We start from the raw sequence: 288358 nt of genomic DNA on the forward strand, positions 1-288358 counted from the left end.
AGAGAAGACTGAAGATCGCTGTTAGTGGTGAAGCAGGTATACACTGGGTGGAGTAAAAGAAAATTAGAGCAGATGAAGCAAAACATGCTGAGAATGTTCTAAAAGATTCCATTGGGTAAACACATTGCCAAACACTGTGCACAAACAGTATGGACTACACTTTGGATAGATGATTATTCTGTCAACAGAACATGAAATTTGCAAAATATGATTAAGGACTGTTGATATGTAAATGCTTTGGTTATAACTACCTACAACGGGGTTAAAGGAAATGTTATGATTTTGGATAAAGTTTGGCAAAATCAATGTTTATGGATAAAAAGAAAACAAAAAGGATATCATTTTGGGTTACCTAGACCTCCTTTTTTCCACGCTACTTCCAGATGAACAGAATCAACTTTTGGGGAAATAAATACCAAAATCACAATATTCCAGAGGTTCCAACAGTTGGAAAACATCATATAATTAAAAAGTCAGCAATAAAGAATCAAAGAGAATAGGAACGCTTGATAAGATGTGTTTTAACACTGGCTTTGGAGATAGGGGGTCAATAATGCAAATGTGGTGTGAAAGAGTTCCAAATATGAGGCACCACTTGGCTGAAAGCTCATAGTGTTCAGATAGTCAGGCGAGCAGGGAATATAACAAGAGCAACCGAAAAGGAAAATCTCAGAGTACAGGAACGAGTGGCCTACTATATATATATATATATATATATATATATATATATAATGTTCTTCCTCTACCCCGCCCCCCATTTTTGCACATGTTGAGGAGCGTGTCAGGCTACATTTCAGCATAGTTATACTTGTATAACTATGCATGTGACAAATAAAGAACCTTGAACCATGTGCAGAAGATCAGAGAGATATGGAGGTGCGAGATCATGGAGAGATTTGAAAGTAAGAAACAGAATCTAAACATTTATGCAGTATTTTTACAGGAAGCCTGTGAAGCTGTTGAAAGACAGTATTAATATTTTCTATAGAAAGGTCTGGTAATACGATGAGCAGCTGCATTTTACACCAGTTGATGTCTATAGAGACGTTTGGAAGGATAGAATTGTAATAATCAATCTGACACGTGACCAGAGCATGTACAGAAAATGCAGCGTTGTATTATGTGGTGACAAAACGTGACACCATTTCAGATATATTCACCTATTAACATTCCAATGTAGCACTTAATCTTTGATGCCAGTAACTGTAATGTGTTAAAAGAGGACACGCCTAAAAAGCAAAACCACAGTTAAACTTGTTTTTTCAGGTGCAATTACTGTTGTGTCATTACTAAATTATTAAAAGTGATACTGTTCTCCACCCCCGTGACACCCACGCACCGGGATTCCCATTCAAACACATTTTCACATATTGTCTAAAAAGAAGTAGGGAAAAGGGGTAGTATAATCTTTGGAACCCAGAATTGTAAACGTCATATTGTGACGTTGTTGTTGATCAATGGTCATGACAATTTGCATATTAATGATCAAGAATCTGACCTCACTGCCCATGGTTCATTCAGTGGTGCTAGTTTCAGTCATTTTAAAAAAGGTACTGTTTATAAGGTTGGGGAAACCTCCAGTCAGCTGAGACTCAAGAAGTCACTTGGAGGAGTGAAGAAACGTTTCTCCCGCTGAAAACGTTACGTCTAGATGAACAGAATTAATGTTTTGGGGATTTCCTCACCTGGATGATTGAGCATGCATCAAGACGTTGAAAATTTGGTACATTCTAGAAAACCAAATTTTCACCTTCTTACGTGCATTGCCATCGCTTATTAATATCGTATAGTTATCAGATGTTCAGTGATAACGTTTGTTGCCCAGGAGATGCAAAGAGTTGTGAAAATTTTGAGAGGGTTTTGATGTTTATATCTATTGTGCAGAACCTTCAGGAATAGCGTTACAAAAGACTACATTTTTCAAATGCTCACTGAAATGCACACTGAAAGACTGCACAAAACTAAGGAGAAGCTATCACAATCTTCAAAGCACAAGCCGGTCATTGGTAAGGTAAGATAAGATAATATCTATGGCCAATGTTGGGAAATTACTGTTTTGTGTGTTGTGTATATATTATGTGTTGTGAAAAATATGAAAAACAAAATTGCTCAGTAAAAGAAATACAATATTGTATGGAACATTACAAAATACACTAAAGAAAAAGTGAAGAGCTCAGTAAACCAAAGTCAAAATATGATACAATAAGGAGCTTAAATCTAAAGTTACTGCTGGTGCTATGAGAGGTTAAAGATTTCCTGTATTTTTCCATCTTTCTGGCAGTGGCACTCAACTGTGTTCAAGTGCTCAGCTACACGAGCATGCATCAGAGTAGGTCAAGGATTTAGATGAATTTTCAATTCAATTAAATTCAATTCAATTTTATTTATATAGCGCCAAATCACAACAAAAGTTGCCTCAAGGCGCTTTATATTGTACAGTAGATACAGAGAAAAACCCAACAATCATATGACCCCCTATGAGCAAGCACAACAACAATCACGTCAGTGCAATTTTTACTTTTATGTTCCATGAAGCAAATCTGCTCCACCACACCTCAGTGTGTGCAACTGGATTGAGATCTGGTGCCTGTGACATGGACCACATCCAAATTCTGACCCTGCCACAACAGAAATCAAGACTCATCGGAACATTCAACATTTTTATTCTACAGCGCCAAATCGCAACAACAGTCGCCTCATGGCACCTTATATGGTAGACCCTACAATAATACAGACAGAAAAACCCAGCAATCTTATGACGCCCTATGAGCAAGCACTTTGGCAACAGTGGGAAGGAAAAACTCCCTTTTAACAGGAAGAAACCTCCGACAGAACCAGGCTCAGGGAGGGGCGGCCAGAGATTAATAACAGATATGATTCAATGCAGAGCGGTCTATTAACACATAGTGAGTGAGAAAGGTGACTGGAAAGGAAATTTAAAAAAAACCCCATCTATTTAAAACAATCTATTTAAAATAAGAGCAAGCCTTTCACTATAGATATCTAAATAATATCCTGCGTGAACTCTACCTAGATTTCATATAATAACTTCTATAAGTTCTAGAAAAAGGTACGTCTTTACCAGTTAGTTGTAATCTGCAGTGGACTGTTTTAGTCAGTAAACTCTCGATGGATAATAGCTGACACCTATTCATACTTACAGCATGAAGGTGGAAACATCTTCCATCTTTTGCTGCACACTGTTCTGTATTCAATGTTAAGCAACAATGATGCATTGTGGGTAATGTGACAAAACCAGTTGTGCCATGCAGAAAAGTGAGACAGCTGCAAGGAGTTTTTGTAATACTGCCCACTGGAGCAGTGTTATACTCTAGCTACAGTCATATGAATTAATAAAGCTTTTACCTGTACAAGTAAAAGCTTGTTTTTCTTTGAAATACTTTATATATATAACCCAACAAGAATAATTTCATCAAAGTGATGTAAGAGTGGACTTAGCTATCCTGCAACTGTCTACCATCTACAAATAGACAGTTGTAGGATAGCTTAGTCCAGCGGTCCCCAACCCCCGGGCCTCGGACCGGTACTGGTCCGTGAGTTGTTTGGTACCGGGCCGCGAGAGTTGAGGCTCAGGTGTGAAATGTATGGTTTTCAGGGTTTTTATCGGTTTTCAGCATTAGTTTGTTATAGTTTTTATCGTTAACTCAGTTTTCCTGGGTCTTTTCACGTGTGTTATGAATAAATCTTCTTTTTTTGGTACCGGTACTAGTTTTATTTTGTTGTATTTATCCGCGACACCTTAAAGGCCGGTCCGTGAAAATATTGTCGGGCATAAACCGGTCCGTGGCGCAAAAAAGGTTGGGGACCGCTGGCTTAGTCCACTCTTACATCATATCAGTCACACAATTCTAGAGAATAGTCAACAACTTCCTGTTAAAGTTTTTGGTTTTCAGAGAAACAGCCCATGCATCTTTGTGAACAGTTTCCCACCTGTGAATGCCAGCAACCTCCTGCAACCATTTGCCAACTAGTCAGGAAATTCATACTTTATATTCTATAGACTAATAGAGGATAGAGGGTCGCTGACTGGTCTCTAGGCCTGTGTAACTGACGCCTGCCATGACTGGACCAAAGAGTGTGAATATTTTCTAGCAGCTGATGGGTTTGATCTTTATTTAGGATTAGTAGAATCTATAAGTTTTTACTGATTGAATAATAACTTAGAAACCTGCAAACATATTAGTATAAAAGAATGTGCAGGGGCAGCTGAAGGCACGATAACTGGCGCCTGGTATCGGTCACAGCCACCTCCTATAGCTCAGTGCCTGCAAAGCAAGTAGCTTCTCCTCATCGGTTTTAACTGATCAGATAGATGCAAATTCTCATATAAAAATCTGTGAATTGAGGTTATTTTCTTCTGGGAAGATTGACTCCAGCTAACTCTTTTACAGCCTATCAAATTTCTAAACAGAAGAGATCCATATACATTATAATTTTTAATTGTTCAGTGCTTTAATAAATCATAATAAAGTGTTTTAACTGGTGATTCCTCAAGGTGGATAAACAAACACGTTAGCACAACAGGTGGTTACCTGGGAGTCATTGACCAGTCTTGAGACTTAGTTACTATTTTAGCAATCAATTTCACAGTGACTGTTAAACAACCAGCTGCAACCAGCTGTGGAATAAACATTTTCCCACGCAACCACTGGTTGCTACAAGTGACTAGAGTATCTTCTTTTTGACATCCTAAACAAATATTTGTAAATTTTCCCCTTATCTAGCTCATTTAGGTTTGTTAAGCTTTTTTGTGCATTGGGCCAGTGTTGAATGTATTAGCATGTCATTTCATGCCACATTTCTATTGGTTAGTGGTTAGATTTGTATTGTGGAAGCATCATTCATGGTCATTCTATGTAAGATCCATTACCTAAAATGCCACATTTTCCATAGAGGATACATATTTCTACACTTATCAGTGTTACATTGTATCATTTACTTAACAAAAAATGTCTCAAAATGAAGGAGCAAAAGTAGGTACTTCCTATCACTCAACAGTGTGTATTATGGCCTTCAGCAGCAAAATAACTTTGTTAGTTCCTCATGTTCTTGTAGAAGACTTTTGGGTCGCTCTTCTTTAAAATGCTGTCCATTAAAGTTTGAAGGCATTTGTTTATCCACATCTCTCCTAAGACCCTCCTACAGCATGTGAATCCAGTTGAGGTCTGGACAGTTTCTGGATAATTATGACACCTTGGGATCATTTTGCTATTGCATGATTGGTTTCAGCCAAGCTTTAGATGGCCTCAAATTTGACTCTAGATCACTTTGGTACAGTATACATAGGAGTTCTTGGTCTACTTTATGACTGTACAGTGTCCAGGTCCTGTGACTGCAAAACAGACATTCCACCACCATGTTTTACAGACAGTATGGATGTTTGTTTTTCTCCAAACATCTCAGCTATCCAGACAAAATTTTTACAGAGGTCTTGTGGTTTATCAACTTTAGAAACTTAAATCCTCCTTTCTCCTGGCGAGCCTTCCGATACTTGCTCAGGCTTTCTTCTGATTGTACTGTCACGAACTCAAACATTTATCATGCTAACTGAGGAAAGTACAGTCTTGAACTTACGTATTATCTGCACTCTGCATGGTCTGACCTTGGGAAGAATTTGCTGAGACAAAAACTTCTAGGAGGATTGAATGTTCTTGAATGTTTTTTGGTTGCGCTGTACTTTCTTTTTAACATGACAGCAACGACAGAAAAAAATCACTCATTTTACTTTAGAATTTACTTTTTTAGAAAATACCAGAGGAATGTAGATATTCTTACAGCAACATAGCTATTTAAACAAAGGCACTATATTTCACACTTGGTGTCAGAAAATAAGACTTATATAAATCAGTAAGAAAGATGTACCATGGAGGTTTCCTACTGCACATTTGACCCATTTGTAGTTATAAATTCGCAGAATAATTCCACCAGTGTTTATTTTTAGACCAGTGTTTTAGTTCCCACACACACCCAGCACATTTTTTTACTCTGATTGTTTAATGAAGTCAGCGAATGAAGTTGAATGAAGTTGTGTTGTTTCTTTACTTACTGAGGTAAATCCTTGGAACCAGATGCTGTTAGGAATTCTAAAGTGAAACCCTGCCTTGATGGGTCTCAACAAGATGACTCATATAGCAGCCTCAGGAAAGTTTTAAATACCTACATTAGGAGTACACCAGAACTTATGACACAAACAAAAAATGGTCACATAAGACAGGAGGAGTCCACAAAAGTTCTCCACCTCTTTAGAAATGATAAGGATTGTTTCACAAGGTCTCTCATTTTTTATTGCATATTCCCCAAAAGAGTAATCTCTGAAACTCTGCTGTCTAACACAATCAATAGATTTGATTGGTGGTCTTGAAGTATTTCTCTGGCATCTGTCTATACTATGTGTCTGCAGCCATGAAAGTCAGAAAGCAGAGCAGTAGGCAAAAGTGTCCAAAATACCTTACCTGAGAGAAGGGATTTTGCCTGATGAACTGTTGTGAAAAAGTCTATCAGTGTTACCACTAGTAATGTCAAAGTATTTATATCTATATCCTTTATTTATTCAGGTAGGTCTCACTGAGATTAATAATTTGTGAAGACAGTTATGGCCTAGTGGGCTTTGAGATCTACAACTTAATATACTGAAAAGCTTTGTGTAAAGCTTTTCAAAATATAGTTACAAAGTTGTTTACAGAATAATAAAATAGAGCTCCAAGAAAGATACAATGGTTATAACCGCAACAAATATTGAAATTATATAACTGTTCACTGACCATGAGATCCCTCAGATATCAGGTGTGAGGTATAGACGAAGCTAAGAATATTTCATAGAGGCTGCAAGGTAACTGAATATAGACAGCTCCTGTATTGTTATCAGTAAGACTTGCCTGTAGCTTCATTACCTGAAAATTATTTTATTCCCACTTTCGTGACCACTTATTCATGAAGTTGTGGGAGAGTCTGAAAGGTATCACATGTAACACAATGTGATAGGTGGAGTACACACTGGGCAGGTTGCCAGTTAGTCACAAGGCCATAATAGAGAGACAGAGACGCACACTCGAATCTGCACATATGGGCAATTTAGAAAGGGCAGTTAACCTAACGTCTTGATGCAAGCTCATTGTGTTATCAGGACATTGTCACACAGAACTAACACCATCCCAACAGACACAGCAGCCATGGAAGAGAAAATGCAGTGTTGGTGTTAAGTGCCAAGAAAATTGCTGTGAATTATACATTGGTGAAACTAGCTAAGCGAATGGCACAACAAAAAAGTGTCACCTTGTGCTACCTTTATATGCAGAGGGATTTTGGTCAACTCAATGACTGCGAGGTGATGCCCAGGTCCAAATCATTACTTCTCCACCACTGTGCTGACAGTTGGCATGGTGTTTGGCTTTCTCCAAATGTGGTGCTGTGTATTATGACCAAACATCTTCAATTTGGTCTCATCTGTAAAAAAAAGATTACTCTACAAGTCTTGTGGTTTTATCAAATGTTGCTTTACAAACCTAAGCAGTGCTGCCATGTTTATCAGAGAAGTTTTCTCATGACAACCCTCCCAAATGAGCTGTGCTTGTTCAGTGTTTTTCCTTCTTGTGCTGTCATTAATTTTAACATTTGAACATTCATTCATACAATCCTTATCTGTTTGGGACTTAAATGTAGTTTAATACTAGTAATATTAGAAAAAACAAAAACATCAGCGCCTTTGTTCTTGCCATGTGAATGGGCCAACTCTTTTTAAAAAATAACTGTAAGAAATACTTGATTAAAACAAAACAAAACTTAAATACATATGTCTGAAGTCATAGTTAATGATTCTTGATCATGTGAAGGATAAACTGTCATTAAAGTAAAATTAAAATGCCACTCAGATAATTCCTGGCGTGTTCTTCATAGTGCAGATGTCTGCACTATGCTGTGCTCATGTCGTACGAGCACTAAATGCTTAAATGTTTATCAATCTCCCCTCAGCAGGCTTTTTGATACATAAAAGAAAAAAATATAATATACAGTAAATGTTTATATTATACAGGACGTCTTTGTCTTTTGCTTAGACTGTGGGTGTTTTTCTGGTGCAACATATTTAGTTGAACTTACTACATTTTAACCAGATATCAGTCAAAATTCTAATATTGGTTACTTTCGATAAATGTAGAAGACTTTTCTGTGCGTCTTGGATGAGGTCACGATGAAGAGAGTTACAGAAAGAATAATAAAACTTTTCACAGCTTTGTTTATTGCACTTCTAGGTAGCATGCAAAGGGTTTTCTGTGTTGAGTGGCATCACACAACAAGGCAGACCGGTGCAACTGGTGCAAACACGTTTTTGGCACTCAGTACGTGAAACAGGTGGCTTGTATGAGTCATTTGGACAGATTTCAGAAAAGGATCGTATTTTATTACCATTACTGGAAAAGCCTGTTTTGCATCCACTGTGTTAGCAGTGTTGCTCAGAATTCTGCTGCGAGGCTTCTTTTAAATACTCACATGTCACACTCCAGCTGCACTGGCTCTTCTTTAAATTCAGACTCCACTTTTGGAATTGGAGTTTGGCCTTTAGAGTGCTGCATGGTCATCAAGGCCCTACTGGCTATGCATCACACCGAAGGAGACAAAGCTTTTGCAACACTGGCACTCTCTCCCTCTGAGCGAAAAAGTCATCTTTATGAACTTGCTTTAGTTTTTACATTCTAGCGGTTTGTTTTGAAGCACTTTGTAATGTTTCTTGAAAGGTGCTTGGGAGAGTGTGTTCAGGGTGTGATGTCAGGAGAGGGAGGCTGACTGACACACATCTGAATTCTTCCCTTTCAAGTATGCTGCCGGGACCTGAATAGAGATCTGTGTGTGGTATGAGGGCAACTGAAAAGCTGCTGCAGAAACAGACTGCAAATTAAAAAAAACACCGGAGGTGTAACGCTGTGTGCGTGGACGTTTATTATCACAGTGCTATACAAGAATTTACTTTTTTTCTTACCTTTTGTGAAATAAAAATTAAAAATCCCATGCATGAAGAGAAATGTTTACATATATAAGTACATAAATATTAGTATTTTTTTCCAAAGTTAAATGTTGCAGATAATAAAATCAAAGAAAAATCAATAATGTCATGTGAACTTGATTATAAACTCATGTAGCATTTTCCGTTCTGTTGCATCGCTAACATCTTAGGGGTGATTCCCTGTAAAGGAAAACAAAAGCATGGTGTTATTTTTATTGTCTCACAGAATAATATTGAAACCAAATCACTGCAGTCAATCAAAACGCAAACACCCCTGCTAGCATAACTTTAAGACAGACAAGTGTTGTTTTACTGTGCACACCCAACTTACCAGAGTAAACTGAAACTCATATGGCATTGTTCGCTTTCTTGACAATTATGAAAAATATGACAGGCAATATTTCTTTCAGTAGATCGACAGACTCTCAAGTGTCGACAAACACAATGTGAAATTTTGTCCAGGAACTCGTGCATTAAGACGCTCACTATTACTGCTTTGGAGAAGTTCTGTACTTTATTATTTTGCATCTTGTGTTTTAAATCTCGTCATGTTAATCGATTTAATCATATTAAATCAAATTCACATTGCCTTGATTAGAGTAAAGCTAGCTTAAGATTAAATTGAGATGATGTTTATTGTACTTGACCTAAGCCCACCCGTAGCCACTTTAGTTAAAGCATTTGTTTAACATGCAAGGCAATACAGCGCAGTGACACAGTATCCTTCTGTACTGATTTCTTACTTTATATTTGTTTGGAAGTTTTTAATATTAGATAAAAGTAACTCAAATAAAAATAAAATGCAGCTTTTAAGTGAAGATGTAATTTATTAAGTGAAAAATGTTTCCAAACGTACCTGGCCATATGTGAAAAAGTAATTGCCCCCTAAACTTATTACCTGGTTCTGCTCATGGATGCCATTTTTGAGTCTCTTTTTTGTTTTGTTGTATCAGGAACACTGAACTTAACTAAGATAAGTGAGCCTGCAGTTCTTTAGATGTTTTCCTGGGGTTTTTTTTGGGACCTGATGGATAAGTTATCAATGCACTCTTGGAGTAATAAGTCTTGTAACCCTTTCCAGACTGATAGATGTCAGTGATTTTATTTCTCACCTGTTTTTAAGTTTCTTCAGATCGTGGAATGATATATTGCATTTTGTTCTATTTAAAAGATTTCTTGGTTTACCAGGTCTGGCAGTTGTCAGGTGTAGGTGTGGCAAGTGAAACTTAATGCAGCTTTCTAAAAAACATTGTTAATCACAGTTGATTCGTGATTTAACTAGCTGGTCATTTACTTTTTCACACAGTGCCTGGTAGGTTTGGACAGCCTTTTTTCTCCTAATCAATGAAGTCAACATTTAAATCATTTTGTATTTACTCGCGTTAGCATTGTCTGATATAAAAATGTGTTTGATGATCTGAAATATTTAAATGAGACATATACAAAAGAAAACTAATAAATGAGAAATAGGAAAAGTACTTTTATTTAGCGTTAGGGGAGAAACTGTACGCCTAAAACATAGTCTTGTAAAAATTAGCAGATAGCAACTGGTTAACTTAACACCAGTACAGGGTTCAAAATGTGACATTGAAACAGCCAATCTATTAATGATTGACAGAGCCATTGGGATGTTCCCCATTACTTTGTGGAGTCTTGTTTTAAAGGTTCAAGTTTAGCACTATAGTCATTATAGCCACCAGTTTAGTTTGGTTTTGTTTGTAATCTGAAGTCACCTTATTTGAATTGGAGGGCAGAAATGTAGCCCAACATATTGTGAAAAAAAATTGTTGGGCTACATTAATGAGCTGCTGACCTCGGATTCACTAAATATAAAAACCAGAAGTATAAGTTTAAATCACAAAAACCCTGTTTGCGTTTTGGGTTCTGTCACTTATCCTACAGTTTTCCTGTAACTCAGATTTTCCTAATAAGTCTGACTTCATGTAAATGAGAATGTTTTATGCTATTTACATGCATAATAATAAGTGTGTATATTTTTAAATGGTCTATATTGATATAATTATAAGGGATCAGGCAAAATTCTACTATTATACATCTGTTCACAGGTTGGTTTTATTTGAAAGAGTCATTGGAGCCAAGTTTATTTGATATCAGCTGTTGCCAACTTAAAAGGAAACCAACCTGAAACCATTCATCATTTTTTATGTCAATAATGCATGAATACACTTATAGAACAGCTTAATAAAAATGAGCTAAGCGAGAACAACCTGAATGTTTAAGATTGCTAACATAACAGTGAGAGACCCACCTACATTTTGACACTGACAATCTATCAGTGTAAACCTCCAATCAAATTAATCCTTTTGATCATTGAGGTTTAATGTTGACGGAGTTCTCGTAATGGTATCTTATTGCGTATTTTATAGTAAGAACATCTTCTGAGAAACACAAACATTTTCCCAACATTAAACTAATGTGTTCATAGAAAAAACATACAAATATTTTAATTGTCTTCCTAGAATTACGAACTGCACAGACAAGATTTCAGAACAGAAAAAACGTGCTTGCCAAGTTTTTATTAGTGGTGAGTAATTCTCTTATAGTGTTCCCACAAATACCTGAAAACATGAAGGAAAGTTTTTTTGTTTGTTTCTTTTTTAAAAAACAGACAAAAAAAACAAAACACTGACCGGATTTACAAAAAATGAGAAAACATTTTGTTTACTGTGACAGCCTGAAAGAGGCAGTGTTCGCAAGGTCATTTTTAAACACCTGTTATTTGTAATTACCTGATTATACTTTTAACATAATAATAAGTGTGTATAGGCTTACAAGCGTATTGAGTCAGTGATCTTTAGCAAATGGCACAAACTATGAAGAAACTCTGCTAAAACACTTCACTCTCCTTTAGTACCAGCAGATAGCAGTAAAGCTCCACTCAGACAGTAGTTCTGCACAAGCATATACACCCTGCAAAATGGGGAATGTCTGTGGTGCTCAACCAAATCCTACAAAGGTGGATCTGCATTATAAAGTATGTTTCAATGTGAATCCCTCACATAAAGTACTGCAGGTAAACATCAAGTAGATAGTTCATAAATAGTTTACATACCTTTTACATTGTGGAGGTTGATTACACCATCGATTGCCCATGCAAACTATGACGGCGGCACCCTTTAATGTGAAACCATGGTAACAAGAGTATAGAGCAACCAGTTGGCGAGATGTAGAGGACAAGATATAATCTCCATTGTTGATCTGTTTAGGAAGGCCACACCGTTTTAAGTCTGGAATTGGGTAAATTTTTCTCGTTAATATGTGGCAGAAAAAAGGAAACCAATTTAAGGCAATGATTTTTTAAATAATAGGCGAAAGATTCGCCAAAAATTTCACAGGCTGACCTTCGCCCATTTCCTCTTTCCAAGCTTCCAAATTCATTGAGGGTATCTGATCACAGGAGACATAATGATATGGATACTTCCCCAATCTGAAAGGATCAAGAGGAACTTCTCCTATGTCGCTATTATCACAGATCAGATGGGATAGAGAAAATTTTAAAAGTTCCTCCTTCTGTTGCTGGGTAAACACACCATCAGCTTCCCACCAAAACCTGAAAATGAAAAATACACAAATTTCACTGAAGCCTTGATTTCATTTGAATGTTCAACCTAGACAAATCTTATGTACCTGTCACCATCACGGAGCACTTTCATCTGCCTTCCAATCAGGCAAGCAAAGAGAGGACCAGTTCTTGAGCCAGGCAAAAGCCTTTCAACAAGTCCTCCTGGATATACATCGATGTTGTCGGGATGTTTGTATAGGTCAAGTATTCTCTTAGCAACCCTGGAGTCTCCCACGGCCAGTGACAAATCATCCAATGTCTTAATGCGCTGCAATCCACAGAATTCCCTCCAATCATTGTATCCTGAAAAGGAATTTTAGCACAGTGTCATTTGAAAGTGAATATATTCATTTAAATTTGGATGTCTTGTCAAGAGTTCTCTTTATGAAGACTACATACAGGAAGCTATTAAAGCTTAGCTAGAACCAGGAAGAAATGGAACGCCAGCTGTCCAAATAAAATCCATTCAGCAGAACTGCTAGAGCTCACTCTAGCATCTTTTCTCTGATTTCTCTGACACAAAAATGTGATCTTGACCAAATGAAAACAACCCATTGATTTAAAACTAAAGTCTGTCTTTCTTATATCGTATTTTTTTTATATTTTTTAAAAAAGCTTTTGCTTACATTAATGCTGTATATGTCATTGACTAGAAGTTAAAGACATATAAAGATAAAAATAAAGAGAGTGATAAAGATAGCCTTGATAACCGTTTTACTAAAAGTTCCAGGGAAAAGGCATGGTCCTTGGATATGAGATTTAGCACAGCTGCACTGGAACTGCAAAAAGCTTTTTTCACATTGGTAATAACAATTCCCAAGAGTCTCATGTGTAAAGTCAGTGGAGTTAAACTAGGCAATGCAAGGTTTTGGCACCTTTCAGACACAAGGCAATTCAAAATGCTTCAAAAGATTTAAGTACAGTAAAAAAAAGATTAAACTTGCATGGAAAGTCAATAGAATGCATTGCAAAAAATAGAAAAACGTTGACCTATGAGTGAGCACGAATGCCACAGGCTTTCCTGCTGCAGGCATAGGTGCTCTGTGAATCTAAACCAGCACTTTTTACAGCTTTAAATATATTCTCATGCAGCATTATATCACAAAATTAGCATTCAGTTTCTTTTCAAAGGCATGAAATATGAAATAACCAGATAACTTTGAGAACATGTCATATACAGATCAACTGTTGAAAATGTTGAAAAGAATAGCTAAATTTCCATTTTGTCAAACATTACTTGTGAAGCAATTAATACCTTTTAAATTATTTGTTCTCACTTTCATCTTAGTCCCTTTTCAAGTTATCGCAAAGCACTTTTTTCCCCCTCAAGTACAGACGTTGTATTTTAAGTGAATAACAGATTGTGTTCCAGGAGAATCAGTCTGTGCATATTTTCAGTCATTTTCCCTTTGAGATTTCCTGTCATGTAAAAATGGAACTAAGTTGATGCTCGCTTCCCATTCTATAGCTTTAACATCATTGCTAAATGTTAAAGAAAAGTACTGTGACAAAAACAAATGAAAAGAAAAAAGGGAAGCATGTAGAGTGCAGGTGAGAGAATCAGGTGATATTACTTTCTGATTTCCTGAGTTCGTGTGATCATGGAAGCTGGAAGAAATGCCAGACTGCAGGGCAAGTAAAATCCACTTGATTGATATGATTATTAAACTGCCTATCTGATTTAATTATTTATTAACTCAAGATGCAGGAAGCCAGTGACTGGCGACCTATCCAGGATGTACCCCGCCTCTCTCCCTATGACAGCTACTGTAGACTGGTTCATTCATGGATGGGTGGATCCTGCTTAACGTGTGCTTATCACAATCAACCACTGCTGGGCTGCTGTGGACAGTGACTTTAAATTGGACCATCAAATTGGTGCAGAGTACAGAGTACTCTGCTGTAAAACAAGCAGCATAAAAGAAGACTAAAAACTCATGCAAGTTCTTCCCTACAGTATATATGCAGCCCTAACAGATCTCTACAGCTATGCAGATAGTGCTCTCTCACCTGGAAAATGAATCAAAAGATCATTTTTGCTGATTACAGCTCACCCTACAGTTCTTCCCCATACACAAAGTGTGCAACCACAGCCTGGATGCCACACTTTTTGCTTTTTTTTTTCCTTCTGGCACCCATGTGATTATAGTAGATGTGTCCCCTGTTGAGTAGAGGTGACCATTCTTCATATTTAGCAATGGCTGTGGAAATTTGGCATGACATTAAGAATAAAAAAATCAGGAGCTCAAATCCACTCTTTCCACCCTAACCCGACTCACCATACTCTCATTTACTTCCCTTAAGACATGAAGGGATCTGAACAGAACTGCACACAATAACCTAAATCTGACTCTAGCTGCTATGACAGTATTGAACTCATCTATCATTCTGCACTAATGCTTCAAACACACCTGGCTGTATAGGATTCTTTCATAGTGCTACTTTCTATATTGCAGTTTTCTTGGGATATTCTGTTTTTTTTTTTTTTCTTTCTTTCTCATGACTCCTCTTGTGAGGGGATTATTTGAATCTGCAAGTTTGCTCACTTAGAGAAATGCTCACAAAGCTACAAGACCATCAAAAAGCTTGGTGGGAAGGTGACAACTGTTGGTGGAGTTGTTTGGAAATGGAAGAAATATAAAACAGCCATCGACAGACCTTAATCTGGAACTCCGTGCAAGGTCTTGTCTCATAATTTTGAGGATGGTGGTGGATCAGCCCAAAACTACACAGGAGGAGCTTGTTCATAATCTGAAAGCAGTTGGGACCACCGTCACCACCAAGAACACCACCGATAAGGCACTGCTGACAAGGTCCCCCTGCTCAAGAAGCCATATCTACACGCCCATCTTAAGTTTGTCTGTTTGCCAGTGAACAGAGAAGGCTTGGGAAAAAGTGCTTTGGTCAGATAAATTAAAATTGAGCTCTTTGTAATCAATTCGACCCGTTTGACGTAAGAGAGTATGACTCAAAGAGCACCACCCACACAATCAAGCACAAAGTCGGGAACATTATGCTTTGGGGTTGTTTTTCTGCTGCTTCAGTGGACAGGTCCATGTACCATATAATTATCGACAAGAACCTCCTTCACTTTATTAGAACACAATCCTATGGAAGAAGCTGAAGCTTTGAGTTGCCAAACAGAAGCAAAGAAACCTAAAAGTTTTACAGAGTGTCTTTCGTCTTTCGAGTTGTGTAAAAAAAATGGTGGCAAAGTACAACAAAGGGTTCACTGCAGTGCTTGCCAACAAGGGTTTCTCCACAAAGTAGTAGAGTAAGTCATGTTTTGTTTGGGGATTAAATGCTTATTTCATTCAATGATTCTCTCCATTAAAATAGAGCTACCATAAAATTAGAGACAGTTCATTTCTTTCTTTTCTAAGTGGGCAAACTTACAAATTCAAATAGTTATTTTCACCAGTGTATATGAATACATCCTCACAGACTGTCAACTTTAAAAAAGATGCACAGCTATTTCATGCATTAAGGTGTGTGTGTTATATAGATTACCAATCTCAGAAAAAAAGGGACTTAACTTTCAAGCTATAGCTGCAGTCTTTTTTATACATGTCATAATGAACGTGAAGTTTTGTTTTCCACCACCTGCGTTCTGCCTGTCTGCTCTCTTTTTTGAGCTTTTACCAGCTTGGCGTTCCTCCATGGTGCCTTTTTTTCTTTTCAGGGATAACTTTGATCTTTGTGGGAGCAATGGCATTAATACAGTCAAAACTTTAGAACTGAAACAAGATCATTGACAGGAGCAGAAGGCAGAGCTGGCTTGGGCATGAAAGCTTGGGTAAATAATGCACAGGTGTTTCCGGTGATATAGAGCTTTATGATTGCCTTGGTTTTTATTCTCCTGGTGTCAGGAGAGACGGTAAGAAGAGAAAACGCAGAAATGAGGAGAAAGGACAACATCAGTCACTGATCATGTTGTTTGCATGCTTGGTGAGAGATTAAATAAATTAAATTCCCATACTGTGTTATTATTCCTTTAAATGAACACAAATAGCGTCCCAGAATCAGTGTGAAATGCTCTGGGATGCTCAGGGGAGTGATGTGTTTGATTTGGATCAGCGTAGATAATGTTTTTGTGCTTATCAGGCTTTATGACTCATCCGTCAGCTTTATAATAACAAATCAAGAAAAGCAGGATTGTTTGCCAGATCACTTCTTTTCTTTTTCTTTTTAAACAAATACCAAAATTCATGTTGTTCTTGTATTGTTAGTTTTAAAATTTCACTCCTATATCTACTTCGTCCTTGTGGGACTACATAGCTCCAAGCTAAAAAGTAATTTATTACAGCACTGCTCATTCCTTATTGTCGACACGGTAAGGAACCAGGAAGCAACAACAGAGTACTCATATTAATGACCACCCATTAAATATGTCAATGGTTTGTCAATGGTCACTAAGAAACACAGTTTGTTGACAAAGGGAAGGACAAATGATGTGGTTTTTTTTGTTTGTTTTTTTAAACAGGGCGTGGAGTGGTTACTGTCGCTTTGATTTGACGAGGATAATCTAATGGCATTTGAATGACAGATCTGACTCTCAGCCAAGATCTTACCTGGGAGGCCGTGATCTCGTCCTCTCTGCAGGTTCAGCGCAGCCAGGTCCATCTGCTTCAGTGTATCAAGGACCACTAGCCTCTCTGTTACTTCATCAGCCAACAGCATGTCTGCGCTAACAGCTGACGCTGCAGATCCAATTACGCCTCTCAGGACTGGTTCAATCCCCCCTAGAAACAAAAGCCTATTACTTATTTTTCCAGAGTCATTAGTATTAATTATTATTTATAGTTCATGTGCTGTTGTGGGTTGCTGTTAAGACTGTGACTTTGTATTTCTTTTTTGTTTTTTTTTCTCTATTAAAAAGATAATATATTGCAATGTTATTAAACTGCGAAAACCTCATTCATTTTTTTTTTGGAATACAGCCCGACTATAATCCAGGGGTTGACTACAATGACAAGAAAAACAACATATGGTTGGAAGGTACTGTTTTCTCTGGACTGGATGCTTTCATTGTTGCTGCTCAGAAATCACTCCCGGGCTTGGATTTGGTACTTCCCAGGGGCCCTCCATTGTCCAAACATTTCTTTTCAGCAAATAGAATGAATGGACTGTTGAGGATGAATATGCTAGTTATCATGACAATACATTTTTATACAGTTTTATAAAAGTAATAAACATGGTTTTCAGTTGTAAGGCAACTGAACACAGCAAGGTAACAGCTTCAGCCACTGGAGGTCAGCAAAACATCCCAACTGGTGTCAAGATAATATTTGAGGTAGCATAATCCATTTAAATGTGAGCCCAGCTGGTGAAGAGCTAAGTAGACCACATTTTATTGTACAATGTCCTGGGGTCAGGGCAGTAAAAATAATAGGATCCACAAAGTCAATCTACCCAGATGACATTTCTCAGCAGAAAGGCTGAGAAATGTCATCTCAGCCTTTCTGCTGAGACGCACCCATAGTGAGCATCACAGTGGAGACGCTCACTATGGGTCCCAGTAAGAAAAAGCAACACAAGGTTTTCTGGGTCAGTGAATTGCTGTTAATAGGTTTTTGTGCAGTATGGTTTTAATGTACTATAAATATTATTGTGAATTGACCATAATATAATATAGTATGAATATTATAATATATTGCTATTTGTTTTGTGTTTGTTTTTTATTTCAAAAATGGATGTTGGAGTTTTAAAGTGGATGAAATATGTCTCATTATTTTTATATTACAAAATATCAAATGAGATTCATGAGAACCAATTGGAACGTTCTGACAACATGAAAGATCGTGTTAACTGCTTCAAAAGACGATGAATGATGACGTATGGAATGGCGATGGCAAGTGGAGGTAGATCGCAGAGCCACTGTGGGGAAAAAATGACACTTTTCGCAGTCGCATTCTGTCAGTGCATCAAGCTCCATCCGTGATACACGCTGGCTCTCTTCCAGTGTGTCCAAACAGTGACCCATCAACTTGTTTTTCATTTTCAAGAAGTGGACTAAGTTGCAGAGAGCCAAATCTGACGAGTGGTCCAGGTGGTGAGCGAAGATTCTGTTGGTGTGGGCAAAAAAAAAAAAAACGTCCTGTGTTTTCAGTTAGCTCTGAGCCAGCATGAGATGTCCTTCTGGCAAGCACTGCAGTTCAGATCATTTCTTCTGAATGCTCTCCCTCAGGACATAACAGTCAAATTTGATACCGGCATTCCCACCCTGGGAGATGAATTTATGGTGCACAGCCTGATGAAGACTAAGGGAAAGAAAAAAACAAAAAACAAGCATACTCTTGATCTCACTACTCACCTGATGTGCTCAATCTAGGTTTGGAAATTGATCCTTCACACAAAATTTGAGCTAGTTTGAAACACAACAGAATGTTTGACTTCCAGGATAAAATTGCACACCATATAGCATATGTGGTTGTAACAGTATTTCCAAAAGCATGGTACAGGAATGCTGGAGGCTGTCTGCACATGCCAGACAACATGATCTTCAATGTGAATTTCAGCCAAGTAAGTGTTCTAATTATTATGGATGTGTTTTTCACACTTTGCACACAGTTATAAGCCTGTATGGAAATACAGTGAAAAGTATTTTAAAGTAAAAATGAAAACACCTCAAACTTTTGTAAGCAGACCCAGAAATTCTGATCTTTAGGATATGATAAAAGGTGAGTGTGTCACAGTTGTTCATCCATCCATCCATCCATCCACTTCAGGTTATCCACTTCAACATCACAAGGGAGCTACATGTCGAGCCTATTCCAGCTATCACGGGGGCAAGAGGTGGGGTGCCAGTCTGTTGCAGCATCAACACAGAGAGTCATGCGCTGACTCATATCTACAACCAATGTAGAATCAGTCGTTAACCTAACCTTATGCATTTTTGGGGGGGGATACTGGAGAAAGCCAGAGTAGCATGCAGACATGAAAGAACAGCAGAAAGACTGTGCGTGGCATTTCTGATTTTGTTGAGACTCAATGTATCATTTTCATTCCCAGCAGGCAAAAAACTCTGAAAAAACAAGTATACACAGCCTCAACCTGAATAAGCTGACCACTGAAGTATTTAGTGGCTAGAAAACAACATATTTTCTGAAGAATTTGAGAGCTCTAATCCAAGTATGAACACTGAACCCACATTCCCCAGTGGTCATGAATACAGGTGGGAATGAATATAATTGTTGTAGGCTTAGAAAAGAAGCTGGTTGCAATATTTTACTTAATAATTTAGACAAAGCATATTATTCTTTTTCAGATTTAAAGACTTAACAAACATACAATTGCTCTCTCATATAACCCATCACAATCATCAGAATGATTTACAATCTTCTTGCTGTTATTTAATATTGAGGAAAACAGTGAATAAAAGAAATGTGGCAAAACAAAATATATGCAAACGTTGCAAAGCTAAGCTACACGGCTGGACCAAACGTCCAAGTGGAAACTTGACACTACTCACTAATACATGTGTCCCTTTGCTGCTGTTTGGGTTTTCAGTTAGTTTGATCATAATGGTCACAATACCAAAATGTTCTGCTGAAAAATGTATAACCTTGATGTTCTGGTCAAATTAAAGAATAGGTTAAAACATGAAGTGGCAATGAATAAAAAAAGGGTCCCTACAGCCTGTACGATAGATTATTCTTCCTGTGAATGGGTGCACACTGTATCGCTCATTTTCTGGGTTTTTTATAGAAAACAAAAATTCCGATCCTGCTTGTGTAAATTTTTTTAAACTGCATGTATGCAGCTGATTCTGGAGCTGACCTAAAAAGAGTATTTTTCTTCTTCCTCTTCCTTTCTTTCGGTGTGTTTACTGTGCTTGCAGGATGTGTTATTGGTTTCCATTCTCATACGAGTGCACTGACCTTCTTTGACTATTCTCCATGGACTGAATAAAGTATTGTGCAGTCTCAAGTGGGGGAAGCGCTCATCCTCCTGGAAGCTCTCATTCAGTCTGCAGAGGACTGGGGAGATGGTAGCATGGCCGAACCTGAATGCGGCTGTGGCGAACACGTTGGCGATAGAGGGGTCCACAGATGGATCGTACCCCCTGTAGGGACCAATGTAATGTTTGAAGGACTCTGGGCCAATAATTTTTGGAGCATAGTCTCTTAAGGTTATGATCTGGGAATCAAAAAAGAAAATGGATGGACATCAGAAAAAGGGAAAAAGCGCAAAAGATTTTATATGTGTATCACCAAATTCTAAAGTCTATACTGAGTTTGAATAGAAGCATACTTTACAAATAAATACAAAATATCCTCTTTGAATGCCTGAAATGATATCTGTGAATGTGTATATACATACAGCTAAAGGAATCCCTGTAGGATTACCAGTGAAATGTCTACTTGTATAATAACCCTGGCTGTGATTGCACACTTGTTTCCTCACGGTTTACTGCAGAGAATTTCATCTGTCCTCATCACTATTTATAAATGCCTCACTTCAGCACCCGAATCTTGACTCATGTCACAAGGGTGCAACCCCACACACACAAAAACACATACATTAGTGAGATATCGTCCATCATTTTTGAGTTAGTTAGTTATTTATTGCAAAAGGAAGCACTGGAACCACACACAGTAAAATAACTAATTTGGATTTTATGCACATTTTGTAGATGAAATGATTAGAGCACAATGGGAAAGATGGAAAAACCAGGTATTCCCCTCAGGGTTCATGTGGCCCACACAACCTTCACCACTACAGAGTTTAGCAAGAGGAGGAAACAGGAGGAAAAAAGAAAAGTCAGAGAAAAGTCACAGTGACAACTGACACAAAATCAGCTCAAATTCATATAAGATTTTTTACATCACATCTGGAATTTGGCTCCTGGAAAAACAATTCAAAGAGGTTTTGAGCATGACCGAAAAGTGAGAAAAAAAAAAACTTTCCTCAGGTTCAAGACAAGAAACTGAAGTATCTACCAAGTACAGGAGCCCAGTGAGTCACATATTACAGGATAGTAACCAGAACCATATATTAGACTATTGCAGTCCACCAGTTACAGATCAGACAGGCTGATCAGCCATTACATTAAAACTATCAACAAGGGACGTTAATAAACTTCATCATCATATTAAACTGGAATGTTCTGCTGCTAAAACTACTCACATAAACACTGATGCAAACCGTTTACTCATTCCATGGTGACTCCAGCAGCCTCCCATTGCAGACACATGCAGATACATCACAAAACTGCTAAATAATTACTTAAAAAACAGAAAATATCCCAAGTTTTGAACCCTCAATCCACAGAGGGCCCACTTTACAATTCACAGGTTGCAAAGGACCACCCTTAATGGATCTCATTTCCAGGCCTCAGTGGGTCAAAGCTGTTTTAGCAGCATGAAGGCCACGTATACAGTCTTATGCAGGTGGTTTTCATGTTGTGTCTGATGAGTGTTGGGTTTAGTATTCCATTTAATGAGCTTGTGCTTGTGTTCAACCTTTCACACACTTCATTTTATCTCCTTTACAACATGCCAGGCTTTTTTTTTTTTTTGCTTGAAATGTATTCCTCACCTTCTAATTCACCCAGCTGCATTATAAGAAGAAGGCTCCTGGAAATGTAATCCATACTGTACTAGGGGTTAAAAGCCAGGCTATCTTGGGACGGCCTTTGATTTTTCTGGCTTGGAGAAAGCCCCAAACCTTAATAAAAGTGCAGTACGGAATTTTAAAAGAGCTCCTTTAATAAAATAACAAGTAAATTCACAGAATTATTTTCTAATTGTTATTGCACGCTGTATGATTTGCAGTTGAATTGAATTTTCAGATAATGAAGCTCATAAATGTGATGCTGTTCAACAGCTGAAGCTCTTACTTAATGGACTGAAGCACTTTAGGCGAAGCAGGTCTGGCCCTTCAAACTGTATCGTTTTTTTTCTCCTTTCTTTTTAACAATAATTCTCCCGCTATGTCTCTCCCACTTTACAACTAAATAGAACATAATGATATTGCCTCTACACTTCGGGAAAAGCAAAAGCCCTTCACAACTGTGCACTGTGATTGAAGTCAGAATGAAACCAGATGTTGTTAGCTGATCATTTCCTGTTTCCTGCAAATAATAGACTTTCTCTCTGTATTGAAATGGCTTCTGACCTTTCAGTCTGTTTGTTCTGCAAGTCTTGTAGAGTGATGTTTTCAAGTGGCTGCCCACAAACAGTCTACTGGAAACAAAGTACGGATAGTTTCACCTGCCTGCTCCCCACTGTTTTCACTCACAGCCTGAGCTGCAGATTTTATGTTACTTTTTTAGTACATGGGAATATTTAATGATACAAAATAATAACACAAACCTTTTTTTTGCTGACTCGGGTGTAAAGCTGTTCATTAAGTTGTTTCCATATGGTGACCTATTTAAGTGTTTTCTTCTAATTAGAGTACGTTGTGAGCATTTCTGGCTTTGATTTTTATGTCCATGCTAAAATGTGTAATCTTCAAAGAAATGTTTTCTGTATATACTTTAAACACACCCAGTCTCTGTTAGTGTTGTAGCATACCCGATGTAGGAGGAGCAATGCAGTACGAGAGCCACACGGTCAAAAAATGTAAACATCCATAACATATTTGCTCGCATTCCTGTTGATGTCCAACCAGAAGAAAACAAATCTCCATTTTTATGCAGATAAGTTAAATTAGATTTTTTAAATTAGTATTCCAGTACAGTTAGAATGGAGGGGGCAACTGACCAATATTTTTGGATTGATAACTCTGACATAAACAGTGTAAGCCACAGAAACATACTATGTCTGCAGGTATGCATCTCCTGGCATCCGCCTTAAAACACTTCCCAGCCTAATTGCTACCTACCTTTGGCCTGAAAGTGGGTTTTTCTGTTAGCAATTACTGATGTAGTGCATAATTTAAAGCATTAAAGTTGTGCTTTTACAGTAGCTTGTCAAGAATAATGCAAAATGAAAACAGCATTCTAAAAAATACTCACCCCGTGTGAGCTTGTTTGTCGGGAACAGCTGCAGGAGGATTTAAAAGTGGGGTGGAGGGGGTGGAGGGCTTCGTGAGAGCTGTTGGGATTCAACCATATGGACCGAAAACCACAACAAGGAGCTGATAGCTGCTGAAAGGACTGCATTTAGATGCTTTTCCCCCCAGAGGGACACAATTACAGCAAACTTCCACATTACAGGAAGACATATCAGTCCTGATATTAAAGATCCTTCTCAGTTGCGCTGCTATGTATGCCTCAATTATTATTAAGAATTAGAAGTTAATATCTGTGGCAGGTACCGTAAGTTGTTTAGACAAGTGCTACTGAATGGTTTTTCAAACACTCTTGCCTTATAAAATGCATCTCGAGTGACCCTGTTTAGTTCCTATCTGTTTATTTTGGTTGTTTTCTTTCTCACCTGATCTGTGATTGACAACGTTAATGACGCCTACATCAAGTTCCAGGATTTTTATTTTGCATACAAGAGCTCACACTTAATGGAAATGAGTCACTGTTAACAAAATTAGTTTCATCTGTGTTTTTTCCCTGTTGGCTCCACAGAAAATGTCTACTGTGGAAAAAAGAAAACATGTTTTTTTCCTCTAATTAACAACTCATTAGACTGAAAACTTGATAAACTTCACCAGTTACTGAAAACTGAGAATGTCTACGAATAGTCAGATTTTCTTAGGAAAGTTTCACAATTAAAAGCTGGTCAAAATCTCTAAATAATAAGGAAAGGTGGGTCTTTATTACATCTTTTACCAAAAGATTCACTGGACTATCCTTCCTATGAAATGAAAGCAGATAATTACTGCTGTAATTCATGAAAACAGTGAACAAAACGAAGTGGGGCAGATCATGTCAATCTTAAATATAAGCATGTTTTCTGTTTCATGCCATAACCTGCTGATATGTTTTCCATTTTCAAAAATATCCTGTTAAACCCAACGTGATGCTGCTGTAATAAAATCTGCTACTTGTCCAGTTGCTGCCTTGCATGAAGAAAGTAGTGGTTAATAAATCCAGAATATACAGTGTACTAACTGATCGAAGTTCATCTATTTCATGGTCCTGAGTCTTATCTCTTGCAGTTCTCTATTTAGTCCTTTGAGAATATTTTCTCCTGGTGATTCTGACTTCAACTTTTCTTCAGTTCCTTATTTGACGACTTTCGTTCCCTTCGTATCCTGTCTGTTCTAGTCTCATCTTTGTGCTCTGTCTTCTGTATAAAGTCATTTCACTCACTATCTTTTTTTCAAGTATGCATTCCTGCATTCTGTTACTTCCTGTTTTATTTTGATAGTCTCCCTTCTGTTATGTTCAGTTTTGCTTCCCTTGTCTCATCAGTTAGATTCAGTTCAGCTGTGTGATTTTCCCCCACACATGTCCACTACCACAGTCACCCTCCTGTGTGTACAACGCCGTCTCCCTTCTCAGAGTGTCAGCTCACCTTCCCTCTGCACTTCTGATGTCCCTTCAGATCAGCTGAGGTAGGTGATTGATCTAAATAATTTTACATTGTTTGTAGAAATCTTAAACAAGGAAAGGAGAATGGAGTTGCATTAGATCATGAAAAATAAGCATATTGTTTTTAGTTTATTATTTCTGGCATATGTTGCATTTTTTAGTCCAATCTCTGGAATGAAGTGATATTTGAGGACAACTGGTAAAACTGTTGCTGTAAGGAAAAATGCATATGTTGTAGTCCATCTTCTGAACTTTGGGCTTTCATGCATTTCATACATGCATTATACAGTCGAGTGTAAAAGCAGCCTGATCCCCTGAAGTCTGTATGAATTTTCCTTTACATGTTTCCTTTCACTTTAAATAATTATTCGATCACAACTTAGCGACTCCTAATCCGGGACTAGATGGTAGATGATGATATTTACTAGAGCTGGGAGATACTGTAATGGTGACTCATTTGGACAATGATTAATTCATAATGATCTCATCCTACCTTTCTTCACAAGTACGTTCTCTGATTCAAACACTAAGAACATTAATCAAACATTAATTCATCACTGGTTGCTCCAACATCAGTTTACATCAAGTAGTAAACCATCATACCAGGTATTTACTCAGTCGCTCTTAATTACTTCAAAGTTACTCCATCAGTATCAAGCTGTTGCTGTCAAGCCTCATACTTTCCCAGTGCTTGTGGGATTACATTTTCTACATCTGAAAAAACAGATCTCCTAGTCTGCAGGCCTTGCTAAAAACAGTCAACAAATCTTTCATGTATTAAAAAGTGCTTGTAGTTTAGTTTTGAATTCTCTTACTCCCCCCCCCCTTCTGTACTACTTTAATTCTTTTCTTTTTTTTCTCCCCCTTTTGTTAAAATAGATAACATTACATTCTGCTGGTTTGCAGGCTGGTCAGACTAGATAGTCCCTCACTTTTCACTCTGCTTCCAATACAGGGATTTTCCAAGCTGGTCATGGTCATAGCTTCAGTATGTAAATCCTTTACCTGCCTTTTATGCTTCACCCTCCCAAATTATTTAAAGAACCCTTCCACCTTAGGCCATCTCTTTTTAATATTGTAAATCTCTTTCCCCTAGCATTGTCCCTGAGTCACCTGAAAATACTAGTTTCTAATCCACTGCTGTAGTCAAATGTCAGCACACAAAATCTGACTTATTTTCCCCTTGCTAATAAAATGTTTGGGGAAACTGTAAGATAGCGCCAGGGTCACCGCTCCCCTTCGGTATAAGCAACAAATCCTTTGCATTCAATCATAAAACATTTTCTTCATTATTTTTCATGAAGAATGTACACACGCTTCCTTCATCATTAATCGCCCTCTGCCTGAAGCTGAAAGGAATAGTCCAATCAGTCATTGTAGTGCACAACGTGCCTGCACCCAACACCACTGAGATGGTAACAGTTTCTGCTAAGCTCTGAAGCCTGGCCAGCCACAAAATGTGTGATCTCATCTTTAGCAGTAGTAAAAAGCGTATCTATTGGATAATAAAGACACATAAAAATAAATAAAATGAGAGCGCCATCATAGCTGTGATGCCATCTGTTACTTGATTATCAAGAACCTACAAAGAAAGAACAGACTCGTGTTTTGCTTGGAGCAAAACTGAGGAAATGTAGCTGCTTGCATTTACTGGCTGTTTCTGTGGACTGGAGGGACACGGTGCTACAAATACACTGACCAGTTCAGTGGATACGTCAGTTTCCAATATGAAATCAGGCAGATAATTAACAGTAATTATTTGGGGGCATGTTTCTGCACAAATTAATGGTAGCTATGTTTCTTAGCTGTTTGGTGCTGGGCAAGATTCTTAGAGGAAGCTTTAAAACAACTGCTGGGTAAAGGTGTTGACTGGAAAAAAAATGAAAGTGATTCACATGATAATTTTCTGTTGTTCTGTCTCTAGCGACTACAAGCAGAGACTTGCAAATATGTATAATATTAATGTGAACAGTGTTTAAGATAAAATGGTTCCCTGCAGCCAATTTATACCAATTTATGGGCTTAGGAGTTGCAGGTTTCAGATATGAAAACTGTAGCATCACCAGCAATGACAGCAAAGCAGGGAATTCCATGGCTGGTTGATCCTCACAGTCATCAGACTTAAAACAGCAGCTGTCAGGGTCGGACAACTTCTGAATTCATTAAATCAGCAGAGCTTTCCCCATAGAGAAGGCTTTTCACTGTTTATCTTCATAATGTCTCGCTCAGCTCGCAGAGGGAACTGTCATTCTTATACATGGTGCTAAAACAAGAACTCCATCTTCACTTACTGTAAACGGCACAAAAAGCCACATTGCTGAAGATCTCACACGCTTCATCAACCCTAACTCAAGTTTAATTTATTTCTCGACCTCGGAAATCGAGTAGTTGCTGCTTTGGAGCTGTTAGTAATAACCTCAGATACTACTGCAAAAGACTGATTGAAATAATGCTATTGTTACAGGGACTTAACAACGCTGAAGCTAGATGACACAAATCAATTTAAATACAGGCACGTCTTAAAGGCATAAATGTCTCGCGTAATTTTCTTTTTCCAAACTGTAGACAAAACTGTAGTTATTGTACTGTGCTATAAAGGTCTCAGAAACATGGAGTCTAACAAGATACGCACTCGGGATGGGATTACCTTTGCCACCAGAAACACAGTGAGGAAACTTGGAGTGATTTTTGATCGGGAGAAGTCAACATTCATCTTGAAAACAATGCAGGACTGCTTTCTTTTATCTGATCAGTGAAAAAGAAAATTCTTTAAGTGATGTTGAAAATCTAGTTTGTGCTTTTGTTACTTCTTCAGTAAGGTCTTGAATAATTAGACCAGGGGTCCCCAATCCCAGTCCACGAGGGCCGGTGTCCCTGAAGGTTTTAGATGTGTCCTTGATCCATCACAGTTGATTTAAATGGATAATTTACCTTCTCAACATGTCTTGCAGTTCTCCAGAGGCCTGGTAATGAACTAATCATGTGATTCAGGTGTGTTGACCCAGGGTGAGATCTAAAACCTGCAGGGACCCGCCAGCCCTCGTGGACTGGGATTGGGGACCCCTGAATTAGACTGTGGTTCACTAAATGCAGACTGGGAGGCAGAGCCTTCAGCTTTCAGACCTCTCTCCTGTGGAACCAGCTCCCAGTTTGGTTTCAGGAGACACACACCCTCTCTATTTTTAAGATTAGACATCAAGGTTTTGTTTTTGATGAAGCATATAGTTGAGGCTGTATCAGGTGACCCTGAACCATCCTTTAGTCTCACTGCTACAGACCCATACTGCTATTGTACCTACAGTGTCACTTTTTAATGTCAGATAGGTTTAAAATGAAAAACACAGTAAATGGAGACAATGTTGTCTAAGACACTTTTTCTGCCTCACCTTTAGGGATACAAGATTTTTATTTTTAAAAAGTGTATAGGTTATAAGTTTCTATACTTGTAGATTGTCACAAGAGCATACATGTCGTGTGTTGCAATTTCTGTGCATCACAGAAATACCAGAGTTTGTTTTCCATGTGCACAGCAGCTTCAGACACAATACAGTCAATGCTGCTATAACCTCGAGTAACTTCAAATGAAAAGAATCGCTTCTTTTCTTTTATACATCTCATTCATATCAGCTTGCCCATGTAATTGTGACACACTCGCATCTGCAGACTCTGAAATCACTGTGCTCATAAATGCTAGATTAGTTTGTTCCCCCTCAGGCATCATTTGTGTTACTCGGTAGAAGCTTTATAGCTGCGAATCACAGTAGCTTTTATTTTCGTCATATTCTGCGTCTAGTGTCGTAGCTACGCTTATTTAACAGCGCTGGTGATCGAGGACGGTATGTCCAGATTTTAAAGTCTAAAATCTGGACTACGTGTGAATCCATTAGAACTTTAGTTGTCTTGCCTTCACACAGATTAGTGCACAACCTGCATTTCTTTCATTTCTAAACCCTCCCTCTCAAATTTGATCTAGTACCCTTTTTGAAGCTTTTTCAAAGGTTACCGTGCCTGTGAATGCAAACAGTGCTTCTTCTGTGGTAATACTAGGCAGTTAATGTTAAACATTAAATAGCAGAAATTGAATTATGTTTGTTTTCCTTGAGCGGCCAAGGATGCAAAACTGAAAGTAGCTTTAGGGTGGGACAGGGGTTTGACAAATTTTAGATTTAGTTTTAAATGACTAAAATCACTATTAGCCTACTTGAGATGTTTATAATAAAAACAAAATTGGCAAAATAAAAAGTCACACAGGCCTGGAGACGGTTGGCAACCACTGGTCAACTAGGAAAAATGTATTTCTTGACCGGTTGGCGAGTGGCTGCTGGAAACTGCTGACTATCAACCTCATGTGAAGGCAGGTGAATCTGGTCACAGAGAGGGTGCTGTGACACAAACTTTCCTGTGACTGCTTTGGTTACTTGCACATTACTGCAGTAAACTGCAGTTTGCATGGGAGATGCTGACTCATCGCAAGTACTTGCAAAGTAGTCTTGAAAGTGCGAAAACTTGAAAGAGAATAAGTGTGATGCAACCTGGAAATACAGAGTTTACAGTGCTGAAAGCTTTTTTGCCTTTCTGCTGCAGATTGCTGCTACATTTCAAAATGTGCAACTTTTATTCTGAAATGACAGATTGCAGACTTTGCTCTAATTACCTTTGTGTGCCTACTTGGGTGCTAGTAAATTAACATTTTGGATACTTTCTCTTAAATTCAGTAGTTTGTTCAATGAATTACATGAAATGTCAACTGAAACTGAAATTTTTGTGTCACTTTTTAAATCTGATTCAGTTGGGTTTGGTTGTCACTTACCTGGTGCAGTGCACCTATGATCTTACGAGTCTCTTGGTATATCATCCCTGGGCTCCAGTGACCATTTATGTGTTTCAGTGCCTCTGCAATTCGATTGTGTTCTCTGAGCCACAGCGTGTGCAAAGAAGTCAGAGGCAGACCTTCGCTGACCCGGTTGTCTCCTGCACTGAAGCATTCAACTCTTTCCCCTTGCAGATCTTGGTGGCAGGCTGATGGCAGCTTGGTTACAAATGGGAGATAAGGCCTTCCTTTTGGATCTTTGAATTGGGCATTGACAGCAAGTTTTCCATTACGGCCAGGAAGGTCACGAAGGAAGCTCTCCAGCTTTTGATTGTGGCCGTAGACAGCAGAAGCATCAATGAATGAAGTCATGGCATTGAGCTGTTGTCGCTGCAGGGCTTGTCTTATACCAGACTGAAAATTGACAAAGCAGTCTGATGTGGAGCGAAAAAATGGCGTACAGCCTTGTAGACCATCATTCATCTGCAGAGAGGATAGAATCATTTACTGATCATTTAGTGCTTCCGGTAAACTTTAAACTACTGCTGATCTACCAAGTGTATTTGTTGTCGTCTTTGTCATGGAATTTTGAAGGCCCAGTTCACATTTGGAAAAGTAAACGTATGTAATATAAAGCAATGCCGCCTTCTCCCAGGGTGAAAGGTAGTGTCATTTTGTCAGATGTCACCTGCAAAGTAGGATGGCATTAAAAAGGACTGACTGGGCTCCTGCTAATAACTAAAGGCAGTTGGAGAAGTCTATAACTCTGGGCAGGTGACCGCTTGTCATCTAGCTAGCTGTAACATCTATGCATGGTGTGAGATTTTTCTCATGCACTCGGTCTCCAGATTACCATGGCTTCCATTTTTTTCCATAGTTTAAAGCTAGCTGTCATACAAGTACAGAGGGTCCTATAGTACAAACAGGCTTGGTGACAAGAACATTAACACCATGCTCTTGAAATTTTCAAACAAGGATGCACAGCTCTGTCCATCACCACCACCAGAGAGTTCATAGCAACAGAGATTTTAAAGTTTGTTTGTTTTTAATGTAAATGGGTTTTTTGGGCAGTACTACAATGAACCTATTAGTGTGTTATTTTATGTATTTAAATATGTGATTATCTCAGGATTCACTGGGCTGCTATTGTGCAAAGGTCCAGGATAAAGGGATTTTTTATTTTTATTTTTTACATGAACAAGTGCAAGCAACAAAAATAAAGAAAATGATGGATTCTCTGTTTACCTTAATGGGAAAGCACGGGTGCACATTTTCACACATTTTTAAACAGTCCACATCTGACCCATCAGTGCTGGTGCTTTGAGGCGTCAGGGTTATGTCATGGGATATATACTGGCCCCAGTCCACCAGCAGCTGACAATAGGAATCATCTTTCCATTTAGAAGCACTCGTCATTATTTCCCTGCTGACTGTCCGGGCCTGTAGACAAAGCAGGATTTGTATTTTGTAGTACTCAAGTAATGCAACACATTAAGTATCAAGATGTTGTTCACTCACTGTGAGTCAATAAGAAATGGAATATTAGGACTCTGATTTATTATCTGAAACACTGTAGTAAATTTCAGCAGTCAGATATGGTGGTAAACTGTTGGCTGGATACAAGTGATGCATATTTGATGAGTCCTCCAACTAAAGGCCCTCACTCTGTGTAATGAATGCATAAATTAGGACTAAAATTGAATTCAAGTGTGAACAAAACGGTTTCATCTGCTTTTTTGGAAGAAATTATGTTTATCCACATGATAAGAAACCAACTGTTTTTAGGTTATGGATGTAGTGTATACGCTAGATGCAATATTTAAATGCAGTTCTAATCTATGTCATCTTACACTCTCCTGTGCTCTTCCTAAATTGCTGTGGACGTTATCTGCTGTGAAACAGGTGAGGAAAAATAAATGAAATGCTACATTAACTCAGGGTTTTGCAGGGCGAGCCGGCTTCATTTCTACATTTCTGTAATTTATCCACCAAGACTTTTGTGTCTGTTGGACCGGTATTTTGTAGATTACCGGGGGAAGTTGGAATCCATTATGGAGCCGTTCTGGGTTCCAGCCTTTTGGTTCGCTCTCCCCGTCTTCGTATTCAGCTGGTAGCCATCTGACCAAGGCAGTGTTGGCTGCTCCCCAGCGAGGATTTTGCCTGACAAAGAGAAACATGAAGTGTGTCCAAAAATACTGCCATGCAAAACTGTGTAACCCCTTACTGAAAGCAACATCCAGTTTTCTGGATTATTAAGGTTTAAAATGGTGCATTCAGTACATTCATATAAATTAAATGTACAGAAATGACAGTATCTGTTTTGACGGTTAGTTTGTCGTTATGATCCTGTGAGAAACATCATCGGTGCCGCACATTGACTTAGTGCTTATGTCTCGATTTATCATTGCAACAGCATCATTTTTATACTCTTAAATGACTGTTTAAAACCAAAAAGGATTGCAAGAACCTGTCATGTATTTATTTATTTTTTTGTTGCCTTTTGCCTCCTCGTCAACAGCTGGCACACACATTACACACGAGATGACTTATCAGCTGACAGCTGACAAACATTTCATAGTTCCAGCTTCTTGATTTGAGAATTTTCTACTTTTAATTAGACATCACAAGCGAGGAAAGATCCGAGAAACCAAATGATAATAAATGCTCATAGGCAAAACATACCCTCCTTTATCATCCTCCTATACATGTATGGGCACCATAATTTACAAAATTAACATTATGACAACATTAAGACTGAAAACTAGCATTTGACACTAATCTCTTTTGGAAAGTGAAGTAACAAGGGGTCACCCCCCCCCCCCCTTTTTTTTTTTTTTTTTTTTTGGCCATTATTAAAAAAATCCATGTTAGTTACTTAAGCATGCTCTACTTTGATACCAGAGGGAAAACAACATATTTGCCACAAAGGTCCATCAAAACTGCTCAAAAGGGATTAAAATCACAAACATTATTTAGCTGTCCAGTCAGCAGAAATGAAGCTGAGCAGATGGATGAGTTGTTTTTTTTTTTTTTTTTTTAATAACCCCTGTGCAAAGGTTCTAAAGGGTGAGTTTATCCACAGAGGGCAAGACTGCCTTGCACCAGGCAGAAAATATACTCTTTAAAGCTGTAAAGTGGGGTGTTTAAAATGGGCAAACTATAGGCTTTCACATGCTTTTGAAGTCGGACTCAAGTGGGCAGTGGAGGAGTTGAAGTTTTTGAAGGGGCTTAGCTTGGGAAGCAGGTTCACCTGTTCCCCTGTGTGAGGAAGAGATCGTGGCTCGTGTTGCATTTCAGTAATTAAAAATAATGAGAAATTATGAATATACAAATTATTGATGAATCAACATTTGAAACTTGACAGGTACTTAAATATTCAAGAATGTTGACTAGTTCAGGAAGTTTTTCTTTTTAATTCTTTGAGAAAAGCTTTACTAAAAACAGCATGCAGTGAAGTGAACATAACTAAATATATTTCATTAAGTTTAAGATGATGCTGATGATTATCAATACATTTATTTGCTACCTGTATGCATCGAAACTATCAAAACAGATAATGGCTTTTCTAATCCTGACATACTGTAGTTTTGCCTGGAGGCCTAATTATGTGCTTGCTAAGACAAAATTTACATTGGATATGAAATGAAGTTTTCATTTAGGGGAAACGGTTGTTCAGATGTCATTTTAACTACCTGTTGTTGCAGAGTCCTGATATCAGTCGATACTTGTAGAGATGGGTGTACCGACAGGTGGCTGGACTTGTAGGAGGACATTTTGACAGCTCTGCAATCAGCTTCAAATGCTTCCATGACAACAGTTGTTCTTGAGCTAGAGTAACAAAGCAGGCAGAGTTGGACTGATTGTTACGAAACTTTTAAATCTGAGCAAACATTATTGAAATTCTGTTGCTGATCATATGTGGCCGGTTAAACTGTTTTACAATGACAGAACTAGTAAAGGTGGTCTGACTAAAAATGTAGTAATGAAAACTTTTCTAAATGTTCCATCCAAGGTGAAACAGAGTTTACTAAAAGAAAGGAAATCTACCGGGTGTTGTGAGCTCCTGATTATATCTCTGTTTCACTTTCTTCTTTAGGACACGAAGAGTCTTTTGGAAAACCTCTGCAGCCCTAGAAATGTGCTTCGTCTCAGGGTCGGCTTGCCGAAAGAATTTAAGCATGTGTTGGGAAGCTGAGGGTTTGGTCCACCTAGCGAGGAAAATCAATAAAAGGGCAGTTACGGTTCCTTTGATCCTTTTCTGCACAGATTATTTGAGGTAAAACTGAGGCAGACAATCTGACAATCTGTGATGGCGTATTACCGTTGCCTGATGTCGAGTAAGTCTTCATCTACATCATAAAGGCTTTCTTGATGTGGTGAAATAAGTAATTCTTTGATGGATGAAGCTGGAAAATATTTTTTGAACAGCATGAGACATTTTAAAAATATCATTTCATCTATCATGTTCTTATTCTGTAATGGTGATATTAAATATACATGGATCAAAGTAACTTGTTTCTGAGATGCTACAAAGTAGTTCACACTGGGAGTAGTTGAACACCAAAACATGACTAAGGAGATATACTGTTTGAACTAAAACTAGAAAAAGGAATGACAAAAACAATAATTAAATTGACAATTCACATGTGACGTTTCATTTTCAGTTTATCAGTGAAACTGTTCAAGCATCATGTATTTATGTGAGCAGACTAAAGACACGGCGATCTCAGGGAGAGATCTGGGGCATTAAAACACGATGACGTTAATGCTGCGTAAGCACTGAGCAACACTTGTCCTTTTCCACTGCACAAAGTTCAAGTGGCTCAGTGACGAATGCATGACCGGGGCGTTCCTGCACAGCGGTCAGGATTAAAGAAAAAATGGAAGGGGAATGGTCAAAGGGGTTTCAAGGATGGGGAATGTAAAGTACTAGTGAAAATCTGTAGTTTCTTATTACAGTGCAAAACCGATAGTAATCTGAGTAACAACCACAAGTCAAAAAGTAACTAAACTGTTTGACTCACTAACAACATATGAAGGTAGTTAAGCTACAGCCAGTCTTCAAAATATAGTTAAAGTACAGCAGATTATGTTTTGTTCACTTCTGCCACACTGCTTTGTACTAATGTAGAGTACTTTTTAAATATTATGTGGTATTTGAGTCTTCTCTTTGCTTTAATATTTCAAAATTTAAATATTGATAACTTTAGAACTATCCCATGTGTTTTTAAGACTGTTGATATTTCTAGTTGTTACAAGTGAATTTTCACTGCTTTTCAGATACTTAACTTACTTAACAAACTTACTTTAAAATAAATAGATGCCATTTTGGAACATTATATTAAATTAAGTAATTTGTCTGGTATTTTGGCGGCACGGTGGTTTGCGTGGGTTCTCCCCCGGTACTCCGGCTTCCTCCCACAGCCCAAAGACAGTTAGTGGGGATAGGTTAATTGGAAACACTAAATTGCCCATAGGTGGGAATGCGGCGACCTGTCCAGGGTGTACCCTGCCTCTCGCCCTAAGACAGCTGGGATAGGCTCCAGCGCCCCTTAAAAGGACAAACAGAAGCTGGATGGATGGATATTAAATGAAGTAATTTGTCCAGTATTTGCAGTTTTTATTATTAACGTAGCATTCAAAATGTTGGCATTAACAAAATGTTAAAATACTCATTAAATCATTTGATTTTAAATGATTAAAATAAGGCAACGTTATCTTACAAAAGGTGAAAGTGTTCACTTGAACTTTACTGTGAGCAAACATTGTTTGTTTTAATGTAAATGACTCGGTGCAGAATCCTAAATATTTCTGTATCCAGTCAACTTATTTAAGCAGTGCATCCAAAAAATTGAAGAAAAAATGCAATAAAATAATTTTCTCTTAAGAAAAATGTGACTTCCCACAGTGATATTGCTTGAATAGAAACTTCTAAGAGGACAGTGCATGGCACATTACTAAAGCTTTGTTTTAACCAGATCTACTGTATCCAACACATCCAGCTCTTTTCTCTGAGGGAGAAAAGCAACTTCAGCACTGACAAAGAATTTGCTACATGAAGACAAAGTTCTGGTGAAAAAAAGCTGATAGTGACCCCAAGGGAGGAGTAATCTTTAAATGATTTCTCAGAAGCAAAAACAAGATGAAACTCTTGGGATGATGTGTGAACGCTCCCTCTCAAGGATCTCTGGGTTTGCCTTGTGATGGTGTCAATCCTCTCGTCCATTGAGCGAATGAATTAGATAAGAGATGTATGGATGGATGTTTTTAATGAGATGACTGGGAAAATAATAGAAACGTGGACTGAACCAGCTCCATGCTGGCCAAGTAGCATCCCATCCTTGAGAACCATGTTTTGACGTTGTTGCACAGTCACTGACCTTAGAACTCATTTAAGGGCACTTAAAAGACCAAAGAACCTATTTCTGAGAAACTTGTGTTATTCCAAAGAGTCCATGTAGCTCAAGTCATGGTCAGGCTTAGTGGTGCCTTTTGGGGCACAATGACCTGACAATTTAGCACCATTTACTTTGCTTCCACTGAAGCCCTCAAGGACTATTTATCCACCCAGTGATAGTGTTCACTGTGTTCTTATCTGAAGAACTATACTTCAGTACCAAGTAACAATATGTCCTGATACTGATATCATTTAACCCTCATTCTCAGTAATAACTAGAGACACTGCCTAAAATATCTCTGCACAGGCTGGTTCATAATAAATGTATTGCACCAGTGAGCAGTACGAATTATATCCTGAAATCTATTTTCTGGGTGAGAAGAAGCTGGTTTCACATACCCCAAATCCTGAAATCATACTTGGTTGATTATAGGTTTCACTCTAATTGTAAGGCTGAAGAAGTTGAAAGCTGCGTAAAATGTGCTTTCTTATTCCATTACATACATTATAGCCGTGCCCAAAAAGAACATCAGTCGCTTCAGTTCTTCCAGTTCAATTCATGAATTTTTATCTAATATTTATAAATGATCAAATATTTTTCATGACAGTTTCAGCAAGTACATAAAATGCAAAAATAAAAATATACTTACCGGTCAGTGTTTTGACATCATCTGCTGTAAAACTTGGAAGAGAAATGCAGGAAATCATTACAAGACAAAGGGAATGAAAGTATGCCATTCTTACTGTCACCAACAATCCAAGATCTGAGTGCTGTGTTTGTGGTGCAGCGTGCACTTATATACTGGGAAACCTGGGAGCCCAATGCCAATGTTAAGTAAACCAGCTCACACTTGAGTAACTCAGAGACTTGGTGCTTCTCTTGTTCTCACTTGAAGTATTTTTACGTTATATTTTCTTTTGTCCTCTCTTCTTTTCTTTCTGTTTTTACATCTTTTGTAACAAACGGCTTGAAAATTCAGTGATTTGTGTGAAGATAAACTCTCCAGCTAGAGACGTTGCTCAAAAGTAATTGACTAACAGAACTTTAAGTACAAGGGTTATTTTTAATTATTTATGAAAATCTTTTGCAGTCTGGGACTGTTTGACGTTTCCTCCCTTGAGATGCTCTGCCAGGCCTTTACTGCAGTGACCTTCAGTTGCTGCTTTTTTGTGGGTCTCCCTGCCTCCAGTTTTGTATATAATAACTGAAAAGTTGTTCTATTTTGTTGAGATCAGGTCACTGACTTGGGTGCTGAACAGTATCCCATTTCTCAAGAGACTCGGGTTTGTTTTGGGTAATGCACCATGAAGTGCCTTCCTAATCAGGTTTGCATGATTTGGTTGAATCTGAGCAGAGAGGATACACCTGCACTGCTTCTGTCAGTAGTCACATCATCAGTAAACACCAGTGACCAGCTTCCACTGATAACCATGCCATAACAGTATCTACACTGTGTTTGAGAGAGAATGCGGTGGTATGCTGTGGATCATAATCAGGTTTGCTCCTTGCTCTCCCATCATTCTGCTACAAGATAACCGGGGTTTTATTTGTCTACACCATTTTTCCAGGACTGTGCAGACTCTTTTAGAGGTTTAATGACAAATCTTTCTGGCCTTCCTGTTCTTGAGTGGAAGCAGTGGTTTGCACCTTGTTGTAAACTCTCTATATTTCCATTCTTGAAGGCATCTCTTCATTGTAAACCTTGTCAATAATATCCGAGAGTGTTCTTTTCTTGGCTTGGCCAGATGTTGTGAAGTTGTTTCTTAACTTCCGGGATGTTTCAGGCCTTTTACTGCGTTCTTTCTTGTAGACAAGATTTTTGATTTGGCCACTAATAAAGATTTTGCTCTCCCTCTCTGGTTATTTTGTTTTATTCGGGATAATAATAGCCTCCTTTCCTTGCACTGACCTCTTTTTGGACTTTATATTCAAAATTAAATTGAAAAGCTATAAATACAAATGCAACACCTCGAGTCAACTTCAGATACAGAGTCTACTTTATTTGGCATGAAATAGGTGACAGGCCTTGTCATGAAACCCCTTGTCAGTCAAATTTCTGATTTCTTTTTAGCCTCTTTCAATTTTTATTAATAAAATTCAACCACATCTTTATTGTTTGATTTAAAATCAATTGTGTTGGTGCACAGAGGCAGTCTCTACATTCTCAGTGTGAAAAATGAAGTGCACATTTTTTAATTAAAAAACTTTGGAGGGTGACTACACTTTTTGCAGAAAGATATGATTATATTAGTCAATGGATAAAATGCACTTACAAATGTAAGGCAAACTGTTTGCAACTTACTTTAAAAATGTAGAGCACTCTGTATCATTTATTTCTTATACTAATTTACTTAATATACTAATAAACTCACCAATTAAACATGAAAGTGGATATAGATATAAGATCAATAGTTTAAACCATTATAAATGGATGTATCCACATCTTTTTTTCATAAAGCCATCTCCACAGGGCACCTTTAAACAGAAAAGCAAGTGAAACTCAGCTTTATGAACCCCAATAACAACCACTTATTTAAATAAGATCTCTGAAATGAGTTTCAATTTCCAAAATTAGCAGTTTAGTAGAGATCCGTGCTGTTAATATCATAGACATTTTTACAATGATGCTATTCATTTAATCCATATTTTTAAAATATCATGCAAAGCTGTTGTGCTGAATGTGTTGGCTGCTTAAACAACATTCAACCTATCAGACGTCCAGAAACACAATATTAAGGTCATCTACGTACATGTGACGGCTTGTCAGTACCTTTTTATTTATTTTTTTCTTCTGAAACATTATTGTTGTAATAAAAAGTGCACAATAATAGCTGCAGTCATTTTTGGCAGATATACGGCCCTGCTTCCTTTTTTCCTTCCGTCCTGCTGAGTATATTTTCACTTTTATATGCCGTCTGCGGGGAACAGTGACACAGAAAGGTCACGACAGCAGTTCCAAAATTTCCCAGAAAATTTTCCATCACAAATACTCCAGTTAGCACACGGTTTCCAATGCTGCAAGTGGAGCCAACTGTGAGAGTCACGGCCCATTGAAAGTTGAGCTCAGTGCTTCATGCTTGACATGTTGCTGATGTAACTCCGTGATGCCGTTTGTGTGTTTAGTGACTTCAGTAGTGAGCTGGAGATCATTTCACCTCTTTTTTTTTTTTTTCCTTTTTTTTTAAACACGGTGGCTGCTTTTATCTTTAAAGCTGTTTAAGCCCAAACTTTTCACTAAATAAATCAGAGCTTGTAGAGGATGAAGCGTGTGCATTCCTTCCACCATAGCCTGATGTATTATCATGCAAATATCCCATTTAATATCTTTTATTCAGTTTTACTGACAGTCCATCTCTAACCGCTGTTGCTTTCTGCAGTTTCCCACTTTCACATCTTTTTAGAATAAAAGCCCAGCAGTAAGCACAAACTCAGTCCTTTTGTTTATTTTTACCTCTAAGTTGCATATATACATAAAACACTTACAGAGTGTGACAGTCAAAACTGAAGCAGCATGCATCAGTATGCAGCCTACCCAAGCCACAGGCTACAGACGGCCAGTGAAGGTACATTTTTCATTTAGTTCTGTTTAATAATAGAAAATCTCTCGTGTCATCTTCGTAAAACCAAATTTTATTTCTTTTTTTTATTCAGTATAAAACAGTTTGATGTTAATATCTAATCGATTGCTGTGTGGACCTTGGATTTTTTTCTAGTAATTATCAAGTAGTATGTTAGTAAAAATAATAAATATTTGCTCCTTTAAAAAAAAGTTCTTATTATAGGGTCCTTTTGAATATTTTATCAAACAATATATGATACCAGGTTTAAAATGTATAGCGCAACCACCGGTATCACTGCCATAATCTAAAAACACAGGAGAAAATATCAACTAACAATCTGTGTCAATAATCCAGCTCAGGCCAAAAGTATGAATCATTACATGAGTGTGTGACATATACACTGTGAGGCCCAAACCTAAACACTCAGTTCTGTGTCTTGGAATAGAAGGGTTTAACTGTTACTTACTCTGCAAATGCTCAGTGGGAAGTATGAGGTGCCGTAAGGGACATTATTACTGAAACGCTCTCACACACACTACTGAAATTTTAGCTCTCACACACACTACTGAAACGCTCTCACACACACTACTGAAATTTTAGCTCTCACACACACTACTGAAACGCTCTCACACACACTACTGAAATTTTAGCTCTCACGCACACAACTGAAATGCTCTCACGCACACTACTGAAATGCTCTCACGCACACTACTGAAACGCTCTCACGCACACTACTGAAATTTTAGCTCTCAGACACACAACTGAAACGCTCTCACACACACTACTGAAATTTTAGCTCTCACACACACAACTGAAACGCTCTCACACACACTACTGAAATGCTCTCACACACACTACTGAAACGCTCTCACACACACTACTGAAACGCTCTCACACACACTACTGAAATTTTAGCTCTCACACACACTACTGAAATTTTAGCTCTCACACACACAACTGAAACGCTCTCACACACACTACTGAAATGCTCTCACACACACTACTGAAACGCTCTCACGCACACTACTGAAATTTTAGCTCTCAGACACACAACTGAAACGCTCTCACACACACTACTGAAATTTTAGCTCTCACACACAACTGAAACGCTCTCACACACACTACTGAAATGCTCTCACACACACTACTGAAACGCTCTCACACACACTACTGAAACGCTCTCACACACACTACTGAAATTTTAGCTCTCACACACACTACTGAAATTTTAGCTCTCACACACACAACTGAAACGCTCTCACACACACTACTGAAATGCTCTCACACACACTACTGAAACGCTCTCACACACACTACTGAAACGCTCTCACACACACTACTGAAATTTTAGCTCTCACACACACTACTGAAATTTTAGCTCTCACACACACAACTGAAACGCTCTCACACACACTACTGAAACGCTCTCACGCACACTACTGAAACGCTCTCACACACACTACTGAAAAACCAAGGCATTTCAGTTGAACAGGAAGGCGTTTCAGTTGAACAGGAAGGCGTTTCAGTTGAACAGGAAGTTAATTCTTGACAAGGAAACTGAAGGAAAAAGTGGTAGATTTCAAACAAACCACTACACAGATGTCTACTCAGCAACCTGCTAGTTAGGGGTGGGTTTTTATAATCGATTAAAATCGATTCTAGCTTGGATAACGTGAAATCGATTCATTAAAATCCTGAATCGATTTTTATAATATAAATTTATTTTGCCCGAAATGCCAGAATCTCAGGTGAAACCTCACAAAATTTCAACAACCACCAAACAGCTAAGACAGTAAATGAGAGCAGGTACACGGATTCTGCACAAAGACGTAAACACACAGCGCGGACCCGCGGATCAGAATCAGTGAGATGTCGCCTTTCTCCCCCGATGGCATGGAAACGGTCGGGGCTGAAAGCCGACAGCTAGCTGATTCTGATCTGTCGAGGGTCCGGCTTTGTTTTCACGCCGTTTTTGCGCCGATTCTAAAGCTGTTAGTTTTATCTCTCTCCAAACAATATTGACCGAACCAGCAGCAAAAGAAGATCCAAACTGAGCTTCACATAAACATCGTCATGAATTCCCTCTGACGTTTACTGTTTTGCTTCCACCACAATAAAATCACACTTCATGTACAGCTCTCTCTCTCTCTTTCTCTCTTTCTCCGTACTTCAAGAACAGTTTCCCGTCTAAAAATCTGTTTTCTGCATTATTCGCTTGCTTGTTACGCACAAGTCTACCGTTGTTTACAGCGCTGTCGGCTGATGTTTTTTTTTTTTTTTTTTTTCATTTTACATACTTCCGAAAAGAAAACCTAATTTCTGCCGTTCAATACTGAACAAATTTAAACTTTTTAAAATTATCCAAAATGCAAAACGCTTAGCCGTGTCTCTAATAAAACCGCTGGAACGTCAGAGGTAACGTTCATATGTTGATTAATGGTTTTGTTTTGTTTTTGATGTACTGCAGAATATTTTTTATAAAATCCCAGGCCAGGAAAAATCACCTTCATGTTTTTCTGTGTTTTATCTTCAGCTACTTTTACACAAAGGCATCTGCTGTGACGCTTATACCTTTGATAAAGTCTTGCGTGTGTCAGCTTCCTTTTTTTAGATACAAAAATATGTAAATGTACTGATCTGAATTATAATATTTCTGACTGTCAAAATTTCCCAGAATCAAATCGAATTGAATTGAATCAAATCTAATTCAATCGAATCGTGGAACAAATCGATTCTGGACCTTAGTGAGACAGCTGCATTACTTAACAATATATTAGCCTCAGCATAAGTCAAAATTTAGAATAGCAGGAGACGGGCATTATCCTGGTTATTTTTTTGGCATATGTGCTTTTTGTCTTTTTTAGCAAAGAAAAAAATATCTTAAAATCATCAATAAAACCAGGGAGAGAAGGCTTAGCGTTCCTCCATTTAGCACAATGGATATGATATTTACTCAAAAGTATGATGATGTTAATAATGTCTGGGACACCCAATGCTAGATGATCCATATAAAAAAAATTATGATGTAATTCAAATACTGGCACATCATTAATATTTAGGGAAATCCAATTTTTTAAGTTGCACCAAATACATTGTGTGATAGGGCATAGGAAAAAAAAGATGTTCTAGGGTTTCATTTTCATCAGTACAAAAAGAACACTGATCCACCTCAAAGCCAAATCTCTTTTTTTTTTTTTTTTTTTTAGAAATTCTGCCACAGGATTAATTTTGTTTAAAGTGTGTTTCTTTAACTTTAGGTAGAATAGGCTATTTCATAAATTTTTAGTATGCTTTATCCAGTGTATATGAAATAACTAAATTAGAACCGTGCAATGTAACCATTCTGTTCTAACTATGAAATATTTTGTCTTTGAAGAAACTACTAACAAATTTCTTATTGCGTTTTTATCAAACAGCTGACATTGCCCTAGCAATAAATTTGGGAGCACTGATGAGAAATTATTGTATATCATAAAAATTTTAATCAAATGAAGCAGAGGCAGTGGGACCAGTTCACAAAAATTTGTTATATTCACTTTGAGAACAGTTTAGACAATATTTTTCTGAAAAGTCTGTGTAACTTAGAATGACACCATTATCATCCAACAAATCTGTTATGAATATAATCTTTTTGTTCAAACCAGTCACTCTCGAAAATTGATTTTTGATTAAGTGTTATTACCCTATTATTCCATAAGGTTGAATTATGGGGAGAGGTTGTGGGTAAATCTCATTTTCCCAAAAATGCAAAGTCTGTTTTGGAAAGTTTGATATCTTTATGGGGATTTTATTTACCGCAAAATCACATTTCAAAATCAAGTCTAATCGTGTATACTATTTTATTAAACAAGGATCAGCCGTCCCCAACCCCCAGGTCCTGGACCAGTACCGGTCTGTGAGTCGTTTGGTACCGGGTCGCAAGAGTTGAGGCTTGAGTTTGAAATTTATGGTTTTCATGGTATTTATCGTTTTTTTATTTTTATATCGTTTACGTGGCGCAAAAAAGGTTGGGGACTGCTATACTAGCAGGTTGCTGAGTAGACATCCTTGTAGTGTTTTGAAATATACCACTTTTTCCATCAGTTTCCTTGTCAGGAAAGAACTTCCTGTTCAGCGGAAATGCCTCTGGTTTCAGTGGAGTGTGTGAGAACATTTCAGTTGTGTGTGTGTGTGTGTGAGAGCTAAAATTTCAGTAGTGTGTGTGAGAGCTAAAATTTCAGTAGTGTGTGTGAGAGCGTTTCAGTTGTGTGTGTGAGAGCTAAAATTTCAGTAGTGTGTGTGAGAGCTAAAATTTCAGTAGTGTGTGTGTGAGAGCGTTTCAGTTGTGTGTGTGAGAGCTAAAATTTCAGTTGTGTGTGTGAGAACTAAAATTTCAGTTGTGTGTGTGAGAGCGTTTCAGTTGTGTGTGTGAGAGCTAAAATTTCAGTAGTGTGCGTGAGAGCTAAAATTTCAGTAGTGTGCGCGAGAGCTAAGATTTCAGTAGTGTGCGCGAGAGCGTAAATTTCAGTAGTGTGCGCGAGAGCGTAAATTTCAGTAGTGTGCCCGAGAGCGTAAATTTCAGTAGTGTGCGTGAGAGCATTTCAGTAATAATGTCCCTTACGGCACCTCATACGGAAGTGCAGAGTTACTGCAGAAATTCTCAAGGACAAAACTGGTTTTGACAGAAGGAATTTACTTTGTGCATGTACAGTAATTTTTTTCTGCTGCTTGATGTTTTGCTGACTGTGAATTTTCTTACCTGGAGGCTATCTGTTTAAAAATTTACATGAACAACCTGTGCTGTTATAGGTCTTGCTAGCTAGAATGAAATATTGCAACACAGGTGTCATAATGGGTGTAATGTTAAAAAATGGGAATACTTCACTAGAACTAGCTGTAACGTGGCATTCCAACATTGTGTTTTATCCTTGTTACAATCACTTTAACCTGCATACAGACATCTGTCCACCTATTTTATTTTCTTTCCTGTCGTGTCTTTACATTGCTGTGCTAGCACAGTAGTAGGAGAGGTTGGAAGTTGGCTTTTGTATTGGTTATTAATTAAATTTGGGGAAAGTCCTCACACTGCAACTGCTGCTACAACCTACGTAGGAATGCAGCATTTCAAGTTGATCATTGCATTGATGATCAAACTGAACACTGCAGTGTTAAATGAAATAATGATCCACTTGCAACTGAACTGGAATACACAGAAGTCATACATACAAGACACAATATTTGGAATTCCAACAAAGAAGAATATCTAGTTGCGTTACAGCAGCAGAAAGCTAGTTTTTATAATGTGGCTGCTGGCTGTTGTTAATATTGAGGCAAGGAGGATGTACCAGGAAAATGACAGAAAAATGATTATTATCCTGCCCACATGTATTAAATATTTGCCACACCTGCAGTTAATTAAGAATAAGCGAACTGTGGAACTAAATGCCCAAGGGCACACCCATAGCCTTGTCATTATGGTCTTAAAACATACCAGGCAATCAAAAGAATGAGGCAGTGCATTGTGATGCACAATGAAAACACCAATGAGTCACTAACAACAATCAGTTTATTTACTATCATAAATGAAGGGTGGGGCAGCATCACAAAAACATGACCTGACATGTCCTGACTACCACTGTGGAAAACTGACGGCCTTTTGGAAAAGAGATGAAAAACCTTAAAGAGACTAAAAGAAGCCCAACTGCCTTCAATTCAAGCACTTTAGACTGAGAACACCTACATAGAAAGGTTTAGTCCCTCGCAGCAATGCCTCCAGGACAAGCCCCACCTCATCTTTTTTCTTTCTTTCTTTTCAAAGAAAGGAAAAAAAAAGTACATGTGCTGTCATCACTCACCTGCGAGAAGCCAGTGCAAGCTTTTCCCTTCAACGGCACACAAGTAACATATCCTGTTGGGTTACTATTCCCTGGTTTATTGTGGGTAGCAAAGACAACTGTACCGAGTTAAAGTTCAAGGACCAGGAGACACAGGCTAAAGGAACAGTTTGTAAACAGTTGTCTGTTGACCTTGTACTTGTTGGTATTCTCTGATCGGTGACCTCTTGGTGAAAAGACCCAAGTTACTAACTCACAGTATTAAACTACTCAGTTTAATGAGACTGTGCTGCAGCCCAGTTCAGTTGAAAACAAGTAGTGGAACAGGCTCTTCCAATAAAATCCAGCTACCTGTGCAGCGTTTCCTTTTTGTTTTTGGAAAAGACAGAAAATCTATTTTTGGCGCACAAATGCAGTATTAAGACAGAAATCAGCAGCTGGGCTAGCAGATGCTAAAGTGTGAAAGTAGACACATGTAGACCCACAGGGAGCTTTAACATGCCTCACATGACAAAGTTGAATTCTGTAAGCGATTTATTGAAAATACAGCAAACATGTTATTTAACACTAAAACCATTACAGAAAGTTGAAGATGCACAGTATTTTCACCATATCAGGATGACATTCAGAAAAAGAATTTAAAAAAAGGACTAACAATACTGTGAAGCTTAAAATGTTGTTGTTTGCCAGAGAAATGCAACACTCTGGACTTTTGCCTTTTTATTTGATACAAAAGATGGAAACAGTAACACAAACAACTTGCAATTTATTCCAAACCAGTGAAGTACTGAAGCCTAACACCAGCGCTGCCTTTGGGAAGTTTCTTTAATTTTAGTCTGGGCCCGTATCAGAGTGTTGTCGAGTCAACTCGGTGGTTATTTGGAGGCTATTATTTTTGCTTTTTATTGTAAGGTGCTTGCGGTACTTTTTCAGACATGACATTACTAGGTAAACCACAGGAAGTTTGGGGGATTAAAAAAAACAAGAAAAAAAGAGTACGCTTTCTCATCATTGCTGGAAATATTCAATGTTCATTTGCTATTTCACCTAGGGTTTGAGAGTAACGAAATTTCTATTCTCTGTATGTCCTGTACATGTGGCAGAATTGACAAATAAAGTTGACTTGAAAAAAAAAAAAAAAAAAAAAAATATCCCTGTCAAAGGCCTGTTTTAATCCTGTATCCCCCTGTGACAGTATCCGCTTCATTTACCCAGCTGAAATTTCTTCAATATTTGTAGGTAGACATGTAGCAAAATTCATTTTTAGGTTTTCTGTTAAACACAGTGGCAGCTACTTTTTTTTTTTTTTTTTAATCATAGGTGTTAAGTTTCACTCTGAATAATTATCAAATGGGGGGGGGCAAACTGAAGAATGGAAGTACTGTATATCTTTTCCCACTGGATATCTCTAGTTGTCTAAAAGTGAAACCTCATCTTTCCTTCAGTAGATCTGACATTACCCACCTCAAGAGTCTTTTACAAAGATGTCTTTTTCAGAAGTCCATACAAAAATGGCAAGAACAAGATATACATATCAATGGGCTCTGTGCATAAAATACTGCTGATTTGCCTCAGGTGCACATCACGATGAGGACGTGTCTTCTTAACTGTTCGTGTAATTTCCAAGGAAGCTTTGACTGCACATAAAGAGAGGGTCCATGGAGGCCACTTTGGCAGCGATAAAAGAATGTATACAGTGGAGGATGGCTGTCAGATTAGCAAACTCCAGCTCCTGAAAAGCACACATCAAGGACAAGAGACGCACTGATTAGTCCGTTATGTTCACAATCCAAATCACAGTATTTAAAAAAAAAAAAATTAACAGGTAATTGTGGTTTATTTATTAATTTGGCAGTTGTGGCTGATGCTATCTGCACTCTCCACATCTGTCACAATACTAGGAGTTGCACAAGAGAATGATAACGGTGTATGTCAGGGTAACTAGCTTCCTCCAGCATGATTTATATACAGCCAGGTCATATTTAGATAATGACATTTTTTTTTCCTGGTACATCACTAGAGTGGATTGATGTGATTAAAGTTCAGTCATTCAGCTTAAATTCAAGAGGTCTAACAAATGTAAGGCAATAATGCATTAAAAAAATAATAATCAACAATCTGGTCCACTGTTAAAACGAAGGAATCAACTGGCAACACTGAAAGACCTGAACGACAAGAGCGCTAGTGATGAGCGGATCGTTCCTGAAATATCGATTCCACCGATACCAATCATTTATGTTCTAGAATCGATTCTCACATTAAAATATCGATATTTTAGTAATTTAGGGTAAATTTGTAGTTTATCATTAACAGGAACACAGTGGAAAGAAACTAACATTCGGATTGTCTACATTCAAAGGAACTACTTCCTCTTCCGCCTTTCATAGTCATTTGCGAAATAGGCTGTCTGTCTCGCAGCCCCTTGGCGTGCGCACTCACAACAATGGCTGAGCGTAATTGGAGTCATGTGCGAACCTATTTTACCTCCACAAAAACTGAGACGTGGTTTGCCATACATGTGGCAAAAACGTGAGGTGTTGTGGCCACACTAGGGAGACATTCAAAAAGACTGTTGGGGGGATAAATACGTTTTACAGTGTTTATTTATCGGATAAAATACGTTAAATGTCCGGAAACAGCGGGGGTGTCCAAATTCAGAGGCTGCTTCCACCTGAGGACCCGGCCTTTGCGGTCTAAAGAAAGCCGGGTATACGGCACGAGCTCCCTCGGTGGAGTGAAACTCTGCCGTCTGCTCCTTGCTATCTAAAATATAACCGGGCGCTGGCGTAAACTCTAGACCGTCTCACACTTCTGTTTAATCAGTTTTCTGTTTGACGTTTATTCAGCTGTGTGAAAACCCCGAGGAACCCTCCTGAGGGATTAATAAAGCTAAATTGAATTTAATCTAATCTAATAATTTTAATCTCAGCCAAACTGATTTACTCACGAACAAATAAAACACTGAAAAAGCCAAACAATAACATTTTTAAGTTATCAAAGTGACTTTTATATCATGTTTAACCCGAGTAGCGAAAGACCGCAGGGTTTGAAAACAATGTGTTGATCGGCTCAGATATTTGAAGTTTACACAGCTACATTCTCACCTGAAAATATGTTACGTTTTTTTGCGACCCAGAAAGAGAAATAAGAGTAATATTAAAACTAAGCAGCTGCCGTCATTGTTGGAAACAAGTACTCTGATGTCCTGTAATCATTATGATGCTATAATTTGAGATACACTAAATAAAATAAGTTTTTGTACAAAGTATCGGTATCGGATCAGTATCGTCGATACCACCCTGAATATTACTTGGTATCGGATCGGAAAGGAAATCAATTCAATTCAATTCAATTCAATTCAATTTTATTTATATAGCGCCAAATCACAACAAAAGTCGCCTCAAGGCCTCGCATATCACTAAAGAGCGCTCTCACTCTTGTCAAAGTCTGCAATCAAGAGACACTTTCAGGTAAATACAGAGGTGTAAACCACCAGCTACAATCAAGACCAAGAAGGCCAGATTAGAGTTTGTCAGAAAACATCTCAAAGAACCTGCAAGGTTCTGGAAAAAAAAACAAAAACCTTTAGACGCACGAAACCAAGACGATGTTAAAGTGGCTGCAGGAAACACAGCAGTTTGTGCTCACGGGTTCTAGACTTCTGACACTGGCTTCAGAGAATTTTCATCCAAGTATTGAAGAAAGATTCTTGAGTCCTTACAAGTCTGTCCAATTACTTAGGCTTCCATTTTCAGAGTTTCACATGTATAAAAATGGCCATAACTCCTAAACAGTTAATAAAATATTTGAGTTAAACCACTTAAATAAAGCTAAAAGTCTGCAGTTCAATCACATCTTGACTATTTGATTTATGCACAGTGCTACAGAGGCAGAGACTAATTAGAAATCCCGCACTTCGAGTCACAAGTGTAAAAGAACCCAACTAGAATTAAACAAGTACATTTAATTTTATTAAATTGGGGCAAGAAATTTTTATTACCTTCATTTCTATCTGCTTGCTTTCGGGATTCTTAAAAAGGAGCTTTACCCTGGTTTTCCCGTCGTCAGAGGAGCCTTTAAGTTGAGAGAACTTGTATCGCCACAGTATTGTCTACAAGGGAAGGACAAAAAACACAGCAGAGGGGTTTCAATAATGAGCACAACAGGCTGCATGATCAGGAAATGTCATTTTAATGTGCAGTTTGAGGAAGCACAGCGGACCATCTTTAAAGTTATTTTATGATGGATTTTAACCAGTGCAGAGCTGCTAAATTAAATTCAAACTGTCATTTTAATAATAGCATACTATTCTTGAAGATATAAAAGTCTTAATGGAAGAAATTAATTTGTGCAAAATGTTAAATTTAGCATTTTTTTTCCCCCTCAAATAGCTACGATTAGAGCCTAAGCAAACATCAGTAAGGAGATTTTGAACTGCCATCTCAAAACTAAGAACAGTTGAAGCAGTATGCCAACAAGAATTGTGAACTCAGTAAAATGTCACCTTTGAAGTGCTTTCAGAGCAGGTGAAGCCTGATGCAAAATCTATGGTGAAGCACAGCACATTCCCCTGGCTGCTGCACATGTAGCTTTTGGACTGGTGAGAGAGAATTGACATCCATTAACAAACTGGCTGACACATTTTGTGCATTACATTGCTGTACAAAGGTACTTAATACAGCTCTGCATTAGCATCCACAGCCTTGCATCGAACCCAGAGAGGAATGGTTGTCTTGCGTGCATTCACAGCAGTACCCTGAATACATTTGTAGTATAGATAAATAAATAACCTGCTTAGCATTCACCATACATCTGTGTAAACCCTCCATTATACTGTTTTTATGACAACACAAAGTATGCTTTACTTTCCAGCAGCTGTTTTGATTTGTTATGCTTTGAAAAGCACAGGTGTAACTAATCCAATTAGCAATGGCTGTGTTCCATTTAGCTGTGCCAGAATGATCATGTTCAAGGTTAATGTTGCATTCACTGACATTCACTACACCCAAGTGTCACATGCCAAAATGTCCACTGTAAGAAATGTGTACAAGAATGTTAGAGTATTTGATAAAAGTTCAGAGTATGGATTCAGTTTAATTTTATTTTCTCGATGTCCGCTGACAACAACAATCACGTCAGTGCAATTTTTACTTTTATGTTCCATGAAGCAAATCTGCTCCACCACACCTCAATGTGTGCAACTGGATTGAGATCTGGTGCCTGTGACATGGACCACATCCAAATTCTGACCCTGCCACAACAGAAATCGAGACTCATCGGAACATTCAACATTTTTATTCTACAGCGCCAAATCGCAACAACAGTCACCTCATGGCACTTTATATGTTAGACCCCTATAATACAGACGGAGAAAAACCCAGCAATCATATGACGCCCTATGAGCAAGCACTTTGGCAACAGTGGGAAGGAAAAACTCCCTTTTAACAGGAAGAAACCTCCAGCAGAACCAGGCTCAGGGAGGGGCGGCCAGGATAGAAGACATGCTGTGGAAGAGAGCCAGAGATTTATAACAAGCATGATTCAATGCAGAGAGGTCTATTAACACATAGTGAGTGAGAAAGGTGACTAAAGCAGAAATACATCATGGGAATCCCCAAAAAGGCTACAACTATTGCAGCATAACTAAAGCTGGGCAAACACTGTGCAATTTTTTTTTCCAGTCGCGTTATTCAGCTTCTGCTCAAACTGCACGATTGACTCACAGGGGTTAGACGTTCGTAGGTCACAATGCAGGGTCTCACACTATACGGCCCGATGCTCTGATGCGACCTGAGTGCTTACACTGTACACTGTACGTGTAACCTTCATGTTATGGACACAGAAAATCTGTCGCTCGCTCTCCCTCTGTCTTTCACTCACACAGACACGCACACACCACCACCATCAACTTTGCAAAATTGCTAATGGAAAACATTGATCAGGCAGCTGTGACTGAGCAGCAATGTCCATCCAATTATTTTCACGGTTGTTGTGGTCGTGATAATTTTGTGAGGCCATATCGAAAAGGCTCAGATGAGCTTGCCAAAGTTCTACAAGTTGTGCCTCCATCGCTTGTGTCCAGATCGCACGCTGCACTGCTGTGCTGCTCCGTCTTTTCACTTTCATTTCTGTGTTTGCGTGTGCACAGTGTGAGAGGCTGCGGTGACACCCTCAAGACGGCCGACAGGATTTCAAACAGGTTTGATTTTCTTACGACCAAGATTGATGATCGGGAGCTGGTCGTGAGGTGTTAATCGCTTCTCGTTACCCCACGTATACTACACGATGCACGACACACGATGAAGGCGAAACTTGGGCCGATCACCAAAACGGTCGCACGACTGAAAAATCGCACAGTGTATGCCCAGCATAAGGGAGGATTCAGGGACACCTGATCCAGCCCTAACTATATGATTATAGTTATATGACTGACCAGTGGCGGTCCTAGCCTGTTTGGCACCCTGGGCGAACACCCCCCCCCCACACAAACACACACACACAAAACATATTAAGGACTGTACATTAACATAAAACTGATACCAAACAGCCATCAAAATTCGTCATACAAATTAGTCTGTAACATATTGTATTGTTTGGAGTTGAGTCTGTTACTGTTTCTAGTTTTCCCATTTCTTCTTGGAGCAACTGTAACCCACATAATTTCCTTAGGGATTAATAAAGTATTCTGATTCTGATAGTTTAAGGATGACCTGCCATTATCCAATCACACATCTGCTTACCTGTATCTTTTGCTCGTTTCTCTTCCTCTTCTTTTCTCTTTTTTCTAAACTGAGCACCTGATGGTTTTGAACTTTTCTTGTCCATCTTCCATTGGTTTTCATTTTGCACTCCAGTATGAACACAAATCCCCCAACTCGAGGATCACCACAACATAACCTAATAGACCTACACCTTAGTTCACAGATTCACTTTGTCTAAGGTGTATTTCTGGGATTTCACACAACCCAGGATTCAAATCATGAATAGATAATGGGCTTGGATTTACAACATTATGAATGAAATGTGCTCTATTTGGAAGCAGCCCCCCCCACCCCCACCCTTTCGACGGGTTGTGTGTGAGACTTTAAATCACCAAACTGTAAATTTTAAATTGTTATTGATCCCTTTACCCCTGGTCCTAAAGTGTATATTTATTTTCTTACTCTTCTTATATATATTGTTTGTTTACTTGCACTGCTGTAACTGGAGCCTCGTCGTCTCGTCTCTCTATATACTGGACTGTATGTAGCGGAGATGACAATAAAGTTTACTTTGACTTCGGCAGCTCGCGCTCACTTTTCGCGTATAGAATTTCGAAAAACCATCGGTGCAAATTATAAGTCTGTATCATAATGTCTGGTGTTTTCGTGTTTGTTTTGTTTTTATTTTGTTTTATTTTGCGAGTTGGTTATTACATAGGCTACTGCTCCAGCCGGTCAGAGAATCCCCCGCCGCCCCGCCCTCTCCTCCCTGCGCCACAAGCAGCCGGCGCACCTCGCAAACGGAGGGCGCCCTTACTCCCAGCAAATGGGCGATAGAAAACCGATCGGTGCCTATGCCATTCCCAATATGCGCTGGCTGACGTCGGGGGAGCATGAGTGCGAGCATTTTTTTTTTTTTTTTTTTTTTTTTTTTTGGGCCGATGCCCGTGATGCCGCCCCCCACCACGATGCCGCCCCGGGCAACCGCCCGTGTCGCCCGTATCTAAAACCGCTACTGTGACTGACTAACTATACTACTTTTTCTAGTCTTCTATTGTCCTATTGTGGTGAGCCAGTTCGAATTGAAGCTTCGGTTTCCTGTTCTTAGCTAACAGCAGTAGCACCTTGTGTGGTCCGCTGCTGCTGCAGCCAATCTGCTTCAAAGTTTGATGTGTTATTCATTCCTAGATGGTCTTCTGCATACCATGGCTGGGTTGTAACAAGTGGTTGTTGGATATTTCCTTTTTGGGGGATTTTTTTTCTCTTTTTGTTTGTTTGGACCATTCTCTGTAAGCAGAGGAATGGCTGTGTGGGGAAAAGTCCCAGAAAATGAGCTGTTTCTGAAAGAAACACACCAAGTTGCTGCCAATGGATTGGCTCATTTGTGTAACAAGCATTTGAACAGTTATGCCTAACAAACATTTTTGCCATTGAATGTATATACTGTAAGGTGAAGAGTCTACAGCAGTAAAGTGAACTATAAGCAAGGTTTTCTTGATCCTTGAATTATGTGGGTATAAGAAAAAATACATTTAGTGTAATTTAATCTACTTTTTTCAAACTCACAATGTTAAAACAAGCAGATGTACGCCAATGAAACATTGCTGTTATTTGGATCCTCATACAAACAGCATGTTCTAATTGTATGATGGACTCATTGTGAGTATAAAACGGTTATATATTTCATCAGTCACACATCATAGGCATTTCCCATGTGTAGAGCTCTTGTGAAAGTCTGACATGTTAGGCTGGCAATATCTGATAAGAAGAGCAAATCTGTTTTTGAAATGTATTTATTTATTAATTTTGATCTTGCGTGAGCTGTTGGCACACCCAGCATCCTGTGTGGCGTTCTGATAATGTCAAGACGCATGACACGGGAAATCTATTTTAAAAGGTATAAATTTTTAACATTCATTTTCCTGCTGGAACACAAACAAGCATGTGTTTTCCAATTCTTTTCATGCAAATCTTTTGAAAGTACTGATGTGTAAGCTTTTCAGCCTCTGCGGAGCATTATGCCTCAAAAGGCTTCTCTTGCCTCACGACTTCATTTTTCGATTGTGCGGTCCACTCAGTTGGAATGGCAAGAAGTGTATTCTGATTTTTGTATTTGTGCTATATTTTCGTTTTATGTCCACAGACAGCAGGGGCATGGTGATTTTAATTATACAGTGCAGTGTGCAGAGAATGTGGCAAGGGACTGTACAGTCCTTTTACTGAAAGTGTTTTGTGCTCACAGACCTCAACCGCCCTGTCTTTAGTGGTGTCGTGAATTCAGCTGTGAAAGGAATGGGGTGAAAAAATGAAGAAAAAAAGAAACCCACAGTAGCAGGCCAGCTGCTAAGTTCTTTCTGTCACCAAATGTAAGACTGTTGTGACACGGTGAGCAGTGACTACACTTCACTAATTGGAAAGGATTTTTCTGAGGGAATTAGCAACATGAAATATTTTTAAAGAAAATCTCCTTAAGTCTGACAGAAGTAGGAGCATGTGTGTAGAACGGAAAGAAAACACAGGACACAGGGAACGCTCACAAGTGTGAAGATCTGCTGTGTCTTTCATAATTGATCATAAAGGGTGTCGAGGAGATGAAAAAGAAGGGTGGCAACGAAGACTGTGAAGGACGCAGATGCACTTTCTTACCCACTAAAAAGGTGCTAAATACATACCACAAACAGCTCCAGGCTGAGGCAACGTTTAGCTCACATCTGACCACACCCTGTGTCAATGTGAGGGTAGGTGTACTTAAGTGACCACACCTAACAGAGATGTCACCGTGTACTGCCCTCACACAATGTACAACACAGAGATCGAGGAGAACAGGTTGTGTTGACGCAAGCTGTTCTCACAAGCAGATATGTTAAAAATGTCTGAGCTTGTGAGAATTTGGAACGCCATCAGGACAAACTTCCATGTTTGCTGACGAGCATGAAATGTATTTGCTACTTACACTAAATCAAGATGAACTTTTCTAACATTATATGAAATGGCTGTATGCCTTCTAACAGGAAGCTGTTAAATACAGAAATTACCGAGCTAAGGCGGTGGTGACAGGTGTTTTCTATTGTAACCAAAACAAATGACCCCACCCTCTACACATCAGTGACAAGAAGAACTTCACGTGCTGGACGACAGCCAGGCACATGGTGTCAAGCTGCTTATGTGATGTGTCACTGAAACAGGTTGGGTTAGTTGGCTTTTAGAACAACATATCTTAACAATGAGTGGATTTGCAATAAAGGCTGTTCGCGGTGGATTTTAATGACTAATTGGCTATGGCTGTATACTTAATGATATTAAGCCTTAGCTTTATTTGATGCTTATTAGCAAATGTTAACATGCAAATACACAAACTGAAGATAAACATGTAAAACATTGTACTGTACTTCACTGTAATTGCAAACAGAAAGTAAACAAAAAATATTTTAAGAACAAAAATACAAATTTTTCTAAGAATTCATGCTCATTAAAAAAGACTTTTCAGTGACCTGCAGCTTTTTGTTTTAACCCCACACTGAGGAAAGTAACTCGTAACATTCACCAACAGTTTGAATGTATTGACTGTCGTAGCTGCACATAAAGTGTTAATTTGAAAATCCTCGGTGAGATGTTTCTCAAGTTATCATGTTCACAAGATTTTAAGAAAGAAAATATATAAATCAGTTATCATCAACATCAGGTGCCTAAAGTAACACTTGATTATTTTGATAGCTTAATATAAAAATATTCAGAAATGCCAAATCCTGGGTCATTACCCAAATGTAAAATGTGAACAGCTGATACAGTGCAGCTGTTCTGGGTTTTTTAATCATTGCTTTTAAACTCTCTTTATGTTTTAAATATTCAGCCAACATAAAAGTGCCGTGAGACCATATAGAAACGTCTTCCACTCCCCGCTGTACATCGTTCATGTCAACAGGCCGATATCGGTTAATATCAGTGCAGGCAACAGAAAATGTCCCCCAAAATTTTACCGTTATTATTGTGGAAATTATGATCAGATGAAAAGCTCTTGAAGCAGGTAGACAAAAAATATGAAAGACAATGCACTTAAAGAGGACAAGTGCACCACCTACAGGGAAACACAGAGTTTGCAATATTCATCACCTGCAAGGAAACTTACGTTTTAAATTTTTTTTACCCCTTCTAGACAATGAGTTGTATTGTTCTCTTGACCTCAGACAGGCTGATGTTTGAATCACGAAATTTCAAATTTAGATGCATCACTCCTGTTGCCACTGATTTTCAGTCCACTTCTTGTATAATTTGGGATACATCGCCTTTTTCTTCCTGTTCCCTTTCCTTAAGAACGGCTTCTTGGCAGCCACACTAGAGCATTTCTTATGAGCTTCAGTGAAAAGTAAATGGTCAGATGCATTTCACAGATTCTGTGTCAGGTCTTTGCTTTATCTTTTCCCATTTATTTATTTTTTTTCCCAGGGACGTAACTTCAGATACTATTCATCTGCTGTCGTTCATATGTTTTGGGGTTTCTTTTGTTTTGTTTCTTTTAGGCCTGACCCCTTTTCCAGTTTCTGCCATTCTTTAAGGAAACTCTTCACATCATGTCAAGATATGCCATGTTTCCGGCTAATAGAGCTTTAGGAGTCACACTGATGGTGCAAAATTACTATTTTGTGCCTGTCAAACTGTTATCGTTGGCATTTTTTTTTTGCATAGTCAAGTTAAGAAATGAGAAAAATACTGTGTTTTTGCTTTTTATGCTTGAGGTTCAGTAGCTCAGGCAAGTAAACAACCAAACAAATAAACTTTTCTCAAAAAATGGTCAAGTACAAGAGGTGGACTGAAAATGAGTGAACAAACAGCCAATGTCCAAAAACCTTTGAAAAACCCTGTTCAAGACCATATTTACCAAAACAGTCATGTATTTGTGGACAGGCCAAAGTAAGACAGGTTCTGCATAACCCTAACATAACCCATGACTCTAACATGCTTGGTGATATTTCAGCTTATAGCATACAGCACAAGTGAAATATGACAACTTTACTGCTAATCCTGAGCTAAAAGACCCCCATTGGTGCCATGATGGGTTTCCTCACCTCCAAATAACCAAAAGATTAAAAATGTGTTAGAGGACACACGCTGGGCAGTTTTGTCTGTTATACCCTGTACTCATACCCATCAGCAGTGTTTATGTAATGCCCTGATCCAGTCAGTTTGAAGGTTAGTATACGTTGGATTCTGCTGAGTGCTCCTCAGAAACCACAGGAGGCTCGCCTAATTGGCTGGAGAACAGAAATTCACAGGCAAATTGAAACCCTTCATCACTTTCATTGGCTTCCCAAAGGACAGTGTCCCACATTTGCATCATTAAAGACTGAAAAAATGCTACATTACCATATTTATGTTTGGTTTCATACTAATAGAGAGGGAAACTGCCCATGCAGCCTCAGCTTGGTCAGAAGCATTGAGTATATAAAGTGTTTCAATGCCCTGTCCAAACGGCCAAAGAGAGAGGTTACCTGTATTCATAATGCCATTCAAATATATGCAGAAATGTTGGGCATCAATCAGCGGTTTGACATCAGATTGCATTGTTAGAGATGTGTGTCAGTCTAGTTGTTTAGCCTAGATTTCAGGCTGTCCTGAATGTCACTCGCAATTTGACAATTGACACTGATGTTACATCAAGAGCGGATTCAGCCAATCATTAGCTGGCAAAGAGCTGACTATGTGACTGCAGCATCAAACACCCCTGCATATTATCGCTCCCCTTTGAAGCTAATGTCTGGCACAGCAGAGGAACGGGATATTGTTAAAGCAAAGAAGAGAGAATGAAATCAGGTCTATTCTTCATCCGTCCTGCAGTTTGGGTTTGCTTCTGTGCTGGAAAAACACGGCCAGTTAATGTACGAATGTGTCCATGCCTTTTAATGTCGACCGCAAGAAAATACATTAACGTTCACAGAACTTTCTGACTGTCTTCCCTTTGCTTGTGTACCCCTTTGTCAGCCTACTGTACTGGTCACATCTATCATGTAGCACAGGCTGCATAGAGGACACGAAACCTGGACAATCAAATTAATGCCCTGCATCTTAAGCACCCGCCGCCAAGTTAACAATTTAATCTTTGTATGGCTCTACTCAATAGGACACATTTCACCCACAAATCATCTGCCATTAACGTTCTTATTTATAATAATAATGATATACTAGACCATTATGTTATTGAAACTTGGCAACTATCAGCTGCATACAGCAGGATCTTTAACATGTATGAATGAATGATCAGTAATTGACCCTCCTGGATTACTGCATATAATATTCACTGTTCTCTGCATGCGTTATTTCAATGCAAATAATTGCCTGGTGAGCGCCGTCTTCCTTATTTAGTTACAATTTCTATGTCCAAGTTACTTCTGAAACAATGGATCCTTGATTTCAGACAGAAGCAGACAGAGCAAGCTTAACATTTCTTGACAGAAATTACATACTTTTCACAACTAGATTTTTTTTTTTTTAAGCTTTTAAAATGCAAAGATAACATCTGCATGAGTTGGTTGAAAACTGCCTCTGGCTGACTATTATCTTTTTCTCAACATTGCAGTGCCCGTTTCTGAGCCAGAGTTGCCCTGATGCCTTTCTCCAGGTTTGAGAACTGAACATAAGACAAGGTTACACAGCACAAGGTTCTATTTTTATGAGAAATATTTGTATGTAAAGATGAAATCAGCAGGCTGAATCATTCTTTAATTTCTTTTGCTGCTGCCAGTCTTTCCCTGTGGATATAGATAGAATCTGTTCGAGATTAATGCGCAAGATTAGACAATATTTCCAGATAATACAGCACAGAAACCCGTAAAACAGGTCTTAAATTTGGAGCTAATGGTTTGTTCTACATGAGCAGTACACAACAAATAACATCGACATTGAGGACTCATCCTCTGAAATGGTATTTTCAACAGTCCTCTGGTTCAATTTAACAGTAAACAGCCAATCAAAACTGTTACCTTCATCGTTGAATAGCTTTGCAGCACAGTCGTGTCAAATAACCGACTAACCACAGACGCAAAGCAGTAACCAAGCTTCCAAAGCATTTTTGTTTTGAAAGTAGGTTTTCTCATAACATGTCCAGAGTGCCACAGAAATAATCCTAAACTCTGATAGTTTCCATAGCTCGCTTTCACAAAGTGGTGTAGGCAGAAAAGTCTACACTAGATCAACACCTTAGGTAAACATGGGGCCAATAAATGTGCTGTTTAAACCATAACTTAAACCTCTATAACGTATACCTCTGACCTTTGTTTGTAGAAAGGTTGACTCAAGGTGGCCTGAGAAATGCAAGATTTACACTGGCCTGCAGGGATGAGCTACTGCTGCAAAGCTATAATTCTAACAACTGTAAGGGTTTTTTTTAATCCAAAACATATTTCTAAGTAGTTGCACTGATTTTATTTTTAACAAATTTTTAACAACACATGCCTGTTTTAAAGCGGCATAGAGTGCTCTATTATTTTATCGTAATACAATATCTTTTAAAGTTGATTTTAAGCGCAATATTCTATAAAGCACAGTGAACCGGCTCTAACCGAGCCAGTCTGTATCTCCCACGGTTCGATTGTTGGCTTTTTATTTTTTGTGCGATGCACAGTGCCTGAAGACATTACAGTCTGGCCTGTTTGGATAGTGCAGTGCCCACAGAGCCTCGCATGAGCTCCGTGTGGTCTGATCTTCTAACTGTAGCAGCAAAGTCAAACGCATGAATTAAATATTTTGTTCAGTGATTCTCCTTGTTACAATGACAGCGTGTTTGGGGTCACAAGAGTACTTTAACTCAGCACTCTCTCCAATCGTGCACATGTGAACATGGAAAGTGCAAAAAAGTGTTAAATACAAACATTGTTGGGTTGGAGCAGTTGATTTTATGCCCCCCCAGCATACATGCTGAAGGCCTGATGCCATACATTTATTCCCTTCTTTGTGACTGATAGCACATTTATGGTGGCTGCCATGAGCATTGAACTGGGTTTTTCTACTTGGAAGCGTCTGATCCAGTGTTTTGAAGACAGGTCCAGATGCATCCTTCTGAAAGGCTTAGGGATGCAACATGATGTGCAGCTCAGAGCTCACAGATTTGCCAAACCACCAATTTTGTTCATATTGTTCAAAGTATTCTGTTGTAAAACTGAACTAACCCATTTTGAAATGCTTATATAGATAAAAAATGAATCTCATCTTTGTGGTTTATCCAGCTAATACCGGTTTCAGAAGTAACACCCCAGAGCTTATGGTTTGTGTGAGGTGGCACTGAACAAAGAGTAGCATATAAGCCTGCAAAGCTGCTGTGGTTAATGCCATCGGTCCATTATGCTGTGAATCAACATTGTTAGGGTCAAATCTCAGGTTATTTCAGCTAGGTAGAAATGCAAGGCAAAAAGTTATTGACCCAAAATGTATATTTCTTTACATTGTTCCAAGTTAAAGCCTTTTGACCTGAAATAAATTAAAGGGAAGAGTTCCCTCAACTCCTCAAGGCTTTGTGAAAAGTATAGAGCCCTGTCTCGCTGCAAAATATGTTGGTCCACAGAGAAAACGTAGTTTCACTACAAAGGCACTTAAAGTGTGAGCTAGCTATATTTTCATGGCAAATTGTAGGGGTGGGACTGGTCATTCTGAGAACTCGGGGTTCCCTTTTAATTTTGCTAACATATGGTTAACACAGCGAGAGGGTCTATTTTAATTAAACCCATGACATTTTCACCTAGACAAGCAGGGAAATCAAAGTCATTATGAAAATACGGGGAAACCAAGTCTTAAGAAATCTGAAATCACCTTTGCCTCTGACACCCAGCAAAGACGTAGTTTCCATCCTGCCCATTCAACACCAGAGGCGGAGCCAGACATTTGAAACACCCGGGGCTTAGCCCTAAAGGGTAGTATGCATGTGGGATTTTTTTTTTTTTTTTTTGTGGGGGGGTTAGAAATGACTGAAAGATTAATTGGCTGTGTTTTGAGTTTTGTTCAAAAAAGAATGACTTCATATAGGGAAAAATATATATTACATGTGCAGGACACCTTAAACTAGTTTTTTAATTAAGCAGCAAGGCAGAACAAAGTTGGGCTGTATCAAGACACGAGGACTAAACCCCAATTCAACCAGACCCAGAACTGATCCGGAATTAAAACAGGACTACAACAGTTCAAAATCAGGACTACTGAGGACTTAACCAAGACAGAACCAGAATCAGAACTAGATGATAGTAGCTCTAAAAATCATCATAGACCTGCACTACACTTGTTTTTTTAATTCTACCAAAGTCCACTATTTAGATTGAGAAAAGTTTATATAATTATTTACCCTTGTTGTGCAAACAAGCCTGCATAACTTAATAAATGTAGAATTTGAAAAATAGCAAACCTAAAAAGAAACACTAGGTACGAGATACATGAGGACCTATGATACGGTGATACTTTTGGTAAACAACCATTTGACTAACGTGTGTGTCTCACCTGCTCTTGTTCCATCTGTTCTGTCCTCATTCTCCATCTCCCTCTCTGTTCCTCTCTCTCCCTCTTTGTGCTGACAATCATCAAATATACAGTTGAAACCAGATATTTACAAACTCTTCAGATCAAAACACAAACACTTTTTTAATTGTAACATCAAATCAGACTAAATGTTTTTTTGTTTTTTTTTTAGATTGATAAATATAAAAAACATATTTGTTAACTTTAAGAGTAAAGAGAGAAACTATCTGTATTTCTTAATTGCAAATGGCACAAAATTGTATTCAAAATTGAGCCACACTTATGGAGCTCCACAATTCTTTTCCTGGTGTTTTGGTTGACATCTCTTGATTTTCCCATGTCACAGAAACAGGCTCTGTGTTTTGCCTTATATGCATCCACAGGTGTGCCACCAATTTACTCACATGGACTCTACTAACCTATCAGAAGCTTCTTCAGCTCAGAATGGAATCGTCTGGAGTTTTCTTATTAATTAACAATAAACTTTGTGTACATGTGCTCCTAAATTTGATGAAAGTGATAAAAAATAGAAGCTCTGTCTCTCTTTATTCTGACATTTAACTAATTCAAAAGATATTTCAATATTTATCTAAAACAAAAGTTTACTCTAAATTGATGTTGTACAGTAAAAATGTTTTATGTTTTCTCCCTAAAGTGTAAATATCTGGTTACAAAGGTGAATTTCCTGCTGTGTACTGAAATCCCTCTTGTTTTGCATAGAAATATACTGAACAACATACAAAGCATAATATATAAAATAACATTTACCTGAGTTTTTTCTTTGAAAGAACCCTCTAATGTCCATTCTTATATTTCAGTACATAACTGAAACCTATTTAGTCGGGGAGGGTAAGAACTGAAAATATGAAATAAACACATGTAAGCTAAGACTCTCTAAAAAAATAGCATTTGTTCGGCTTTTCATTTCGCCATTTGTTGATTCACTTGAAGACCAAGTAACGTAATATTGATCAAGTGATCAGTTTGATATCAATCTTTCGTGATACACCGTCATATTTACATTATTTGTACGGTACGAATGATTTGCTTTGGTACCTGGTCAAGCTTAAGCTCTCCTTAGTATGGCTGGCTCCGTTTCTCCAACAGCGCACTCACAGGCAGCAGCTGCCCCGCCCTCTCGCTCAGTCGCTTAGTGCCTGAGCTCGGATCATACCAATATCAGGGGGGATTCACGCACAGTCGTAAATTCCCACAGTGTGCACTATGTGCTTCGAATATTGTGTGTACTTTTTGTTTTATACAGTTGTCAGCCAGGCATCTAACTATGAAAAAATGACACTCCAAAAGACCCCGGGCTTCTGACAAAACAACCCGGGCTTAAGCCCAGTAAGCCACCCCCACGCTCCGCCCCTGTTCAACACTCATTCACATTCAGTATCTAAGCAAATGGATTACACAATACTTACATAATGGGATTGTTACAACCCTCAGGAGACCTTTTTATTCTGAAGAAAAAAATATGCATAATAAAAACTTGTTTTGTTAAATAAATGATGAAACAAAACTGTGATTGTTTCTGTTTGTAATTATAAAAACAAATTATCACACTGAGTCTGAATCTGCACTCTTATTATTTAAAAATCCACTCAGAGCCATCAAACTCGTTATCTTTGGACCAACAAAGCGACACGGTGTATCAAACTGTGCCCATGTCCCTTAAGATCTCACCGATGAGAGGAATTTCTGTTTTCAAGCAGCTGCTACACTCAACTCCTTGGCCACCCATTTTAACAAAACACAAGTACACCACTGGCTTATTTGACATAAAGTCTATTTAAAGATTTGCTAAAAATAATGGATTACACTCAACAGCACAAAAGTGCGTCCAAAAAAATAAAAGAGAAAGAACTGAATGTCACCTTACACTTTTTACTGCGCTACAAACTTCTGTGTTTAAAAAGAACAAAAGAAGGACAATGAATATAAAATACAACATTATAATCTTAAAAAGCAAATACTGCCCAGAGACTGACTTGGCTGAGGGTTTGTGCTCTGAGTGCTTCTTGTTCAATACGTGCAACCACAATCTTGGGTAAGCTTGCTGACTTGACAGTTGTCCAGATGACAATCGACATCCTTCACAAGGAGAGTAAGCCACAGAAGGTCATGCTGAAAAGGCTGGCTTGCTCAGAGCGCTGTATCGGAGCATATTAATGGAAGAGAAAAGTGTGGTTTTAAAAAAACAAAAAACAAAAGGATGACTGCAGCCTTAAGAGGATTGTTGAGAAAAGTTCAAGAACAAGGACGAGTTTTACAACTGATACAGGTGTGCGTAAATCAGGAGCCATCATAACACAGGTGCCTTCGGGAAAGGTGCTACACTGTTACTAACTTCACCACTCCTGAATCACAGACATCATTGGTGTCTTGCCTGGGCTAAGGAGGAAAGGAACTGAACTTTTGCTCAGTGGTCCAAAGTTTCACCTTTTCAGGGAAATTTTTGCCTTGAATTTAGAAATCAAAGTCGGATGGACCGGATAAACAGCGGAGAGGCTCAGAATCCAAGGTGTTTGAAGTCCAGGGTAAAATTTACCCAGTGTGCCATGTCCTCTTCTGGTGTTTTATCAAATCTACAGTCAACACAGCAGAGTGATAACAGAGATTTTAGACCACCTCGTGCTCCCATCTGCTAACAATCCTTAAAGAGATGCTGATTTCCTTTTCCAACAGGACTTGCCCTCAGCACCAAAACTACTACCAAATGGTTTGCTGTCCATCATCAACAAGGAAACCCCGACCCAAAAAGACAGATGAGCTGTAGCTCAGCAGTGCCTCAAGTCGATCACCTCCATGGCATGCTGCAGTAATCCATGGTAAAGGAGCAACAAACAAGTATTGAGTTGTGATCTTGGGACATATATTTATCTGAAATTTGAACAATATTCTAATTCTATGAGATGTACTAGTAATAGTATTACGTTTTTCTCTGTAAGGAAAAATAGCAGCATATCAACCTACGGACCAGCTGATCCCGACACTACAGCCCTAGCTACCAGGGTGTTCTTTGATACAGAAACCACATCGCATTCCCAAAAGGGAATATTGGCAAACAGCAGCACAACTGCTAGAGACATTAGTAATTTTAGCTTCCCTTGTGCAGAATAAAAAATTTTATGCTGCTGCTGTATGTAAGACAGTTTACAGTCTACAGTTTCTACAGTGATTTAGACTTAGGAATTAGCATCTGCCGAATTAACTGGAGAATGTAATTGAGTCCTGTGGAATTATGACTCTAAACTCTCAGTGACCACATGAGCTCTCCGGACATAAAAGGATTATACATGCTTCCCAAGACTTTCAGAATGTCGAGTCAAAGATGCTGCTTGCTGGTATTATACCCACGTTTGGTTTGCTGTTCAAAAGTGAAATAAGATGCCATTTAATTATGCCTGGTTCCCACGGTGACCCGGAAAGGATTTTAGATTCTGACTGTGTGATTTAAATGGCTTCTGACAGGTGCTCTGCTTTGTAATATTTATAAATGTCCCTACTTAAGGGTCCCACGCACCAAAGCCCTAAGGCTTCATAGTGTTTTTAGCCTTTATCTTTGGCTGGCCGCACTTCAGAGGTGAAAGGGTGAGAATGTAGAAAAATTAAAGGCACCGCTGGCCGTTTCATGAAAAGTCTGACCTGACATGTGCCATACTTTCTTAATTCTCGAGTATAATGGACATGGCTGTGTGGAAGATTTTAAAGTTCCATGAGAAACTAAATGATACAGACAGAGGCGACTGCATTTTGGCTTTAAGCAAGGAACTCGACATCTGTGCTTGTGATTGTGCTTGTTGCAGTAGGTGAATCAAATGTTCTTTTCCCCCTTCCTCAATCTGAGGCTGGAATTAAAGAAACTGGGAATTACTGTGGTAATAATGTTCAAATGGGAAAAAAATCTGCGAGTCCTCAGATAATTCAGTTCTGAATTTAATGCGGCACAAACGGATTCACAGAAGGTGCTTTATACTGTGGTGAAAACGAATAAGTGGCCTCGTTCCATCCTGCGTTCCTTTTCTGCGATGTGAGGAATGTTTTCAGAGCCGCAGCTCAATTTCCATCTTAAAAAGTACAGATGAGGGGATGGATTTGAATTAAATATTAATACTGTTTTCCTTTTCAATAATGAGCAGAAGCATACGGCTGGTTTAACGTGTTAAACTTCAGTGACATTCTTTGATTTATTTGCCTTACTAAATCCTGATCAAGCACATGTCACCGAGGTGTGCAAGTCGTATTACAAATACATGAGTCTGATGTCAGTCTTTTTGCAATGGCCTAGCAAGAGGACTCGATATTTTAAAGCTTGGTCAGTGCTATGTTATGTTTTTGAAGCCAGTAGTTGCCAAGTGTGACTTTTAGGATGCAAGCAAGCTGTAATCATAAACTGCGTGGCTACGAAGCACACAAATTTGCTAATTAATGCTAAGTAAGAAACTAAGAAACAGAATGTCATCAGCTTTATTATTAGTATGTATTATCGGGCAAGTCCATGAAAAATGTTCCAAAAAGTTCTGGAGGTCCAGTTCAGTGTGACTTCAGTCAGTGCTGGCCTTGAAGAAGCTCATTTTCTATGGCTGCATGTGTTAGAATCCCTGCCAATGTGGCCCCGAAGCCAAAATCCAGAATCATAAAAGATGTAAAGAAAATGGAAAAAAAAAACCCGCCCATTTTCACCCAGTACTGTTAAGTAAAAACTACTGTACGAACACCTGGAGGCCCCAACTTCCCAGTTGTGCCCCATTTAACTACTGGAAAGGAGGCGATGTCTGACTCGGTGAAAAAACAAACATTAATCTAACTTTGAATAGTGAAAAAGAATATAAAAATTCAGCATTTCCTTTTTCTTTCCTGATTTTATTATATATTTTGTCAATTTCTCTAGTGAAGCAGAAGCTTTAGTGAAGGTTTAAATTATAGGCTAAGACTGTTTTTATTGTACTTTGTTCGCATTTTACTTTCATCAACACCGTCAAACCCTTTTTGCACAAACCTTTTTGCAGCATTTCAAGATTTCTTTGGGTCCTCTCTCCCTCTCTGTGTTGCCTTAGACTATCATCTTCACTGTGCCATTACTGAAGTTATTGCCCCTGTTCAGGTCTTTTATCTGCTTTTCATGATTTATTTGAAGTTCCACATTCACAGAAATGAAATTCACATTTAATAAATGTTGTGTATGATTCAAGAAAGAAGCCATTTATCTGTTTTTGTGCTCACGTTGCTGTTGATGGTTGTTCCACATAACGATTTTAAATTTGTTTAGTTTTGCTGATTCTGTCTTTTTCCTGAGAACAAATATATAAAAAAAAAAAAGGTTTCCATTTAAATTCATCCACAGCTTCTAACCCACTAGAAGTAAACATTTCAAGTGGCCACAGTAGAATCCATAGATGCAGGTCATCTCATAAGATGCTTTTTTTGGATTCTTTATTATTTATCAGAAAGTTAATTCTCATCAAACACATTAATATTCAATCAACATTCTCCCATTTTAGAAGCTATCTGAATTCATGATTGAAGATGAAGCTGACAACTGTTGACTTTTAAGGAGCGGACATCTACACAAAGAAAATTACGTAAATATGCAGGAAAAAGGAAAAGCCACGTTTTCATTTTCAGCTCGAACATCAAAGCAGAGAACAGAAAAGAAAGAGAATAGGTACTGGCTAAATAATTCAAACTTTAAAATGAATTATGTGTCAAAAGATAGAAATTTCTCGCAGCACTGCTGCCAGATATCACACTGCATCCTGCCACAGTTCACACAATTAAAATAATCCAACACAAAGACGCCAATGGCCAAACAATTCCAGCCGCTATAAATCCCAGAGGAATATTCTTATATCCCTCACACATTAATTTGTTAATATTTACACCCAAAGCATCTGTTATTCGCCAGAAAATTTAGCGACAGACAATTTGTTCATTACAAACGGTGAATTTTTATGCAACTCAAAAATTTGGCACCGTGCAATTATTCGACATACGGTTGAGTATAATGCAAGTATGAGCTATTGTTGTCACTTCCTTTTACACCGGCTTTGCTGCAAAAGAAAGTGACAGTGTGCACTGGAGAGGCAACAACCAGACAACCTTCAGAAAGGGTTTAGCAGGTGGTGTCCACAGACCATTGCTCTCTGCTTATCCCTCCTGACTGATTTTCCTCTCTTTGCTGGCGTCCTTGTCACTACTAGTAGCATGAGATGGTATCTCCTGCCCATTCAGGTTGCACAGGTAGCCCCACTCCTGGATGGCAAATGCATACATGCTGTTGTAAGGGGGGTGCTGTGTCTCCCAGCACAGTCTAAAGCATGTGGAGGAAATGCCCCATTACACAAAAAAAGCTAGATAGAGCTATAGTAGGGCACCAACCCAGCAGCAGGACCGATATCGGCTCATTTCTGTGAAGACGAGCTCTGCCAAAGTCATTCAGAATGACCTCCAGTGTGCTTCTCATGGAGTCTGTTTCTGACTAAAATATCAGACATCCTTTAGTGGGACCTCTGCTCACAGACCAACAGTGTGCAGCTCAATCCACACTTACCAGAGAACTGGTGCCAATAAGGTGCCCTGTTCTCAAAAGTAATATTGTGAAGTTACAAAGTCCTCTGTTCCCATTTTGTTAGCATGCCACATTTGAGCCATCTGACTTACAACTATTAGAAAGTCTACATAGGACATAACACAAAGCTATGCAGCAACTGAATTCAGCTGAATTTGATTTATATAGCATCAAATCACAAGGACAGTTGCATCAAAGCGCTTTATATTGTAATGTAAAGATCCTACAGTGAAACAAACTAGAGAGAGCAGACACAAATAAGATGCTGGCATAATAAATTGAAAGGCAAAGTGCTGCGTCAAATGTTTTTGGGATCTATCTGGTCTCGCATGTGCTGACTGGATAAAAAATTAGAAGCCAATTAAACTAAATTATGAAAGTTAACATAATTGAGAAAACGGGGGAAGAGCGTCCTGGGTGACTCCTGGCTTCTTAAGCTGTCTGTGGAGTATTTATGCTTAGACCTCTTGATGGACATGAAACAGCTACAACCACAGATTTCTTAACAAAGCACTCTCCACAAGAGCTTTCCACTTTAAACATTTTTGCTTAAGAGGCAATTTAATGGCTCATTGATGTGAAGACGAATTCTTTAGGTTCCTTGTGATAAATGCGCTGAAAGTAACAATAACATTTATGGAAAACGGAGTGCTGGCTAGTCGTTCTGTTTTAGAAGCAATTAGTTTCTTAATAAGACTAAATGAAAATCACACTGAACTTCATCACTTTTAAATAACTTCTCACTGCTGAAGCATTAAATTGGCAGAAATGAGCAGTGCTGATTTTTTTAAAACTTTTTTTTAACACATAATGTGGTTGACTAACACCAGGGTGTTGATCAGAAAAAAAAATCTAACTTCAAAACTAAAGTGCCCTCAAAAGATGAAAAGCATTTCATACTCTGTTTATTATTGTTTTGATTTTAAAATCAAAACAAAAATGACAGTAAAGGAGAAACTATCAACTTTTGATGTCCATGCATTTTACTATTTCACAAAATAGTGAAAAAGTAAGTTAAAAACAACAAGCAGATGAGTTTCTTGCAGGTATTGGTCACAAATTAAAGTCTATTGCTGCTAAGCCTTCATTCAGTCCATCTCTTCATCCGTTTGCAGCTAACGCCAAAGGCATACAACACGACCAGAAACCTGACTGACAGAAACACAGCTCGTCTGAAAACAAAAAAGACAAAAAATCATAACAATATATAAAGTACAGCAGTGTGGGAAGATCTGAAGGAAAAGGTACCCAGTGCTAGACTTTGAAATAAACACAGGACAGGTTGCCCATAGCGAACAACTTCAGCTGATGACAGAAAAATCCCTGGAGCTGCGAAGAACTTCAAACCGACAGTCAAGGACGTCACTGTCAGTCTAGAAAGCACAGGTGTGAAAATATCACAAGATCAAGACAAAAGAATGGGCAGCAGACTCCCAGAGACGAGGCTGCAAGATGCAAATCTCTTATCAGCAAGGAGGAATCCATAGGCTGGATTGGCATTTACCAAAATGTAGCGGTGGAAAGTCAAAGAGAGGAGAAAGACGAGAAGTGGCCATGATCAAAACAGGTGTGAAACCAAGACAGGCGCTGGGGGTGTCACCGACAGGTCTGTGGATCGGACGTTGAACCTTAATTTCAGTATTTTTATTTATTTTTTAAAAAAGTGATCTTCCTTGGTAGGATTCAGTGCCAGGTAATCATATAACACCATAACGTTAGTTACTTCACAGGAAAAACAAAACCAAACTGATAACTTGCTCGTTTAGTGTCAAGTAACATCGTGATAAAATATTCATGTTTGTCTGTCTTATGAGTTTGGGCACTTTAACATGGGGGTCAGTGGGGACTGAGTCATTGACATCAGTGTAACACTGATGAAGAACTGGGTTTGCTTCATTTTTCTGCTTTAGAAGCCGACATGTGAAACATGAAATGTTTAGCAAATCACGTCCTGTCCTGGCCACTTACGGCTGCTCGGGTACATGGATTAGTTTGTTTCCCAGTGTTGATTCATAGCACATAATGGCAGCAACAGGCTCTGTTCACTTCTAGTTTAGCTTGGCTGTTAATAACTCTGTCTCATTGGCTGGCCCTTGTTCTCCCTCATAACAACAATTCTAAACACAAAGCTTTTAATAGAAATAAAAACTGAAGGTTCTTGAACTGGCCATCAACGGATAAAACCCGACTGAGCACATTAGCTTCTGAAAAGACTAAAGAGGGGAAAGAGAAACACACTAACAATACTGAACTGAGACTTTAGGTTTATCACTGAGTGTTTAGGCTTCAGCGCATTTATCACAGAAACAAATATTAGGCTTAATTGCTTTTTATTCGTTTGACCTTCATTGATTAACTTACTTTTGTTCATGTGAAAAAGGAGCCAACATTAAAAGGCTTTTTTTTTTTTTTCAAAAAAAAAAAACAATGTATGTGCATATAAACGGTGTCACATAAAAGCTAAAAGCCCATCTCTGCTTTTCTGTGTTGTGTTTTGATCTCAAGTACAAAAGTCTGAAGCAAACATTAAATTGCACCCTCGTGCAAATTAGGATTCTTTTGAAGCTGCATTGTAATAACTAGTTAGCTACATTTATTTAATATTTAATCTGCTAATTTATGTCAATACTTAAACTGATCGTCATTTTGGTGACACTCCTTTTTGTAAAGCTGTTTAGGGCTTTTTATTGTTAAAGATCGTGACTATTGAAAGGGCATTTTAACAATGGGGACTGAGTCACTTTTGGAACAAGCTTGACAAGTGCAAAAGTCATGAACCGCCCCTCATTTCTTTGTATTTTGCTTGGAAAATGTGAAATAGGTGTCGAAAGATGCGTGGAAATACAGAATGACAGAAAAAAGTTTGTACAGTTCTAACCTTCAAAGTCAATACTTTACGCTGTGTTGAAGAATACAGCCCGAAACCTTTATTGTTCATATCTTGAAGTAGTCTTCAGGAACAGTTCTCTAGGCTTCTCAAAGGACATTCAAAGCTTCTCTTTGGTTACATGCTGGCTGCCTTTTGTTCCATTCTGCTCCAAAATGATCCCACGCTGCTTCAGTAATGTTGAGGTCTGGACTCTGGGGGAGACGATCCATGACTTGTGGCGTTTCCACTCTGTGTTTTTTTTTTTTTTTAACCCAGGCGTGATTTCACTGTGTTGGTATTAAGCTGAGAAATGAAACCTTTGGAAATTCACTGTGAAAGACAATTTTGAACCAAAAATTCCAAATCAGGATTCCTCACGGCTGTTTTTTCAGTGCACTTGTTGTGTTTGGCATACCTTTCATAGGAATGGCTTCATGACAGCAACTCTGATGAAACATAATTTAACAGTAACTGAAGTGTCAGCTGTATCTCTATTTTTTTCTATTTCTTAAAAACATGACTTTTAGATACTATTCATCTGCAGCAGGTAGTTTCTTTTTTTAAGGTTTGCAGATTCTTCTTTTGCCCTGATTTTATCCAATTTCCTCATTTGTTTTTTTTTTTTTGTAACACATGGCGAGATATGCATTTCTCTGAAAATATTGAGGTAACTTAACACACCGTGTTGATTATGGAAGTAGTATTTTAGGGGTATGGTAAGAAGATTTATTAAAAAGCAGTTGGGCCTAGAGTTTGTTTGGGTTGGGTTATATCCAGTCAGATAATGAAAGCGGCACAATTTTAATATCAAAGAGCTCCCTCTGTCCATCAGTGCCACACACACAGTACATATATATATATTTGGTAGGCACATGGAAATGCATTCAGGGCAACACAAACACATTATTTCCCTGCTAAATCAGCCCACATACCAAATGCGCTCAGCCCTCACCTGAGGTAGCTGCAGCTTTCTCTGGATCTGGGTTTAGTATTCAGTGAATCCACTTTAAATATGAAGTGCGGCTCACAGTTGGCATTAGTTAGCCAGCATCAAAGAAATAACCTCCAAACATCTGCCCTCTGATGAAGCAGAGCCGACCACAAAGAGAACGACAAAACACCAGCAGGTGTTTGAAAAATCAAAAGTTGCCCCTGAAGTATTTCACTACAGAACGAGCACAAAAACACAGAGCTTCTGTGGCCTGGCGATGGCTTTAAACTCCTAAACATCAGTGTTAAATTAACATGCAGGCCAATAAAATCTACAAAAACCAAAAAAGACTGAAAATAAAGTGTCTTTCACTGGGAGGTTTGTCTGAACATTGGGAGGTGTCCAAGATGCAGCATTATATAGCGCCAGCTCAAATGCACTACAAAGAATTTGTGTGACTCATTGTCAGGTCCTACACCCAAAGTATTTCTGGTTGAGCTTTTTTTTCCCATTTTGTGTGATATCACTTTGTCTGAAAAAGTAAGGTTTGAGTTTTCCTGCTGTATGCTGTAACATTATGTTATGTATGTTAAGGATGAAACATTTAAACTGAATGTATTTTAGTTATTAATTTTAAGTTGCAGTCAAACTATTGGCAGCTGGCCTAGACAGCAAATTACAATGAGCTCTACATCCATATACTTGTAAGTTGCCAAAAAAAATGAACTGATCTATTATTATAATTAAGAAGTGTTTTACACATCTGTCAACTAGACAAGTGATTCGCTGGTTTGACAATCATCACAATAGTTTCCAAGGGTAGCTGCATAGGCACACACCACTGTGATTAATATAAGCAGGCCTGAAATATGAGAGAAACTGCTCGTGTCATAAAATAAATTCAAGCGTTGCTCCTATCAAAAATTAAGGAAACATATATTTATTATTATCAGAAGAAATCACTGTTCAAAAACCTTTAAAGCTTTTTGTCCCAGCTGTCATTTGTTCACCAAGCCCTGTGATGTGTAATGATCATGTAGCTCGTTGGACACAAACTAAAAGACCAACTTTTTCAGACTTTGATGACAACCAGCCTCCATGAGGGATTTCGGTCTATTTGATACCCTAAATCAAGGGAAAGATACAGAACTCAGTGCATGTTTGTCAAACTGAGAGGAGGAATGGGCTGCATGGAACTGTCAGGGGACCAGTTAAGCCCCATTTGCAAGCCAGACAAATTCATCCGAAGCAGGTAAGGCCTCTGGCATTTTTCTGAGCTGCAATCAGAGAATTCAAAAATGTTGTGGCATGTTAAGCCTGGTGTAGCCATACGACTGAATAATGATTCCCTCAGACCCAAATCCAATCTCCAATTTTACTTGCACTATCTGTGCCACGAAAACTCTCTTAACTGCTCACCGTGTCAAACCCGACACACCAAATCATGTTGGTGAAATTCTATTATTAAAATAACTGCTTGTAAATGTCTTTGTATATTTAAACAGAAACTAAAAAAAACCCAAAACTTACAAATCTGTCATTTTTGACAGATTTCAAGTAATGGTTATTCATAACAAAACTGGAATTAACAAAGGTTTCCTTGGTCAAAAGAAAAAGACACGCCTGTTATTGCCTGTAATTCACCAGTGGGGAGATAATGTGTTCGATTTTTATATCACAGAAAAGTACTGATTGTTTTACTGATTTAGACGTCTTCCAAATGTCCTCTTCTGGCTGCTCCCTTTAGAGGTTGCCACAGTGGATCATCTGCCTCCATCTCACCCCTATCCCTCCTGTGTCACACCAACCCTCTACCGTGTCCTCCATTACAGCCATGAATCTTCTGTGGTGTACCTGGCAGGCCCATCTTTGGCATCCTTTGTCCAGTATATCCTCTATCCCTCCTCTGCATATGTCCAAACCATCTCAGCCTCTAAACTGCTCAGCCTGACCTGTCCCTCTGATGTACTCATTTCTAATCCAGTCCGTTCTGGTCACATCCAATGAAAATCCTAACATCTTCAACTCGGCCTCCTCCTTCTGCTGTTAGACTCACTGCTAGGCTTCTGTCACAAATCATCCCAGAGACTTGTCTCCAACTGCTCCACCCAGCCTGCACTCTCTTCTTGACCTCTCCTGTGCACTGTCTATAGCTTTGGCTGGTTGAGTACAGGTATTTAATTCCATCCAACTTTGCATGTTCACCTTTCCACCTGCCTACCTCTCATTCACACACATGTATTCTATTCCTACTCTCACTACAGATTTCATGAGTGTCATCTGTAAAAGTCCTCAGAGACCGCTGTCTCGTCTCATCTGTTAACCTGTCCATCAGCACTGCAAACAAAAAGGAGTTCAGAGAGCTTTTCTCTAGATCTACAAAGGCACAGTGCAACTCTGTCTGATCGTCTCTATTCTTCTCCATCATCAAACATCAAGCAAACATCACAGCTGTAGTGTTCATTCTCAGCATGAAGCCCTAACGCATGTCACCGAGTGTCACTTAACCTAGCTTCAACAACTCTTCATGGCTAATCAGCCTCATCTCTTTCTAGTTACTACAGCTCTGCACATCAACCCTGTTCTTGAAAATTGGTCTCATTCTTCTACTCTTCTGGCAGCTTCTCAATCTCCAAGATTGTGTTAAACACTCGAGTTTAAAAAACGCCACATCCTCTCTTCAAGACATCTTCATACCATCACAGGTATGCCACCTGGATAAACACGGCTTTCCACACTTCATTCCTTTACACAGCTACCCTCGCTTCCACCTTATTAATTCTCTGCACTCCACTAACTTAACTCCATCCATTTATATCTCTCTTTAATCATCCTAACCTGCTGCACATCCTTTCCAGCTCATTGTCTCCATCTAACCAATCAACACAGGTTTTTCTTCTTCTTTAAGAGGTGTTCAAAAACTCAGGTATCAAATATAATACACCCAGTTTTAATAAATACAGGAGGTAAATGATGAATGCAAGTCACTTCTTCAAAACAAAAGGTGCAATGATAATAACCATAGCAATATCATATAGGTGTTACAGAAGGATTTAAATGGCTTTCAAATTTTATGTTAACATTTTTTTGCTGTTCTGTTATGTTAATTAAATGGACCAGTGCACGATTGTACAGGAATATTACACACAAATGCAATTGTGCTGTAATGTTCCTATGCAATAATACTGGTATTAAAGGATTATAAAGCTCCATTTTCAGACTGTCATGTTTGTATTTGGAAGAGTACATTTTAGTCATCATCCAAGATTATTGATGCTATTTATCTTCCTTCTGGCTCTAAAGCCCAACAGAAAGCACACAGAGTTGTGCTGTGGTCTTAATTTCCACAAACATTCAATACTTCGCGTTCCTCCTCTGAGTTGAGAAAAGGGTGCTTTATTTTAGAGGCACTCCATTCGAACTAATATTCAAACAGAAAATACCCAAAAAGGGTCCGAGATCCATTTTATATGAAAGTACTCACTTGTATTCGCTGCACTTCCAAGAAGACAGCCCTTTGGAAGGACTTCTCCCAGATAGCCAGGTCAGTGGCCAGCTCTACCCTGAAGGTGTGGCTCTGGCCGTGGCCGACCAGAATACTGAAGCACAGAGACTCCGTGTCCTGCTCAGGAGAATGCTCCAGTCCCAAGTAGAGCCTTGCCTGGAGCCAGCAGTCCTCTGCCATCCACAGCTGTAATGCAAACTTGTAATTACTACATACTGGGGGAAAGGTACGCTGTTATTTCACTTTCTACAGCTGATGTAAGTACAGGGAGTGCAGAATTATTAGGCAAGTTGTATTTTTGAGGAATAATTTTATTATTGAACAACAACCATGTTCTCAATGAAACCAAAAAACTCATTAATATCAAAGCTGAATGTTTCTGGAAGTAGTTTTTAGTTTGTTTTCAGTTTTAGCTATTTTAGGGGGATATCTGTGTGTGCAGGTGACTATTACTGTGCATAATTATTAGGCAACTTAACAAAAAACAAATATATACCCATTTCAATTATTTATTTTTACCAGTGAAACCAATATAACATCTCCACATTCACAAATATACATTTCTGACATTCAAAAACAAAACAAAAACAAATCAGCGACCAATATAGCCACCTTTCTTTGCAAGGACACTCAAAAGCCTGCCATCCATGGATTCTGTCAGTGTTTTGATCTGTTCACCATCAACATTGCGTGCAGCAGCAACCACAGCCTCCCAGACACTGTTCAGAGAGGTGTACTGTTTTCCCTCCTTGTAAATCTCACATTTGATGATGGACCACAGGTTCTCAATGGGGTTCAGATCAGGTGAACAAGGAGGTCATGTCATTAGTTTTTCTTCTTTTATACCCTTTCTTGCCAGCCACGCTGTGGAGTACTTGGACGCGTGTGATGGAGCATTGTCCTGCATGAAAATCATGTTTTTCTTGAAGGATGCAGACTTCTTCCTGTACCACTGCTTGAAGAAGGTGTCTTCCAGAAACTGGCAGTAGGACTGGGAGTTGAGCTTGACTCCATCCTCAACCCGAAAAGGCCCCACAAGCTCATCTTTGATGATACCAGCCCAAACCAGTACTCCACCTCCACCTTGCTGGCGTCTGAGTCGGACTGGAGCTCTCTGCCCTTTACCAATCCAGCCACGGGCCCATCCATCTGGCCCATCAAGACTCACTCTCATTTCATCAGTCCATAAAACCTTAGAAAAATCAGTTTTGAGATATTTCTTGGCCCAGTCTTGACGTTTCAGCTTGTGTGTCTTGTTCAGTGGTGGTCGTCTTTCAGCCTTTCTTACCTTGGCCATGTCTCTGAGTATTGCACACCTTGTGCTTTTGGGCACTCCAGTGATGTTGCAGCTCTGAAATATGGCCAAACTGGTGGCAAGTGGCATCTTGGCAGCTGCACGCTTGACTTTTCTCAGTTCATGGGCAGTTATTTTGCGCCTTGGTTTTTCCACACGCTTCTTGCGACCCTGTTGACTATTTTGAATGAAACGCTTGATTGTTCGATGATCACGCTTCAGAAGCTTTGCAATTTTGAGACTGCTGCATCCCTCTGCAAGATATCTCACTTTTGACTTTTCTGAGCCTGTCAAGTCCTTCTTTTGACCCATTTTGCCAAAGGAAAGGAAGTTGCCTAATAATTATGCACACCTGATATACGGTGTTGATGTCATTAGACCACACCCCTTCTCATTACAGCGATGCACATCACCTAATATGCTTAATTGGTAGTAGGCTTTCGAGCCTATACAGCTTGGAGTAAGACAACATGCATGAAGAGGATGATGTGGACAAAATACTCATTTGCCTAATAATTCTGCACTCCCTGTAGAAGGAATCACTAGTATTTCTCTATATTCGCAGATTAAACAGATGAACCTTCTCTGTGTACATGCCCTGGTTAGACAGCTCCCTGAATCACTATACTACATGCTCAAAGAGGAAAACCAACATCTCTAGAGAGAGCAAACAGAGGTGATCAAAATTTGAACAGCCCTGATGCACATCACAGCATCCTTTTCATAACTTACCTTGTGAACCTTGAAAAGAACCTCATAGAGGTTATATGTTGTTTCAGCTTGTCCCCAGTCAGCAGCACTGATCTGAGAAATAAACATCAAGGAGGATGAGATGAAGAGGAAGCGTATACAAACAAGCTTTTTTGCACTTGTTAGCAGCACTTCCTCATCCACATAATAAATGCAAATGAAAGTTAGGCAGGTCACTTTGTTGCTCTCTGTGAAGCCCTGGATGACTGCCAGTGTCAGGGAGCAAAATGGATTGATCCTGCTGCACTTGGCACGGGGAGAACATTTACATCATGAAAGTAACACGCTGATTCCAAAGACTACAGCAAAATAAACCAGAGCCTTTAAAAACTAGGACTTCCAGGTTTTGTTTCATAAATAACAACTTTAAATAATCCCTCAGATTTAAGTTGGGATTTGTAAAAAATCCAACTGAGAATATTTTTTTATGGCCGCAGAAAGAAAAATTAAAAATGAAAGTGACGGCTGAATTTAGTAGACTAAATTCTAGGCTGGGAGCCTTATTTGGGGTGTGCTTAAACTGAGATACAATGTTATGCACACAGTGTTTATGACTTTAATCATAAAGGTCATTTGATTTTTTTTTTTTTTTTTTTTTGCAAAGTGGACACTATAAGCGTGATGATCAGTTATCTGAAAAGGTTACACGTATGCTAATAATATTAAATATCTGTAGTGTAGTTGATGTTTGTAATCCTCTTTGGTAAGCAAAAATCCATCTTTTTTTTTCTTTATGCTATTTCAACATTAGCTTTAGAATTACCTGAAGTAAGTATTTTTGATCATTTAATATTTAACATTATTAACTAAATTTCATGACTAGTCTTAGATTTGTACTTTCATTAGGTGTTAGCATCAAGCTAACTGACCAACTCCTAGAAATCAGACATAGTTGCAGGAGTTGTGTTAGGAGTTACTGTACAGTTGAGTAAATAATCTTCTGTAACTTAAGTTTAGCTGCTTGTTTAGTTTGGTTTGGTTTAATTTCATAACAACAAACAATCAGCATTATCCTAGAAGGAGCTTTTATGATTTAGATTTTAAACATATTTATACGTCCTCTGACTCCAAAGTACAGACTGGATAGAATAGTCATTCTCAAATGACTACTTTGAGGACTATTCTTGATCTTAGGAATTAACACAACTTTTTGCAAAAAATTGAGACTAGATATATATAATTACACAGGAATAATCAGTAGAATTGGTTATTTTTGTTAGGTTTTGGACATCTTGTGTGATGAGCATGTTGGTCAGAGTTGATCATTTAAAAAGCAAAAGTGAGCTATTGTGAATCCTAATGATGTTTAATGTGGAGCTATTGGTTTTAATTGTGTTGTTTTCTTGTTTTTTAGCCTTTTTTTCTTTTAATGTACATTTGTCACACTCCAGGAAGAGTAGGTACTGCTATTGCAGGAGCTAACGGGGATCTTAATAAACTAAACTACTGAATTCATAAAAATATCTGCTGTATCTTCTGCAACATTCAATTTGCTTGTGCATAAAGAAAATCCTTAATTTGTTGATTGATTTTGTTTAGGTATTTAAAATAATTTTCCAGTGTGATAGCATCTAATAAGATCAAAGAAAGATCCATTATGTCCCAGGTAAACAAAATTAGTTGTGAAACTGTTCTAAAATCGTTCCTCAGTATATTTCCACTTATTTAATCACAATGAACAATGTCTACTGCCTCTTTGTCTTCTTTACGATAGGTTGTGTTGTACTGGTCCTATAAATAACAAAACAACAAAACATCCAATACAAAATCAGCTTTGCATGAAAAATCTAAATGACTGAATAACACGTAGCGACAGCCGTAAACATCCCTAAAGACTCCTTAATGTTCGCGCCAGGCGTCATGTCATGGACGTGGTGGTGAATTGACAGTCGTGGTGCAAAATCACACACTGCTGGTTTGGGTATATTCATTTGGCCATGTTTTAGCCCATATGTGGAAAATTTTGGATTTAAAATAATAAAAATAAGGCCTTTTTTTTGGTTTCCAACAGCTAACATTGTTGAAGTACTAAAGTAAATTTTCTCTTACTGTGCTGAGCTGTTACTGTTGACTTCTTTTTGACACATGATAATTGATACTAATAAAAACATACTGCTGAATATTCAAGGCCTCTCGGCCTCAGGGATATTGGCTACTGCCATTTTTCAACACAAGCTAGAGGACACGTCTGGCATTTCACAACCCACCAGCTGCATAATGTCTTTAGCTCAAGGAACCATAACTTCAGCGACTTCACAATACATCCATTAATGTTGTTCATTAAAAGTACAGCTGCTCACTTCTTTTGCTCTCATCCTGTAAACATGATTTGTTGGTCCTATGACTGGCCTACATCTTAACCAAAAACAAACTTTTCATTTTTGTAACTGATCTGCGTTGTGTGTAGTGTACTGCAGTTCTCGGCTGCTCCCAGCCTGTAGCTTTTTCTCTTTATTTAAAAACTACAAAAAGCTACAAAAAGGTTTTGGGTTTTTTCTTCCTAAGCTCACCTTCAAAAGCACAGTTTCTGTGTCACAATTTTTTTTAGCCTCTGGCATACTCTTTGTAAAAGACTTTCCTGCAGCACTTTTAAAAACAGCAGAACAGTTTAAAAATTATACTGGCCAAAATATTATCAACACTGACAGGTGAAGTTAATAATGCTAATGATCTCATTACATTATAACCTTCTCCTGGTAAACTTTAGGTTCTGCCATTTAATGGACATCAAATTTTCTAAAGAACAAGCAAAATCCCCCACGCTAAGAGTACGACCCAGCTGCAGAACCCACAAACCAATATCCTAGAACTTCACAGGACACCCCCATAGGTCCTTTGTCCATGTCCTACCAGGTTAAATCCGTTTTCTTGGGAATGGGGGGTGTGTGCCAGATTAAGTTTTAATGTTGTGGTTGAGTATACCAGACCAGAGGCCTCTCACCCAGTGTTACTAAAAATCTCTGATGGTTATGATTCTTTTTCCTGTAGTGATGCCTCAAGCACAATGATGCACAGGTTGCAACAAAAGGCCTGTTTGATGGTATCAGCAAGTGTAGTTTAAACAAGGCCAGGCTCTTGTTCCTGCCATTTCAACAAACAGCTGGGGTGACCATCACTAATCTTAACACAAAGCATCAGTGTGCAGAGGGAATTGTAAAAATGCACTGTTCAGACAGCCGTGTAAACTGACACAGAAACAGAGCCAGTCTGGAGACTCGAGCAGAGGATGGAAGTCAAAAGGAATGCATCAGTGTGCCTACGTGAGTTGCAGAAAGCATCTGCATAGATGATGAAATGCTTAATTTTCTGCACATATGCAAATGGCCAGTGGGATGTCAAGTGCAAGGGCAAGGTTAGCAGAGCTCTTTAAGATATTCAGTACATGGTAATGCTGTCAGTGTGCTAATGAGTACAGAGACGCAGCAATACTGGCTGTTGTGCTATGTAATATCCACATATAAATGCTTTTGTCATCTTACTGACCCCTCAAAGAACTTTAAGCATACGTTCATATAGCACTTTTATTCTATACATTTCACTCCATCAACCTCACATATGTAGCCAATTTAGAGTCACCAAATAACCTTACATGCATGTCTTCAGCGTGCGGGAGGAAGAAGCTTCTCATCTCATGGTCAGGTAATGGTCTCTCACACCTACTTGTTGATTTAGCTGTAAATATGAAAAGTGTCTCATACAGCTGAGTACCAGTTGGCGGGAAAATGGGGGAAAAAAAGGAAGCTAGCAGGAGTCATACTGTCCATACAGCTGGCCACTGAAGAAGGCTGCATATCAGAAGAAAGGCAACTGATATGAGTGTTCCTTCAGAGTTACAGAAGTGAAATGCTATTAGGTAGTTATTAATCCAGATCAGTGGACTGGTACTTGTTTAGCACTTTTCCTAGTTTGACAGTACTTTTTACTACAAGCCTGATTCACCCAGTCACGACTCTGATAGATCCAGGACCTTGCTCAAGGATACTTTGACATGCAGAATGGAGGAATCCTCATCTACCCTGACCCGCTCTAGCTTCTGACCCACCTTATCTATAGTTAAATTAAATAATCTTTCATTGATCAATACACAGCCTCCCGACAGAGAGAACATATCTCCACTGAAATGACATCTCAGTACAAGAGTTCAGTGAGCTATATTACAGCTAAACATTAGAAGCCCCTTACAATTCCAAAAATTGGATTTTGTTGACATAAGTGAATTTTTATCCTTACTGAAACTTGCCTAACCAGGTCAATCATGTGGACATAAATTTGGATTACTACATGTCTTAGGCATTGACAGGAAAACAACAAGGTGCAGTATGACTGTGTCAAAGGCTCTACACAGAGGCTTGCCTTGTTAATGTTGCTTCGCTACCAGACTACTGAATATATTGTTATTGACTCCCCTGGAGGTAGTGCACATTTTACTGTTACTGGAGTTCATCATCTTCCTGCTGCAAGCAGTTCAGCCCTGTCAGAGACTGCCGAAGTATTGCCATTACATGTTAGTTCTGAGGAAGTTATTGAGTGTGACTTGAATTTAGATTTGCTCCCTAAACGTTCTGCTACATTACAACAACATTACAAGAGATTATTATATAATAATTGATTTGTAGCCCTACATGTCCAAATAAATGCATTCCTTTTAGATCAACCATGACAGATCATATTTGAACAAATAACCCACTTAAATAACCCACTAGTGCAATTTTTTTCTGGACACATCAGCTACCAGTGCCCAACTACATGTGACAGAAAAATGTTTGACCTTAAGACTATAACAACCTTCTACACTTTATAAATAAACTGAATTTTAAATATCTTAATGAAAAGATTTATTTTTTTTAAGGAACAGCAGCACTCTGACCTCAATTAAATTGAAAACGTTTCCAATCACGTCACAAATTTCAATATGTACTTAATCATGCCGCCTTAAAATTTTCAGAATATATCTGTGTATAATCCTTGGTTCTCCTCCACAATGCTCTCATTGCAGAACAGACTGGTGATTTTGAATATCTAACAATCTTCTATCTGCAAAGTTTCAACTACTAAGAAAAAACTGTCTTGTACTTATTAGAAAAGCTAAATCTGATTTCCATTCTTTCAATTATCATTTAATTTTATTCGAAGAGATTTTAAAACCATAAAATCTTTAATTCTATATGTTCTAATGTTTTCTTCTTCTTCTTTTTGGATTGATAAGCGGATATAAGATATGTTGTGAAGCTGTCAGTTTAAACTGGATCTCTCCCTGTTTTGCCTCTGTGCTGGGCTAACTGCTCTTCTTATAGCTCATTTTTAAGTTAATTGCAGTAGGTAAGCGTATATAAAGACTCCTAACCATCTTAAAGGTTCTTTGTTTTATTCTCTGGATTTCTCAAAAGCATTTAATTCAGTATCGTGACACTCTACTAGAAAAGCTTTGCTCAGTCAGTGCAGATTAACAGGCCATGTTTAATTTGTACTCGGTGTCCAAAGACTTCAGCCCAGATGTCCTTGTAGTTTGCACAGGTGTTCAGCAGGGATCCAGTCTTGGACCTCTTTTATTCACCATAAAATTTATCTCTGGCACCAAAAACTAAAGTTAACACAGATGGCGCTACTTTTATATGCGACTACCTCTTTCCTTAATATCTTCTTTGCAAATCTACAGCCTGCTTTTGATACATTTCACACATCTCTAATTAAAATGTTTGCTCTAAACTAAAATAAAACCTGGTGCATTCTATTAATAAAGTCACCAAAGAATCTTCAGCCCGCTATTCATATCCAAATTTCTTCATGGCTGTAACATTTAAACAGTTAATATATATTATTAGGAGCCCAGCTGAATGCTATACTCATTTTTAAATATTAATGTGGAACACCCACCAAGGAAAAACGGTCTAAAACTGGATTTTGAGAACACACTTTTTTTTTCTTTTTTTTTTTTTCGAGATGTAAGATCTTTGAGCAATCTACAGTTTTATCTGCTCTTGAATATAATTATTTTTCTATATTTGCTTTGCTATTCAGCTTGAAGCTGCTCAGTTCCACCTGCTTTTATCATAACTGTTTTCTCACTCACCACTGCATTTTACACGTGGAATGGTCCTCACCAAGCATAAAAGAGCAGCACTCAGCATGCATGAGATGTTTTTTGGTTTTTTTTTTTTGCACTTTTGGGTAACACGCATGCTGTTTTCTCAGGAAGTGTAAGATGGCTTCACAAGATTAGATACGAGATCTGCTTTTGGAGATCTTGGTGATGGGGGTCACCCTCTTGTAAGAGCCTTCATATTATTTTGGTCTGCTGGGTTTGAAATGTTATCCAGTATTTGTAATAAGTAGATGTGAGCAGACCTAAGGCTTGCAATATCTGGAGTTCCTTTCGGGACGTTTGCACTTACAGGTGCCTGCCTGGCACACTTCAAGCCTGGAAAAACTTTAATTTGCTGCAACTTGTTCAAGCAAGAGAATTTTCTTTCTGACTTAAAACAAGCTTTTTACAAAATGTTTTCCCCCTCTTACAGTATTTTCTCTTTCAAAATAATGAGCAATTTGAAATGAAAATATTTAAGAAGAAATGCTGCACTGTATTTGTTCACCTACAGCCACTGTCGTCAATAGTCATTATTATTATTTCGTTCATCCTCATAAAATGGTCAGGAAACGCCTGGATTCTGTTCTCAAACTGCAGCTACGAAAAGATCGAAAGTATCTGACAATCTGAATTTAAACAGAGCAAATACATGCACACCAAAGTTTGCACTAACGAACCATCAAAGAGAACATTAGCTTATCCTGTGTACAGTTGTGTAAAGGGTAACAAAGACACAGTCCAGCAGGAAGGCCAAGAAAACCTAAATCACCATTAATGTGCACACACTACCTCGGGAGTAAAAACCACTGAAAAACTGTGATTAACCAGAAACACTTTCATCCACTGAGAACATGAGGACCGAAAGTTCTTATTTTTTATCTGGAAATTTTGTTGCCTTTGCTAATTACATGTATCCAGTACCACACCAAACATATGCACCATACCACAACCCCTCCTTTCTAAAAGCCATCTGTAGAAATTTATTTTGTTTGTGATTCACTTTAGAAGAAATGATTTATAAACCTGCCCAACTCTAGTGAGGTTTCTGACCCACCACAGAAATGTACCAATTTCCTCTCCATATTGAATAGGAAAATTGAAAAAACTAATTACCGGCGGACTTTTGAAGATATAAAAATATGGTCCTCGCAGTGCCAGGAACTTAAATGTTGAAGATCGACAAGGAGCGCTACCCTCGGGGCATTCACATGCCCAGCCCGTGTGAACAATCTGCAGAGATTCAGAAGGATACATTTTCATTATTTGATTTGAAATAAATAAATGGATAATACACAAAAAGACACACACAGTGAAAAATATGTTCTTACTAAGAAAATGGAAAAGAATGGTCTACGGTGCACTGACAAAGTGAATGGGGGGGGGGGGGACCCAATGACGCAGCTCAGAAAACATCCATTTAAAACGATACTTTTCAATACAGTTCTGCAGTCTCAGCTGCACTGCAACAATTTCCTTTTATCTACTCCAGATTGACTCGGAAGTTGCCCTGTTCTCATCTAAGCAGAGGAAAGCAGAGAAAATCCCAAGCACTGCTTATCAGCTACACTCCCGTATCCTGTGGTTAACAACATCCACTGATTTATAAGTTTGGGCCTTGAGTGTTTGCTGGCAATACGTTCTATCTAAAGAATCCTGCAGTAAAGTTTTGAGTGAGCAAGTTCTACTTTTTTTTTTTTTCCTGACAAATTGAATTGAATTTTCATATTGCCCCGATGATTTTGCACAGCGCTGCAGTCGTATGCAGACGATGCCATTTTATACACATTTATAACGTTTCTCACAAAAAACTTAAATAGACGTGTATAAAGTTACTGCCAACATGGGATACATTGGTATACTCCTAGGAATCTGCTCACCAGTAGTAACTAAATTGAAAACTTGACAACAATAAAAACAAAAAAGGCCACGACAATAACTAGAAACGCTGTTATGGCCGTTCAAAAGGAGCTTTGGACGAGTGTTAAGTGAGATGAATGTAACGGCTAGAAGTGCAGTTTCTAAAACATTGCAGTCTGCAGTTGAGACCTCTGCTTTAGAGACTAAAATAGATATTCACACCCAGAATATGGTCAGAGGAAAATATTTGAGTTAACTTCAACAGGCTGTTTCACACATGTCAGGTTTCTGCTCATAGAGCAGGGATACACATTCACAGAGTGTCATCCAAGCAGTTGGACGGCATTTTCAGTTTGATTTTCGCCTCTTTAGTGGTCTGAAGGTGTGCTGTCAGAAGGAATTTAATTGGCCTGTTGGTCTTCTGGCAATTAAGCACCTGTTCTCAAAAAGATACAAAAATGATGTGTTTGTGTCAAGTTAGGCAAATAGTGACATACTTGATCATCTGAAGAGCAGTACTTGTTGATGATCTTTATCTATTAAAAGAAACAGAAATTAAACAGATATACAGTTAGAAAACATATTTACATTTCAGATTACATAAAGACATTCTGAACCCTTAATAGCTGTGAATCAAAGAGTTTCAAATCTTTTGTGCATTTTTACAAACTCTAACCAGTTTTTACATTCTGGGTGTCAAGAGAAGCTAAGGTCTAACCACTTAAATGCTACAGAACTTATTATAAATAAACAAATCAGCTTGTTTGTTAAAACCACAGGTTAAGTGACTCATTTAGTCTTTTAATATAAATGCTATTGTGACACATACAGCCATCGAAAACACTGTTAAAGTCCGTGTAGCCCCATGGAACTACATGAAGGCAGTAGCCTTTTCTAGCGGGGCAGTGAACACCACCACATCACACAAACTGCTCAGGAAAGCAAAACAAACAAACATAAATTAAGTAGCAAATATAAATGTATTATAACATATTAATGAGGTAATAAAAACATCTAAAGTTGGCAGCACTGCCTGGGAAACATGCTTTCCTGCAAATGAATCTAATAAATTCATAGACACAATAAATGAAATCAGTGAAATAAAGGAAAATGAAAAAACGCCTCTCTGGAGTGACATGTTGGCTCCCCACCAATCCACAAAATAGCAGACCCATTTTAAAGTCATTGGATGACAGTGCATGTCAATTAAAGACCACCTTGAGAAAATATAGGTCCAGAAAAAGAGAAGCATTTTCCAAATGTGCCACAGAGGTTATCACTCAGCAGGAAAAATGCTGCAAACCAGAGCAAAGCATTTTCACACTGAAAGCACACCTGGTGTGTCAGCATATCACAATCAGCATGGGGCTCGCGACTTGCTTGTTCCACCTGAGCTACATTCGAAAAGTTCACCGTCACCTGAAATCTTCATATTATTAGATACCAGCAAGCTGCTGCCCAAATCTTTATATTTTTTTCTCTATTTCCTCTAAAAGAACATCAAAGAGCATCATATAGTCTTCCACCATGTCTGCGACAAAACCTGCGACGGACCCCAAGAGTGTTAAAGAGTCTATTTAAAGGTTGTAGGTCATTAAAACAAAAGTTCTGCTCTCTCCCAAGGTGGCAACACAATTACATCCTGATTGGCCATTTAGCAATCACACTGCACGTCCGTAATTAGGTGAATGCAGGCATGAATTAATCACACTTTTTAAAAAAGGCAGCTGTGCCATCGATGAGCACGGGCTTACAGTACGTCTTCATCCTCACCAAAAACTATTCGCATCATCAGCGTGATAATCAAAGTGAAATAGGAGGAAATGAGAGAGAGCAGAGCACACGCCGAATGACTACTTAGCAGTCATTAATTAGGTATCGAAGGCATCTTTTTTCTTTTTTTTTTTGTCAGAGGGGGAGAGGTGCCACTGTGAGTCAATGAGTGCTTGTCAGGAAGGGTCTATTAAAACCACGTTATTGTGTGATGGGGGGGAACAACTGTGGGCAAAACAGTTTCAAGGGTTCTTTTATTACTGAGCAGATCAAAAGTGGAAAATAATTCACAACCTGAATTTCGTCAAGTTTTGTGATTCCTTCCTTCCTCCCGTTGTGAAACTATTAATGTGCATGTGTAAATCATTCATTTTAAACTTTATGGAAACACGAGAGCATTCAAATCACTCTTTTCACCTTCATTTTTAGTACACACTCAGAGGAAGATCCAACCAAGCCTCTAATGTTTAGAAATGAACTCACATTCTCCTGCATCAAGTCATTGATATTTGTGGATATTGCTTGGAGCCAGTCTGTGCTTTCTGCTGCAGTGCAAAATTGAAGAATATTGGTGCTGGCTCCATCCAAGGCAAAAACTTCAAAACAGTTGAACCTGGTAGAGCAAAGACAGAGACGAGAGCATCAATGCTGATACTGAACAAGTGAAGCTTGAGTCGTCAAACTGTGAATTTAAAGTCTGTAAGCCTTAATAGATGCATTTTTACATGCAGTAGAGCATTGTTATCATCTGATGGCTCCTATGTAAAAACGCCCAACTTTAATAAAATGTTGATGACTGTAATGTTCAGGTTAAAGCTTCAAAACCAATGAGTGACGGGAGCAGCAGCTATCTTTTTTATGGACATGTTTAAAGAAACTGCTACTAGCTGCTACAATATGAAAAGGTGAGAAGTCTGCTAAGAGAAAGCTGCCCTGAGGACAAACAACCTTCTGGAGATGAGCGCAAAGTACCAATCTGGCTCTGTCCAGAGGTAAAATTCAAACACCAGGACCATCACCCGTTCTCATTGTAAACTTTGCTAAAACTGACTTCTTTTTTAAAAATACTGTTTTCTTCATTTTGTTAGAAATTTTGTTCCCAGCTATTTCTTAGCTAGGAGCGGCAACTTTGTGCCATTTTCCCATTGCTTCTGCCAAATCAGTCAAGCTAGCTGTAGATTCATATTTAGGTGCTTTATTCACAGCAGCCCTTATGAGATAAGAGTGTTGACAGTAATAATAATCACAATCATAATACTAATCATAATAATTATTATTATTAGGGCTCAGGTTCAAACAGAACACAACCTTAACTAATGTCATTACTAACATGTGCTTTATGTTTTCCTACGATTTTCTGTCAAATGACTGCTGTGGAATTGGTCTACTGGACAGATGTAGGGTCATTACCAGCTACCCAACCCAAATATACTCCAGAGGATGAAGAGAGCACCCGGCATGACCGCCAAGCAGCTAATAGATGTGAAAATATAACATACTGCAGTTAAGGTTGAGAAAGCCACCAATCACAAACCATTTACAGAGTAAAGTGAGAATATTAACAGTAAAAATTTGCTTCACGTGTCCCTTCATTTCCTTTCCTTTATTTAGGCCTGTATTTAAAACCTCTTTTGTTACTTTGGAGTGGTTTGCAGTCAAGGGCATTCTTTTACAAATACAATTAAGTTCCTCTGTTGATGGGGTTCTGATGAGGTCATCTGAGGGGAATCACGCTCATCAGCAGAATGCAAAGCTTTGACACTTAATTTCAGTGCATTCGCATGATGCTGATACTTTCAGCTTTGGAGATGGTTGCCAAGGAAAAACGGTTATATGAGATGGTTAAGCAATTTTAGGCACTGCAGTGGAGAATCTACAACATTAGAAAGAAGGGGGAAAAAAAACTGAATTTTTGAGAAGTGTTGAGCAGCAGCAGGATGATGCTGTTAAGGTACGTGAGATGAAGGCTGATAAACACAGAAACAATAAAAGGCTTCCAACGCACAGTGTGAAGAGGGAAATCTTCTTAGACAGCTCCTAAACCAAACACTCCATCCTCACGCACAGACAGAGCAGCTACTCGAGGTTAGATTATACAAAGTCAGCATTCCTAACAAATCCTCTGAGCATGACTGTTATACTGTATCTGCAACAGGCTTGTTAAAATCTTATGTTCCGCTGCCTGTGTACTGACCCAGTGACTCTCCAGGGGTGATTTTGGCTGGACTGGAATGTCGTTTTTTTGATTTAACAAGGGTGCAAATTCTTTCTGTCCCAGTGCCTGACCCAAATGTGCCTTGTGTTGTGGTTTGTGTAACTGTGAAGCATCACTAATGGATATTCAGACAGTCTTTGTTTTTCGAGCAAGCATTGCCAAATGCATCTAGTTGCATTTCAGTGAGTACTGCATGGATAAATGAGCAGCTGATGAGCTCACCTTTAAAATAAATAAATAAAACGGTATATCAATTAGATCTCTTTCAAATGACGTAAAACTTTAGAGGCCATGCAGCACAAGGGCAGATACGAGAGAGAGAAAGGGCAGTGAATGAGGAGTTGAAAATGCAGAGCTTAATCAAAGGAACGGACAGCTGGCGGCTCAATGTAGGGAGAACAGCGCTGTCAGGAGGAGCTGCTAAAGCCCTTCCACCTTCACTGAGCAGAACAAAAAAAAAAAAATCCTTGCTGAGAGATGGGATCTAGGGAGAGTGTGTTTTTTCATACATCTGCGCCATTCCCAGCGGCACAAATTATTGTGTCTTGCCTGCTGACTAGGCAGTAATGAATCCACTGAGACAGAGCATGGACATATCACCCAGTCAACACGCAGGATAACACACGAAGAATATACAGGAAGAAACTGTTTTTGGGGGGAATCAAGCCATTAGTTTCAATATAGTACAAGTGGCAGAGAGAGGGGAAATGTGCCATGGCTACTGATTAGTGAAGCAGGGAAATGAGCAGGCTTTGGGGCATTTCATTCTCGGCATAATGAATGAGAGAAACTTGTTTGCTTTTGATTTCTTACCAAGAAATGCATAGATGTGAGTGCAACTTTGAATCCATGACACTGATCAAACACCCAGCTTGAATCACTAAAGTGCAATATAATATTCCTTTAATTAAAGTTGTGATTTTCACGAAATTAAACCCCCCATTTTTGTCCCAGTTTAATTCCCACAACTACCAGTCAATATGTTTAGTGGTCATTTGGCTACATAGTCATTTTCTTGGTAGTAGCATGCATGCATGAAATCCATGGCAATTTTATCTAATTAACAGTAGCCTTACTTTTCGCTGGTGTGCCCCTATATTAAAAGTGTAAATTGCACAAACGGTGAACATATAACAGAGTTGAAAGTATACTGGGAACACATTCATCTCTTTGGACTTGAGCTTGAGCTACGGTGCTTAAAAATATATGAAAATTTTAACTTGGTGCATGTATTTTCTGCTGGATTTACTTTCACTGAACAACTGGAGCCCATCCATTTGTTTAATAGTAGTTTTGCAATATGTTTAGTCTACTAATGTTGGTGATGTGATAAAGACAAGGTTATGTACTCAGTGTCAGGTGCATGCATTACAGTGTTGCATGGGTAAGACGGTGGTCTAGTGCATCCTTTTTATTATGAACTTCTGAACCTTGGAGATATTTTGGGTAGGTATTCAGTAGTGATACCTTTTATTTCCAATGTGCAAAAAGACGCCGTCCCAGCGTGGTTGCTGGAAATCCCTCTCACAGAAATGATCATTAAGCTTCAGTTCACCTGAGTGACCTTTCATTCCCCTTTGGAAACTACTAAGAAGAAGCTTAGCCAAAAAATTTAATGACAGTGAACAGTTGCGCCTCCACCACGAGGTCTTGCTTTTCCCGTACAGACACACGATTGCCTGTTTCTGCATTGATTAGCAAGTAGCAGTGAGCACCAGCACCCATGAGTGCACTGTTTGCACAAGCTCGTGCTGTTCTTATGGTTGTCTGCTGCACAACACCAGGAAGCTGTGCCAGATAATCTTGCATTAACTTTCTATCTGACTGACTCTTTTATATGTAAGTGTAAGGGAAACAACTGCAGCTGTAATTACCTGTACTTTTACCTTGTCAAATGGTGCTGTGTCATCAGGATCTTAAACAATTCTCTACACACAAACTACACATCTTTGCATCAGTGTCACTCAATTGCACCTGTATTTAGCTTCTGAGCCCCTAAAGCAGGTTTGCACACTGCTTGGCATCTTTTCTTTGGAAAATAAACACTTCTTATGTCATGTAAGGAATTAAAAAGGACAATTCATGTAAATTTTCTAAATGATATCATAAAACACTGTAATATTTGTTACTGCCTTTATTTCTGTGATGTTTCTGAGTACCTTATCAAGAACTGTTTGCAAACCTATTAAGTGCACTTGCATCACACTGGCCAAGGATGAAACTTTGATGCATAACACTTTGAGTAAATAATTGCTTGCTTTTAGAATTTTTTTAAAAAGCCCAGCTGTTAACACAAGTGTGGCTGACAAAGCCCTGCTAATCTGCAAGGTCTCCTCCCTTTCAAATGTATCCATTTTGATAGCTTAAACAAAAGGCTGATAATATGCCATTACGTCACGATGAGAGACATCTCTGACACCTCGGTATTACTGAAAAAATGTTTGCAAAAAGAAAGAAACAAGGCCTGCTCTTCTTTGCTTTTAGTTTTCCGTGTAGCTTTGTTTTAAAACATTTTGTTAAGAGTAGAATTAAATTTAGCATTTGAGAGTAAAACTTTGAAAAAGTATCTGGCATACCAACTGGAAGCATACAGCATGGACTAACAAGGACCACTAGAGCATTGTTTAAACTTTCAGATACAAATACACCGCAGTGTGCAGAGTCCACATCAACTTTAAATGAGACCATGAGTCAACACCTTTCCATCAACACTAATGGAAAATCCTCATGCTCCAAGTGGGAATGAGATATTAGAAAAGCTTTATAGAAATAATCTCAGTACCTACTCTTACAGGATATATGCATGTAACTAAGTAAAAATATAATAAGGATAATATTAAATATGCTATCCCCATCCAGGTCTATGTGAGCCAAACTGAAAAATGAGTGCTGCACCTTATTATTCATTTAATCAAATGTTAATTTTCTGATAATTAATTCAGCTTTTAATTTGGGGATTTGGATATTTGTTTTTTTTAAGCCTTGGACACCTGACATTTCTCTCACTTACAGCAGTGATTACCACGCTTCACTGTTGTGAATTTGGCAGCTTTTTCGCTGTTTTTATTGACTCCTCATACACCTAGCAAAAAAAAAAAAAAAAAAAAGCCTAAGAAAAAACCCCAAAACAAAAAGAAAAACCGAATGGACAGAACTGCTTTGTGATTGGAAGTCTTGCTCTTCTGCAAGAACTCATGTTAGCAAGTGGAGAACACCTCTCTCTGTACACCGTGTACTGTAGCTGTTGGTTACAAGATGTTCTTTGAGCAATGATTGGCTCCAACACATTATGCTCGTAGTTACACAACTTTTAGTTAAGCACAGACCAACCTTGTTTGGATGACCTGCACTTCATTCTGCACAGTGAAACTTGTACATCTAAATAAAAAAAACCCATTTATGAGTGGTAGAAGGCTCAGAGTCAGAAATAAGAGGGAGCCGAGATCTGGACAAAGCATTCTTAATCTCATTGAAAGGTTTTTACTGATGTTTGACAGTTTTCTTTTGGGCAAAGTTTATTCTGATTTCTGACGTGAGTAAAACTCAAAAACTGGTTATCAGAGCAACTTGCCAAGTTAGAAATTCACCTTGAATCAGATTGTTGATTCAAAGACATGAATGACCTATTAGTGCATTTTCATATGCAAGTGTTAATCCTGTGTGCATCTGTCAGCTGAATGAAGACGGCCACAATAGCAGCCTGGCCAGTTAACGTTTAATATAAGAATATAAGGAATGTTTAATAGTCAATCCGTAGCTGATGGCACTGTTCTCTTAGATGGAATAAAAACAATAAGTAACCATTAAAAAAATTATATAATGGGTCACCTGGCCAGTGAGAACTTGCTGACTTTAACATCCTGATCCACACTGGTATTCAGTCTTTTATTATTTATCATCGACTGGAGTTTGGCAACGAGGCACAAACTATCCAGTCAAAATGACCTGAGAGACCTCGCATACTAACCCCAATAAAACAAACAGTGTAAATAAAATGCAAACGCAACTAAGCACAAAGCTAAACTAACTCAAATCAAACCCCCGTCAGCTCTCTGCTGTTGAATGTGTTTTATTCCATGGCCATGATAATTACTGATAGGAACAAACGATTAACATAAAAAACAGCAATATGCATGTTTATCGTTGTAAATGTGTGTAAATGAATAATAAGGTTATTATAAGCATGGCTGTGGCCCTCGCATCCACACTGATCCGATCTATATTTGTGCTTTCTAACAGACCCACATTTTTTCAGTGTAAACTCTGATATTGACCTGCTCACTGCCTGCAGGGTTCCCTATTGACTGGACTCTGGTATTTCAGATTCAGCATCAGGTTATTACATTCAATGTGACCAAGCTCCAGATCTCCTCAATACATTTCTTTGGTCCTACTTACCAATCATTGGACTGCTGATTGGACTAAGCATTTGACAGATTTAGTATTGCAGGACTGTTGCTTCATCCAAATATAAAATTTAGGAGAAAAGGGCAACTACAGACGCATCGCCTCCTGCTGCGAACTGTGCCGCAGATTCTGTACTTTGGACTGATCAAGCGATACTTCAATAAAGAATATATTTAATAAGGATATCTTAGAGTTACAAAAATATTTTTTACTTTGAAATGTCAAATTTTCTTTCATCCTTAAGATTTTTACAGACTTTGAAGCCACAGCATCAAACTGATTCGCCAAATCTTAGATGCAACATTTACAGTGTAAATATGAAAGCGTCCTCATTCCTTTAAATTAATTCATTATAATATTTGTTATGTCTTTGACAAAATAATTCTCAATTTCTGGTGTATACCACAAATGAACTTTCTCTGGAGTGTTTAAACTCACCTTAGGAAAAAGAGCTTGGTCATTCACAGGGAGCCCAGAGACTTCCCACCAGGGCAGATGGATGAATTGATTTTTTTAAACATCTGTCTCCTTTAATACTGTAATGCATTGATCTCAATATACAGTGCCCGGCCAAAAAAAAAAAGAAGTCATACACAAGACTACTTTGGTGGACCGCCTTTAGCTTTGATAAAGGCGAGCATTCACCATAGCATTGTTTATAATAAGCTTATGCAATCCCAGAAAGTTGATTCTGCTCATCTGGATGCAGAGTTTTCAGTGGGGGAAACATTTCCTCACTCATCTAAGTGACTTATACAGTCTCAGCTGACTGCAGGTTTCCCCAGCCTTATAAACAATACACATGCATAACAATCCAAACCAGCGCCGCTGCATAACAATGAGCATTGAGATCACTTTCATCGTTGTTGATATGCAAACTGCCATGACCATTAATCAATGTCCATGAGTACAGACAATTGGGAAATGGCTGCAATCACTGCACTGAAAGATGTACTCTTAGAGAGGCTTGTTCCTTTTTACATAAATGGCCTCCTTGACTCGCCTCTCCAATGTCAGATTTATTTCAGTTTGCGTTTCCAAGTTGCATTTTTTTTTTTTTGCCGAGTAGTTTTTAAGTATTGATAATGATTGGAGAGTTGAACCACTGAGTAAAGTCTTCAGCAGCACATCCTAAAGATTGCCACTGAGGTTACAGTTTGGACTGTGGTGGGCATGTGTGTAAAAAAAAACAAAAAAAAAAAAAAAACTTGTGCTCCCTGAATGTCACAGTTGGAGCCTGATGATGAAATCTGCCATGAATCCATGCCATCAGCAAGCAAAAAACTGCTGATCTTCAGTCAGGAGTCAGGTGACCTAATTTTTTTAGTGTTGCTGAACTCGGACTTGACCAACAGCAGCAACTCCAGATCCTAACAATGCCCCCACAGGTTTGTGGGTACTCGGCATGATAGCTGGTGTGGCTCTAACACGAGGAGGAGCGGCACCTTTTCTAGAGCTTCATACTGACTTACAATATAAAAGGATGGATTAGATAAGCGTTACTACATAGGTCATGGATGAAATCTTATTTGGTTAGAACTAATTATGAACTGCAGTTTAGACTCACAGTAGTTAGTCATCTAAATTATTTCACTTCTGTAATAAAATAAGGTTTACATATTTAAATATGAACCTTTTTGGTGCTAATGGAGACGACCTTGAGTTCATCTGTTAGGATGAGTAAAAAAAAAAACAAAGATGTTGGAAACCACTGAATTAGAAACTTGACAGGACATTAGAGACTATTTAGATCAATGATCAATAAGTAATTTAGGAAAGATGATAAACACTTAATTCCAGCTTTCCAACTGTGTGTGCTACTTTTCAATATACGGTTGTCCATTTCGAGTGCTTCTGTTACTACTTTAGCATGCTTTTGTTTTCCAGTGCAGGATTTTTTTTTTCTTTTTAAATTATGTGAGAATCAGCCCAGCTGAAGTTTTGTTAAACTATGTGCTGACCACTTCCTGTAACACGGGAGAACATGAGGGAGGGAAAAACCACAGTGTAGCACTTTTATACAATTTTCTTATCACTCGCTGCTGCCTAAGGCTTGAAACGACATAATAACCAATGTGGAGTCCAATAAACAAGTTTAATAAACATTTTTAATTAACTGAGCAGAGCAGAGTCCCATCATTTATTTATCGTTAAGTACCTGCAATTTCTAAATTCTGCAGTTTGACACACCCTGTGGGGACTAGTGCTCAGCACAAGTGGAGGAAATGATAAGGAAAATGGACTAAGGTACATAATTTCCAATTTGAAAGAAAAGCCATTTAAATGGAAGAAATTAGAGGTTTTATTAAGCTTCCTGTTTATGAAAAAGGTAACTAATAGTTTAGAGCACAAGCTCAAGCACCTAAACTCGTGGTACCAGACTAACTTTGTATCTGCATTTTCTACAGCAGCTCATTTCTTATCAATATCTCTAATAATCACTTTAACAGACAGTTATTTTATTCTTTAAATAGACAACTATGTTCAAGCTTATAGAATCTGCTGTTTTTACCTAACACAAAAAAGGGCTGTGAATATTTTATTTGTGATTTGACACAATGTTACACTAATATACTAATTGATATATTGCTTGATAAATTGATATAGATGTTATATTGATTTGAAATAGAATTTTGTATGCACAGTTTCAAATTATTTATAGCTTACAGGCTACAAATAATATGGATATCTGCATATGATGCATGTAAATATCCAGATTCTGCTGTAGCTAAAGCTAGTTAATTACCTTATATGGATGATGACCTCAAGTTTGCAATGGGGAGGTTTGCATTTGAGTGAAATGCAAATTAGCACCTATGGTCATGATTTTCAGGCAGTAAAAGGTGGTAAAGGCATCCTGGGCTGGGACCAAGTTTCTGCCCCAAGTGGATGAGTTCAAGTATCTTGTTCATGAGTGAGGGACTGAGGGAGGGGGAGACTGACAGATGGATTGGTGCAGCGATGCAGATGTTGTACCGGCCTGAATGTTGAGAAGAGAATTCGGCATTAAACCGAAGCTGTTGATTTACCGGTGCATCCATGTTCCATCATCTACAGCCACACGCTGTGGGTAGTGACCGAAAAAAATTATATCATGGATACAAGCGGAGGAAAAAAGGATCTTGGTTCGAAGACTGTCTGGGCTTTTCTTTAGACACAGAGTGTTGAGCTCTATGCCAGAGGAGGGGCTCAGACGAGGGGATACTTCTGCATGCTGAAAGGATCCAGTTAAGATGGTTCGGGCATCTGACCAGAATGCTTTCCGGATGCCTCTATGTAAGGTGCTTCAGACATGTCCTGCTGAAGGGAGGCCCCGGGGCGGACACAGGACACACCGCAGAGATTGTGTCACTCGGATGGCATAATAATATCTCGGTGTCCCACAAGAAGAGCTGGAGTAGGTTGGCTTGGAGAGGTGGAGGTTTGGCATCTCTGCTTAGATTGCTGTCCCCGTGACTGGGACTGCGATGAGCAGCAGAAAATGCAAATTGCACCGATCACTTTACACAAATAGGGGACACTCCCAAAAAAGTCTCTCATATTAACAATGGATTTATGGTAGATACCTAAAAATTCAACACGATACAACTTCCTAATTACTGTGAAGATGCTAATGATAATTTTCCCCCAGTGCAGAAATATTCTACATATATGAGAGGAGATGGCTCCAAAAACAGAAACCCAAATAAATCAGTGCTTCAAATGACAGAAAACACACAGAAACACAAAGAGAACTGAAAGAAATGGTTGCTACACACAGGGCAAAAAAAAAATCAATGCATTTCAGCAGTTTACACAAGCCTGCCATTTGGGATCTATAGGTTATGACTGTCAAATGTGAAACAATATCAAACAACAGGCCTCGTAGGTTTATTTTGTACTACAGTTTCGAAATGACTGAAAATCCTGATTGAAAAAGCCTGTGAAAAAAACTGTTGTGAAATTACATTGCACAAGAAAATCAATACAAAAAAGGACGGGTATAATAATCAAAAGCATTTACAAGTTCGACCAGTGTTCTCTCAGTCGCACCTTCTGAGCCACAGCCTCGTAGCTGCGGTGACCTTTTAAGCCGTTTATGCCTGTGCATAGATATTGGCATTAACATCGTCCCGCTTAAATGAAAAGTGCTTGCTAAGCCAACAACTGCGCTCAGTGAACTGTGCGCCTTGGAGGTGAATTATATCATGCTGGATTACCCTTACCTTAATTTATCTTTGCCAGCTTTGTATCTGGAGACTCTGGCCATCAACAAGGGCAGGGAGACGGCATCCAGCCAGCGCTTCTCATACTTTGGTTCATTAGCTGAGGGCGAAGGGGGTGATGGAGCCTGCGTGGAATACATGAACGATGCGTGAGCTTTCTGCTTCTGTTGACCAAATTCTTTTGATTACTGATGGATGATACACAAGCACCATTTACATGCAAAAGAATTCCCTTCTCAACCAGGGCTAATCAGCTATTTTTGTCTGAAGTTCTCACTGTCTGCTTACTCCAAGCATGTCTGAACTTCGATATACTGAAGTTATAGACTCCAGCTGTTTTCTTAAACTGTTGCTATATGTATATTTTTTTTTTCTTTCCAAATCAAACCCAGTGGTGCAAGTATATCTGGTGCCCCAGATATTAACAGAAATTTCCTCTGTAATCAGGGAAATCACCTCCTGTTGCAGTTAACATGATGAAAATAATCAATAACTTGTGTATTGACTCTACATGTAAACTACATGCACAGTGAGTAAGTTTAGAATAACTGTACTGAAACTAAAAAAAATCACTCAGCAGAACCTAAAAATGTCCATATTTTGCTAATGGAGTAAATATTGCACTCTGACTTCTGTAATGAAACCACGTTCTGACTTCAGCACGCATCATAAATCCTTCCCTTCAGTTCTGAAACTGAATAAATCAGTTATAAAAACCTTTCATTTATTTCAAAATTTTCACTTTGAAATTATTTTGTTATGAGTAGAGCAACTTTGTTTGTGGTCAATGATTTTGTGGAACACTAAGCAGGTGTTAGCATCAATTTAAAGAGAACAGGACCCTCCACAGTGTTTGAATAGGCCCAACAGATAAGTGGGAGACAGCAAACTATTTTTAACTTGCTGCTTAAACACTTGGACGGAGCGGGGTGTCATGCCAAACTCTCCTTTATCGAATCTTCTTTGGCATTTAGCACGATTAAACCACATGATGTAATCAGCCTTGGTTAAGTTCTTGCTGACTGGATTCTGGACTTTCTAACAGGTCACACAGGTGAGAGTATAAATACTCATGTTTGGTGTCTTCGGTGCCTGGAGAGGAAATGACAAGTTAAAAAAAAGTTTCTCTTCAGTTACAAGGAAAGCAACAAACTTTGTGCACTCAGACCTTGATTCAGAGAGACCACAGCGTTACAGGAAACTAACAAAGAGTGCCTTGTAGTTGGGTTTTAAAAAATGGTTTGTAACTAAACCAAAAACTGTTCCTGGAAAAGAATCTTTGTCCGATTGTATTGGTCTGCAGCAGAGCATGACTCTAGACAACAAAGGAACATGGCACAGTCTGATAAAACTAAACAAACCAGGTATAAAATCTGAAGAGTTAAAGCTTCGTTTCGTTTAGGAACAGAGCAAACAGGACAAACACACACTCTACCAATCAGGCTACATACAAAGTTTAGATAAATCAGGTAACAGCCAGTCTTTGGTGTCTAAAAAGAAGCTGGAGTAGATTAAGTATGTTTCTATTATCATCTTATTAGCATTCACCTGGGAAACGGTTAGTCTTCCCAGTGTGCCCAGATAAATACTGATTACAGCTGTGTTAATGGAAATGTGCAGCATCGTTTACAAGAGAGAGAAGTTACAAAAACGTCACCTCACTCACACATACTCAAAAATACAAGTGGATCTGTAGAAAACGGTCACATATAAAAAAACAAATGGCCTGTTGACATTGATTAATGACAGAATGAAATTAGTTCTTATAAAAATGTTGAGGTGTTAGGGAGTAATTTCAGGGGAAATACACTTGCCATTTAAATTGATAGGTTTCAGTCATGTTGACAGTGTCTCTCTCAGCTCTCTTTAATGGATTTTTTTTAATAAGTGGTGAGTGCTGGATACAAGCCTCTGGCAAAATTAGGCAAATAAAACTAAAATTGCTGTTTAAAAAATGCCTGGTGTATAACAATAATAAAATGTGTTAATATGAAAAGGAAATGTGTGTTATGGATACGTGTTGATGGTGGCATTTAACATGGTATTAAGCGAGTCTTCAAATTACTTTATAATGGACTCCAGAGCAATTCAGCATTACCATAATGGTCAGTGCAGCTCGCTCTGTATTAGTCTGTTCAGAAGAGGAACGAGCATGAAATGTGTACTCAAAATAGTTGTGCTTAAGTTTTCTATATGACAAAAGTTTAAGGAAAAATGATGATGGCTGATTGCTGTATACTGCATACCTTTGAAGCATTATACCTATAACAAAATGCACTCCTCAGCTATGTTATTGGGTGGTGCGGTTTCACCATCACCACCAGCAGCAGCCTGAGCTGTTCGTACAAGCCACGATGGATCCATGCTTTCATATTGTGTATATAGTTTACTCAAAATTCTGACCCCACAATCTGTATTTTGTAACCAAAATCAAGGCTCATCAGACCAAACAACATTTTTCCAGTGTGCTGTTGAATTATGGTGAGTCTATGTCGATTTTTAGCCTCCGTTTCTTGTTCTTAGCTAACAGCAGTGGCGCCTGGTGTTATCTTCTGTAGCCCACGAGCTTCAAGGTTAAAGGTTCTGGTCCTTTAGAGAAGCTCTTCTGCATACCCGCGTTGTAACACGTGATGTCCTTTCAGCTTGAAGCAGTCTTGCCCATCTCGTCAGACCTCTGACAAGGGTTTTTTCTCTCAGAACGGCTGGAGCCTGTCCCAGCCAAGAGGCTGATATCAAGTCGATGTATTAAGTATAGCCGAGTGGCAGGGTACACCCTAGACCCACACCCTAGGCCAGTCTGTCACAGGCCTAACACAGGGCACGCACATTCATACTTGGGGGCAATTTAAGATCACCAACTTTCATATTTGAAAATCTTAATAAAGCCTGGGGAGTTTTAAGGAAATGTATTTCCCATTAACAGTTAAAAATCAATACAGATGAAAAAGCCAAACAACCCTTAACTGGAGGAAGAAACTAACAATGTTTGTGGGAGTTCGTCCATACAAAAGCTTGTAAGGAATCTAGCAACTGAACACCAATTCCTGTCATGAATATAGAACCATTGAGAGATATATATATATATATATATATATATATATATATATATATATATATATATATATATATATATATGATCTTTATTTTTAAATGCGGGCAGTGTTACAAATTCTGACAAGCAACTCTCCAATAAGATGGGAGGAGTCAGGAGGAATAGAATCAGAATCAGAATACTTTATTAATCCCTGGGGGAAATTATTTTTTGTTACAGTGCTCCATTATAAACCAACATTAAGACAAGACAGACAATACGCTAACTAAGAATAGTACAATATATACATATATATACATACATACATACATACATACATAAGTCACTCAGAGGAGACTGTTTGTGTGCTGTTGGCATGGAGATTTGTATTTCCCAGAACAAAAGTGGTTCAAGTAGAGATCCCTGTGGTACATCAGTATTAACGTACACAATTCTTTGTGTTCTTTGTCTCAATTTTTGGTAACAATGTCACCATTCACAGTGCAGTGTGACGTTAGATCATTGAAGAACTCATTGGCTATACTGATCAGTGCAGTTTCAAGCCATCTTTTCAACAGTTCTTCTGGGGTTGTCTGAAGTATAGTCTAGATTTTGTAACAATTTAGGAATATTAATCTTATGCAAACGCTTATGACAAAATTGCTGAAACAAATGTTTCCAACTGTTTTTAATTTTGGTCTATCCATTAGTATTGGTATCCAAGTAAGAATCGTGCTTTTGCAGCAAAAAACACCAGACTGTAACATAATTAAAATGCCTCAAATTGTTTCAGAATTTCAAGTTCTAATGGAGCTTCTGACTGATCTGCTGCACCAACAGTCATTTATTCTAAATAGTCCTTCAGCAAAATATGTTGACAAAAGCTTTGACAGTTGGAAGTATGCCACATTTAAATGCAAATCACACTATACTTAATGTGTAATCCATCTGTTCTTCATTATCTAATGAGTTACAAGCTTGAGGATCAACTGAGTGAAGCAGAGTGAACATCAAACAGTGAATCGTTCCTGAAGCCAAAGATTATCTGTCAGCACAAAATCCCAAAACTCCAAAGAATAATCTGATGTAGTCCCACTTTATCATTGCATGCACAGTAGAGGAAGGCTTGTGTTCACAATGCAAGAAACCAAATCGCCAGCCTGCCTTCCTCTGACTTTGAAATGGCTGAAGATGGAGCACTTAAATAGCCACTAGGTGGACTGCAGTCGAGAGTGAAAAATTGCCCACCTTTGCACATTGAGACACGTCATTGCTGAACTACAACATGTCGCATGCAGACCCCTGTCAGCTCGCCACCAGTAATAGCAACATTTCTAAAGAAATTATCATCCTTTGCTCCAATTATGTCAACCCCGAACAACATGTTACTTAACTCTCAAGTGGAGCTCTGCAGAGAGTAGATGAGGTGGTAGGAAATGGAAAACTATCAGGCTGTCAGAATGGATTACACTGACAAAGCACCTGCCTCTTCTGTGGAGCTGGAAAACAGAACCTAAAGCCACAGTCAGCCATCTGGATACTGATATTTGAGAAGTGTCATGACTGAGAATAATTATTGGAAAGGCTAGTGAGGACAAAGCTCAGTAAATTAATTAATTAAGAGGACATTACTAAAAGGTATAGGCACAGCTCTCTCCTTTCAGCTTAAAATCTATTATCAGCGTTTTAGTACGGAAAAATATTTTATGTACAGCAATGTAGGGCGCAAATCAGCAAATTATCCTGAAGGAGTCTTGACTGTCTAAACCATACTTCTACTAAAACAATGAATTGAAAAAAGAGGAAGGAGAAGGGTGCTGCAGTGATTTCTGTGTGGAGTTTGCATTTCTCCCTGTGTGTGTGGCTTTTTCCAACCAGTAGGTTTTACTGGTAATGATTTTTTTGGTAGCTCTCTAGGCTTATTCTGCAACATATCCCAGCTGCCATAGGATGAGAGGCGGGGTACACCCTGGAGAGCTCACCAGCCCATCGCAGCGCTAACACATAGATGCTAACACTTATGGGCAATTTAGAACACTAATTGTGCAATTCTAATGTGGATGAATGGCATTATTTGGTATGACCAGCTATATTCAGACTGTATTTTTCTGTGTTCATAAGTCCATCAATTTTGACGAGAGCCCCAAAATCACTGCCTGACATGTAGCTAAAAATGACGACAGTGTCCACTGTGTTTTACAGATGTTTGTAGACACCATCTGTTGTAACTCTCTGACTATTTGAATGAATAAATTTAAAACTCAGATTCACCAGTCCCTAAAAGATCCTTTTTGCCACTGATTTTCACTTCAGTTCTTGTGTAAACTGCGATACCTCAGCCTTTCCTCTGTATTCTTTCAGGCTTCTTAACCTTTTAAAGCCAAGCGTATCATATTTGATACATGGGTTTTTGTGAGTTTTTGAGACTTAAAAACTACAATGAATGGCACAATACATTTTTAAGGAGCACAAAATATTACTACTCCTGCAGATCTACTGGACAAATTTCTTCAGGTTCTCAAGGACACACGCGATCCTTAGATATGCCAAGTTTTTGGCCAATAGCTTTTTGGGATTGACCTTCTTGGTGCAGAAATAATAATTTATGCCTTTCAGACCATTATCTTTAGCATTTTTCATAGATTGAATTAAAGAAGTGGTAACAAACTGTGTTTTACTGACAGGTTGGTAATAACACAGCGCTTGAAGACAAAATTTAAAGGTGGTTCTTTGCCAAGTTCTCCATCATTCAGAGACAAACTACTGATTCGTCCCCTGATTTGGGTGGCTTTTTTTCAGCTTGAATGATTAATAGTTCAGTGGTAAGTTGCTTAACAAACCACATTTCTCTGGAAATTGTGAGGTACAAGGGCTGGACTATAAATGTGTGTAAAAGCAGTCAATGACCAAAGACAGTTCTTCAGAAATCCTGGAAAACTATTGCTCAAGATCATTTAATAAAATACTGGCGGCCACCAGTGCTACCCCTCAGTCTCAATTTGATAAATCTACATCACCTCATTCAAGTTATCCTTCCAACTGACGAAACTGGTTGTCCATGCTGGCCGGCTGAGGGGTAATATATATAAAGAAACGATGAGTGGGATTCCATAAAGCAAGTAAAATTAGTCAGTCTCAAAATAATCTAAAAGCTGATTTTACTCAGTCTGATGGACTGATGGAGAATTGGCTGAACCACCAACCATAAAACAGAGCAATCCTAGAAAATGTAGCTTAGGGCATTATTATGTGCATCAGTGACTCAGCACTGCTGCACAATGCTAGAAGCAAGGCACTGAAAAAGAGTCTTGTAAATCAGTTTCAGCTGAAGCCAAATTGTGTAGTTTTTAAAAAAAAATTAAAAGGTAAGTTTTTGTTGTTAAAACAAATAATGGACTCGTACGTGACATCGTTCCACAAGGAGAATGAGCTGGTGTTCATCATTGCCACATATTATTGCAGTTCCTCTGTAAGGAATTTGTTTGTGTACCAACTTTCCCTCAACTTGGCTTCACGATTTTAACTTTTCCCACATTTCCAGGCTGAGTTTTGACAGTGAATTCAGCAGAATGCAGCCATTTAATGTAAGAGTAAAGAGCAATATGAACTCAAATAAAGGCAATGTCTTTTCTGACAAGAAAATAGGAGCAGCATGCTCCTCACCCCACCGTGCCCCTGGTGGCTGCACAGGATTCGGGTTTATTGGGTGTGCAGAAATTGCAGTCTCTAACTCTCGCCACCATTTCTCCCTGTGTGAGTGTTGAGTGTTAATGAAAAGTGGTGAGTCTAGATAAAAGTCCTCTCTCACAACTGGGGAACTCAAAAACATTTCCTGTTAGTGCTTTGGAATGTTTATGTGACAAAACATAAATTTTGTTGGAAAATTGTGCCCTTTTGAAACAACATATGGTGACGGTGCTCATACCTTTTTCTTACTATCAAAATGTCTAAGACTGCTCTTTCGTTGATGGATGTCATCAAGCATCAAGGTTGTCATAATAAAGGAAAATAAAATACACACTCTTAGCTTCACTCTTAGCTTGGCCATGACATTGGACAGAAACATGATGTGGAATGTTAAATTAATGTCACAGTGGTGGGTTAGACCGTTTTTGTGGCCATGCTACAAACACTTTTTTCCACAATAGCATTGCTCTGAAATTGATGCATCTTTTCTATAACTTCTGTAGGCCCCCTCGATTGCTTTTTTCTGTAATTCATTTTGGAGGACAAGATTAGAAATTAGTATATGAGGGAGTCGGCTCAAGTCGAAGACATAGGCAAGGTTGAGTGTTTGGACACGTGCAGGCTAGTGGATATAATGGACAAACGATGCTGAATATGGAGCTGTGAGTCAGGAGGTAAAAAGGAAGATGACCGAGTTCCTGGATGTAACGAAGGAGGACGTGCAGATGGGGTGGTGTGACAAAAGAGGTTGCTAGGAATAGGGTGAGACGGAGGCACCCCGAAAAAAACGATGAAATCTATATGGGGATTTGACTAAATAAGTCTAGTATGCACTTTCAGCTCAGTTTTGTTGTCCACCACCTGTAAACAGAAATACCTGGACCTTTAGCAGCTTTAGTCAATGGTCTGTTTTGTAAAGTCTAAGCAGAACTGAGAGAGGCTAAAATGTCATGTAAACCACATGACAGAGTGTGCATTTGCTTTGTAGTGTAGTTCATCTGAGGCCGACCTCATGCTTAAAGAACATTTCCTTTACAAACCATTTCATATGATGCTACTGAGTTAATTAATTTTTCCCCCAAAAAGAAAATCAAATGGCATTGCATGCCATTAAGTTATGTGCTGCCCTACTTTTCCTTAAATCTCTATCTTGAGGCTTCCTATCATTATTCTGTGAACATGAAAGTGAAATCATGCCTTGTACTGCACTAAAAAATCTGAAACACAACACACAATTAGGCCTACTCAAAGAACAAAAACAAAAAATCACATAACAGTCCTCTGTGAGGCAAGAACAATCTCTGTTGACGTGACCAAAAACACTCCAGAGGCCCTCTTTTGCCATTTTGTGTTTTTGCAGCTTTTAAAAATGTTATTTCTGTTCTCGGGAAACTGCTCATGTTGCCAGACAGGTTTACAACTAAACATTTTTATGTAAAGACCCTTTATACAGAGCCAGCTGATCTGTTACAGATTTGTACCAGAATTCTTTTTGCATAGGCAGGTATGTGTCAGGGTTTTCTGTGCAAATAGTAAGATTGTCCACAGACCGTCCAGAGACGTGTGCTTCTCCAGCACCTGCTAGAGTTTTAAATGGAAACACTTTAAATCTATGAAAGCTTAAAATGACCACCTGCTGTCCTTCATGATTACTCTGAATAATGCATATGAAATGACAAGCCAGACTGTTTTAAAGCGACCCTTTCCATTATAAATGACTGTATTAATATGGAATTATCTGAGGATTTAGCTTAAAACCAAAATATTATCTTTAGGTAAATAGATTTGTTTATCCAGGAGAACTCTAAAATACTTTCTCTTTGATGCACTGATACACGCATGTTTTTGGTAGCTAGTGTTGTCAGTGAAGGTAATGAGCAAACTGCATCACGCTGTCCTCTGGTAAGACTGAAGTATCCCCTCTGTGAAGTCAGCTGCTTCTACACTGAAACGTCTCCCAATCCGGCATCCCAGCAGTACACTGTAATCACAGCCATTACCACTGAAGATCAAGAAAGCTCAATGAGCGAATAACAGCTTTGTAGGATGACAGAACTAAATGAATGACTTGGGTCTGTTTTCTTTTTGACCCTTCCTACCCTGTGATGGCAGATTGATTCATCTGCTTCATGAACTCAAACAGGCTCTGTTGCTACTGTGGGCAGAGTCACACTCTGATTCTGCAACTGTGGATATGAAATGAAAATTACAGTTTGTTATTTTGCCACAGAGATATTAAAATAGAGCCACTTTTGATTTAACATAGCCTATGATTAAGCATAAAAATATATACACGGGCACAACATGTAGGGGTTAAAAAAAATGACCAAAACTAACGTGATATAATTCCACAATATTTCAAACTGCTAATACAAAATTTTCCCCTAAAAATATGAAAACAAATAGGTTTTGGTGATTTTGCAGGTATTACTCTTAGGCTAAAACAATCTTGATCAGTGAAGCCAGTAAATCTTTGTTTTGACATGAATGTTGGAAGCAACAGCGAGACTCTAGCTGAGGTAATTAATTCTCCTCCCTCTGCCAGGGGCCAACTCTCAGATCTGGGACCTGCAGTCTGGAAAACATAAAAAACACCATCCTAGCATATGTGTGCAGAGGATGTTATGGATTACTTCACATTTAATAACACATCAAAGTCAAAGGAGATTTGTATGAGCAACAGCTGCCATGCTAGTGGTCAGCCCTGCTGAGCTAGCTAGAGTGATAAGTAGTGTCTTCATAGTCGCTGAATGAAGCAGAGTTTCCTCCTGTTGCTGTTGTTAAAACAAAGCTTCCTAAAAAGCAGTTATTTTATAACTTTGAGTTTCAACCACAGGTTAAACTGGGATTTAAAAATCTGACACTCCAATAAAGCAACCAGTATATATGTTTTTCTTTCTAAAGAAGACTAATAATGACCCCTAACAGTTATAAAGGGAAGTTATTTACTCATGTTTGCTCTGTCCAACTCTGCTCAGATTGAATGGATATGTTTGATTCATTTTCATTTCATTATTAGTCATTATAAGTGTCAACTTAACTGGCCAATTGCTTATATCGGTTGATATCATCAGCCCAGCAGTATATCGGTCGGGCCCTCATTGAAGGAAGCTTCATGGTTTTAGGAAATCTCCTCCTGTGTCTGTTTTCTAATGTCAGTGCCATTCTTCCCCTACTACAGGGAGTGCAGAATTATTAGGCAAGTTGTATTTTTGAGGAATAATTTTATTATTGAACAACAACCATGTTCTCAATGAACCCAAAAAACTCATTAATATCAAAGATGAATGTTTTTGGAAGTAGTTTTTAGTTTGTTTTTAGTTTTAGCTATTTTAGGGGGATATCTGTGTGTGCAGGTGACTATTACTGTGCATAATTATTAGGCAACTTAACAAAAAACAAATATATACCCATTTCAATTATTTATTTTTACCAGTGAAACCAATATAACATCTCCACATTCACAAATATACATTTCTGACATTCAAAAACAAAACAAAAACAAATCAGCGACCAATATAGCCACCTTTCTTTGCAAGGACACTCAAAAGCCTGCCATCCATGGATTCTGTCAGTGTTTTGATCTGTTCACCATCAACATTGCGTGCAGCAGCAACCACAGCCTCCCAGACACTGTTCAGAGAGGTGTACTGTTTTCCCTCCTTGTAAATCTCACATTTGATGATGGATCACAGGTTCTCAATGGGGTCCAGATCAGGTGAACAAGGTGGCCATGTCATTAGTTTTTCTTCTTTTATACCCTTTCTTGCCAGCCACGCTGTGGAGTACTTGGACGCGTGTGATGGAGCATTGTCCTGCATGAAAATCGTGTTTTTCTTGAAGGATGCAGACTTCTTCCTGTACCACTGCTTGAAGGAGGTGTCTTCCAGAAACTGGCAGTAGGACTGGGAGTTGAGCTTGACTCCATCCTCAACCCGAAAAGGCCCCACAAGCTCATCTTTGATGATACCAGCCCAAACCAGTACTCCACCTCCACCTTGCTGGCGTCTGAGTCGGACTGGAGCTCTCTGCCCTTTACCAATCCAGCCACGGGCCCATCCATCTGGCCCATCAAGACTCACTCTCATTTCATCAGTCCATAAAACCTTAGAAAAACCAGTCTTGAGATATTTCTTGGCCCAGTCTTGACGTTTCAGCTTGTGTGTCTTGTTCAGTGGTGGTCGTCTTTCAGCCTTTCTTACCTTGGCCATGTCTCTGAGTATTGCACACCTTGTGCTTTTGGGCACTCCAGTGATGTTGCAGCTCTGAAATATGGCCAAACTGGTGGCAAGTGGCATCTTGGCAGCTGCACGCTTGACTTTTCTCAGTTCATGGGCAGTTATTTTGCGCCTTGGTTTTTCCACACGCTTCTTGCGACCCTGTTGACTATTTTGAATGAAACGCTTGATTGTTCGATGATCACGCTTCAGAAGCTTTGCAATTTTGAGACTGCTGCATCCCTCTGCAAGATATCTCACTATTTTTGACTTTTCTGAGCCTGTCAAGTCCTTCTTTTGACCCATTTTGCCAAAGGAAAGGAAGTTGCCTAATAATTATGCACACCTGATATAGGGTGTTGATGTCATTAGACCACACCCCTTCTCATTACAGAGATGCACATCACCTAATATGCTTAATTGGTAGTAGGCTTTCGAGCCTATACAGCTTGGAGTAAGACAACATGCATGAAGAAGATGATGTGGACAAAATACTCATTTGCCTAATAATTCTGCACTCCCTGTAGCTGTCCATTCTAGGCTCAACGGAGGCAGTTAATAGATCAAGTAACGGGTTGAGTACTCCAATAGTGAGACAAAAGGAAAAACATTTTTTAAAAAATCATCTCTCCATCCACTGGTAACTTGCAATTTCCAGCTACTGTACTTCCATACTAATGCATTTTTTTTCAGATTTTAATTCTATTTTATTTATATAACTCAAAATCACGACAACCGTCACTTCAAGGCACTTTATATTGTCAGATAAAGACCGCCCAATAATGCAAAGAAAACCCCAAAAATCAGATGAGCCCCTATGAGCGAGCACTTGGCGAATGTGGGAAGGAAAAACTCCCTTTTAACAGGAAACTTCCAGCACAACCAGTCTCAGGGCGGAGCCACAATCTAATGTAACTAGTTTGGGGTGAGGGGAAGGAAAAAGGACACTGTGGAAGAGAGCAAGGAATTACTAATAATGCAAACAAATACAATCGTTCTGGAGTGATTTGTCTGCACTGTGTTAGACATTTCGCAAACCATCACATTTACTTTAAATTAAATTTATCTTAGATTTTTAAATATCAATATTGTGAACACTCTTCCCAAGCACCTCTTCAAACAGCTGTTTTCTTCAAAATGCCCTTTCCTCTAATATTCTGAGCCACAAATCTCCACTTCAGTAGCACTTAGAGGAATCCAAGTGGAAAGTTTTATGTAATCTAAAGCTTTACACCGAGGACGCGTTCATATATCATTCAGTGACTGATGGAATATTTTATTTCCAGAAACATGTCAGAAATTGACTTCTCTGTCTGTTGACTGAATCTTCAGATTCATGGAAAAATAAAGAAATCGTATCCAAAAGCTTCACTGTCAAAACCTGTAACTCTAACAAAATGAAACAAGAATTTAGAACCTGGATTTACATCACAATATTCACAGGATGGCAGGAAAATGTACAAATATTGAGATTTACATGTGTTATTTGCCCCTGCTTGGATACTTTAACAACATTTCTGAAAACCTATTGCAAAAAATATTTTTAAATTAATTAGTCACCAAGAATTCATCATAATATGATTTAGTTGATATCTTTTTACCTTCTTGACCAGCAAAAGCCCACAAAAAAAGAAAAAAGGAGTAGTGGAGGTTTAAATTCTAAGACTTAAAAAGCATTTTCATTATACGCCTCCAAAGAGACATCAATGCAGATAAGGCTCCTCTAACTGCAAACAAGGTCAGAAGTCTTTTATGAGGCTTCGTATTCATTAAAACTCATGTTATTCCTGCGCTTTATGAATGAATTTTTAAAAAAATGATTGCGTATCGAACACTTGCAAAGCTGAGATAACCTATAGCTGCTCACTGTTACTAACAACCTACACCTTTCTCATTGTTGTTATGTGCATGCACTTGGGCGATCTCACATAAATCCCAGCATCCCACGGCCAGACCTTTGTAACTGGTCTAAATCAGCCACAGCGTGTGGGCGTACTGGGGTTTTGTTATTGCATGTGGGATTAACCTTTTTCAGAAAACAAGCTCAGGTGTAATTTCTATCAAGGTTCCATTATTGTCGCATATTGAGAAACCGTTTCTCCATCAAATGAAAATGTTACATCCACAAGATGTTCATTGTGCTAATTGGAATAACAAGATGGCTCTGGCACACATTTATCTGTTGTCCATCGTTGGGTGTGATCCCGGCAACGTCTCGATGAGATGAAAAGAGTCTGATAGTCTAACAATGCAGATTTCCCTAATGTACACAAACAGAAGGAAGCAGGGAGGAAATGTCAATATTAGCAGTGCTAATAGTCTCAACTGCTACTAATGCTAATGGCCATAATGCCTCAGCAGTATAGAAAATTACAAGCTACACTCACTGGCCACTTTATTAGTTACACTGGTAATATCAGGTCGGACTCCTTTTTAACTTCAGAAAAGCTTTAATTCTTCATGGCGCTGTTCTGTAACACCCCAAAGGCACTCTTTTGGAGATCTGGTGACTATGGAGGCCATTTGAGTGCATTTGATAACTCACTGATATATTTAAGAAACTAGTTTCAGATGATGTGAACTTTATGACATGGTGCGCTATCCAGCTGGGATCACCCATCAGAAGACGGTAACACTGTGAGGACAGTTAGCAGCATGGTCAACAACATTACTTCAGTGGGCTGTGGCGTTTAAATGATATCCAGATAGTATTAAGGAGCCCAAAGTGCCGCAAGAAATATCCCCCCACACCATTACACCAATACCAGCCTGATAATGCAGGATGGGTCCATCCTTTCATGTTGCTTACTCCAAAATCTGACCCTACCATCTGAATGTCGCAGCAAAAATTGAGACTCATCAGACCAGGCAGCATTTTTCCAGTCTTCTATTGCCCAATTTTGCTGAGCCTGTGTGAAATGGAGCCTCAGTTTCCTGCTCTCAGCTGACATGTGTGGCAGCTTGTCTGACACCAGTAACGATCCCATGTTTAAAGTAAGCCAAAGTTGAAGGGATACCTCAAAAGAAGCACAGATCCAAAAGCACTCTCATCTTTCAAGTGTTAATCACCGCACTGCTCTCAGATAATTCATTTTCTTTAGTGATTTAAACCTGTAGCTTGAAAGAATCAGTTACCTGTAAGAAGCTGGTAAGACTCTGGCACTAAGCAGGAAAGAGATCAAACCCAAACCAATCACGTTTTCATGTGCAACATCAAAAAGGTGTTTCTTACTGTGTTGTTTCCGTTTCCATTTAAATGTACACCACTGTCGAACAGCGGGGAGGATACTCGACTGTGATCTGGCCCCGGAGACCCTGAAACAAACAGCAGAATGATTCATGTTTACAAAATCTTTTGAAGAATCACTGTTAAAGATTTAATCCAACTTCTCACCTTTTCTATCAATATTTGAATTCATCTGGAAACAAAGGCGAGTCGGGAGTTGCACATAAACCTCAAACAGCATGTCCCAGCTCGTAGTCTTAAATTATAAGGGTTATTATTGACTTTATTCTGCAGCCCTGCCTTTGAGCCATGCAGCATAGATCACAGGCAGAATCCAAAAGAGACAAATGCTGCTCGTTGATATGATATTAGCTTGGCGTTGGAGGAACTGCCTTCTGATTCGGTCACACTCGGTAAAGTGTGGCAAGCAGCTCCTGGCCTTTCCTGCCTGTCATTTGTGCTATGGTACAACAAAGGCCGGCTTAGAGAGAATACAACTTGAACCTTTTCACTCTCAGACAACAAAAACCACAATTCACGGGGCCAAACAGCCTACAGCTAAAAACCTGAGCATCTCTGCACTGCAGCCTTCCCATGAATGTTAACACACCCGCACGATACGAAGGTTGGATTTCTCAAAGCGCTCACACTTTGATTTCCGGAGAATGTGGCGATTTATCGAGCTATAAATATTCATGCGTGCCTGTTAGTATTAATTATTTTTCTACATCTGTGTGCTCTTCGTAATTAGATAAATTGTACAAAGTGATTGTTGTGTTTACTGTGGGGACTGAAATCATTTGTATTGCATGGGGTTCATTCATTCATTTTGCTTACAGCTAATTCATAGCAGAACAATTATTAGCGGCTCAGCGGTGTGAGTGTTCGCTGCAAACACAAAACTGTGAACATCTAAAGGCCCAGATGTAATGCAGGAAGTTACAGACTGTGACATTGATGCATTAGCTGTGTTTACTACAGTAAAAGATAAGTTTAAAGAACTTTATTTGTAAGAGTTAGGAGATAAAATCAGTACCAGTTTCTTATCCTTCCTTTAAAACAGACCAAGAGCCTAGGTAGGTTTAGCCTAATTTAGGATTAACAGATAAATCACAAAAATCAGAACGTCAAAGGATAAAGTAGGTCAGGGGTGTCCAGTCCTCGAGAGCTACTGTCCTGCAGCTTTTACATGTATCCCTACACCAACACAGCTGAATCAAATGGTTGGATTACCTCTTCAGCGTGCCATCAAGTTTGGCAAAGGCCTGATAACAAGCCATTCATCTGTGTGGCGGAGTTGTGGTCCCTGGCGTAGCTGAAGGGGAGGGGCTGGACCGGGACGAGCTGTCACGGCGCATTGTTATTATAAATAAAACGTTTTCGTGAGCAAAAACGGCGTGTGTGTGTGTGTGTGTGTGTCGCCTACATCACAAGTGGTGCCGAATGTTCCTGGAGCTTCATCAGATGTTCCCGCTGGGCCACGGCCTGGTCCCGGCACATCATTGCCAACTCCGCCAGCATCTGTGCCAACAACTGCACAGGCTGAGCGGGCGACGCATCGTGGGGGTCAGACATCCCACACTGGGTTTCGGCACCACTTGTAAATGACCACGGCAGACCCGGGTGCAAGTTCATGCTTTGCAGCATACTTTATTGACTCACACGGTTGCTGTTCACAATGCTCACAGAGCTGCAGCTCTCCCGCTGCCCGCTCAACATTATCTCAACAACCACAAACACAGCACCCATTACAATATTTAAGTCGGCGGGGCGTGATTGCAGATGCCGTGCAGGTGCGTCCGCCTTCCCTGCATGGCACCGCAGGCCACGCCCTGCCACAATCTGATTAAGGTGTGTTGGAACAAGGATGCATCTAAAAGCTGCAGGACAGTACCTCTCGAGGACTGGAGTTGGGCACACCTGTAGTAGGTCATCCGGCTCAGGATCTATCGCAGTTTAGATCAGGGGTCTCGAACTCCAGACCTCGAGGGCCATTGTCCTGCAGGTTTTAGATATCACCCTGATTCAACACACCTGAACCAAGTGATTAGTTCATTACCAGGTCTCTGAAGAACTTCAAGACATGTTGAGGAGGCAATTTAGCCATTTAAATCAGCTGTGTTGGATCAAGGACACATCTAAAACCTGCAGGACAGCGGCCCTCGAGGCCTAGAGTTCAAGACTCCTTGTTTAAATTTTATTGACCATAAAACAACAAATGTGACCTCAACCTTGAGCACAGATTGGATGAGTAGAGATTTCTGTGAACTGTAAACAGATGGCATGAGCTCATCAGTCCTTCAACTAGATGATCTCAAAACCACCAACGACCATCTGATTTGTATTAGTTTTTTAAAATTATCTGCATTTGTAAACACACCTGAAACCCCCAACAATAAGTCAGCAGAGCTGATTGAAACAGCTAGCCTGAGTTTGCCTAAAGATCAGAAAATCCAACTACCGGCAACAACGGTATAAAGTGCTTTAACACGTAATATATACAGCGAACAGAAACAGCTGTTTGTCTGGCGTATAAAGCCTGCAGAGTGGCATCAATCTTTTTATCCAATTCTGGGGAAGAAAGAGAATTAGCATATGCCCTAAAATATCACTACCTTTTTTTTTAAGAAAGTGAGAGTAAAAACATGAGCAGCAGTATTTGAATTTTAAATGTGATGGCAGTTGGTGGGTTGTTTACTTGTTGTGAAAACTGAAGTGAAACTGTCAATGGGACAGGCGATTTTAAAAATCCTTTCTCTACAAAACATCAGACAAAGTGCTCATCAAATGTCACTTGAACCCAAACGAAGGTCACGGGATCTTTGTTTTCCCCCCCTTCAGTCCAAAACTCGGTTATCTAGATTTTTAGCACAGACAACCAACAAAAAAACAAACCAATTATATCTGAACTTTCCAATTATCACAATTTGGGGATTTTTGCAAAGCAAAAAAACTATCAGAGAAACTGGCAATCAAATTTGAGTTGGTGTACTAATCAATTAAAGCTGAGGTCAAGAAAAAATGCTTTTTGTGTCAGACTCCTGCCATCCCTGCTGGCTCTGTTTTCAGCGCTACAAAATCCAGCCACCAACAGCCCTTCTGTTTTTGTTTGTTTGTTTATTGCCTTTTCTGAATTTCAGCAATGACATCACCACAGCCCTACCTTGAAATTAGATCAAACCACAGCTACACAGTCCTGATATACAACAGACAATCTTACTTTTGTAGTGTTGAGCTCTGACGCTTGCACATATTTCTCCTGTTTTACACAGTGAATCTGTTAGTAAGCAAACAAATTGTAAAATAACCAAACTTTTGCAGGCCTGTATTTTTTCTTCGCTCTGTTGTCCAGCACTTCATTAGCCATCTACATGGGCACAACATAGGAGATGGCCTCACATGTGAAAAACATCTATTTATAATTACTATATTGTTACTTTATTTTCTTATGACACACTAAAAAACAAAAGTAAACTTCTGTGTAAAAACGTGTTTTTTGACTGGTATCAGAAATGGAAGAAAACGGGAGGCAGTTAAGATGAAATGATTTACTGTAATTTGGTGGGAAACTAAAATGCTGCCAGTCATATTAATAACATGAAAACATTTAAAATGACATTTATGCAATGCCCTGTTTTTTGTTTTTAAATGAAACGTTAGAACTCAAACATGTTTTCAGACATTTCTCACCCGCCTTCACTCTGATGTTAAGTATATGATAAAGTATAAATTGCCCAATTTACACTTTACTTTGAAGCTTTCTTCCTTGCCATCATTTTCTCACTGCTCTCACCTACATCCTTCGCTCCACACCTTTTATCGGCTCCACCTGGATGATTTTAGTGTCTCCGTTTTCATCTTTTCAAGCTGCTGAAGGTAAGTGCAGCTCTGGGTGTTTCTGACATTACTGCTCGCCTCGGGCCACCGAGCATGACAATTTATTACTCTGAAATGAACGCTCGTCTATCGAACAGGTTTAAAGCACCGAGTTGAGCAAAAAGACAATTTTCCATAAAAGTGGTTTGCTTCTCATTTGCTAAGAATGCTCAGTGAAATAAAGTTTATAGCCGGTTTAAACGGCGTCGATCAGCGTGCGCTTACCTAGAGGCAGTTTTAGAAATGATGGAACTTCTCGCAGGTAGCGAACAGTGATGGTGACCTCATCTCCCGCAGTACGCAAGAGGTGAACCTGGCGGGAGAGAGATTGATACAGATAGCGAGGGGGAGAGATTGCGAGTGATACAGCGAGATAAAACTTAATCTCATATAAATGAAACAAGCCACATTCGTGTCAAGCTGTATGCTGCCTGAGCAAATGAAATGTAGTGGGAGATGAGTGAGGAATATTAAATCAGAAGTTAAAGCCTGGCTGAAGTGGTTCCACTTGAATCATCAAAAGGCAGATTTTGAAGGCCGGTTTTTCGCTCGTGACAGGCGGTGGCAAAGTGACAGCTCTGAATGTCTCATTATCTGATGTGTAAGTGACATATGTCCTCAGAGATGCAGTCACAGCAAACATATGTTTAATGCGATGAAATCTGTCTGTTTCTTCCATGCAGCTGATGAAATAAATGAAAAATTCGAGCATATGAGACGCATGAACGAAAAGCGCAAGGTCACTTCTGCATGCCCTCTATGCATATCTGCCATCCTCTCCTGCATTATATGCTAGCCCTTTTACTTGAGCCCAAGCATCTGTCAGCGCCGACAGTGTGACAGGCTGCTATTAAATGTGCTGGATTTCATTCTGAACAGAAACTGCTCATTATATGTTTTGACGCTCTGGAGGTGAATGTAGAGAACAGCTGTATGAGGCTGCACGAGGAAAAAGAGATGACAGACAGGAAGAGCGTGGGTGTGCGTGGGTGAGATGGAGGGATGGTCGCAAACAGCAGAGGGGATATTTAACAAAAGGAAGATGCTGTTTGAGAGGGAAATTGATCAAAATGAAAAGAAAGAAAGTAGTGTGAATGTAGAAGAAAGGGGGGGGGGAACACCGCATACTGGCACCCTCACTTCCTGTGCAGGCTTTGATAATAATCGACTCTTTTTCAGGCTTTTCAATTTGTTACAGTGTAAACGAAAAGAAAAACAGCCTCCTGCCAAGATGACGACTCAGATTGTTGAGGCGCACCTCCCTGTTGATAAACAGCGGGATTTGGTGTTACACCTGGAGGACGGATGGAAGAGTAATGGGCAGATGGAGCAGGGTATTGGCTTTTTGCAAGAGTCAAATACAAAAATACTCACAACTTCCTCGTGAGTACAGTGCTCTACATTAATGCCATTGACCTAAAGAAACAAACAGAGAGATGAAACACAAACATTTAGTTTAACATAGACAATTTAGGACTTGTATGCTCACTAACAGGGTCAGAGGTGTCACAGGCCTCCATCTCTAGAATATGACTCGCAGGGTGATGGGCTGTTTAGTCACCTCAGTGTAGTTCTGGACAAGCCTACCAGGTCCAGAATAACAGCTCCTGCACTAAAGTGATTAATATTTATGTATGAAGATGTCTGATGTATGAAGAACATTTTCATAATCCAAACTAATTATGTGTTTTGGGATTTTCTTGAGTTATGACCAAAAAATGTTTTGCAAGGCTACGGTGACTTTCAGCTCTCTAAGTCCCAGTTCAGGCCAAGTTAACAGAACATAAATTCACCAGCCACTTTGTTAGGTACACCATGTTAGAACCCAATTTTGCCTTCACAGCTACCTCAGTTCTTCATTGCATATGTTCAGCCACGTGCTGCAAGCATTCCTCAGCGATGTTAGTTCATATAGATACGACAGCATCACACAGTTCCTGCAGACTTCTCAGCTCCGTATTTATGATGCGAGTCTCCCATACCAGCACATCCACAGATGCTCTATTAGATCGAGACCTGGTGATTGGAGTCCATTTGAGTACATTCACTGGCATCAGCCTGAATCGTTCATGCAAAGCAGGATGGATCCATGCCTTCATGTTTTTCCAGAGATCTATTGTCCAGTTTTTGTGAGCCAGACAAGTGAGGACTGCCAGTGTAGTCTTCTGTTGCTGTAGCCCATCTGCTTCAAGGCTGGAGATGTTGAGCATTGATGTTGAGGTGATCTTCTGCTTGGTTATAACAAGTGCTTGTTTGAGTTACTGTTACCTTCCTATCAGCTTAGAGCAGTCTTGTCATTCTCCTCTGACCTCAACAAGGAGTGTTGTCTCCCACTCTAATGCTCAGCGTCTACAGGTGTACCTAACAAAGTGGCCAGTGAGTGTATAGTTGACCCCAAAACACAATGCCTTGAGCTACAGAGGCAAAATAATATGAAGCTAAAATAAGATGCTAAATCATTATAAAGAGAATAAAAGCAGATGGAAATTATCTCCAAGAAAGGAAAAAAAGAAAAACACCAATCATCACCAAACAGAATTCCTACAAATAATCAATATGTTTAAAGTAAAATGCAAAACTGTAAGTACAAATACAAAAAACTGCAACAAGACAGGAAATGACACAGAGACACAGTGTTAAAGTTTATAAGAGTCTGTCATAAACTGCTGCAATTTGGAGGAACAACCTATATATATATCTATCTATATATATATATATCTATCCATCTATCCATCTATCTATCGCTTTTTCATTTATTTATTTATTTTTAAATCTAAGCTAAACTCATTTCACAGATTCTCTCCCCTAAAAACAGTCTTCCAGTCTGAGCCTCCCCATGACTCCCAAAGTTTACGCACCAGCCCCTAATTTGCTTCGTCTCCTGCCATCCAGACAAACAGATGCAATATTCTACAATGTGACACTTCAAATAAGCCACTGCAAATACATATGAAACAGTGGTGAGAGATGGAAGCAGTGGCAGTTCTATTCATATTATTATTCGTAAACATTTTCAATATGAATGGTAATATTGCTTTGCTGTCCGTTGAACCTACTTGATATTCTAGATAAACAGCAGATCCAATAAAGCTGCCAGACGGATTCAAATTAACTTATTAAAAAGATTAAATGAATAGCATTACTAAACACTAGACACTAATGACTACCACTCTAAGGAGCATCGGCTATTATTCATTGGTGATATTTTTTTAAATATAGAAACACATAAAGTGATTCCTGTAGCAATGATGTGTTTTTGTTTTGTTTTTAAGTCACATGCTGAATGATTCATTTGAAAAACATCATATAGCTCAAAATATTCAGCTACCATACTTCAAATTAATAACCGTTAAAATGTGAGCGAAATTGAGATGCAAAGAGCCGGGTCGTGACCCCAACCAGCATCCAAGCAAATAAGTCAGAAACTGATACTGACCTGCAACACTGCGTCCCCGACGAACAGCTTCCCCGTCTGATCAGCTGCGGAGCGTCAATCGTTGAGTGTCAGAGGTTAATGAAAACATTATGAAATAATTGCTCATTTCATACACGGTAATGTGGTGGAAATGGCAATCAGTGTCCCCCCCAACCGTCTAATCTCAGACAACATCCTACAGCTCACAGAAAGAACACAGGAAGGCATGAAATTCAAAACTAATCAGGAAATAAACTCATTTGCAGCAGCACAGGAGGAAACAATGAGAGCTGTGTTGTGAAAAGATTCGTAAAGCTGTGTGAAAAGGGCTCTTAACGTCTTCGGGATATCAAGACATGATTTTCTCGCATCAGAAAAAGTATTAGGAAGCGCGTGGGCAGAAAGAAAAATTACCGGGAAATGATTCGCTCACATGATGCTCTAATATGGCTTCACGCAGGGAAACTTGGAGGTCATCAATTCTTAAAATTTAACTGACAGACATGATTAAAGTATTTTCCATCTAGTTAACAGCATGATCATATTACTCTTCCAATCTGGCGATGGTTTACTTCTCCACAGCACTTCATGCTCACTTATCATCAATTAACTGCCCTATTGGACTGATGAGCTGTTGTGACAGATTACAGCAGCTCATCTTTTACTTTGTGCCTCGCAGCAGGCGCACATAAATAAAAAATGTTTTCTTTTGGAGAGTTGCTGAGAATTGGATTGAAACGAAAAGAAAAAACCCATCATGTCAAGTTTACTTTAACAACCTTTAAAGCAATCAAAGAGCAGATGTTTGCGGTTTTTAGGGGGTGTTTTGTGCAGCTGGGTGCAGTGAACAGGGACAACGGGGTTTCCGGCAGAGCTTTCATTTTTCCTGATCAGGGGGGAAAGGGGAAAAAGTCACTGAATACACAGAGAAAAAATAATCACGAAAATACATAGATCCTGACAACAAAAACAAAAATCCAATATTTATTTACATTTGCTAATCGCTTACTCGGCACGGTGAGGCGGCAAGCATCGGCAGCTCTGCTTCTCACCTCTTTGTAAATAAAATTTTCAGTCCCATTTCCATTTTCACACCATTATAGCCATCAGACAAAAACACATGCAGCAACTGTGACCATTTCATCTGTGTTTTACCATCGCAGCCCGGCAGGCCACAGTTCTGGAACATCAGTTAAGAAATAGTTGTGTCCATATCAGCCAGTAATTTAGCTGTTTTTGTTATTTCGCTTACAGACACATGGAGGGTGGTTCATCTGACATGACAACAGAGGCTACGATAGACTTTTAGAGTCAGGAAAAAGTTACAGGAAACTTTGAAACAGCTTAATGCACTCCTATCATAGACTGTATATAAACGTTGGATGCAGTGTCCTAATGAAGAAAAGCTGGTTCTGAGGCGACCTTGGAGGTTGTTTACAAACAGAAGCCAGATTTTATAGTCTGTGGGGAAAATGATCATACTTCTCAGTGAACATATTCATAATAAGTTGGTTATCTCATCAAGTCATCTTCAATACAACACTGCATTCACTTTAAAAGTTATGGTCCCATTTAGAGTAGTTTAGAAAATACAGTGTGATGGAGGCATGGCTGCCTTGTGATTGACAAAGTGCTACTGTATGGGTGTGAAATGCATTTGACCTTTTGTTTTGTCATCTTTTTAAAACAAACAAACAAACAAAAACAGCCAAAACAACAGTTTGAAGCTTCAAGAACAAGTTATGCATCCATCTTTTATATACGGTCTATGCACCATGTGAAAACTGTGCATACAATCAAAAAGAAAAAACTTGTGTTGGAAATCAAAGTTTATATGTCCTGTGCAGTTGTCTCATACATGTTCTGTAACGTTTCCTAAATGTGTTGTAGATGACTTTCTGTGTGTCCGATTTCAAACTGATTATTCGCGTCTGTGTTTTACTTCTCTGACGTTCACATGTGAAAACGGCTTTATACGCACTGCAGTGCGTCCTGATAAATTAAAACTCATTACAAACTCATGCTGTGCAGCAAATTTTTTTAAGAATCAGATTGGGGTATTTTCCGCAACTGTCCTGCCTCACATGGATCACACAGCAGGAAATAATCCACTTTGGGCACTTTGCACTACGGGAAATATCTACAGAGTGGTTTATGGCTGGGAATTGTCTGAACTGAACAAGCAAAACCCAACATCACACACACTCAGGGATTTGCATTCTTCCCATGCAGCTCTTTTGGTGAATTCCTAAAAATAAAAAAAGTTCATCAAAAGCACTGGATGTGTAAAAACGGCTCAAGTCACACATTACACGTGTTGGCTAACTTGATTTTAATGGTTAAGCTAGGCTAAACATGACCTCCAGCGTTAACGTCAGTCTTCTTTCAAGCCTTCTTTTTAATTTATTTATTTATGTATTCTACTGTCACAATGTCTTTTAATAAGGATGCTATCAAACTATGAGACATTTTTTAAATCTTAGAGACAAATCTTGTCAATTTAAGTACCAATATAATAATAATTTATTATGTCTGTAATCTCTTTGAACCGTGAAACTCAACGACGCACTGAAAACCATTTCCAAAGCCACATTAAAGTAGTGAGATGAAATGCTTTCTTACCTACTTGATCTTTAAAGATCTTTGAAATAACCACTGGCACGTTGTGCTCTGCACCTCCCTGAAAAGCAGGAGAGAAAGATGAGGATGTGCATTTCTGAGTATGGGTGGTAAAATTTGCTGCCAAAACAGCTTTCTCAAACAGCCATCTCTGCCACCCAAAGCCTTTCATTTCCACTGTAGTCTCAAAACTTATCTGCTTACTTTGATGCTTAAGCCCAGACCGCCGGTCGCTTGTCTTCGCAGTACAACAGTTCTGTGCTTTAGAAAGTGGGAGTTTCTTATTGGCAAAAGGATATTGTGAACATTGAAAAGCATGCTGGAGTTATGCGGCATGAATTACAAAAAGCGAGCCTGGAGGCCTCGGGTGCACTTACATTTACTTGGGATTCACTTCCACTCGTGCTAACCACATCCAGCTTCTGTATGGTTAATACCTCTTTGGTCAATTTCAGGCAGACATCATAGGTATTGTTGGTCTCCTCATTGTACAGCAAAGCAATTCCAGATTTTGTCTGTTGGAATTGAGAAGAACATTGACATTTTGCCAAGCAGAGCAATTACGTAGACAATGAACATTTTAATCCTCTTTTCTCAACGTGCCATTTGTGCACCCCGTTCTACTGGTCTAGTTTTGGGTGAATTGGTTTTGCCTGACATTGTGAAACCTTAGTGTAAGGATTTTTTCTTTCAGTTCAGTGTTTCTACCTTATGAAACGAGAGATACACAAAAGTTCAGGCAGTTGTGCCAGAAAGTCTAACTTTGAGGACAGACGTGACAACAGTCAGCCGGATCAAAGAAGCACAGACGTTACAGTTCACGCTTTTTCTGTTTCTTTGTAGATGAAGAACCTTCAAGCATCTGAAAACTGAATCAGAATCAGAATACTTTATTAATCCCTGGGGGAAATTATTTTTTGTTACAGTGCTCCATTATAAACCAACATTAAGACAAGACAGATAATACGCTAACTAAGAATAGTACAATATATACATATATATATATATATATATATATATATATATATATATATATATATATATATATATATATATATACATATATATATATACATACATAAGTCACTCATAAACAAATAGCTGGAAAAGAAACGTGTAGTTGCAGCAGTAACCAGTGTGTTAAGTGGATGCGTTGTACAGGGAGATGGCCACAGGCAGGAAAGATTTCCTGTGTCGTTCAGTGGTGCTTTTCGGTAATCTCAGTCTCTCACTGAACGAGCTCCTGTGACTGACCAGCATGTCATGGAGTGGGTGGGAGGTGTTATCCAACATTGTCTTTATCTTGGACAGCATCCGCCTCTCCGACACCACCTTGAGGGAGTCCAGCTCCATCCCCACAACATTACTGGCCTTACGGATTAGTTTATTAAGTCTGTTGGCATCTGCGACCCTCAGCCTGCTCCCCCAGCATGCAACAGCATAGAGGATCGCACTGGCCACAACAGACTCATAGAAAATCCTGAGCATTTTCTGGCAGATGTTGAAGGACCTCAGTCGCCTCAAAAAATAGAGATGACTCTGGCCCTTCCTGTAAAGTGCTCTGGTGTTTTTAGCCCAGTCCAGTTTATTGTCAATGTGTACTCCAAGGTATTTATAGTCCTCCACAATGTCAACACTGACCCCCTGGATTGAAACAGGGGTCAAGTGTTTCCTGGTCTTCCTGAAGTCCACGATCAGTTCCTTGGTCTTTGCCACGTTGAGCTGCAGATGATTCTGCTCACACCACGTGACAAAGGAGTCGACCACAGCCCGGTACTCTGTCTCATCATCCCTGCTGATGCATCCAACCATCGCAGAGTCATCAGAAAACTTCTGAAGATGGCAGGTCTCTGTGCAGTGGCTGAAGTCTGTGGTGTAGAGGGTGAGGAGGAAGGGGGAGAGGACAGTCCCCTGTGGTGCCCCTGTGTTGCTGATCACCTTGTCAGACACACACTGTGGGAGACGTACATATTGTGGTCTTCCTGTCAGGTAATCAACAATCCAGGACACCAGAGAGGCATCCACCTGCATCGCTGCTAACTTATCACCCAGGAGGGTCGGCCTGATGGTATTGAAAGCACTAGAAAAGTCAAAAAACATGACCCTCACAGTGCTCGCCGGCTGGTCCAGATGGGTGTAGACACAATTGAGCAGGTAGATGATGGCGTCCTCAGTTCCAAGACGAGGCTGATAAGCGAACTGAAGGGGATCCAGGTGTGGTCTTACTATGGGTCGCAGCTGGTCCAGGATGAGCCTTTCCAGGGTCTTCATGATGTGGGAGGTCAGTGCCACGGGCCTGTAATCCTGGGGGCCACTGGGACATGGCGTCTTTGGTACAGGGACGAGGCATGATGTCTTCCACATCACTGGGACCCTCTGCAGACTCAGACTCAGCATAAACAGTTTATGAAAGACTCCACACAGCTGGGGGGCACAGGTCTTGAGGACGAGGGGACTCACTCCGTCTGGTCCAGCAGACTTGCCTGAGTGAAGTCTCCTCATTTGCATCTCAACCTGGTATTGAGTGAAGGTGATGGGTGGGGGAGGGGTGTCAGGAATCTCACAGGAGGCAACAGCGCCATGTGAAGAGAGAGGCTGGCACAGTGGTGTGGCTCTGGATTCCAGGCTGACTACAGGTGAGGTTGTGGGGGTGGGAGCAGACACTGTGGTGTCGAATCTATTGAAAAACAGATTCAACTCGTTGGCTCTATTCTCACCTCCCTCAGCTCCCCTGCTGTTGGTTGGCCTGAATCCAGTGATGGTCTTCATGCCCCTCCACACCTCTCTCATGCTGTTCTGCTGGAGTTTCCACTCCAGCTTCCTCCTGTAATTGTCCTTAGCCTCTCTGATCTTGTCCTTTAGTAACACCTGGACCTTCCTCACCTCCTCTTTATTGCCCCCTCTGAAAGCCCTCTTCTTGTTGTTGAGGAGGGCTTTGATATCCTTAGTCACCCACGGCTTGTTATTTGGGTAACAATGAACAGTCTGAGCTGGAACAATGGAGTCGGTGCAGAAAGTTATGTAGTCTGTGATACACTCAGTAAGCTCATTGATGTCCTCTTCGTGAGGCTCACAGAATGTTTCCCAGTTGGTCACCTCGAAACAGCCCTGTAGTTCCGCTATTGCCTCCTCTGACCACCTCCTAACAGTCCTGGTGGTCACAGGTTCCCTCCTCACAATTGGCACATAGCGGGGGGTGAGGTGAATCAGGTTATGAGCTGACCTACCAAGTGGGGGGAGGGAGGAGGAGCTGTATGCATCCTTGACGTTAGCATACAGTAAGTCTAAAATTTTCTCTCCCCTGGTGGGACAGTCCACATATTGTCTGAATGTTGTTAGTGTATTGTCCAGTGATACATGGTTGAAGTCACCCGAGATCACAATAAAGGCACTCGGGTGCTGAGTCTATAACCGGGCTATGGCAGAGTGGATAGTGTCACATGCAGCTGTGGGGTTAGCAGAGGGAGGAACATAAACAGCCACCAAGATGACGTGAGAGAATTCCCTGGGTAAATAATACGGCCTGAGTCCAACAGCAGAATGCAGTGCAGCTCAAATTTAACGCTCTTTCTGTTCAGTATCATTATCTGCAAATATCAACAGAAATCAAAGAAGCAGCCATCTCAAATTATTCACCTTTTGATTAAGAAAAAGACTGTCAGACAATACCTTCTGTAACACTTCAAACGATACGGCTCATATGACGAGATTGAAAAATGGTAAAAAGCTATGTTTATATCCCTAAACACAAACTATGTTTAGACCAAGATACTAGCAGCCAGGAAATATTAAAAAATAATTGTTGCCACTTTGGTTTAGTTTATGCTAACAACTTATAATTAATACTAACAAAATACAGGTGAGGAGCCTAAATAAGTATTTTTCAAACACGCAGAGGGTTTGACCCAATAATGGGTCAATAACTGGAATTTCAGTGTAACATTTTTACAGTAGTACACAGTTGGAAACATTTTGCCATTAAAAGAAACTGTAACTGTAAAATTCATCAGCTCGCTGTCTGGGTTTGACAAAAGCCATGTCTAATTCTGCACCAATCATTCACCATTCATTCAGAAAATTCAGGCAGTCGGTTGATTTCCATCAAATATGTTCAAGGTCAAAGCTGGTCATGGCACGGACGGGAAAACGAACAACAGGCAGGTGTCGACATTTTAATGTAGAATAAAGTGTCGCTTAACAAATTCAGAAATATTGAACAGAACAGGAAATTCAAAGTGAGCTGACGGTCCTGCAACGTCTGCATGTATACAAACTAGCATTTTTAAATGGAAACAACACCATTACACTAGTTACATTTATGTGCATCTAAATTCTGTTTCATTTGTTGCATGGTGAACTTTATACGTTGGCCCGTTACAATGACCTCTCTTACCCAAATTATTGACCCTGTGATGCAAATTCCCATATGGAAAAGATATATATAAATCTTATAAAGTTTGTATCTGTCTTGTGTGAAACTTGTATGAAAAGCATACAAGAGTGAAAACAGATATAAGATCCCTTGAAGAATTATATAATGAAACTTGTATGTTTTGGATACTTACTAAAACAATATATGAAAGTAATAAGAAAGTGGCCACTTTCATGAGTAAATCATATACGTTTTTACTATTTCTTTTCCATATGGGTTGTTACATTCCCCACATGGGTCTATTGGTACGGAAAGTAACAGGATACTAGATGGAGAAACTTGAGGAGGCTGTTTGGGTCGTTTGGAAATTATTTATTGGCACAATGTCAAAAACTATGCATAAATTGGCTTCTGGGAGAGCCAAAGACAACACAACAGCACCCCCAACACAAAACAAAACCCCATCACCCCCCCCATCTTTGTCTAAAGAAAAGTGACAGTCCTGCGTTTCAACTCCCTAACAAACCAGTGGAACAAGAGAAAAAGGTGAATACCAAGAGAAACTCTCCTGGTAACTCTGACCACAGGAAACCTGTTGGGAAATGTAACACAAGACAATGACACAAAGGGAAAAATTAATTAACAAACACAAAGAAGCAACATAAGAATCTTAAAAAAACATTAACAGACTACCAACACCCTGCTCTGAGAGAATCTGGTGCTTCAGCAACCAAAATAACCAAAGGCCTTGAAGGCTTTGACCCTGGAGGGCACCCACTGGCTACAAGACTAAGACCTCAGCCAATGACATGAAAGTTGGAAACATCAGGATCCGCTGGGAGGATCGACGTCCTCACAACTTTCATTTTGAAACTCTTTTTCAACCACAACTAGATATTGAGAATCTATCACCAGCTGGGTTACTGACCTTCAAAATGTTTGCTGGGCAAGCATTCAGAAAATACAGAAATAACATTTTGTGGCAGTAGATGGTGTAATTTCAGTTTTGAACCAAAATCAAACCCTTTAACAAAAAGCATCCATCCACACACAGTTACTGAGACTGATGGAAGACAGTGTTTCAGCGCGGTAACATGTTTGCATGCCGATGCCAGAGTTCAGCTAGAAGCAATTTGGTGCCTGTGCATTTAAACTAAAGTTAATAATTATAACTAAGCTTAGCTTCACACACACCGAAGCTTCAACAGCATTTTATAAACCCATAAAAACAGCCCCATCGGTCCATATACAAGTCAGTTCTGAAAACGGTAAACTAGGGAATTGCTTTGGGTCTAACACCGTAAACGTTGGAATAAAGTGCACATTACCTGCAGTGACCGTCATTACTTTTCAAATAAGTTCAGCTCCTCTACATCTTTCAGTGACACTGAGGGAATTCTTGGATACACTTTTGAGTAAGTTTCACTAACAGGCTCGACATAAAATGAAGCTCTGTGCAGGAAAATTCTTATTCCAAACACATTCTAAGTATTAGGATGGGTGGCCAGTTATGGTGTAAGAATTAACCCAACATGTTTTTCATATTTGGAGAAACAAGAAAATCCAAGCAAATGCCCCAGAGAAGAGCCCAGACAGCATTGCGTTCTGATGAAAGCTCCACCAATCTATCTCATTTTGAAAATGGTACCACAGAGGGCTGAAATACATTGTTCCTGTAGGTCTAGTCATAACACTTCATAATCTGTGATGCAAGACATCATATAGACAAACGATTATGCCCCCTCTAAACCTCCTCCCCGCTCATATTGGTTGTTTGAAAAGGCTGAATTGATGGAGTGAGTTACATTACTTCCCAAAGCTTCATCACAATTCAGCCAGGAGAGTTAATAAGATTGATGGATGATCTGGCATATAAACAAATGAAAAAACAATGGTCTACATTTGATGGAAAAACAATTGCCTGTTAGTTGAAGTGACCTGCCTGTGAAGTAAGAGTTTTCTACACACAAAGACTAAACGCAGTAACACAAATTACAGGGTGGGCCATTTATATGGATACACTGTAATAAAATGGGAATGGTTGGTGATATTAAAGTCCTGTTTGTGGCACATTAGTATATGTGAGGGGGCAAACTCCTCAAGATGGGTGGTGACCATGGTGGCCATTTAGAATTCGGCCATCTTGGATACAACTTTTGTTTTTTCAATAGGAAGAGGGCCATGTGACACATCAAACTTATTGGTAATGTCACAAGAAAAACAATGGTGTTCTTGGTTTCAACGTAACTTTATTCTTTCATGAGTTATTTAAAAGTTTCTCTTTGTTCACAGCCATTGACATATCGAAGAGGTTAACACGTGAGGAGCTGATCGAAATTGTGTTGATATCTGGTGAACGCAGTAACCGGGTCATTGCAGCAGATTTCAATGCAAGACACCCTACGAGACCACCCATCTCCCATGCTACTGTTAGCAAACTGCTTGCTAAGTTTCGTGAAACTGGTTCAGTGTTGGATTTGCCAAAATGTGGACGCAAGAAAACTGTCACTAATGAAGAAACATCAGTGGCTGTCCTAGCTTCATTCAGCAAGAGCCCACAGCGTAGCACTCGACGCATGTCACTGGAGAGTGGCATTAGTCAAACATCCCTTCGGCGGATATTAGCTACTCACAAATGGCACCCTTACAAACTCCAGCTACTGCAGCATCTCAACGAAGATGACCCAGATCGGCACACAGAATTTGCAGAATGGGCAAAACAAAAATTGGAACAGGACCCTCAGTTCACGCAGAAGATTTTGTTCAGTGATGAGGCAAACTTTTATGTGAATGGTGAAGTTAACAAACAAAACCACCGCTATTGGTCTGACACTAATCCACATTGGATGGATCCCCCCAGGACTTTTGGACCAACAAAAGTGATGGTTTGGTGTGGTATATGGGGTACAACGATAGTGGGTCCGTTCTTCATCAATGGAAACCTCAAGGCCACTTGGATATTTGAAATTGCTACATGATGATGTGTTTCCCTCTTTATGCACTGAAGCTGGCACGTTCCCTGAGTTTTTCCAGCAAGATGGTGCACAACCACATTATGGGTGCCAGGTCCGAGCATTCCTAGATGAACAGTTTCCTGTAAAGTGGATTGGTCGTCGTGGGCCAGTTGAATGGCCCCCAAGGTCTCCCGATCTGACCCCCTTAGACTTTTATCTTTGGGGTCATCTGAAGACAATTGTCTATGGTGTGAAGATACGAGATGTGCAGCACCTGAAACTACGGATACTGGATGCCTGTGCTGGCATTTCTCCTGCGGTGTTGCTATCAGTGTGTGAAGAGTGGGAGAAGAGGGTTGCATTGACAATCCAACACAATGGGCAGCACATTGAACACATTTTATAAATGGTCAGAAACTTGTAAATATCTCATGAAAGAATAAAGTTACGTTGAAACCAAGAACAGCATTGTTTTTCTTGTGACATTACCAATAAGTTTGATGTGTCACATGGCCCTCTTCCTATTGAAAAAAACAAAAGTTGTATCCAAGATGGCCGACTTCTAAATGGCCACCATGGTCACCACCCATCTTGAGGAGTTTGCCCCCTCACATATACTAATGTGCCACAAACAGGACTTTAATATCACCAACCATTCCCATGTTATTACGGTGTATCCATATAAATGGCCCACCCTGTACTACAATGAGTCTCCGATCAAAAACGACGCATTCAAGGCTTCAGTTGGCTCCCACATCAATGATGATCATAAGCAGAGCACTGGGAAAAGTGCCTTTAAATCAGCACCATATCATTTTTATGTCCTTTTTGACTTTGATCCATTAAAAAGTGAGAAAGACACAAATTAAATTCAAAATAGACACTGTGCTGCTGGATTGTTTTGCTGTGATGCCCAAATTCCTGCAGAGCAGAACATTCACCTTTTCATAGATGATGCACTCTTAAGTGATCAGAGTGGGTAAAAAAAGCTCACAATCACAATGTGAGTGGGATCAACCAATTCTCTGCTGGGAGACTTGAGAATGAAGGTCGAGCTCAGTTGCCTCTAGGGAAGACGGAATATAAATGAAGGCTTTGTGAAAATATACAGCCACTGCAGCAGGAGAGCAGCGGCTACATTCAAAGAACACAAAAACAGTCTAAATGTTTAAAGCCGAACGGAGCAGAAGTCAACGTCGCTGCTGAAATGACAAAGGAAACCAGCTTCACCTCTTGCTTCTTTCTACTCTGTCACTGCCCACCCTCTCAGGCAGCTCCCTTTGTGCAGCCCTTATTGTTTCTTGTTGAATGACAGCACTGTAAAACTCTAAATAATAACACTGTATAATAAACTGACAGAAAAATGCATTTGGTCTTGTCAACTGCAGATCACACATGACATTCAAACATAAACAATTTCAACTCCATAAACTTTACATAATTGTTCTGAGGGCGCTGAGTCTCGTAGGAACAAAGACGTCTAATATCGTTTCTATTTTGCTGCTGACATTACAGAAATGATGAAAAACTAGTTATTTTGCGCTTTAATATAGCAAAACACAAACTGTTAAATCAAAAGATTTACAAGTTTCCAAAATGAAAATCCAAACTTCAAATGGGGCTATAGCCACTCTTCATTTTGAATAGCAGCTGTGTGCCGCTGAGCAAAGAGCCAAGCTACACTACAGAAGGAAGTTAAAGGATCAACTTCATGCTAATACGATGCATGCGATAGCCAGACAAGAACAATAACAATGAACAGCCCGGAGCCTGTGCATGTCACAGTTTCCACACAAAGAAGGTGATTTATCCTTATAATATCCTGCATAAATTTAGACGCATCGACAATCAAGTGTAGGCAGATGGCCCTCGCAGAGATGTGCAAAAGGAACTCTCAGTGCAATCACAATAAATGTCGAGACATCCACACAGGCGCTAAGAAAATAAGTAGAGTTCACAAATTAGAGATCATTTAGGTGAGTATAACTCATAAAAGGCACGCATGCATGCCACTTAAATAAAGAAGACTGCAGCTGAGTTCACTTTAGTGGAAAATAAGAACACACAGATTGTGAAGTTTCAATGAATACAAATTTGGCCTTCAACCAATGAAAATACAGTTTGTTTTTCCCCACCTACTGGTGGTTTATTTTGTTTCTGAAACAAAGAAATCTCCTCTTTTTAAGTCTGTCAGCTCTTCATCAAACTATCTTTGAACATACCAGATTACATCAGACCGTGCCGTTGGCAAATGTCATATCAGTCAGCAGGGACGAAATCTGCAGATGGGGAAATATATCAGAGCGTCGGTTTGAGCAAACAGAACGCGGCATAGTGTGTAATTGTGTGGAAACTTCAGGGACAGTAAATAAAGGAGTTTAAAGCTGAACACATGCAGCTGTGAGTACAAGGTTCACAACACATTCATGTGACAAATATCAATTTTCTTTTACAAGTCTATCTATGCACGATTTAAGAAACGGCTGCCAGAGAGTGCTTCTGCTTCAGCTGTAGATACAGGATTGAAACACATCAGGCTTCAGAGTTCAGGTATCAGGAAACAGCTGCCCAATCAATGTATGCTAATCACCGTCTCAACATTATGTCTTAATGCACTGCAACGCTTCTCAGAAGTGAAATTGAATATTTTTAGCTGAGCCTTATTTATCCTTTTATCACTCAAACCTGTTTACCAAATTAAAATCATCATGAAGAAAGAATTTAAATGGCACTGGTGAACTGCAGAGGTAGTAAATGTATTATCTGACATCTTCAGCACTAATAATTTGCACTGTGCATCTTTCTTGCAGTGTACCATTGAAAGTTGAAATCCATTCTGACAGCTGACACAACCTCGACCCGCTGGTTTTATTTGAAAAGCGAGTGTTGACTGCTCAGAAAAAAGGAGCTATGCAAGCAACAGTCCATTTAGAACAGACAAAAAGGCTTCCAATGCTAATGGCCACAAGATAAAACTAAGGGTCCTTTTACATTATGCTAACTGACGCTTACTCATTGCTAATGTGTGTGCCCACTCAAGGTTAGGAATGAGTATCTGCCCCAAGTGGAGGAGTTCAAGAATCTCAGGGTCTTGTTCAGGAATGGAGGAGGAAGAGGGAGATTGACAGATCAGAGAAGCATCTGCAGTAACGGATGCTGTGCCAGTCTGTCATGTTCAAGAGAGCCGAGTATAAAAGCTAAACTGTCAGTTTACTGGTTGAGGCCGCAGACGCAAGCAGCAGAAATTAGCTTTTTTCATAGGCTGGCTGAGCTCTCCCTTAAAAATAAAATGGGGTGGGCATCAGCTAGGTGACGTGTTTGGGGCCAGCTGGGAGGAGACCAGCAGGTATGTCAAGCTCCTTTTACATTATGGAGCCGCATACAGCCTACTTTGAACTGAAGGGAGCCAGACCAGTGAAACTTCTGTCTGTCGATTTAAAGAAACTTAACTACACATTTAATCTGTGAGACATTTAAAATGGTTTAATGTCCCAGTTTTTATACATGATGATGAAATGCTGTTGTAGTAAATGTAACAAATCTGTCAGGATGACTCTTTGAACTTAAATTGTAAGAAATAAATGTGCAAAATTACAGAAGCAGCTCTGGCATGTCATTGCAAGAATGTTAATTGACAAAAAACGCTTTTTCTCTTACTCTGTAATCATTGTAAAAAAATACAAATTTCTCCATCAGATGGTGAAAAACAGGAACTTTTCCAGCATTTACCAATTTAACTATCACAACTGCGCATCTGGAAGAAGAACAACATCTCATTGGCGACAAAGATCCGCCTTTACCGAACCCTGATCCTGCCCATTCTACTTTACGGCGCGGAGACGTGGACAATGCTCAAACATGACCTGAGCAAGCTCGAACTTTTCCAAATGCATTGCCTTAGATGCGTTTCCCTTCGCGACCATCATTCGAATGACACCATCCTCACCAGCTGCGGCAGCCAATTGACGATCGGCGACCTAATCCAGCACCGCCGACTCCGTTGGTTTGGCCACATTTGTCAAATGGAACAGAGCCGCTACCCCCATGGCCTACTCTGGTTGACCCGCCCCACCGATTGGAGGGTGCATCGAAATGCACCAAAGAAGACATGGATGAAACAAATCCAGGATGATTTGAAGGCCCTTCGACTTGACCTCGAGCAGGCAAGAACCATCGCCTTAGATCGAAAAGCGTGGAAGATAATCGTTGGTCAAGCAAGAGAACCTGCGGCACCTACAGCAGCGTACTGGTTGCGCGGCAGACCACCGCCGCTGGTCGCCCGCTAAGGACAAGAAGAAGAACTATCACAACTATATTAGTATAGTATAATTGGTCATGTGAGAAGTCTTTATCAGTAGGAAAAGCTCTCTCTCACAGGTCTGGGTGTCTCTGCTCAGACGGCTGTACCTACCACGAGGTCTAAATTCACCGTCAATGATGAGCTTCCAGTTTCTTAAACTAATCCATAGACATGGAGAGATCCCGCAGACCTGATAAAGTAATGCTTTAAAACTGTGTTGCTTTTAATGACAAGCAGGTGACGACAACTCCAATTGCACTCTGATCACAGCAAAAACTTTCCTGGAGTTAGTTTTGTAAATTATGGTAATTATTGGATTCAGAAAGGAAGATAATCCTGAGTATGCTGGTGCTGCTATGGAAAAGTCATCAAGAATTAAAGCGCAGACACTATTTCCACAAACATACTGGTGAAAAGAAGGATGCACGAAGGTTGAGCTGTCGTTGTGTGGCATTTTCATATCCTCACCAAGTCACATTGCTGTAAATAGTAAAGATCTAGCAAATATGCTGGAGTGATTGCTCTTAAGCCTCAGCATGTAATGAGCCATGGTTGTATGCTAAAATAACTTGTGGGTATTGCTAAATGAGGTACTTAACTGGATTGACAGGCTGATCTTAATAGTGAATTATCCTTTTAAAAGCACAAAAAACACAATCCGTTACCTTTTTAAGTCTAGTAGTGGATGTTGTGGATTCCTATGGTGAACATGGATTAACTGCATATTAAAGTATTTAGCGATGGGGACCTTTTTCCCCAGGATGTAGGTAAACGTGTGGGAAATAGGAACTGTGTGAAGGCATTTGAGACCATTAAAGTGCAGCTCAGACCATCACTATTTAGACCATTATAATGCTCCAAACCTCTGAATCTGAATTTTAAAAGTATGTGTCATATGATGACTGCAAAGGTTTGCCCTGCCATAAAATCATAAAGGTATCTTGCAGTCTGTTATGGTTATTGCGGTACTGTTTTGCCAGCTCATTGTGTAGCTTGAAAACGATAGAGCATAAAAAGAAAACAGCCCTGTGGGACACCTGTACACAAAACAATCTTGTAAGACACCGCAAGCTTGTTGCATATTCTCTTTAGGCAGTCTGTCAGAAAGTCTTTAATCCAGAGAAAGAAAACTACTTTCAACATTCATATCACGCAGGCTTTGCAAAACCGCATTTCTTTGCAGTATATTCAAAGCTGAATTGAGTTAAAATCTTGTGACAGCATATCATATTCATCATGCTGACTGTGGTCAAATCGTGTCCTCTTTCCCCTTTGAAATAAAAACTGTGAGAGTGAAGCAGACATCTAATACAATCCAGTACAACAGCCCTGCAATGAAGCCTGTGCTTGTGAAGCAAAATAAGCAGGTTTCTTTTATTTCTTCCTTTTTGGTATTTTAGAGACATTGTTGGGGAGGCCTGGCAAATATATTTTCTTTAAAAAGCTTGAAAACTTGAGACTATTCTTACCAGCAACCTAGTCTTAACAATGTAGACAAATTAGATTAAAAGCACATATCAGAAGACGTTCACATTAAGCCTTCATTGGTTCAGTGGGTTGTTGATTTCAACACCTAAGTCGTCTCTTTACTGGATTATCTCAAGGTTTAGAGACATTTTATTGAATCTGAATCCACTTAAAAATGAGAAACCGAGATACTTGTTTGTGGTTCCTAAATAACAAAAAAGCTATGCAAGTGGCTTTTGTTTGTTTTTTACTTCAGCATGATGATCATTCAATATTTGAAAAGATAATTAACGTATCCAATTTGGCCAACCTACTTTGAAGTACACTGAAACTGTGAGTTCAGTCAGTTCAGGCAGGGAGTCTTCCTCACTGTTGTGTTCCATCACTAACACTGCATTCATGTTACATTTACTTTCATTACTAGCATCGTACATTTTACGACATCCAAGCTGTGATAATGACTGGGGGAGTCTGAAAGCTATGAAGCTGAACAAATATAAAACAAAGCATTTTTTAACATTCATGGCAAAACTCTTCATAAAGACTATTCAAAGTTATTCGATTCCAGTGAAAGACGATGGCTATCAATTGCATTTTAGCCCCCCTAAAAAAGTTTCCTCTGTTATCTCGTATAATATCTGTTAAGGTGGATGTTTTTCATATTCCTGATTCCCTCCAACATTCTTCAAGGTTATTTTTTTTAACTCTGGCACTGTTGCCATTTCCTGGTTTTTAATAATCAAGTGGCAAAGTACATTAAAAATAACGGAGCTGGAAATGGTCCAGAAGTAACCTTGGAAGCAAGATTATTCAAATTTAAGTGAGGTACACCTTTATACATGAGTGCATAAGCGTATTCCCTGACCCACTGGCAAGAAGCCGCTGTAGAATTGATCACTTGAGTCCCATTCACTGGTCACTGGTTATGAGGGAAAATATGTATTCCGATCATTTGGCCAATGATTGCTGGCAGTCACTAATGTGAAACTGGGCACAAAGACATATGTTGTACTGCACCTAAGCCTCATTGTGTTTGCTTTGGTTAGCTAGCAGGTTGCTACAGTTGTCAGTAGTTTATATAGAAAACCCCAACTTCTCTGCAAACACTTGCAAACTAATTGCCACTAAAACTGTCAAACGTACATCATAAACAGAAACCATTTGTCTTTTGCACTCAAATCGTCACAGCTTTTACTTTGAAGGCAAAGCTTCTGGTTTGCGTCACACTTTTTCCAAGCACTACAGATCGGAGAGCACATGGCAAGTGTCTGCAAACAAGTGGGTGTCTTCCATTCAAACTACAGGATACCACAGGAAATCTGCTACAGTAACAACGAAGCAATCACAAGGTGATTTACAAAGAGGTAATGCTTTGTCTGTGACTGTATTTTCCACCCTGTTGTATGTCAAACAATGGCATCATTCACTTTCACTGGTATTCCCTTCAAAAGTCTAGGGGCGATCGTGGCTCAAGAGTTGGGTGTTCGTCTTGTAATCGGAAGGTTGCCAGTTCGAGCCCCGGCTCGGACAGTCTTGGTCATTGTGTCCTTGGGCAAGACACTTCACCTACCGCCTACTGGTGATGGCCAGAGGGGCAGATGGTGCGATATGGCAGCCTCGCTTCTGTCAGTCTGCCCCAGGGCAGCTGTGGCTACAACTGTAGCTGCCTCCACCAGTGTGTGAGAGTGAATGAATAGTGGAATTGTAAAGTGCTTTGAGGGTCCTGAAAAGCGCTATATAAATGCAATCCATTATTATTATTATTAAAAGTCTGGATTGACTAATTCTGACCAGGTCCAAATAGATGTAGCTACAGCTACACAGTTTTTTAAAAGCCGGTTTTAGTCTAATTGTCATCACCAAAAGTTAACAATAAAATCTTCTAAAAGGACAAATTAGATACATTTAGGCAAGGCAAGTTTATTTATATAGCACAATTCAACAACAAGGTGATTCAAAGTGCTTTACAGAGACATTAAAAACAAAAACAAATAAAAAGCATGATTTAAAATTTATTTAAAAAAACAGTAGATAAAATCAGAACAGTAGATAAAATCAGTATTTAAAATTTAAGTTTTGAAATTTAAGCTTAAAAGTGTGGATTTGGTGTTTTATTCAAATGCAGCTGAGAACAGGTGAGTCTTCAACCTGGATTTAAATAAACTGAGTGTTTCAGCTGATCTGAGGCTTTCTGGGAGTTTGTTCCAGATATATGGAGCATAAAAGCTGAATGCGGTTTCTCCGTGTTTGGTTCTGACACTGGGAACTGATAAAAGACCGGATCCAGATGACCTGAGGGATCTGGAAGGTTCATGCTGGGTCAGGAGGTCACTGATGTATTTTGGTCCTAAACCATTCAGAGCTTTATAGACCAGCATCAGAACTTTAAAGTCTATCCTCTGACGGACAGGCAGCCAGTGTAAAGACCTCAGAGCTGGACTGATGTGGTCCACTTTTTTGGTCTTAGTGAGGACTCGAGCAGCAGAGTTCTGAATGAGCTGTAGTTGTCTGACTGATTTTTTTAGGTAGACCTGTAAAGATGCTGTTACAGTAATCAAGCCTGCTAAAGATGAATGCATGGACTAGTTTTTCCAGGTCCTGTTGAGACATCAGATCTTTTATCCTTGAAATATTCTTGAGGTGATAGTAAGCTGACTTTGTTATTGTCTTAATGTGTTTTTCTAAGTTTAGGTCTGCATCCATCACTACACCCAAATTTCTCTCCTGGTTTGTGGTTTTTAGGTGTATAGATTGAAGTTCTCTGGTGACCTGTAATCTTTTTTCTTTGGCACCAAAGACTATTACTTCAGTTTTGTTTTTGTTTAGCTGGAGAAAATTGTGGCACAACCAGTTATTAATTTCCTCAATGCATTTACCAAGAGCCTGTACAGGGCCTCGGTCTCCTGGTGAAATTGTGATATATATTTGTGTGTCATCTGCATAGCTATGATAGTTTATTTTGTTGTACTTTATAATCTGTGCCAGTGGGAGCATGTAAATGTTAAACAGAAGGGGACCCAAGATGGAACCTTGGGGAACTCCACATGTGATACTTGTTTGCTCAGATGTGAAGTTACCTATTGATACAAAGTATTTCCTGTTTTCTAAGTATGTTTTGAACCAGTTTAGTACAGTTCCTGAAAGACCTGCCCAGTTCTCCAGTCGTTTCAGTAATATGTTGTAGTCAACTGTATCAAATGCTGCACTGAGATCCAGTAAAACTAAGACTGACATATTTCCAATGTCTGTATTCAGACATATGTCATTAAACACTTTGGTCAAAGCGGTTTCAGTGCTGTGGTTCTGTCTAAAACCTGACTGGAAGGCATCATAGCAGTTATTCTGTTTTAAGAAGTAATTGAGCTGTTGAGAAACTGCTTTTTCAATGATCTTACTTAAAAATGGGAGATTTGAGATCGGCCTGTAGTTGTTCAGAAGAGCCATGCTGTATTTGATTTGATTTGTAAGGCCACCATATTCTCAGTAGTACCGAATGAATGAGGAGAATTGGGCAAAAAAAAATCAAAGGTAAACTTTTATAAAGTTGTCTGCATAGAAATGAAAGAACGAATTTGGCAGAGGGTGAACATGTATTATCGATTAGTTTAGATGGGGGGATCTTCACACACAGAAGATGAGATAAATCTGAGATCACAGCATCAACCAGATACATTGCATAAGATCTCAGTTGTCTACAATTCATTTGAAGACAGTGATATTAGACAGTGAATAACACTTTCAAAGAACAGCTCAAATGTATTACTACATGGGGGCAAGAAATATATATAGGTTTACTTTTAAAAATCAACACAACCAACTTGCTTTTTAGAGATTTTACCCAACAGAGGTCTTTAAGCGTTTTGTTGATTTTTTTTTTTTTTCTTTTTTCCTCAGGTAAAACGAGGCGAAACAGGAAAAAAAAAAATCTCAGCAGGGCTGTCGGAGTGAAAGAACAGAAGTTGTTTCACAGAAGGTCAAGAATGAGCTTTAGTCAACGTTTGACGGCTGTCCTAGTGTACTTGGTTCTTGCTCTCGGGGGTAAATAAATCTGAGAGCGATATGACATTGGTCATTAAACAGATTGGTCACACTGGTCAGTGCCGATGAACTCGTCAGTGATGCACTTGAAGAGAGGCAGAGTTCACATTTGATTCATTTTGATTTGATGACTATAACTGTATCACTTAAGACCAGGCAGATACGGGAAATAAAACTGACTTTAATATCTTTGGCTGAAAATGTCAAAGCTCTTTATGACACAGAGCCCTAAAACTTAAAGTATTTTCTCTTTAACATTAATGACTACCAACAATCTGAATTAGATCACTACTTCTATGAGCCCTGCACTGTAGTCAGCATCAGGATTTATTTATTAAGCCTTTAAACCATTAAAAACTCCAATTAGGAGTGAATGACTTAATCAAGTGTGAATGTCCTTGAAATATTCACAAACAAATGCCCAAGAGGGAAGCTATAGCCTTGAAGTTTATTGCTGCATTTTACAGTATTTTAACTGTAACTTTATTTTTCTTATAAATTATAAATTTCTTCTGCTTATCCAATCTTATTCAATCCAATGATTTGGTCCACCAGCACTGTAGGTGGTTAACAACGCCTAGAGCTTGACACTAATGCAGTTTGATATAATTTAAACCATTTTCAGAAAGCAAAAAGCAATGCTGAGTGTTATAGTTATGGACCATCATCTCTCTAAAGGCTAGTCTAGAAAACCTCAAAATACCAAGACACACATTTCCGCTTTAAAAGTTTTGTCTCTGCAGCAGAAGATTTGCAACTGCTGAGAATACAGCATCAACATCTTAAATCAGGTTTTGTGCACTAAACCACTAAAGTACACGCTTACAATTGGCCACAGTGCTGGAGAGACTTATTTTGAATCATTTCAGGAACAAATCAATGCATGGCCCTTTGAAAATCGCACAGCCAATACAACAGCATTTAGTTCAATGAAGAGTGTGGAGCTTTTGCTGGAACCACTGTGGAACAACGTATCCTAGTCTGGTAGATGTTTTAAACTAGTAGATTGCACAATGTAATTCATAATGCACACAGCTCGCTAGACACCAGGGAATATCTGTGGAATATGCTTCTTAAACACAAATGCACACTGCTGCTCTGCCAGACCAAATGCACAACAGTTGCTTTACAAAAAGAAAAAACTGTGAAACAGGGTTCAAGAAGAATATCACAATTTTTAGAAGAAACAGCACCTCTAAATTGTGTGAGACAGAGGCTGCAAACTGTCTAAACCATTATCTCAACTGTTTATGGTGTTTGTACCAGGGTATCACAGTACAGGCTCCACTGGGAGTGGGTAAAGTACACTTTTCAGACTTGAAGTGAACCAGAGTGAGATCGTACTTGGCACAGCTGAAGTGAAAGCAGACGAAGCATATAAGTAACCGTATATGCTCAGTGGATCACGAGCACCAGGATGCCTTTTTTTTTCTAGCAAAAAATTGCTGCTATCGACCGTTTCTGTAGGTGGCACATTCCCTGTTCACTGGAAACAAAATATTATCATCATCCTATGAGTGCGCTGAGATTTAGGCTGTTGTATTTCTACCCCTGTGGAGCTATAGTATTTCAATTACAAATAAAACATATTTGTAATATGTGCCTAATCTTTAGGCCAGTCTTGAAAAACTGGTGTTGGGGTTCAGCTTTTTGTTGAATCCAAATCCTTTCAAATTCCTTATCAAAGGCAATTAGGATTTTTTTTTTCCCCCCATTCACAGGTAACTATAACTGAACCTCAAAGATTCAATTTAGATCTGTAATCAGCTTTTGTTGCCTGAGAATGCAAAAACAGTTTTTAGCCGCAGCCTAATTAATGTTCAAAACCTGCAGCTCCATAAATGAGGACAGGGCTTAAAATATTTCAATTCATCAAACACATTTAATCAATATTTCATATCTGTGAAAAATAACAAGTACTTACTCCGAATACTGAAGATCTAAAGTTTTAAAACCTTTAAAATCTACCATGTCTAAAAAGCTATTTCTCATTTATTCATTAAAATTATTATTTTGTTTATCCACAAAATGTTACAGCTTTCAGTTTTATTGACAAATTAGCTTGTCCAAGCTACATGTCAGATTGCACTGAAATCCCTTCGTTCCAAATCTTTGTAACATTGGACAGGAAGTTTCTGTCTCAACCTTTGGGTATAAGCTTCCAAAAAGCCAAACCCACTTTAAAGCCAGATGTTGAGGAACAAGGAATCTTTCTAGCTCCATCCACCCATTTTCTAGTTTTCATATTCAGGGGAAAGGAAAAGTAGGGAACATCCTGTACACTATTCAAGAGGTTAGTCCATTTCAGGCCAACAGGAAGCTGAAGTACACCAAGAAAACCCACATAGGCTCATGGGAGGAAAAAAATATCAATACACGCACGGCACGACTCCAGCTGCCCGGCAGGATCAACCACACGAACATCAGTATGCAAGCATGCTCACGTGGCAAAGGAAACACATTGATGTTCGGCAGATAATATTCAGCAACACAAACTAAGTCTCAGCCAGATGGTAATTAAATTTTTGCAATAACTGATTCATGAACCAAACCAAATCTGACCAGATGGTTAAGTCTTTATAAAAAATACAAATTCTCAAGTGAATATGTGAACCAAATTTAAAATGGACAAAAAGTGTAGAAAATAATCAGAGGATCGAATCCTAATGACTGGCACAAGGAAATGCTAACCCTGGATGACAGGAATGCCTCCGACAAGTCAACCGACATGAGTTTTGAGACTTTAATATTAACGTGAACACCAGAACCACAGTGTTTGAGGAAGTCAAGCTTTGTCTCAAACATTTATGTAAAGTTATTTTTCATTTTATCCATCTGCTCATTTTTCCTGATTATCTTAAGTTGGTTTATCCAGATGTTTTTTCCCCAGCAATGGTTTCTTATCTTTCTTATTAATGGTTTCTTATAAAATCTCTCCAGTGAGTTGTGGGTCTACCCTAGGATCTTCTTGGGGATGCCCCAAAGACGTGAAGAGAAAATGCACGAGAGGCATCTTGATTAGACTGTCCACAGCTGTCTCCTTTGGACATGAAGGAGCAACAGTTAAGCCCAAATCTCATAAGGAAAAAACTCTTTTCAGCGGCTGTATTTGCAATCTGATTCTTTCATCATTACCACGTGTGAGGAGGGGGAATTAAATCAACTAGCAAACGAAAACATTCACCTTCGGCTCAGTTGACGGTCGGGTACAATGCAGCAGTAATGCTGACCCAACATTAATTTCTTGTTCCATTTAAGCTCCACCATTTCAATCACTTGTGAACAAGATCCTGAAATACTTAAATTCCCTTGCTTGGAGCAGCATCTTTTCCTCCGACCCAGAGGGAGCAATCCACCTTTTTTCGGCAGAGAACTGAAGTGTAGAGTTGGAGTTCCTGACTTTCATCTTGGCTCCTTCACAGCTCGAGTTTATGCCGGATGAAGTCAACAGAATCACTTGAAAAAGTAAGAGTGCTGGATGATTATTAATAAAGATTACAAAGAGTTGATATTACCCCAAACCCTCTTTTAAGATTTCAAGTAGACAATTGCTCTTTTAAGTTTGTATTGTCCAATGAGGTTACTTGGCTATGTGCCAGACCAATCATAGCTGACGTCTGTAGAGTGATTTCATAGAGCATGGACTCCCTGCATGTATTAATAATACAGCATGCAGTCCTGCTATCTCCAAGCTTCCTTTCTAATGTGGAGATGACATTTGAGTTTACTTTAGCTGTGGCGGAAGAAGAACTTTCCAGACACTGATAACCTTGAAAAGCACCACAAGCACACGCACAGTTGATACAAACACAGCCAGCAGCCAGAGTTCAACACACACACACACGAACAGTTGATACAAACACAGCCAGCAGCCAGAGTTCAACACACACACTTACCAGATGCCCTTTTTTGTGTAGATCAATCATATAATGCCTGGAACAGTCCTCCAGACCTGTACGTACAGTGCAAAATGTGGTGAAATATTTTTGAGTTAATCCACTCACAGCACTCCCCGGTGAATCATACTTTAGTTCCATCAGTTCCGTTTACCATTAGCACACCCTCATCATGGACTCTATACATTTTCAGCCATGACTCATGCATTTTGATTACCCGAGCTGACACCAGTCCTAATTTTCTCTCTGGCTACGAACCGATAAAACTACATTCATCTGAACCTAGAGGTTGTTACTGTTGTTAGCATATGAAATATTTACTTGGCTGAAAAATCTAATTAAAAGCTACGTTATGCATGAAAGTTCCCAAAACACCCACATCACAGCAGTTCACATCATTTAACTGTAAGCAGCATGAAGAAAAACCAACTTAACAACTATTAGAAATATCTGGATCCGCGCAGCCTCGGCGACTCGTCTGAAAACAAGAATATCTTTTTAAAAAAGAAATGACTGAGCTGCGTGTGTGACGAGAACCCATGATGTTGACAAGTGTCACAATTACTACTATTGTCAAGGCGAGCACTTTCATCTGGATCCTTTAAAAGATCTTCACATTTAAAAATCAGACAGATTTAGAACAGAGGATAAAAAGCAAAAGTCTGCTCTCTATTCAGCCTGTTCCCCTGTTTTTTTGAGGTCAATTAAAACTACCCTGGGGTTGTGTCAGCGGGGAAATGGCTGTGGCTGTACAACTTCAGTCACACAAGAACGTGGAACTCTTTTAAAAAACATGTTAATTTTAAAATCCGAGCAGAGAGCTGCAAGTTGCTGTTATTTATAACCAAGAGGAGAAGTCGATGGATAGAATTTAGAATAGAATATTCTCATTTATTTGCAAACACATGCCACAGAGGAATCTGGCCCCGCTGCAAAAGAACAAGCGCACATTTTAACTGGGATGGTATTTTTGCTCACACTTTTTTTGTAAACGATGCCAAAAACTGTGGCAGAGTTACCTCTCGTTTTCAAATACCAGCATGCAATTTGACTGGCAACTTTGTAGTTTGTAAAAAAAGAAAAAAAAAAGACAGATTAAAAATTTTAATGTGTATTTTTTCCCTCCCAAAAAATCCATTAAACACAGCCCAGAGATACAGCTGTACTGATGAGCATAATCCATCATTTTAAATGAGACAACTTTGGTAATTTCTCCTAACATGGCTTTAAACGCTGCTAATTACCACCTTACTGGAACTATTTTCACTTCTTTCAATCAAGACGCAGTCTTACATAACGGTGAAACATTATGTTACTGCAAAACAAAGACTCCGTAAATACCTCAGCACTGATTGTGTCCCTTTTTAGAGAGCTATATGGCAAAGTCATTCAGTTCATTCAGTTTACGGTGATAAATTAGATTCATATTCTCATGTCTGAACATGTTTTGAATGCATCTTTGATCACAGCAGGAGGTGATGATTCAGAGATGTTGGCTAAACCACAGCAAATACACAAATGCTTCTTCAGTGTGATTTTTCTTGAGCTGAACACTGTTTACTTCAAGGGTTACAGTTAAAGCAAGGACGAGAAAGGGCCTTTTTATATTTACTGTATAAGTATTTGAAAATACACCCAAAAAAATCTTGTTCTATGTAACATTGATGAGGCGAATTCCCAAGTTTGGGACGCGCAACCCAAAGCCGTGATGCCAAGGCTGAGAGAAGCCTAATAACAAAAATGGCAATGAACATTTCAGAGATCTCAAGCAACAACAAGCAGCAACCTCCGGGGCTGAAAAGTGAAGCCAACACCAGAGTGCCAGAAACTGCAGTTCCCTGAGTGGCCACTTAAAACTCGCTCCAAAGTGAATCGATCATGAGAGTATCGTGTTAAGCAGCCCAACTTTGCAGCAGAAATTAACTTGGGTGACGGACTGGTTTTGGTCTCTACAGCAAATGTCTCCCCCTATAACGACTGGAAGAGTGGCTGAAATCCCCCTCTCTCCATCTCCACATGCCACCAGCTGTCAGCTCAGCTTCACCTCCACTAATTCAAGTCATTGAACCAGACCTCTCGATTGTAATTATGTAATCATGGCTGGCTGTAAAAGGGAGTCAATCCCTAAGACTCTGATGTTAAAATGCCCAACTTTACAGCATTAAAAAGCATGTTTACAGCCTGGTGCAAGAAATGATCTTGAGCTCTGGACAGTCCCAAATGGGCTTGTAGTGCCACATTTATTTGGAGCATGTTTTGCATTGCATTGTCACAAGAATGTGCATGTATTAATTTGGTCATTTAAAAATGTCTAAAATGGTTTTATGGGCCAGTCTAATCTGCTAAGTCGCTTTTCCTCCGGTGGAACTGCAGCTGGGTGCAGAACACAGAACAGACAAGAATACCATTTCAATCAATCAAATTGATTTCATTTGGATCTGTGTCAAACTGGAGTGATTTCCATGTCTTCTTTATTAGGCAGTAAGCCTTAATGGATTCAGTTTGAAGTTTCACAGCAGTGCAGTATGTGCAGCTGTCATCTTAGAAGCAAAAGGCAGCACTGAATGCCACACAGTGATAAAATAATGAACTGGAATTAAAATGTTTATTTTACCACTCCGTGCACTTAATCACCCCATTAATGATCATCTCTTGTCCTTTTGCAACAGTGTTGCAATTTACTTTTATATTTTCTGTTTTCGTTGTAGATTTTAATCAACATTTGGTGTGTTTTTAGTGGAAGAAGACTCATATGATCCGTGAAACGCCCCTTTCAGATTGGTCAGTTGCTGCCAACACCACCCTGGGAGAAACCCTGGGTAAACTCAGAAAGTTGATCACCAGCATTGTGTGACCTTTTATTTCTGATCAACTATTTTAGGGTAAGTGAATCCAGATAATGGAAACATATTCTTGGTATGTTCAGTTCAGTTTTATTTATATAGCGCCAAATCACAAGAATAGTTGCCCCATGGAGCTTTATATGTATGTTGTAAGTAAGACCCAATAATAATACAGAGAATACCCTAACAATCAACCCCTTTAAGCAAGCACTTGGCGACAGTGGGAAGGAAAAACTCCCTTTTAACAGGAAGAAACTCTGAGGGGCAGCCTTCTGTTATGACCATCTGGGGATAATGGGAGAGAAAATTACACTGGAAGAGATTAATAATAACAACATGTGCAATGAGCTTCATAATTTAGGCCCCTGGTCAAAGCTAAATGAAGCACAGTCAATTTTCAAAAATTGTTGTGTAGGGGTAAATGTATTATATTATTGGCTGCCAGGAGTGTTGTGGAGTGTGTTGATAGGGAACCTGTATTAAATGTCACTCCTTCTTACTCATGGTTCTAATTTGACACAAAATAACATAATTTGTCTGTGTTTAACAAATTCTAAACACTAATAATTGGACAAATTCACACTGCAGTGCTGTGCGCTAGGTAGCCAGGCAGCATAACAGCTGGAACGGGCTCCATCACTTCATTCAAGAACAGTAAGAAGAGACGGAGGAGAAAGAAAAGAGAGCAGAGTTTCATGAATAGAACCAAGAGAAAAGCCGTATCTGTTGTTCAGAAGGTTTTCTACTTTTGAAAAGTGAAACTTCTGCAGCTTATGTGCTGGACTTGCACTGTGGGTGGCACTCGGGGAGCTTAGCACTTTGCCCTGTCCAGATAAAAAATAAATAAACAGCAGCAGCCAAAATCCTTACTTCACAAACCTTTGTGGGACAGTATATGCATCAAAAGAAAGGGAAGGGACCTGCAGGAAAGCAACTATCTGAAGTCTCAATTCAGTTGGTTGATATTTCTAAGTCTAAGCTTAGTTTGTGTAGGTAAAATGCTTGCATATTAAGTAAATCAGGCCTTCACTGTGTATCAGTATCTTAGAGGGTCAATAAGCTGTAGCCAGGATGGAGCCGCCTTCACATGAATAGAGCTCTCAGAAATGTGGAGTTGTATCTTCTGCAATCATCCTTGTTCAATCTTCCACTCGGAGCGCCTCCGTGGGGAATCAGACCCACTTGATGCATTTCCTCTCTATTGTATATATATTGTTTGAAAAGGCTCCTCTCACGGAGCTTTACTGCTCAAACAGCACCACGGTCCAACTGTGTTAGATAGTACAGCCCCCCCCTCCAAGAATTTGCCCATGTGTGTTTCATGTGAGATGAAAAACTACGTGAACAAAATAAGAGCAACTGGTCTTCAGGTTTTCAATAAATTGTTGGTAATGAGAGTATAATTTATTGTTTTATCTCCATTAGTCATAAATAAAAACAGAGAGAGCTGCACACAGATATGAAATGCATTCTAAACAAAGCAGTGAAAGTTTGGTTTGAGTGGAAGGTTTTCATGTTGCTACTGTGGGAGGAATAATCTAGGGCGAATGTATATTTTGAGGAACTAATGTAGGACTGTTTATATTACCATAATTCATTTATTTCCATTTCAAGGGCGACTCTCGGGCGCCCAGCTACTGTTTCTTTCGCTGCTTTTTTTTTCAGTGCCGTTTGTCTCGAAGAGGTGAGTAAAATGTCCACGACAAGCCGCCGTCAGCCGGTGAGGAGACGAGGTAGATTTCTTCGTATCTCGCTTGAAAATGAATGGGGAGGACATTAAAATGCATAAGTTTCCTGCCTTGAATCTAAATAAAAATGCTAATGAAACGCCGTGGGTATTAATAATGTGGAGGACGAGTTTCCTTTTATTTGCTAAAGAAACATTTCAAGACAAACAGTGACAGCCGCAACTTGTTTTTGATGTATCAGGATTTATGACACTTCATATCCTCTTGACATTTAAAAAATTAAAACGCAGTCTAATTAAAGCTTTAATTAACGCCTGACTTTGGACGAAGTTGAATAATGGAATATGGCTGTGCATGATGGTGTGTTATATATGTATCTTTGCACTTCCTACAGGGATTAATTATACGCTTAAAAAAGGACTAATTTATGATATAACGCTGGAGTGTGCCCTTTGGCCCATCTCACAGTCCTCATGGGATCCTCATGTTCCTGCCATTAGCTCATATGCCATAAGGAGATTAACATTAAACCATGGACCCATCTGAGAGGAAAGGATCTACACGCAGTGTAACAATTTTGTATAGTCCTACTAAACAGAATATAAGGTGGAAATGACTGAAGCAGTCCTAGCAACACGTGCCACATGTTTGCATTCTCTCTCTAGGGTCATTAAATTATTGTATTCATTTTGAAGAGCCTGACTGCAGTGATAGGAGGAAAATTGAATATTGTCCTGGCAATGAAAGAGACTAAATATAACCTTTAAAAAAGAAAAGAGAGAAATAGAATTTCATTTTTTTTTAAATATCAAGTCTGATTATTTTGTCTTTTCCAATTACCTGAGTAGCTCTGGGAAAATGAAAAGTTAAAGAGAACGCATGTTTCATGCTCCAACAGGAGTGATTTGGTTAAAATATGATTGACTTCGTGAATACAAAAGCAGACTTTCACACTCCACTGGGGTATAATTAAGCTTCTGCAGTTCCTGCCAAGAGAAACCCTCGAGCGGGTGACCACAGGGGGTTGGAAATTTTATGTGACATGAATGCCACTTTTTTTTTTTTTTTTAAGCTTTTAAAATGGGACAAGCCTGGGTTTGATTGTCTGATAATAACACTGTGTCACCCTCTTTTTAATCCCATTTGCACTGATCTCCGCTTTCGGTTGTCCTTGCAGCATTCCCCTTCTGTAAATGTTAATGTTGACCAGCAAGTCAATATCCTCAATGGTGAGTACAATCCTGTAAGGCTGTGTGTGCGTAATTATTCCATCACTGTCAATATTTTAACATCAATACTGTGTTGTAAATGTATTTGCATTGTGTCAACGGGGGAATCTGTTGTGGGGAAGTCTGCGCATGAGAAACTAACACACAAAACACATGGCTCATTAAAGTCTGTTTTAATTACATTTAGAGCTGATGCAACCAGTGTACTTAAAGCTATAACTTTCCAGTTCAAACTAAAGCATCTCAAGAGATGTGATACTAAATGAACTCTGAAAATGTGACTGTACTTGTTTTTGTTGGACCAAAATAACTAAAAATACAGTAGTGCAAGAAGATGCAAGGTGTTTAGTACTGTGCAAAAGTTCTTTTAATTCCTTTATATTTTTCTTCCAAGAATCCAGACTTTCCACTAAGTTGTTAAAGCCGTCTCCAGGTTTTCTGAATATATTTCAGGGGATTTTTCTACACATTGGCTGCTTTTTCATTCATTTTCAATGTCGTCCCTGTACATGAACATTTTCAGAGAAATTTTATTTTTTTAAACCACTTAACACTGACTTATGAATCATTCAGCCACAAAAAGCACCTTACTGAAAGGATGAACCAATACTGTTTCTACTTATAAGAGGCAACCTAACAAAGCCAAGTTTAGTACCTAATAAAAAAAAATTAGGCAAAAAAACCCAAACATTTGTTTTTATTTCTTTAGTTGAATTTCCCCAAAAAATGCCAGTCATAATAATTAGAAACACATAAAAGTAGTACGTTAGCACCATCATGGTGATTCCTAAAGAGCCAAACATTTGGCATCTGTCAGCATGGTGTACCATGTGTTGTTAAAAAATGATGTGGCAGGCCTAACAACAGTACGTCAGACAAACAGTATCTTAAAGCCATTTCCTTAAGAAACAGGAAAAAAAACAACAGCAAAGAGCTGGCGCAGGGCCTTTGAGATGCATCTGGTCCATTAGTTGATCCATCTGCTGAAATGTTCTCAAACTTTTTCTTTTTAATTTTTTGGTTGAGATTATTGGTGGATGGACAGGGGGAGGTCAGGAGAGAGGTATAACAGTGAGTGTCTACGGCCATCTGTAAAACTATCTCTGTCATTTCAGCCAGTGATCTCAGGGATTTTGTCATAATTAATTATGAAAGCAACATCAGATTTGGATCCACCATGGAATACCCCCGGGAACGCTGTTGAAAAATGATCTCAGAAACATTGCCAATCCAGTAAAACCATAAAAAAACCACACAGTTGTCCTATTGAAGCAGTGTGGGTTCATTTTATCGACCAAGAACAGAACAAAAGGCAGCAAACATCCAGAGGATTGTTTTGAATGCCCTTCATTCAGTCACTGCAATACTGCACTTGTGAAAAAGAAAAACTTCGAGACATTTCAGTGCATCAGATATCACGTTGATGGTTTTCCTCCATGATCACAGTTAATGTTACTCCAGATCCACCACTGCAACTGACCAATCATGTTGCTGTGATGTCATAGTTCTGTGACTTGCAGGTCAAAGGCAGATGTGCTTTGGCTTCATTTTTCTGTTCCAGAAACAACATCCAAAACATAGCTACACCAACATCATACACTGACGTCATGGTTCTCTATGGATTAAAAAATAAAGCAATGGTAAGGTGAAACGTCAGGTGGACGGCAGGTTGGTGCTGCATCAGCAACAATGCAGACATTATACAAGGCTCTTGAGGTGGAGACGCAGGTCGAGAGCGGAGTTGAAAAGTGAAGCTTTCATTTTTACCAGTCTACGTTCCACTACTCACTTATAGTCGTAATAACAGAATGAATGTAAATGAGGTCACAAGCTCAAGGAGCCATGATGAGACTCTTCTGTAAGAATGCTGGGGTTGGGCTTAGCGGTAGGGTGAGAAACGCTGATATCAGAAGCGAGCCGCTCCAACTGCCTTTTTTCAACATGGAGAAGTGCTTCAGACATCTGGTTAAGATGCCTTCTGGGCAGGTGCATCCCTTCAAAAGGTTTTACAAGCATGCCCATCAGTGAGGGGCTCCCGGGTAGACCCAGAACACACTGAGGAGGTTAGATTTCAGCTGGCTGGGGAATGCCTTGAGGTCTACCAGGAAGAATTGGAAAGTGCTAGGAAGAATGATTTTTTTTTGGATTACTGTGCTTAGCTCATTTCCACTGTGACTCAACTTTGAATAAGTGGAAGGTAATTGATACTAGGGCTGCCACGATTAGTCGACTAGTCACGATTACGTCGACTATCAAAATCGTCGAGGACTGATTTAATAGTCGACGCGTCGTTTGAAGCTTTGTAAGATCACAAAAGACGCAGGAATAAGTAGTAGGATTTAAGAGTGTAATAACGGACTGAAACAGAAGATGGCAGCACTGCATGTACAAGGATGCCAGCTGCCGTTAAACCCCGAAGAAGAAGTAGCAGCTCTGTCCCAGAATTCATAGCGCAGCCCTGCTCACTTTCCAACAATGGCGGTAGGTAGTTAGTTTTAATATTACTCTTATTATTCTTTCTGGGTCACAAAATAAGCGTTTAACATATTTTCAGGCGAGAATGTAGCTGTGTAAACCTCAAATATCTGCTCAGTTTATCAAGACACCACATATTTTGAAAAGCGCTCCGACGTCTGTTAACCACCAGCTCGATACCTAGCCGGGGGCAAAGCTCACTAGAGACGGTGAGAACCCCGGACTCCGGGCAAATCGTTTTCAAACCCACCGCCCTTTCGCTACTCAGGTTAAACATATATAAGTCACTTAGATAACTTAAAAATGTTATTGTTTGGCTTTTTTTTGTATTTTATTTGTTCCTGAGTAAATCGGTTTGGCTGAGATTAAAGTTAGTTTTTACACAGCTGAATAAACGTCAAGCAAACAACTGATTATCAGAAGTGTGAGATGCTCGAGGATTTACTCCGGTGTCCTGTTATATTTTAGATAGCAAGGAGTTTATTAAACTTCACCGAAACAATCTGCAAATTTCATTAAAATTTAATAAACTATCATCTTGCCTTTATTTTTAGTTAGCACATACCTTAAACACTTAAAGCTGTAAGCTAATGATAGTTATATAAGAGCAGACGCATGCTGGTGCAATAAGCTGTAGTTTTACGTCCAATGGATGCATGATCTGATTAGTCGACTAATTGCAAAAATAATCGGTGACTAGTCGACTATCAAAATAATCGTTTGTGGCAGCCCTAGTTGATACATGAACATATGGCTACAACCCATAAACCAAACATTACGATTCACTAGAAAAACCCGAAGCTTGGAAAACCGAAAACTGGCACAGCACGAGCATGACCTTTGTTTACTTAAGCATTCTGCATCATGAATTTATTCCCCTAGGATCAGTTTACGGACTGAATTTTGCTGTAATATCACAAGATTAAGACTCTGTGGCTCTAGCAAAATTAAATCAGGTATGGTTTGAACTTTTCCAGATTTTCGCTAAACTTTCTGACCACAGTTCATTTGTTATGAAGTCAAAACGGTGCAGAAACTATCCAGTAATTATGAATTTTGGCACATCTTAGTGATGGGTTCATCAATAAGCTGCTGAAACACAGTCCAGAATCCAGGCAAAGGCAGAGAATTATGTATGAAGAGTTACATTTTTCAAGTGTTCACCGCACAAATATACTGCTTGAACTAAGTTGGGGATGGAGTCTCTCCCAGTATGCAGAGGCAGGAAAACACCCTGCCTGCCAATCACAGCACTAATATACCGTGACATACAATTCAAACATGGCAAAACTAATGCACACACACACTGTAGGCAGAGAGCTGCTTGTATTTGGACAGGAGGACTCAGTTTACTGTATCTACTGACTCTTCAAACACCTTCAGACAATTCAATACAAACCTGAATTATTCCTTACTTTTGCTACACCCTGGTTTACGCAAGTCTTCACAGTAATCACGTCTCAGATGCTTCATCATTAGGGGGCATCAAATATTTGTTGATATGCACCCAGCGTGCTATGGGAATAACAAAGGGAAAAAATAGGAGAGGTGTGCCTTCCCAGCACTTTCATCTAATTTATCAGTGATTGCCAATCACCCAGATAGATTCAGGGCATCTCCATGTTTGAAAAACTCAAATTTTATGATTGCGGTTTCATGTTTAACATTCCCTTTGACTGAAGATGGAGTAAAAACCCCTTAAAACAACATAATCCAAATATATATGACATAAATTGGGGAGGGGGGAGTAAAAACGGGAAATATGGTAAAGTACTTTGGATGCAAACTCAAATCCATCTCTGGAATCTTCCAAGCAGCCTAACTGCATATAATAAAGCATCTATAATTAACACATTTTGGCATTAATTCAAGCCAAATTACCCTGATATTTGAAACTGCTGAAGGACATGCCAAACTGAATTTTGTTAATTCCAGGCACAATTAAGTCCATGCTTACAGCCTAAAACTGTACACTACACTGTCATAAACATGCGTTGTGGAATGGGAGATTCTCTTGCAATTCGCAACTGTTTACTTGTGCTTACTGTATAATCTTAGCCATTACTCAGTGGTAAATGGAGAGTGGAAGTGTGTGGAAACTGAATGCACTCTAAATAGAGTTAAGCTCAAGACTTGTGTGTCCCCAGAGGCTCAGATATCCAGTATTTAATGGCTTTGTGAAAGCAAGGCAGTGGCTTCAATTGAATTAAAGGTGCTGGACGCCCAGCGAAGGCGACAAAAGGACAAATGTAGGTAAAGATGTGCCAGAAGCTGTCCTTTTAAATGAACCAAGAACTTAAAACTTTACAGCAAGGTATCCATGGAAACATGTTTACTGACACACATGAAAAATCAACTGTGGATGCAAGTGGTGATATATAATTTTAACCCTATTTCTGAAGACAGTGCTTGGTTAAGTAACATGTCCTGCAGCCTATGATGGACTTTTCTTTACAGAGCTGACTCACAGAATATGAAAGTCTGGTAAAAGGTCAGGTCATCTGTTTTCTTGCTAAAGTAGCCTAAATATGATATCCTGCTAAATATGAAGCCCTGAAGGAAGCTCGGTGAACTCACGACAAAAGATGGTGATGATGATAATAATAATAATAATAATAGCTATATTACAACTGGGGTTCGAGAGCGCTATAACGGAAACAATTAGCAGTCACTTATTTAAACTTATTTTGTTGTCATCTCAAATCATAAACACTGGTTTGTTCGTTTTTTTTATTATTGTTACTGTAAAGAGTTAAATTAAATGTGAAAAATAATACCAAGCTATAAGAGCTAAGCTGCTTAGTGCACCTGCAACATAAATGCTACAACCTATCAAACCATACCGGATAATCATTTAACCAAACGCGCCGTTTCATCATAGAGAAGAAACTACGTACCAGACTTAATTTAGGAATTAGCCAATGTAATGATTACGCGCTCGTTTGTTCAATTACACTGTTCAAATAATGTAATAAACAGCAATAGGACATTAGTATAGTCTTTTGCTGGATTCGGCTAATGCAACAATAAATAATACATAAAATAGCCATGTTTCCATAGATATTGTCCTTAAACCTGTAGCACTTGGATATTAGCAGCTCATGCCTAATAGATCATTTATCGTTATATGACCAGCAAAACGCCATCTAGAAAAGTTGAACGTTTGTTTGTTTTTTAAGTAAGAGAGCGATAGTTTTCTAGATGTATGCCGAACTGTACAGCTGTTCATAATGCTTTGGAAACGATTGACACCTGAAGCGAGCCTGTGCAGCGTCAAGCAGTTAAAAGCAAAGAAGCATAAATAGTATAATTTTAAAGGAAGCTTGGAGCTGCCTTCCACATCAGCGGACGAACTGCCCGAGTGCTCTTTCGGAGTGCCCTAACACGGAAACTGCAAACTGCTGTTAGATTTCAGTCATTCACAGGGAATAACTGAAAGGGTTTACTTGCCGAAGTTGGAACCGGGAGGCTGGCGGGTCGCTCGATCAGCTCAGGTTGCTGTTTCCCGGTAACATGCATCTCCCGTACAACCGCTTTCTCTGTCCGCTCACTTCGACGAGAGTTTCTCAAGTCATTTATCCAGCCGCTGAAGGGAAGTGTTATTCACCGGCGTCCCGCTTACCCACGAAGACAGAAGGAGAAAGCATGCCTGAAAAGCTCGGGGGTTCTTCAAAAAAGGAAAAACTGGAAAACAGCCGTGCGTATCCTGAGATGACCACGGTGGTGCCCGCTGCAGGGACGAACTAGGAGCGCCCGTCGCTGCTCGTTTCTCCCCGGCTCAGCCCCAACTGTCAGCACACAGCGGCTCCTCTGCTGCTTCTTCTGCTGCTGCTGCTCCTCAACAGTCTGCATGACTCCCCACCTGCTGCCTGTCCTCCTATTAACCATTCCTGCGTCAAACCACAGTACATTAACCCGTTCACTGATGCTGGAGTCCTGGAGGCATTTTAATCAGCAGAAATCACGGATGCATATTTATCATAATTAGTGCTCGGATCCTCTAATGATGGGCTATATTGCAATCAACAACATTTATGTTCACTAAACAGCAACATTGTCCTTGAACTTTGCAGCCAGGTGAAGGCTCCCCGACTGTGTGAGCACGGTAATTGTTAATGGATACTGGCACAAATTAATTTCTGTGGAATCCTCAAAGCAGCGCTTGAGGGAAAGAAGGCTCATCTTCCTGATGGAGGGGTGATGGGTCAGAGAAGGGCTTTTTTTTTTTTTTTTTTTAAAGTCAATCTTATCACCGGCTCCTCAGAGCTGGCCTCAGGGATCCAGCCAATGCGGCCTAACTCATGCTGGATTTCAGTGGTATAGACAGCTTTATACACAGAATATGATACCTCTTCTAATAACCATCTTTCTTTTTTCCAGGAGAAATAGAAGTTAAAAATAGACTCACAACTATCTAAGGGCACACAATACCTGAGAGAGGGTTTCATTCTGTGTGGTTACAGCCCTATAATCAGTGGCAGACTTTTGTTTTGTATTTTTTTATGTTCCGGATTAGAGCGCTAATGTGGATCTGGGAGAGTAACAATGATGAAGCGCCCCATTGCAATATATTACAGCCTAGCACTTTCATCAGAGTATGAAAAGGTATCATCAGAGGACTGGGAGAGGTGCAATTGTTAGGGAAGCTACTTCAGCTTCATACTTCAATGGCTGGCTTCCCACTCAGCATCCTGCAAAATCTGATGTTTTATGGCTGTTATGGATTTCGGGAGGAGAAAAAAAAATCTGCTTTCCAACTTATCACTGCTACTGCAAATACAGCAGGCCTTGTGGAGTTGAGTGTGCAGCCTTGAGTTTCAGGTAAACATTTCTTGAGGCAGTGCTGCAAAGGTCAAAAGGCTGTGCATAGATGAAGCAGCTCACATGTTAAAATACATTTCTGTACAATGTTATATTAAAGAAAACCCGTGCAGCTCTACCCTCAGTAAGAACTACCACTTAAGCCCACTGGAGCACCATTATCTATTTATTGGTGCTCAGCCTAAACTGATAGGACTCCAAAAATAAGTCGAGGCAAAACAAACAACACGAAAAACTTTCTTTCTCAGAGGGAATAGTAAAAAAGAAACACGTCTCTAAGACAGAGTGTACCACAGAGACCCCGAGAATAGCACGGAGCACCCCGGGATAGGCCTCTTTTTTTCCCTCAGGAGACATGATTGAATGTCACGAAGGAAAAGCGCAGATGCAGATAGAAAGAAGAAATGAAGGCTGGATGAATTCTATAGAGTCCTGCTGTTGGGTGGGCCACGTGAAGAGATTAGCAGGTGCGCGATAACGGGCAAAATATCAGTTGGTAAAGTGAAAAAAGCGACAGAATGGACTCAGTGTTTTATTCAGTACTACCTGAAAGTAGTAACTAAACCTAAACACTCATCTAGAAAGTGTTTATAGAAGATCCGTTATCTCATACACATAATAGAAACAGAAGGCTTGATGCAGCCATCGGTATCGCCCTTCGGTGGCCATGTTGTGAATTAGAAAAACGTACTTTACTTCATTGAATAAATAAATAATGAAATAAGCACAGTATTGTATTTAAGAGTTAAGAAGCTTTTCCCTTCTCTGTGCAAAAACCTATAATTCTAAAACAATTAATCATAATCAAATTTAGCACTGACCTGGATAACAGGGTGTTTTCCTTCAGTTAGTAAATATGCAAAAGCTCCACAACTTTGCGGGGATGCATTAAATGCTGCTGGTACCATGTAACTAAAGCAACGGTATCTATTTGGGACCTTTGCTGAATTTGTTGCAGGCAACATTACAACATTACAAGACCAGCAAAGATGATATTGAGCACTAGGGTGTGTGGAAGTGCACTTCCTTAGCTCCTTAGACAAAAACTGGTTCATCCCAAGGAGAAACCAAACAGCCATTTCAGAAACGCATGGCACAATTTGGAAGAGCCTCCTCGACAGGACAAGACTCAGCCGCACATCTGCACCAAAAGGATAAAGGTCACTCTTTCAAGGATGCCAATGCTCACATCTTGGACAGAGAAGACAGATGGTTTTGAAAGAGGCCATCTATTTCCACTGTGAACGACCATCACTAACACCAGCTAGCAACAGTCTTGAGGTCCCTACCCAGGCACCTCAGCCCCCACACACAGGTGACTTCAACAGATAACATGCATAACAGGTGTCAAAGTGCTTTCACCTGAAAACTCAGGTGGTAATGACCAACACCTTTTTTCCCACACCTTCTCACCCCTTGGCTCATGTAATGGTGCGCTTGATTAACAGATTAATACATGATTAATACAAGGTTAACGACCACCTAATGGACAACCTCTACTAGGGCTTAAATACCTGGTGCTCTCCACCTTTTGGTGGTGTGTAAAGAACTGTACTGTGTAAAGAAAACAAGCAGAAACCAATATCTACTATCAGTACTGAGTAGCAGTAGTATTACTATTGTTTTACTGAAATTTCAGGGCTTCACATACTACTGTTTCTGAGTTGAGTCTTGTTAAAGCTGTAGCTCAGACTTTAATAAGACTAAGGTATCTGTATGTCACCTCTACATTTCAGTACTTTAAACTTTAATATGTAATAAAAATTTTAGATTGAAGGGAAAATTCCATCCAAGTGTGATGCAGTCCTAACATCTGGTCAAAGCTCCACAGTGCAGAAGGAAATAGATGTCCAACCATCAATCAGTTATTTTTAAAGCGCTCTCCAATCCAAGCACATCGTGCTGGATCTCACTCTTCCATCTTTAACTTCTGTGATGTTTTGAAAGCCTAATTCAAGGCTTCAAAGTGACTTTTCTTCCTCTGATATTATATCTAAAAGTGTTACTTTCCTAGGGTTGTGTTTTTCATATTGCGGATATATTTTTTTTTGTCTTATATCTGGTGTTGAAGATAATCCTCCATGAAAACCAGTTTGTTCAAAAACCTATTCAGTGATCGCTCCCGGCAGGCTCGATTCTGCCACTCTGACCCTACTTTGTCCCTTTTGACTGGAGACTAATGATGCACATGTTCCCACAGTGTTGTGCTCATTTTCCTAAGTTTGCATTTTACATTACAGGTTTATAATTTAGGCTTTATCTGGTGTTGAAAATAATACTTCACCAAAACCAGTTGTGCTCAGATGCCTGGCCCAAATCACTGATCGCTGCTGGTGGGCTACTTTCTTTCACCCTGACCCTTCTTTGTCCCTGGCGACTGGAGAGTAATGATGCACATGTTCCCAAAGTGTTGTTCTTGTTCCCTCTAAGGGGTGTTTGTCAGGGTGAACTTGGAACATCTCAGATGTCACTGTCTGCAAAGTTTTAAAGTTTTCCTCCAGGGGCAGCAGGTGAGGTGAACTTGCTGTTTTGACACGTAAGGGATTTCTTAAACTTTTCTATCTGTTTTTTAACAATACCCAGAACTGAGTTTTCCCCTGATTATGGTATCCAATGTTAAAAGGTAAGTGAATTTAGGTGAAACTGCTGTTTTAATCCTTCCATATCTTAGGGAAGCCTTTGTGTGGCTGAATTCTCTGCTTGGCATTAAGGAATCTGCTGTAAATTGGTTCAGCTTCTATCTTTTCTCTACTGTAAAACCTTTTCTGTTCAAATTGGAAAGTAATCAGACGGTAATCCTCTGCAGACAATAAGAGGGGCATGGTTCCTCCAAGTTCACCCTAAGGTCCAATGCTTTCTTGCATTTCTCCTGGCTTCCTATTCATACCATTTATCTCCTTTTCTACAGTTCCTTCTTGCTTTTAGGAGTAACTTTTGATCCAGAAACCCATAATGGTATGGATTACATAACACTGTACACCAAAGTAAGTCACTCCTCGAGAACTGATTTCTCATAGGTAAGACCAGCCTTCTCCAGGCTGTGTTTAAATCAGTCTTTACAGTTTTAACTATGTAGTATATTGCGTTACTCTACAAATTCTACAGACCTTGTAAAAACATATGCCTGTGTGAAATGTAAAGGAAAAACAATATAGTAATTTCTACATTTTTAATTCAAAATATTACAAAGGCAACATATGAAATGCTGCAACTGCATAAAAACACACAACTGTGTAGCAGATGGAACTTAATAGGTTCAGCAACACTCCTGAAAACCTCTCTCACTGAACAAATGCCCACCAGCTACTTCATTAGAGACCTGCAGGTCTCACTTACTTCAGTTAAGGTCAGTTTTCCTGATTCAACAATTAGAAAAAGACTGGGCAAAGTTTGCAAACCACTACTGATCAAAAAGAACACAAAGGGATCGTCTTATATTTGCTAAGAAAAAAAAAATGTCTTCATGAGCCCCAAAACTTTGGGGGAAAACTCTGTGGAGTGATGAGATAAAAGCTCAACTTTCTGGCAGGTTTGAGTCTCACTTCATGTGGTGTAAAACTAACACAACTTTCATAAAGAGACCGTCATACGAACAGTCAAACATGGCGTTGGTAGTGTGATGGTGTGGGGCTGCTTCAGGATCTAGACAGCTTACCATAATTGATGAAATCATGAATTTTGCTCTCTACCAGAAAATTCCAAGGGAGAATGTCCGGCCATCAGTTTGTACTATGAAACTCAAGCACACTGGGGTTATGCAGCATGCCAGCAAGCCCACCTCTGAATGGCTAAAAAACATTTTGAAGTGGTTTAGTCAAAGTCTGGACTGAATGTGATTAAGATGCCTGGCTTGATCTTAGGAGTTTTAGTGTGTCTGCAAACCAGATGACGTCTGAATCTACAGAGCTGCTGTGTGGAGTTCCTCAGGGCTCTGTGCTGGGACCTCTTTTGTTCTTAATTTACATTCTTCCTTTAGGCCAGATAATACAGCAGTTTCCTGATATTTTTGCTGATGACATTCAGCTTAATATTGCACCAGACAGTGCAATATTAAACAGCGACTGGGTGATTTAGGTCCCTCACAGAGGCATAACCTCAGAAATCTAGGTGTCATTTTTGATGAAGCTTTTTCTTTGGAGCAGAACTTAAATCTGTAACCTGCTTTTTTTTTGATAATCCATGCTTTTGTCTCTACAAGACTGGACTATTGTAACAGTGTATTTACCTGTCTAAACAAGAAAGGGCTGGCTCGTCTCCAGGTTGTTCAAAACTGTCAGACTACTGACTTGCTCAGAAAAAGGAGCTCATATAACTCCTGTTTTAAAGTTGCTACATTGGCTACCAATCAGATTTAGGTTCCATTTGAAGATTTTAGTTTTAACCTTCAGAGCACTACAGGGACAGGCCCCTCCCTATATTGCTGATTTGATTCATATTCATACCTCTTCTTGCGACTTGAGGTCATCGAATCACAACCTTTTAGTGGTCCCCCACACTTGTTTCAGAACTCGAGGGGACCGATCTTTCCAAGCTGTTGCACCAAGACTGCACTTCCTCTATTTCTACGGTGTCTGGACTCAGTGGAGACCTTAAAAGGCCATTTTCATTTCAAAAAGCTTTCAGTTAGACCAGGGTTTTTATGATGTATTTATGTCTGTACTATGTTTTATTACCTTTCTTGTGAAGCACTTTGTGACATATGTCTGTGAAAAGTGATATGAATAAACTTTTACTTACTTACTTTTTACTTTAAACAGCCCATTCTTTCTGGACGAACGCTCAGGTGTGGCTGAATTTAAACAATTCTGGAAAGAAGACTGGGCCAAAGTTCCCCCACAGTGATGTGAAAGTCTCATTGTTATCACAGACGCTTGATTGCAGTTCTTGCTGCCAAGAGTGACACAACGAGTTATTAGGTTTAGGGGGCAACTGCTGTTTCATACAGGGCCAGGCTGGTTTAGATAGCAATTAAGTGGGACAAATATGAGAAAAAAGGAGTAAGAAATCAGGAAAGGGATAAATCCTTATTCACAACACTGTAACTGGTGCTTTAGGCCACTGAAAATGATTTTTTAAGAGGTGAACATTTTCAGAAACTTCATCTCTGCATTTATATGTGGACAAGAAAAATCTGGATTTTTGTGCAATTGCCTTTTAATGTCAAATTTGTGCACCGTCATTTCCTTTTCTGATGTCAGACTGTGTGTCGTGTTGTTTTTTTGTTAGAATGACATTTCTGTACAATTAGTTATCTGTTGCTTTTGCATGTTCTTCACAGGGTTCAACATTGGGGTTTTTTTTTTTATGTGGATGTGTTTTTCAAAATGAAAACCCTAAAACAAAATTCAATGGGTTGTCTGAGGAAGGAAAGCCACCCAGCAGCTGAGCTCTGAGAGCTTTTATAGAGCACTGGCACGCTGAGCACTCAGGTGTTACCAATGTCACTGATTGGAAACGAGCCACACCACCTCTCCAATGCCTGCAGATGAGACCCGCCACACATCAGGCCGAAAGGAAAGCTGGGTGGAGTGGGTTATTACAGTGATAATAAACAAGCATTCAGACTCCACAAACTTAAAGTGACAGATCCTGAGCTAATGCTTATGTGAAGAACTGGAAATGCATTTATTGCATGTAGACGAGTGTCACGCTCCATTTTCCTGCTTAAGTCAAATGTCTCGATCATCTGGCAGTTGACGAAAGGAATCACCCACTCCATTTTCCGGCACTTTCATTATTGATAGGTGTTTGTCAGCAGAGATGGATTAAGTGGCGTCCTGCTGAGTCTCTTGGCTAAGACGCAACCCTGAACTCATGCTGCTCTAAATTCAAAATTTTCCCCTGGGAGATTTGTTATATGCCAGCCTCCCTCTATCTGTCTTACCTTTTCCAAACTGTTCAATGGCACAAGAAATAACCTTTGAAAGCACACAATTCTTGTGTCCAACATCCCCAGCTGAAGCATTTCTGTGTATTTTGTCATTATTTTAAGTTTTATACTCCGAGAAGTCCAAATACAATTCCCCCTTGTGGGGTCCAAGTCAATAAAAGTGTAATGGAAGTCAGCCATGGATGTTAGAAAAGTTCAAATTAAAGTGTAAAACAGTGACGAAATGGACTTGGTGCAATTGCTAATACTACATAAATAAGGGGTCAGTGCCCTACTCTAAAGAAACAAATGGTCAACATTACATTTATTTGATATGACCTTTAAATCTTCAATGATCACAACACACAGCCAAAAGTAAAGGTCAAAAATATTCAGATGTTGCCTGCAGGTATATATATATCTATATAGATAGATAGATAGATACACAAAGATAACTGTATAGATATAATTAATCAGTTTTATTGCCATGTGGGAGTTTGTACCGGGACAAAACAACACAACGTGAGACGGAGTTCTCTGGGACAATTTAGGAAGCGTGTGACTCCAGAGGATAAATTATCAGCGGCCTGTTAGAAAGATGGGCTCAGAGACAGCACTGCACCGAGCCAGATACCCACCTTAGTGCTTAAGTGAGTCCATTAAAATTTCATGCTCAAATCTGAACGGGTGCACTAAGGTATAAAGGAATTAAGACTTAGCAGTCTCTTGCCTGTGTGTCTTGGGTTCATAATCTAATTTACTCAAAACTGTTTGTTTTTAAAGGCCTTTGCTTACACGTGGAGTACCTATTACCATTTGTCAGAACTCCTCGGACGAAAATACTAAATAAAGTTGCAGAGATAGTATCGATAGTATAAGAATCTCCCCTCTTAATCGCTCATATCCACTATTTAAGAAGTGGTGATTAGCCCATAAGGCTTTTAATGCAAATACTCCTTGGATAAAACATCTCACGTTCTCTTTTACATAAATCTGAATAATCGTGGGTCACGGAACAAGCTGTGATAGCAGACATATCTAAAGTTCATGTTGTGCCTTGAGAGATGTTTAACTAAACCAACCAGTCTGGATGAAATCAGCAAAAAGAGAGGATTTGGGAGGAAGGTTATAACTGCAGCTAAAGTGTGAAGATGTGCACCCCTACCCCCCACAGACCTTCATTTCATTAATGATTCACACGAATGAGCAGAATCAACTTGCCCGTATTACATTTGCCAGCAAAGAGTTGTGCACCCTTTAGCACCCTGGCTACCTCTGCTGAAATTGCCTTTTGTAGACAACAATGCAAACCCATGTGTGTGTGTGTGCGTTCCTGAGATGATGAAGCTGTGTCAATGCCATCTGTGGGTTGTCTGGATGAACCTGCAGACTTTATCTCTCGCTGCCAGAGATAAGTCTGACATGTGCCACAGAAAGCGGTCAGTGGCTTGACATGCCTTCTGGTCTTGAAGGTGTGTAATTTCCTGAAAGAATTGACTGGTTTGAAACATTTTCTGCCAGTACTGAGTGTTTTCACATTCAGAGTTGCACTGGACTGACCATTGAGGATCTGGACTTGGAGGCATCAAATGAGCCCATAAACACAACGCTGAAATTTCTTTAGCAAGCAGCAACCTCAGACTGAAAATGTACTTAACACCGAGGTGTCAAAAATAGCAAATTTTGGAGTGGCCACTTAAAGCTACAAAAGATTTTCAGTCCCTGTGAATCCCATTAAAATTATAGAAAGGGGATGACCTGTTTAAAGGGGCAGGACATCGCAAAAAAAAGTATTTTCCTCAGTTTTCAGGAGGATTTTAAGCCCTAAAGTTATCCACAACTTATAGTCAAGGTCGACGACTTTAAATACCTGGAACCAACAATATGAAAGCAAACAAACATTGCACAAGAAAGGTGAAGAGTGTCAAGGGTGATTTGTGACAGGATACAAGCAAGAGTGAAAGGGAAGGCTTGCAATATGTTATTGAGATATGCTATGATGGATGGTTTGGAGGTGGCGGTGCTGAGCAAAAGACAGGAGGTGAAGATGCTCAGATTTTTGTTGGGAGTGACCAAAATGAACAGGATCAGAAGTGAGTACATAAGAAGGACACCTCAGGGTGAACGACTAGGAGACAATGTTAGAGAAGAAAGGCTGAGATGGTTTGGACATGTGCAGAGGAGGGACAGTGGATATATTGATGCTGAATATAGAGCTGGCAGACAGGAGGAAAAGAGGAAGACTAGAAAGGAGATTCATGGATGTAGGGAAGGAGGACATGTAGAGGTGGTGGTGTGACAGAAGAGGATGCTAGGAATAGGGTGAGATGGGGGCAGATGATCTGTTGTGGTGGCCCTTAAAGGGACCGGCTGAAGGAGGACAATCATCATCCACATCATCCCCTTTAGCGATGCAGTAAGAGACTTTATAACTTCTAATGTAAAAACAGTCATTATTAGTGCAGCTTTAAGAAAAGCTGTTGGCACCATATTATTAGTGGACTAACAGCAAAGCCACAAACCAAGTGTCCATGAATCCAGTGGGGCATAAGTGGGACAGAAGATGGCCACTACTACTACTAGCTAGTTGGCCTGAAAGCAGATTTCCTTGGCGTTAGTACAGAAGCATTACATTCAAGCTACCTTACATGAAAGAGCTGCGGCAGCTGGCGCAGATGTTCATAGCGGTTCAGTTCAGACAACACGGTCATGAGTGGGGTCATCACAGAGTGAGGAAAGCCCCTGAGGTACCATGTGCGCATCTCAAACAGAGAATGAGTAAGTGAACACTTGAGAAAAGCCACATCTGACTATCAACTACCAACTTCCCCTTCTAATGTTTATGAGGCATATTGTTATAATGAATTATTAAATCAGGTAAAGCCAATGAGGTGGAACAAGCAATTACAAACTCAATCAAAAAGACGCTCAATCTGCACATTTGCATTAAAACAGGTTAGCAGCTGTACGTCATAACAGCGCTCTCTGGTATTCAATTTAATGGACCTGACTTTATTGTCCCACGTGGGCACATTTGTTCTGTAGGGCAAGGTTTAGAAGACAGCTTTGAAGAGGTTTTCAATATCCTTGAAAGTATCATGCCTTTGCTCTTTGTTTCCATCATTAGGCTAATGAGGCCTCTCATAACAAGATGATGATTTGAAGATGTAAAGAAAAAATATTCTTCCCCTGGAAAGCAATTTTCAGTAATGGCTGAGAGAAATAAATAATTAAAACTCTAATTATTAACAGAAAAAAAATCTGTGTCAGTTTAAGGTGTTCAAAGCGGTCTCGTGTGTTGTTGGCAGGGCACAACCTCAGGTCCAAAACAGTTGTGAAGCTGCGTAACTTGTAAATAAATACAGAATGCAACTGTGACTATAATAAAGCCATTTTTTTATTCACAAGAGAACATAGAAAACATATGTTTAAAATTAGAAATTCAATATTTTGTGAAAAATAAGAGCTCAAGTCTAATTAGGTTTAGAAACGAGACTGAGTATAAAAAGAGCATCAAAGAAATAGCCTCTAAAAATATTGGAACGAATTCAGAATAATGTTTTATCACTATGAGAAGAATTTGAATATTTCATCATCTATGTTACAATAACATCAAAATATTCAGAAAATTGGAAGAAATCTCTGTGTGCAAGGGACAAGGCCACCGTTCACCCTGCTATCCACACATGCAGGCAGGGACCGCTGGTATGAATGGGCTGACAGGGCTAAGCCCTCCTATCTTTTTCAATAAAAAATAAATATATTTATATAAATTTCAAATAATCTTAGAACAGATTACTTAAACGCTGGTGTAACGAAGTGCAGCAACAACACCAAATAGTCAAAAGAAAAAAAACCCTCACAGGATTTAGCTACATTGGCTTATTCTCACAGCCTATGCACCGCAGCATCAGCTACCATTCATCTTCATGGAGTAGTGAGTGACAGGCGTCAGGTCACGCCCCCTTAATTTGCTGTTCAGCCCAGAGGCGGGAGAGAAGGGAGGCGAAATCAATATGGCGGCAGCGACGAGTATTAGCATAACCGAAGTGAATTATTTACTTAGTTGAATATTTTCTTCTATATCTTTGGACGAAAAGGTTAAGAGACTGGGACCACATCATCCAAACGATGTTCAAATAACACAAACGGCAGAATCGTAAAGTCTGTGTTATGTGGTTTCAACGAAAGGACTAGCTAACGGCAAGCAGGAATTCACTTTACTGTGTCCCATGCCTGCTTTATGGAGGAGACACAGCTTGAATTCAACAAGGAATTGTGGATTTGAAGCTTTTATCTGACAAAATAAAACACGAATGAAGCACAAGTCACATTGGAAATAGGGTAAAGTTAACATCGCCTGCCACCTGGATGAAGGACACCGCATTGCTTTAGACTCTAAAGCACTTGGTGTCGTTTGACTTCAACGACAGGGTGATTAACATGTTTGCATCCCAGAAAACTCGATGTTGTGATCTTCACTTTAAATAAGGTAAGCCGACCCCCTCTCCCCTTAAAATAGGGTAACATACTTCTTTCCTCTTGCCTCTTACTCATCTTTAAAGATCAATATTTTCCTGCTGTAGATACCAACTCCTTTTGTTGGTGATGTGTCATTTAAGTCAGTATGTTGTAAAATAGTTGTGATATTGCAATTGTAGTCTATTGGCAGATTTTACATTTTTAAGTACATCCCTGGCAAATTCAACAGAATTTGAATAGATTTTTCTGGCATTCTGCTCATTCAGCCGTCATTCCATCCTTCTTGCATATTTTGTTTTTGTAAAAACAAAAAAAAAGGCTAACGTGTACAGAAACAACCTAGTCAAAAGGTGTGTGAGAGTGTGTGCGCCTGGGAATATGGGTATTCCTCTATATAGTTTTGTTAGTGTTGCTTTGATAAGGTCTTGTGGCTGTAAAGCGGTATCAAGGATGTGATGTCAATATATATATAAAATAATATATTATTTTACAGTAATCAGGCTTTATTTCACAAATGCAGTAACATCTGCAAACAGCAGTTCTGGGAGCTTGTGGTAGTTTATTTGACCTGTAAATTTACAGGTGCATTGTGGGATTTCTAACAGTTGTGACTGGAGGCATTTCCAGCGGCAGGAAGTGACTTATTTTGTTCAAATGTTATTTCAATATTTCACTCTTCATATTTTTCTCTCTTCTCAAAATGAAAGAAACCAGAAGAATAGTGTTTCTGTTGGTCTGAATAAATGATAGCTTCATGCAACTGCGTTTATGGAGACGCTTGTTTATCTTCCTCTCAACTTGTAATTTCAGTGGCTGTTTGAGAGTGAAAAACTCCACTGTGCATGTGGAGGAACTACTGAGGAGTGGAGGAGAGACAGGTGAGTTATTTTATTCATAAAATGTTGTGTGAACAAACAAAAAAACCCACAGCAAGCAGATGTTGTGACATAAGAACAGAACAGGGAGAATAATCCCAGCTGTTTTTTCCCACACCAGCAGCACTAAGCATGTTGTGTTTAGGCCACACAGTTTAGTTAACTGCTCTGCACTGCAGAGCTGCTTACTTCATGCTTTTCCTAATTTGACCAGCTACACGGTCAGCAATCTACGAGCCGTATTTGATGTGGAGTTTTACATGATGCATTGTTTCTGTATTTTTCATCTTTAAATGTGTATTCTTCCATGCACGGGTTTGATAACCACCGTCAGAGAACACAGTGACAAAGCTTTGCTTCCGGACGGGGGCATGGCTTCTATTGGACAGAGGAGGTCATTCCATTTCAAATCAACCAAGCCTTCTGCTTGACCATCGATTTGCATAAATAAATTTGAACATTTATGATTGCTGTGAAAGTTTGGCTTCATATATCAAATAGTTTTCAAGATAGATTATTTTGAAAAGTTGTTTATTGACACACTTCCTGTTTTTCACACATTGAAATCTGAGGCAATGCTCGAACACGAATATTTGAGAAACTATTAAAGATAAAAGCCTGAACATTTCACTGGTCTCTCTCACCATCAACGAGAATCAGGATCTGTAATTTGGGACAGACACTACAAAAAAATGTCTGAGTACTGGCTAGTTAAAAGATGGAAAAGTTCCATATTTGATCACACACTGATTAAAAAAATGTTTAAGTGTTGAGATGATCCAGAAGTGTACCACAGCAGCAGCTTTTCAACCAAAACACACACCACCTGGGAGCCTGTGACTCACTGTACCCACTGAGACTGTGTACACTCTGTAATTATTAAAGGCTCACTATTGGTCATGCTGTAATAGTCAGTAGTGTGTATGAACAGATCTGTGTGTTTGAACCTTTTATGTGAATTTATTTGTACACAAAAAAGACAAAAAACTTTAAGTAAGAAGCAGTGAGATCTTAAATCAGTTAAATTAAATTCTTAGCACGTGAAAATTACAGTAATTTAAAAAAAAAAAGAGCAACAAAAAACCGCTTCCTGGATGTCATCACTTATGGGTGTGTTCTTATAATTGCAGTGTTTCGCAGCTTGGGCTGATGGATCCAGGTAAAAGTCTCATCGAGATTTAATTTTCCAAGAGAGACCTGGCCGTCATGGAAGCAAAGGTTACAACAAATACAACATACCAACAGAAGAAGCGAGCACAATTTAAAGCAAAAGTACGTTTCCAGTTTTACTGGGAAACTTGTGAGTATTTTTCAAAGATCAACCCCACACTGCTCTCAGGGACTATTTGTGTAGTTGTGGAAAAGTTGTGACACTGAACTGGTAATATTTACAACTGATCCTGATAATTATTGTCACTAATGTTTATATTGCCATTTTGAATAATCTCATCAATGTTGATAAAGCATGCTTTTATCCTTTGCTTCTTATTCTATTTTTCTTTTACAGTTACTGCATTGTGGGTTTCAAATGATAAAGCCTTCCCTGTCTGCTTAGACTTGAATCTGCTGTAGTCACTGTTTTATCTGTAGGGTAGGTGTGCAGAGAACTTAATGTGTGCCCAGCCTAACCCTCCTTTACCTTTTTGTGCTCCCAAATCTATACGGTGGTAACACTTACATCTCTTTTAAAAACCTGCAGCCGACTCCTTGGACCTGGGGAGCGTTTCGCGTCAACACGTCTAAGAAAAGAGACAGTGCAATGCTGCAGTGTTTCATCTTCACTGTATTCACTTGCTTCTTTCTTCAAAATGTTGGCATCGCAGTCTCTGTTGCTTGTTGAAGTATTTTGTGCATGAATGCTGACAGATTTTAGTACCTGCTCGAAGAAGGTCAAATAAAGCTTTCAACATGGTATTTGCTCATTGTTCTGTTGGCCACAAACTTAATGAGTAAAATAATTAGTAAGATCTTGATTTAAAAAAAAAAAAAAATAATAATAATAATCTTGATTACAGCAAGTTATTTATATTAGCTATTCAGATCAGCTGAACACTTATGAGTGCTCGTAAACATCACCAGGATGTTTCTACAGCAGGATAGAACATAAACTACCAAGCCAAGGAGGTGATAGACATGTAAACCACATGTTTCCTGCCAAGCAACATGAAGAACTACATCTACCTTCGTGGACATCATGAACAAGTACATCTACCTTTCTGCATCTATCCACCAAAGTTGATTGTTACTGCCTGATCCATAGGGTGGCCTGAGAAGTGGTGCTAGAGCACAGCCACGGGGGGGGGGGGGAGAGATACAACAGGAGGATGGTTTGTAGGTTCTTCAGCTTCTTAGACTTCCTCCAAGATAAAGATCTTCTGACTCGCATTGTTCTTCTGAGTGGGGGGTTGGGATATTACCCCCACTGTTCTGGCATCCTGACTCCTCCTTGCCGTAGCATATGTAGCACTTTCTAGGTCCCTACTGGATACAGACACCCCAGGCAGGAATCGAACTTGTGACTCCCACTACAGAGATGTGTAGTCTTACCACTACGCTATCCAGCTGCTGTCTATGAATGTATCTATGGTCCCTCCTAAAGTCCAAGGGCCCTGACGTCAAAATTTTGGAACACTCCCCCCCTTATGTAAGCACATACACCCAGGCTTTCTGCTGTGTAGCTCGGGGCAAGAGACCAAAAATGACCAGTAAAGTCTTCCTTGCAGGATCCAATAAAGAGCAGTCATGTCGGAGGTGATGTGATGACATCTGATAAACAAGAAGTCAAGCTGCTGCTGTTTGAACTAGCTCAAGGTGATATACTTGTTTTATAGTGCTATGCTCTCACTTGTATTCTGTATGCTGCTTTTGCTTCAGCTTATTTTTTACCATCTCACCTTCCCAAGGTCAAAACTACTCGAGGCTAAAATTGAAATGGTCACAATATACTAAGTATTACTATTTGAAATGTAATTTAAAATGCACGTTGAAAAGCTTGTATCCAACCTGAACTTTAAATTAGGTTTCTTTTTCAGGAATAAATGACAGGAATGCATGGATCTGTACTGCTTTTTATTAATGGGTCAGGCTGCTGCTGCTGCTAGTGTTGTAATGGGGTGGGGGATATTATCCTGGCACACTCTGGGCATCACAGCCTACCTGAGTACTGTTGCTGACCACGGTGTACATCTTCTGACAGCTGCTTCCAGCAGGATAACGAACCATGTCATAAAACTGAAACTGTCTCATGAACATGGCAATGTTCACGGCAGTGTACTCAAATGTGCTCCACAGTCACCAGATCTTTTGGTAAGTAACTACAAACGATTATGAGGCTGCAAAATGAATACAAATGGGTTCAAAGACACAAAATGAGCACAGATGGAAAAACAGTGCAAAGTAACACAAAATGAAACAAAGAGACTTAATAACCTTAAAGAGATGCACAACAACAGCAAGGCTAAAAACTCATTTCATCTTTTAGTCTAGGTGAATTCTCTCCTGTTGTCCCAAAACTCAAGACATACTCTGGCACCTCAACAAAGACTCGAGCGTGGCTCTCATGCGGAGATGCCCAGAGTTACTATGTGGCAATGACTTGCAATTTTTGCAGTTACATTTTTGTTCTTGCTGTGATCAAACACAGAAGATATAAAAAACATGCTAATTAACGACTTTCATGTAGTTTCTCACCCAGTTTGTGAGGTTAAAAGGAACCCTGGTGCTTTTGTCCAGCTCAGTTTGGTGAAAACCGGAGCGACTGGTCTGCACCACCACCAAGTTTGCACTTAGAGTTGGCAGTGATTTTGAAATTAATTCTACAATTAGTTTTTCAGAACGGTGTTTTGCACACTAATCTGTCAAATGGAGATTGTTGTCATTACATGTAGGCGACCTAATGGTCTTTGTTAGTCTTCCTGGACCTGGTAACTCCAGCAAAGAGCGTCTGAGCCGGACGGATCCAATTTAAGCTGCTTGACATCTCTGGCCACTTCATGACTTTTTAATGTCTTCTATTCCGTTTCTATTTTATAATTCAGGAACACAGCAGTACACTAAAGGGAGGTGTCATTAAGGTGTTCAGTTTGTAGGACGACTGGCTTTTGACTCCATCTACTGGTCATTTGCTTGGCTCTCATGTTTATATGTATATACTGTATCTCCAGGAGGTGAAGGAAATAAAAGAAATATGCAGTAACGATATGCAAATCGGAAATCACTTCAAAGGAGAGCGCGTGGAGTAGGCAGAATAAAAAATCAAAAATAATGTCCGGTCCTGGCGAGCGAGACCAAAGACTTGAGTGTGTCTGCCTTTCCTCAGGTGACACTTCTGCAGTCTCACAGCAGACATCACAGAGGAAACGCAGCAGTTCTCTTCCCCCTTTGCTGTGCTGCCGCGTGCCCTGCTCCACCCGCCAACGCACCATCAAAAATTCAAAAAGCATGGCATGGAACCAAAAGTGGAACATGGCTCATGGTGAGGGGGGAAAGGCACGGAGGAAGAGATTAGCACTGGAGAGGTGGGGAAGCGGTCTTACAGTCAGAGTAATGTATTAACAAAACCCCGCGGTGAGCAAAGCCGGTGACATGTGGGGAGGTTTTTTTTTCCCCCCTCACAGACATCAGTGGAAACTAGTAGGAGTTAAATTACAAAGAGTCTTACAGGAGCACTCATTACCTCCTCCAAAAATCCAGAGGTGAAGCAAATTACTGCCTCGAGAAAGGAAATGTATTAATGCAGATACCATTACAGCTCTGATTTAAACCATGTGAAGCACTTAAAAGCATCAGACACTGCTCCTGTAACACCTGACTGACATTTCCTGGAAAAGTATCAACACAAAAGATGCATTTCATAGATCTGAGAATGAAGTGCTCGTGAGTCAGTGGCTTTTAGACAAGAAAAAAAAAAAAAAAAGGAGTGCTGCCCTTTCATTTAAAGGGTAAAAAAAGGGCTTTGTTTCTTAAACTGGATCCAATTGTGAACCAGTCCGTCTAGAGGCAAGTCTAGACACCAAAGACAGTAGAAATGACATCCCTCCATCAAGTCCTGTTGGCATCTTGGGGTCTTGAAAAAAGATATGAAATATCGGCAACTGAACCCATAAAGTCATCTGGAAACTGTTTAAAGATTTTAGAGCTGAGGGATATTTTCCCATGGACTTCTATTAAGCTACCTCATGTGACATTATGTGGACAGTGGATGGAGGATACAGTGAAAGATGTTTAACAGGGAATCACTGAGCGGTCTGTAGGCCTGGATTACTGGGACATTAGCAATCAGTTTCCCAGCTACCACTCATAACCAGTTGGGGAAAACTCACTTTTTTCTCTCAGGACTGGTGGTTGTGATTTACAACAAAACTAAAGCTCATGGAACAGGTAACCTACCTTTAGGCTGTGTAAAATTAACAGACGTGAGCTTTATTTTTTAAAACTTCATGGCAATAGTTTTATTAAGTTACGAAATCAACACATTTAAGAAATTTAACTATATACATTGGTTCTAATGTGTGGATTAAAAAAAAAGACAAAAAGAAGCTTGACACATCAAGCTAATACATCATACAGACGCTGAATTTCACATAGTCATAAATAATGATCAAATTATAATTACAAGCTTATATCATCCTCACGAGTGAGGGGATGATTTAAAGAAAAATCTCCCAGGATTTATTTGTTCGTGTCAAGAATGAAGAACGTGTCACTGAATTCCTCTTAAATATCGAAGCTGCGCTATAAATTACATCAAGCATACCTACCATGTGTTCCATGGGAAACAGAGAAAAAGGCAATGGTTTAAGAAATCATTTCTCATGAACGACTGGTAAGCCTTAAAATAAACTTGGAAGCAGTTTCAGTAAGGTCATTTACAACAGGTAAGAGAGGCAGGGTTTTACCTTTAAAGCAATCAAATAATGCTAGCATTTGCTAATTTGTTCAAAATGTACAGAAAACGAAAAACAGCAGTGCAAAACGCTTCAGTCGCAACCCCTAGAGGCAAGCACCACAGTAAACAACTATGCAGGATGCTGGACATCGTAAAGTAGTGGCCTTTTAAATACAGAAAACTAGTGTTGAAACATTTTGCACAGCTCTGATTCCAGTGGCATGACTCAGTTCCTCAGTGTTCTTCTTTGTCTCGGCCTCTCTTTTCCTTTTCGTCTTGCAGAGCGGTGCCCAGCTTCTTGATGAGTACTGACAACACCTTGTCCAGTGGGTCCATCACACCCCTCTGCAGCCATTTGGGAATTGTAGTCCTGGCATGGTGGAAGCCCAGTTTCTGTAAGATGTAGTCCACGCCAACTGGGTCGATCTTCCGACCCGTCCAGGAGATGAGCCTGAAGGTAGAGGTGAAGTTTAAGCATTGCTAAAGGTGCATGAAAAGAGTCACTGTTGCTGCACGTCTCTTTCCATTAAAGGATTTGCTTCTTCCTTTTGAATCTCAGAGGAGAAGCTGTTGCTTTGTACAAAGATATTTCATATAAAGATTCAAAAATACTCTTTTTTTAAAAAAAATTAAAATCTTTGTTCTTTCCTGGGATTAATGAAGCAAAGTCTTTGTAAAGGGACTAAGATGCTTCATTTATTTAGTGTTTGTGCTGCATTTGTACAAATTCACAAAAGACTAACGATTAGTAATTATGAACTAGCATCTGAAAAAGGCTAAGGGGGTTAATAAGAGATACTACACTGCAAAGTTATTGCTCATCCTGTACAGGCCATTTGTGAAGTTATACCTCTGTTCATTATTTTTTGATAAAGCTTATCGTTAGGGCTGATCGGGTGACCCTTAACCATCCCTTAGTTACGCTGCTACAGGCTCAGGCTGCTGGGAGACTTCCCATGATGCACTGAGCATTTCTTCTCTACTTCTGCATGTCATTAACTTTGGTCTTCTCTCTCCTGAAGTTTGAGTTTGGTCCTTATTTTTTCCTCTTCTTGCCTGAGCCTGCCGCTGCGGGACATTTCTTCCTGTGATAAAGGAGTTATTCCTTCCTGCAATCACCTGCAAGTGCCTTCTCAGAGGTCGTCTGTTCGTAAGTCGGGTTCTCTCTATGATATTGTCTTTTTCTTACTGTATTACTAGGGCTATTAATCATACAGCTATAAATTCATTGATGTGAATCAAATTTTTAATTGGCTCCACCTAAACTAGCCTCACACATTGCTTCTCACATATAAAAGAGTTACTAATATTAGTAAAAATCGATATATAACATTTAGATAACCAAGCACTGACAGCACATATTTCTGTTCATTTCAAAACGTACATTTTTAATGGGCTAATTGCACTTTTATTTTTTACAACCCGGCTCATTAAATAGCTCATCAGCATCTCTGTGGAATCGAAAATATTCAGAGTCTTTACAAGATGATAAAACCCACAAAAATCCAACAAACAGAACAAAATTAGGCCATAATTGGGGCTCAGCTGTTCCACATCTTAGTGTTTGTGCTAGAAACCATCAAGAAATGGTTGTGCCGTTTCACCAACTAAACAGAAAATTAAAGCATTTTTTTAAACCTTTGCTGCATTGTTTGTTTTTGTTGGTTTGTGCAATCATGTTTGCTTTGAGAACAAAGTCGTAGAAAAAGATGGTTCTTATTTTCTCCTCTAACATTTTTGAGTGAGCTTTAGGACGACTCCTCATCATGTGAAAGTGTGCGTCTTATAATAACAAACAGATGCTGAGCTGACCTGAGAGTCGGCTCCAGGTGCCAGGTGTTGCACATGAACTCCCTCCAGTCCACCGTGGTGTAGTTGATGCTGTCGTCCTTGTCTTTATCCGCGGAGCTTTCATCGTGCAGGGCGGTGGGGCTCTTCTGGCCGGGCCGAGGTGCGAACATCCGCGGGGCAAAAAGAGCTGAGGACACCGAGGGAGGGAGGCAATCAGGTCTCTGCTTTGAAACGCTCCAGTTTTCTCTTTTAGCACATTCGTGAACAACAACATCAGAGCACAACATAGATGTGTCCTACTTCAATTAATCAGAATGAATCAAACGTGTGAAAATCTGAAGCGCTCGCAGTGCTTCCTTTTCTACTTTGCTGCAGAATCAACAGAACAAAGTCGCGGCTGTTTTAATTTTGGTGATGAAAGGGAGGTCGCCGGCATAAAGAGTGCTAATTTGTTCCTTTGTGACGACTTGAAACCCATTAGGATGCTGCGCGCGTCGGGCTCCCTGACCTGCCTGCTGTGTGTGAAAGTAACAGTCAGACGGCTGCGTGTCACGCTGCTCCCAAAAATCTGGAAAAGCACGCGGACAGCTTCACAAGTACAGAGACAGACAGATGTGCTTAATCTTGTGGTCTTCTGCTCCGATGGCTTGATGACTCATATTCTTGACAGACTGTACAACGCTTGGAACTCTGGAGGGTGTTTTTTTTCGTGACTAGTTGAGTCATAAATTTGTGGGCAGTTGAAATGAATACACATTGTTGTTGGGGTTTTTTTTTCTATTCACTGACAGACTAACATCGATGAGTAACATGGAAAAAACAAAACCTTTCTCTTTCTCCTTTAGATAGGCCGACACCAGGTCGTGCAGGAACATGATGAGCTCGGCGTCCATGGTGACGCAGATGTGGTCGGTGAACTCTGTCACCACGCTGCACTCCACTTTGGGTTTGCTGCTGGAGTCTGGAACAAATGAAAACACAGGGATTGGATTTGTAAGGTGATATTTAAAAAAACAAACAAAAAACCCCAGAAAATCTATTTCAGCAAACACATCGATGTAGAGTTAGTACGACCTTTGGTTTCCTACATACTTGAGAATATTATGCAACTCAATGGCATAATCTCCTCGCTCTTATTTTGAAGTTTCCATTGCTGCTGACTGTGTGAGTCCTCGGTGTTACTCAGATTGACTCTTTGTTCTTTGACAAAGAAAATTGTGATTTTTTTTGTGTCAGCATGAATTTGTAAGTAATGTTTTTCAGTAGGGAGTATAATTTGTGTTGTCCAGGGAAAGTGGGAGATATGTCACCATAGCAACTACAAAAACCAGATGTGTAAGAAGCAGCAGCAACCTAAACCTTGATTGTTTTCCCCTGAAACTAACCTGGGAGGTTTTAATCCTTAATCTCAACCAAGTAAGTTTTAATGTCTAAATTGAACCAAGTAATTCATTTAGAATTAATAACTGAGTCGGGTATGAATCCATCCAACCTCCAAATGTGGATAAGGACAAAAATGAAATACAAATAATAGTACAAATTATGTCCAGAGACACGATGAAATTATTAAGTTCTTGTTCAGAAATACGAATAAACAGATTCGGGCTGCGACTAATTAAAAAAAAAAAAAAAAAAAAAAAGCCACAAGACTGCGTTGGTTTTGCTCTGAAATTGCTTTGCAAGCTAGGCGGGCACTAACAAGAAACTGCAGCAGGGCGAGAACTGGTTCACGGTCACAGGAATCTGAGGCTCATGGAGCAAAGCGAAGGGCTGCCGTCACTTCCTGCAGTGCAAGGCGGAGCTGGGATGCAGATGCTCCAAACAAGACGAGCTGATTATTCGTTAATTTGTTAATTTATTTAAGGAAGCGCAGGTAATTTTATAAACACTCCCATACTCCGAGTGTGATCCCAACAGTTCATTTACAGACTTGTGTGAACTAAAACATCACAAAAAGCTCATTCATTAGCAGATTGTTTTTATGGTGTTACTGTCACCTACCCGTTAGAGAAGGTTCATCCGGATCTTGTACGTGAATTGACTTAAAGTCCAGCTGCATTCTGGGTAGTGCAAAGATAGTCTCTGTTTCGTGGTTGTAGCTGGATGTGCTGCGGAAGCTGCTCAGCAGACTGGAGCTCTTGGCAGCCGATCCGCTCTCTTGGTTGTTGGCCTCGACGTTCCTGAGCAAGTTCAGCTCTGCGACAGGAGATAAAACACGTGGGAACTTTTCCTGAGTTTAAGGTCACGCTCACGCTCTGCTTTTCCGCTTTGTTAAATGCTATCTCCACCTATTTTACATTTAAGATAAGACGCGGCTGCTGCGCGGTGGAGAGAAGAGAAAATATCTCCTTTTAGTCTGAGCTGTCTCGAGTGAAGAAAAGGTTAAAGTCTGAAGCAATCTTTTCTTCCCCAGATACCCCCAGTTAACACTTCTAGTCTAGTAAATCAGTTCTGAAGCTACTTAAGGCTACGAAATTCATTTTTTCTTCCTTTCAGTTTATCTTCTACTAGGTTTACGTCACTGATTAAAGAATACAGGATGTTTGATTTGCAACAGTCCCAAACGGGCTTTCATCAACATTTGAAGTGGTTGCTGCTACTCCCCCCCCTCCCAGCATGCTCGTATGGCATTAAAGCAGCATTTGGTCCCATTAATTGATCTTTTTGTTCTCACTCGGTCTCAAGAGTCCTAATGTGACCAATGGCTAAAAATGAATTCTGTTCAGCTGAACTTGATGTGAGACTAATCGAGTGAGTATATTCTAAACTTATAGTCCAAGCATGAAGTGAGATTCTCGCTTTGTTTACCCAGACTGTGTTTCCCTGCAGAACTAAAACAGATAAACACAAACACATCAATTGTGTGAGAAAATAAAGGTGTGATCCTGGAAAATTCCCATTTGATTTGGTTCACTCAGAGTGTGAGAGCTTCGTTTTAGAGACGCCTGAATGCATTTTTGCACAGAACAATGACTCTGGATTCTGTTACGATATGATTTTTTCATTTCAGGCGATAATGATATATATCACGATATAAGCCAAATAACTATATTTGTACGATTTAAATGTGCCGTTGCTCACAAGTAAAATGTGAAATAATCAGCAGCTTGTTTTGATTTAAATATTTATTTCCCATAATAAGTTCAACAGGGTAGATGTACTTAACATGAGACTTTTTCAGATAAATAAAGGCAAATTTTGCATACTACACAAAAGGCAGCCGCTAAAGCGTTTAAGTTTCAAAATAGAACAAACGAAACAGACTACTAAATTGTCAATTCCACTTAGAAACAAAATATTAATTCTAAAAATAAATCTTAGTTTGTTTTACAGAAGAACAGACAAAATTGACTAACTTTTGTCAATATCAAATAAACTGAGAACTAAAAGGAAATTCTCAATCTCTCCTTGTTGTATAGCTTAGCTTTTCAAACAGTTTTAACAGTTACTTTAGTCTGACAAAAGCCGAATGACGAATTAGCGCTTTCAATCAGAAAGCGATTTATTGCTTTCGGCACAATTTACAGTGCGCGCTACTCTGTTTTTTGTCAGACTTGAAATAGCCGAAATACCTTCACACTACGGAACTTCTATGGCTCTTCCGTTCGACAATCTCTCCGGCATTGGAACCATCATCTGTTTTCTCTTCGGTAACCTTCGGTCACGCTCTCGGTTGATTTTTCTCTAGTCGGCACACTCATTTCCTCCATTACCCGCGCGGCACGGCGGCTGGCTGCTTCCCAAACAAATACACATGTGTGGCTTGGCACTTGTGCTGTACGTAACAAGTCACGTGACGTGACGCTGCGGCTGTGATTGGTTCGGCTCTGCGCTAGTTAATTTGGATTGGCTGTTCTTCTTTTTTTTTTTTTTTTTTTTAAGAGGACAAGAGCGGTGAGGCCTATCGCAATAGTTTAACTTTTCTATCGAGAAAAAGTTATTTCGCAATACATATCGTTATCGTTCTATCGCCCAGCTCTATCCGATACTTTAAGTTCAGCCTCAGGCTATTTAAGGTCCCCCATCAGCCCACGCTGACTCTGATTGGACAGCTCCAAAACCAAACCACAGTAATCAGATTCAACTGTTTTCCTGTATTTTCCAATCCCAAATATTTTCTTTTTAAATACACGTTCAAGCCTTTCGATCCCAAATAAGCGAGCATCAACGGCCCACTGAGGAGGCTTTCCACTAAACAAATGGGCACGCATGAATGACACGATTTTGCTGAAATGTTTACCTTCATTTCTCATTGCAGTGACGTAGTTGAACCATTCTTTGACAGTAGCGACACCATGTGGAGGGTTTTCATGTCGCCGTCGTGTGATTTTGGTTATGGTGGCCATTGGGCTTTCGAGAGCACCACACGGCTTCGTGACCATCGTGTTGTGGCCGAGATGGAAATCCAGTGTCTGCACGATGTAGGTAGAGTCGTCTTTTGAGCCTGTGTGTAACAGAAACAATTCATAAAGAGATGCACCTTTATATATTTAGTTTTGATCCGTTTATCAGGACTGAGCATCATCTCGACTGAATAATATTAATATTCACGAGTCCCTAAAAAGAACATTTAGTCTCACCATCCTCCCAGATTTTCTGTGCCTCTGTCCAGAAGGCGATGTTGGGCTCTTCCAGGTGGAACAAGGCCCACGACTTGGAGCGGAAGTTTGGCCCGTGGAAGCAGGCCAGAGTCATGTGATTGCCATGGAGGCTCATCGACCCGCCAAGCTGCACGGCATCCTCAGGCAAGGGCGTCTGGAAGAGGGAGATGTGGCAGCCGGCGATTACCTTCAGCACCCCGGGCCAGTGGCGGTGATGGGCCGCATCCATGTCTGCGTGACAAAGACGGTTAGGAGGGAAAATGAGAAGCAGGCGGACAAATGAATTCTGACTGGAACACGAGGCTTGTTGCTGGCGCTAACAGGATCAGATTTAGTGTGTCATGTTGTTTTTGTCCTTATAAAGCCCTCAATCTTTAAAATGTATGCTGCCTGTTTCGTTACTGATTATCTCATGAGCGAGGCTGATTACATTCAGTTGCTAAACAACCTTTTCAACTGTTTGAAAAAGTTGTTTACAAATTAAGCTTATTAGAATTACAAATCATTTCACTTCCTGTAAGCAGCACAGCCGCCTAAGACGCTTGCTGTGCGCGCCTTATTATGCTACAGGCTGTGCTCAACATTCACCCAGCAGTATGGAACGAGGCATGCTTACAAAGCTCTGCAGCTCCTTTGTCAGTGTTGACGACGGGGGTTTTGGGGGGCAGGTAGGGGCCAGGGCCCCAGGTGGAGAGGGCCCGCTTGCTGGTGTCGAATTGCTGAGTGAAAAACTCCTGCAGCTTCATGCCGATCTTGATGAGGTCTGGTGTGGTGGACCGTGAAATGATCACCTGGAAAATGTCCCACTGCAGGTCTCCGTGGATGAAGATCTCACTGGAAGGAGAAAAGATGGGGAGGGAAACGGAGCAGATGAGTGCAAAAGGTTGTTGCAAGAAACAAAGGAAAGGAGAGCAGGCATAAATGGCTCACAGATGAAAGAAAATGGCATATATTCTCGACATAATGTCGTGTAATTTGTGTATTCTTGTGTTCAAACTAGATACAAACACAAACCCTCGAGTCCAGACATAATTTTGTTCGGCTTGCCGAGCATTCTGAAACGTGGGCAATAAATGTCAGCAAATTGTCTGTTTTTCTTCATAACCTGCGATGCTTTGAAATTGTGCTCTCTGGTTAGTGTGCTTTGTGTTTCAACACTTCAGAAACTGAATACAAACCTCTTTGTAGAGAAAACTTCTGCATTTCAAAGTACAGAGACATGGAGATGTGAAACAGGCTAATCTCTGATGGCCACAAGAATGAAATGAATAAATGGCACTAAACATGACTCATCTAAAAGTGCTGTATTGATCGTGTTGTGCTGAACAGTGCAGTCACGCTGACATCATACCACACCTTTTCTCTGATAGGCTGGTGTCCACTGTACACAGGTTGACCTTCCATTCATCCTGCAGCTGCAGGTCAGCATTACTAAACACTCCCATCAGGATGCTGGAGCCCATGTAGTCCACTCGCGCTTCTGTGGAGCCCATGGTAATCTGGATCTTGTGGCTGGGCTGCTGGTTTGGATGCTCTGAGATGTGGGCTGCGAACCACACGATAGTAGTTACCAATGAGAGCGCACAAGCAATCCCATACCTCTCAACATCAAAATCAGTGGATTCTAGTAAGTAAGGACTGACTTCTTCTTCTAGTTTACCCGTTTATTGCTGCTGGACCACAACAGCAACGGGGCAACCATACATAGCAGAACTCACACTACACATGGCTGCTTTGTATGGTGTCTGAGCATGATTGCCCTCCTCCACAGCCCTGTAAGCTTAAATTCACAGCTCCACAACCAACAAGGCATATCATCTGAAAATGGTAAGCTAACTTGTGTTAAGATATTCAACTGGCATTCATGAAAGCGCTTTAGGCTTTTGGTAGGTACAAACCACAACTGGTACATGTCAATATGTTTAGTCTACTAATAGTTTTATAAAGTCACACACCTCCAGCCACAGCTTCATGGCTTCAGTGTCTTTAAATACATGCTGAGACTGACTGTGAAGCCTCCTCTCAGATAAAAATGGCTCAGCACCTTGTTCTTATGTTTTTAGTCTAAAATACCAAAGTTAAAATGATTCATTTTGCTGTAAATATTCGCTTTTGTGTCTATTTATAAACTATTGAAGGTGAACAGGCGAGAAGGTGATGTGTGCTTCACACACACTGTGGCAGATTTAGTTCATCTAGAGAGGACACTGAGTAGGGACGATTTCAGCCAACAAATAATTTCTTTAGCAGACTGCGTCTCAAGCAGAAGCATCAGTAGATATTAAACTCAATGAACAAAGATCTAATATGCAATCACTGATCACTTCATTAGTCACACTTTGCTAGGACTAGGGATGGGTACCGGTTCTGACATAAACGGTAGTAACCAGACCGAAAAGCAGCGCACATTCCTGTGCTTTATTTCGGTGCTTTTTTTTCCTGAGATGTCATACACTTTGGATTCCAGCCAATCATTTTACCTTTCCAAGGATAATAAGCGGGCCCAGGTACGTACGTTCTTTTAGAGCAGAGCTACAGATTAAAAACGCCCAAGGCAAAGCGGTCAAAGCCTGGCTGTACTTCACAGCAGAAGATGCAAACTCAGCAGCCTGCAAGTGCTTTAAGGTGATACTGTGCAAAGGAGGTAACACCTCGAATCTGATGAAACACCTGGCGACGTATAGCATTTTGTTAAAAGCCGAGAAATGCACCGTATTTGATAGCTTGCTGCGAGACCTCAACCCGAGCACATCTACCGCGGGTGTGGTGCCTGTTATCTGACCCGGAGTTAGCAACATCCCCCAAAAACCCGAAGAGGAGAGTCCTGGCCCCTAGCCCTGCCAGTGTAGCAGAAATGATGACGGATGATGATGGCAGCAGCAGCCGCTCTTCTCTGCGTGAGTAGCTTAATGTTGTTCGTGTGTAATTTACGTTGAGTAGGCTAACCACGTTATTACATTAATGCATGTAAGGTGAACTAGCAAACACCGTCGTAGTTACATGCGGCTGTCTTCTTGTTTGATGGCAGATGCTCCCTTCACCCTGGCCAAAAAGGCTAAAATGACCAAAGAAAAAGAGGGAAACAGCTAAACATGAGAGGTTTTTGGACAAAGTTTGTATTTTTTCCATTGTTTAAGCACTGCTTCCAGCCAAGAGTGATGCCATAAATCCCCTATAGCTGCAGAAAAGGCTAACGTTGTTATCTTTTTACAAAAAAACAGCTAAACATGAGAGGTTTTTGGACCAATTTTGTGTTCTTCATTCTTTAAGCACCAGTTCGAGCACCGTTTAAGCACCGGCACTGTTTCAAAAGTACCGGTTTGGTACTGGTATCGGATAAAACCTAAACGACACCCATCCCTAGCTAGGACCATGTTGGACCGTCAGAGATTTTGGTCCATACTGACATGATGGGCTCATACAGCTGCTTCAGATTTGTCATCTTTACATCCATGATTTCAGTCTCCACATCCCAAAGGTGTTCCAGTTTAGAGTTCAACAAATTTATTGTCAAGTTTAAGAACAAGCTAGAGCTGCATTTTATAACATTTTGTAATATTCTGCTGGATATAGCCATCAGAATATGGGCACAGTGTGGTCACTCAAGCAGGCTGTGTCATTGAAATGATGCTTAGTCTGTATTAAGGGGTCCATGGCGTGCCAACAAAATATCCTGCACATCATTACACCAGCAGCTGCAACTGTTGTTTTTAAAACTGTCGTTTTATGATTTTATCCCAGAAATCGAGACTGGTCACACCAGGCAACATTTTCCCAATCGGGTATTGTGGAAAAGTGAATTTTAGTCTCAGTTTATCGTTCTTAACGAAAGAAGTTGCACCCAGTGTGGTCTTCTGCTGCTGTACTCCATGCGCTTTAAGGATATATGCTCATCTGCACATTTTGATTTTTTTAACAAAGCTTATTTGAGATACTGTTGCCTTCCTGTCAGCTTGAAACAGTCTGTCTATTCTCCTCTGACCTGTTGAAAGAAAAGTTCATCATTCGATATTTTCTCCTTTTTTCAGACCAGCCTTTCTAAACTTCTAAAACACAGTTGTTTAGGAAAATCCCAGCAGATCAGCCTTTTCTGAAATACTCACACCAGGCCGTCTGACACCAACAGCCATGCTCCAGCCACCATCAAAGTCACTTAAATCCCCTTTTTATCCTCATTGTGATGCTCAGGTTCAACTTCAGCAGGTTGCCTTAACTATGTCTGCATGCCTAAATGCACTGAGTTTCTTCCAGCTTCCAAGTGGCTGCTGTATCTATATATTAGCCTATTTAAACATTAAATGTAATATATAAAATAAAATGCATTTTATGCCTATTTAGCAGAGTAAACATTTTTGTATGTGCATAATATTACATTACTGCTCCCAGTGTTTTAAGAACTCTAGCACTGAACTTTGGCTCAGCTCCACATCCACACTTTACACTCTGTTAGAATAAAAGCTGCTAACGAGTTGGAGAAAAACACCAGATGTCGGAAAAGCTGATGCCTTGTTTACTTACAGACCATCTCCAGGGTGTTCACGTCTATATTGCCACCCACCACCCCGCCCTTGGAGTCGAGCTTGGATCGGCCGAGGCCGACAGACATGCTGATCTCTCGGTCTCGGTTGCTTCCGACAGAAAGTCGGCCCTGACTTTTCAGCCCGCTGGTCGTCCAGCTGCAGGGACAAACACAACTGTGAGCGCTCCTGAAATGCTGCTGAATAATGTAGAAGGCTTCTGTATGAAACATAAATGACTCATCACAAGAAGTTTCCAAGGAATAAACAAGGGTAACAGAGGAAGAAACGAACAGCCAGTTCTAAGCGCTAAACCCATTTTCACAAGTCAACATGTCAACTGTGTTTTCTAACGTGTCGTTGTGCGTTTCACCTTCATCAGTTTGATGTGTTATTGCCTTTTTGCTTATATCCAAGTGCAGCTATTTTGACAATACAATTCTCACTTTAAATCCAGGCTGCACCCTTGCATAAAAGTTTTTATGAAGGAAGAATATCCTGAGCTCATAAATGATTTAATTAGAGCTGGAGAAGTGTACCGTCTTGCCTTGGTGAGAAAGAAGCAGAAGGTGTGTGTTGTTTGTGGAGCCCACACACTTCCACTGTGGAAGAGGGTTATTTTTTTAACTTTATGGAGACCCAGAGCTCATAAAACAGTACAGCCTTAGTTATGAGGGTGCTGTGTTTGCCACTGCTTCAGCATCATTTTCTGCACTTCAGCCTCAACCGTAGAGATCAGGGGTGTACTGACACCATATTGTGGTGAACGGTAAAATCCAGCAGTGCAGTAGAGTTAAACTGAACCCATAAGAGTGGATGATAAAGGGTGATAAGAAGTGAGGAGAAGCACCCCAGAGGCATCTGTACACCATTTTAACAGCTGTTTACTGCAGTAAAAAGGTAAATAAACAATGTTGGCTATGTTTTATTTAGACAGTAACGTTCTTTAGTTAAATTTATAACTTTAGTTTTACTTTTAGAGCTACAATGCATAATGAAGAGTGTTTTCCAGTCAGTAATTTACTGTTCAAGCGTGGAATCTTTCACTTAAGTCATTATAGCTTTTAAAGTGACTTGATAAATGTTACACTAGCAAAAATTGCTACAATTAGATCAGCATGCGAGCAAAAAACTTAAGGATTCAGACCAGTCTATAAGAGAGCTTCCAACAGCTTTTCTCCTCTTGGATCTTAATGATACCATAATAGGAAAGGATAATATAATGTGGACATCTCAGGCTCTGAGGAGGGAACTAAATCAGCTGGTTTCAAACTACATATGAACTGAGGGACTGCAACAGGGCCGGGTATAAGATAACTAAGGATTATATTGAAAGAAACTTTAAGTTTAAGGCTGGTTTCAATGATTGCATCACCTGTTAGGATACTAAAGAAAATACAGACCCTTGTAGTTGTAAACAGGCCTGATTTTGTCTGATGTGTGGCTGTGAAAACGCCTGGCTTTTCTGAGGCACTTATATGTTGTTGGCAATCGATTCTCGTTGTGAGACGAGAGTCTGTTATAGCCATCAACAAGCGTTAAAGTGAGGCAGCCAAAAAATATACTTTGATTGAAAATCATGAGATACTTTCAGATGAAAGATTTTTATTTCTCATCCATTTAATTGGTGTTTTTTTTTCCTTTAGTGCATAATCCCCCTGCTAATTCATTTTTAATGATATTTTGTGTTTGTTTTCCTAAAGTTTCTTTTATGTTCTTTTGATTTTAATGTTTTTTTTTCATGATTTGCGAAACTGGACAAGTGTGGCTAAGATATTCTCAAAAATGAAAATATAGTCAATAATTTTCAATCGCTTCTGTGTTTGAGTTACCAGAGTAACCATTAAATCCTAATTATTAGCACGTGTTTGCACAGCGGTGGATGCACTTACGTATTGTTTCCCATCACGTTGCTCATGTTCATTTGGACGGTGAGCAGCTTTAGGTTGATGGCGAACACCACCAGCGTCTCCCACGGCGACCCCTGCTGACCTGCTGCCTTCCCATTTTTTCCAAATGAAGGAGTCGATGTTTTTGTGACTGAATCTAAAAAAACAATGAAAAAAATAGGAAAAAATTAATTGCAGTTATTTTTTCTTCCTTATCTGGATTTTTGGGTGTGTGTGAAGATTCGTGCTCAGGTAACAAAAGGCATTTAATGTTCCCCGTTACCTCTCCTCGGAGCGGAGGAGTCAGAGACGCTCCTGGTGCGACCAGGTGCAGGGGACTTGAGGTGCCCCAGGCTGCCTGGGGACATGTTGCTTCCGGTGGAGTGCTCCGAAAAGACGTTGGGGGACTGGGGTACATGCTGCGTCCCGGTGCTGCCGTCCCACGTCCTCCAGTAAGCTTTCCGGCTGGACTCGGGGGACAGGTGATGGGTGACGTTTTCAGCTGAGTCGGGAGTGGCGGGGCCAGAAGCTGGAGCGAAGTAAAGGTTCGAAGAGGTAAGTAAAGGACACCTTTGTAAATGTCAACGTAAACTGACTGCAGGAAATGTTTGCTAAAGGACTGCCAGTGAGACAGGATATTAAAAATGAAAAAAGGCTAAATGCACAGAGGTTAGCAGGTGGATGTTGGTGCTCATATTAGAATTTTTGGGGAGAAATGTTCACTCATTTCTGCACCGAGTTAAGGATTTTGTTTTTAGAAACCCATCTGAAAGGCAGTGCAGAGATTTATATAGAAGCCAACAATATCTCGCTTTAGTAAAAGCACATCAGTTACACTATGATCATTTCAAATAAAGATCAGCACTGACAGAAGCCTGGAAAAGCTCACTGTTCCCTGTGTCAGATGCCACATAAAAGCTGAAATTCTACAACAACTTAAAAGCCGGCAACGTAAACAACACACGGCCATCACAACACCCGAGTGCAGCCGCTGAGCACTCACGTGGGAGGTTGATGGTTTGGTCCCCCAGGAAGAGGCGTCTGGCGATACTTCGACGATACCAGGCTCTCGGGAAGGCCAGGATCTCGCTCAGTCTTCTCATGTCGTACTTGAAGGAAGCCGAGCCGATGTCACACACAGCTGACGGAAGAATATCACATTAGTGAGCGTGTGAAAGACTTCTTTATAAGATTGCACAGGATAAGGCCACAGTTCTAAAAGCTACAGGGGGAAAAGTATGCACTTACTCTCACAGATTGGAAAGACGTATTCTTCAGTCTCATTTATGTGCTTGTAAAATGTCCCATTCAGCAGCTCAAGCACTCACTGTGAGATGCCTATTTCAAACCCTGCGTTAGAGCTCTTGATGTTCCCACTCTCTTTTTACAGTGTGGCTAACCATTTTGAAGTGTTTCTTTTTGAACACGCAGGCTCTCCAGGATCGGTGCCTACACTCACCATACATCCTGCCTTTCTGCTGCTTCTGGCCCGCCTCTGAATGACTGGACTGGTGCCCAGGCCTGTGCACCAGCCCTTCCAACACCTGCTCTGAAAAGTGACTGTGATCTGTCAGTCAGGGAGGCTGATTTGGTATGAGCAGATCGTCATTGTCTCTCTTTTTATTAACTTGCTTGTCAGCGGTTTGTGCTTCCAGACGCTCATTTTCTCTGTACTAGTTTGCAGACACCTTATCGTGCATGCCTGCAGCTGCGTGTTGCAAAGGTTGTGCACTGGAGACCGGACAGGGTTTGTTGAATAACTTTATTGTAAAGTGACACTCGGGTTTTAAGGTTGCTTGTTCTAACTGTTTGGGTTTAATCTGGCTGTTTAATGACGTAAAGCTCTTTCGCTAGTTTTCCAATTTTCTTTTTAATCAGTTGGTAAATTTTAAATGGAATTCAAGTTCGGAGCCCTTTATTTCTTTGTTCTGACGAGCACCATTTGCCCATGGCTCTTTCACTACTTCTTTTGTTACTTTGTGCTTTGCTTGGCTTCACTGTTTGTATTCCTCACTTTCATAAAAAGATAACATTTTTGCCTTCAGCCGTTTCCATCTGGTTGTTTGTGTTACTGCCGTTACCCCCCGATGAGCTGGGGTCACAACAGCCTGCTTCTGTGCTGGAGTACATTCCCACGGTGCTGCTGATATGATTGAGTGCTCGACACAGAGTTTCATATCCCTTAAAGATGCTTCTCTGAAAGGGTTCGCATCTGTTGTACGTCACTTCCACTTCATATACTCTGGCTGTATTTCTGACTGCTTTACAGAGAGAGAAAAAAAGGGGCAAGCTTCTTGATTCCCACTTTCAGTGAACATGAAATATTTAGCACTATGCAGGAGTTCCAAAAAAACACAACGTTGTGAAAGTTCCTGCTGAGCTGGGACAAACTTTGAGACAGTTCACAGAAAGGATGGCCAACAAAAACACTGAGTCCCAGTCTTGTTAAGCACATCTGCCCAGGACTCCTCAGGCTTTGCGTGCTGACACATGCAACCGGATTTATTCCAGTTAACTAAAATTCTTTGCCTTACGCCTATTTTCAGAATTTAATTTAGGTTTAGTTAACCCTTCTAAAAAACTGAAGCTGCTTACCAAATGTCACCCCCAAATGCATGATTGATGTTTTACCTTAAAAGCAATTTAAGTGATGCACTTTAAAGCTGATTTATGGTCCGCGTCAGTGTTCATTTCCCTACCACTCTCCCTGTGCACAGACAAGGATTGTGGGAATTTTAACCAGCGGATTAGCAACACTGACGGGCTTGTGCGTCATCCTCAAACAAGCCAACACTGTGACGTAGAAGAAAAGGTGATGGGCTGAAAATCGGGGCTTAAAAAGTAACAAAAAAAAGAAGCACTGATGAAAAGCAGAGTGCAAAGAGTGAATCATTTTTAAACACACAGCAAAACCAGTTCTATATATACACCACAACTAAGCTAAAGGACTGACAACAGCACAAACCTCAGCTTTAGCAGTGTTCAGTTCCAGTAGTTCAACATACAGTATATTTGACATTCCCCCCACGTTAGCAGACGACAGATACAACATGAAGATATGGATCTTCAAAGCTCTGCGTGGTTCAGTATCAAAGCAGAATCAACACAGCACCATGCTGGAGCAAAGTCCTTCAAGAAGCAGGCCTCACGACTCAGCAGCCATCTTAAAATGGCTCAGTGTATTTATGCGGGCAGTCATGACGACATAAAAATGCTGAAAATAATCACAAGTCAAATCAGCTTTTGATAATTCTGCCCTAAAATCCGTTTTTAACAAGTTTTTCCCCCCCTGAACATTGCACTTTGACAAACACCTTCCTTTGCTGTTGCAAACTCTTCTATAAACCCAAGAATAAACTGACAACTTCTTACTTTGTATAACTTTGTGCTGCATAGCAGAAAGCATATATTTGATAAAATATTCCTCAACTTTTGCAGGAATTGTGTCAAATTCCCAATATAGTTATTATCTGTCTAATGGACAGGTGTTTTTCTCTGGAGACGACTGTGTACCTGAGATGTTGATGAGGGTGGTGTCCATTTTACCCCCTTTAGGAGGAATAAAGCTCTCAATGAAAGTGGGGCCTCCTGTTCGCCTCATCCTAGATAAGCTGACCTTCACAAACTCCAGGTTGATGCTCAGAGAGTCTTTCCTTCCTGTCACTGAAGTCGACTCCTCATCCACGGTACCTTCGGGAGGGGGAGGAGATATGGGTGATGGGATCAGCTGGCATGTAATTGTTTTACATCAATCCTATCTACAAGAGGTGCATTTATTAGTGGATAAAATGCAGTCCTGTATCTTTAACAGATAAGAATAACACAAATGTTTAGCATACCTAACGGCCCTTGGCCCGGAGGCAACCCCGTGACTGCAGATTTCTGCTTTCCGGCGCCGTAGGGGTGGAAGACGTAGAGGGAGAAGTCAGACATGCATGCTGTAAAGCTGAGGCCCGAGGAGTTACTCGGGGGCCCCGTGAGGTCGGACTGGCTGCTGCTGTGACGGCTTCTGCCCAGAGGGCTCCCCAACAACGGAGATGCTGGAAGGGGGAAGGAGAGACAAAAAAAATCATCCAATCACACACTCATTAACAGCACTATACACTTGTGATATATATAAGTCTAACATCCTATAATGCATTAGCACTAACACAATTTCAGGATGGAAAGGAGTGAGCTACCAGCTATCCAACCTGTGCATTTAGTGACTCACAGATTTCCAAGACCTGAGATGCATCTTAACATGCATCATCTGGCATAAAGACAGACTGGAGAGAAGAGTAATGAATGCAGGAGAACATGCTGCGAGCAACATTAACTCACACAGGGCTCAGACATGCCATGGAGTGGAAGCTAATAGATATTCTCACGGTGTGCGAAAGACTTTAAAAGACTGTTTCGTTCACGTATCTCTGCACACATAAGAGTGCCATTATTCTGCCAAAATAAACGGTGAAGTCATGCTCTAGATACCTTTGCTGGGAGGTGGTTTGGGGATATGCTGCCCGGGTGGAGTTGAGGAGGGCTGGTGTGACCCGTCTGTCACATGGGCTCCTGTCGGGGTCTCCAGTTCTCCACGGTTAGAGGAGAAGACCAGGTCTAACGAGGGCAGTTTGAGCATACACTCCACCCTGGACATTGGCAGGCAGCTGAAGCGGATCTGAGAGGGCTGGAAACAGAAGACAGTAGATGTTTTCATACACTAAAATTCTCATTTTAGTGTAAATTTATAACTTGTAATTGTTATTTGTCATAATACTTTCCTTGTGCTTTTAGTTTTTTCTTACATATAACACATTAATTATTATTTATGTAAACAGTCGACTCAAATTCCAAAGCAGCTCTGAAGAAATTGCACGAATGACAGCTCATCAGTACCTGGACTCTGACATAGACAACCACATCCACGGGGAAGGAGGAGTATGCCGACGTTGAAGAGGAAACCAGGGAGGTGGTCGATTCCTCGAGCTGTTCCACTGTATCAAACTGACCCATGTCTTCCTCCTGGGATGCCACAGCTGATGGAAAGACATCAGAAGAAGTTTACTATGAATATCAAGACACACAATTCCTCCAAGAACACGGTCCCAAAGGACTGGTTTTAAAGACACACCTGTGTAGTTTCTGTCCACTGGAGTGATAGGAATTGTCTCAAGTGCTTTTTCCAGAAAGTCCAGCAGACAGGGGCTGATCACCATCTCCTCTGGCAGGGTCTGGAGGGCCACCCAGGCATACAGCTTGGCCGTCTTTACCCCTCCACTGCTCTTACCTTTAGCTGCAAAGACACATGAAAGTTAAAGTCATCTCCACACTCTAACAGCACTTTCAGAAGTTTGTTTCTTGAACTTCAAATAAACTGGAATCATATTAACAGAGGTTCTTTTAAACTGTCTTTTTGAGTCTCTCCCTCTGTGGGGCGCATCAATATGCATGAACCCGTTTGATCAAAGGGTGCCCTCTAGATTCATGCCTTTAAAAAAAAAAAAAAAAAAAAAAAAAAGGGATGGAATCTCATGCATTTGATTTGGACGGTCCACGTGTAGATTTAAATCATTGGATCAAAGAGGCGTGGCACTCTAGTGTCGGCGATTACGGATGGTAGAAGGGCATGCAATTAAATGAGGGAATGCTCAGTACCTGATGGAATAGGTGGGGGCGGGGGAGGTAGGAGCGAGTTAGTCTTGCTTTGGACAGCATTGGGAGGATTTGGAGGGCCGCTATCTTTCATACCATACAGCTTCGACTCTTTGGAGAGAGTGCGGGGGAGAGAGGATCCACGCGAGGCATTGGGTGACTCCGTCTTCAGGGTCTTGGAGTTGTAGTGCAACTGCAGGGAAAAATAAAGGAAAAAAGAATTATTTAAAGCACAAAAAAAAAACCTTGGCAGTTTGGATGATGTAGGAGAAACTGACCTTAACGTCCACTCCTGGAATGTAGAAAACTGTAGTCTCCAAGTCATTGGATTTGGTCGGCAGAGTGGAGGGACACTTCTTTCCAGCTAAGAGATGGCTGGATGAGGGGTAGTTGGGTTGGAGCTTCTTCTTCTTGGGAGGAGATTCTTGGTCCAGGTTTCGGAGGCTGCGCTCACAGCTCCTATAAAACCCAAATTACTTAACTGAATATAGAATGTCTCATTTCTTCTGTCCAGTGAGGATAAACCATCACAGCTGTTCAGGTACTTCTGCTAATATAGAGTCAGATTTAATCTACGCTTAATACTACATTTGGGAGGAAATGTGAGACCAACTTTAAATAGGAGTTTGTATTTCCCAGATTGAGAAATGAACTTTTTACTGCACCTCCTCAAAGAAACATCCTCGTGCTCGGGCTGTTGAGTAGTAGGGTGAAGGACGCACTTCCCGCTGTCGATTTCCACACGGACATCCAGCTCAAAGTCGATGTTTCTTTCCGTCGTTGGGCCACTGAAGCTGCGGTTGGCAGGAGTGCCTGGCCAGCGCTCACTGAACAACTGACTCACAGCAGAAAAGCCCGAGGACTTTCTCTGAGACGTTTGGCTGAGAATCAGGGAGGACAGCACCGTTTAGTGAATGCTGAAAATTGAAAAGCTTTTCTTTTTTAGACAAAAAAGAAATTAATGGCGCTTTCTTTTCCTAACTGTCATAACAAGTACGCCTGCACTGACAAACGCAATAAGACAACTCACACAGGCCTTCGATAGCTCTGCTGTCTGTCATGCTCGAAGTCGTCCTTGTCCGAGTCTTCCGAGGAGGAAGAGGACAGGTCATCGCGCCTTATGTCGTCATGCTGGAAGGGAAGTGTGGGTGAGAAGACAGCAGGGGTGGCGGGGGCACTGAAAACTGAGTGATGACCATCGACAACAGATAGGGGATGGAGGTGGAGGTGATGAGGATGGGATGAATCGTCAATGGAGACTGTCGACAGGTCCCCCTCTGACTCCTCAGGGAACTTTAGAAAAGGACAAAAGGTCAAACTCACACAGGAAATGGTTTAATGTCTGTCTAAATTTGTTCCTACGTGGAGACATCGATCCAGGGAATCTGAGAGCTGGAGCTGATGTCTTCAGCAGAAATCCACCCAAAAAAGGAAGTAGTGTTCTGTAGACTGGACCTTATTAATTAGTTTAACTGATCAGTTCTGAAATTTGTGTTTACTGCTCAAATCAAATGTAATCTTTTACTTCTGCACGTCCAGAGGCAGAACACTACTGCCTGCAACTGTTCACCGAGGAGCTCAGAGGTCATGCACTTTCTCTGAAGAGGAATGACAGCTTGAAACAAAGGAAGAAGATGAGGATGAGAAGATGACATACCTCGTCTCAAGATGGTGACAACAGAAAAATGCCCAAGAAAGTGTAGAAGTATCCTTATGACAGCCAGGGAAAAAGCCCATTTGTGTAGGGTCAACGGATCCCAAACACACTGACAGAGGCTGAGCATCAGTTAAATTAGAAATAATCCATCTGCGACACAAATACTCCTTATAGGACAATATAGAGTTTTATATGAATGTTGTATTGATTTATTGAGCAAGTCTTGTTCTTTCATCAAAGAGTTAGAGATTATTATTATTTTTTAATTAATATCAGGATTATTGTTATCAATTTCATCGTTAATGATTTTATTGAAAAAAAAGAGAAAGATTTACACTCACCAAGAAAATAACACAACTGCACAACAGATTCATCACCATTCAGTTACAGTGCTGAGCAAATAAACCCAACAAAAGCTCCTTTGAGAGATTAAATAACTCATGTCATCAAAGGAATTTTGATTATGCTATTGACGAATATTTTAAGTGGCTACAGGTTGCTTGGCAACTACATAATAAGGTCACCATTTCATTATAAGACTTCAATCTCTTGGTTTTGTTAAAATTAAGTAAAAATAAATGATTTTTTTTTTTAAAAATCATCTTTTATGATGGATTATGTGACGTTCACACATGCCTGTGACCACCTGTTTAACCCTAAAATTTCACTTGGACTTTTTTTTTTTTTAATTGTTAATAAGTAATTAAAACAGTTGGGTAGGGGGAGGGAACTTTCTTGTGGCTTCTGAAGAGAGAGGATTGTCTGAAAAAGGGTTGGGAGCCACAGTTATGAAAGTTGTTTGCAGTTTATGTTTGCAGTTATGGCTTCACGACCGCAAATAATAAGCAAGTTTTCTTATATAGTTATTATTCTCCTCAACACACATGACTGCCGTCTTCACAGTATGAGCCACAAATGCCGCTTCAGGGATGTGGGGTTAAAGAGAATGGATTCTTCAGTATGTCTGAGTTATTATTTGTGATTGTGCCATTTTAAAAAGGTAAACTGGTGACTTTATATTAAACGTATTATTTATTTTATCCTCGTGAAGTTTTTGGCATTGTTGGGGGCGATTAAGGACCTGCTGTTGTGACAAACAAAAGCCGACAGACTGTGACTCAGTGGCCACTCATGCATAGTTGTTAGAAATCACTCAATATACTAAGGTTAAAAAAAACCAAAGCTGATGGATTATTTTATGCAGTTTCAAGACAGGATGAGTGTGTGTGGGGTGTGAAACTATAATTCATTAAGCAGCAATTCAACTGTAAAGTGTTTTTATTCTGCAAACAATTGATTTTCTGAGAACTTTCTTGGGTTGAGGTCATTCTAAATAAAAGCAGGGATGAATTGCTGACTCTCACACTCAGCAGCTAAGGGAATAGTAGGTTTTATTATAAATCCGGATGATCCTCATGCACCAGTAATAAATCAAAATCAAAAAACTGTGGACACAAAAGTGTAGTTATTATGCAAATGAATGTCTACTGCGTATAGCCGAAAGTTCCCGTCTTATCATCCTGTTTTGATTTTGCATATTCAAACTCCTGTCAGCACTGTCAAGGTAATCACAGAGGAGAGGAGGAAACAGAAGTTTTTGATCAGCGTTGGTTATGTATTTCATTTTTTAAATTTTATTCTTGGACCATATACCTTGAATATATCTCCTGGACTGACAGGTGCAGACTCCAAAGCCTGATTATTAATCTTTAATTGGACAGAAGAGTTATTTTTAAAACAAGAGTTCATCCCTCTGTTTCTACTGCAACATACTGTACAAATCAGCTTTTACAGAGATCAGTTATGGTAACAAACAAACATGTAAATGATGGATGAGATGCAGATGATCGCATATAAAATTGCACAAAACTAAAAAAAACAAAATATTGATTTGTTTGGAAATGCTTTAATTTACAAATAAATCAATTAAGAGGTACAATGCAATCTATTAATGTGCTACAGCAATGGATATCTGACACATGAAGAAGGCAGGCTTACCGTGTCCTGGATGTTGAAGGTGACCCGTGGTGCCGGAGAGGACACGTCCACACGGATATCTGGGAAATCTGCATCCACATCTCCGATTCTGGAACTGAAGCCAACATTGTGAGAATCTCATTTTTATTTGATTTTGTTTCAGAACATATGGCATTTAATCAGCCAACACTTGTCAAAGCCTGGCCTGTTATTAGTACGATTCATTTCAAGTCATTGTCATTGCTGAGCATTTGTTGACCCCTCCAGAGTAAATATTTTTCTCCTGTGAAAGGTCTGTGAACTGCCTGAATATCAATACTACATTAATCCTGAGATAATCTGCATAATTACTATAAACAAAATGCAATGAGCACTTCCTCTTCACTACATTCTAATTTGTGAGTCACTCTGTCCCTCTTTGTCAGCAAGATAATGGGAAAATGTTTGAAAAACATAATGGCGGCAGCAGCAGCAGAGAAGTGAGACAGAGGTCACATGGTCCTGTTTGTTTACAGTGAAGCTCCCTTAATGGTGTCATTTCTATGATAATCTGATACCAGGGAAGGTGCCTCCTGCTGCCCTTCTTTGTTACCTTTGTCTGTCCATCCTTTTTAGAGGTGGCCGGCCTGCTGCCGCTGAGATGCTTTTGGAGCGGTTGTAGCTTGGTTTGTAGCCAAGACCCCACTTATCCTTTAGAGAGGCCGCCTGGGAAAGAACAAACACAGCTAGAAACGGGTCCATAAAAGGATAAACATGACCAACACCCTAGCATTATTTCATGCTATTTTAAGTTAAGGTGCTGTGGGAATGCACTTCTACTCGGGGAAGGTGAAGAGACGGGGGATTCACCCTCATGCTGGAGCGGCGCAGCTTCTTTCTGACATCTCTCCTGATGTCTTTGACAGCCACTGACTCCAGCTGTTGATAGCGCTGGATCTCTTGATTGATGGTTCCTTCGCTGGCCCCCAGTTTCCTGCAGGTGTAAGAAGAGGACACGGCTAGTCACTTAGTTGTTGCAACTCTTTAAACAGAACAGTTACAAAGAGCTGGAGTCTTACTTGAGGTCATCGATGACTTTGGCTTGCTCATTCAGTTCTCGGATGTCAACGACCCTTTTTGTGAACTTCCTCCCACGAGCATCAATTATCTGGTTTCCTGACACCATGGGCCTTCTGGGGTCAACCGCCTCCTGTTGCACCAAAGCAGGAAACCAAACACACATGGAAACACACAGATGTGGTAAAACTGATTGACAACTGTGACAAACTTTCTGATCAACAGATTGTGCAATAAGAATCCATCGTCCCGATGTCCCAGTGTCTGATTAAAAGGTGCATTTTTGTGATTCAATCACTAGAAGTTTATCTGTAGAATTATCCACACACCAGGAGCCATGTCACAAATAAGAGACACCACCACCACAACTCCTAGTGAAAGAAGGAAACAAAGCTTTATTGCCAAAGGGAATTATGGGCCACTAATCTACTTCTCTTCACCCATCATTGAAGCTTAATGAGGAGGGCAGTGGAAGCAAATAACACAGCTCAGAATTTTGGAATCCACAGCCTTCATCTCTTAAGTGCAAGTGCCTGAAATGTGACCTTGTAAGTGATTCAACCAGCCTGGAGAAAAGTTTAACACTGCGGGCGGCTACATACACAAGCCCAGGAGAGGGGTCTTTGGGTTCTGCCACTGCCTGGTAGGCAAGGAGATGCACAGTTTAAGTAGTCGACGGGGACAGATATGCTCTGAGGCCTGGGGCTGAGGCCCAGGATGTGGTTTACCAGACGCTTCCTTAAGGTCAGCCGAGGGCTGAACTCTGGAGTCTGTGAATAACAGCAGGGACAGGTGAATGGAAAGGTGGAACAACGGACAGCCTGGGTCAGACTTTGCCTTCTGAAGCTTTTTTTTTTAAATGCAAGCCAGGTAGGATTGGTTCAAACGGACTGATGCATTATTAAAGGAATAGTTCAATGTTTTAGAAATCCACAAACACTATCCTGTCGACAGCACGATGAGAAGATATCGTAGATCTTACCTGCGACACCACAATGAACAGCAGCTGGTTAGCTTAGTGAAAAGAGAATATAGGCAGTCCTAAAGAACCCAAACTAACACATTTTATCAGTTTGTTTAATCTGTGCAAAAACCAAAGAGGAGAAAAAACAGCAATTTACTGTTTTACTGAGGGGTTACGTGCCTGAGTGTTTCTTAGCTGGGAGCTGTGACCTCAATCTTGTGAGGCTGCTGGAAACCAGCAGAAACTCATAACAGCCCCCCAGACAACCCAAACCAATTTGTTTTAGAGGCAGCTTTAGTTATCAACACATTCCCTGTTTTCAGTCTTTGCATCAAACTAAGGTAACAGCTGCTGCTGCAGTCTGTTATCTAATTTACATACACCACAGTGGTACTTATCTTCTCATATTACCAGCTGCAAAATAAGAGAATAGATGCATTTCCCTAAATGTTGAACTTCTTCTTCTGAACCTGCGATACTGACTAGTAGTAAACTCAACAGCTGAATATTCCCACTTCAGTTTAGAGTTTTTCTTTTCACAACTTTCAACAGTTATATTTTTAGATGTTTCCTGAGAACTTTCTAACTTAAAGGAGACCATCTGATCTGACTGATGCAACAGCTGCTCGTGTCTCCTTAAAGTCAGGCTGTGAAAGAACGACTGAATCCAGCTGTGGTGGAAATACACAATTACTCTTTAGCAATCTTCCGAATTCAAACTAAAGTGTAATAAAAATGAACTGAGTGGTGTCTGACCATGTGCGTGGTGGGTGACATGGAGTCGGTTTCGTCCTCATCTGAAAGGTCTGCCATGTTCACAGAGTTCAGATCGGCGATGTCGTCTATGTCCTCCTCGCCCGTCAGGGACGTCAGCGTGTTGCCCAGAGCGTTGAGGCGCTTGCCGATGTTGGGGTCCATGTGAACGGCGATTCCACACATCTTCCAAAGCACATTGAGAGTCCAGGTACCAGCGCTGCTGCTTTCTGTTTTGGTGAAAAGGAAGCCAGGAGTGAGGGGGAAAACAGTGGATGATGTTGGGAAAATTAATGCAATAAATAATACAATTTTCCACACAGTCTCAATATCATTGTGCAGCTCTAGGGTGTGATCTATATTTAATAGATCAGAGCACAGTTAAAAGAACTTGCCTGCAGAGGGCTGCCCTGTAGTCCTGGAACACACTTCATATGTACCGTCAGGGACTACACCTGCACACAGGTACATACAAACAAATATCTTTTATGATCTCTATAGAGACACACTGACAGTCTTCTTCTGCCCACTAGCTCACAAATCAAATGTGAACGGGCTCACACAGTACAGAATTTGTATTTGAAATGGCTTTCTGCAACACTTAGATAAAAACATTTGCATAAACTGTGTCACTCACAAGCATTCATGACGATGTCTCCCCGGACTTCAGGCTTCCAGTCGTCCCAGGAGGTCTCGAAGCCCTCGGCAAAGCGGATGCAGAAATTTTTGAAGTGTCCTTTACTCACCAGGGACTCGGAGGAGCAGGCGGTGATCAGTGTGCTCTCGATGGTCAGGACCAGCGCAGAGCCCGTGTCAAAATCTATGCTGTGATTGGCCTGGTGGAATGGCAGGGAGAAAGGTTACTCTGGCCTCAAGGGAGAGAGGAGAAGGGGGGAGAGTACAAGGAAAGGCAAACCACCTCCATTTGTTTGGAAAAGGAAGCGTTGGCAACACTTCATTCTGTACAGCTGTCATCAACTTAACCAAATATTAAGAACAATAGCACAATGGCAAATTATTGCACATTAAAGGGGATTTGCTATGCTTATTTCCAGCTCTAAACATTTTAGCTTGGACTCTAGATTATACATGATTCACGGTACAAAACAAATAATCCTTTTTACATCTTTCTGGCCTCTGTATAGTCTGTCTCCACACAAGCTGGTTTAACAGCCTTTGCACCCTCTCTTTAATGCATCTTTATTCTTATGGTCTAAAACTCACCAACAGAAGGTTTGAATGGCAGGTGAAAGAGTGGAGCCAGAGCTGTGTATCATAAAGACTGGGCAAAAAACTGGGCATCATAAAGATCCAAAAGGTCTGAAACTTTGTTTGTTATTTTAGCATGTTTAATATTAAAGTCCACCTGAAAATAAGTCAAAAGCTTAACAAGACAGGTCCACTTTAAAACCTTCAAGGGAACAAGTTTAAGTGCTACTGACATAAATCTATCTCTGAGTGAAGTGTTGCCAAGCTCTTCAGTACATTTCAAGTTCAAATGCAGAAAATCAGTGATTAAAGAAGAAAAAAAACAAACAGAAACCCACACATCCAAATTACATGAATTTGATTAACCTGACATTAGTCCAAGAATAGCAGTCTGATCATTATCATTAGGAAAATACATATATCTGTATCTGAACTATTTACTAGCCCATTTCAATCAGCTGGATGAAAATAATCAGACCACAATTTTGGGGCAGCTATTACAAGATCCCAGATATAAGCCAATGCAAAATACCACATGCATACAAGCGTAGAGAGAGCCCACCATGTGCAACACTGCACCTAACTATATTCTTGATCTAGTCTCGCATATAGAAACGTACGTAACTTAAAAGCACTCACATAATCAATACTCTGGACACTAACAGGCATAACTTTTATTATGAAAACACACCTCAAACACCAGCCCGAGCTTCACTACTTGTTATGCCGCCGTTAGAGAAGCTTTTTTTTTAAAACCACAAAGCACCTATGATGCAGTATACTGCAGTGTGACAGGTTTTATAGAAGAGCGTCACTCAGTATCAGTCAACACCTCACACCAAGCCATCCCAAGAGATGTAATAAACTTTTGGTTACTTTTCGTGCATTTCTTTGCTGGCCTGCTGAAGAGCTGGCCCCAGCTTCAGAGTTTGTGCCCTCCGTAACTGGTTCTTGTCCTCTCTATGGAAATAAGTGTAACATAACTGTCTGCATCTCAAATCTTTCCAATCCTAGCATGCAAAGTAGAATAAGGATAATTCAAACTATGATGAATGAGTACAGTAAAATATAGGACACCCAATATGCACATGCTGACTTAAAGTAACTGTGAGGAAGCCTGTCTGTTGGGACTGTATACAGATTTACAGCAATTGTTGAGGAAGCACTGACATAAGATGTGATAAGAGTAGCTCAACATCACTGAACAGTTCTTAAGGCTGTTAGTTTGGCATCAGTCTCACATGCCTGCAGACTGGTTGGTGTTGAGCTGGAAATCTCCCGAAGCCAGGGAAAAATGTGGATTATCTAACCAGTTAGCAAGTGTTTTTGCTGCAAGTTGCTGGCTGCTGCTTGGTGGAATCAGCAGCCTTCAAAGTAAAGACAGTGTCTTATGACTGTAACCAACATGTTTCAACATAAACTAGTTTTACTTTGAAGGCAAGCAGTCTGCATTTCCAGTTTACCTACTGCTACACTAGGTGAGTATTTGCAGACATAGGAAATCGATGTCTTCCATGGAAACTACTGCAGATTATGGCATCTACTAGCGATCAGTGCACTAGTAGATTCATCAGTACATTCAAATTTGGCTGATCTGAAAAAAGCAGCAGTGATGGAAGCAAGCCATAGAGCCACAAGCAGAACACCTTGTTGGGGATTTTTGTTTTTTATAACTTTTGAAAGTGTGTATTTCAAGTCAGCATATGTTAAAACTATTTACAAAACAAAATAAGTTGTGCACTTTATATCCTAAACCTGCTTTCAAAGGATACAAAAAGTTTTTTTTTAAAAACACACCGAGCTTAAAAATATATAAGATTATTTATAAGAAAACAATCTAACGCTCAAAGGGACTGACCAATGACACTTGGGAGACTCAGTCATAGCATATTACCTGAGATGTGTTGGTAATGGGCAGGCAAATACCCAGGTCATTGACTGTCAGTTGCAGAAAGAGGGTGCTGAATGCCTGGGCGGAGGTCTGTTGAATGCCTGGCAGCTTATCCACCACTTCTTTTGTGGCCACGTGAATGTCCTTGTTGAGGGCCATACGCTGCTCATTCCAGTTGTCATATGCAGCTTTGTAGTTTAGCCAGAAGAGCACAGCTGCAGGAGAGCACAGTGGTGGGATGAATAAACATTAAATAAGATCTCAAATGTCATTTAAGTAATTTATATCAAATTTCGAGATGCTAAGGAACCAAAAACTCCAAATATGGATCTAAATAAGGAGAATCGGTTTTTCCCAGAGCATAAATAAAATCACACACCCATCTCACTTTACCCACCAGTGTTGGAATTGGCATCAAAGTTTGAAATAATGTTACACAGTATAAAAAAATTAAAACCTATTCTTTATACTGTTGATTGTTCAGTGTTACCCAACAACATCAATAGGAACAGAAAGTCTTTCTCCAGTAATGTCACCTAAATATGTCAGCTACATGTCTGAGTCTTATTAAACCAGACTAAGTAAGACTGACGGAGTCATCTTAACAGACAGACATGTTTCTAAAATTTCTACAAAGTGTTTGATGGGTCAGATTATTCAGACACACTAACAATGAATAATGTATAATGGGAGTTTGACAAAATGTTAACAGGAGCTGAAGTTCAGCAGGTGCTTCCAGCTGTCGATGTTTTGAGTTTATTACATTAACTGCAACATCAGTTAGTAGCAGCGACTTTTAAACACATGGAAAAGAAGCAAAAACTTAATCACTTGGAACAAATTATCCCAGACAGGTTTGATAAGGATCCAACAACAAATTACACTGTGTTCTTTCCTCACATAGTCACAGCTTTTAAGCTGTCACATCCATTTACTAAACTTTATTACACGTGTATATACACACACCGTCCCATAATTTCATAAAGGACATGCCCACTCTAATTACCAAAGTAACTTCAACAATAAAGCTGCCACGTTAAGAAAAGTCTTCAAGCATAACGTATCACCTGCTGTACTGCATTGTACATAATGAGGCTTCTGATCCTGGTTCAGTCAAGAAAGCTGTGAGAAACTTTGAACGTCAGAAAAATCATCACCTTTAAACACAGATTAAATATCACGCAGCCCATGTTTTAAAAGACCTATTCACCAAAGAAAGAAAAAAAGGAATCCTAACCTCTGTCGAATGCCACGGGCTGAGCGAAAACCACTGGCCTGTTGAGGGTGATGAGAACAGCCTCTTTGTCAGTGGATCCACTGATTTCCTCCTGCAGAGCATTCCGCAGACCAATCCGAGTTTGGAAGTATGCCACTTGGTGGAAATCCGAGCCAGCTTCTTCATACACCTTTAAAGTGAAAGTGATAAAAGGAATCAAATAGTCATCTATTATCGTAGGATCTACTGTACAATATAAAGCGCCTTGAGGTGCCTGTTGTTGTGATTTGGCGCTATATAAATAAAACCTAATTGAATTGAATTGACTTCATCTGATACGATAAAGCACGGGACGAACGGGACCTGTTAAGAAGTGTGGATTCTGTGTCTGTATGCTGAGTAAGACGCACTGCTCGAGAATACGTGCAGGATTTCATTTGTACCTGGTGCTTGACAATCTGTCCAAGGGCTAGGTTGAGGTCAACTTGACATTTTCCAAAGAGTTTCAGGTAACTGCTGCTGCCTCCACCCTGAGCCTTGCACTGGATTCTGTTGGACAGCTCGAGCTCAATCAGGCCCGTCTCAAAGCGCACGGCTCGCATGGAGGGAGTGGTTGCTGTCATCTGGATTCCCTGTGAACACGAAGACAACAATAAAATCTCCACAGAGAAAACTTTAACTGGTTTCATCCCTTCAAAACAACACAAAGCTTGTCCCAAAGCTGAAACAAACTGAACATCAGATACCTTGAACCTGAGGCTGAGAGAATAAAGCAGGATTTTGGGTTTGTCTGCATCTGTTGAGGTGTCGTGCTCATTCCACAGTGGGATGGGTTGTTCTCCTCCTGGCAGAACAGAACACACACACCTTACAGGTCACTTCAGGTCACACACAAGCTGGATAAAACATAGCTGAAGTGTGGCAATGTGGACTGGGGGCAGATATGCAAGTATTAATCTGCTGTAGTCTTCAATTGCAGCTTTTCCTCCTTAATGTGCCTCCATCGTTATTCTTTTCTCTAAAATGGCAAAAAAAACTACCACTACTCTTTCTGTTGGGCAATTATATCAATCAAGCCTGGTGAGCTTAACAAATTACCATCAATAATGTGGAAATAAACAAGGGTGGATTTGTAGCAGTGCATCGGGCATTGATATTTGAGGAAAAACGATTGTTTAGCAACTTAAGCAGCAGCTGTAGGATACAGAATGCTGTGGGGAAAAGCCAGATGTCTGAGATTAGATTAACTTTATTGATCCAAGAGGAAAGCTCGGCTGCTGCAGCAGCACATAGAGGATACAGTACTGTAACGTGTTTGTGATTCTGGTAAGTCTCTAAAAAATGTAAAAGATAATAATTAGAATAATAATAAAAAACCAGAAGGTTTACGTTACAGTACCTGACACTTTCTGAATGACCTCGTTCACTTCCTTCATGAAAACCTTCTGCAGAAAGACCAGGTGGTTGAGCAGGTCTGTGGTCAGGTTGTGCTCAAAAGAGCCAATCTGTGCACGAGAGAGGACAGCGAACACAAAGATCAGTTAGATGTTAAAAATAACAAAACTTTAAAGATTTAAAATGCAGATTGTAAATCAACAGGCCTTTAGGTAAAGCAGCTGCTGCTGTAACTTTTTACCTCAGCTACACATCGCAGGTAGTTGCCCTGCAGGTAGTTTCCTTGTTTTGCTGGGAAGTCGTCTGGTGCCCAGCCCTGGTCTGAGTGACTATCGTGATCCTCCATGATGTACTCTCCCGACATTGTAACCGGTGGCAGCGTGAGGCTGGCTGATGGAGACATAGTGTGCTGGGACATGTCCACCGGGGACACTTTTGATTGGAAGCAAAGTTTGTGGTTCGGCAACTCAAACGTGAAACTGGTTTGTGCTCCTAAAGACAAGTTGGTGAGAGAAAGAATATCATGACTCATTAACCTCAGCAAATTGGTACAAAAGGCTGGGAGGAAAACGATTATTTTAAATAAATATTGCAGAAGTTTGTATCAGATATATTTTCACACACCCGTCATGCCGTGGCTCTTCATGCGGCCCATCTTGTACTCTGCTTTCAGTGATGGGAGCAGGGCTGCGCCAATGGTGATGCCATCCATCATGGCGCTGAACTTGAGGACAATGGGCTTCTTCTCCAGGCCTTCGGGAAGCTGAGGGAACTCGTTGGCCTCGACAGGGGTCTGGTTGATGCTGGATGCTTTGTCAGAGGGTTGTGGGGTGGGGGTGTCCTCCCTATTAGGAGGTTGGCTGTTAAAAAACATAAAAACAATTACTCATGAGGTCAGGATTGCATGACTTTCTACTTTAGCCGCAACTTTGGCTTTTAAAGTATTACATAGCCTTAATCCCACTTACATCCATCAACTTCTTTACCGCCTTTTAAATCCCTTCTTAAACGTTCTTTTACTGCGAGCCGTTAATGAATGTTTGATATGTGTTTATAAATGCCGCCTTGTTCCCCAATGGCGTGTTTGATTCTTTTTATAATCTCCTCTTGTTAATATTTCTGTTTTTCCTTTCAGATGATTTAATTACTTCCATAGGATGAGACTTTGTTCAAAAGTGGTATACTGATAGAGTTTATGTTTATTATTATGTGTGCTGTGTTGTCAGGAGGGTGGGCTGGCTGTGTGGGTTTCCTCCCACAGTCAGAAATGTCCATGTTAATTTAAACTGATGATTCTAAATTGGCCGCCAGTGTGTGGGTAGATAAAGTGCTTAAGTAGAAAGTAAAGTGTTTTATAAATGTGTGTGGAAATCACTCTGATTGGTCAGTGAGACTAGAAAAGTGCTACATAGTTACATGTTCAAGTGATGATGTAATATGTTAATGTCTGGACTGGATTTGGGAAGCAGCGCCTCCGATTTATCCACCGCCTTATGAGGTAAACTGCGTTGAAGGAAGCTGCACATGGAAAAGTCACTGCTAATGCTTTGATTCAGTTGTGTGTGTGTGTGTTATTTTTCAGAACTCTGCAGATACGGACTTCCATTCCAGCGAAAATCAAATTATAGACAAGTTCTTTAATACCCAAAGCACATCTACAACTCTATAAATATATTAACATAATTCAGCATATTACCATGGAAACAGACCACACACAGGTTTTAAAGGCAGGCGACAGTGTGGACCTGCTGTAGTAACGTGTCTGTTTAGTAGACATTACGAACTGAATGAGTAAACATTACACTTCAGAGACAGCACGTGTTGGATGGTGGATTCATTTATGGTTTCAAGTTGAGCACATTTTGAAATTGATTACTTTGAAGTAGGGGGAAAAAAAGCTGTGAGAAAAGCTGAATAGGTGAAGCAGACGTACGCATTAGAAGGCTGGCGGATGAGGTCGGAGATTTGCTTGGAGAGCTGATGGGAGCTGCGGACCATCATACTGTGCAGCGTAGCCGGGTGTTGGGGAATGTTGATCATGATGGCCCCCACTTTGAAGACAGCAGCGTTGTTGGTCTTCAGGCCCCGCTGGGCGCTGTACAAGGCCTGAGACTTGGCGATGTTGCATTTGACCACCGTTCTGTAAACACAGAGGAAACCGGAATAAGCAGCAAGGCAAAAAAATGCAATCATAGAGAAGACGTAGACTTATGAATGAAGGTGGGGTTAGACACCAAACAGTGAAACACCATGCAAATTCAGGACTGCAATTATTTGTGTGTGTGTTTTTGTAGGGACGTAATGAATGAATAACAAAGAATGCATGGTCTGCAAGCCTGGCTGGCTCAGCTAAAGGAAAATGATATCGCGTGGACTAAATATTAATAGACTGCAGATTTTTATCAGATTGATGACATTAGAAGAGAACATGATAGATAATGAGACACCATTTTTTGGCTTCAGCGTCTCAAATATTTAGTTTTTCTGCTTCTCACTGGTACAAAGAGATACTGCACTGGCTCGCTTTTATTTTTCTGACATTTTATAGAAAAAAGTGAGATGAGAAAGAAATCAGATGATTTTATGTTTTGGGGAAGAAAAAAAAAGTCAGCAACAACAATCCACAGGTAGCCAGTGGCAGTTGCTCCATTTGCACAAACTTAATGGGGACAGATCTGTGTAAATGCTCACTGAAAACAGATGTGGTAAACAGGTGACTGAAACAAATGATGGATGTACATTTAAGGAAGTTATGCCTTTGGTTTAATGAGTCCCCTAAAAGGCAGCATAAACATACAGAAACTCTTGTTTAGCAGTGCTGGTGGGAGATGTTGGGAAATCCTCCAGTCTAGGCAAGTAGTTGGAAGAGAAAGCAAATTTAAAAAAAAAAGAAGAAGAAGAAGAAGAAAGTGTAAAATAATTTGAGAAACTTGAAGGTCAGAGCAATTTTTCACATTAAATGTACTGTTAAAATGTTTTAGAAGTTCAGACGTTATTTATGATAAAACACAAAGATGAGCTCAGGCAGCTCAGAGAACCACAGCTGAACATACTCGTAATTAAACTGCATCTAGGAGGCAACACTAAAACAACATCTGACAAGCCACTGATATGTCAGACACCATCGTTTTGTTTTACTTCTGCACTGGGACCTGCTGTCTTCGCACACTGTTTTTGCTTGAGTCAAAAGGACAAGAGCCAAAATAAGCAATCACAGTAACAACTCGAGAATGCTACTGTCTTGGCCACATAAATCTAAAAACAGGCAGAGTGTGCAGGCACATTATGGAAACAGTATTAGGTCTCAGTTTTATTTTCACAGTGGGAGGATTTCTTAAGTAAGCCATCTATTTATGTAATAAACTGAATCAAAACAGTGTGGAGACACACTGGCCTGTCTAAAAGCATAAATACAAGGCTTGCAACCTGATTAGGTTGGCTACCTTTTGAGGAAATTGCTTGCAGTAAAAAGAAAACATAATAAAATTAACTGGCTGGACAGGAGCCTGTAAATAGTTCTCACTGAGCACTAACACAACCATGTTTTAGAGGGCTTTTAAAGGTGTTTATGGAGTTTATGCTTAAACACTCAATCAACTTTTTTGATAAGAGTAAAGTACATTTTGCAAAAGTTGTTCACTTTACAAAATTGTGATTAAGAAATAAAAAAAGACACATTTTTAAAGAAAACATTCAAACTAATAGAAAAGAAAAACACTACCACCTGCTGAATTATTAAAAAAGGAAAAAAAAAACATTACAATGAGAGAGAGTGAGGATCAATACAGTTAAGATTAGAGGGGAACAAAGCGCTTCGATTAAAATGCTTTGTTTCTTTTTAAATAGCTGCTAAAATATTTCATCGACAGGCTGAACAGAAGGAAAGTTTGCACGTACTGAATGTCAGGAGTTATCCCCTCCAGCAGAACGATGTTTACCCCTCCTATGTGAGCCGATGCGCACGTCTCTGTCATTTTCTGGTGCAGAATATCTGCAGGCATAACAACACCAAAAAAAGAGATCAGATCAAACAAACCAAACTTCTACTGACCAGGAACTTCCCCTTTTCTTTGCACACCTGCATCGATCTACTTTGGGACTTTCTAAAGTTTCATATCGGATCTTTCCTACCATAAAAAAAGATGGAAAAATCATTATCTCTGTCAATATCCCTGCCTAACCTTTCATCTTCTCCTTCAGGGTGAAACTTCCATGTATCTTCTTCAGTTCTGCTTCCATGGTCAGCCCTCCGATGTCCGCCTCCAGGTGTGTGCGGTTCACCATGCCGATGCCGAACACGATGAGCGTGACGTGCTGAGGCTCGGAGCTCACAAGGCTGCGTCGCCTTCCACCCGCACCGGGAGGCTTGCTGGGCGTGTTGGGGTCCTGCTGCTCATTCTCAAATATCACTTTACAAAACGGCTCTGAGGTGTGACGTCCCGTCTCTGCGAATTTAGATTTACATGTTACATTAAAAACTGCTTCTGTACTTTCACTTATAAAAACGGTGATGACAGATGCACCACTTTTTTTTATTAAATTGGGAAAGTTTATCCTCCCACTCCACGAAGGAATGGCCACTACTTCATAGCCTCCTCTGTTACAGCAGTAAAATATTCTAGGAGGATAAACTGAAATAGGTGTGTCACAAACAGGAGAAATGAATGAAAAGGTGTTTATAAAACAGTGATCATGAAGGAAGTCAGTCAGATTTGCAGAGCATAGTGTTCAGATTATAAGACAGTAACAACCTCTAAAAATAAAGCGAAGAGTAAAGCAGAATGAAAAAGGCACAGTTAAGCTAAACAACTGAAATGTGGAATTGGATGCGTGCTGGAAGCTTTTTTCCACCTGAAAGGCAGTTCTCCGGGGAGCTTTTCTCCAGGATGCCAGTGGGATCGGAGATGAGGGAGTAGAAGTTGAGCAGCTTGTACATGTTCTGCCAACATTCTGCTGATGGCTCGCTCTGCTCTGACACTGTGATGGAGTCCGAGTCATCCATCTGGATCGCCATGTGGTCGGCCACGTCACGGGACCCTTTCCGTGACACCTGAGGGCATTACGCAATATTCCAGATTATGAAACAGAAAGTAGACATGCCACAATATGCATCGTGGGGCTGAAGGCTAAATAAACAGGCCTGCTGACTCATTCCTTATTTTATTACCCTGTTGTTTACTCTGACAGTATAGTTATGATGCAGTAAGCTGTCACGACAGAGCCACTTAATGAAAGCTAAAAACAGACACTTGTGAAATAAGTGTCAGGGAAGTGACTCAGTTATTTCAGGAGAGTTTCCTAAGAGTGGAAAATACTTCAAATGTATCATGGGCCTCTCTCATACATCATTTACTTTAATAAAAATCTCATTTAAAAAGTCAAACATGTTTGCAAGAAGATTTCTAAAGTTGAAAACTTTTTTTGAAAACAAAAAAAAATATTTCTTACTGAAACATCACAGATGTGTTTAAGATACTACTGTGTGTTCTGAGAAAATCCTATAATCTACTGGCTCCCTCTAGGGTTTGTGTGGAGGAAATGTCAGCTGCTGAGTGAATTTAGTGATTCTACTGGTCTGGACAGGTGCGCCTCACAGAACCGTTGAACAGGCACAAAGGAACTACAGCCTTTGGAAGTTTTCATTTCATTTCATCACAGCCATTTACAGTTACTGCACAAAGTCTTCATTATGTTTGGCTCCTCAAAATATACACATTACTTTCTATCCATTGTGTTATTTTCCCATCTTGTCCTGTCATTATCATCGTTACCTTGGAGGTGCGTCTTTCTGAGCGTCCGAGGGAGCTGCGTCCTCTCGGCTCCCTTCTTCCCAGCGTGTCCATGCCCGATGGAGGTCCGTTTGGAGGTAAACCACCAGCATTTGCGGCTCCCCCTCCTGATCCTCCCCCTCCACCCACTCCTCTCTTGCTCTTCAGAGTTTGGGTTCCACTGCGGCCCGCCCCATTCAGGCTTCCACGGGAGCTGCGGCTGAAGTCCGACGACCTGAAGTGGCGATACGGCCGGGCCTTGAAGGTGGGTGTCGGGGAGGCCGAGCCGGCGGTGTAGCGGCTCAGCTTGATGTCAGTCTGCGTGGCCTTGATATCATCGATCATGGTGCTGAACTGGTGGATGAGGCGCACCAGGGCCATGTCGACGCGCTGGCTGATGGCCTGGCAGGCTGTAGTGAAGTCACAGTGGAATGTATTGTAGTGGCGGCGGTTGAGGTCGTGGAAGGAGAGCGGGGCTGCGGTGGGGCCCTGAGGAGCGCTGGTTGACTTCTCCATCACCACGGCATTCACACTGAAAGTCTCAATCAGCAACGCTGGCTTGAACTCAAGGGGAGGCAGGTTCACCATGCCTTGCCTTAATATAGAAGAAGCACAAAGGGTTAGCAGATGATTTCATTAAGAGAAGAAACCAAGGAAAAAGGCTTAAGAAGCCAAAAAGCAGGGATGGGTAATGCAACATGTGCCTGTCGTGTTTTAGGACAGTTTTACCTCCTGGATCGCTTGTTTTTGCGCTCCTTGGTGGTATCAGAGTCGGCAATGTCTGCTCTGAGGCACTCGAGGTTGCCGGAAAAAGACAGGTGCTCTCCAAAATACATCTTATAGCTAAGCGGAGTGGTATCTTGGGCCTGGATGCCTGTGTAGCTCAGTAAAGGCTTAAAAACAACCTGAGGGGATGAAAACAGACGATCAAGGCACAGAAAAGAAGATATTTTTGTAGAGGCTGAACTAAAAGCTTTCTATCCGTCTGACATCTGCGTATGAAATTAAAATAAAACGGTGAAATAAGGAAATGGAAAGCCCAATGAATGCCGAACGGTATGAGACAGGTGACATTTATATTAACACAGAATGATTCCTTATCAACAGACCCGCTGGATATTCAGCTTTTTCTAACGCGATAAACAAATCGGAGTAATTGCAAATCAATGTGAATTAAGCCTGCATTAGCTTTTATCTGCTTTAATGGCATCAACATAAAAAAGCCTAATTTAAAAACAAATTTCTGAACCAGTTCTAAAACTTATCAGTGAGCAGCACACAAACTACCTGACTAATTCATGTCTAATTATAAAGTCTAAAAACAGATTTAGAGACAAACCTGAGCATCAGCCAGCTGAACAGCAGCTGGACACTGGTTCCCCTCTTCAATGTCGGCCATGTCGTCCTGGCTCGTGCTGTGCTGGGAATGCTGGGAGTGGGTCCCGTCGAGGGTGTTCTGGTCACTGGACAGCACTGTGTTGAAATCTGAGGCCGAAGGGATGGTGGGCAGGTTACACGTCCCACCTGAGGGTGTTTAACGCAGGTTTAGGATCCACGTGGATTAAGAAAAGGCGGCACACGTACAAGCAGCAGTGAGAGAGCAGAGCACTTTACCACTCCAGCTCCTCATAAAAAACATGTTGGAAAGAATTACACAGACAGCAAGAGAGAACGTTAAGTGGAACTTTACAGCCATTTAATGCACAATTTGCAACTGTAAACAGCCACATCACACTTACTTAATTTGTTTGTGAGAAACTGCTGCAGCTAATTTGCTGTGCTGTCATTGGCTCACACTTGGGTGACTACATAACGACGAACTTAATCATCTTTGGCACAAATCCGATCATTACACACTTACAAATGTATCCACAATTGCGAAGGTAACAAATGTTCCCTTTCAGTCGATTCACTCGGTACAACACATAAGTATGGGATATCACGCCCTCGCGTGTCCTGGCTGAAGAAACCTTTAATCACGCCTTTAAGGCAGATGACGTGTGATGACACGCGCACGGCCCCGCCTGCACATATAGCCGCTGTCATCACAGTCATCCCTCAGTTCTTACGCTCTTCACCTCGCTGAGAACACCTCTGCTGAGTTGGGCTAGCTAGCTGCTGCTAGTTAGCTCCGTTGTCTGCCGACTTGAACTTAGCTTAACTGCCCCTGTTGGTGTTAGCCTCCACCGCGCAGTTGGTGTGTAGGCTGCCCGCGGAGCGCTAATTTCAAGTTTTCCCGTGCAGCGTTTTGCTTTGTGTTTTGGAATGGACTCCAAACCGAAGCGAGCAAAGCAGAAATCTTCTGTTCGCCCCTGTCCTCAGGGATGCGGTTTCTCTTTGCACGACAGCGACCAGCACGATGCCTGCCCTGTCTGCCTGGGGATCGTCCATGCTAGGAGAGCATTGACGGAGCCCGAAGCCTGTGCGTTTTGTCGCCAGCTCCGGCGCTCGACCCTGGAAAGACGGGTGACGTTTGTGGAAAAAGTGCTGGGACGCTCGGCTGTCGCACGGCATGACCCTCTCCTTTCCGAGTCTGGAGCCCCGGCTTCGTCCGAGTCCGAAGACGAGGATTTTCCGGTCGATGTCCCCGCAATTAGCTGGGCTGACCACATGGAATATGTTGACGGGTTAGTCGATGACGAGCCGGAACCATGCAGGAGCGCTGACGGGCTTCAGCCTGGGTTGAAGCCCGCCAGCGCTCCCCAGGGCGATGATGACGTGCTGGACATCGGCCTGGACATCCATGGTTTGTCGGAGGATGAGCAGGAGAGCTCATTGTCGGCCCAATGTACCGCCCCTGCTGCGCCGGTCGGCCACGATGACACCTCTCTTTTCTCCCTGTTTCGCCGTGCTGCTGAGAAGCTGCAGGTGGACTGGCCCTCTCCTCCGCCAGCTCAGAAGCCGTCGCGGTTCGCGGGGTTTTTCCTCCCACCGGAGCCCGCAACGGCCAAAAACTGCCTTCCCATGTTCCCAGACTTTCTCTGCGAGCTAACAGCATCATGGGACAAACCTCTGTCTACCCGCGTCACGGTGCCCGGCTATGGACAGTACATGGAATTGGACGGCGCCGAGGGGGCTGGCTTAGCTAACCCACCCCCTATGGAGCCGTCTCTGGCTGCTTATCTGGCCCCGTCCCATAACCATGGTGTCGGCGGCCCCGCAACTCTGCCGTCCAAGCACTGCAGATTCTCTGCTTCGCAGCTGGAGAAGATTTATAGAGCTCAGGCCGGCACTGCTCGTGCCATGAGCTCTGTCACCATGCTCCAGACGTACCAGGCAATGTGCCTGGCGGAGCTCGGATCGCTGGTTCCTGATGACAGCCCGCTGGCATCTCTTCTTAACGAGGTCAGAGTCGCCACAGATTACATCCTCCGTGCGTCTCGCTGTGCAGCGCTCTCCCTGGGCAGAGGGATGGCTTCGACAGTAGTGGCGCAGAGGCACCTGTGGCTGACCCTCTCTGATGTCCCGGATAGGGACAGAGCTGTATATCTGGACGCACCAGTGTCTGCGGCTGGGTTATTCGGACATTCACTTGAAGCCATTCAGGCTAGATTCGATCTGAGGAAGAAGCAGACGGAAGCTCTGCGCGACATCATCCCCAGACGTCAGCCCAAGCCCAAGCCCGCAGCTAGCTCTCACAGGCCCGCCGCTCCTCTGCCGACTGGCAAGAGACCGGCGCCCACTGCTGAAGTGGGTGTGCCGCCAGCGAGAGCACATCCTCCGGCCCGAGCTCCACGCCAGTCGGCCTGGGGCAAAGGCCCACCCTCGGGGCCCCGGCGGGACCCGACGCCCAGGAGGAAGAAGCCTCAGCCCTCCTAGCTGTGGTTTCGAGTGGAGAGGGGGTCCAGCAGCAGGGAGACGCTGTTTTTACCCCTCTGTTGCCGCTTAAGTTCTGTTCAGGTTGTCAGCCCCAGAAGGCGCTGCACTTTCCTAACACTGTCTCCCAAGCACAAAACCCCTGCACACAAAATGCCTCAGGTAACTCCCTGTTCAGGTGTGTTAAATGTTCAGGTGACCACATCGAGTGTTCCCGCTGTTTTTCATTGTTGTGCCCCAGAAAAGGTGCCTCCAACAAAATGTATAAATGTACATATTTCCATGTTACAATCAATAAAGAGTGTTGTTTATTCTCAAACAATCACAAATGCTCAGCCTGCAGGCAGAATGAGCCAGGTCAGGCAGGTGATGCAGTCCCCTGCAGACACACTGGGGGGGGCGACAACGCCCCGCCGACGGTGCTGCAGGTCAGCCGGCTGGCTGCTCACTTCCCTCAGTGGCGCGCTTGCGCCCCCTCTCCGTGGGTGCTGCGAACCGTTGCCATGGGTTACCGGTTGCAGTTCCGGGTCAAGCCGCCCCGTTTCCAAAGAGTCGTAAACACGACTGTCAACACCGAGGCGGCCATGATACTCAGAGAGGAAATAAAGGCGCTATTGCAGAAAAGGGCAATACGAGTGGTCCCCGCTTCGGAGACAGACAAAGGTTGGTACAGCCGTTATTTTGTTGTTCCGAAAAAAGGGGGAGGGCTTCGTCCCATCCTCGACCTGCGAGTCTTGAACACGTACCTACGAACGTACAGGTTCAAGATGCTAACACTCAGACAGCTCTTGAATGCGGTCGGCCCGGGAGATTGGTTTGCAACAATCGATCTAACAGATGCTTGTTTTCATGTGGCTATACACCCGAAACACAGGCAATTTCTGAGGTTTGCATTCGAGGGCGTAGCCTACGAATACCTAGTGCTGCTGCCGTTCGGGCTGTCGCTCGCTCCTCGCACCTTTACGAAATGTGCCGAGGCAGCGCTAGCGCCCCTCAGAGAGAGAGGAATCCGCATCTTAGCCTACCTAGACGGCTGGGCTCTCGTAGCTTGCTCCAGAGAGCAGGCGGAGACACAGCTGTCGCTGGTTCTGTCACACATTCAGACGCTGGGATTCTCTGTGAACTTTCAAAAGAGCTCGCTAATCCCGAGTCAGCAGATTACTTTTCTCGGTTTGGAAATATGCTCGCTTTCCAGCCGCGCACGTTTGTCGGAGCACAGAGTGGCCGCGTTTCATCGCTGCCTTACTCAGTTTCAGCTGGGACGCAGACTGCGTTTCCAGACGATATTAAGCTTGTTGGGCATGATGGCATCTATGATCGCCGTAGTGCCACTTGGACTGTTAAAAATGAGAGCGTTTCAACGCTGGACTCTCTCTCACCGTTTGTGTGCATCGCTTCACCTCCGGAGGAGGCTGACGGTAACCGCGTCTTGCATGCTAGCTCTCCGTCCTTGGAGGGAGCCCGGGCTGCTGCATCAGGGCTCTCGGATTGGGAGGGTGTTGTTTCGCAAGGTGGTGTCCACAGATGCTTCCCTAAGAGGGTGGGGAGCGCTGTGCGAGGGTGCATCAGTGAGAGGGATCTGGTCCACAGCCCAGCGCCAGCTGCACATCAACCACTTAGAGCTGTTAGCAGTGTTCTTAGCTCTAAAGCATTTTCGTCCAGTCCTGGAGGGCCAGCATGTCTTAGTCAGGACGGACAATTCAACAGTGGTGTCTTACATAAACAGAAAGGGAGGAACACGCTCTCTTCCCCTGTTGAACCTGTCTCGCTCTCTGCTGTTATGGTGCAGTGTTCATTTTCTGTCTCTAAGAGCCACCCATGTCCCAGGCCACCTGAACCTGGGGCCGGACCTTCTCTCCAGGGGGGGTCCTCTGGTGAGAGAATGGAGGTTACACCCTTTAATAGTGGCTCAGATTTGGGACCTATTTGGCAAGGCACAAATAGATCTTTTTGCTTCCAGGGTAAATACTCACTGCCCCCTGTTCTTCTCCATAATCGACCACGATGCACCCTTGGGCTTGGACGCGCTAGCGCACCAATGGCCAGACGTGCTCCTGTATGCATTTCCCCCAGTGGAAATGATATCTCCAGTTCTAGAGAGAGTGCGTCGGCATTCCCTCTCTCTGATTCCAGTGGCCCCTTGGTGGCCCACAAGGTCGTGGTATGCAGAGATAATCAGCCTGCTAGCAGCGAGTCCTTGGCAGCTTCCTCTCCGCAGGGATCTCCTCTCTCAGGCGGGAGGAGAAGTGTTTTATCCGCGCCCAGATCTGTGGCGCCTTCATGCTTACCTGCTGAGAGGTTAAACTTGATTGCTAAGGGTTTGCCACCTAGTGTGATAGCGACAATTCAGAGCGCTAGGGCCTCATCTACTAGAGGCTTGTACGCTTACAAATGGCGAGCCTTCGAGCAATGGTGCCAGGACCGCCACACTCTCCCATTTCAGTGCTCTATTGTGGATGTTTTGACATTCCTGCAGGAGCTGCTGGATAAGGGCCTTTCATTTTCGACAATTAAGGTTTATTTGGCAGCTATATCTGCTTGTCATATTGGCTTTGACGGGGTGACACTAGGTGCGCATCCCCTCGCCATACGTTTTCTGAAAGGAGTTCGCCGGCTGAGGCCCGTGCTTAAGTCCAGTGTCCCTGCTTGGGACTTGTCTTTGGTGCTGGAGGCCCTTTGTAGCCCCCCATTTGAACCCATTGAGTCTGTGGATATGAAATTTCTTTCATATAAGACTGCATTACTTCTCGCTTTGGCTTCGGCAAAGCGAGTGGGTGACCTTCATGCGCTCTCTGTGCATCCCTCCTGCACACAGTTCTCTTCTGATGGCCACAAGGTCGTATTGCGTCCAAATGCTGCCTATTTTCCCAAGATCATGCCTGCATCTTCTAGCTCAATGGAGTTTGAGTTGCTGAGTTTTTGCTCCCCTCCTTTTGCATCTGAGGAGCAGAGGATGCATTCTCTTTGTCCAGTGCGTATGCTACGCACCTACATTGAGCGCACTCAGAATGTGCGTTTATGTGACCAGCTGTTTGTCTGCTTCGCTAATCCAAATAGAGGTAGAGCTCTATCGAAACAGAGGCTGTCCCACTGGATTATAGAAGCTATCTCACTGGCATACGGCACCAGTGGTCTTGCTTTGCCCCACGGGGTGAGAGCTCATTCCACCAGGGGGATGGCAACCTCATGGGCTCTTTTTAAAGGGGTGCCTGTAGCTGATATTTGTGCGGCAGCTAGTTGGGCATCACCGCACACTTTTGTGCAGTTTTATCGGTTGGACGTTACAGCCCCTTCGGTGGCTCATGCTGTCCTTTCTGCTGGGTCTACCACTCACTAAGGATGTGGTGGTCCGATTCCGGTTCGGTGGCTGCTCTGTGGGGCGTGTATATATGTCCCATACTTATGTGTTGTACCGAGTGAATCGACTGAAAGGGAACGAATAGTTATGTCTATAACTTCTGTTCCCTGAAGGAGAGGAACGAGGTACAACACAAGGTGGCCCCACTGAGCAGTTTGGCTCGGTGAAGAGCGGCTATCGAACTGAGGGATGACTGTGATGACAGCGGCTATATGTGCAGGCGGGGCCGTGCGCGTGTCATCACACGTCATCTGCCTTAAAGGCGTGATTAAAGGTTTCTTCAGCCAGGACACGCGAGGGCGTGATATCCCCATACTTATGTGTTGTACCTCGTTCCTCTCCTTCAGGGAACAGAAGTTATAGACATAACTATTCGTTTTTCAGTCATTTGCATGGCTGATTCCAAGTAATAAACTGCTATTAAGAGAGAGTGAAACAAAATGCAGAGTGTCGCAGTTTGTAGCTTAGAAGATGAGTGGGAGTACAGGGTAACAGAGCGAGGGATAGAGCGGTGTTGTGAGGAATAAGAGAAATTTCAGGTCACTAAACTGAGAGTGTGTTTAGCAGGAAAGCACCAGTGAGGAAACAACATGAGCTTTTCTTACACAGCTTCAAGCTGAGAGAGGCTAACAGGCTACCACATGACTTGAGGTGTATAGACTTCAAGACTCACAAAACAAAAAGGACTCCTAGTACCACATTAATAGAATATTAATAATAATCCTTTAATTGTCCCACAAGGAGAAATTTGGTCTTTGCAATGTGAAGGTTTTGAAAATACCTGAAATGGCACCAGTGGTACAGCTAAAAAGAGAAGACACACTGGAGGCAAAGCATCTGTCTGTATCTTATATATAACTGTTATACGGGTTCATCTTGGCACACCTGGACTACAGCCCCTTATCTACCTGAACAGAGGCATCGTTACATCCTTCCTCAGTAAAAATCTTTACACCGGCTCCTACTACATCCATCCGAGGATGCTTTTTAGTCGCATCACTGACATTTCAGTCCTACATGTGTTCTGCACTTTTAGACAATGATGAATTCACACTGACCAAGTGGATGTTGCATGCCCAGGCAGCATTTTAATCTAAACCACACAGAGCATTTCCAGTAGTGAGAACACTTGACTTGGATATCTGTTGTGTGCTACAAGTAAGAAATGGCAACAGGGGCCTGGGCCCCGACTTGTTTTTCTGATACGATCCAGAATTCAGGTGTGAGAACAGTTTGAGAGGCTTCTAAGAACAAGACTAAACACAAGAAGAGACTAGCATGATGATTTTAAATTAATCACTCTAATTGGTGGGAATTCACAACTTTGGAGAGGCAAGAAGACGGTAAAGCCTGATGGAGTTTTTAAGAGAACAACGACTCGTTCATATAAGATCATGGAGGCCATGTCTTCCACCCTCATCCAAATATAGGTCACATCTGGCTTAAAAAACTAAAAGACAAAACAAAACAAACAAAAAAAAACAAACAGCCAGAAATTCAGAGCTGAGGCTTCAGAAACTGTGTAGAGCCTTTTCTCATTTCATTTTAGTCTCCAATAGCATGCCATACTTTTGTAAAACAAACTGGTTTCTGTCTTTTTTTTTTACGAATTTTGCAGACTTTTGTGCTAATTTTGCAAATCGTGCAAAACAAAAAGGCGACGCAATTTCCAATTTTCTTTCATTGCAATAAATCAAAAATATCTCTCTAGTATATATGAAGGTGGTCTGGATGGCTAACAAACTAATGGGAGAAATCACAAACTAGCTGCTAGTCAGCTAATTAGTTCAACAACACCACCAGCACAGCACTCAGTGACTACTTAGCCCTGACCTCCTTCTGGACTGTTATCTGGCAGCGGTTGGTACTGGTAGCAGGGGTTGACAGAAGAACCCAGTGAGGCTACTGAAACAACATTACAGAAAACTTTGAACTGTTACCGCAAGAGTGAATATGTTAATAACTGTTTTATCTATTCCAACATCATCATAACAAAAATGCATAAAATAGAGCATTATATAGCAAAACAAAATCATCCTCTGTTAAGCTCATGGTGTCTCACCTGTCTGTAGACTGTTGTGCTGGGAGCGGTTGACCGGAGACTCCTGGACTCCAGCCCCCGTCTTGTTGCTCACAGCGTTGGACATCCAGTTGTAAAAGCTGACAGAGGAGGGCTCCGACAGCAGTGGGTGCTCAGTCAGCATGTCTGTCCCTAAACAAGGAGAGATTGAGAGTATATTGCATCATGGAACAGACTACAAAAACCTCGATATTACACTTGGATTGACTGCTGTTCATGCATAATTCATCTTTTACAGTCAGCACGTGGATAATGCGTATAAGGAGATGTTTCCACAATGTTCCCACTTTCACACCTTAAAAACATATTCTAATCAATTTTTTTTTCAGCTTTTATTTCTCATCTTTGTCCTTCTTGGGTTTAAGTGCAAATCTCTCTCTCTACATATTTGTTCACAGTGAGCTGGTGGTGGATTTAAGAGCACGCTGCAGTTTATTCATTACTGACATTGCTGAACAGCAGAGGTCACTGTTGGAACAGAAATGCAACTAGATTGTTTGAAGCTGTGATGAAAATCAAGTTCAAGCTAATGATCGACTTTTACCAGAACCTTCCCCATACTGCAGTTAGCAGCGGTGCAACAAAATAGCAGTTGAGTGTGAGCACCTGTGCGAGTGAGCGAGCTGCTCTTGGTTGCGGTGGCGGCAGACGGCTCATTCCTCTGGGGCGTGCCCTCCAGCAGATTGTGCAGACTCCGAAAGCTGCCCGTCAGGTTGCTCAGAAGGCTCTCCTTCCTGGGGCTGTCCTTGGCTGGCAGGCCTGCGCGGCTCACATGGGCGGGTGAGTCAGCTGCTGTGTCACCGCTGGTGTAGCTCAGCGACTGGTAGGGATGCGAACCCTGGGTATGACAAATGTACAGATTGCTGAGAGGAGTTTGTGTTCACACTATATAATTTTTTTCTCAAGCTGCCAGAGCCTGTTCAAGTTCAGCGACAGGTGGGATAAACTTCGTCTGGCAACATTATGAACATGGCTGAACCTAAAGCTGAGGTAATACTTTTTAGACAAAAGAGCCGAGTTGTCTAAAACAAAAAAAATACTGTATAAACACATCATACTTTAATTTAGGAGAGAGGAAAATGTCATCTCGTCACTCAGTGTAAAGCTCTAATCCCTCCTGGCTTTCCAAAAGCAGAATCACCTTCATACCACAGCCAAGACAGCACAATCAGTCTGCAGTGGAGAGCTACTACCTTTGCAAAGTGTTTATGTAAACCAGACTATCATTATGCAACCTTGGGTTTTGAAATGTTAGAAAAAATAAAACCAAAAAACAATGACTCTCTTCAGAGAGTCATTGAATCTCTCACGACAACCTAAAATTCCTCATTTCATCCAACCGACAATCCAAACGTGTGAAATCCACAATCTCTGAAGATTTTTTTCATTACAAGAAAGTACGTCCATCTGTTGTGCCATCTTTACAGCCTGCTTTGTATACGAATGCATGACATAAAACCGAAACTCATACCTTTATTCTGAGCACAGACTCGTTGTGTGTATGCGACTTGGAAAGTTTCCTCATGATCTCCACTCCGCTCACAGGACCAGAGTTGGCTTCCTTCGGTGGGGGGCGGCTGCATGCTACCTCCAGCAACATCGTGTGTTCACTCACTGTGGCTTAAAAATAACAACACAAAATAAAACTCTGAAAAAAAAATCCTTTAAAGAGGTTGAACAGTCTGTCACTCAACCCCAGAGCTCCTTTCAGCAAACTAGTGGTATCAGTCTATAACACATCTTTGCAAACACTGACAAAGTAAAGGTCAAGAGCTTCACAGCCCATCTGTGGCAACAGATGGGTGCCTCACAATATTATTAGCACTGTGAAAGCTGTAGTTTCCCACCTGCATCGAATTCAAATTCAGCTCCATCCGCGCTGGTGTCACTCTGCAGAGCAGCTCCATTGTCCAGTCCCAAAATTGTGTCACCCTGGTTCTGCTGAGGCTCCTTGGGTTTGGTAAGCTGGTTGGGCCTCATCAGACCAATAGCCTTGAAACCCTGAGTTACCACAATGAATTTCATCCACTGCCTGGCCAATGCTACCAAACCTTTCTTTAGAGTGACCAGGGCTGGAACCCCATCATTCTGGGGTAAAAGGAGAGGAGAGATTAGCGCCACTGTTTCACACTGACAACAGATTCATTTAAATAATGCAGAGAAGACAAGGGAAAAGAGACGTTTGAGGCTACACTACACATGATCATGTTATGATCATGCAGCAGTGCAACAGAAGAGAAGGGCTCATACTAACCATAGTAGCTTCCTCTATGACAGAGTAGTCAGCTTGTTGCAGGTAGCGGTGCAGGATGTTACAAAGCATGCAGGAGGGGTTCTCGTGGAGGTAGCGGGCTCGTTTGGTCACGCGGTTGTACTTGCTCCTGATAGGGATGTGGATGCTCTTTTTCTGTTGGGGAGAAATAAATAAATAAATCCATCTGTTGCTGGGAATTATAACTGTTTTAAATGTTTTTTCCCATTATATTAAGCTCACTTAAGAAAATGTTTTGAAATAATAATTCAACCAGGAGACCCATACACTCCTGATGTATACACATATGTGCTCCTAACCTCCAGAGCCTCGGTCATGATGCAGCCCATGACTGCACAAACGCGCAGCGTGCCCTCCATGTCCAGTTTCCGAAGTGACGATTTGAGCTGGTCAATGGGAACCAACCAGGCTCCAATGGCAGGTGTGGCTGTGCTGAGAAGATTCAACTGCCTATAAACACACACAGACACAACAGTCACCTTAATAACCACTGCTCATTACAACCAAAAATATAATCAGACTTCTGCAAAGTTTATAGGTTAAAAGGCACTGCATTTAAATTAATATGCCTGCAACTGGTTAAGAATTGCTTTGTTTCTTTATTTTCTAGTGCAGATGCCAAGCACAGTAGGCTAAATAATGAGGAAATTCACAACTCAACTTAAAACTAAAAGAGAATGACTAATCAGCTTATTGTGCTTCGGACAGACGATGATGAAAAGTGGCTGACGTAAAGAAAAGAGCTGGTGTGATTTTAATACAGCTTTTCTGTACAGTGTATAGTCATATAGGCATCACAGAGCCCTACCTGGAGATGGCCTGTGAGGCTGACCGCACATTGGTGGGAGCAGCAAAACTGAACCAGATCTCTCTAATGGTCAGTTTCATGCTGCTGGAGTCAGGCGGTGGGGGCATGAGAGGAAGGTCTTTCTTCAGGTCGTCTGATTCGACCCCTTCGTCCTGCAGAGCAGAAGTGAAGAGGATTTAACAGGAGGTAATGGATTTATGGCTCTCCTCTGTGTAGAGCTCCATTTCCTATCACAGATAATTTTTCAGATTCAATAAAATGTATGCAAGGTTGTTGCATCTTTTTTTCTCATGGGTGCACGAGAAAATATCTGAACATTAATTTTATTGTTTTAACTGTGAGCAAAACAAATCTGAATCAGACTGTTGTCCACTAAAGACAATGTTCAGTTTGAAATGAGTGCAGCAGAGCTTTTGCACTTTTTTACAACACTGTTAGCTTGTTGCCTAGTTGTTCAGGATAAATTCTATAGTGATGATACATATCCAGCGAGGAATATGGAAATGAACACTTATCTGACTTTGATTCGGAGCATTAAAATAACTGATTCTGACTGAAATCTATTTTCAGAAATAAAGCCCCCGTGAGGAACCTGCACAGTGCTCCACTCCGTCTTCATCAAGCGCGTGGGGGACAAACTGTAGATACATGTTTTTTTCACAGCATTTGTTTGTTCCTGCGAGTCTTCCGTAAGAAACGGTGCAACAGGGTCCTACTGTTTGCTTTTTTTGGTTTATTTTTTTTTTTGCCAGATCGGAGCTGATGGCACTGCAAAACAGTGTTTGATTCTGAAGCAAAGTCAGACTGATGCGTCTTTTGCCAGCTTCACTCGCTTTTCGGTCCTCAGGCTGTTTCATGCTTCTGCAGAAAAATTTAAGCATCACATCTGGAAACACCTGTCGGCTGTGAAAATTCTGCCTGCCTGCTCAAGCAAGATGAACATGTTGTGTGTTGCTGTTTCTCACACTTCTGCCTTTTAGATGAATATCTCACTTCTTCAGTAACCTCATCTTTTCAATGCGGCTGCCCTTCAACCCCCTTACAAATGCATTACTGTTACAGTTTATGATTTTGGTTAAACCTCCTGTTATGCTGTTTATTACCAGAACCACTTTGGTATCACTCTTTATTGTGCAGTGGCCTATATCTTACTGTCATGGCAATTAGTTGTTTCACCCTAACCAAAAAGCCATCAGAGTTATGTGCATTTTTTTAGCCACTTCACAGGCTAGAAGACTTTCTGGTTTCTCACCTGGTCGTCTGAGTCTGAGTGCTCATTAACATCAGAGGCTGGACTGACAGCATCATGTGGGAGGTTGTCATCAGACATATCAGTACTATAACCGCTTCCTGTCTGAGAGCCGGTTGAACCGTTGGACTTTGACATTCCTGTCTTCCCTCCTGCGTCTGAGCGCCCCATCACACCGAACGCATTGTAAAGAATAGCTCCTGACTGACGGCCCCCTGCAAAACAAGTGTAACACATTTATAAATGGCTACAGAAAAGCCCTCATCTAAATCAGAATATTCAGATTTCCAGGAGCAAACTTAGTCAGGATATATGTTTAAGGAGCCTGCATTGACTTACCTTTGACTGTGAGATTTTCAATGCCACATTCAAACATGATCCAGCCCCATTTCTCCAGAGATGCGGCAGAACGGCCCAGATCGCCTGCTGTTGCCTGGGCATCAGTTTCATCCACCAGTGAAAACTCCTCCATTTCCTCCAGGCCAAAGAGAACTTTGGACTTCTCAAAAGGAATTGCTGTGATAGCACATGTGCCAATATCTACAGATGAAGAAGAAGTAACACAACTATTAGAAAATGCTACAAACCTTATAAAAACAACATGTGCTAAAATCCAGCGAATCTTGATAGCGAAGGTCAAATAAGAGCAAATCTTTCCACATTGTTACACAGCGTTGTAACAAAGAGGTTGGAGTGATGTTCAAATAAGACTACTGTTCTGCAAAGTCAACCTGTGGAGTCCAGGCCTCGGAGCTGGCTGTGGATTCGGTGGATATTGAGTCTTGCAGCAATCTCTTTGCCTTTCTCAATGCCGGCGTTGGAGCGCAAAGAGCCCGAAGACTGAGGCTGCATCTTAGTGGCTGAAGCGTACTTCTCAAACATGACAGAGGGTCGGCCATGCTCGGTGGTGTTGGGAGTCTCTTCTACAATTCCCCTGAAAGCAGCAGTGGAAAATGTGCATGTTAAAAATCTTTATAATGTAAATTTAGTTGATTTCATACTCTGCACATCTCCTGTTTTCAATCAAACAAAAAAAAAAAATCTGAATTAGGCTGAATTCTTAAATCCTACTGACCTAGCACTCCTAAAAATATATATATATATTTTTTAAAAAAAAGCAATCCAACAACCAAACGTGATGGAGTGTGTCAAACAGAGCGTGTCAAACGAGGATATTTGCCCCGGGCATACACACTCCAAAAAGCTTAGTCACTGTAAGACTGTAAGAACACAAACACATACAATGTCATGACAAGAGCTGGAGGCATTACCTGTTCATCCTGAACTGGGTGGCAATCCTGTCAAAGCACAGTGCCACTAGAGACACATGTGTGACACTCTTACTGGAGCAAGATGGTGACCCTTCCTCTACAGAGGCCTGCAGGAGGCAAAGGTTCACCTGCACATAAAAGACAACAAGAGAAAGAAACACAAATCCAACTTGAAGTTAAATGCTGTGTGGGAAAAATATTGCTCTTCAAAATCAAACATTCAGAAATACTTGTGTCCAGAATAACAAGAAAAAGTATGATAGTAGTCATTTAAGTAGTCATACACATTCGATTCAGAGGAATTGAAAAATGCTTGTATAATCTAATGGGGTCTGAAACTTCAGAAAGGGCCATGTTTCCAAATCTATAGTTCCACAGTAAAATAAAAATAATAAACAAGCAGCTAAATAACACTGAGCTATTATTAAAATACTCCACACTAAATCAGAAACTACTGCATATTCATTGTTTCAATATAAAGGGATCTGCAGCAGTGCTCATGATTCTGTGCTTGCTCCCGACCCCTTGTGGCTAGAGCATATTTTTTAGGACAGCCACTGGCCTCTCATTATTCTGGGTCACAGGTCTCACCTTGGGGATGGACACGTTGGCTTGGAGGCCCTTGATTTTCACATTATCTGGTTTGACGGACAGGTCTGTCTGGCCATGGGAGATGTTTAGGGAACCAGGGGTCGTGCCCTCTGTCTTGGACAGCTTATGCTCCTGCTTGCCTGTTTGGCTCTGTGCGGATCCAGACCCAAAATAGAGGGACAAGAGTCAACAGGCAATAAACCCCGCTTCTACTCACTTTTAAGCTAAGGCAGAGATTTTATTAAATCTCTCAACATTTAAATGTTAAGCTGTTGTTGCCCTGCTCTGTGACTTGCTGTACTTACAGACTCAGTGACTGTAGATTTGCTGATCTGATAGGCTTCATTGAGGACTTTCCCGTGCAGGTCATCCAGAATCGCTGCTGGGTGTCGGATGCTTGCAAAGTGGGCCATGGACTCGATGTACCTGAAACAAACCAAGTACACAGAGCTATTAGAAAACTTCTAGTTTTATAGAAAGAGTTGATACAAGTTTTATCTATCTGCAAAAAACTGTAAAGGCTCCAAACTGAACAAGTGATTAATGTCTTTTAGAACATTTCCAACCCAGTGCTGCTGGCCTCTGGCAAACTAAAGATTCCCACTGCTAAACAATCAAGAAAAGGACCAGACTCTGAAGCTCTGTCAGCAGAATTTTAGATCCAAGTTTCAGTGTGCAGAGGGATTAAACTGGCTTAAGGTCAAATCTTAGCCTCAGGCTAAAAATAACCGGAAACTAAGAAAGTGCAGTGTGAGAAAGAGTTTTTGGCAGTCATGAGATTATCTTTATAATCTGGTTTTTCAGACCAGTATTAAAAACCCATTTCTAAAGGAGATGTGGCTAATGAGGCAGCCTGACAACAGAAATGTTCCAGGCCAGCTAACTCTGTCTGATAAGCCTCGTAACTACCTGTCCAGGGATTCAGCCACAAGAGGTGTGAGCACCACGTTGATGGCTCCTTTCACCTCCACAATGGCAGTGGTTCTGGTCTGAGCTAGGGGCTGCTCCAGAGACCAGTCATCTGTGGTTGTGTCCTCATCTGTGTTCTCCATGGCCCTCTTATCCAGGGGTGTATACGGGGTACTGTAGAGATATGAAGAGAGCATGAAGCAAACATAGAAGAAGCTGCAACCTCAAAGGACTGCAACTTGTGTGTTGTAGAGTATAATTAGTAATGGTGGCTGACACATTACTGGCTGATAAAAAGAAAACAATGCCATGAAGCTGAGCGGCAATACAGTAACTTCATAATTAAAAGTTATTGGAAAAATCTATGACTTTGAAGCAAAAAAAACCACACGTTCCTATGAGAATTTTTCAACTGGAAGTGATAAAGACGAAGGACAAATACCTGTTGTTCTCACCCATCAGCTGAACACCTCTGTCTAACAGTGAGCTGGCTGAGAGGCCGTGCTTTATTACCTGTAATGTATAAGAAACAGGCCCATTCTTAAACTGGTCTGAGTGAATAATGGACATAGAGGCACAATGCCAGCATTTACAGCATTACAGAGGAAATAATACATGTGGACTGAGTCAGTAATCTCACTACATGAAGACTAATACTATTAAGATAAAGACCTTAAAGCTTGGGATGGAGAGCTGGTCAAAAGAGCCAGAGCTCTCCTCGCTGGTAGGCGTGTCCAGATCAAGGGGGCGATGCAGCGAAGACTTGGAGGTTCTTTTATTGGTGGGTTGTTTGACAGACCAATTTGAGACCTAGCAGAGGTAAAGTTAAATATAGGGATAATAATCAAATTATAATGTCAGACTATAGATGAACGAATTTTCCATCAGGGGTGTAATGCTAAAGAATTTACCTGGTAGTGGGCTAGGTAGTTCTGGTAACACGCCATGACGTGAGGCTGTCGAGTTACCGGGCCCGGTTCCGCCATCTTTTCTGCCTCCACTGAGCTTTCCTCCTCCATTGCCAGGGCTGAGACAAAGGAGGCCTGAGATGTGTGGCTGGGCAGGGGCTGAGGCGGCAGTGGAGGGAGTGTAGGAGGCATCGGCAGAGGACGTGGTTCAGTGATCAGCTCCCCATTGAGAACGTACGTGAGGGGACCCTCAACACTGTGGTAGATGGAGCTTCGGCTGTGGGAGGACAAAATATGAATAAAAAGGACTCAAATTAATTTGTCAAGTGATTAAAAAAATGTCAGTGTTATGGTGTAAAACGGTCTTTCATTTGATCTAAAAGCAAAAATCCTTTGAAAGCTTAGTTGTGAACCAAAATGTTGAGAACGTCCGTGTGCAGTTTTATGCTCTTGAATTCAGCTTTATGCTTTCATAGTTTCCACGAGTGAAACTTTTCACGAGAGCGAATCGATTATTTATGTTTTCGTGGACGCTGTATCAATCAAAAAAGCGTGCTGAAATCAATGCGAGGGCAATTTATGGCACCAGAGAAATGAGGAGGTAGTTTCAGAACGAGAGCGAAATCCAATTTGCGAAACATACCTGCAGTGAGTGGCTGCCGTGGATCAAACATCTCATTTGTTCAAATCCCCTCCATGACGTTCAGCCGTGCATGCATGATTGAGTCGCAGTAATAAAATAAAGCTGCACCATATTTAGCTTCAGGCCAAGTTGCTTTACACATTGATATTTGCAACGAGTTTGGTATTAAAGATAAAAAATTGCATAACACGGTTCAAGTATTCTAACTCATAGCTGAATCGAGCCATTTTACAATCATTGTAAAGATTGAAAGTCTTCTAGTTACTTGTTTTTAAAAGGTCTCTGAATTTTCTTCCAACTCCAGCTACCTTCAAACTTCAAGTGAAACCACTCATTCTCTTGGTGTATTTCAACAGAGTTTTAATCTTAACATGTACAATATATATCAAAACAAATTCTTTACAACTGCTCATTATTATTATTTAAAAGGGGCAGCACTTTGAAAGAAATGCAGCAAGGTCAGAACTTTTCTAGACAGGTCATTAATTCATCTGCTCTTAGAGAGGAGAAATGAGAGACTCTTTGATGTTACTGTGAGCTGTCTTCAGTCTACCATCTCCTTAATCCCCATGCTTAACCTTGTACATGATCTGACCATGCGCTCGCTCTCAAATTTTCAAACTCTTTAACTTTGAGAACTTTTGCAAGCTTCCCTGGGGCTTAGCGACATTTGGAGAATATTGCACGCTCCATTTTCTAAAGTATGTTATCATCTCATCTGACCTGTAGTTCTCCATGTGATACGGTGGCTGCTGAGGCTGCTGCATCTGCTGCCTCCTCTTCTTTTTGCGTCCTGGGTAAGTCCCCGGTCCCTCGTCAGCGCTGCTGATTGGCTCAAAGTCCTCAGCAGCGGAGAAGTAGGCCTCGCTGTCGGCCACTGACATGCTGGAGTCGGCAGAGCGGTACTGATGGAAGGTGTTCGAGTCCGCTGATGGCGTGAAGGGAAAGGAGCCGTAGCTTCTACGCTGATGGGGGGAATCCAAGACGTTCTCATCGCTGCGGGAAACCTCGCTGCTGAACTGCACGCCTCCAGACAACACAGGTGGCGGCTTATCGGTGAAAACGGCCGCCGACAGGCTCTTGGTGCTGCCCAGCCGACCAGAATGCACAGAGGACTGACGCTTGAGAGGAGAGCAGAGGGGTGAGCGCACTGAGGAGCGGTCCTGGGAGCTGTTGGGTGAGACTGGTGATACTTCTGGGACTTCCCCTAGGGTGCTGCAAAGAAACCGGGGAAAATGCAGCATTCAGGAGGCATGACAGGAAATATATAGAGGGAAAACTTCAACATTTTATATCTAATAAATGAACATAACTAGAAGAGTTCAATATTTGGGGTTCAGAATTTTTGGACCACAGTAAATTGCATGAATGTGCAACTCACTCAGCAGGGCTTTTGCCATTCATGGGGAACACGCGTTCCTCTGTGCTTGGCGAGGGGGAATCTCTCTCTCCTGCCAGTAAGGGTAAGGCAGCACTGGAGGAGCTGTTTTCTTCAGAGGAAGAGGCCGAGCTGTGGGATCGTTGGGGCACCTGGAGACTCAGGTGTTGCTGACCATGTCTCTCAGGCAGCTCAGGAGGCAGACAAGGAGAGTGTGTGTCTGTTTTCAGTCCTACCGCCTTCCCTCCTAAATGAGAGGGATTTAAAAAAAAAAAAAGTATATACACGAACATATTGTTTATCTAAAACACCCTCAGTCACAGAGCCGTGGACAGAAAAGGACATGCATTCTTCCTGCACGGTCTTGTTTAGTCGGAGAGGTTCCTTTTCTTTTGCTTATAAATTAAAAAGATTGCAATTATTCTTTATTTTTTCCTTAAAAGGAGAGTCACTCTTGTTGATAGTAGAAAATAAAGAATAAATCTTACCATCCACTTTGGGCGTTTCCTTTGTAATGATACACTCCCCAGGCTGTAGCAAAGATTGGCCATAACACATGTCTGACTCGGTGCTGGATGAAGAGAATGCAGATGAGGAGGAGGGCGTCAGATCTTCTAGCTTGAAGAAGTCCAGCCCCATGTTGGTACCCCCAAAGAACCTGCAGCCACCGAGGCAGCCACAGCGGTTCCTGTTTCGCTTGTTCCGAATGCTGGCATCCTCTGGCCACAGGAACCAGAGTCTGAGGAAAAGAGGAGTGAATAAATAAGATAAATTGAGTAAGTAAGAAGAGTTTTTGGGCTCTCTTTCTTAGCTGGGGAAAAAAAGAAAAAAAAGAAAAAAAAAAGCGTTTTCTTTCCCTGCTGTACGCCTGATTTTGTCCAGTTATTCATACTGAGACCTTGACAATAAAATGTACCTGTAACATTTACCTACAGTAATATTACACATGCTGGAATATAAGACTGAAAACAAAGTACTTCACTAGCACTGGTTCCTTAACAGATTCTTAATTATTCCATTCAGAATCACAGCAAGTGACCAAAACTCTAGTCTGATATCATGTTTAATGAGTCAGGATACTGTAAATGACAAAATTCAATGAACAACATGTAAATGAGTTGAATAGCTTCACAACTGTCTCAGTGACACATTCTAGAGGAGTGTGATTCAAAGTGTGAGTCAGTCCCCCTCTGAAAGAAATGTCAGCTTTTACATTCTCCAAAACCTGCAATTATTACTTGTCTCCCATTTATCTCATGGGTGCTAGTGACCGCACTTAGGTTTTTTTTTTCTACCTTTTGGTTTGAGCATCGTGCAGTTCCAGAAATTGCCTCTGCACTTCACATTTGGCTGGGTGGTCAGCAGCCAGGGCAATATCTGCCGTGATGAGGTTCAGGTTGACTGCCCCCGCCTCCAGCCAGACAGAACGTCGCAGCAAAGGTGGCTGACCGAGACCCAACGGCTGACCCGGACCTTGACCCTGTCCAGCCGGCTGCAGCCTGGTCACTTCAGCGTGTTGTTGTTCAATGTACTGCCGGATGTTTACATCCTGCACCACAGCGCTGATGCCCTCGCCCACTGCCTGGTTGTGCAGGTTACAGTTGGCTACACGAATAATGCCCGTCTGGAGGTGGGGAAGAAGAGAGAAAATAGAGAAGATCCTCAAAAAGTATAGAAAAAGAAACATTCTGAAGTTAAACAGTTATAGCTTCAGAGTTTTGGGGTTTTTTACGCTCATTACCTTGATACTGGCAGCACAGCCATGCTCGACAATGAAGAGGTCAACTCCATCCATGGCCAGGCGGGTCATGGTGTACTTCAGCTCCTCGGATGTGCGACAGTGACCGGGGAGGCAGCTCAACTGAAAGACAACCATCATTTAGTAGCAGAAACTTTTGAACCTTTACTAAAAGCCAAGCTCCTGTTTAGTGTTAGACTGTGCTTTAAATACTGCTGCACAGCCTGTAGACACAGTGGCTTAGACACTAATGAGGGTTTTTAGGCAGCATTTTCAAAAATATCCTTGTTAGTATTCGAATACAGACAAGACACTTTGTGAGACTTGTTCCATCATTTTATACATCATGGTGCTGTGTATGTATAGCTGTTCCAAGCAGATAAATAGATACGGGTTAGACTTTTTTCTCAGACTTTTCTGTGACAAAAAGTGCACTTTCTGAGTCATGCATCATTAAAGACAGGCTCAAAGTGGTCTCCGTTTATTTTCTGGTCTCATTTAAACATTTCATTTCACAAAGGACAGCTCGGACCAGCATTCAAATCTCACAAAAAGCAGCCATCAGCCAGAATGATCTAATTTAGCAGCTTCCAGTAAGCAATTCAGACACACGACTGCTAACTAGTTCAAACCGGAGCCTGACAGCTACAGCAGAGAAAGTGAAAATGTGTTTAGAAATGAGTCTCAAATATCACGCAGTATTTCATTGTATGCTGTCTGGCTGCACCTTGGCATCGCAGATGCGACGATCAACACCGTGCTGGCAGATGACAGAGGGCTTGGGTTGTTCTAGCTGGAACTCCCGGGAGAACACGTGGAAAAGGAAAGTCTTAGCCCACTCAATCATGCTGGCCACCTAAATAATCACCACAAAAAACAGTAACAAGAAAATAAAATAGATACAGTGATTACGGGGGTTTGAAGCATGAAAAACATTAAAGCACAGCACATTCTGACAAGCTTTTAAGTAAAAATTTGCACATTTCTTTAAAATTTGCAAACGCAGGTTTTAATTTCTACTGTACTGGTGTTTAATTCCAGCTAATAAAACAGACCCACACACCTGTGGAACAGTGACCCTGCCGGTGAGCCCCCCAGCCTGCATATCAATAAGCCAGGCATACTCCAGTGTGTCACTGCCCAGAGGAAGGCCCTGAGCAGAGAACATGGCGTGGGCCCTCATCTGCAGGCCAGACAGACTCAGGTGGCCGTCTCTCAACACCCCATCAGCTGTGGGACGCTGTCACAAAAGAAAGGATTTGCACTTACAAAACCAACATAAATTGATATGACACAATGCTTTTTTCCCCCTAAAGTGTAACCTGTGACCACTTTAACAAGCCTCCAGATTTTCCGTATTCCAGATTTAAAGAGTGCATATTATCTAGCCAAGGGAGGGAGATGAAGACACATTCTCTGTCGAGGATTAGTGAAAGTTATTAACTCAGCAGCAAATAGGATCTAATACAGCTAAAGATTACAAATTCTGTGCAGTTGCACAATATGCAGCTGCTTATGTAAATATGTGGCTATTGCAAGCGCGATTCACATTATGCAACATCTACAGCAGTTTTTATGGTTTTTGAAGGACTGAATTGCCCTTTCAGCCTAAGTTTTAAAAAAGTCAGTGTTTGTTTTTTTATTGCTGACTCAATTAAAATGCAAAGCCATATAGTTGCTTGACTTAAGTGGTTTCAAGTAATATCCAAATAAATTCAAGTTAATAGCAAAATTGCACTGAAAATACTCCTACAAAACACAACTGCTGTCAGTTTAAAGGAAAGAGTAAAGAAATGGCAGAATTTGCTTAAATTAAAGAACTTTGGCTAAATGTGATTAGTATGAGAAAAGTAAAATACACCAGCACCTGGAGGTCTCAGTTTATTGTCCACATTTGGGTAAACAGCTTTTGAAAAACACCTTCCAGTGTGGAGATTTTCACAAACTCAGTTTCTGCATTTACATGTGGACATGACAAACAAAGACTTACACCTCTCCTTATCTGACATCAGACTGTGCACTGTGTTACTGCTCCATCAGGCTGCCAATAGGCCAACATTTCTTAGGGGTTATATCATCACCTGTTGTTTCCTTGACAGAACTTGACATAGGTGTTTGGATTTTCATGGGGACAGAGATTCTTAAACTAAAGCTGTATGATGATGATGATGATGATGATGATGATGATGATGATGATGATGATGAAGAAGAAGAAGAAGAAGAAGAAGAAGAAGAAGAAGAAGAAGAAGAAGATGAAGATGAAGATGAAGAAGATGAAGAAGAAGAAGAAGAAGAAGAAGAAGAAGAAGAAGAATAATAAGGAGGAGGAGGAGGAGGAGGAGGAGGAGGAGTGGACACTAGGGCTGTGCGATATGACCAAAATTTCATATAAGACATCTATCATCCCGATAACGATATAAATCACAAAAATTTTCTGTAAATATTTTAAAATATTTTAAAAACCACAAAGGTAGACATGAGTTGCATAATATTCACCAACCAGTGATTAAGATCTACTTAATGTATCGAATTAGCCTGTTGTCACGATACTTAATCTTAGCTTGTATAAAAACAATCTTAAGGTTCAGCTGAAATACTGAGAAGTTGAGCAGATGTGGTCTAATGCTGTTTTAACTTCAGTTATTCATTTATGTTTACTCACTATAGCTGCATTAACATGGTAAAGCGTAACTCTGTGCTCTCCTGCAGGACAGCCCTCTAAATAGGAGTGTGGTCTGGGAGTCCAAAAATAGTGTAGCACTAAGATGCAGGTGCCTTGCGTCACTGAAAGGCGTAGAGGGAGTGAAATAGAAGAATTGTTTGCTGGAAATACGCAAAGATGGGACTAGAAGCGTCTAAGACAAAACCAATTAGATATAGTCTAATACTTATATATTTAGGAAATTCCATAAATCACAGGAGCCCAGCATCAGCAGGTAGGTGAGTCTAATACCTGGTAGTTGTCACTGACAAAGATGTGAACAGGGGACAGGAGCAGCTGAAGCTTTGTCTCCTTGTAGCCCTTTTTCATCTCAAAACACAGCCGCTCCAAGAAGCCGGATGGAGCTTCGGGACCCTCGCTGCTGCAGTGCTGTAGAGCCCAGAGACAGTAAGCAAACATACTGAGTCATCAGCACAGACACACACTGATGGAAACCTACTAATCAAAGATAATGAATGTATATTATTGAAGGTATACAATTCTTTCATTTTTCTTTTACCAATTAAAACACAATATTTAGTAACTGATTACTATACTTTAAAAATGGCTTATTTTGTTCGTCTTACACTTGACTGTTTCCCACTGCAGTGAGCAAATGCTTCATAACCATATTCTGTGCACTAACTCTGCTCCCCACCCCTCGTTCTCAACTACTTGTGTCATCAGTCTTACCACTGGCAGCCGGCCATGAACTTTGTAGAGGTTAATGAGCACGGTGATGTCCCAGGGCCGCAGGTCAAGGGGATGGATGTCTGAGGCTTCTTTATGTTCGCTGTCTTCCATTCCCAGTGGAGACCAGCCAAGGCCCGAGGAAGTAGAAGTGGACAACACAGGGCTCGACACGGCTTCCTCGAAGTCTGTGTACATGTCATCCTCGCCAAAATAATTTTCCTGTGAGAACAAAATATGAGGGAGATTAGAAAATTGTTTAAAAAAAAGGGCAACTTTTTCATGATTTCATTCCTCTTATGCTTACTTGGTGCTTATGTTATGAAGTGTCTATTAATAAATTGGTTCAGTGACTACATAGTAAGTCATAGGAAGAATTTCGGTACCTTGATGGAAATCAGAGCTCGGAGCAAAGGCCCATAGAGAATTATTTGAGAATCTGGTGACATTTCCATTTCCACATGAAGTCTGTCAGGGGGCAGCTCTGAGGGGTCAGTGGTTGCCCGACTGTGGGGCGCTGAAGCAGATGTGTGAGCCACTGAGGTGTGTTCTGGGGGCCGCAAGGCCGATAGCATGGATTCCTCCATCTCAGAAACTGGGAAAATAATCAGAGCGAGGTAAAACAACAGTATCTAAACATGAATGTAAACAATGATGACAGATTTTAAAGAACTCATACTGAGCAGTTAGCTTACATGACTGTTTGAGTTGCTCATCAGCCTTCTGGGGATAAATGGGGTGCCAGGTGTAGTCAATGATAAGCAAAAAGTTGGGCACACTCCAGCAGTCTACCCAACCAGCTCTGATGTAAGGACGAGAAACACGGACACTCAGAGCACAGTCATAATGCTTTATCACCATTTCAGATGGATTTTACACTTTATCGTTTGCTTCATGACCCGTTCATCCGAGGACACAGCAGACGCAGCAAATAGGTCACGCCTGATTTCTCGGTAGCACACAGCGTGCTGGCTCAGAAAGTATTCGATCGTAACCTCCCAGGGGGTTAGTGGGTGTCTGACAGTGCTGCGCCTGTGGGTCATGTCTAATAAATGATCTGGATGTTGGTTATCATGTACCCAGTGCACAAGGCATGTGCTGCCTGAATAGCAAAGGATCTTTACAATCTCTTTAAACTCCCACTGACCGAGTGGTTTACACATTTGCATAACAGGCCCCGGTTCAATTCCTAGTTTGTCAACACTAATCTCACACAGCTCTAATGTGAGCAAAACACATAACCTGCTGAGTTTTGACAAGTAAAGCATTTACTCTTTTATTCTTTATTCTCAAGTTCACAGAACTGAAAATAAATTTGAGGATTCATCAGTGATTTGTTAGCATCTGTAAGAAATATCACAATACAAGATAAATTTGGAGCTTGATAAATAGGTAAGTTAGCTTTTAAACCTTGCTACACATCCATACATACATCTTTGTGGGGCTAGGAGTCTAACCAGACCTTCTTCTCCTCAGTCACCTGCACCAACCCCTCTAACTGGACAGAGACTTTCCCATGACAGCCAAAAGACAATATGTCCAGGGTATCCTGGACAGGTTTGCCATGACTATGCCCCTCATCTGGGGGGCATAGTACTCAGACACCTGAAGCACCTCAGTTGCCTCCTTTTGATGTGGAGGAGCAGCTGCTCTACTCTGAGCTCCTCTCGAATGACCGAGTTCTTCACCCTACTGCTAACCGAGAGCCACAGATACCCTTTGGTGAAAGCTCATTTCAGCAATTTCTTTCTTTCGGTCACTACCCACAGCTTGTGGCCGTACACGGAACAATAGATTGACCATTAATCACAGCTTCTCTTTTCCTGCTCCGCTCTCTCCTCTCCACCTCAGACCAGTACAATGCTTGGGTAAGGCTTACACATATAAGAACATTTAGATAGTACAGCAGCAGCACCCCACTTCTTTATGTCATCAGAAGAAAACAACATCTGCACAGAAGGTAGAATCATTCTGGAAACAAGGGCTGTGACCAGATGCAGGTAAGAATTGAGGCACTGTATTAAAACAAAGCTCCGTGGGGAGAGAAAAGGATAACAGTTGATGACAAGAACAGTTTGCTGCCTTTTTAAAAATGTGGGTATAAAATCTTTGCGGTTGTCCCACAGCAAACAAAACAAAAAGGAAAGCATGTATCACGCCATTTCTGGGTTCAAATCTTAATTCATGCAGTGAATAAACTAAAAAAAAAATAAAAAGAAATGGCATAAAGAAAAAAAGGAGACCTCAGAATCCCCCATCACCTACTTCAAGAAATACAAACTGAAGCTTTTGGAACAGCCCGCGCATTTCTCTGCTTTGAACATCACTAAAAATTTGATGTGCAGCCCTTAAACATGTGCATACAAGACACCCTAAAATATCTCAGAACACAAGATATGCAAGTAAGAGTGGTGACATTTCCTAAATCGAGAATAGAAACACCCTCGGGGGTTAAAACAAAAAAAAAAAAAAAACCCACAAAAACAAAAAAAGGAGGGTTTGCGAGATGTGATATCTGTAAGCTATCCACGCTTTTACAATTACTGTTCATGAAATAACAAGATATGACTGCAACAGTGCAAGGCTTATTTTTAATTTTTAATGTCTGTATTTACTACTTTTGACTTAAATGGCACACAACTGCAGCTTCATCTTGCATAAGATGTATTCATGCTACTCAAAAGGTCTCTTTTCTGAGCAGAAACGAGCTCCATTAAAACAAAGTCTACTTCATGTCACTTCAAACCAACATGGCAGCAACAACTGATCAGACCACAGCATGAAAAGTGCAGGTTAGTGCTACTCTTACTTGAAATTACCACCTACTATCTTTTTACCTCAGAAGTAAGAGATGCGAGTCAGTGTTACGGTGGTGAGTCATCATGCTCTTTGCTAACGCACTCACTTTGTTCCCCCACAACTAGAGAGAAATGATTCCTGGCCTTAACTCACTCTGCGCGGGTGATGTTCCTCCACCTCGACTTGGCGGGTTTCGGAGGAGGAGCTCCTTGATTCTCCCCCGGCATGAACATGTCTGGGGGCAGCTTCATGTTCTGGTAGTCTTTGGCCAGGGTGAGCAGGGGGCAGCGGCTCGGATGGCACTCTGGCAGGGAAAGTCGCATGTCTGTATCTTCCGCCTGAGGAGGACAAAGTACGCGAACATTAATGCACCCGCACATGTTCTGGAGTCACATTTGTGAGTAAATAGCCAATAAATCTGTATCTATAAAATACTGCTTTGAAATGTTTTTTAAACAAGAAAATCCTTTACAACTACATAAAAAAAATAGTTCTCTATTGGATATTTATTTTTGGAATAAACTATAAACCGATTCACTCACCTTTAAGCTGAAGCGGGTATGGCAGGTGGTTGGAACAAACTCATTGAAAGGCAAAGTGAAGTCTATATTGAGCGTCTCGCCGCAGGCTGCTAGGTACACTATAGAAGATCAATAATGCAATTGATTAGTTTGCTGTCCTCCTAGGATTAAGTAGAGTATACATATACTGTAAGATGTATCATGACTTAATAGAGTTAAAATGCCTTGGACATTAGCTGCCAACGTTAAAGAGGTACTAAAGCGTTGATTGCCTTCGTACTCTACCTGGATGTTTTTCTTATACTTATCTCACAGCATAGACACAACAAGCATAAACAGCAGGTTTATTTGACACACTGTAGAACTGTATCACTGTTATTACAAAGGCTCTGTGTTATTTCACATACACATAACTTCCTTTAAAATGACACATGCAGAAAGGTATGTCCTAACAAATCAGGACATCGTTAAACACATTTGCAGTAAATATTCAGTATGAGGTTTTTAAACTTCTAGGTTTATCTAATTAAGCATCTAAAACGCCCTATCAATCTCGTCTTTTTATAACCGTACAGTACCCTTCATTTCATTTACTACTTTAACTTGCCGAGAATGAATGCTCGACCCGTAAAGTGACAGTTACTCAATGGCTGCAGCACCTCCAGAAAGCACAACTGCTCAAGATGTTTTTTTAAAGTGATTTCATGAAAATATTTCATTTAAAATGAACATCAGCTGTTCGGTGGATCTTTCTTACCATTCTCCTGTTGTTTGGTGGAACAGTCAATCCAGTTGTGTTGGTTTGCTGCCCAGATCATCTCAAACTGGTGGAAAAGGATCTTGAACTTCCAGGAATACGGCACAAAAGAGTAGATATCGGGGGCGCTGTCACTCGCCCAATCCTGGATCAAATCTAAAAAAGAAAGGGAAAAGAAAAAGTGATTCTTTCAAGATTGTTTGGGATTTCCTGATGCGTCAATACACACATGGCCAAATAAAAGAATCTGAAATCTTGCTCACCAGTGAAGAAGCTTTTCTGGGCGTAGATGAAATGGTACGTGGCCTTGTACACCTCAATCTCACACTGCCACGACTGGGGCATGTTCCATACCCGGGGGTAGCTGGCTATCACGTGGAACTAAAAATAAATAAATAAATAAAAAAAAATGGGAAAGACAAAACAAATTTTAACCTTTGAGGCGCCTTGTGTGTATGCAACATTAGTGTCTGCTTTGGCTCCGCTCTCCTTGAATGCTGAGGGAAATGTAATAACTTTCGAGAATCTCTCCAAAACGTCAAATGAAAAGCTTTGTTGCTGATTGCCTGCTACTTACAGCCAACATCTCAGCCTCCAGAAGGGTCCTGTACTGCATGCTGCTGGTGGTGTCCACATGAAGCAGCTGACCTTTGATGGTGGGAGAGTATCCTGAGGGCACAAGCAGAAAAGCAATCATCTTTCAAAAGCTAGAGCTACGGTTAAGTTCTTGGAAACACTGTTATTTACCAAAGCTGCTTATGTTAACTTCCGGGAACAGAGGTGAGCACTGACATAATTTCATCTGCTCTGTGTGACAAATCGTTACATCTCAAAAACTATGGGTGCTTTCAAGGTGAGACAAAGGTTTGGCTGTGGGGGAGTTTTATAATGTTGTTTTTGTTTTGTTTTTTATTTATTTATTTAGGACAGTGCATGTTAATGAACATAAATGTAAAAAAAAAAAATTACATGAATGTAAACATGCCAGATTATAGCCAAAGGCTAATTTCCATCTGTTGTCCTTAAACATAAAAAAATAGACATAATAATTCATAAAAATTCATCATTCATTCATAATAAAAACTCCATCACCAAACTTACACATACACACCATTCTGTTCCCAAATAAAACATTAAAACTATACAACTCATACATGATCACACACTTGATTTGTCCATAACCAGTTTTTAACCTTTGCCTTAAACAAATTGAGTGTAGAGCATTCTCTAATGGGTTGAGGAAGACTGTTCCACAGATGGCCACCCTTAACAGAGAGGACGTTCTGCCCAAATGCTGTCCGTCTGTGGGGTATAAACAAGTCTCCTCGGATTGTAGCTCGAGTGGTCCTGTCTGAGCTTTCTTTATGCCTAATGAACTGCTTTAGTGGTGGTGGAGCAAGGGAGTGTAAGACTTTATATATTAAACACACTCTTTTAAGTTTCACTAAGTTATTGAAGTTCAGTAATTTATGTTTTTTTAACACATGACAGTGGTGGTGGGAAGTCGGTTTTTTGTCAAGTAGTTTTAAACTTCTTTTATAAATGTTTTCAATAGTTTTAAAGTGTTGTTGGACAAGCAAGTGACCAGGACGTCAAACAATAGTCCATATGAGAGATGATCATTGAGTAAAAATAAGTTTTTGCAACATTCATATTTAAATTATTACGTATATGATTAAAATTTAGATTATTAAATTTAAGTACCTGGGACACTTTATTTATGTGACTCTTGAAGGATAATGTTGGGTCTAGAATGACCCCAAGATATTTAAATTCTGGAGCTAATTCAAGCTCTACTCCATCCAGGAATATGTTTGACTGCTTCAAGTTTAAGGGGCGTTTTGAAAAATACATACAGACAGTTTTTGAGGTGTTCAACATTAGGCATGAGTCCTCCAGCCAGCTATGCATTAATGCTAAAGCAGCTGTAAGATCTTTTGCCACCTGCTGGACACTATTTGCTTGCGTATATATAACTGCATCATCCGCATACATTTGAGCAAATATATTTGGACAGACTTCAGGTAAGTTATTGATAAAAAGAGAGAACAATAAGGGCCCAAGAACAGATCCTTGAGGAACCCCTGTATCACAGTCTAAATATGGAGATTTAACCCCATCCAACACCACACACTGTTTCCTGTGTGAGAGATATGAGGCAAACCACTGAAGAGCCTGACTGGAGATATTAAACTGAGTCAATCTGGACAACAATATCTGATGGTTTACAGAGTCGAAAGCCTTCTTCAGATCTAAAAATACAGCTCCAACACAGGGACTCTTGTCCAGCAAGCTCTTCAAGTTCTCTACTAACATACACAGGGCAGTATCTGTGGAGTGATGTGCCCGAAAGCCAAACTGCAATGGACGTAATGAGGGTTGGGTGTTTTCTAGGTGAGCAGTGAGGAGTTTAACCACCCACTTCTCAGCTATTTTAGATACGACCGGGAGTATGCTTATGGGGCGATAATTAGCCATGTCAGTCTTCACACCTGCTTTGAAAATTGGTGTAACTGCAGCAATTTTCCAATCTGTTGGAACAATGGAATGTTCGAAAGACATATTCAAAACATGAGTTGTTGGACGTACAAGCAAATCCATATGTTCCTTTAGGAAATTTGTGTTAATACCATATACATCAAGTGCTTTTGATTGTTTTAAACCTGTAATTAGTTTAGCAACTTCAGTGTCTGAAATATGAGTGATAGTGAACAAATTTTGACCAGCATCATTCACATTATCAGAGCATACGACTGAGTCAAAGCTCTGACTGATCTCCTTAACAGATGAAATAAAGAAAGTGTTTAAGTTACTGGCAATAGATAGAGGCTCTCTAACAATAGAGTTATTTACATAAAGTTCAATTGTATTTTTACTTTTGTTTGAATGACGGCCTAGTAATTTATTTAAGTGTTGCCAGATAATTTTACCATTACCTTTGGCTCTTTCAATTATATTTATAAAAAAATTTGCTTTGGCCTGTCTCAAACTTCTTGTTACTTTGTTCCGCATTGAAGTAAATCTCTGTCTATCCAGAGTTAGACCTGTTTTCAGGAACTGCTTTAGTAATTGATCTCTTGTTTTCATTAAATTCTTGCACTCTTTGTTTAACCAGGGCAAATTAGATGTTGTCTTTATTTTTTGTCGACCTCTAATGGAGTATGTTGATATAACATCCTTAACAATGTCAGTGAAGTGACTGCTGCAGAATTGTGGATCATCACTACACAATAAAGGCTCCCAGTTAACTGATGCTAATGCTTCTGCTACATTTTGTCGCTGACTTCTTGGTATGAATTCATAAAAGGATCTCGTATTAGATGAACTTTGAAGGTCATTCTTAACCCGTGATTTTATAAGTTTTCTAGAAAATAATATAAAATTGTGGTCTGAAATACCAGTGATAAAATTATAAGATTTAATAATTCGCTTGGGCTCATTACTGAAAACCAGATCTATTTTAGTTTTAGAGTGTCTTGTTATTCTTGTGGGTTGTTCAATGTGTTGAGTAAAGTTCAAAGTCTCCATTATGTCCTTGAGTGTTTTTCTGTCCTTTTCACAGTCCCAGTTGACATTAAAATCTCCCATTACAATTATTTCATTAGACTTATTATTTTTAGCATGATATTTAAGTAATATCTGTAGTTGTTCATAAAAAATATTCTTTGCGGAAGGAGGGCGATATAAACAGATCAACGTAAATGACATTTCTGGGGAAAGAGTGATTTTAACAGAAATATGTTCTATTTCGACATCTATTGGTGAACTAAGTAAAGAGCAATCCAGGTGTTTTTTGACATACACAAGTATTCCTCCTCCTCTTGTTCCAATTCTATCCCTTCTGAATACTGTGTACTCTGGAAAGACAACCGCAGACTCAGGAGAAGAACTTGTGAGCCAAGATTCATTGTCATTCGTTTATGCAGTTTTTCAGTCGTGCTGAGGTCTGAACTTTGACTGGGCCGTTGCAACCTTGATTCTTTTCTTTTTTAACCTGTACTTTTACAACTGTGGTGGGAATGACTGTCCTGTTGCATGACCCAGCTGTTTGATGGCCTCACATTTGACTCTAGAATACTTCGGTATACAGAGGAGTTCATGGTCAACTCTATGATTTCAACGTGGCCAGGTCTGATTGTCCTTTTTACTCAGGACAAAACAATGATTCTGAATGATAAAACCTTCACTTTGCAGTTACACAAGTCCTAAAGCAAATAGTTGTTAACAATGTTCCTTACAGGCCATGACTTAACAAATGTCGGCAAACCTCAGTCTGTGTGCAACGCACAGAAGAGAGGAGCTGAGTAGTTGCAGCTTAGTATTGCATGGTTAACCTCACATACACCAATGAGTGATCACTTTAGGCAATCATTCAGCAATCTTTAATAAGCGATTAGTCATTTACTAAATAAGGAAGCAGGAGTTAAGTTAAAACAACTGTTATTTACTCTCGTTTAAATGTCTTCATTTTGTTTTTCAAACCATTTTTATATTTGTAAGATCAGTGTTGTAATAAGATGCATTATGTAACAGAAAAGAGGAAAAGAAAACAATGTCTAGGTCTTAGTAAGCTGAGTAATATCACAAAACAAAAATGCATGTAATGTAATTTTAGAATTTTTACAGTGCAATATATAAGAATGATTTCCATAATAGTAAACCTACACTCTACACACTAACGTACCAAAGATTTTAATAGTTTAAATTCATTACAGCCCCTAAATTGAATTTAAATTATATGGAGGATGTTGCACAATTTACATTGGTTCCCCATAATAAGAAAAACATGTTTAGGAAAAAAGTAAATTATGATTTATTAAATAACTGCCAGCAGAAACTGCAAAATTAAATTTAGCACACTTAAACATTATTGAGAAATGAATTTGATGAATATCAATGGCAATAAATATCTGAAATAATAATAAAAACAGAGATACCCTCATCTTCATCATTAGCCATACTATAAGCAGCTTGAAGAATCCATCGCTGTACACTTGAATGAACTTCTAGTGAGATCTGATAAAGCTGCTTATCACAGTAGCAGTTCAGCCATTATTAAGTGTAAAAGATGATTACTACATGATGAGAAAACTGCTGCGTGTGCCTACATTAACCAGAACTGACCTTGAGCCAGGGGGATATTTGCTGATGTGAACACTCATATTTTGGTCTACTGCTGTTATTTCAGTGAAACACACACTTACCATTCTCTCCCACAGTCATGGGGATGTTGACTTCCAGGTAAGAGCCTGCACCTACATTCACATGAATGGCATTGGTTTCCTAGTAGCAGGGATGAAGACGTATCAGAAGAGAGATAAAGCAATCAGCAATATCATACATGCTGTCAAATTATGAGTGGGCGCTTCAGAGAATAAAAATACAAGAAAGGAAAAAAAAAACAAAAAAAAAAACATCACCTAATCTGAAGAGAAATGTGTTCAAAAGATGTAATAAAATGACAATCTTTCCTGACTCGAGCAATTTTAGGTTTTTATTCAACGTGTATTAATGGTGTTATTTAGTATGCACTTCACATGCTTTGTGAAGATCCCTGCACTGCTCCAGGAAGAAAATATGAAAAAGCATAAAACATGAACCAATATCAATAGCTCAAACATGGTGAGATATAAAGACAAAGACGAGGAGAACAGCAGGGAGACGAAGACAGATCAAAGAGTTTGGCAGGGGGAAAAAAAGCAGACAGGAGAGAGAGCAAGAGTCACCCTGTTTTTGGTGAAAAGCAGATCGATGGTGGCGTCAGCAATGATGTTCATGCGAAGCTCGAAGGCCTGGATCTGCCTGGGTTTTCCCGGCTGTGCCACCTCAGTTGCCTTCATGGCCTGGTAGTCTGCAGGCAGGAAGAACTTCCACAGACAGTCCCTGAAAAAGGTAAAATCATATTATAGAGCCAAGTCTAAATACTTACAAGTGTGAACTAATCATACCATCGGGGTGTTAGAATTAAAGACTTGATGACACCCCCCCCTCAGCCAGTTTCTACTGGCACATCTCTAAACTAAACTGTCCAGTAAATCAGGAGTTTTCTTTCTGTCATCAATCAAAACAAAACCCAATCAGTTTTGATTGGCTGCCTTCCAGAAGCCAGCCCTCAGCAAATACTGAAGCTGGATTTAATTTCTTTCCTGGTTCATGAGCAATAGGTCATCATCTCAAACACATTCATTCATGTTTTAGTTGGAATGAAATCTAAAATATGGAAGTGCATAACGACCCTGAAAACAACTTCAGCAACCAGGCAACAAAGAGCTTTTTATGTGTACACAGGAACAGTCTATTCAGTGAGTAAGGATTTCACATAATGTTCAGAGATTTAAGGCAATAAAGAGATGGACACAGCATCAGTGTGCAGCCTACTGCTTGCAGACGTTTTTAATGCCTAGTACTTTGTGATGGCCTCCACAGACAATCTCCAACTTCTTGGAGTGCAGCTGATGACGCTTTTACTCGGTAGCCTTGGTGAGCTCAACAACACATGAAAAGGAGTTATGCTCCAGTTCTCCAGTTCATACCACATCACTGTAAATATGCTTGAAAGTATAACTGAGCCAGGGTTAATATGTCTGGGCAGCTCACCCAAGGAAATTCTGTGTGTGCAATAATAAGTTTGTGGTATTACAGTGACAAAATCCTGAGGAGGACCTGTATGAACTACAATTAAAAACAGAGATGTCTTTAAAACTAATACCTCCAAACTGTCAGCTTGTACTCTAAAAACCTATTAGTTCAGGTTTCATATTGCTGATTTTGTTTTGTCCATCTGTACTCACCTCTGGCGGTCTGCCCAGGGCCCATAGTTGAAGTCAGTTCCTTTCCCACAGACGATGTCCAGACCCCAGCAAGGAGGCAGGTCCTGCAGCTTATCATCCTCACTGCTCGTCTCTGCTTCCTCGCCACTCTCCTGCTCCACAGGAACCAGACCTGGACACATACACAGTGAAAACGTCAAAACCTGGGTATCAGCAGAAGGCTGAACAAAAATACACAACTGCACTAAAAACAATCAAGAATATGCTTTAATAGAGACAGAATACTGGCTGGCAAATTTTACATTTAGTGTCAGCAGCTATCAGTTATTCATGTTAATGTCTTAGCACAGAAATCTCAGTGGATGTGTGCATGCGTGAGCTTACCTGGTTCATCTTGGTAATAGTAGATGTCAACATCATTGGACTGCATCACAACAAAGCCCTCTCCCATCAGTCTGGGGGGTCTAGATGAGAAATTCACAAAATGACAATTACGGGGCAAATATGTTAAACAGAGACTTGGAACTCTGTGGCCTATTCTTCTATACTGTAAACCCATGATCTTTAATGCAATGCAATTCAGTCTCAGTGTACTTGAAAGGGCGACATTCACTTGGCAGCGTAACTGAGTAAAAAACAACAGTAATTAAAATAAAATTATTCTAAGGTAACAAAAATCTTCTACTTGTGTTTTGTACAAACCAGCAGAAAAATACAAACCATGTCTCATCCTGTCTGTGCTTAAGATTCACACCATAGATATGCATGCTGCAGGATAGATGAGAAGCACTATGAAGAACTAGCACTAGTCATTACAATATGCTTAAACGTGGAAATAAAGAAATGGGATATTTTTCAAGCCGAGTTATTTTTTGGGCTACAACTCCTCTAAAAATGCTTTGAGGTAAAGTTTTATTATCAACAACACTGTAAACAGAGAAATACTGTTTATGTGCTTATCTTTGTTAGATGACTTGAACTCACTCGTCATTCTGCATGCCCAGGTAGCGAGGACTGGGAACCAGCATGACCCGCACATTCTCCAGTGAGCCTTTGACAATGTGCATGTACTGGTCCAAGTGGCTGGAGGGAGGTTTGGTGGCATACGTCAGGCAGGCATCCTCAAAGTTCATGCACAGAGTCTGTGGAAGGTAGTGGTTCCCAAATGCTAAGCGGCCCTACAAGACAGCAAACACACATTATTTTTTTATTAAATTGTAATACATGCCTCTAAAAGGTTTTGAGATGTTCTTGGGTACTTACAGTGCTGATGTTAACTTTGATGACGGGAATGAGGGACCGCCAAGATGATGAGGGATCCTGACTTTCAGCTTTAATGTTGACACTACACAAGAAACAGAAGACAGTTTCTGTACTGAGGTGTGATTCTAGTCAGTTCGACTAATTTGACTGTCAGCAGGAAACGACAGTAGCTCTGTTCTGTCTGCACTTCTAATCCACTTGGTAACAACAGAAAGAAAAGGGTGTGAGATTATGCAACTTTTTCAGCAGCTGTTTATCATTCACAACCACAGCACTAAATGTGCTCTTGCACTCATTTCTGTTCTGCTGAACTGAAACCATACAGACATGCTGAGAAAATATAAAAAGCTGTACTCCTAACAATGTTATCACAATTAAAAAACAAAATATACACTTTTTTAAAAAAAAGGTAAACAAGCATTTAGACTGTTGCATGTGTTCTTTTTGTTTCAGATATAGCTAAAAACTGACAAATCATCCAAAGGCATTTTTATTTGATTTTAAGGTAGCACAACTAGAGCAATCAACAACTTAGAAAATTCAAATAAGACTGATGTCTTACAAAGAATTTTAACACTGGATAAAAAGCAAAGTTGCCTGATGATGCCATAGTTATACCTTTCCAGTGTCTTGTTTCTGTCCTCTCGCCCCCTCTCTTCATCTTTTTTGGGCCTTTGAAGCGTGGGTTCCAGTCCAAAGGTCTCCTGCAGTCGTGCGTAGAGGTCAGTCCGGTTATAGACATGGAACTCAAAGCCGTTGACAGTCACGTAAAGCCTCGTCTCTGCCTTGGGATCTGATGCAAAAACAGAGACAACTCAGAACTCAAGGTGATGTTGCCACATGAAACTAGCTCAGTTAGAAAAGTTGCATCTTGATAGTCAAACATAGATAACCTAAGAATTCCAATATATAAATATATTTTTTCTGTGGTGGACTAACATATGCATTTAAAAGTTTAATCTAAGCAGTCATCAAATACTTCTCTACTCACCATGTTGTTTCTGTTTTGGATTATACATTTTCCACCAACGAAATATGAGAAAGCCATCCTGTATCCTGTAACACACACAAACAACAATCAGCATGCAAATTATAAGATAAGAGTGGGACGGATGGAGGAGAAGCAACAACAGAAACATCGGTCAGATTACCTGATAGACATGTCTTGGTTGATGTAGTAGACATCTCTGAACATGACCTTCCCTGACAGAACAGAGAAGGAGAAGGAGCCTGCGCACAAAGGCAAAGTTGAACAGTGTGAGCATGTTTTAAAATGGCAACATAAAGTGTTGGTTTTACTATTAAACCGTACTAGTAACATCCTGCGAATTTCTTTGGATTTGATTGCAATGTCTTCAGTTCAAGCTTAACCGGTTAAATTAAACATTACAAAACTGCAATTACAGAATTATAAAAGCTCTGGTACAATAACAGCAGCATGGGTGTTGCTGGGATATTTAATCAAACTTTCACTCTTATCAAAGAGAGAGAGAGAAAAAAAAAAACACCCCAAAAACAATCTTAATTACGATCTAAATCAGCAAGTGGGTCTGAGTCTGTCACTGAAGGAGAAAGATGATTTTGATTTCCTGTTAATAATCTCTTTTGGCTCATAACATGTCTTTCTCAGTTTCAATTACTTCATGCAAACAGAGCGACAGCACCTGAGTGCTTCATGCATTATCATCCAATGTAAAGCTTCCTCACACTGGTGAAGTTCCTTTCCACTGACTGACGAGACAATGTCTAACTCGCGCCAAAAATCCACACAGAACCACAAAGGCTAATGCCTTCCTGTAAATTCATGCAGGATTGAGTTGAAGCTAAATGATAGGGAAACACACCTGAGGCATGTTTGAACCTGCTTAACACCTGCCACAAATATGTCAGTAAAAAGTGTACATTCTCTTTATCTGGATAGAAAAGTCAATCGCAAACAAAAGGGTGACTGCTCAGTTTGTACCAGCATATGTTGGCAAAGAGATGTCAACTACGCCTTGCTCTTCTCATTAAACTTTCATGCTGCCTTTGTTGTCATTTTGCACTTCTCATTCATGCAGTCAGTCAGGTTCAAGTTTGTGTTTAATTGATATGCGTTTTTGAAAGAGAAGCTCACATCCTAAAAACTAAGTAAGGTTTCATTGGATTGTGGATTGTGTCACCCATGTTTAGAAAGTCTGGTATTGTTTGCTCAGATGCTGTGGATATAATCACTTAGAGAACCTGGCTCATCATGAAATATTCAGCAGATTGAGTTAACGCCTTCAACTGAAAGCTTCCTCCTCCCTATTCATCACTGTGCGACAGAGCTCCTGATGAACACACCGATGTGAATGTAGCCATCCTTGTAGAGTCTGTTGATGATGAGGGTGAGAATGAGGCCAATGTTGCGTGAGTTGTAATAAGTTAAATAGATAATCCATCCACAGGACAGAATGGTGGCTGAAAGGGGAAAGAAAGAACATGATTTCAGTCGATAAAATTAATTTTAAGAGTTACAGAAGCTTCTGTCTGCTTGTAAACATAACAATTTAGTAGGCCAACACTTTCAAATATAATCACAATGCTTGATTAAACTCTGTTGGGTCAAATTCTGCAACAGCACAGCATGAGTACTAGTAACACATTAGGAACCCCACCTGAAAGTACTCTGTTTCCTTAGGCACTATAATTGGTAATGCAGATGGAATTCATATACACTCCATTTCACCTGCTTTAGTGCAAATTCAGGTGAACCTGCTCTTCTCTATAAAAAGATGGGGTATATATTCCTTAATGACTGAATCCAGACATGGATTAAGCTTAAATTCAAAGGACACCTGCTTTTAAAACGTTTATCTAGGACTATACTCAGTCCTAGAGCTCAGTACAGCAAAATGTCCAACATGTCAAGAGAACACATAAACGTACTGTAAACTGAGCTGAATCATTGCTATGCATTCAACACTGAGTATAAAGGCCAAAAAAATGCCCTTCGTGTGCAGTGAAGTGAATTAAATTGCAATCTCATAAAGATGCATTGACTGAAATAATATTACTGCTGCAAAGCCAATATTTGGAACACATACAAATTAAGTGTCTCCATAAAATTTTTACTACTGACCAACAAGAAGCCAGATGAAGTTGGAATCATGCTTGGTAAGGAAATTATCCAGATCCACAAAGCTGGGGAAGGTGCTTTCATTGGTTTTGGCAGCATGTCCATCCATGGCTACAGGCTCGCAGTCAGATGTCTAAAACTGAAATGATCAAATGTCAAATTAGTTTCACTGGCACATGAACATGTAAGTATGCAATGAACTACATCACTGCAGAGAAAGACAAATACTATCAATAGTGACTTGTTATAACCATCATGCAGATAAATACAAGATTAAACTTTTTTTTTCCCTTTAGAAACGTCTCTGCATCCACACAGCTGCCTCCTCAGGGGGGTGAGTCAACTAGGGCTGCCACAAACGATTATTTTGATAGTCGACTAGTCACCAATTATTTTTGCGATTAGTCGACTAATCAGATCATCATCCATTGGACATAAAACGTACAGCTTATTGCACCAGCATGCATCTGCTCTTAATATAACTATCATCAGCTTACAGCTTTAAGTGTTTAAGGTATGTGCTAACTAAAAATAAAGACAAGATTCAATTTATTAAATTTGAATGAAATTTGCAGATTGTTTCAGTGAAGTTTAATAAACTCAGCCGTCTGCTCCTTACTATCTAAAATATAACGGGACACCGGAGTATATTCTCGAGCATCTCACACTTCTGATAATCAGTTGTCTGCTTGACATTTATTCAGCTGTGTAAAAACTATAACTTTAATCTCAGCCAAACCGATTTACTCAGGAACAAATAAAATACTAAAAAAAAAGCCAAACAATACAATTTTTAAGTTATCTAAGTGACTCATATATCATGTTTAACCTGAGTAGCAAAAGACGGCGGTGGGTTTGAAAACGATTTGAGGGAGTCCGGTGTTCTCACGGCTCTAGTGAGCCTTGAAACCCGGCTAGCTATCGAGCTAGTGGGTAACAGACGTCTCCGAAAACGTTGGAGCGCTTTTGAAAATGTCTTGATAAACTGAGCAGATATTTGAGGTTTACACAGTTACATTCTCGCCTGAAAATATCTTAAACGTTTATTTTGTGACCCCTTAAAGAATAATAAGAGTAATATTAAAACCAACTAGCTGCCGCCATTGTTGAAAACTGAACAGGGCTGCGCTATGAATATTGGGACACAACTTCTTCTTCTTCGGGGTTTAACGGCAGCTGGCATCCTTGTACATGCAGTGCTGCCATCTTCTGTTTCAGTCCGTTATTACACTCTTAAATCCTACTACTTATTCCTGCGTCTTTTGTGATCTTACAAAGCTTCAAACGACGCATCGACTATCAAATTAGTCGTCGACGATTTTGATAGTCGACGTAATCGTGACTAGTCGACTAATCGTGGCAGCCCTAGAGTCAACAACTTAAAATTATTCTTGGAAATCACAGGAACTGTTTTGGTACATAGAGTTCCAAATTTCCGGAGGGGCCTTCCACTTTCTCAGTGCACAATTTGAAAGCCAGTATCCGTGGAAGCACGGGATGGTATTAGTGGTCACTACATGAACATTTTGTACATCCGTGAAGAATAAATTCTGAACAAGCTTTGGAAGTTTTAAAGAAATACTGGCATCCAGATGTCTTTTGTAGGCAATGGCTTGAAACTTGTTCAAACTATATTCTGGATGTTATGAGTCTGAACTGGATGTCTACAGGGAGTGCAGAATTATTAGGCAAATGAGTATTTTGTCTACATCATCCTCTTCATGCATGTTGTCTTACTCCAAGCTGTATAGGCTCGAAAGCCTACTACCAATTAAGCATATTAGGTGATGTGCATCTCTGTAATGAGAAGGGGTGTGGTCTAATGACATCAACACCCTATATCAGGTGTGCATAATTATTAGGCAACTTCCTTTCCTTTGGCAAAATGAGTCAAAAGAAGGACTTGACGGGCTCAGAAAAGTCAAAAATAGTGAGATATCTTGCAGAGGGATGCAGCAGTCTCAAAATTGCAAAGCTTCTGAAGCGTGATCATCGAACAATCAAGCGTTTCATTCAAAATAGTCAACAGGGTCGCAAGAAGCGTGTGGTAAAACCAAGGCGCAAAATAACTGCCCATGAACTGAGAAAAGTCAAGCGTGCAGCTGCCAAGATGCCACTTGCCACCAGTTTGGCCATATTTCAGAGCTGCAACATCACTGGAGTGCCCAAAAGCACAAGGTGTGCAATACTCAGAGACATGGCCAAGGTAAGAAAGGCTGAAAGACGACCACCACTGAACAAGACACACAAGCTGAAACGTCAAGACTGGGCCAAGAAATATCTCAAGACTGGTTTTTCTAAGGTTTTATGGACTGATGAAATGAGAGTGAGTCTTGATGGGCCAGATGGATGGGCCCGTGGCTGGATTGGTAAAGGGCAGAGAGCTCCAGTCCGACTCAGACGCCAGCAAGGTGGAGGTGGAGTACTGGTTTGGGCTGGTATCATCAAAGATGAGCTTGTGGGGCCTTTTCGGGTTGAGGATGGAGTCAAGCTCAACTCCCAGTCCTACTGCCAGTTTCTGGAAGACACCTTCTTCAAGCAGTGGTACAGGAAGAAGTCTGCATCCTTCAAGAAAAACATGATTTTCATGCAGGACAATGCTCCATCACACGCGTCCAAGTACTCCACAGCGTGGCTGGCAAGAAAGGGTATAAAAGAAGAAAAACTAATGACATGGCCTCCTTGTTCACCTGATCTGAACCCCATTGAGAACCTGTGGTCCATCATCAAATGTGAGATTTACAAGGAGGGAAAACAGTACACCTCTCTGAACAGTGTCTGGGAGGCTGTGGTTGCTGCTGCACGCAATGTTGATGGTGAACAGATCAAAACACTGACAGAATCCATGGATGGCAGGCTTTTGAGTGTCCTTGCAAAGAAAGGTGGCTATATTGGTCGCTGATTTGTTTTTGTTTTGTTTTTGAATGTCAGAAATGTATATTTGTGAATGTGGAGATGTTATATTGGTTTCACTGGTAAAAATAAATCATTGAAATGGGTATATATTTGTTTTTTGTTAAGTTGCCTAATAATTATGCACAATAATAGTCACCTGCACACACAGATATCCCCCTAAAATAGCTAAAACTAAAAACAAACTAAAAACTACTTCCAAAAACATTCAGCTTTGATATTAATGAGTTTTGTGGGTTCATTGAGAACATGGTTGTTGTTCAATAATAAAATTATTCCTCAAAAATACAACTTGCCTAATAATTCTGCACTCCCTGTAGACTTATTAAGAGCTGAAAAGTTTAGACTCATTGTGAAAAAACAACAAAGGAAGTCCTTAAGAGCAACTAAGATCCTGTTTACAGTCTTGCTAAAATCAGCAATAATGCAAAACACTAAATATGTCTCTGTCACAACTGCACCACTCAATATGATTCATTTAAAAAAAACAAAAAAACAATAACAATAATAATTAAGTTTCTGGCTCTAATATGTTTTCCTTTAAAATTCTTTAATATAGAGTTTAAATAAGTCACAATTTTTTGCTTTTCTGCTTTTATTTCCATTTTATGTGTCTTAACTATTTTGCAAACGGTGTCATACATAATGATAAATGTGCGTTATCAAAACTGCTGCATCGACACAGCAAGTTACATGTTAGAACTACACTATGTCTACACTGGCAGGGCTGCGTCATATTTGGCATAAAATTTGCATCACATAAAATCTGGCAGATTAATTTGCAAATATAATTCTGTAAAAGAGAAATAATAAACGAGATTGGCGGGCAAAAGGATCATTAATTATTTCATCTTATATCCTGTGGTCATATCCCTCCAAGTTATAGTTCACATCCCTGTAGACATGAAGCAAAGATGCAGCAGACATTTTCACACATTAGAACATAACTGTCTGTACATGAGTCCCAATGGACTCATGTACAGACAGGCAAGCCCAAAGCATGAAAATAATAAAATTAGCATTAGTTATTAGTATATAGTTAACTTACTGTGAAGTTTTCTTTAAGATTTCAAACCAGTCACATAATGCATATTTCCAGTACATTACAGTACAGTATGCATAACATGATGCACAATCATAATTAGGAAAATGTGTAACTACTTTGCATGTTGTGGCTCGTTCAGTGATTTGTATTTGCTTCAATGATTATTAGTGACAGGAGGCTGGTGAAAGGCTCGTGTGTGCCCGTGTATGCTGTGATCTCAGTCACCCCATGCTTAAAGGCTTCAATACTGTACACACAAACACAAATCCTCATCTAATCCACCCCAAACATTGTTGGCTGTAAAACCAGTGAGATGAAAACAATCCCAGCACAATTTCCAACAGAAAACACAGTTTCTAAAAGTTTCTTTCTGACAGATACTACATGTAACTACATGTGTTTGCTTGTCACATTTGACAGACTTTAAATTAACAGACGTTTCTGATCTCACATGGACTTTAAATCAGCTACCTGCTAGATGCTAATCCTGCTGTGGCTGTCGGGTTCTCTTCTGAAGCAAATTATAAGGAAATGGGCAAAAGATCCTTTAGGTCATTGTGTTCAAACCTGCCCACATTCCAGAATCTTACTTCCTGGCTAGCCTACCATGATTCCTTACCATAAAGCTTACCTCACTCTTCTGTATATCCAAAACACATAGAAAGAGTATTAACAGCGAACAGAAAGAGAGATTATATTTCTCTCATATTAGCTTCTCTTCAGTGGCTCCCTTTTAAATCGAGAAGTGATATTAAAAATTTTCCTTCTAACATACAATTTCCTCAATGATCGTGTTCCCATCACATTAAAGTCATCATAGCATTACATTATGATGATGCACTGAGCATTTCTTCTCCCCTCTCATCTTTTCATATCACTCCTGGTGTGAGATTTACACTCTCATGTTAAAGCAACGTGTTAATACATTAAAATGCCAAGCCTCTCTAAAATACTTTAACTCACACCATATTCTGACATGTATTTCCAGCTACTACAACTACGACTTTCGCTGCTATTTTTAAAATCAAATGAAAAAGAAGGGATCAACTTGACTTGATAAACCACAGAACATATAACCACTTTTAAAGCTAAAACATAGACTCTACACTGTTAAGAGTAAATCACATTTTGCATGGTTGTCTGAAGCATTAATTTAACACAGAAGTCTGAATGATCATCAGCCTTAAAATATTCTTACTGACAAAGACATTACCCGCAATCATACAAAACCAAAGTATGATGTTTAAATCATATGTTTTTAAAAAAAAACTGTATTCTGGAAATACCCAGACTACCGATCCATTCCCATTCCGGCAAGTTCAGGTTTTACAATCTAGCATAAGATATGAGATGCTGGCTTTCAGGAAAGATCAGCGCTGGCAATCAGTGACTCTTAATTGTTCTCTGCAAGCTCAGTGTTTTCACTTTAGGTTCATAATGGTGACTAGATTACAGCAAGAAGTCATCACCTGAAGTAAACAACACCCATCAGTCTTTAGTTTGTAAACAACAATTATGTTAACTAACTTTTTCGTGCCAACGACCATTCAATGGGCACACTGAGCAGAACTACTGCATAATTCAGTACACGGGGAAAAAAAAAACCACCCCTCTATTCTTCATTAAAGAGGTGCATTATAAACATATACACATTTTTACACAATGAGCAAATGTGCAACACACTGGGATGTCTTCAGAAAAAAGTGCAATTTAAGTCTCTTTCTATACTTAGTGAGTCTACTGTCACTGAACGTTCATTACAATTTCATATCCTAGTGGATAAATGAAAGTACAAAACCCTGTTATAACTACACAGTACTGTTTTATGTCCAATTCAAACCTTCTAAATAGACTGAAAAAATACTCACTTACTGATATAAAAGTAACTCATAAGCATGCGGGCATGAATTATCAGCCACAGATGCACCTGTTCCTAACATCATTATTTTTATTTAGGAGGGATTATAAATGCTAGCTTGTGGTTGGGATTCTGACAACAAAAAAACAAAAGTACACAAACAATCGAGGCGCACTGTCCCATTGCTGTCGTTGAAAAAGGATATACAGAGAATCAATAGCTAAAATGACTGGCAGATTAAAAGCCCCAAAATATGTGCATTAATTTGATTATCAGCATTATATTAGCGCACACAGGTAACCAAAAGAGCAATTAAAACGTTTAACCCCAATAAATGTCGGACTGCAAGTTGAACCGAACGTGGCAAAAAAAATAAAAAAAAATGGGGAAGTTGTCTGGCAGTTTGCCTTTGTTGACAGAGGTAATGACATACATAAAAGGACATCGCTGCATCATTTATAGAAGGCCAGGTGTGAAACGACTACTCACTCCAGCTCAGTGTAATCTGGAATCCAGAGACACCTGAAACTAACCACACACCTAGCTAATCCCAAATCTTGAGCAATTTCCTGAGCATTACCTACAACAAACAAAAACTGTTGTTGAATTTAGCTTATCTTCCTATCTTCTTTTTAAACATTCGTAGCAAAAGTCTGAGTTACTGATTTGTCCTCTGCAGTTAGCCTCCTTCTTCGCTAATGACGTATTAAGCCATTAATTTAAGCGCCGCTCAATATCATAACGTTAGCACTGAGGTTAGCTAGCATGCTAATGACAGCAGGCCGCGCCCTCCAACTTCTCCTTTTCTGAACTGTCAAAACAAAACAGCTGGTGTTCCTTACATACCTTAATATCCTCAGTAAAGAATGGGCTTTCATCTTTGCTCCAGTTAGCCCGGAGTTTCTGTCCTTTAGTCGTGTCGGAAATGACCACAGCTAGCATCCCCGGTGTGTAATATTTACCTGCCAGGCAGACGACCAGTTAGCATCTCTTCCTGTTGTGACGAGACCGGCCACAAAAACTACCAATAGGAAAAAAGAGCCAAGGCAGCTTCTGACCAATTAGATGAGAGCGTGACACACAGCTGACAGACATTCTTCCTGCCTCCCAGCGTGATCGTATTTGTGACAATGGTGTTTGACGTCGTATTGGTTACATAAGATGAGACCGACTACAGAAGTGAGGTGAGACGCCTGGCCACGTGGTGTGTTGACAACAATCTCTCTCTGAATGTGGAGAAGACGAAGGAGATTGTCATGGACTTCAGGAGAATGCACACCCAACATGCTCCTCTGACCATCGACGGAGCGTCTGTGGAGAGAGTGAGCAGCACTAAGTTCTTGGGTGTGCATATCACAGAGGATCTCTCCTGGACGCACAACACCACAGCACTGGCCAAGAAATCACAGCAGCGTCTCTTCTTTCTCCGCAAACTAAGAAGAGCAGGAGCACCAGCCCCCATCATGTACACTTTCTACAGAGGCACCATCGAGAGCATCCTGTCGAGCTGCATCGCTGTGTGGTTTGGAGCCTGCAATGCGTCCTGTCATAGAACCCTCCAACGCATAGTGAGGGCTGCAGAGAGGATCATTGGTGTCTCTCTCCCTTCCCTCCAGGACATTTACAGCACCCGTCTCACTAAAAAAGCCCTTTGCATAGCGGCTGATCCCACGCACCCAATGCAAAGCTTCTTCAAGCTGCTGCCGTCACGGAGGAGACTGCGGAGTCTCCAGGCCAGGACCAGCAGACTGAAGGACAGCTTCATCCATCAGGCTGTCAGGAAGCTTAACTCCCTTCCGATTCTGCCCCCTCTCCCCTCTTCTCCTTCACGGTCTCACTGAACTCTGTCACACACACTCACACACACACACACACTCTCTGACTTCACTCACTGGCCTGCACCAGTTACCAGTCACTTTGTGGAGCATTGGACTGCCATTATCTCATAAGACTTTGTTGTTATACTATCTCTTACCGTATATTACTAAATCTCCATTTGCACTATTTGCTTATTTGCACTACTCTGCCTGGTTTACACTCAATGTCATTTATCCTTACTTGAATATTGTATATTGTATATTGCATAGCTTTCTTGTTATACGTAAAATTGTATTGTATTTATTTAAATTTTTATTTTTAATTATTTTATTTGCATTTTTTAATCACTCTCTTATATTTAAATGTTCATTTGCTATTTCACCTAGGGTTTGAGAGTAACGAAATTTCTATTCTCTGTATGTCCTGTACATGTGGCAGAATTGACAAATAAAGTTGACTTGACTTGACTTGATAAAATCGATATACCGTAACATAAAAATTACTTCATGCATTAAAATAATACACACATTACTCTGTGAGTTGCTAGAGTATTAAACAAAGAGCACATACTGATCAGAGATGCTTATATTTTTCATAAATGATGACTTTATTTTTGTCGGTTTCGGATTAGTTTTCATTATCTTGCATTTGTTCTTCATTTTTTAATCACTACAACAACAACAACAACAACAACAACAACAATAATAATAATAATAATAATAATAATAATAATACAATATTGAATTTAATGTATTTTTATTTTTCCAGTTGACTAGTCCTCTGTTTTTGTGAACTATAACTTGAACATCACTCTTCACGGATGGTACCTACCTTCAAGCTGTTCAGTGCACTTAAATATGCACTGAACCTCCTGCTAATTCAGTTTAGTTGCACAGATTGCTTCAGAATGCCACGAAACATATACTCAGGTATCATGTATTTGCAATATTAACTACACTTCTTGCACTATGTTGTTTCCTTCTGTAATCTGGGCTCTACCTTCTTGCACTAAAAAGCACTTTAAAGTTAGGTACACTGATACACCGCACTGCTTCTAGGGAGTGATGTGTTACACGCTTTGTTGTGTGTTGTTGGCAACAATTGGCAGACAATTTCCTATCAGCTGTGTTGTTGATATGACTACAATCAACTTGAATTTACCTTTAACAGCATTGCTTGTGTTTTTAGTCATTATTATGACTAAAACATTTGAACATTGTTAGATGGTTATAAACAGGTATAGTGCACTGCCCGCTGAGTGCAGGCTATTCCAGAGAAGTAATACTTTATTTCCTGGCATCTCATCAAAACAGAACGTGTAACGTGTAGGCTGATCACGTCAAGACTTCAACACTATACATTCAGCCTGTCCCACAATCTTAATTTGATGTTCTGGTTGAAGAAATTCTTTCTAAATTATATTACAGTGTGTTGAGCAGCACAGCTTCTCTATGCTAATTCTGTGTCTTGGGGATGGTGAAATATTTTAGTCAAAATAATTATAACAACTTCATATTTATTCTTCCAGACCTTTCAACAATTCTCTTTGTTAGATTTGTAAATGATCCCAAAATGGTTTTATAACATTTTTCTGTTACAAACTTACAAAAGTATGTTTAAAGTAAGACCTTCTCTAAGAATATATGTAATTTTCTGCCAAGTTGTTATATTAACTTTGGATATTTTTGCTCTTATAGACTATGGCAATATCTGCACAGTAGAAAATGACTGACCTTTGAGCAGTTTGGGGATGTTGTAAGAAAAATATTGCAAAAGCAAGTAGCAGGTAGTTCACATGATGAAGAGCTAGTTTAAATGATTATACTGTTTCCCCTTCTTTGTATCTGCAGTCCAGAGCTTGAAAGCTAAACTGTAGGCACTAGAAGAGTATTCTGATCTCTGTATCTCTGAATTTTGAAAAGGGAGAATTCAATTTAGTGTGATGAATTTTTGTTTTTATGTTTTTATGTATTTAACCTTTCTTGTATTGTATAGCTTTATGTACCCTGTCCAGGGACTCTGAATGTGAATTAGAAGGTCTGAACAAATCTGCCAAGTTCACATGTTAGATTTTTATACCAATGTTCATTATGTGTCAGACAGTCTATGTGTTTAGCAGATTGTTTATAAAGTAGTTATAATATAAATTAGAACAATTCAAAAATTTAATCACTTTATTCAAATACATTTGCTTCTGTAGGGATCATGAATATTATTCAAAATTTCATGGCAAAATAAAATCATTTTGTAGCGAAGTATTTTGAAATATTGACAGTTTCCATTCCCATAACTAAACCGTGCTAGTCTTCACTTCTTGTGTTATGGTTCTTGGAGAATTACTTCCTCCATTTTAACCAATATTATGAAATTGTTAATAATATTTGAACCTTAAGTTGATGAAAATGCTTCTAGCCTGGGAGCCATAACAACAATAATAAAAAAAAAAAAAATACTAAAAGAGATGAACAAGAAGCAATTTCAATTCAATTCAATTCAATTTTATTTATATAGCGCCAAATCACAACAAAAGTCGCCTCAAGGCGCTTCATAGATACAGAGAAAAACCCAACAATCATATGACCCCCTATGAGCAAGCACTTTGGCGACAGTGGGAAGGAAAAACTCCCTTTTAACAGGAAGAAACCTCCGGCAGAACCAGGCTCAGGGAGGGGCGGCCATCTGCTGCGACCGGTTGGGGTGAGAGAAGGAAGACAGGATAAAAGACATGCTGTGGAAGAGAGACAGAGGTTAATAACAGATATGATTCAATGCAGAGAGGTCTATTAATACATAGTGAGTGAGAAAGGTGACTGGAAAGGAAAAACTCAATGCATCTTGGGAATCCCCCGGCAGCCTACGTCTATTGCAGCATAACTAAGGGAGGATTCAGGGTCACCTGGTCCAGCCCTAACTATATGCTTTAGCAAAAAGGAAAGTTTTAAGCCTAATCTTAAAAGTAGAGATAGTTTCTGTCTCCCGAATCCAAACTGGAAGCTGGTTCCACAGAAGAGGGGCCTGGAAACTGAAGGCTCTGCCTCCCATTCTACTTTTAAATACTCTAGGAACAACAAGTAGGCCTGCAGAGCGAGAGCGAAGTGCTCTAATAGGGTGATATGGTACTACAAGGTCATTAAGATAAGATGGGGCCTGATTATTTAAGACCTTGTATGTGAGGAGCAGGATTTTGAATTCAATTCTGGATTTAACAGGAAGCCAATGAAGGGAAGCCAAAACAGGAGAAATATGCTCTCTCCTTCTAGTCCCTGTCAGTACTCTTGCTGCAGCATTTTGGATTAGCTGAAGGCTTTTCAGTGAGTTTTTTGGACATCCTAATAATAATGAATTACAGTAGTCCAGCCTGGAAGTAATAAATGCATGAACTAGTTTTTCAGCGTCACTCTGAGACAGGATATTTCTAATTTTAGAGATGTTGCGCAAATGGAAGAAAGCAGTCTTACATATTTGTTTAATATGTGCGTTGAAGGACATGTCCTGGTCAAAAATGACTCCAAGGTTCCTCACAGCGTTACTGGAGGCCAAGGTAATGCCATCCAGAGTATGAATCTGGTTAGATACCATATTTCTAAGATTTTCAGGACCGAGTACAATAACCTCAGTTTTATCTGAATTAAGAAGCAGAAAGTTAGCGGCCATCCAGGTCTTTATGTCTTTAAGACATTCCTGCAGTTTAACTAATTGGTGTGTGTTATCTGGCTTCATGGACAGATAGAGCTGGGTGTCATCTGCATAGCAGTGAAAATGTATGCTATGTCTTCTAATGATGCTGCCTAAGGGAAGCATGTATAATGTAAACAGAATTGGTCCTAGCACTGAACCCTGTGGAACTCCATAATTAACCTCAGTGTGTGAAGAGGACTCTCCATTTACATGCACAAATTGGAGTCTATTAGATAGATATGATACAAACCACTGCAGTGCAGTACCTGTAATACCTACAGCATGTTCTAATCGCTCTAATAGGATATTATGGTCGACAGTATCGAACGCTGCACTGAGGTCTGATTCCTGGTTTGATTCCTGTTATATTAAAAAATAAAATAAAAATTCAAAAACACCAGAAAACAGTACAGGCCACAACTCTTTGTTATCTCCAGGAATTGCCAGAACTCTTGGGTACTGTTTAATGTAAGAGGATGTTGTCAAGCTCTCCTCCAGTCACAACAACAAAGCCTCCCCAAAGAACACGTGGGAGTCGCTTTACCGCAAAGCTTGCAAACATCAGGTTCAAAGCTCTTCCCTGCCAATCAAGCCCTTCCCACAAGACCAGCCTATTTTTTGCCGTAGCTTTAACGGAACCCGCATCTCACACAAATCCCTTTTCCTGTCTTGTGAGTGTTATTTCACCTGAATTCCTGAAGGATGTCCGTGGTATAGCAGCTACAAATACTCTATTAGTAATTAACAGCTCCTTCACTTTTGCTTCATTACCCTCTTGTTTTTAAACATGCAGCAGTTCAAGGCTCTCTAGAGGACACGTAATTAGACTTTTCTTGCATGAGGCAATTACAGAAAGGCTATGAACTTCAAAATTGTCTTTTTTTTCCTCCAATGGTTTACAAAAAGCAGGTTTTTTATTTTTAAAGATGGTCCAATCTAAAAGAGCTGCAGTTAGCTTACGAAGGCCTCCACTTCAGGCCTCATTCTCTGACACCATTGAGCAGTTTTGCATTATTCAAATGTCATTAATGTTATTCAGCAAAAACATCTTGAAACACACAGAGGCAGCTCTCACACTGGCCCACTGGTGTTTACTGTATCCGCTTGATTGATCAGCTATGTGTATTCTCAGGGTCTTAGGTCCGGTGTGGCTCTCTTTGCATACTGAAGACCTCCTCTCGGTCTCATCAGAGTATCAGATTTCATTGTGAACACTTTGCCTGATATTATAACTTGGATTTATTAACCACTTCATCTCAGGAAATTAATTACTGACTGGCTAAAGTACACTTGGCACACTCAGTTACATCGAGGACTCGTGTTCATCAGCCAATCAAACTGAGCTTGCCAGTAAAAATCATAGTGATGTTTGGGAGCACTTCCAAAAGCACAGTTGTAAAACTTGCTGATGAGAGAGAGGCCCCAGCTATCAATGGTGCATATACATTCCCAATAGATGGGATTGCACTCTCAGCTATATTCAGCTTTGCTTTAAACAAAACAATGATGCACACATTTGGAAACGATCTAAAAACAAGTACAGCTGCAAGCTCATTGGTCATAATCCAATATTTTAATGGTGCCAGCATATCCGGGGCCGTAATACTTTGCAAGACATTTCATTACTATCCATCCAATAATGCCAAGAACTGCAAATGTTCTACTTTCCAGCAGAAACTGAGGCAAAGTCAATAAATGAAAAGTATGACAAAAAGGGCCCAAAGTGGAAGAGGCTCCTGCAGGAACGATACCTCCTGCAGTACACAGCACTGTCGCCTCGCGGTCCTGAGTTTGAATCTGCAGGTCAGCTGGGGGCTTTCTATGTTGAGTTTGCACGTTCGTTTTATGTCTGCGTGGCTTCTTTCTGCGTATTCGAGCTTCCTCCCACAGTCCAAAAACATGCCTCGTTAACTGGTGAATCTAAATTGGCTGTAGGTGTGAACATGATCATTAATGCTTTTGGTCGTTCTGTATTGGCCCTGTGATGGACTTCAGCAAATGCTTCAGCGTGTACCCTGCCTCGTGCCCAAAGCTGTGATAGACTGAAGGCCCCCACACCCTATGTCCCTGAAATTGATACATGGTTAAGAAAGGTAATAATTGGACCCTGCAGATTGTTATTTTTTTTTTAAATTATCACGTCTGCTGCTGCACACTATCCTACCAAAACAGAACCGGCTCTGCACATGCACCAGCTTCATCTCCTGGGAACACCAGGTGTTTGCACACTATTTTGTGAAATTCCACACTAAAGCTTATGGGATATATATGTCTGGCAGATATTAGTAGTTGCCTGGCACAGCATAGCTAAGAGAAGCACCGAGCTTATGATGAGAAGCTGATAAAGTCCTCTGCAAGAACAGACACCTTAAAAAGCTTCAGCTTCAGATTTTTAACCAGTCAGTTGTAGAAGAGTTTAACTTCTTTGCCTCTTTAAATGTTAATATCAAATAGAAAATGAAAATGATAAGCTAATCATTGTGAAATACATTTGGACATAAATACACATTTGCAAAATTAACCAAAAGTATTGAAATAAAAACTGCTGGAACTCATTAATGCTGTTTTTGTTAAGAAGCATGAAAAACGATTTGACTACCTGAAACATCTCAGCTTTTAAACCTTATGTTATTGTCAAAATATGAAGTTGAATCAGCCTTTACTATCAGGGACCTTCAGCTTTCAGACCTTAATTTTTGAGGAACTTGGAAGGGCAAAGATTTACAACCAGATACTTCTTTGTTTGTTATTACTGTTTTTATTATTCATGAACTAATGTACACAAGTTAATGTACAATTAGACAAATAAAAAAAGAATTCCAATTTGCAAGTACAAAGAAAGTTTAAGATTAAAAATATAATAAAAATGTAATATGGCGCAACATCGAGTAAGCTTATTACAGAGCCACGCAAACAAGATTTTAAGACCACAGCAAATTTAGGGTTGCAGTAAAGCTGGGCATTTCCAACAATCCAATAACTAGGCAGTTACTGTGGAAGGAAATAAAAAAAATCTATTTTACATACAACTGGGAAATGCATTCAGTAATGGCAACTAAACACACACATTGAGTCTGTCAGGAGGGATAACGAGGAGATTTAATTTACAGTGCTTTTGTCTTTGTCCATACTGAAATATGGGCGCCTTGAGTACATAACCTTTCTGTAAAGTCAGGCAATCGACACCGCTCACATTAATTGAACAAAGATAATTAAAAAAAGAAAAAAGGCAAGTGTCAGAGGTTCAAAGGTCAGCGGAGGTTGTTGCACGATGCAGGCAGGGAAGAAACGAATAACTCATGTTTGAATAAATATCATTTTAAATTAAATTGTAAACATCCCGGTGGACACCTAAGCCAATTCTAACAATAACTTAATGCAGATCCTCTATTAAAAGAAGGATGAGAAAACACTAATACTCCATCCTACAGAGAAACAGCCTACTGAAAACATACTGACAGTATTCTTGATCAAGATAATATAACACAAGTTTAATAGTGATGGCTCATAACAGCAGCAACAATCAGTCTGATAAAGGCGTAAAAGGAAGGTGAAGACTACTTCTTTCAGTAAAGCAGAAACAGACACAGCACATGATGGTAGCCTTGCATCAACGCGCATGCTTTCATGTAACAAAGTCACCAACCTAAAACGATACAAAGTGCGAGTTAAAAGCTCGTGAGTACATCTCGCTCCTGCATGCTCGTGTAGAACGGTTTCCCGAACACAAACGAGTGAAGTCCGGCCCTCAGCTTCTCAGCGAAGGCCATCACGATGTTCAGGTCTCCCTCCACCATCAGATCCAGGTCCGTCTTTAAGTTGCGCAAAGACCGAAATGGCTTCTTCCCTTTTTGCCTGCGGAGAGAGACGCGGACACGTTGAAGTATAATGCAACTGTTAACCTATAAAACTCAGGGTCGGGGGACTTGCATTAGCATTTAGTCGGGCTGCAGCTGTGCACAGGAATGCCATGCCATGATGAATTATGTATGCAGCTAAAGCACGCTACCTGAGCATAAACAGCCTTGTCAAGGCACCTGTAAAATAGTATGCCCTTAGACCTCAGGCTGTCGACGGCACCATAAACAAGACCGGTTTTATGCTTTCACACGAGCCCACAAATAATGGTTTTGCTTGTGTAGTTAGTGCTGTCTCTGGAGTGAGATATGTTTGGGCGGTTTTTATGCATTGGAAGGAGTAGGCTTCAAAATAATTCATTTGGACTCAGTTTAAGCATTTTGGACAGGAGGGGAGCAAAAATAAAAGTAATGATTTGTAGAAGCAACGGGAGTTGGGGAAGGTCTGTCAACTGTTGTGGAGCACAGAAGGAGATGAGTCAAGCCCAGATGGAGCGATGACCAGGTCACCACCGGGTGGGAGGCATGAAACAATTCAGCGAGCCTGAGGAATATGGTGGACTTTAGAGTCTGAAGAGTATGAATTGAAGGGCTTAAGAAGGCGCTTCTGGACACGAACCAGAGATGGGTAAAATAAGCCTGATGGGATCAGTGTGTGACTGGACATACAATTATGTCCCCTTTTATTTATTTATTTTCTTAACCAAGCAAAAGGGGGAGGCAATTAAAGCATATAGTGAGCATAAAGCTTCAGTACTGGTTTCAAACACGCGCTGCCTTAATTAAAGCTTTAGTATGGAACGAGGCCACCATAAGCCACCAGGTCACCTTGCAAACCTGGACAAGTGTCACATTTCTGTGCCCGGGAGGTAACAGAGATATGAGAAATTATTTTCAGGGATCAAATGGCGATCATAAAAACATCATTTAGTGTTTTGATGATGATGAGAGGAAAATGCAATTTCCAGAGCCCTTTCAGAAGTTTCAGAAATTATTTTCCTCTCTTTATTAATAAATCATGTTCTTTTAAAACACATTCTGCAGAGAAAAGCCAATGCTAATATCGGAAAGGCTGGCACAAGCAAGCATTCAGTATTCTTTCTGATAAATTACTTCTTCAGCAGAAGAAAAAAGATCCGCACACATATCTCTACTAACCGCCCCCAGCAGACACATATGTGCAGATGTCATAAAAAAATTTTCATTCACCATTTTTCGCACTCTTGTGTGGCAGCACTTAAAATTTGTGTCTTCAAGGGTGTAAAGAGTAGTACACCGCAGGAATCTTTGGTTTCTAAATGCATAGGATGTATTCTATTCATGTTTCAGCCCTCTTTGTCACAGTTTGTTGGATCTGCATTAAAGCTCTGATGCACTATATTCAAGGAAGGGCACAAATTGCCTCAAAAGTGAATCAATCTTTTTTTCTTCTTCAGCTGAGCTATCACAATGTAAACACATTTTACTGCTGCTTAACTACAGGACAAACATGTTCTCCACCGCATACAGGCACACTATTTGAAGATATCGGGTAAAAATGGAAGAAGGGAACTTATTCAAACTCATCAGTGTTCAGCAGCTTCCAAATAATCTAATTTTCAAAAAGTTGGGCCACTGTTTAAATATAAATGCAGTGAAGTAAATGTGAAGGTACCAGTTATACAGAACAACTTTCCAACTTTTCTGGAAAATAACTGGAAAAGATGAGAAATGTCTAATTCAACACTGATAATAATGTTTTATGTAAAGCAATAAGTGGCTGCTGTTTTAAAGCTGGGCCCAAAAGTGCCTCTAACAGATAACACAGTGGAGAGCTGACTGGAAAGGTGGGGAAAGAGAGCGGGGGAAGACATGTAGCAAAGGGTCGCGGGTTGAAATCAAGGCCAGGCCACTGCATTTGGTCTTTGTAGCCTATGGTCGCCGGCTCATGCTGTGAGCTAAACTGGCGCCCAGTCCTCACACACTTCTATCATAGACAGTACAAACGATGTAGTACAAAGTTCTGGGTTTGAAAACTGCCTTAAACCTGCATTTTTTCAGGCCAATAGAGGGTGACTCCTCTGGTTTCCAAAAACAGCCCCCAAAATAAAACTTCAAATTGTATAAAAATCAGAAAACATTCTTGAGCTCCTTTAAATATTTTCCTGATGACTTTATGCACTCAGTTGTTTCAGGTCAGACTGAATAAAACATGAAGTTCATTTAGTAAATTACAGTCATTAGAAGTGTCAGAAGCAGAAGCAGCAAAAGGCTCATTGCCCCGAGGTGCAGGACCGAGTGCTACAGGAGATCTTTTCAGCCTGTGGCTATTAAGACTACTTAACTCCTCCCCATCCTGTAGGGGGGACATTTATAAACAGTTTGAAACTCATCATGTGCTCAACAGTACTTTACACTGTTTAGACCATTTCATCTGTTCTTTACAGGATAGGTGGATTACACCATTATCTCATTTTTTCTGCTTTTTGCCATCTCTTACCTCCATCTGCTGCTAACAGCATCAATATTATGAAAATTCTGTCACTTTCTGCCCATTTACACCACTAGTCACGCATTTGAGATACAGCACATTTTTATATTTCCACTTTTTAATCTGCCTCTTGTTTTTAACCGTCCTTTCTATTTATATTTTACAGCTTTTATTTAAAAAGGCACAAAAATTGTCCTCAGGATGAGTAAAGTTCTTATCACATTTCTTCTTATTAGCAATGTAGGGTTATCCAGAGTAGCAACTTGTCACAAGTCATTAGCCAATAAGAGTGCATTTTCACATGCAGATGCATCCTTAGTTTTAAAAACTCGTCTCACAAACAAGATGGCGACAGTGAAAATGCTCAGCTTGAAGCGTCACATCGCAGTGGATACGGCCATCTTTCAATATTTAAATACCAAACTTTATGAGGCAGAAATAGGTGGGTTTACAGCATGGTACAAAAATATATAAATAAAAGTAACAATAACGGCCTTTATATGACAACAGTAAACTATACAGGAGTTAGCTTAAAATTAAAAGGCTTAAAGATTACAGTATTAGGAGGCCTGAAAGCTTTGCGGAGCAGGCAGGCTGCCCACAGCTGTATTCGTGGCATCTTTTGGAGCATTTTTAACCAACTATCAGACAAACAGTGTTGCCTATTTTCTAGTCCAAAAAGTCTGTGCTCTGTGTTTGTTGAGCAAAATTTCAATTAACAGGTGTCTGTGTCATTGCTGTGCACACGTACGGTTTGTGGATGCTCACGCCCAACACGCATGGGCCAACAGACCAGTCAGCAACCATCTAGCAACTACTGGTCGAGAGGCAACAATCATTACTCCTTGAGTGGTTGGCAAGTGGTTGCCGGGTGTTGCAACAAAACGAATTGCTAGGCATAGAGACCAGTCAGTGATCCCCTGGCTTCAGTTGCTAGCAGGTCGCCATAGTCGCCAGTAGTTTACAGGCAAGACGCCGACTTGTCTGCAAACACTAATCATACACTCGCATCATTTAGCCGCAGTTAAACTTGGAGAAAGTGCCACGCAAACTGGAAACGGAAAACATTTGTCTGCAAAGTAAAACTTGTGCCTTGGTTGACGATATGACACAACTCATAAGTTTCCAGTCCGCAGACAAGCTTCATCTTCATTACATGCAATTCACAAACTATTGGATGATCTGTCACTGCTGCTACAGCCATCCTTTATACAGACTCTATGAACAAAACAGAATGGCAGATTATGAAAACAGATTACTAGTGACTATGTTATTAAAACATAATCTCCATGTTCTATCAGTCCTGGGGAAAGGATAGCAGCTGTTAAGGAAGGTTTTCTGATGTCACTAGTACAGCTTCATGTGTGTTAAACGTTGCGAATACACATTAGGAAGATAAGCACTCTTAGGTAGAAGGCTGCAAAATACATTATTTTGACTAGCATCTGGTATCCCCTGAAAGCTGGGGATATATATTGCTGCCTGTTGTAGAATAACAATATGCAGATGAGTTCTAGATGTAATCGCTTAAGCCAACAGCAGCAATGTTTGCGCTTTCTGCTCATGGGCAAAAGGGTGAACGTAATGCATAATAGAAAAAATCCCTCCAAAAGCAGCACTTTGGGGAAAACAAGCACTCAGACCTATAGATTCCTTGGGAAATGCATCACAGCCTGCTTGGTGAGACCAGTGTGAAGGATGACTCATCTGATCACAGGAGTTTTTTGCCTCCTGCTCAGCAGAACAGTGTCTGTATTCTTTGCACTACTTCTCCTGCAAAGAGCCAACCCCCATGTTCCCCTGACCTTATGTTCCACTCTGCGCGTTTCTTGACACACTCCTCTTCATCTTGATTTAAGTGTAGGCTTACACCTGCAGTCAGCTGAATCTGAGCTGTCTATATTCCTGTGTTTTTCCAATCTAACATCACCGATAAAGGGACACTTCTCCTCCTGTATAGTTTTGGTTTAGTACTCTGAGAGTGTGGGCTCATCGTGGTACCGTCTCTCCTCTCCCACTGTCCATCTACCCGATCATGCCCTGAGACTGGTTTCAATTGGGTCCTCACTAAAACTCATCAAATGTTTCGTAGATCCTAATTATCCACTTTCTGGTAATTTGTCCCTCCAAGCTTGCTGCACCCTCACTACTGCACAGCAAAACCCTGGAGACAACAATAACTGAAACTACTATTTTGATAACAGGGCTTTAGGGTACTTCTTGCTGTGTGCTTTATGGATGCCCAGCGGTGATGGTGGGTCAAAGCAAGGTCAGCAGCTAGAATGCAAAGTCGAATCAAAAACAATGGCTGAAAACAAGGAAATCATCAGCTCTCCTTTTGGGGATTTTCTTGAATCTTCCTGTGGTGCAGTGTCTTTGACTGCCACACGGTAATCTCTTTTCTTATTTGGATTAAAGACTTATTAGTGACAGCTCTTACGTTTCGTCCTCGATGTACTTGAGCAGAGTGAGGGCCTTCCTGTGGAGCAGCAGCAGAAACTGGGCCAGATAGGTGCTCCGCAGGGACAGGCCTGGCTTCAGCATGAACACCTGGGTACGAGACAGGATGTCAATTAGTAGTCGGAGCCGCGGCTCTACTGGAAGAAGAGCAGAATAATACACTCCTCCCTTCCTTTGTGCTAACCTTGAGAAACAATCATGCTGTTGCTACCGTCTTGGGGGGAGATTCCTAACAACAGCAACAGCTCTAAGATGGCTCTCGGGTGAACAAATGATGGGGTGTGACCACTTTGCTTTCAAATATTAGCCGTAAAGCCAGGCACACATCTGATCTGGATTTTCTCACCAGCTATGACAGTGACTCGACCACTTTTAACTTCACAATAATACACACAGCAGTAAAATTACAACTATGCTCTGGTGGTTGCATGCAGCCATCTGTGAGTGAAGCTGTGGCATAGATGCAAAAATATCTTCTAATTGGTGATTACACAACAACCCTCTAAAAACCAGCAACTCAGTGATTAGAAAACAAGTATTAATTAATAGCATACACCGTAAATCTGCTTCAGCATCACTTTTGCTAATTATAAGTTTGAGTCAATGACTGTTCTGTTCTGTTTTCATGCTCATGAACTGAAATGCTTGAACATTTCTGTCTCAAATCTAATTAAAACTGAACCCAATTTTTTCTGTGTTAATTTTTTATTTAAAAAAAAAATAAAAAAAGACTGTGTGTAATGTTAAATACACCGATATTTTAAGTAGATGCCATATACAAATCTCCTACACAACAGCTGGAGAGTGAAAGCTGAATTTTCATCTTTATGTGAGTCAGAGCTGACTGTGAGTCAACAATCAGATGACACATACCTGCAAAAACATGTGATTTATTTAAGCAATTACAGGAAAGATTTTGCAGACTGGCTCATATAACAATCAGTCACAAATGAGTTCATCTTAGGAAAGATAAAGCACGGAGCAATGTATACGGTCACCGAAAATCATTTCATGCCACAGAAGCCTTTTCTTATTTGATCAATATTTCTATTTTATTTTAAATGACAGCAAAGAGAGGACTGCTTTTCTGCATTTAATTATGACATTACTAATGGGGCTACTATATCAATACGTCACGAAGACAGACATCTTTAATATCTTCATCTTAAAGCAGTTTATATATAATGAGAGATGATTTTTTTTGTTAGATTCTTACCTCAATTATGAATGACTTGACCAAAGTGTCTTTATGCATGACGTCTTGAAATATATTCCTAAGAAAAAGAGCACAGAGGTTATCGCATTAGTGCTTTTCATTTTAGAGGTTTTTAAGTATACAGGGAGTGCAGAATTATTAGGCAAGTTGTATTTTTGAGGAATAATTTTATTATTGAACAACAACCATGTTCTCAATGAACCCAAAAAACTCATTAATATCAAAGCTGAATGTTTTTGGAAGTAGTTTTTAGTTTGTTTTTAGTTTTAGCTATTTTAGGGGGATATCTGTGTGTGCAGGTGACTATTACTGTGCATAATTATTAGGCAACTTAACAAAAAACAAATATATACCCATTTCAATGATTTATTTTTACCAGTGAAACCAATATAACATCTCCACATTCACAAATATACATTTCTGACATTCAAAGACAAAACAAAAACAAATCAGCGACCAATATAGCCACCTTTCTTTGCAAGGACACTCAAAAGCCTGCCATCCATGGATTCTGTCAGTGTTTTGATCTGTTCACCATCAACATTGCGTGCAGCAGCAACCACAGCCTCCCAGACACTGTTCAGAGAGGTGTACTGTTTTCCCTCCTTGTAAATCTCACATTTGATGATGGACCACAGGTTCTCAATGGGGTTCAGATCAGGTGAACAAGGAGGCCATGTCATTAGTTTTTCTTCTTTTATACCCTTTCTTGCCAGCCACGCTGTGGAGTACTTGGACGCGTGTGATGGAGCATTGTCCTGCATGAAAATCATGTTTTTCTTGAAGGATGCAGACTTCTTCCTGTACCACTGCTTGAAGGTGTCTTCCAGAAACTGGCAGTAGGACTGGGAGTTGAGCTTGACTCCATCCTCAACCCGAAAAGGCCCCACAAGCTCATCTTTGATGATACCAGCCCAAACCAGTACTCCACCTCCACCTTGCTGGCGTCTGAGTCGGACTGGAGCTCTCTGCCCTTTACCAATCCAGCCACGGGCCCATCCATCTGGCCCATCAAGACTCACTCTCATTTCATCAGTCCATAAAACCTTAGAAAAATCAGTCTTGAGATATTTCTTGGCCCAGTCTTGACGTTTCAGCTTGTGTGTCTTGTTCAGTGGTGGTCGTCTTTCAGCCTTTCTTACCTTGGCCATGTCTCTGAGTATTGCACACCTTGTGCTTTTGGGCACTCCAGTGATGTTGCAGCTCTGAAATATGGCCAAACTGGTGGCAAGTGGCATCTTGGCAGCTGCACGCTTGACTTTTCTCAGTTCATGGGCAGTTATTTGGCGCCTTGTTTTTTCCACACGCTTCTTGCGACCCTGTTGACTATTTTGAATGAAACGCTTGATTGTTCGATGATCACGCTTCAGAAGCTTTGCAATTTTGAGACTGCTGCATCCCTCTGCAAGATATCTCACTATTTTTGACTTTTCTGAGCCTGTCAAGTCCTTCTTTTGACCCATTTTGCCAAAGGAAAGGATGTTGCCTAATAATTACGCACACCTGATATACGGTGTTGATGTCATTAGACCACACCCCTTCTCATTACAGAGATGCACATCACCTAATATGCTTAATTGGTAGTAGGCTTTCGAGCCTATACAGCTTGGAGTAAGACAACATGCATGAAGAGGATGATGTGGACAAAATACTCATTTGCCTAATAATTCTGCACTCCCTGTAGTGTAAGGAAGCTTCAACTTAAATGTTACATCCTTGTTTTCACACAAGCCCTGAACATTTATAGTTGTCACCAAAAGGAGCATGTAAGAATGCAAATCTATGACGCAATGGTAGTGGGAATTAAACTGTCTTTATATTACAGAGCTGGCAGGTTCAAGCTTATATGATGCTTAACTGAGTACATCTGAAAAAACACAACATATATGAGTATCACTTACAGGTCAGGTGTAAAGGTTTCGTCAGTGTGAATGACTGTATCTGGAGGAATGTCATCCTCACAATCAGTCTTCCAAAGTGCGCTTAGCTCAGAACGCATGTAGCGCCGCTGGTTGTATGTGTGTTCGTGGCACGGCGGCATCTGTTTCACTGTGTTGATGTCCACGTCGATGTGTGTGGTCGGGTAGGGCGAGTAGAGTACCTGGCGGAAGGGCAGAACAAAGCTGCCGGTCGAGTCCTAAGAATGGAAAAAAGGTGAAAGAGTTGCTCGTGTTTGCACCTGTGAGCACAAAAGCTAAACTCAGTGCTTGCAAAAAATTTTATATTAGAAATTCTGATGCACATAAAAGTCAACATCTTCATATCATATCCATAGATACAACATGCAGAACAGCTTTAATACATAATTTAACATTTAGAAACACAGAAGCTTTAGTCGTTTTTCTCTCGGTCAGTTTCAGTAATGTATAAGATGCAGATTTTGCATTTGCTCTACAATATACATTAGCAACCCTCCATGACTTTATGACTATGATGGTTTTTGCATTTTTTTAAACTTTCTGTACATTAAAAAATGAGCACAAAACGGCTTTAAAATGTGTAGACGCCTTTAACTTTAATCTTTTCCATGGACTATCATAAAAGCAGATCATTGCCAAGTACTTATTTTTATTTTTGGACTTGAATAGCTCTGCACAATTCACATTTCAAAATAATCCTCATTAATCTCATGCTAAGACTTTCTGCAGTCCCTCAGTTCATCCTCTGTCAGAAACAAACCATCGTAGCGCTTCTTTAATCGTCTTCTTTCCTTTAAAGCCAGCTTTTTCTGATTGACACAAAACAACAAATTGAAACAGCAGGTGGGTGGTACACCTGATATACCTGAGATGACCATATTTGGAATTGTCACTGACATATAGATCCGATAGCAGAGAAAAAGTCTAAAAAAATGAATGTTTAGAGTCTAAAACTTTAATTTTATAGCTTACAGAGAAGCTAAACAATTTCAATTATAAATGAAATATTTAAGTAAAGGCTTCTTTTTGAATATGTTCTTTCATAACCTAAAATTGTGTCTGTCACAATTATGACCAAATATGTAGCTTCTCCATGTTTTGCTTTGCATGGTCACACTGGTTGTATGTTTCAAAGCAGATGAATCTCATGCAGTGTAAAGGGAAAGTCTTATTGAATTATGTCCCTGATATGAAAAAGAAATTAGGTCAGAGCAACAAACAAGGGCGACATCAAATCAGCAGACAAAACAAAACAATAGCCAGATCCTAATTCTAACCACAGTGTACTGTATAATGAGAAAGAGCTGGTGGCTACCTTCAGCAGACCCTGAACAAACAGGCCAGTGTCATACTTGAAGGAGTCGTCGGCCCTGCAGAGGCGAGAGCACTTCCTCTCAGCCGGAGTGAGAAAGAGGCAGAGAGTCCGCACAATCTGTAAAAGACGGCCAGATTTATCAACCCACAGTCTGACTTTCTAACTAATGAGGCCTGAAGATAACCGGGTCTGATTATTTACTGAAGAATTTATGCAACAAAAGCTTTATCTTTATTTAATTGGTGTTCAGTTTGGGCCTCGAGACAAGAAACCTACAAATTAATGCAGTGCGTGCTTTTGATATTCACTGGGAAAAACTGGAGCTGCTGTATTTGTGCACCACTAATCTTTCTTTAAATCAGATACCTGGAGATTTAAAGTGGTTTTTCAAACACACAGTAGGGAGAAAGTTTTCATACTTTAAGTTTTTCCACACTTTGTTTCACTTTTGAATCAATTCACTTAAAAAAAAAAAAAAAGACTCTTCTTCTTGCCAGAATTGTTCAAGCTCACCTAGGTTGGATGATGAGTGCACAGCCATTTTCAGCACTCCCAAGAGATGCTTTTATGCTGCAGGTCAGTCTTGAAATGTAAACCTCTGAGGGGAACTCTGGATCAGGTTTCTCTGAATTTGTCTGCCTGCGTCTTTCCTCTATCCCAACTATTCTCAACGTCCATATTTATAGAGAAACCATCCACACAATAAGACGCTCCTACCACATTTGACAATAATAATGAGGTGACGCTCAGCATCTGCACAGTTTAGTCTTCATTTCATTAAACTAGATGATTTTGTTTCTTATGGTCTCAGAATCAAGTAGTAGCTGAGTGCTACCTTCATAATGGTTTTCATTTAGTAAAGCTCTCTCTTCTCAACAAAGCACAGCCAGATCTCAGTTACAGAGATCATTAGTTTCTCGGTTACCTTCTGACCAAGACCCTTTGTTCTTTATAGTCGAGTTTGGCTCAATGGCCAGATTTGAGAAGACTGTCATGGTCACAAACCTCTACCAATGAATAACAAAAGAACGATAGAAGCGAAAGCGCACTTGGTTCCTTTTAATGTTGCAGAAACAGCCTTGTACCCCCTGAAATCTCTAAGTTGATACAATGCTTTCTCACACATCATCTTGACCTCTCTAGATAACTGCGAGCCTCCCTACTTGACTCCAATTGAGCTGTAAAAGCATCTCAAGGACGACTGATAGATTTTAGGAGTCACACCGCAATAACAGTTTTTGAAGTGTTTTGCAGAGACTGACGAGGGGAAAAAATAAAACGCAGGCTCATTTTCAGATGAGTATGAAACACAGGAAGATGAGGAAAACTTGAAAGAGTCTGAAAAGAGCAGACTTGAAGCAGTAACCCGACTGAAAATCAAAATACTGATGCGAAACTAAAAGAAGTGCAAGAGGGGCTCATTAACAAACAAACATAACAACAAGCTTCAAAACATTTAAAATTATGCAGATGCTGCGTCTGTGTGGAGCCACTAATCCAGCACATTTACCTTGTTTATTTTCTCCGGGTTGCTTCCAACCACGATTGAACAGCCACACGTCTGCAGATGAGAGCTGATGGCCCTGAAACACAGAGACAACATCATGCAGATTAGCACCAATTAGCTTCATTAGAATTCTTCTAATTAGAAACGAAAAGTTTTTAGGAATAACAACTGAGACTAAGGAACGGCATCCCTCCCCGCTAAAAATATGAGGCCTTAAACCTTTTGACTCATCAGTTTCAGCTCACATTCCAGCCTTTTTGAATAGACTTGTTTGATTGCTCATAAAAAAGGATTACTTCTAAACCTGAGATTATTTCAAGTAATACACAGTGAGTGTGTTCTTTCTTAAAGCCTGAGCTACAAATATCAGATCCCAGCAAATAAGTTCCACTTTCCAGATGCTCTGTCGTCGTCACAGCTAATCCTGTTCAACTCTGAGCAATTTGGCGCTTCATTGCTAGAATGGACTTTGTAGACTCTCAACACTAAAGAGCGATTAAGCTTTTCGTCCTTTCTCAGGAGATAACTTCAGCTAAGTGAAGAGCCATTACTCATCATTTGAAGGTTGATGGGTGTTAAATGGGCATTGTTCATCATCTGTCTCCATTTGCCTGTACCGGATTGCTTACTTGTGTAGGAAATCCTCGTGGCAGCTGTCCCCGATGTCATCATCATTTAGCACCGTGTCTTTTATCTGCTCAGCAGGAGCGAAACAAATGAGTCATTTTAAAAATTGGCCTACAACAAAGACAAAAGTGCTGACGGGCATTTCTGCAAGGCATTGTAATGAAAGTGAAGAGTTGAAAAAAAAAAAAAAAAAAAAGAAAGTGAAAGATTCTGGGGAGCTTCTTTGTACTTTTGCATTTGCTTCATTTGCATATTAAAAGGGAGCAAATGTGTTGAATCACACTGGGTGGTAATCTAGGCAGGGAGAGAACCTTGTTTAGTTAAACCTCTTGGAAATAGAAGCCATTTGAACAAGAAAAACCACAGAAAGACAAATACTTTCCTCATGTTTTGTCAATAAATTTCACTTGTTGGAATTCAAGCTCCTTTCAGTTACTGGCAACATGATATAGGATAAAATACTACTGGCTCTGTCTTGATTTTGTTATTTAAATGTCATTTAATGATGCCAACAATGCCAACCAGTTTTTCTAATGCAAAATGAATGACATCTTTCACTGTCTCTTAGTTACTGTGCAGTTGGTATTAATAGACTGAAAAATTGTTACTTACATCTATATCTTCTTGTACACTATGTGTCTTCATAGAGGTCAGCAGCTCCATGATAGGGACAATTTCTAAGCTTAGCACTGAGATGATATTGTAACCCTAAAATTAACAGAACAAAAGGAGAGAAATGAACAAGAAGTATCCAACCTACATAGAAAGACACACAAGGTTAAAAATCTGACTTTTAGTACTTTATCAGTGCATTCAGTATTCCAGGAAACCTCAAAGCTCTAAAAACAGCAAGTGCATCAGCCAAAAGAAAGGTCCTACTAACTGAATGTTTACTCCAGTGATGCATTTTAAAGCCGTTTTTTTTCTCTCCCAGTTACTGGTGTGTTAAATCATTCTATCCAATGCTATTATTACTTGTTCACTGGCTTCCCCTGTAGGATCCCTCAGACCTAATTAGCTGAGCAACCCCTCTGTGTTCGGAGGATACAATTTTATTATTCTGGCAATGTTACTGAAATCCCAAATGGGTACAACAAATGTGACAGATAAGTTAATACTCCTTTAAATGTAATAATTAAAGCTGAAAGGCAGGTTTTATGAGTGTAAAGAATAATAATTTGCCTATTATTCAGTGCACACTAAGGCCAAATGCCTGTAAGTCAAGGCTACCTTCTGCATCCAAATGCGTCCCTTGCGGATAACGTGCTTCAGCCTCTCCACACAGATGGTGTGCAGGGGGAGGTAGAAGGACAGCTCTGTTTGAGGCAGAATAATGGACAAGGCACATGTGTTCTTGTCCCCCTTGAGCTCGCCATCAAAGATGAGCGATACGATGATGACGCCCTTTTCTGCCAGCACAAAGAACTTCACGTCCACGGCACCGCACTCTGCGCTACGCAGAATCTCCCCATTGAGTGTGTGATTAGCCAAAAATGTTACTTCTCCATCGCTGAGGAACATCAACTGGTCACCCTTTGGTACCCAGATGTGGCGCACCCGTGGTCCCAGAATATTGTCCCAGTAGGCAAAGGTGGCAGCCAGAAGCGGGCATTCTCCCTCTACCGCTACTTCAGACTTTGCCACAGCAGGTGATTGAGGTGGACAGCCGGAAGACATTGGACAGGTCTTCAAGGATCACTTATAATTAACCTGAAACATAGAAACCCCTTTGTTTATGTTACAAGTACAGGACAAAAAAAGTGTGAGTGGAAATGAAACTGATTTGTTTGCACTTCACAGACCAGCCCCAAAGCAACTTCTGCTTCTCTGACAAATGTCGAAAGTAAAAAAGATGTTTTCTACAGGCATTCATGAAAACAGTAAAAAGAAGGGGTCATTTCGTATTCAGATTTCAGGCACACTACACACACGTTACAAGCTCACTCAAAAAAAGCCTCTGAGACTTTCTGGTCTTCTGTGAAGTTCGGATTGTACAGCTTACACTTGGATTTAATTTCAGAGAAAACATTCGTTCTCATATAGCCAACTTATCCCACCAAATAAAGAATTATATTGATTACAGGCACGCCGAATTTACAAGAAATGTCAGCTTATTCGAGGCTTGAGGTTATTACTTTGCCAGATAGTTGTACATTTCAAAAGCAATCAAATTTACATTTAAATTAAAAGCTTTTAAAACAGAGTTTGGCGTCTAATAGTTACAGCAATTTAAAAAGAACGTAAACAACCTTATACTTCAGACGCACATATTGTAATCTCCACGTAAATTTTGACTGGAAGTTAATATGTGTAACTTTAAGAATAAGAGAGTAAGAAACGAAATGCAGGTAATGTTTATTCGATTATAGGCTAACTAAAGCTAACCCGCTAACTAGCGTGAGCCAACGACATCAATACAACTTACTTTTTCGGTGTTTTGGATGTTGAAAACGCCAAACCACAGCGGTTCCAGAAGATAGAGGTTCAGTGTTAATGAAAAGTCATTGCATTTTTGCCTGTTGGTGCCATAGCTTACATTAACTACGATTAGCCAGTTGCAGCTTGGCTGCAATTTTGTTATGATCGTTAGCACACTTCCTACTACGTCAGGCTTACGTCATTGGTAGGGGTAAACGACGACCTCTAGCGACCGGTACATGGCAGTGTACAGCGAGTCAATGATGTCATTTTTATTCCAGGCTGCTACCTTCAGAAAATTTGTTATTTTAATTCATTTACATGGAGCCTGGTCATACAAATGGATGTAGCTGCGGGCCCCACACATTGTGTTTGCCTTTTAATTTCATCCTCCAAGGCTAATGCTGACTATAAATAATGGTTACTGACTCCTTCTTTTCTCCCTTTAGAATAGAATAGAATAGAATGCCTTTATTGTCACTATACAGTTGTACAATGAGATACAGAGCATCTCCTACTCAGTGTAAACATGCTGGGGGGGGGGGGGGGGGTACAGTTCTGCAGCGCTATGTACATATGGACAGTATTAACATAGGGAAAAACATATATATTGTGGCGGACCACCAGGTGGCTCCACTCACACCCAAGTTGAAGGGAAGTGCTGGGGTGGAGATTTTGGCGCTTACTTTATGTGAGGTTCTGAGAGTCAGTGAATAAAGTTGGAGTGAGACACTGAGACCTCTCCTGTCGTTATTACATACCTCCACATTGGTGACCCCAAAAGCGAACATGCTAAGGCTCGACGACGAAGCCAGCTCCGGCCTGGAAGCATCAGCTGCCGCCGGACTTTCACCTCCGCCGATGGCTGCGTTTGCTGTGGCGCTTAAAATGCCGGATTTTTGGCTTCACGATCCTCCTTCATGGTTCGTGCACGTAGAAGCTCAGTTTGCTCTTCGTGGAGTTTCAGCCGACGATACTAAATACCACCATGTGGTAGCCTCACTTGACCCGCTGTCAACCCGCCGCGTGATGACTCTCCTCCGGGACCCCCCAGCCCAAGGCAAGTACGCCGCCTTCAAGGCGCTGCTGCTGCGGCGTTACTCTCTCTCTGATGCTGAGCGGGCCGAGAAACTCCTTTCCTTCGCGGGCCTGGGCGACGGCACCGCTCTCGAGCTCATGGAGAGCATGCTGTCCTTGCTGGGCGCGGATGACGGAGGATTTCTATTCACCCACCTCTTTCTCCGACAGCTGCCGGCTCCAGTGCGCGCTGGCCTTGCCAACTCTCCGCTATTGGCCACGAAGGATTACCGCTCCCTTGCAGAAGAGGCGGATCGCATCCTCCTGGCTACCAGGAGTTTCGGCGTCCAGGCGATTGTTCAGGACTCACCAGCGTTTTCCCCCGCCCCCTCACCGATGCTCCAGGGGCCCTCCGACTTGTCCACGGTGGCCGGAATTGCTGCACGGCGGCACCGCGGAAAAGGGCTTTGCTTTTATCACCAGCGTTTTGGAGCGAAGGCACGGCGCTGTCTCCCGCCTTGCAGTTTCCAGACCCAGGGAAATGGGCATGTCAGCGCTCTGTAGAAGCCGCGACCGCTGGCAACAAGGAAAGGCTGCTTTTCTTAGAGGACTCACGCTCGGGGAGGCGTTTCCTGGTGGACTCTGGCTCACAGAAGAGCCTTCTTCCCCCGGCTGGCTCGGACATGCTAGCTGAGGGCTGCGGGCCATTGCTAACAGCGGCTAATAGCTCTCCCATCAAAACCTTCGGTGAAAGGTTGGTGACTGTTTGCTTTCATGACCGTGACTTTCAGTGGAACTTTGTTGTTGCTGCTAGCTCTGTGCCTATAATAGGCGCTGATTTTCTTTGTGCTCACAGACTGCTGGTTGATGTTGCTAACAGACGTTTAATTGATGCTGTGTCATTTTCCTCATTACCCTGTTTGACTCGGGGTGCTCAGCCCGTGGTGCATGCTAACTCAGTAGATTCGGGTGACGTTTTTCAGTGTTTGCTTTCTGAGTTTCCCTCACTCACTGTCCCCACTTTCTCGAGCACGGTGACGAAGCATGGGGTGGAGCATTACATAACTACAGTAGGGCCCCCGGTGTTCGCGCGCGCGCGCGCCGCCTCGACCCTGCCAAACTGGCTGTCGCTCAGGAAGAATTTGCCACCATGGAGCGTCTGGGCATCGTGCAGCGTTCGAATAGTGCCTGGGCTTCCCCGTTACACATGGTGCCTAAATCTGATGGTCGGTGGCGACCTTGTGGGGATTTCCGCCGTCTTAATAATGTCACGGAGAACGATCGTTATCCCATTCCCCCCATCCAAGATTTTTCCGCCCATCTTGCGGGGACCTCGGTTTTTTCGAAGATCGATTTGGTACGGGGATATCACCAGGTTCCCGTGCGCGCGGAGGATGTCCCCAAAACTGCCGTAATTACACCTTTCGGCCTTTTCGAGTTTCTGCGCATGCCGTTTGGCCTGAAAGGTGCCGCCCAAACCTTCCAGCGGTTGATGGACTCGGTCTTGCGCGGGCTGCCCTTTGTTTTTGTATATCTTGATGATATACTGGTGGCCAGCAGCTCGAAGGAGCAGCACATGTTCCATCTGCGTCAGGTTTTTCAGCGTTTGGCGGAGCATGGACTGATTATTAATCCGTCTAAATGCCAGTTTGGGTTGCCGGTTCTCGATTTCCTTGGGCACCGTATTTCCGCCGAGGGCGCGGTTCCGTTGCCTGACAAAGTCCGAGCTGTTTCGGAATTTCCGCGTCCCACGAATGTTAAGGCACTGCAGGAATTTTTGGGGATGGTGAATTTTTACAACCGTTTTCTCCCCAGAGCGGCACATCTGCTGAAGCCCCTTTATGGGGCGTTAAAAGGTAAGAAAGCTAATGACTCCGTTGACTGGTTTCCAGAAAGCATCCAAGCGTTTTCTGATGCTAAGTCAGCGTTAGCTAATGCTGCCCTTCTGGCCCACCCATCCCCCTCAGCGCCGATTGCGTTGACCACCGATGCGTCGGACATAGCGGTGGGTGCGGTGCTGGAACAGCGAATCTCGGGTGTCTGGCAACCGCTCGCCTTTTTCAGCCGTACGCTGTGTGACAGCGAACGCAATTACAGCGTTTTTGACAGGGAGCTACTGGCGCTCCACCTGGCGACTCGTCATTTCCGTTTTTTTTCTCAAGGGTCGTCACTTTACCGCATACGTGGACCACAAACCCTTGACGTTTGCCATGTCCAAGGTTTCTGATCCATGGAGTGCACGCCAGCAGCGCCAGTTGGCAGCCATTTCTGAGTTTACCACGGACATTCGGCACGTGGCTGGTAAATCCAATCATGTGGCTGATTGTTTGTCCCGTGCGCTGGTTTCTCCCGTCTTTCTCGGCATAGACTACTCCGCCATGGCTGCCGATCAGAGCGGTGACCCGGACATCCTCGCGCTTAAATCCACCCAGACGGGCCTCATATTGGAGGACAAACCCGTGCAGGACGGTGGTCCCCTCCTCGTCTGTGACGTTTCCACCGGCCGCCCTCGCCCAGTGGTTCCCGTTTCCTGGCGTCGTCAAGTTTTTGACTCGGTACATGCTCTCTCTCATCCGGGGGTCCGGGCCTCTGTTAAACTGGTCAGCTCTAAATTTGTTTGGCCAGGCCTTCGCAAATCTGTTAAGGAATGGGCGTCGGCGTGCATTCCCTGCCAGCATTCGAAGGTTCATAAACTCACCAAAGCGCCCCTGGAGCCGTTCTTCATACCCGGAAAACGTTTCGATCATGTGCATGTCGGATCTGGTGGGTCCTCTGCCGCAGTCACAAGGTTTTACGCACCTTTTGACTGTTGTTGACCGGACCACCAGGTGGCCGGAGGCGGTCCCCCTGGCGTCCACTACCGCAGCAGTGGTGGCCAAGGCGTTTTTGTCAACCTGGGTCTCGCGTTTCAGCCCACCCGCGGACATTACGTCAGACAGAGGCCCCCAGTTCATTTCCGAGCTTTGGTCGGCCATGGCTGATGGACTGGGGGCTAAAGTCCACCGCACAACCGCATACAACCCGCAAGCTAATGGGATGTGTGAACGGTTCCACCGGTTGCTTAAGGCTGCTTTTCGCGCCTCCTTAAAGGATGGCAATTGGGTTGACCGCCTCCCGTGGGTTTTGCTTGGGCTGCGCTCTGCGGTTAAGGAGGATCTCGGCGCTTCCCCAGCTGAGCTAGTGTTTGGTCAGCCCCTCCGCGTGCCTGGAGAATTCTTGCCCGACAATCCTCCTCCCTGCTTCGATCCATCGGTGCTATCTCTCAACCCGCTTTTGCACTCGCTTCGGGTTCCTGGTCCGGTGCACCATTGCGTGCCTGACACTTTTGTTCCAAAGACTTTAGAGACTGCTAAGTTTGTTTTTGTCAGGCACGATGCCCACAGGACACCGCTGCGGCCGCTGTATGACGGCCCATTCAGGGTTATCGAACCGGGCCAGAAACACTTTGTTTTGGGGGTCGAAGGGAGACTGTGTGTGTTGACAGACTTAAACCTGCACATGTTCTTCCGGACAGTAATGTAATGCCGGCCCAGGCCCCTCGCCGTGGCCGCCCTCCTTCGATGGGGTTGACAGACTCTGGTTTTCCCCACAGGACTACCCCCGGACCACCGGCGTTTGAGCCTCCTCCTGCCCTTCCTGCTCGCCTTCACCAGCCTCGTTCACAGGATGGACCTTCCTCTGCCTGTTCTCTCCCTCCCAGGTTCAGTCGTTCGGGTCATTTGCTTAGGCCCAGGGTCCTGGACTGAATAGAGACCTAACTGTGTGTTCAGGGGGGGGTATGTGTGGCGGACCACCAGGTGGCTCCACTCACACCCAAGTTGAAGGGAAGTGCTGGGGTGGAGATTTTGGCGCTTACTTTATGTGAGGTTCTGAGAGTCAGTGAATAAAGTTGGAGTGAGACACTGAGACCTCTCCTGTCGTTATTACATACCTCCACATTATATATAAAATATACAATATACAAGCCGTAAGTAATATGTAATAAATAGTGTTATGTATATACAGTTGAGTTATTGCACATGGAATTGGTATTGCACAGTGGTGGTCCATAGAGGAAGTGGGAAGTGGGGGGCTGTGTTATCTGTGCATGTGTGAGTTCAGGGTGGTTATCGCTTTGGGGAAGAAACTGTTTTTGAGTCTGTGGGTTTTTGTGTTGATGCACCTGTAGCGCTTCCCTGAGGGAAGCAGGCTGAACATGTTGAAGCCAGGGTGGGAGCTGTCCTTGATAATGTTTGCTGCTCTGGTGAGGCAGCGGGAGGAATAAATGTCCATCAGGGAGGGGAGAGGGCAGCCGATGATCTTTTGTGCTGTCTTGACCACACTCTGAAGCCTCACTCTATCTGCTTTGGTGCAGCTGCCGTACCATACCGTGATGCAGTAGGTTAGAAGGCTCTCAATGGACGAGCGGTAGAAGGTCAGCAGCAGGTTGGAGTTCAGCTTGTACTTCCTGAGGACTCTCAGGAAGTGCAGCCGCTGTTGGGCCTTCTTGATGACCGCTGAGATGTTTCCTGTCCAGGAGATGTCAGCAGAGATGAGGACACCAAGGAACCGGAAAGTGTGGACCCTCTCCACACACTCCCCGTTGATGTAGAGGGGGGCCAAGTCGGTGCTGTGTCTCCTGAAGTCAACAATGAGCTCTTTGGTTTTCTTGGTGTTCAGTGCCAGGTTGTTTTCTGAACACCATGCTGCCAGCTTCAGGACTTCCTCTCTGTACTCTGCCTCGTCTCCCTTCGAGATGAGTCCGACTACCGTGGTTATACATGTGTGAACTGCACAATATCTTCTAGCTGCAGAACCCCACAAGCTGAACTGGAGATGTTAACATTACTGTATTATTTATTTTAAACATCCTCATTCTTTGTTTGCTTTCAGAGCAGGCTAAACATCTGAGGTTCTCTTCTTCAAACAACCAGAGACGACCACGTTTTCCAGGCAGCCCCTCCCTATCACAGGAATCCGTTTGAATGCTGTACAACCAAGATACCTTCACACTTAATCCTTGTCTGTAAGCACACAAATTCACAATATTATTCCAAATGGTCTTTGCACGACTCTAATGGGACAACTGATGCCGTCTCTAAATGGCTCTTAGGATACTGAATTGCTCCTGAAAACAGTCAGCACTAATTACAATTCCAACTAAGGATTAAAATGCTATGGCTGTATCACCATCTAACCACATGCATTGCTCTATCTTACTTGGGCTAGTAATAGTTTTCATACTCTGTGTCCACCTCAGTCAGACTATTTTCAGTTGCTTGTGTGGCCTCTTGTTTTCTGTTGCAATTCAGGAGTGCAAATCTCAGAGGGTACACTAGTAATAGGCAAACTACAAATAGTAAGCAGCTGTCTTCATCCAAGCCTAATCCTATAATAAACCTCCCTTACATTATACTGTAGCGTCCCAATGCACAGTGAAAACCCGAAAGTAAACAGTCTGATAAATTTTAAGTCACAACAGATCGATAGAGGAGTGGATCTCAAGTGTTTTACCTCATAACCATTGGCCTCTCTAATTGCTCTAGTTTGTCTGTCGAGCTTTTCTGCACTGGCTTGCACCTTTCAAAGTCAAGCTGTTCCCTGTCCTGAAGGGAATAGCTTGACAGGGAATAGTTTAGTCATTACAGTCCAATAATTGTGAGGTTACAGTGAAAAGAAGAAGAGTCTAGGTTGTAACATCAAACATGAAAATCCTTGCTGCAGTCCAAACACCCCTCTCTAAACATCTGAACAGTGTTAAGCTCAATTAACACTGTTCATTTTTTAAATGTCTTAGAAGTCAGTGGGACTACACAGATCAATTGTCTTCAAGCTGTCATTTTCCTTGTTCTTTCTGAATAAAACGAATACCTTGCGGTCACAAAACAAGGCTATTACAGCAGCATTTGGATAAAGCAGCTACAGTTTTTGGCCATTTTGGTCTCCTATTATTTTCCACTACATAGAATTTTAATAAACATTAGGTAAAACTAAAAACACACTTTATTTTAATGCTGATTGAAGTCAACAGAATTGTTTGCAGCTATGTTTCTGTTACAATTTATCTGATTTTGCCAGAGTTAAGACCCACAGTCGTGACTGTGTTACCCTCTAGCTGGAATAAATTTGCATAGCATATATGCAAACTGGCCCTAATAATATTGAATATTATTTCAGTGAAGTCAGTTTCTTTCTGTTGTGTCCCGTCACAGCATTTCTCTCTGTGTGCAGTAAGCCTATCGCTGAGAGTCCCTTTTTCTATGGAGCTCAGCAACAGCGGACTTGGACAATGTGTGGACAGTCAGCCAAGCAGTCAGCTTAAAAAAAAAAAGAAAAAAGAAAAAAGTTGGCTCCAGCTGAAGTTTTCAAGGTCACTGACCATCAACAGCCTTTCCAAATTGTGTCCCCCCCTGGCTGCTCTACTGATGAGATTTCAGTCTGTGAAAAGCATTGCAGCAACAGCTCCTGTCTAAGTCTGAGCAACAGTCCCCTCTTTTCATTTTTCACAGACAAAATTCTCAATGATTTTTAGCTGTACATGTGTAGTTTTCATTTTAATATTGATACAAAATCTTTTTTTGTCCATAAATGAAACTAGTGTTATCAGAACATCTTCTATTGTGATGATGAACCTGTGAGGTTAAGAGCCGCCTTCATTTTTGACCCTAATTATGCCTAATTAAAAGGATGCTAATGCACTGTACTTCAGCACCGTGCTTTACATAGAAGAGCCTCAGGATCTTCTCCCTTCATGTTATAATTCTTTTAATCTTCAAACTATGTGAAGGTTCTTGGGGAAATGTTTGACTTTTTATGTCTCCCACAAAAGCCTTTCTTATTACCACTTGCCAGCCACCTTCTGTGATGATGGTACATATTAGATTTACCTTTTTATGTGTTTTCTGATTGTAGCCCTTGCAGTGATGCAAACAGGCACTCTAACTACCCAAAAATATTACTTTGCTACTTGCAGGTTTTCTTACACCAGGATCAAGGTTTGGAAAATCGTGTTTGTCGCCCACATTGCTCCTCTAGGAGGTGTTACATCCCAGCTGCTTCAGATTCAGCATTGATTTCACATTTGATCCTCATTACACTAAGTGTGCAGATGTAAGACAATAACTCTCTGCCTACGATATTTTGTAAAGAAACTAGATTACCATTAATGTTAAAATTTGTCCTTCTGTCTAAGCATTGATCTGGTTATGTGTCAGCTGGGTTTTAAAGGAAAACTTTCAATAGAGTTAGAAAATTAATTGGTTTCCTGAGCAGAATTAGCTGAGAAGATTTAATACCAATCTATTACACTTGTAACAGACATTAGCATAGCGTTGGATCGCTAAAATATGTCGAACCTGCACAATAGTTTAAAAAAAACATGTTACTTTTGGTCTTAACTTTGTAAAAAGAGAAAGAGATGTAAAAAATACACATTTAATTATCTGATCAGATGACTGATGTTTTCCAGAGAAATTAAAACATTCAGTTATTTATGTGAAGGCTAATGCTAACAAAAATGAGACTAAAGCTGACGTTTGGCAATATTTTTATATATCTATAAAATAAAAAGCATATAGCCTGCACTTCTAATAGTGTGTTATTACTATACAATTAAATAAGGTAAGGTTAGGATACTTTGTATCAATATTTTGAGTATAAATTCAGAAGAATCACATGGTAATGGTTGGGAAATCGCATTTTACCCTCTTCCTCAGTTTTTCTGCTTTTGCAAGAACTAGCGCTTTGTCAGTGTAGACTGTGTTGTCTTTTGACAGTAGAAAGGCTTTATTTGAAGTTTTACATGCCTCCTCTTTCATCTTAGCTCATCACTCAACTTGGCGAGCAGACTTTTTAGGCAGTAGCGCTGTCGTCTACAGCTGTCATTTGATCCGTATGTGCCCTAATGAGTAAGAGGCAAATGTGTCTGTGATGCCTTTCCCCTCCATCACACCTCAGTTTAACGAGTGTGAAAAAAAAAAAATCACCAGTCAATTATCTAAATGTGTCATAATAAACTCACAACATGGACCACTCTATTTCACAGTTTCACACATTATTAGCAGCAAAGTTGTTTATCCAACCGTTCAAAATGCTCTGACCCTTGTGCTGATGATAGTGTCAGCATCCCACATTTGACCGGGCATTTATTTAAAGATAAAGCGCCACTACATTAATCATTATGAGCTACACACCATTTTTCAAATCATATTCCCTCCTTTTGTGTTTCAACGATGGTGGTGGAAAGCAAAATCTCCAATTCAACTCAGTTAAAATGTGGTCACTGTAAAGGCTGTAGGATGTGAATCACATTGTTTTTGTACTATAGAACTACTCACTGGCACCTCGCACGCTGTGAATGGGGGCATTGTCATCCTGGACGAGATCACTCCCATCAGGAAAGAAATCTGATAAATGTGATAATGTGATTTGCACTGATGCTTCCCGCCAGGTTCAGACTGCACATTGTCCTGATCTCAAAGACATAGGGCACTGGCTTTGGACTGGGACCAAAAATGGATGTCATGCACAACAGTCGGTCATTTGATATCATAAAGAGTGTAATGGATGAAAATCACTTCATTCTGACAGCAAGACTAGCGTTTTAGATTTTTTTCCCCAAGTTTTTGCAGGGGTTGGATCCCTTTTGTGAGGTGACCCAGTAACTGTGTACAACTGTAGACATGACTATGTATGAATTTAAAATGAGGGACAGTAGACAGACAGTATATATGTGATAGAGACCTCTTCAGTTGCCAGAGTACTCTAGAACCAAGTCTCAT

The 288358-nt window shown here is 40.5% G+C and overlaps 4 protein-coding genes and 1 long non-coding RNA gene across 17 annotated transcripts; 1 reads left to right on the forward strand and 4 right to left on the reverse strand.

Annotated features, from left to right (window-relative positions):
• Positions 1-8925: 8925 nt before the first annotated feature.
• On the reverse strand, positions 8926-36071 carry tpo (thyroid peroxidase). The gene is made up of 12 exons (XM_084915558.1): positions 36043-36071; positions 33893-34053; positions 33538-33673; positions 31876-32005; positions 31091-31285; positions 29846-30328; positions 20480-20738; positions 17171-17341; positions 12665-12902; positions 12379-12587; positions 12090-12264; positions 8926-9196 (listed from the first exon to the last, which is right to left on the reverse strand). Exons 1-12 carry the CDS (start codon positions 36069-36071, stop codon positions 9175-9177), a joined length of 2208 nt encoding a protein of 735 aa, XP_084771684.1. The 3' UTR covers positions 8926-9174.
• A 10061-nt stretch (positions 36072-46132) lies between these two features.
• sntg2 (syntrophin, gamma 2) lies at positions 46133-155670 on the reverse strand. Its single transcript, XM_084915709.1, has 17 exons — positions 155058-155670; positions 122723-122860; positions 122550-122606; positions 122349-122406; positions 119748-119791; positions 117686-117727; positions 116537-116624; positions 112442-112524; positions 98275-98399; positions 87931-88060; positions 86172-86210; positions 84931-85047; positions 77715-77786; positions 75668-75874; positions 50121-50213; positions 49617-49727; positions 46133-47348 (listed from the first exon to the last, which is right to left on the reverse strand). Exons 1-17 carry the CDS (start codon positions 155124-155126, stop codon positions 47220-47222), a joined length of 1602 nt encoding a protein of 533 aa, XP_084771835.1. The 5' UTR covers positions 155127-155670; the 3' UTR covers positions 46133-47219.
• A 10637-nt stretch (positions 155671-166307) lies between these two features.
• Positions 166308-169904, forward strand: LOC146365538 (uncharacterized). 4 transcript variants are annotated; one of them, XR_014798649.1, is made up of 5 exons: positions 166308-166789; positions 167590-167657; positions 168785-168926; positions 169162-169245; positions 169354-169904. It is a non-coding gene; the product is annotated as an uncharacterized LOC146365538 (long non-coding RNA). The 4 variants fall into 4 exon arrangements; XR_014798648.1 differs by having other exon boundaries at positions 169162-169904; XR_014798650.1 differs by lacking the exon at positions 169162-169245.
• A 3170-nt stretch (positions 169905-173074) lies between these two features.
• Positions 173075-257000, reverse strand: bltp1 (bridge-like lipid transfer protein family member 1). Of its 10 annotated transcripts, XM_084915254.1 has the most exons (91): positions 256144-257000; positions 249485-249620; positions 248707-248823; positions 247533-247611; positions 247373-247437; positions 247000-247174; positions 246382-246463; positions 246103-246296; positions 245503-245582; positions 245140-245290; positions 244075-244231; positions 243553-243631; positions 238926-239017; positions 238612-238729; positions 238349-238504; positions 237613-237710; positions 237224-237408; positions 234967-235073; positions 234658-234866; positions 234275-234493; positions 233834-233971; positions 231944-232120; positions 231608-231736; positions 230884-231003; positions 230438-230766; positions 229631-229881; positions 229146-229389; positions 228488-228979; positions 227125-227398; positions 226886-227023; positions 226656-226726; positions 226214-226387; positions 225610-225730; positions 225305-225454; positions 224714-224841; positions 224174-224376; positions 223782-223982; positions 223446-223657; positions 222194-222345; positions 221685-221835; positions 221368-221520; positions 220961-221201; positions 220585-220733; positions 219720-219951; positions 219096-219245; positions 211199-211383; positions 210589-210764; positions 209863-210454; positions 208943-209141; positions 208273-208536; positions 207989-208082; positions 206889-206939; positions 206025-206231; positions 204716-204951; positions 204333-204583; positions 204096-204201; positions 203443-203540; positions 203140-203328; positions 202718-202886; positions 201484-201695; positions 200466-200549; positions 199018-199216; positions 198776-198835; positions 198384-198610; positions 197266-197433; positions 196666-196796; positions 196457-196580; positions 196200-196312; positions 195629-195722; positions 195284-195337; positions 193004-193266; positions 192639-192854; positions 192252-192432; positions 191977-192166; positions 191453-191614; positions 191218-191357; positions 190813-191008; positions 190179-190379; positions 189853-190029; positions 187343-187480; positions 186623-186868; positions 186343-186496; positions 184452-184609; positions 181290-181479; positions 180550-180767; positions 179913-180164; positions 179573-179776; positions 177334-177528; positions 176159-176293; positions 175354-175519; positions 173075-173992 (listed from the first exon to the last, which is right to left on the reverse strand). In XM_084915254.1, exons 2-91 carry the CDS (start codon positions 249588-249590, stop codon positions 173776-173778), a joined length of 15531 nt encoding a protein of 5176 aa, XP_084771380.1. In that variant the 5' UTR covers positions 249591-249620; positions 256144-257000; the 3' UTR covers positions 173075-173775. The 10 variants fall into 10 exon arrangements, with proteins under 10 accessions (XP_084771380.1, XP_084771373.1, XP_084771374.1 ...); XM_084915247.1 differs by lacking the exon at positions 197266-197433 and having other exon boundaries at positions 256260-257000; XM_084915248.1 differs by lacking the exon at positions 197266-197433 and having other exon boundaries at positions 220585-220727.
• A 6528-nt stretch (positions 257001-263528) lies between these two features.
• c9orf72 (C9orf72-SMCR8 complex subunit) lies at positions 263529-278789 on the reverse strand. The gene is made up of 10 exons (XM_084914849.1): positions 278590-278789; positions 277395-277874; positions 276777-276872; positions 276167-276231; positions 275541-275613; positions 274031-274147; positions 272698-272933; positions 270797-270854; positions 269561-269670; positions 263529-264648 (listed from the first exon to the last, which is right to left on the reverse strand). Exons 2-10 carry the CDS (start codon positions 277839-277841, stop codon positions 264462-264464), a joined length of 1389 nt encoding a protein of 462 aa, XP_084770975.1. The 5' UTR covers positions 277842-277874; positions 278590-278789; the 3' UTR covers positions 263529-264461.
• Between the last annotated feature and the right edge of the window lie 9569 nt (positions 278790-288358).

The sequence above is a fragment of the Perissodus microlepis genome, chromosome 19 (assembly GCF_051167445.1).
Source record: "Perissodus microlepis isolate ML-2025 ecotype Zambia chromosome 19, ASM5116744v1, whole genome shotgun sequence".
NCBI classification, from domain to species: Eukaryota; Metazoa; Chordata; class Actinopteri; order Cichliformes; family Cichlidae; genus Perissodus; species Perissodus microlepis.

Excerpts from the sequence above, each read along its gene's own strand:
- tpo (XM_084915558.1), bottom strand. The coding sequence starts at position 36,071 with ATGGACGAGAGGATTGACACCATCACAAG. Across the intron at positions 17,342-20,479 it reads ATGGAGAATAGTCAAAGAAG|GGGGGATTGAACCAGTCCTG; the intron begins GTCAGTGCACTC and ends TTTTGTTTCTAG. Across the intron at positions 12,265-12,378 it reads GAAAGAGGAAATGGGCGAAG|ACTTAAAACGGTGTGGCCTT; the intron begins GTCAGCCTGTGA and ends ACCCAATTCCAG.
- c9orf72 (XM_084914849.1), bottom strand. The coding sequence starts at position 277,841 with ATGTCTTCCGGCTGTCCACCTCAATCACCTGCTGTGGCAAAGTCTGAA. Across the intron at positions 276,232-276,776 it reads GTGTACAAGAAGATATAGAT|ATAAAAGACACGGTGCTAAA; the intron begins GTAAGTAACAAT and ends CCTGCTGAGCAG. Across the intron at positions 275,614-276,166 it reads CACGAGGATTTCCTACACAA|GGCCATCAGCTCTCATCTGC; the intron begins GTAAGCAATCCG and ends TCTGTGTTTCAG.
- bltp1 (XM_084915254.1), bottom strand. The coding sequence starts at position 249,590 with ATGGATGGACATGCTGCCAAAACCAATGAAAGCACCTTCCCCAGCTTT. Across the intron at positions 196,313-196,456 it reads TGCGCCGCTCCAGCATGAGG|GCGGCCTCTCTAAAGGATAA; the intron begins GTGAATCCCCCG and ends GTTCTTTCCCAG. Across the intron at positions 187,481-189,852 it reads CACCCTCATCAACATCTCAG|CTGTGTGTGACATCGGCTCG; the intron begins GTACACAGTCGT and ends TTCTTCCGTCAG.
- sntg2 (XM_084915709.1), bottom strand. The coding sequence starts at position 155,126 with ATGCATGTTACCGGGAAACAGCAACCTGAGCTGATCGAGCGACCCGCC. Across the intron at positions 119,792-122,348 it reads GATCTTTAAAGATCAAGTAG|CTGATCAGACGGGGAAGCTG; the intron begins GTAAGAAAGCAT and ends GACGCTCCGCAG. Across the intron at positions 47,349-49,616 it reads GCAAGCAGATAGAAATGAAG|GAGCTGGAGTTTGCTAATCT; the intron begins GTAATAAAAATT and ends TGTGCTTTTCAG.